Source organism: Cavia porcellus, unplaced genomic scaffold (assembly GCF_034190915.1).
Source record: "Cavia porcellus strain 051 isolate PalLab524CR breed Dunkin Hartley unplaced genomic scaffold, mCavPor4.1 scaffold_30, whole genome shotgun sequence".
Classification (NCBI taxonomy): Eukaryota; Metazoa; Chordata; class Mammalia; order Rodentia; family Caviidae; genus Cavia; species Cavia porcellus.
In genome coordinates, this window is record NW_026947513.1 from 43,630,060 (window position 1) to 43,918,417 (window position 288,358).

General features: G+C 34.6%; 3 protein-coding genes and 2 pseudogenes across 5 annotated transcripts; 2 read left to right on the forward strand and 3 right to left on the reverse strand.

The window, feature by feature from the left end:
* Positions 1-1,219: 1,219 nt before the first annotated feature.
* Positions 1,220-45,238, reverse strand: LOC100726256 (UDP-glucuronosyltransferase 2B31-like). Its single transcript, XM_003463772.2, has 6 exons — positions 44,485-45,238; positions 42,993-43,141; positions 37,771-37,902; positions 20,455-20,542; positions 19,461-19,680; positions 1,220-1,767 (listed from the first exon to the last, which is right to left on the reverse strand). Exons 1-6 carry the CDS (start codon positions 45,206-45,208, stop codon positions 1,488-1,490), a joined length of 1,593 nt encoding a protein of 530 aa, XP_003463820.1. The 5' UTR covers positions 45,209-45,238; the 3' UTR covers positions 1,220-1,487.
* A 46,859-nt stretch (positions 45,239-92,097) lies between these two features.
* On the reverse strand, positions 92,098-94,544 carry LOC106026215 (UDP-glucuronosyltransferase 2B4-like; annotated as a pseudogene).
* Positions 94,545-99,003: 4,459 nt separating this feature from the next.
* On the reverse strand, positions 99,004-146,184 carry LOC100723893 (UDP-glucuronosyltransferase 2B31-like). The gene is made up of 6 exons (XM_063240740.1): positions 145,222-146,184; positions 143,729-143,877; positions 106,470-106,601; positions 103,801-103,888; positions 102,801-103,020; positions 99,004-99,559 (listed from the first exon to the last, which is right to left on the reverse strand). Exons 1-6 carry the CDS (start codon positions 145,943-145,945, stop codon positions 99,280-99,282), a joined length of 1,593 nt encoding a protein of 530 aa, XP_063096810.1. The 5' UTR covers positions 145,946-146,184; the 3' UTR covers positions 99,004-99,279.
* Ugt2b22 (UDP-glucuronosyltransferase 2B22) lies at positions 146,123-231,102 on the forward strand. 3 transcript variants are annotated; one of them, XM_013145822.2, is made up of 7 exons: positions 146,123-146,326; positions 221,266-222,041; positions 223,192-223,340; positions 226,296-226,427; positions 228,184-228,271; positions 229,011-229,230; positions 229,880-230,098. In XM_013145822.2, the coding sequence occupies exons 2-7, from the start codon at positions 221,285-221,287 to the stop codon at positions 229,908-229,910; spliced, it is 1,377 nt and encodes a 458-aa protein (XP_013001276.1). In that variant the 5' UTR covers positions 146,123-146,326; positions 221,266-221,284; the 3' UTR covers positions 229,911-230,098.
* Positions 231,103-267,271: 36,169 nt separating this feature from the next.
* Positions 267,272-269,478, forward strand: LOC111755191 (UDP-glucuronosyltransferase 2B17-like; annotated as a pseudogene).
* The last annotated feature ends 18,880 nt before the right edge of the window (positions 269,479-288,358 follow it).

Here is a 288,358-nt window from a genome sequence, read left to right on the forward strand (position 1 = left end):
TGTTTTGATTTTTCTAAGTTCTCCTCTGCCATGCCCACCTGTTGTGCAGCCTTGCCTTGGAGCCAGATGACAATGGACTGACATTGCTACAAACTGTGAGGTCAAACAAACCTTTTCTTTGGTAACTTGTAGGTTTCAGATATTTTTCTGAGAAAAGGTAAAGTAAGATTTGTAGTGACATTTGTATTTAGTCCTATTTACTTGAAAGGCTGAAGCAAGAGGATCATGAGTTTGAGATCAGCCTGAGTAATGTAGTGAGTTCCCTTCATAATAAATGCTGCCAAAGTACAAAGAACTAAATATTAAGATTATTTTGCTATAAATTCTGTATACTCATCCAAATTCTTTTCTCTGCGTTTTTTGCAAGTTTGCATATATGTTTTATTGTATTTCAGATAATTTACAAAATTTTATTTTGCTTCAGAGAATTTACAGTCTGTTTTTATATTTCCCAGTATGACAAGAACATTGAATGTTATTGCATATACTCTATTCTTTCTCTGTAAAGACTGAATGCCATGTAATTGCATTTTTTCACTTATTTATTTAGGCAGGACTTCACTATGCTGCCCATGATTGCACTGAATTCCTGGACTCAAAACATTCTCCCACCTCAGCTTCTTGGGTAGCTAGAGTGAGCATAATGCCATGCCTGGATAACTCTATAATTTTAATGGTGGATTTACTAATCAGTAAGTATTTAAGTTCTAGAGGTAACATCCTGTGTTCAAATACATGTGTGTACAAGTATTTCTGCAGCCTAGCATACTAATGCAGAATTTTAGGGTCAAATAATTGCTTCAATTTTATTTGGCAGGATTATTCCATGTTGTACTCCCACAGAAATTTATTTGTGTTGGGCTGGAGAATATTTGTTGTGAGACTTGGTTGATGGTTTTCTTACCAGTAAAGGTAATTTTCAAGTTGAACCAATTTTATCATAAATGTCATTTGTGACATATGTCTCAAGGTAGGCTCTTTGGAAGTTTTGTAATTTAATGCTCATATGATTTGCTTAAATTTTATATTATTTGGACTGCTACTAATTGTGGCCTACAACACTACTTCTAGACCTAAAGAGAATGATTTTAATGTAATTTTACATTCCAACCACTCTGCACAAAAATGAAGCTAAAGTAAGCTAACTATGTACAAAATCAGATCGATACTCTGCATAGACTTTTTCATGTTATTCATCCAAAAATACCTTGTAAATCACAGTTAAGCTAAGTATTTTATTATAATTTGTAAATATCAGCAATATTTTTCAATAAGCACCATTAATCTTTTATTATTTTTACATTCTCCTGTCTGTGATTGGAAATACTTCTTACTAATATATAGGGATTATATCCATGGAAAATGAAATTTGACTAAAAAAGTAATTTGTCACAGGAGTAAGAAATCTTCCATCATAATCTCTTCTTGTTGGAATAAACTGAAGGAGGTACATCCATCAGGACTACCAACTTCAGGTGAAGATACAATTATTCCCTTTTTTTCCTCTTTCCAGTTTTTGCAAACTTGTGGCAACAAAACAGACAACATTTTGTGATGATAAATATCACAGTGGCCACAGAAGCCAGCAGGAACACAATCACATCCAAAGAGTGGTACTGGAACCAGGAGAGATCATGGGCTGCAACTCGCAGGTGCTTAGCCCCTTTGTGACGCATGACAAACTCGATCCAGAAGACTGCTCGGTCCAGGGGCTTCACTGGCTGGTCGTGATGAATTCTTGATAACCTCATGGCATTTTCTTTATAGCTACAGGAGAAACAGAAAGACCAATATTGAAAGCTGGTTGATTTGTCAAAATCTGTCAAAGGTTTTCTGAAACTCCTGTAAAGATATGTCAAAATACGTGCCAAGAAATAAAAAATTAAAAAGGCAGTAAAAGTGGTGTACTATGAGATAGGTCACCTTAGAACATTTAGTTTTTACGTTGAAGTTTCCTTTTAGACATTGATTTTATCCATGTCTGTTTCATGAGAATTTGTGATCTTGAAGTTTTTGAAGAGAAATTGAAAAATTGTAGTGTGGGAAATTCTGGTAAAGCAGTGTGCTTTCATTCTTTTTCTCCCTTCTCATTAATTTCCATCCAGCAGTATTTTTTCAAAATCACCTCAGATTATAATAGTACATTGTGGAAAATTTCTAGCTCCTGATTTTACTTAGAATAGCATGTAGATTGTTTTTTGAACCCCCTGACCACATAGTGCCATGTGCAGGAAATGCTCCTTTCCCATAAACACTCCCTTCCTTATTGTTGTGTTCACTTTATGTTTACAGAATTTTAAAAACACTATAGTTTGCATAATAGAACTTTACATATAAAGTTTTAAAAAAATGCACCCCCCCATTAATGAATAGCTTACTGTCATATAACTGGGTTGATAAAGATTGTGAAGTAAAGATGTCGATATGTCTATCATCGAATCATGGTTTTGGTTGTCAGGTTTCTAGAAGCACTACACTTTTGTGGATGTGTTTAGCATCAGTTTTTTTCTTTAAATTAACACTTATTACTACTAACTAACATTATGCTTTTTATTTCTTATTTATCAATATGCATAGTATAGCATGTCCTCTTTTTAGTCTATTTGTAGCAGTTAGTTAATTCCATTGTATTTAGTTACCACAGATTACAATCTCTTCATTTTATGGTTTTGAAAATTTTAATTGTAAAAATTTGTTCACTTTTAATGCATTTAATTTTACACACTTGTTTTTTTAGTTCACATATTTTTCTGTTTCTCATGGTTAGGAATTAAATTCCTGTGATAAAAATGTATGTGCAATTATAATATTTTAGCTTAATTTTAAATATGTAAAAGTGCATTGATTAATGCAGGGAGCCTCTGAAGCTGCAGATTCAGGCCAACCTCAAGAACAAAGAGACAGAGCAAACTCTATGCAGCTGGCTCGGGCCCCAATTAAGTTCAAAGTCCAGAGTGTGGGTGGGTTGAAACCCAGCACACATGGAAGCCTTGGAACTTTGCTTGCAGTTGTTAAGACCATATCCAATGTCTGAAATAACTTAAAGAGGCCTGGGAGGTCCAAGCAGGCCTACCTGGGCCACACCCAGCAAACTCCAAGCAGCTGGCATGGGTGCAAATGAAGTTCCAGGTTCAGAGATGTGTGGGCTGAAACCCAGAACACAGGGAGGACTTGGAATTGTGCTTGCAGGCAGTAAGACCATGCCCCGTGCCTGAAATTACCCAAGGATGCCTGGGAGATCCAAGCCAGCCTAACTGTGCCACACCCAGCAAACTCCAAGCAGCTGGCAAGGGCCAGAATTAAGTTCCAGGCCCAGAGCATGTGCGGGTTGAAACCTAGCACACAGGTAGAACTTCACTCCCAGACAGTAAGACCACAATCCAGGTGTGAAATCACAGGAGGTCACATGGGAGTCCCCAAGGGCCCAACTAGCCCATGCTCAGTGAACTCCAAGTGGCTATTGTTGCCTACTGTCTGCCCTGGGAGCAAAATGTGGGCCAGGAGATTCCGAATGCATGAGGGAAACCTTGAAACATCACTCAAAATCCGGAAATATAGGAAAATGATAAAACAAAAGAGCCAAATGCAATCTCAAACATCCATCCCAACCCAAGTAAGCCTAGGTGACATGGACACCTAGAAGAAAATATAAGCCATACACCTGAAATGCGTGAAATGATATCAACTGAAGCAAAGAAACAAGTCTGGGAAGTTTCAAAAGAACTCAGATCAGAAATAATCTCCTAGGTAAAAGAAGAAATGATAAATGTAATGAAAGAAATACTGAACACATCTAATGAAAACATATTTACAAAATTAGAGAAACAATGCAAAAAGATGAAAAAACTGAATGAAGAATATAAGAAACAAACAGAATGCATGAAGTGAATTCAAAGAGGTACACAGGAAATAAAATATACCATTGAAAGTTGGCAAAACAACCTCACTGAAAGTGGAGATAGAATTTTAGACCTCAAAGACATGATTGCAGCTAGTGAACAGGAAAGGAAAGAGCTTTTAAAAATAACAAGGAACCAGGAAATAACAATTCAACAACTGCAAGATAATGCAAAGAAAACAACATGAGATTGAAAGGTATGAGCAAAATGGAAGGTGACAACACAAAAGATATCAAGAGGCTATTTACAGAAGTAATAGCTGAAAGTTTTCCAAACATGCAAATGTAAACTGACATATAGGTCTGTGAAGCATAGAGAAATCCAAATAACCATAACCAAAATAAAACTACACCCAGACATGTAATAACCAAAATCACAGAAATCGAACAAAAGAACAGAATATTAAAAGCTGCTAGAGAGAAGAGACAGGTCACCTAAAGCGGAATGCCTAACAGAATCACAGCAGACTTCTGAACGCAAACAATAAAGTCAAGAAGAGCTTGGAGTGCAGTACCTCAGATCTTAAAGGAAAATGACTTCCAACCCAGACTGATGTACAGCGCTAAACTGTCTTTCAAAATGGATGGAGAAATAAGATACTTCCATGACAGAGAACAGCTGAAGAAATTCAGGACCACCAAAACAATCCTGCCAAAAAATACTGAAGGACATCCTAGGTAGGAAAAAACCACTAAGAAAGGCAAACAATTACACAGAGTGCAAAGGTAAAAAATCAATAGCAGAAAGATAACATGTCAAAAGAAAACCAATATATATCAGTTATAATCATTAACATAAATGTCCTCAATTCACCAATTAAAAGAAACAGACTGGCAGAATGGATCAAGAAGCAACATTTAACCATATGCTGCATACAGGAAACCAATCTAACCCAAATAGGAAGCTCATAGACAGGATGTCAAAGGATGGAAAACAATATTCCATGCAACAGAACCTCAAAAAAAAGCAGGAGTAATTATTTAGTCTGCAGACAATGTCAACTTCAAACCAAGAATGATACAAGGAGATAAAGAAGGTCACTGCATACTAGTAAGGAGAAAACTTATGAGTAAGAGATAACAATCTTAAATATACATGCACTAAATTTGAGAGCAACCAGCTATACAAAATAAATATTAACAGAAGTGAAAAATCAAATAAGCAATAACACAATTATAACAGGAGACCTTAACATGCCATTGACACAAAGGGACAGATCAACTAGACAGAAAATCAGCAAACAATGGAGTTCAGTTACACCTGTGAACAAATGGACTTAGTAGATGTATACAGAGCCTTCCACCCAACAACATCAGAATGTATATTCTTCTCAGCAGCACGTGGAATGTTCTTTAAAATAGATCATATACTATCCCACAGAACATGCTTAATTAAATGGAAAAGAATTAAATTTATTTCATGCATGTTATCAGATCATAAAACCATGAAACTAGAAATTAACCCCATAAACATAGGTAAATTGAACAATACACTCCTGGGCAATCAGTGGGTCACAGAGGAAATTAAAAAATTAAACAATATTTGCAGGCAAACAAAAATACAAATACATTTTACTGGAACCTGTGGGATGCAATGAAAGCAGTCCTCAGAGGAAAATTTATTGTAGTGTACTCTCACATCAGAAAAACAGAATGAACCACCTGATGCTACACTTCAAATATTTTGAAAAATAAGAGCAAGTCAAGCCCAAAACCAAAAGAAGGAGTAAAGAAGTGAGAGCAGAAATCAGTGCAATAGAGACTAAGAAAATAATACATACAATCAATGATCAAAGAGTTGGTTCTTTGAAAGAATAAAATTGACAGGCCTCTGGCCATCTTTATTTTAAAAAAAGGAAAGAAAAATCTCAAATTCATGCAATAAGGAATGAAAATGGTGAAATCACTCTTTGGGCATATAGAAGATCACCAATACTTATTTCAAAAACCTCTACTCTCATAGGCTTAATAACACAGAAGAAATGGACAGATTCTTAGAAACATATGAATTATCAAAGCTGGGTCAATAAGATGTGACACTGTTGAATAATTGATTGTAAGCTACCAAAATTGAAAAGGTAATTAAATCTCTACCAACAAAGAAAAGCCCAGATCCAGATGGATTCACTGCTGAATTCTACAAGAAATTTCAAGCTCTAATGCTGACACTCCACAAACTCTTCAATTCTCCCTAACTCATTCATGGAAGCAAACATTACTCTAAGATCAAAACCTGAGAAAGATTCAACCAAAAAAGAGAACTACAGGCCAATGAACATAGATGCAAAAATTCTCAATAAAATTTTTTCAGATTGTGGCAAATCATCAAGAACATTATACTCCATGACCAAGGGGCATTCATTCCAGGAATGCAGGGATGGTTCAAAATAAATAAATGTAATCCACCATATCAACAGGGCCAAAAATAAGAACTACATGATCATTTATATAGATGCAGATAATGCTTTTGATAAGGTCCAACACTTATTCGTGATAAAAATCTTACAAAAATTGGAATAGATGTTTTTTTTCTCAATGTGATGAAATCTATCACATTGGTACTCCTACAGCCAGCATCATATTAAATGCCCCAAAACTGAGAGCATTTACCCTAAAATCAGGAACAAAGCAAGTGTGTCCACGACTTCTATTCAATATAGTGATAAAAGTACTAGCCAGAGAAATTAGATAAGACAGAGAAACAAAAGTAGTAAGGATAGGAAAAGAAGTTAAATTATCATTATTTGAAGATGACATGATAATCTACATAGAAGATGTCCAAAACTCCATTGAAAGACTCCTAGGTATAGCAAATAAATTCAGTAATGTAGCTGGATACAAAGTCAACACTCAAAAATCAATTGCATTCCTATACACTAACAACAAAACCGCTGAGAGAGAAAAAAGAGAAGCCACGCCCTTTACAATAGCATCCAATAAAATGAAATACTTAGGAATTAATCTAACAAAAAAAGCAAAAGGTCTATTCAGAGAAATTATAATACCATTAAAAAGAAATTGAAGTTGACCTCAGAAAATGGAAAGACATTCCTGATCATGGTTAGGAAGAAAAAATAATGTGAAAATGACCAACCTCCCAAAATTGTTATTCAGTTTTAATGCAGCCTCAGTAAAATACTTGTACACCTTACAGGTCTAGAGAAATCACTCCTAAAGTTCATCTGGAAACAGAAGAGACCCAGAATAGCAAATGCAATTCTAAGCAACAAAGGCAAGGCTGGAGGCATCACAATCCCTGACTTGAAGTTGTTCCACAAAGCTACTATAATCACATCATCATGGTACTGGAGTTAAAACAGACCTGATGATCAAAGGACTAGATTAGAAGACACAATTACAAACACAATCAGCTACCTTTTCTTTGATAAAAGGGCCAAACACATCCACTCTAAGAAAGATAGTCTCTTCAATAAATGGTGATGGAAAAATTGGCTCTCCATATACCAAAAACTAAAACCAGACCCATGCCCATCACCGTGTACTATGTTAAAGTCTAAATGGATAAAGGATCTAAATATTAAAACAGAAACACTAAATTTGTTGGAAGACAAAGTAGGTAGAAATCTTGAAGACTTAGGAGTAGGACTTAGGTAGAGAATTCATGAACAACTATCAAACTGCACATGAAATACTTCACAGAATCAGTAACTGGGATTGCATCCTATTAAAGAGTTTTTGCATGTTGAAAGAAATCTCCTGCATAGCCAAAAGAAAACCCATAAATTGGGAAAAAAAATCTTTGTGAACAGTACTTGAGAAAAAGGCTTTTGTCTAGAATATATAGAGAATTAAAAAATCAGATCCCCAAAATTCAAAGACCCATTCCAAAAATGGGCATCTGAGATGAATATACAGTTCTCAGATGAAGAAATATAAATGACAAATAAATACATGAAAAAATGTTCAGTGTAACTGATCATTAGAGAAATTAAGTTAAAACAGCACTTACGTTCCATCTTCCTCCAGAACGAATGGCCAGGATAAAGAAAACTACCAACAACAAATGCTGGAGAGGCTGTGGTGAAAAAGGAACTCTTCTGCAATGTTTGTGGGAGTGTAGGCTGGTACAATCACTGTGGAGGTCAATCTGGAGGTTTCTTAAAAAGCTGGGATTGGGAAGTCCAGTGGAGGCATGGAACCTCTTCTTCACCTGGGGGCCAGGTCCCGGCTTCCTGTCAGGACGAGTACGTCCAGTGGAGGCAGGAAACCCCCAACCCAGCCTGGTGGAGCTCTCTTCCTTGCCTAGGGGCCAAGTCCTGGCTTCCTATGGGGACAAGTAAATCCAGTGGAGGCAAGGAACCCTGTCCCAGCCAGCAGAACTCTCTTCTTCACCTGGGGACCAGGCCCTGGCTTCCTGTCAAGATCAGTGAGTCAGGAGGGAACAGGGAATTCCGTCCCAGCCTGGCTAATTTCTCTCCCTCACTTGGAACAACACTTGAAGCTTGAAAATATAGGAACATGACAAAATGAAAGAGCAAAATGCAATCTCAAACATCCAGCCCATCCCAAGAAAGCCTAGGAGCCATGTGCATAGAGGAAAATATATGCCACATACATGAAATACCTGAAATAATAGTAACTGAAATAAAGAAGCAACTCTGGGAAGGCTTAAAGGATTTCAAACCAGAAATAATCTCTCAGGTAAAGAAGAAATGATAAAAGAAATGAGGGAGATGCTGAACATATCTAAAGAAAACACAGTTAAAAAATTGGAGGAACTAAGCAAAAAGATAAAATCCCTGGATGAACAATATAAGAAACAAACAGAATATATAAAGCAGATGCAAAGTGATATACAGGAAATTAAAGCTACCTCAAAAGTTGTAAAAACCACCTCAGTGAATGTGAAGATAGAATTTCAGACCTGGAAGACAAGATTGCAGCCAGTGAACAGGAAGGGAATGAGCTTTTAAAAATAACAAGAAATCAGGAAATAACATTTCAACACGTGCAAAATGACACAAAGAGGAATAACATAAGGTTGATAGAGATAAATGAAAAAGAAGGGGACAACATAAAGGATGTCAAGAGGATATTTACAAAAATAATAGCTGAAAATTTCCCAAACATGAGACTGGAAACTGATATCAAGATCAAGGAAGCATATAGAGCTCCAAATAGCCATAACCAAAATAAAACTACACCCAGACACATAATAATGGCCATCCCAGAAATCGAACAAAAGAATGGAATATTAAAAGCTGTCAGAAAGAAAAGACAGATCACCTGTAAAGGAAAACCTATCAGAATTTTAGCCTTCTCAGCACAAACAATAAAGTCAAGAAGAGCATGGAGTGAAGTATTTCAGATCCTAAAGGAAAATGATTTCCAAACTAGACTGACGTACCCTGCAATACTGTCCTTCAAAATGGATGGAGAAATAAGATACTTCCATGACAAAGAACAGCTGAAAAACTGCATGATCACCAGGCCAACCCCACAAAGAATACTGAAAGACAGCCTAGATACATTTAGGAGAAAACCACTAAAGAAGGCTGACAATTAAACAGAACTGAAAGATAAAGATGCAACAGCAGAAAGATAACATGTCAACAATAAACCAATATATAACAGTTATAACCATTAATGTAAATGGTCTCAATGCACCAATTAAAAGAAATAGACTGGAAGAATGGATCAAGAAGCAAAAAGCCTAGCATATGTTGTCTACAAGAAACCCATCTAACCCAAAAGGATACCCACAGACTGAAAGTTAAAGGATGGAAAACAATAGTTCATGCAACAGGAGCCCCCCAAAAGTGGGGATGGCTATTCTGTTTGCAGACAATGTGAACTTCAAGCCAATAATGATCAGAAGGGATAAAGGTCACTACATACTGGTTAGGGGAAACTCCAAGAGGAAGAGATAACTATCTTAAATATATATGCACCAAATTCCAGAGCACCCAGTTATATAAAACAAGTACTAACAGAAATGAAAAGCCAAGTTAACAGTAATACAATTCTAATGGGAGATCTTAACACACCATTCACACCAATGAATAGATCAACCAGACAGAAAATCAGCAAAGAAACAAAAGAACTGAATCGCACCTGTGAACAAATGGATGTAATAGACATTTGCAGAGCATTCCACCCAATAACAACAGAATATACATTCTCTTCAGCAGTGCATGGTTTATTCTCTAAAATAGAGCATATATTAATTCACAAAACATATCTAAATAAATGCAAAAGGATTGAAATTACCCATTACATCCTATCAGACCATAGAGCTATGAAATTATAAATTAATGATAAAAGATACTACAAAATTCCCACAAACACATGGAAACCGAATAACACACTCTTGAGTAATCAGTGGGTCACAGAGGAAATTAAAGAAGAACTTAATCACTACCTACAAGAAAATGAAAACACAAATACAACTGACCAGAATCTGTGGGATGCAATGAAAGCTGTCCTCAGAGGAAAATTTATTGCAATAAGTTCACACATCAGGAAAACAGAACAAATACAAATAAATAACCTGATGTTACATCTCAAACATCTACAAAAAGAAGAGCAAGTCAAGCCCAAATCCAAAAGAAGAGAAGAAATTATAAAAATCAGAGCAGAAATCAATGCAATAGAGACTGAAAAAACAATCCAAAAAATCAATGCATCAAAGAGTTGGTTCTTTGAAAGAATAAATAAAATTGAAAAGCCCCTTGCCAACCTTATTTAAAAAAGGGAAGAAAAAGCTCAAATTCATGCAATAAGGAATGAAAGAGGACAAATCACTACAGACCCTATAGAAATACAGAAAATCATCAACACCTATTTTGCCAACTTATACTCTCAAAGGTTTGATAACACAGAGAAAATGGACAGATTCTTAGAAGCATATGAATTACCAGTGATAGGTCATGAAGATGTAAATCTACTGAATAACCCAATTTCTATATATTGAAATTGAAAATGTAATTAAGTCCTTACCTACAAAGAAGAGCCCAGGCCCAGACGGATTCACTGCAGAATTCAACAAGAAATACAAAGAAGACCTAATGCCAACACTCTTCAAACTCTTCAATGAAACTGAAAGGGAAGCAATCCTTCCTAAATCATTCCTAGAAGCAAATATTATTCTAGTACCAAAACCTGAAAAGGACCCATCTGAAAAAGAGAACTATAGATCAGTCTCCCTAATGAACACAGATGCAAAAATCCTCAATAAAATATTGGCAAATAAGATGCAGCAAATCATCAAGAAGATCATACACCATGACCAAGTGGGATTCATACCAGGCATGCAGGGATGGTTCAATATACGTAAATCAATAAATGTAATACACCATGTCAATAGAGCCAAAAGTAAGAAACACATGATCACTTCTACAGATGCAGAAAAAGTTTTTGATAAGGTCCAACATTCTTTTATGATAAGAACCTTGCAGAAAATTGGAATAGATGGTCTTTATCTCAATAAAATAAAGGCTGTCTATGACAAACCAACAGCCAATATCATACTAAATGGCCCCAAATTGAAAGCCTTTTCTTTAAAATCAGGCACAAGACAAGGATGTCCCTTATCACCGCTTCAATTTAAAATATTACTGAAAATACTAGCCAGAGCAATTAGACAAGGGAGAGAAATAAAAGGTGTAAAGATAGGAAAAGAAATTATGCTATCATTATTTGCAGATGACAAGATACTCTATATAGAAGATCCCCAAAACTCCATTGAAAGACTGCTAGATATAATAAATAAATTCAGTAATGTAGCTGGATATAAAATCAATACTCAAAAATCAATAGCATTCCCATACACTAACAACAAAGTCACACAGAGAGAAATAAACGAAGCCACACCTTTCACACTAGCAACCAAAAAAATGAAATATCTAGGAATTACTCTCACATAAGAAGTGAAAGTCCTGTACAGGGAAAATTATAATACACTGAAAAATAAAATTGAAGATGATTTCAGAACATGGAAAACATCCCTTGCTCACGGATAGGAAGAATAAATATTGTGCAAATGGCCATTCTCCCAAAACTTTTATACCGATTCAATGCAATCCCGATAAAAATACCATCAATATACCTCATAGAACTCGAGAAATCACTCCTAAAATTCATCTGGAGCGAGAAGAGACCTAGAACAGGAGGGACAGTTCTAAGCAGCAAAGGCAAGGCAGGAGGCATCACAATCCCTGTCTTGAAGTTATACTACAAAGCAACCTAGTAAAATCAACATGGTACTGGAACCAAAACAGAGCTGAAGATCAGTGGAATAGATTAGAAAATACAACCACAATTACAAATACACTTAACCACCTTATCTTCCATAAAGGGGCCAAACGTATTCACTGGGATAATGACAGTCTCTTTAATAAATGGTGCTGCAAAAACTGACTCTCCATATGCCGAAAACTAAAAATAGACCCATGTCTATCCCCATATACTAAAATAAAATCTAAATAGATAAAGATTTAAATATTAAAACAGAAACATTAAATCTATTGGAAGACAAATTGAGTAAAAACCTTGAAGACATAGGAGTAGGTAGAGAATTCATAAATAGGACTCAAGCGGCACGGGAAACACTTCTGCGAGTCATCAACAGGGATCACCTCTTATTAAAAAGTTTCTGCACTTCAAAATTAATCTCCAGCATAGTGAGAAGAAAATCCACCACCTGGGAAGAAGTCTTAGTGAACCTCCCCTCAGACAAAGGACTTCTGTCTAAAACATAAAGAATTAAAAAAATCAGACCCCCAAAATTCAATGACCCAATCGAAAAATGGGCATCTGAGATGAATAAACAAATCTCAGATGAAGAAATACAAATGGCAAATAAATACACGAAAAAATGTTCGCCATCACTGGTCATTAGAGAAATGCAAATTAAAACCACACTGAGATTTCATCTCACTCCTGAAAGAATGGCCAAGATCAAGAAAACCACCACCAACAAATGCTGGAGAGGCTGTTGGGAAAAAGGTACTCTCCTGCACTCTTGGTGGGAGGGTATAATAGTGCAACCATTGTGGAGGTCAGTCTGGAGATTTCTCAGAAAACTGGGACTGGAAGCCCCATTTGACCCAGCTATACCACTTCTAGGCATATTCCTAGAAGAACTGAAAGCATCATACCACAGTGATACATGAGCACCCATGTTTATAGCAGCACAATTTGTAATATGCAGATTTTGGAAACAATCTAAGTATCCATCAACTGAAGAACAGATAAAAATGTTGTGGTATTTTTTATGCAATGGAGTACCACTCAGCTATAAAGAATGATCACATTGAGACATTTATAAATAAATGGACGCTGCTTGAGACCATTCTCATAAGTGAAATAAACCAAATTCACATATATAAATACCGAATAGTTTCCCTAGTGTAAGAAATGATAAGAATACATAAAAGTATGTGGTAATCATGATTCCCAATCATATTGGTTTGAAGCCATATAATGTTTTCACTCATTAATTGCAATGATTTTAACCTGAGTTGTTTGATTCTAGTATCTATGATAGTATGAATAGCTATTTTGAAGAAAACAGCACAACATAAAAGCTAGTGATGATTTAATATCATCTTGTTTTGAAATCCTATCAAGCTGTGGTACATCTGTTTCCACTGGTTTTAATATGATGTACCTTACTATATTTCACTATATGCTATAGTATAAACAAAATTCTTTACAGACAAAGAGATAATATAGAAACACTTGTTTGTTTTCTATTAGCTGGTTCCAAGTACCCTATAATTTTTGCATTCTCTTGAATGGCTTCACACTGTCTTGATATGCTTGGTGTTATAGCATACAAAGATACACTGAAATAATTCAAGGAAACAGGCACTATGGCAACTACTATTATGTTAGATTATCTGGTAGTGAAACACAATGATGCTTGAATTGTTCGATTCTGACCTCCATTGTTCTGTTACAATGTCCTCTCTTATCTCAATTCCCTCCCCTTTTTAAATTAATCTATTTTCTCTCATTTTTTTTAATTATGGGAAAACTAAATTTAAAAAAATGGGACATATTATAGTAACTTTCTTGGTTTTCCTATTTACCTGATCTGAACCCCAGTATTGCTCTCCCCATCTTGTTCTATCTGATTATTCTATATTCTATTTTGTTTGATAACATCAAGTTTGAGGGTATAGGCAACCACTTTGAAGCCAATAAGATATACTATGATGCCCATTATGGTTTGACTATTATCCTTTTTTTTGAAGTCCTGTAAGGTCTCCAGTGTAGGTTTTATTGGTCTTGTTTTGTACTGTTTTGATCAATTCTATTATATCTGATGATATAGGCAACTCAATTTAAAAATAGCAAGAGGCACAATGGTAACCACTTTTGATCACCTGGTCTTCTATTTTTGCATCATCTACTATGCCTACCCTTCTGTTCTAACTGACTCTGTTTTGCTTAGTCACATTTGGTTTTATTCTCTTCAAAAAAAGTAATAAGAACTGTGGGAGTAATAAAACCCAAAAAGTCTAATTGTTATTGTAAAAAAGAGAGGAAAGGAAGGTGGACTAAGGGATATAACCGCAGGTATGTTCGAGTGTGTAGGATGGAAAACCATATTACTGAGCTTTTGTTGGATCATTGAATGGAACTGTCTACAATGTCACTGTATGACTGTCCACTTTATATGCTTTAATTTTGTAATTTTTTTGTCTTTTTCCTTTTTATTGGTACCAGGGATCGAACTCACATCTGCCTGCTTGCAAGGCAGGCGCCCATGCCACTGAGCTAAAGCCCCACCCCCTAATTTTGTAATTTGGACAACTGTTTCTGGGAAGATAATATGTAACCTAATAACTGGTGATTTCTTACTGTATGTTTTTTTCTTGAAATTCTCTATTACTTGTACCATTTTGCTGCTTTGTTTTTTCATGTCTTTTCTTTTTTCTCTTTAAATAAAAAAAAAAGCTGGGATTGGAAGTCCCTTTTGAGTCAGCTATCCCACTTCTAGTCATATTCCCAGGAGAACTGAAAAATCATACCACAGTGATATATGTGCACTCATGTTTATAGCAGCACAGTTTGTAATAGCCAGATCTTGGAAACAACCTGCATGCCCATCAACTGAGTAATAGATAAAAATAATGTGTTTTTATACAATAGAGTACTAGTCTGCTATAAAGAATGTCACATTGGGATATTTATTAGTAAATACATGCAACTCAAGACCATACTCATAAGTGAAATAAATCAAACTCACATGTGTAAATACCCTATAATCTCCCTAGTGTAAGAAATGGCAAGATGGCACATAAATGGTAGATAAGATACAAAAAACTCAATAATTACAGTCAAAAGGTAAGCATTTGCTTAAAAGGGAAAAATAGTATCTCTGGGAAAATGAGGAAAAAGAAAAAGGAAGGGAAAGACAAAATATCTAAGACTACACAAACACATTTAGAATAGCTAAGTTGATTGCACTACAAACTCTGTAAGTTCTTGGAACAAAACAATTAACACTCATAGGATTGGAACAATTGTGCATATTTTTGTAGTGATCTGAGGAACTCTTGAAGATCATTTTGCAAAATAACAACCCTATTTATGCTGCTACAAGTTTGTTTTGTAGGCCAATGCTGTCAGTGTTCTGAGGTCTTTGCTATTGTTTATATGTCTTTTTCATTTCATGTTTTTCTAGGAACTTGTTTTATTTTGTTTTGTTTTGATCATTTTCTCCCTCTAATACAGAAAGGATAAGTATACATGTAGAGACTCATGCATGTGTAGAACTTCTAAAAAGTTTATGAGAATCAATAATATAATGCATGATGAAATGAACAGTTACTCTGAAGAAAAAGAGACACGAAAGTACCCAGTACCGATACTGTAGTGTCATGAGGTGAAATTCAGAAATACTATTATTCCTTTTTCAGAGTGACTTTAGTCTGTGTTGTTTTGTTTAATTTCAACATACAGGAAGTCATTGACAGCTATTTTGAAGAGGATACGAGACATTATGGCAGCCATTGTTGAATTCCTTTTTGACTGGTCTTAAAGACCTAAAATGCCTTTATCATCCTGTTCTGATCATTGTATGTGAAGATATGGCCAACTATTTGGAAGAAAACAAGAGACAATATGATGGACAGTGAAAATTTCTGATTGTCTTGCTTTGAAATATGTGTCTCTTACATTGTTATCTTATGAACTGTTTTGTTATGCTTAATTTTACGCTCTTAAAAATAAAAAAAAATTACAAAACAGAATGAAGAAGTGAGCCATGTTAGTGATATCTATGATGCATGTCTGTGTGCTACAAATCATATAGCAAGGTTGCAAGATGTGTATTTTGATGAAGAGATCCACTTCATGTTGGAACTTACGCTCTGGGCAACAAAGGAACCTGCTCACTTTCCTGGTAAGCAGCCATGGCTCCAGTGAGCAGTGAGTGACCCAGGGAGAGAATCAACCAGACAGCATCTCCCGAGATCCTCACCATGGTGGAACTTAGGGTGCTGGGCAACAAAAGAACCTGTTTGCCTCTCTGGTAAGCCGTCATGAGTCTACCAGCATGCAGGCTGAGAATAAAAATCCCATCCTGCCCCCACCCCTGCATTAGCAAATAAGAACCAGGGGTCTGAGCATCTCTTGGGAGGATGACCATATGCATTATAGCAAATATGGGGGATTTCCTTCTACAATCTCTTTGAAGGCAAATATTGTCATCACTTTTGCTATGCCCTGATTAATTATATTGTTCTATTCAATACTCCATTTTAATAGGTTTTATGATATTCTGTGTTAGGTTTGATTTTGCTATACCTGATTGAAAGGACAACTATTGTGATGATAATGAGTTATGGTACCTATTGTACCTATGGTACCTATGGTACCTATTACCATTATCCCAGTAACTTGCTGTGAATTCCTGTACCAATTTCACTGCATTGTCTTGATTGGCTTTGTTCTGTCTTGTGTTTCACTACCTCAATTTAATACCTCATATTTTAATACCTTACTGTATTTTACTACCTTTGATTTCTTTAAGCAGAGGCAAGACATATGAACAATCTGTTCCAGCACTACAGGTATGAGGCACCCCAAGTCTGTCATTCAAACAGGTTGCTAAGCAGAGGGGCATCATGTGACATCAACCAGTGAAATAAACATGCTGCAAATCATTAAGCAGGGCTATTTTTCTTCTTTCAGGAGAGGAGGTTCTACCTGATCTCAACTTTCAGTATTCTGACACTTGTCTTTTCCTCCATCCTCCCACCATCATTATCTCTGGGAACTTCAAGAGTTGTGCTGGATGTGACAGATTAATTCTCAAAACTTGAAGATGTTTGAAAGTCTTTTCTGTCATAGTATACTTTTAATATAATAATAGTATACATTTTATATTTTGGATCTTTTCAATTTTATTTATTAGTTTTATGGCAGAGATATTTATTTCACTTAGTTTCCATTTGTTCATTAGGTTTTTTCAAATGTGATTTGTTCCTATTTTTTTCATTTTTTAATCTTTCTTGATAAAGCTACTTAAAAATCTCCCCATTGGGAATGTAGACATATATTTATATATATTGTCTTGATCATTTGGAGATATGTTTTGAGGCTTAATTAGCAGGTACATAAATTTAAGAAATTGTATTATATTAAATGACTCTATTGGAATTAAATATTCATTCTTATAAATATTATTTTGGTATATTATGCTTAACATTGATAAAGCTACCACAGGTTGCATTATTATGACTTAAAATAATTGCACTTACCTTTTTACTCACACCCACCTGGATAATTACATTACACATGTTTTACAAACAAAATAGACAGTGAATTTTAAAAATTCAGGCTAACAGTCTTTGCCTTTAATGACTTATTTTGCTTATGATAATATAAGTATTGAATACATATTTAATGGTACATTTTATGCTGTATTTTCTGTTTTATTTTTCCAATGAGAATTATCTTCATTCTTTATTCTTTCTTGACAATTTTAAAGTATTTTAACATTAAATTTTGTTACTATTATCTTTTTTGATAGTGAGTAAAAAATTCCTGTAAATGTATCACCTTTATAAATAACATTGTTGATAATTGTATATAATGCTGACTTAATATTAGAAATGCTAGGCATGAAAAATTTTACAAAATTACTTCTGTTGCAGTATAGGAATTTTGATTATTGAAGATACAATTTATTATAATTAAAAACATGGCTTTCAAATGCATCATGAAAAAGAGATGAGTCCAAGTATTTGGCATGGAAGAAAATACCTGCAAATCTTATTTCTCAGGATGAGCATCGATCCATATTACATAGAGAACACTTAGAAGGCAATAATAAGTAGACAAAAAACTGAAATAGGACAAATTTTTGAGGCTGAAATAGTAATGTTGCCAAAGAATAAATGTGAAAAATCAGTAGTTATGTATGAACTAGTTATTACTTCTATACATAGTGAACTAAAAATTGAAATTAAAATAACATGGCACATTTAGCCTCCTTGAAAGTGTATACTTGGATAATAATGTTTTAGGAATGATGTGGAAAAACTAGCACCCTCCTCCACTGCTCATTCAGAATACAAATGCAAAACATTGAAAACAGGTGGACTTTTACTCATTAACATAAAATTCCTATGTGAGGAATTAATTCTACTTCTTGAAACTGTACAAAAGAACAAAGGCCAGGCATGGTGGCTCAGGATTGTTTTCCCAGCACTTTTAGGCTGTGGCAAGAGGGTAACTGTGAGTCTGAAGCCAGAATGGTTTACATAATGAGCTCAAGGTGAGTCTGACCCTCATAGTGAAACCCTGACCAAGAAAGACAAATGCCAACCAACCAAACACTTAAACACAAGCAAAATAAAAATAAAAACAAAAAAAAGATGAAAAAAATGTATTCAAATAAAAATATACATAGTTGTGTTCATCACAGTAAAAATTGGAAATGAGAAAGAGTTCACAATGTGGCAAATGGATAAATAGCATGTGACATATCATGTTAAATTATATTCCTCAGCATAGAGAGAAATGAGCTGTGATACATATTAAAACATGGACAAAACTAAAAAGCCTCATGGTAAGTACAACAGCCCAATTTCAGCACAATGAATACAGCATAGTCTTATATGATGAAGGAAGAATATTCTTGTATTCTCCAGTATCACTAAGACAAAATACCAAAAACCTGAAACTTCAGGGAGGAAAGGTTATATGTGGCTGAAAATGTGTACAAATTAAGAAAAAAATGAATAGTTTCAGAAAATTTAGGTTTTAAGGATTTTTGTGTAAGTCTTCAACTGCATTATCATTTTCACCTGTGGAATCTATGATATCAATAAAATCCATTTATTAAATTTAAGTACATAGCACCTATTTCAAAATATATTTTAAAAATTATTTTACCATTTACTGGTCAAATGGTAGGTCAGTTTGTAGTTTTATTGATTTATATTTTGGTAGTTTTAAAATCAATGGTTAACAGTAAATAATTTCAGTTTTTACAATTAGACTCAAATTCAGAATGAATTTTGTTTTTATTGTCATGATAAATCATGCATAAAAATGTCCAGTAGATAAAATTTGTACTCACGAAGGATCATTAATGACTGTGTTCACTGCGTTGACCAAATCTGTACTTGACATTGTGATGAAGTTCAGTCTAACAGCAGCTCCTTTGGCCTTCAGGTGGACAATGTTATCAGCCTGATCCCCAAACAGAGGAATGCCCACCATAGGGATGCCATGGTAGATTGCTTCATAGATGCCATTGGTTCCACCATGAGTTATAAAAGCTTTAGTTTTTGGGTGACCTAGAAAGGGAGAATTTAAAGAAAATTGTCGGTCTTAAAAGTAAGATAAGAAATTACATTAAAACAGTGAAACATTGAAACAGTGTTTTCTAAGTAATAAATTATAAGTATCAAGTGACATTAAAAGTGCTCAGTCCACTAAGAGGTAGGTGAGCATAGCAAGGAAAATGTGGTGTGCGAATTGAGACTTGATAAACTCAAACAAGGTTGCAAGGTAGGCAGGAAGAAGGAACATACCCCAGAAGAAAGAAACACCATGTAAAAAGCTAAGCAGTTTCATGCTTAGCTTTTTCATGATCCCCAGACATAACCAGGTTCCTGAGTTTCATAGGCAGTGTTCTGGGAGGCAGGGAGTCTTTGGGACTCTGGAACCCCAGGAAGAAATGTTAAGTTTTCATAAAAAGTGGTTTATCACCTTTTGACCTGGAATATTTTCTAATTAATGTATAATCAGATGTAACAAAAGAGAGATCTTCAGTTTTCAGCCAAGTTTGCAATAACCGTGCAATAGGCAAATGGATAGGTGTGAAGTGCAAGAGACACAAAATAGAGGAAGGTGGGAACTGAGTGAAAAATCTTTTAACCTAAAATACTATTACTGTGTAATAAATATCAGTGTTGTTCTTAATCCAATTTTATCCTAGGATTGGAACATAAATGTAGAAATATTAGGAATGTTTTTCACCATTCATAGTTAAATTTCAATACATCTAGACTGTGAACTTCTCAACTGTGTGTTACTCATGTGTCAGTATTTGTTTTCTGCAGTCTTACCAAGCAGGTCATTCTGAGGGATCCATTTGTACAGCAGAGTGTTGGGTCCTAGAGTGGCTGGTTTCTTGCCATCATATCTCCATACAACCTTTTAGAATAAGAAAACCTCTACTTACTTTAGTCAAATTTTAGATTACTACATGATGAAAGGCTAAAGAGTTTAGGAAATCATACAATTTAATGTCTATCAAACGACAGGTAAGGAAATGAGAATGAGAGATGACAATGTTAAGTTCTAAAATGGAGATGTGTGTAAAATTCTTACTTTCCCTGTATCTATTTTGTACTTAAGTTAAATTTGGGATGAAGTCTTAATGCTTCATAAGCTGAAACTTAGAGAAATGTGTTCATTGTTATCATATATGCATATTTCAGATATAGTCACTATAGTTCTCCTGTAACCATTTATAAAAATATCTGACTACACACTAAAGAATGTATATTGGTACTAATTCTAAAGTACTAAATATAATGCTACTTTCCAAATGTGCTATATGAGGAAATTTATTTGTGATCATTTGTTTCATGCTATTTTATTGTGGAGAATACATTTTTAATTCAGAGTAGGTCTTTCATTGACATCAGTTCTCTTTCTGATTTGACAGAAGCAAATCTACCATAACAGGGTATGATTTCTCTTTTTCTAACTCTAATTGATTAGGTTGACACTTGCACACTGTGTTGGTGTATTTCATAGCAGAAATTCAAAGTGCCTGACCCTGACAGCTGAAAGGAGATTATTTGGCTTCCATTTTCAGTAGATTCAGTTCATGGTTGGCAAGGTCCAAGAGAGAAGCATCAAGTGTGAAGGGTATTCTGGAATGTCATTGCTTAGTTATTATTGGCCCTAAAGCAAGGCAGGGAAGCAGTGCCAGAGGAATGCGACATGAAACACATAAAGTACCCCAGGTCACACCTTCTTGATATTTCTACAAACACTGAGCTGCATGCTTCACTGATCATCTTGGCAGCTAATGAAACAAGCAATTGACAATTAAACAATTTTGATCTTGTACCTCCTTTCAGTTCAACACTAAAAATAAATCTCCTTAAATCATACTGAATCTCCAAAAAAGACAATAATCTGTTGCCTGACAATAATCTGACATGGGAAAACTATGTTGTGTAGAATGAAAATCTGATGGTCTCTTCTCAAAGACCCAACAAATGCACTATTGCTCAGAAGTGCAAGAAAAAGTGGCCTCTCACATTCAAAAAAGGACTCATCTCTGAACCTCTCTAAAACAAAGATCATGATACATAATCCAGTGGTTCTGTGGTCCAAGGTAAGTAGTTCCATTTCAGGTAGTCAGGCCAAAGCCAGTCTGACTCAATATGGCAAATATTCTCATTTTTTTTTTTCAGTACTGGGTATCAAATTCATGATCTTGCACTTACTAGGCAACTGCTTGAGCCACTGACCTAAATCCTAGCCCACAATATGACAAATGTTAAGAGCTTTACCTTCAAGGCTGCCACCCAAGATACATGATAATGAGATTTGTGATCTAAAGTACTGGGGTGTTATAGCTCTGCTGGTTGTGAACCATGTAGCCTCTTTGCTGGGCAATCACCAAATACTGACCAAATCTCTCATTAGCTTGTGTCCCCTGTTCCTAGTGCCTCTGAATTTTCCATCTCCACTGTACATTCAACTTCATTCAAAAGCAGGAACCTCCTGTATTACTCTGTCAGGAGGGCATTGACTGACTTCCCTTCCTACTGGCACTTTGTCTTCTGAGCTCTGACCAGAATCCCTCATTAATTTTTGCTCACAGTATCCTAGGCTTTTTTTCTTTGTGGCTCCAAAACTTTCACTATTCTCTAACAAATCAGATTCAAAAGGGCTGGGCTCTCAAAGGAGGCAGTGCAGAAGCCCATATACCTAACAACAGTGGAGGAGACAGATATCTCTTGCCGTGGGCCAGGCCAAAAACAAAAGATGAAACCAATGCACCCATATCCTAAGGGCTGATATTCCCAATAGTTCCCTATCACTTTGAGGAAGTCAGCAATCACCATCCCAATCCCCTAGTGAAGATTCTCTGTTCCCTAGGAGTGCCCACTTTCTACATGACCTGCTTCCCCATTTGTCCCCGATGTAATCAATTTTACCTGAACAATTTACCTTATTCGTTAACCATAATTCTGATCTATCTTATGTCCATCCACCTGGTGATTTCCCAGTTTTCCCCACCTTGTACCATTCTTACCACATGATTTTATTCTATCAAAATCTCTAAAAAGACAATCTTTGGCAACCCACTTGGGACCTCTTCTGTCTCTGTTGACTGAATCTTTCTTTCTTTCAATAAATATATTCTGTTATTAACCCCCATTGTTCCTAACATTCATTCTTTGATTTTAGAGAACAGAAGTCCATAACAGATATATAGTAGGTTGGGAGTTTTATTCTCCTGTATCATTTGGAGGTCTTCCACTGAGATCATTGAACAAAGGTAAGAATTTCCTTTTGCTTCATAGATTCTGACTGGGACTCATTTAGATAACACATTTTATGCTTCCAATTTTGTTTTTTGTCTTCCTAGGCTTTTTAGATGCTTAATCTCATATAGTTTTGTAAAACTGGCAATTCTAGATTAAAACATGGGGAAATTATAAGGTTATTGTATTTAAAAAAATTTTTTTTGTCTTTTTTTTTTATCGGTACCAGGGATCAAACTCACGACTGCGTGCTTGCAAAGCAGGTGCTTATGCCGCTGAACTAAATCCCCAGCCCCAGGTTATTGTATTTTTAATGGTACATTTTTATTATTTTGCTCTTTTACTTGTTAAATTTAACTAGTTGCTAAAGTTACGGGTACTACTTTCTTGACTGTATTTAAATAATAGCACTAGAGATAATAATAATTGAACATCCCTAAGAGATTTTAATGTAAACTTCTGTAAAATGTTTCCCTTAAATGAAATCTATCTCATACTTAGAAAATATATATATTTATAAAAAATGTTGGACTCCTTCAACCATTTAAAAAAGCACTAGGCTGGTGGTCATTCTTCAAGAATTGAGGGACAGGTTTCACTGAGTCAGACTGGTTCTGATCCTCCTCTGTACTTTAGAGTGTCAATCCTGTTATGCTTCAGTTGCCTTCCTTTGACTTACCTCTACTCATTTCCCACTTTGTTCTTTTCTTAGAGAGTCATGTGAAACTGGGAAGAACTCTAGATTATTCCAACCTTTTCCTTCTAAGTTAAGCCCATAGAAATTGAGTGTTTGCTACAGCTGAAGACAAAGAAGTCACCTTAGATGAAGGGCACATACCTCTTTCCAGGGTCAGAAGAGACACTGGAATTATGTCTGTCAAGGAGAACATACATAAGAGCCATGTTCCTGCTTAACATTCTGGGCTATGATCTTTTCTAGAGATCAAACCTGAGACACAGTGAGAAGAACTGGCTTTCACATGACATTGGAAGAAACTTATCTTCAAAAGCAGCACATGTATGGGACCTAAACACATTTTCAACTAAGGCGGCTTTCCAAACTTTCAAGTTGTGGACTTAAAAACCTTTACTGTAAAGTTATGAAGCACTAATTAATGATCCTGCACAGGCAACTTCCTGGCTTCTTGCTGCACTGGAACAGCTCGGCCCGTTTTGAGACAACCTGCCCAACCCTGGTGGTCCTCTCTCAATGGGGGAAGAGGGCTGCTAGAGTCCCAGGAACTGAGGGAACAGCAGAGGATTTCCAACAGGCACTGGGGAAGGCTTGGAATAACACTTGAAACTCAGAAATATGGGAAAATGAATAAACAAATGACCAAATTACAATCTCAAACATCCAGCCCATCCAAAGAAACCTTGGGAGCTATGTACATAGAAGAAAATATAGGCCATACACCAGAAATATCTGACATAATAGCAACTAAATAAAGAAGCCACTCCAGGAAGCTTTAAAGGAACTCAAACTAAAAATACTCTCCCAGGTAAAAGAAGAAATGATAAAAGAAATTAAAGAGATGCTGAACATATCTAAAGAAGACACAGTTAAAATATTGGAGGAACTTAACAAAAAGGGAGAATCCTGGATGAACACTATGAGAAAACAAACAGAATATATAAAGCAGATGCAAAGAGATATACAGTTAATAAAAAATTTCATTGTAAGATGTAAAAATCACCTCAGTGAAAGTGAAGATAGAATTTCAGACCTCAAAGACAAGATTGCAACTAGTGAACAGGAAAGGAAATATCTTTAAAACTAACAAGGAATCAGGATATAACAATTCAACAACTGCAAGATGATGCAGAGAAAAACAATGTAAGATTGATAGGGATAAATGAAAAAGAAGGGGACAACATAGAGTTTGTCAAGAAGATATTTAGAGAAGCATAGCTGAAAATTTCACAAACATGAGAATGGAAAATGACATCAGGATCAGTGAAGCATTTAGAACTACAAATAGCCATAAACAAAATAAACTACACCCAGACATATAATAATTACCATTCGAGAAATCCAACATACGAATAGAATATTCAAAGCTGTCAGAGAGAAAAGACAGATCACTTAGAAAGGAAAACCTATCAGAATCACAGCAGACTTTTTTCAGCACAAAAAATAATGTCAAGAAGAGCAACGAGTGAAGTAGTACAGATCCTAAAGGAAAATGATTTCCAACCTAGACTGATGTACCCTGCAAAAGTGTCTTTCAACATGGATGGAGAAATAAGGTACTTCCATGACCAAAAACAGCTGAAGATCTTCATGTTCACCAAACCAACCCTGCAAAGAATACTGAAAGACAGTTTAGATGCACTTAGGTAAAAATCACTAAGCAAAGCAGACAATTAAACACAACGGAGAGGTAAAGATGGGACAGCAGAAAGATAACATGTCAACAATAACGAACATATAACAGTTATAACCATTAATGTAAATGGTCTCAATTCACCAATTAAAAAAAAAAGACTTGCAGAATGGAGCTAGAAAGAACATCCAACCATATGCTGTCTACAAGAAACCCATCAGACCCAAATGGATACTCACAGACTCAAAGTCAAAGAATGGAAAACCTTACTGCATGCAACAGGAGTGCAATAAATGTGGGTGTACCTGTTCCATTTGCAGACAATGTGCGCTTCAAAATATTAATGATCAGAAGAGATAAAGAAGGTCATTACATACTGGTTAGGGGAAAATTTCAAGAGGAAGAGATAGCAATCTTATATATGCACCAAATTCCAGAGCACCCAATTATATAAAATGAGTAGTAACCAAAATGAAAACCCTAATCAGCAGTAACACAAAGTATAACAGGAAATGTTAGCACACCATTGACAGCAAGGGACAGATCAACCAGACAGAAAATCAGCAAAGAAATAACAGAGCTGGATCACACCTGTGAACAAGTTGACTTGATAGACATATACAGAGTGTTCCAACCATCAACATCAGAATACACATTCTTCTAAATAGTACATGGGTCATTCTCTAAAATAGACCATATATTAGCTTACAGAATATATTTAAATAAATGCAAAAAGTTGAAGTTATCTCTTGTAAGTTATTGTATCATAGCGCTTGGTATTAGAAATTAATGATAAAAGATACTGCAAAAATCCCACAAACACATAGAAACTGAATAACACACTCTTGAATAATCAGTGGGTCACAAGGGGAAAGTAAAGAAGAAATTAAACAATACCTACAAACAAACAAAATAAAAATACAACTTACTGGTATTTGTGGGATGCAAAAAAAGATGTTCTCAGAGGAAAATTTATTGCACTGAGTTCCCAAATCAATCAATCTGAACGAATACAAATAAATAACCTGATGTCACACCTCAAACTTCTAGAAAAAGAAGAGCAAGTGAAGCCCAAAGCTAAAAGAAGAGAGGAAATTATAAAAATGAGAGCAGAAATCAATGTGATAGAGACTAAGAAAACAATCCAAAGAATCGATGAATCAAAGAGTTGGTTCTTTTAATTTTGTTTTTGTCTTTTTCTTTTTTATCGGTACTGGGGGTCGAACTCATGACTGCCTGCTTGCAAGGCAGGCAAAGAGTTGGTTCTTTGAAAGAATAAATAAAATTGATAATCCCCTAGCCAACCTTATTTAAAAAGGAAAGAATAAGCTCAAATTCATGCAATGAGGAATGAAAAGGCAAAATCACTACAGATTCTATAGAAATACAGAAGATCAAACCTATTTTGAAAACCTCTACTCTCATAGGTTTGATGACACAGAAGAAATAGACAGGTTCCTAGAAATATATGAAGTACCAAAGCTAGGTCTAGAGGATGTGAAACTGCTAAATAACTCAATTTCTATTAATGATATTGAAAATGTAATTAAGTCCTTACCTACAATGAAGAGCTCAGGCTGAGAAGAGACTTAATGCCAACAATCCTCAAACTCTTCAATGAAATTGAAAGGAAAGCAAGCCTTCCTAAGTCATTCCTGGAAGCAAATATTACTCTAGTACCAAAAGCTGAGAAAGACCCAACTAGAAAAGAGAGCTGGAGACCAATCTCCCTAATGAACACAGATGGAAAAGCCTCAATAAAATATTGGCAAATAGGATGCAGCAAATCATCAAGAAGAATATACATAATGACCAAGTGGGATTCATCCCAGGAATGCAGTGATGGTTCAACATCTGTAAATCAATAAATGTAATCCACCATATCAATAAAGCCAAAGGTAAGAATCACATGGTCTTTTCTATAGATGCAGATAAAGCTTTTGATAAGGTCCAACATTCATTTATGATAAGATCCTTACAGAAAATTAGAATATATGGTCTTTACCTCAATATAATAAAGGCCATCTGTGACAAAACAACAGCCAGTATTATAATAAATGGCCAAAATTGAAGCCATTAACTTTAAAATCAGGCACAAGACAAGGATGTCCCTTATCACCGCTCCTATTTAATATAGTACTGGCATACTAGCCAGAGCAAATAAAAAATGTGAGAAATAAAAGTGGTAAAAAAAGGAAAAGATGATATTAAATTATTACTATTTGCAGATGACATATTCTTCATAGAAGATCCCCAAAACTCTACTGAAAGAATCTTAAATATAGTAAATAAAGTCAGCAATGTAGCTGGATACAAAGTCAATACTCAAAAATCAATAGCATTCCTATACTCTAACAACAAATTCACTGACAGAGAAATAAGAGAAGGCATATCCTTCACTTGAGCAACCAAAAAATAAATGAAATATTTAGGAATTACTCAAATGAGAGAAGAGAAAGATCTATACAAGAAAATTATAATACACTTAAAAAAGAAATTGAAGGGGAGCTTAGAAAGTGGAAAGTCATCCCTTGCTCATGGATAGGAAGAATAAATATTGTGAAAATGGTCATTCTCCCAAAACTGTTATACAGATTCAATGCAATTCCAATAAAAATACCAACAACATACCTCGTAGATCTAGAGAAATCCTCCTCAAATTCATCTGGATCCACAAAAACCTAGAATAGCAAAGACAGTTCTAGGCAGCAAAGGCAAGACAGGAGAAATCACAATCCCTGACTTGAAGTTATACTACAAAGCAACTGTAGTAAAATCAACATGATAATGGAATCAAAACAGAGCTAAAGGTCAATGGAATAGATTAGAAGATACAACCACAACTACACACACACTCAACCACTTATCTTTGATAAAGGGGCCAAACATGTTCACTGGAAGAATGACAGTCTCTTTAATGAATGGTGTTGGAAAAACTGGCTATCCATATGCTGAAAACTAAAATTAAACCCATGCCTATCACCATGTACTAAATCAAAATCTAAATGGATCAAAGATCTGAATATTAAAATAGAAACACTAAATCTATTGGAAGACAAATTGAGTAAAAACATTGAAGACATAGTGGTAGGTAGAGAATTCATGAACAGGAATCAAACCTCATTGGAAATTCTTCCCAGGTTCAATAACTGGGATCACGTCTTATTAAAAAGTTTCTGCAGGGGCTGGGGGTTTAGCTCAGTGGCATAAGCACCCGCCTTGAAAGCAGGCAGTCGTGAGTTCGATCCCTGTTACCGATAAAAAGGAAAAAGACAAAAATAAAATAAAATAAAAAGTTTCTGCATGTCAAAAGAAATCTCCAACATAGTGAAAAGAAAACCCACAAACTGAGAAAAGATCTTAGTGAACTCCCCCTCAGACAAGGGACTCTTGTCTAAAACATATAAAGAATTAAAAAAAACTCAGACCCCCAAAATTCAAAGATGAATGGCCAGGATCAAGAAAACCATCAACAGCAAATGCTGGAGAGGGTGTGGGGAAAAATCAGACAAAGGACTTCTGTCTAAAACATGTAAAGAATTTTTAAAAAATCAGACCTCCAAAATTCATAGATCCAATCCAAAAATGGGATTCTAAGATGAATACACAATTCTTAGATGAAGAAACACAAATGGAAAATAAATACATGAAAAAATGTTGACCATCATTACTCATTAGAGAAATGCAAAGTAAAACCACACTGAGATTCCATCTCACTCCTGATAGAATGGCCAGGATCAAGAAAACTATCAACAACAAATTCTGGAGAGGCTGTGGGGAAAAAGGAACTCTCCTGCACTGTGGGTGGGAGTGTAGACTGGTACAACCATTGTTGAGGTCATTCTGGAGATTTCTCAGAAAGCTGGGATTGGAGGACCCATTTGTTCCAGCTATTCCACTTCTATGCATATTCCCAGAACATCATTGTAAACATCATACCACATTGATATATGTGCACCCATGTTTACAGCAACACAATTTGTAATCCCCAGATCTTGGAAACAACCTAAGTGTCCATCAACTGAGGAATGGATAAAAAAGTTGTAGTATTTTTATACAATGGAGTACTACTCAGCTATAAAGAAAGATCACATTGAGGTATTTATTAATAAATGGGCTCAGCTTGAGATCATACTCATAAGTGAAATAAAATAAACTCACATGTATAAATACCAAAATGTTTCCCTAGTGTAAGGAATGAAAAGAATATATAAAATATGTGGTAATCATGATTCACCATTATATTGCTTTGGAGCCTTATAATATTTTCATTCATTTGGAGCCATTAATATTTTTCATTCATTTATTGGAGTGGTTTTATTCTGGGTTTTTTTATTTTATTGTCTGTGATGGTATTAACAGCTATTTTGAAGAAAAGAAGACATCATAATAGCTAGTGCTGACTTAATATCATCTTGTTTTGAAGTCCCATCAAGCTATTGTTCTTCTGTCTCCATCTGTTTTATCATGTTTTATCTTATTGGATTTTATTATATGTGATAGTACAAACAAAAATTTTTATGGACAAGGAGATAATATAGAAACCATTGTTCATTTTCTCTTAGTTGGTTGTAAATACCCTTTAATATTTTCATTTTCTTGAATGATTTTACACTATATTGATATGCTTGATGCTATAGTACATGAAGTTATACTCAAATATTTCAAGGAAAGAAACACTATAGTAACTACTGTATGTCAGGTTATCTTGTGGTGAAACACTATGTTGCTTAAATTGTTCTGTTGTCACCTGTGTTGTTTTGTTGTTATGTCCTCTTTTATCTCAATCTCCTTCTTTTTTCTTTTTTTAATTAAAATAAAAGATTGAGTACCAGGCCAAGGGTGGATAGAGTGGCTGAATTTATCTTCTACTCTCTCTAGAGGGCATCCACCTACCAACAAGAGGAATTAACCTGAGGGACACCTTGAGGACATTTATCAAATAGGAACAAAATCGAACACCTTAATTTATCTCCTTTTTGCATGGCTAGATAACTCAGTATTAAGGTTTCATGCAGTAAATGGCTAGGGACAAAGATCAGCAAAAGTTCCTGAGCTTGATTCCTGGTTTTGAAAAAACATCTTATATCCTTATGCCTTAATTTTTGCATTACAGACACAGGCAACTCAATGGCAAAGCCCCTTACTCCTTTGGAATGAATTCTTCTCTGGAAGATATTTGACCCTTCCTTGTTGAAATGAGTCTGAAAGGATTTTTTCCTAGATAGGATATTATGGCAGTGGCAGGCAGGACCAAGGGATGTTTATCTTGAGGTCACTTTCACTTCCACCTTCCCCTATGACAACTTCCTTTTCATTCTTCCTATGGTGCCAAAAAAGTCCCAGTCAACTACTTGTGCATCACCAATGCCCACCCTAAGTGCAAACCCCTGTCAGAGGTTATATATATATGTCCCCATACCCTACATCAATCAGAAGAGGCCCAGCTGCCTTTGGTCATGGGATGCTTCTCCATGTCCTTAAATAAAGGTTACTGTTTCTTTATATACTTTTTCCTCTTTCCTTGCACCGAAAATCCTATCAGAGTCAATTTGTAATTCTCTGCATAGGCATATGGCCTACTTACTTCCTAGGGCCAAAATGGAATACAGATGAAAGTATTAATTATGATGTTCTCTTACAATTAAAATCATCCTGTAAAAATGAAAATGGTTAGAACTGAATTATATTAAAATTTTCTTTGCATTGAGGTAATTTTTATCTATGCACAGATATAATTATACTCCTTATGAGATCACTCTAATTCATAGGACTCTTTCTCTCAGTGGCATAAATCAAATTCAGCTACAACTAGCAAAATTTTCAGATGACCCAATAATTATATCAATGTCTTTAGAGGATTTACTCAGGTCTATGAGCTAGGCTGGAAAAATGTAATGTTACTCTTAAATCAAAGATTGAGTTCTAGGGCTGGGGATTTAGTTCAGCAGTATAAGTGCCTGTTTTACAGGCATGTGGTCCTAAATTCAATGCCTGGTACCAATAGAAAAACAAAAACAAAAAAACATTGATTTCTAGGGAGACACACACAGCATTACAAGCTCTGTTGCCTTTGGAGATGAATGTCATACTGTTAACTTTAGAAAGCCAGAAGACAGATAGCCAGGGGAACCATCAGACCCAAATGGTGCACAAGCAGTTCCCAGCTAAGACCTCAAGTGGCCTGACAACAATACAGGAGATTTGAATAGGAGACTTTTGTGTGTGTGTTCTTGAAAGTCTAAGAAGGACAAAAACCAAATCTTCTAGTTATTTTAAGTTGTCAGCTATTTCTCAGGAGAAAGTGAATACACCTCGATTTCTTAGACCATTTATCAGAAACACTTATAAAACATATGTCCATAAATCCTGATTCAATAGATGGACAGATTTTGCTTAAAGATATGTTTATTACTCAGTCAACTCCAGACATTAGTAAAAGCTACAAAAGATAGACTTTCCTTCAGATAGTTCACTTGATTCTTTAGTAAAACTGCTTTCTTAGTATTCAATAATCAGGACTGGGAGAAAACCAAAGAGAGAAAACAAAGAGACCAAAAAATAAAAAATAAATGCCTGCCTTTATTGTGGTCTTATAAGCACAAACCTTAAGTATGATTCTTGAGGTTCCAAGAAGGGCTTAGTGATGACATCTACCTGCTATCACTGCCACAAGCCAAGTCACTTAAGAGAGAGTGTCTTAAGATGCCCAAGCCATTCCCTACCTACAAAGGTGACCACTGGTGGCTGGACTGCACTCTGAGATCAAGGTGCCAGAGTTCAGACCCATCCTATCACGTGGTCCAGTAGGACTGAAGGGTGTCAGGGCACTCATTTCCTCCCACTGGCCAGACGTCATGTCTGCCTTTCATCTCTACAGAAGACATCTGAGTAATCATGACAAGAGATTAAAAACAGCTGATGCTGGACATTAGCATATGCCTCTTTGTCCTTCTCAACTCTGGTCTTTATTCTAGGCACTGTACCTCAATATAGTCACCAAAATATAAGTTACTTTAACTATAAATGTGAGGGCTGGGCATTTAGCTAAGTGGCATAAGTGCCTGGCAAGTGCAAGGTTGTGAGTGTCAAACAAACAAACAAAACAAACAAACAAAAAACCCCTCTAAGTGGGATTATTTTCTACTCACTCATTCCTTTTAGTTATGCTTAAAACCCAACTTCAATCCTGGAAAGGTCTTTATCTTGTATAAACACTGTCATTTATATATTCTAAGTTGCCAAATAACCAAAATGATACTGAGACTGATTTTTAAAACTATAGTACATATTGTTGTTCATGTGTAAAAACTCAAAGAATTTCATTCGTCAAAATAATGATTTAATCTGGTTCCCCTACATTATCAAAATTACGAGATAATTATGTAACCAAAACTTAAAAAAATATGACAAAATCAATAAAAGGACATACAAGCCAATGGGTTACAATTGTCATAATTTAGAAACAATTTCTAAGCTTATGTGTCCGTACTACTACTCATGCTTTGATTATATATGTCTTTGTATCCAAACTTCGATTATATATGCTTTGGTTAAAATTATTGTTGCCTAAATATGCCAAACTCCAAGAAATCATACAGATAAAACCGATATATGCTAGATTTTTTTTACTTCAGTCCACCAGATCTTGTCCACACACACACACACACACACACACACACACACTCACACACACACTCACACACACACACACACACACACACACACACACACACACATATATATATATATATATATATATATATATATATATATATAAAGGGCTTTACTATACTAAGTGAGCATTAAATGACACCACAGCTGATATCTCTCATAAATAAGAAAAATAAATTCATGAGACAGGCTGTTCTTCAAAGTTGGGTGGCATCAAACACTCTAATAGCAGCACAGGGGAGTACTTGTGCAATTGTAAAAACTAAACATACATACATTCCTAACCCTTCTGCTAATATCTCAAAAACTACCCAGAATATTAGATGACAAATCAATGACATGTCAGATTCTAAAATTCCCTTGACTTTGTCCTTATAGAAATTATTTCCAGCTACTCTTGTTAAAAACCTTTGTTAACTATACTCATGATTGTGTTATTGATTTTAATCTTAGTCCCATACATACATAACTCTTTTTTTGGCCTTGACTCCTCCAGACTTAAAACTGTGCACCTACCCAAGGTGAAAATGCCTGTTTGTCTACTTAGGGCCTCCAAACATTATCTCCACAGGAGTACCTCTGACTGCCTTTTACCAACTATGATCCTCCTCAACCTGAAGATTGGTCATCACTCACTATCCTGTCATGGAAGTTCAGAGGGGTGATTTTCAGACAGCTGAGTGAGAAATATTGTAGGCAGTGTGACGGAGCCAGATCCTCAAAGGAGACAGTGCAGAAGCCCAAATACCTTGCAACAGTGGAGGACACAGACACCTCCTGCTGTGGGCCAGGCCTAAGACAAAAGATCAAACAAATACATCTATATCTTAAGGACTGATCTTTTAAACAAGTTTCCTATCACCCAGGGGAAGTCAGGAGTCACCATTCCAACCCCCTAGGAGTCACTGGTCTCTAAGAATGCCTGCTTTCTAACTTGACTTTCTTTCCCATTTTTTCCCAATGTAACCAATTTTACCTGAACGGTTAATCTTATTGGTTAACCGTAATTCTGTCCCGATTTATGCCCATCTCCCTTGCAAGTTCCCAGTTTTCCCTACCTTGAACTGGTCTCACACTTTTCTCTCTAAAAATCCCTATAAAAGACAGTTTTGGCAACTTGCTCGGGATCGCTTTTGTCTCGCTCTCAGACAGAAGTTTTCTTTCTCTCAATAAATATATTGTACTCTTCACTTACATTGTTCCTAAAATTCATTCTTCAATTTTAGAAAACATAAACTTGTACTGGACAATGTAGGTGGAGTGTTTCATTTAGCTATATCATCAGGAAGCATGATAATACTGAAATGGCAGAGACTGTTTTAAAGTCTGTCAAGTTGATTGTTGTGATAGTTGACTGCTTGTGTGAATTTGAGCAAGACATGGCCAACTGTATTGGATCAGCATCATTCTGAATGTGGCTGAGGGGACTTACTGAAGGTCCCAGGGAGTCTTTTATCCTGAACAAAATAAAAAAGAAATAAAGAAAGGCTTGCTTCTGTTCCATCTGAATAGGTTCAGCCTTTACCTTCACCATGAATGATGTTGCCTGGCTTCCTTCACAGACTTTTCAGCCTCCAGAACAACCCTTTAGACTCTAACATAGACCTTGCAACCTTTCACTGCAAACGTTTTGGCTTCCACAGAGAGAATTACCTAGGATATAACAGTGAGCTGCAGATCTGCAACCGAGTCCTTTAGCTCTCTAGTGCACAGACAGACATTTGCAATATTACACATTTGATTAGTGGGCAGCCATTGTCAGCCAATTTTACAAATTCTTACATATTTTTATATCATGTTTTGAATATGTTTCTTTAGTAAACACTGACTGACTAATAGAGCCACAATCTCTGGATTTCTCATTAAAACAGAATGAAAATTTTAGAAATTTTCAAAATTAATGATGCAAGCATTTATATCTATCTGAAAATATCAAGGAAGACTTGTTTCATTTATTTCAAGTAAATTTTATCTTCTCCAAGCATATCTAGGATATAAAATAAAGCATTTTTGAAGATAAATTGATACAAACATTAAAAGTTGGAATTAAAATGTTGTGGACATCTAAGTAGACCAGAGATGTTGTAGGCAGTGAGGTTGAGCTGGGCCCTTAGAAGACAAAGTGCAGAGAATTGGATGCATTGCAACTGTGTGTGAGACACAGGAGGATCCTGTGATGACAGACCTCAGGACAAAAGACAAAGGGAATGCACTCAAATACTTCCATTAAGAATAAACAACAGTGGCTGATAATATAAATAGGTCCATCATCTTGGGAGAGCCATGAAGAGCCACTGACTCACCCCTGCCATGAAAAGCTCCTGTTCTCTTTCAATGCTGTTGGCTACCTGACTTGCTTCCTTCATTTTATCCTGATTTAGTAAATATTACTTGAACAATTATACACAAAATCTTATCATTTGACCATAATTTTGTCCTACTTTATGCCCACCTTGCAATTTCCCATTTTTTCACCCGAACTTAGATAACTTCATGGTTTTGATCTATAAAAGTCCATCTAAAATGCAAGGTCTTCAGCAACCCACTCAGGAACCTCTCCAACAGAAGCTTTTTTTTTCCCCAAATAAATATATTCTGCTCTTAACCTCTGTTGTCCCTAGAACTCATACTTCAATTTTAGAGAATATAAACTCACAAGAAATTTAGAAGATTGAGTTTCTCTTCCAATATCAAAAGCCCTCATTCCAAGGGGTATATTATCTTCTAATAAGAAATACAAGAAAAATACCACCATAAAAATTTCTGTAAGGTTCAAATCAAACCTGATTCTGCTAGATTCCAGCCTTCCTGCCAATAGAAGCACTATTGTGCTTCTCATAAAAATAAAATAAAAGTCAGTATCTCCTGTGAATTGACCATGCTGGGACTTAGGGGGACCAACCAAGAAATCAACTAGTCAGCCTTCCTTGTAAGCCATGTGAGCCCCATGGGTTCCAAGGAGAGAATATTCAGCATCTCCCAAACATATACATGGACCTCAGCTCAGCACTGGAAACTGTCATAAACTTATGGAGAATACTAGTCAGGATTTCAAATTAACCAGTTGGCTTCCTATGTTTACTAGTGAATCTGCCTCAGGGGGACAAACCAAGAAATGGATTAGCCAGCAATTCTGATAAGCAGCACAAGCCAAGCAGTTTTTAGTTAGAGAAAAGTGAGCTTCTCTAGATAATGAGCCATGCTGGGACTTGGGGCATGAACCAAGAAATGAACAGCCAGCAATTCTGATAAGCTGCATAAGACACACTAGTTTCAGTCAGAGAAAAGTCAGTATCTCCTGTGAATTGCCATGCTGGGACTTAGGGGGACCAACCAAGAAATCAACTAGTCAGCCTTCCTTGTAAGCCATGTGAGCCCCATAGGTTCCAAGGAGAGAATATTCAGCATCTCCCAAGAAACAGTCATCCTGTGGCTTACAGGACCATAAAAGAAATCAAATAACTAGACTTTCTGATAAGCCATATGAGCCACTTAGGTTCCAGGGAGAGAAAAGTCAGCATCTTCTGAGAACCAGCCTTATTGCAACTTGTGGATCCAACCAAGAAATCAAGTAATCAGCCTTTTAGGTAAACTCCACCATCCTCCCAGGTCCCAGAGAGAGAATAGTCAGCATGTTACAAGAGTCAGCCATGCTAGGACTTGGGGGACCAACCAAGAAGTCAACTAGCCAGCCTTTCTTGTAAGCTGCATGAGTCACATGGGTTCAAGGACAGAAAAGTCAGTGTGACCCATAAGCCTTCTGGTATGTGTGCTGAGCACCTAAATGTCCATGTGTCACCCCCTTCTAGTCCCCCGACCATATGCAACTAGCTAGTTCAGAGGACCGACTGAGTTTATAGCAACTAAGCTACATAAAAGTCAACTAAAGGTTTGTATTGCTTGTGTGATTATGCAGGCCTGGGACCAGCAATCTGAGCATCTGTTGGGAGGATGACAGTATGCAAAAATAGCAAATATGGAGGATTTCATTCTACCTTGTCTTTGAAAGCCAATATTTTCTTGCTGATTTGCTTTGTTCTGATTGTTTTTATTAAATATTATATTTTGATTGGTTTTATTCATTCTGTTTTTGGTTTGATTTTTCTATATCTGATGGAATGGACAACTATTGTGGAGGTATATTATGGTAGCTATTTTTGTTTTCCTCGTGTCCTACTATGAAATCCCGTACCAATTTTGATCATTTGGTTCTTTTCGGTACTGGGGATCAAACTCACGGCCATGTGCTTCCAAGGAAGGGACTTATGCTGCTGAACTAAATCCCCAGGCTTGCTACATTGTTTTGATTGGCTTTGTTCTGTTTTGTGTAGTTGGATTTTACTACCTTTAAAATAAAATAAATAACCTTGAAAAACATGTTACTCAAGAAAGTAAGAATATCGGTATCAATTTCACATTAAATGTTCATTGTATCAAAGTTAGTGCTGACATTTAAACTTTCCAAATGGATTTTGGTACATTCTGAAAATGTTTCTCTATTTGAAATTTGATCTATGAAAGTACAAAGTCCCAGTTCTGGTATATATTTTTGTGCAGTTTAAGAAACATGGTTTGTTTAATAAGCTTATGAATACATAAAAACAGTGTTCTCTATTATTTAGTCCTGTACATTCAGTTTTTTAATCACTAAAAAATGAAAAATTTGAAAGGAAAAATGTTACTGACCACAGTGGTGTACAAAGCACCCTACGTACTCTTTGAATGCATGGCTGATACATTTGCTGTAAAGTTATTTATGGTATGAATGAGCAAACTGAAGAAGGTATATTTTTCATGAAGGAAATTTCAGTAATCAGACTCTTTACAGCCTTTGTAAGTACAAGGCTACCACTGAAGCACTTCAGCTAACCTTCTGTGGAATCTGAGCAAGGGCTGAAGCGATCACGTTGGCTCTGTCTTCTGTCAGGTTCATGATCATTGACCCCAGACTAAAAATCACAATGCCGTGTTCTCCAGAGCTCTGCACAAAGTCTTCCAGTTCCTGTGAAGAAAGAATTTTCCCCCATCACAAAAGAGCCACAGCAGTCAGCCCAATCAAAAGCACTCCTGAAAACTGCTGAGGAAATGAAATCACATAGTGTGGAGGAAATAATAGAGTACTCGCTATTTTAAAATGTAATTTAAAAATAAATACGTAAAACACATAATTACATGGGTTCTGTGTGTGTGAGTGTGTGTGTGTGTGTGTGTGTGTGTGTGTGTGTGTGTGTGTGTGTGTGTTTTAGAGACAGGGTCTTGCTATGCAGTTAGGCTGGTCTTGAGCTCCTTTTGTAGCCCAGGCTGGTCTTGAACTTGCAGTGATGCACCTCCCTTAGTTGCTTGAGTGCTTGGATTAAGAAGCTCTGGTCCTCACACCGAGCATTGCTTCCTGCCTCCAGAGGGCAAGACATGTGCTGCTTGTTCTCCAGGATGAACTCATCATGCTGGCTTTCTGGAATATACTTCACTGTGCTTGTTGTTGGGGGAGTTTGGGGCCTTCATATCACTGTGGATGGCTGTGGTACTTTTCAGGACAGCCTTGCTCTTTGTTGTGAGTATGACTTCTTGGCTCCAGTATAGAACCTTCAACCTACCAGCACAGCTCCTTTGCCCTGCTGGCATAGACTTCCTAGCTTCCACTGCTGACATTCAGGCCTTCCCAGTATGGATCCATAAAAGAGACTGATGTGAGTCCTTCTTGTGAGCTCTAGACCTCCAGTTGGACTCATGGGAGACATTGTCATGAGCTCTGGGTCTTCATCTGGACTCTTGTGGGACATTGCTGGGAGACTTAGGCCCTTGGATACATATTCTATGTCTCTGGTGTTGTGGATAGATTTTCTGCATTTTCTTGTGTTAACTCTGGGTGACCATCATAAAAATAATATAAACTCCATGTCCTGATTTTAATTTTTCTCTTCACAACCCCTGACTACAACACTGATTAGATAACCGAGTGCTAGCATCACATAGCAGATATTCTCTACTGTCGTGCTCAATAAAAGACTGAAATGGTCTTGAAGAAACAAAGTGATGAAGTGTGCAGACAGATCCATGTTGTTCAGAGAAAGAAAGAAGAGCTTTGCTTTTATTGACTAAGAGGGAGGTGTGATGAAGGTTTGCTCCTTGAGAAAACTATTATCAGGATCTTCTGGTCTGTTCTCTCCACTAGATCTTCACTATGGGTGATTTTATTTCTTTGCATCATTTCTTCACTATGAATGATTTTGTCCAATTTTAGCTGGAATATTGCCATGTTGGGTTAATTACTGGCTGTGGCTTTCCACCCTTGATATAGCATCATTTTTCTTACTTCTTAACATATTTTCACATGTTTTGTGAAAATCCTATTCTATCTTCAATATAGAGATTGGTTTGGTTAGAATTTCATGTGTTCCAATATGCTTGTTCTTAGTCATTTTTGATTCATAGATTCTAATTGTGCACCTTGGAATCTCATCTTCCCTATTGCAAGATTTCATGGTAGTGGCCCTTACACTTTTATAGATGATCCTTGATAAAATCTACCATATACCTTTAAACTCATGTAACAGTGTCATGAAATTTTAAATCTTTGATTTTAATGAAGTTAGACATGGTTAGAAAACTTATACCTAGAAAAGTTATTTTATCATCTTCCTTTATCAGTGATTATTCATTTCTGTAGTTTTGCTAAATCATTCCTATTAATTGAAGACAGATTATTTGGAGATTTGTCATATTTTTTCATTGGATGCTTACTTCTCTGACCATAAGTATGAAGAAAAATTAAGAGTAAAATGAAATGATTTTGCATTTATCTTTTTCTCTGATCTAAAAACTTCATATGTTAACTTAGTTATTTTTCAGAATTTCCGGAATTTCCTATGCTTCAAATCATTTTTTATTCTTGGGAGTTTAAGAATCATTAAAATTCAGCAGTCTGGTTTTGTGGTTTGGAGTTTCTGTGAAGTAATCCTAGAAATTCTATTAATACTGTAAGAGAATACATACATAGCTATGTGTTTGAATGAAAATACTTGTGTACTTCTTCCCTTTGAAATTTTTTTGCTTTGAAATCGCTCTTCATTTGATGTGCCAGTAGGAAGTGCTGTGTGCAATCACCTGTGAATGATGCTTTTCCCTGATATTCTCAGTACTCTATAGAAAAAATGCCAGGGATTTAGCTCAGCAGCATAAGCATCTGCCAAGCAAGCACGAGGTTGTGAGTTTGATCCCCAGCACCACAAAAAACAAAAACAAAAACAAACAAACAAACAAAAGCAAAATAACCCTGAAATCTATAGGAAAAACTTGCATCTCAGTGGAAAACATCCACAAGGCCTTTCATGGGTGTAGTTCTTTTCACACTTTAGGAATGCACTTTGTACTTAGCCCTTCCCAAAAGCAATGTTTGTCTGGAATTTACTGCATATTGAACTGAGGACCTTTGCACTGAGTTATGTTTCTCTCCCATGTTATTTATTATTTTGAATTTTGAAACAGGTCTTCATAACTTGTTAAGTTTCCTAGGTGGGTCTTGAACTTGTGATCCTCTTACTTAGCCTCTTAGAGCACTGGGTTTATAGTCATGTACCTTCAGGCCCAAATGCCTTATATATTGTTTACAACACTCAGTTTTCCTTTTTTCAACAAATTGTACCACAAAAAAATGAAATATAAATTTCAATACTTCAGAACCATGTCATTATTGCATTTTGTTCTTTTTGGCTTTTAATCTATTTTCTCTTTACATTTATTTTCTCATAAATTAACGAGCAAACTTGCAGGGCATGGTGTTACAAGCTGTAATCTCAGACACTTGTCTGAGGCAGGAAAGCTGCAGCAAATTCAAGGCTAGCCTTGGCTATATGGTGAGTTCAAGTCGATCCTGACCTACATAGAAAGTCCTTCTTTCAAAAAAAATTACCATTGTGTACAAAATTAAGCAGGATATTTATTTATCTAATCATTTCTTCTTAATTATTTTAAGTTCTCCTTATAAAATCTTCTTGTCCATAGTATTCACCAAAATTAAAATTTTAAATGGTGTCATTATCTTAATTCAGAATACATGAATGAATATATGACTCACATGGTACACCCAAGTTTTTAATATGAATCCCTTTACATGCAGCACTATTTAAGGCTTAGTTATTCAGTGTTTTATCTCATGAGTACTCTCACCAAATGCTTTCTTCATCATGCGGTGAAAAATGTTTCTCTATATTACTAAGTAATAAATCTCTTTTAAAAGAATAATCACTAACATGGTCTGGTCATTCCCTTTCTGTAAAACCCTTATGAAATTAAAAAATGTCATTAAAACTCATGGAATAGTATATAATATTAAAATAAATGAGGTAATCTCTATGCAAAGAGAACTGCAAGTTGAAGTCTGTATATTGTTAGAGTTGGAGTTGTAATTCAGTGGTAGAGCACGTGCTTAGCATGCACAAAGCTCTGGGTTTAATTCCTGGCAAACACTTCTGTAAAAGAAATTTGTATGACTTCATTCTTTTTAAACATTCTGTTCATAAAACTAGATGCATAAATATGGGTTGCGGTTGAAACTCTTGATGATAATAGGTGAAGTTCTGGAATTAATCCCCAGCACACACACACATATATGCATACAGGTGATGTATATTTAAAAATTATACTTCAATTACACATACATTTTCATTTTCCATCAAAATGTAAATCCTGTAGTACTAATTTGCCTCTCTGATTTGAATAACATCCTGGACAGTGTGATTTGTATTCTCTGGTTAAGGGATTATAATAGTTTAGCCTAAAATCATACCTCATGTGATATATATCTAAATTGCATCCAATGTTTCTTTTATAAATAATTGCTGTAAGCATTGAATGTGCATTTATTTTGTTAATTTTCTGTACACAATTTCACATGACTTTGTTATGAAACAAGTAAAAAGTATGACAATTTGCTTTCCTCTTTCTCTATATTTAAAAATTAATTTATTCCTAATACTTGTACACATGTCTGGGATACTGCGTGACATTTTGATACATGTGTACCATGATTTGGTTTCTATTCATTTGTTTTTGTCTTTTTGTCTTCCACTGATGCTGCCATTTTACCTTCACAAGAATTGAGAAATCCTTTCAAAATAGGGGTGGAATTTATGGACCTTTTTTATTGTTATTTAATTTTTTTTGGTACCAGATATTCAACTCATGAGCCTACTCTTTCCAGGCCACTGAACTTAATTTGTAGTGCTCCTGGACCTTTACTAATTGGAACTTTGTTTTTTTAATCATGAGTCAGCATTTATAGCCACAAAAGATAGTTTAGACAGAAATCATCTTTTAAATTTTGAATAGAATCTTATCTTACATTGTTAACAATAAGACTGAGGGAAAAAGTGCTCCTAAATTCATTAAATATCATTACCTAATTCAGTATAAATCTTTGGTTTTTATTTGTATAAAGTAATATTTGACAAATATCTGCATTTCTTCATAAAGAACATCATTCCGTGTGCATAAAGAATCCTTTCTAATTGTGATTTAAGGGGGAAGATTTCACATGCCAGTGGTAGGAATTAATAGACATCGCTTAAACACAGAGCATATATCCTCTGCATTTTCTCTTTCTTCTGTCAGGCAGCTATGCTGCTCCCTAAAGGAATTTTCTAAGGTGTCCCACAGTTTTGCTGTAGTGAGGGCATAACTGTGGTTTTTTATCACTAAACACTTTCCACACAATTCCTATAACTTGATTACTGTCTGTCTCCCAAAGTAGAATGTAGAGCTCTGGGGCAGACACTGTGCCATTTTATTTCTCTGTGTACCCTGCACTCTGTTTGGGATATGTTAAGCACTTACATACATTTGGAATGGGTGGCAATTATTTTCTCAAGTGGTTAAAACTGTGATACCTCTGTCTAACTGTCAGTGCGAAAATCTTCAGATATTTTTAACAAAAATAAAATTAACCTACTTGTGATGGGAAAAATTTGTAAGAATGTGTGTTTGCAAGTCTCATTTCCCCATTTCCTATGACTTCATTACTGTATGGCAGGTAATTTGAATGAAAATCAGGGAATACTTTCTGCTGACTGTGCAGGAAACAGAACCAATGTTTACCTTAGGCAGAGGTTTGGCGGGTTTGCAGTGGAGTCCTCCAATAAAATCAAAATTGGGTAAGGATGGGCGAGGAAATTCTAGGTCCCAGTAGGTTCGAATGAGCCATACATCTGCTTTCCCCATTGTCTCAGTTAATGTGGTGGGTCTTCCTGCAGAGACAAAAGAACACTAACGCTACCCAAAGTGAGAATTGAGATGACTGCCAGGTGACCATGGATATGCCAGGTTATATTCTCAAAGACTTTTCAGCATGGAGCAGAAGATATTTAAAAGTGCCTGTAACTTTAATGATAGCACTTTACCTTTGTATCTATTTATATATGCCTACATACATGTAAAATGTGTGCCAAGTATGTATGAATATGTATAAATAGTAAATTACATATTTACTATTTATGATTAGGTGTATGAAATACATTATTTTATATATTTGTAAGATTACAAGTGTTCATAATGACAATCATAAACAAACATTCATAATCATAAACAAATGTCAAAATAAGGTAGTATATATTTGCATTTTCTTTAAATTTGCAGAAATAACACATCAATTATAAAGAGATACTTTAACTGGATTATTATTCAGTCCTGTAATATTCAGGAAAAGGTTTTCATTCAAAAAACACTCCATTTATTTTGCAGCACATATAAGATGAAATATTAAGTTTTGTTTCTCTGTGAACTAGTAATTTTTAGCATTACTAAATTTTTCTTATTTGCTAGGGTTGGTTATTTTTAAGAGTTTCATAATATTTAGTACTTATCTAAGTGTATTTTAAAGTAACAATAAGAAAAACTTTAGGATATAGAAGTAAATTTCACTAACATTTCCCTAACAAATAGAATTAATAATACATAATGATAGATTTTAAAAACTAGATTATATATTGCATTGCCATACTTCCACATTATAGATTGTAACAATGGTGATAGAATGTGAGGTAACCTAAAGATCAATGCATATCCTTGATTTTCAGGATATAGTCTCTGTGATATGTTCATCTAATATCATTGTAAAGTGTTTGTTTGTAAATGAAGAAATTAATTTACATCAGGGACACAGTTTCCTCAGTGCTCTCCGAAGATACAAATATGTATGAAGTTTCTCAGTTTACATGGATCTGTTCATTAACACATGTAGTGAAGTGTGCAATAACTGTTTTCAAATAGGTAATAACATGGATGATAAAATGCGATAATGTTGTAAAAATGCTCAGAGCAATGCATCGTTATTGTATGAGTTCCTAAAAAGATCTGCACAAGTGATGGCCAGGTCTTTCTAACAAAAATTATAATATTTGATGGGTCATAATACATTCAATTTAATAGACTATTTTATACTTCTATTTCTTTTTTCCTCTATATCTTTTTTGTTCTATTTCAACATTCTATTATGAAAGGTGAATTTCTCTATTGTCATACTCTTTCCAGTGTATCATCAGAGGGAGAGAAATGTTAGGCATTCAGAATACCATCTGAGATCAGCACTTACCTAATACCTCACTGTAAAATTGATTCCATTTCTTCTCATTAAACATTTGAAACCAAAAGTCAAAATAAAGCACATATATCATATGTTTTACTCTCTCCATGAATGTCATTTGATCACTTAACTCTGAAAAAGCAACAGGCACATAGGAAGGAGGATATGAGAGTCCACCACTGTACTTTTCATATGTGTTGCCAGGAAAGAAACGATGGGTGTACACCAAGGGTATATTCAGAAGCTCAGCAATCAGATCACCACCAGCAACTAATGAATCAGCCAGGATGACATCAAACCTTGATTCTTGTAGTTTTGACATGAGTTCTTTGTTTTGAACTATGTCTTCACAGAGGGTTTTCAGGTAATCACTGTCTTCCCATGTAATTTTTTGCATTGTTGAAAAATATGTCCAAACTGATTCTTTTGGTAGTTCATAAATCATTTTCCTTAGTCCTTCTGTAAAAATATACTCCCAGTAACTTGCAGATAGTGATGTAGGATAATCCTCAAATTTAATAGCAGATTCCTTTTCCACATAAAAGGAAATGGAAATTGAAGGTCTCAAAACTGTCACCTCATGACCCTTTTGGACAAGTGCATCCAGTATTGTCTTTATATTGATCCAGTGACTGAATTCCATGGGCCACACCAGCACCTTTCCACAGCTCGCAGAACCAAAGTAACTATTCAGCTGAAACAGCAACAGAAAGGCAGTCAGTTTCATAGACATCTTGGTGAAAATGCCTTTTCCTTTCAAACCTTCTTCTCTTTGTGCTCAAGTAAAGATTATATCACAGTTAAAATGTAACTTGTGTTTGCAAAGTAAACATATAACAATCAGTATCTGGATCCCAGTGCAAAGAGCAAACTTGGGAACATTTCTTGACTAAGTGAAGGAATGAATTGTTTTATGAGTAGAAGTACTTTTCTACAGTTGGAGTCTGATGATTACTTCTGTAGTCAACCTGTGCTCTGATCGAGTTTTTGAAGCAGTGTCAAGAACAGTGGCAAGTTAAAAAGGAAAAAAAAAGGAAGGAACATACTAATTTTCTACATAGCTATTTGAGAACTAGAAACAGTGATAACATAGGAGACTCATCATTTCTTTGCATAGGATTATTCTACAGACATTTTCATATGAATATTGTTGATACATCAATGATAAATTTTAAACTTTATGAATAATAAAGACTTACTTTAGTAATTCGTAGTTTATCTGCAGAATTGTAAACTCTTCAGTATAATCAACTGTAAAGTAAAGCTCTCAGAAATGAACTTTACACACTTGGCTATTCCACATGCCTCAGACCTATGCAATTACTAAATTGCCTCCTCTCCTCCTCTGCACACCCAATATGGGCAGCGAGAGTTAGAAGATCTGCCTCTACCAGTGCAGGCAGAGAGAGCCAGAAGAAGATCCAATTCTACCTGCCAGGCACTGCCACTGGAAGGGTCTTCCCTTGGTGCACCCAGCAGGTGCAAAGAAAGGCAGAAGATGCACCTCTATATTCTGGGTGTTTCCAATAGAAGATGCTGTTTTTCCACATGCCAAGCATAGATTGAGGGAGACAGAAAAATCCATCTCTGCCTGCTGTGAACTGCTGTCCAAAGGCCCCATCCTGTAAGAGGCCAGCATAGGCAGAGAGAAACAGCAGACCTGCCTTCACGTTCAGGGAACTGCCACTGAAGGCTCCTTCCTTCAGGCAGCCAGCTGGAGCAGGAACACACAGCCAAGTCAGCCTTGTGCATCCATACGCCACTACTGGAGGTCCTTGGCTCTCTAGGGCAGCCATCATTCACTAGCTGAATCAGACGAACACAGCCACGTGTGTCTGCCATCATTATGTGAGTTCCAGTGTAGACACACAGGCAGAGAGAAGCAGCCCTACTTCTATATAAACCTGATCATCAATGAAGCCTCAGTGTAGCAGCATAGGTCTGGAGAAGCTCACTCCATGTCCATCCACTGCCCTGTAAATCTGGAATTTTAGAAACCAGGTGCCTGTCCATTGCCCATAGACTGAGTAGGGGCAGTCAATGTGAGAATGCCTGGGTTTCCACTATCAGCTTGTTGGGAAGAACCCAGCAGAATGTCAAAATGAAGAAGCAAATGGTAAACTCACATCTCTAGCCCACATACAGTAAGTCTCGGGAGATATAGTCATGGAAGAAAACCCTAACCTATACACCTGAAATTTCTGAGAGGAAAGCAACTGATGTAAGGAAACAACTTCATGATATTATAAAAGCAGTCAAATCAGAAATAATCTCCTAGGTAAAAGAAGAAATCACAAACATTATGAAAGAAATGTTCAGCAGGTCTAAAGAAGACATACCCAAAGAGGAGCAGCATAGGAAAATGATGGAAAACTTGAGTGAATGTAGAAAGGAATTACAATGCATGAAATATATTCAAAGAGAGACAAATGAAATTAAAAATTCAATCAAAAGCTGGCAAAACCACTTGAAAGAGACTGAAAATAGACTTTCAAATCTTGAGATAGGAATGAAGTTAGTGATTATGAAAGTAAAGATCTCTTAAAAATAACGGAAGGGCCAGGGGTTTAGCTCAACAGCATAAGTGCATGCTTGGGAAACAGGAGGTCATGAGTTCAATTCCTGGTACAAAAACAAAGAAACAAAGAAACAAACAAAACCCACCCAAAACCCAAAAACCCCCATGGTATGAAGAAATAACTCAACAACTGCAAGAAGATGCAAAGAAGCATATTTGAAGAGTGGTAGGTATCAGTGAAGAAGCAGGGTCAACATGCGTGAAATTAGAAAGTTCACAGAAGTAATAGAAGAAAACTTCTCAAACAAGGGAAATGGACCTGGTATGCAAGTAAATGAGGCATATAGGTCTTCAACTGACCATACCCAAAGGAAATCTATACACAGATATATAATATTTGAGATCCCAGAAATTCAGCACAAGAACAGAATATTAAAAGCTGTTAGAGAAAATAAACAGATCACCTATAAAGGAAACCAGTCAGAATCATAGCAGACGTATGCACACAAACCATCAAATCAAGAAGAGTTTGAAGCGAAGTGTTTCAGAACCTGAAAGAAAACAACTTCCAAGCCAGATTTTTTTACCCAGCAAAGCTATCTTACAAAATTGATGGAAAAATAAGATACTTCCATGATAAAGAGGAACTGAAGGAATTTATGACTACCAAATCAACCTTACAGAATGTGCTAAAGAATATTCTGGAGAGAGATAAAGATGATCATGGTTTCAGGGGTAGCATCAGAGGAGGACTGCCAAACAAGACAGGCAATTGAATGAAGGGGAAAAGTGGAGGGCAACACAGGACAGTAGCAGGCAGAGACAAACCAATGTATGCTGGTTGTAACCATTAATGTAGATGGCACCAGGTCAGCAATAAAAAGAAACACAGGGAGAGTAGATCAAAAAACAAGATCCAGTGATATACTGTATTCAATCCTGTTGTGTTTCATTTGATTTTGTTATATGTGATTGTATAAATAAATCTTTTGAGAAAAATGAGATATTATAATAGACATTGTTCATTTCCTGTTATTTGGTTTTGAAGTCTTGTAAGGCTTTTATTATTTGGAATGATTTTATACTATTTCATTGTTCGTTTCCTGTTATTTGGTTTTGAAGTCTTGTAAGGCTTTTATTATTTGGAATGATTTTATACTATTTTATTATGTTTAATATTATTGTGTTTGAAGGTATGCTTAGCTATATCAAAAAAGAAAGACATTATGGTTACTACTGTTGATGTCTGGTTGTCTGATTGCGGACTGCTGTGTTGCTTGCATTGTTCTGTTTTGATTTTTTTGTTCTGTTTTTTTGTCTTATTATCTTTAAAATAAAATATTAAGGTGAAATAAGGAGTTCCACTATAAATGGATTTTAGATTATATTATTTACCATAATTTAAGGTTTTTCACAGTTGTGTTTTAAAAGGCATTTGAACAAAATTCACATGGTCATTAGAATCTTTTTCAATTCAAACTGGGAAACAAGCAGAAAAGCTATATGCTCCCTTTTCATAGCAGCTTCTCTTCTTAAAACGCATAAACTTCTGGATAGAGCCCTGCGACATGTTACTCATGCTACTCTCCCACCTTGGTCACAGGAGCCACGCCTTGTAGCACTTTTATTTCCTCAGTGTCTCAATCAGAAAATATCAACAGTGAGCTCTGTAGTGGATACAAAACTGAATGAACTAGGTTCCAAATTTAGAATGTCTTAGGAAAGGTGATTTTTCCTGCATTATGTGCCTTTTTAAGAATATTTACAACTTATTTCCAGTTATCAATATCTATTATGCCTTGGATTATGTACAGTTACCTCTTTTAATATTTTTGCTAAGTCTCTCTTTGGCACGTAACCTCCAGAGCATGTAAGCAGGCCTTGAACTGGCCATAAATATCTTTGCTCTTCAGCTGAAAGATTTTGCCCCATTTTTTTTTGTTTCTATTAATTGAACTCAGGACCTTGTGTTTGGCAGGCAGGCACTTGTGCCACTGAACTATATCCCCAGCACTATTTTTACCACTAGAAAAAATGGCTTGTTCACAGCAGAAAGATTCTACCTTGTGCTTCCCTCTTTTCTTCTAGCACCACTAATGAGGGGTTTTCATCCTGTAAAGATCTCCTCCACATCCATACTTTCCACACACAGACTTTCCTCTCTAGGCAGACTTAACTCATTCAAAATTCTTAGTCCAAGGATTTCAAATCCCTATTCCAGCAATAATTATGGAGGACCTGGACTAGAGCCACAGTCTCCCAAATGAATGAATGTGTGGTGAACAATTAAAATAAATGAGATAAATGATACAATTTTTAGGGCTCCAGGAGGATCAAAACCCTCTACAGAGTTCAGGGACTCTAGTGGATAAGACAGAGAATGCCTCCTGGTAACCTATATTTAATTATTTTTCAAACAATGCAAAACATTGAACAGATCTTGGGAGTAGTTCATGAACTTTCCATGTAAAAACTACATTAACAAGGAAAAGTGTCTTAGGAGAAGACATTCATGCTGCATTTCACTACAGATGTGAAATTCCTGCAGCTACTGTCTTTATTTAGTTGTTTGGAGTTGGAGTCAGGTGTCCTCAGCTGTTATCTTTTCTTGCCCAGCCATGCAGCAGCCTTGAACCTGTGTTCAATTTCCAGTTTCAATGTTCCCAGCTGCCCAAGATTTCTCAATCCCACACAAGAAAGGATGCTATAATGTTCCTCCCAGAACTTTTTAAAGGTTAAATTTATGTGAGACTAATCAAAGTGCTTGAGGAAGATTTCCTTGTTGTATAGTTACTTAAAGTCAGGGAATATAGAGCACTGACTGAAATCACATCCAAAACACACATATCTTGGCTACACTGATGGTTATATATGTTCTTGTGGCATCATCAGGCATTTGAGACCTTTGAGACATAACTACAGACTCTCCATGTAGGTTAAATTTAAATTTCTGATCATAACCTAAGGTGTTTTTTATGAGATGGATTTTAAATTGAGGCTCCACAGTAATCAGCTTCTGCCAGTGCAGGACTCATACCAGCCTCCTTATGCTGAGAAACCTAAAGAAAATTAATTTTCCTGTTTCTCTTAAATCTTCCTCAGCTTATACAGAGGAGTGATATTCTTTTTTAAAAAATGTCTGTCTTTGCCAACTTCAATAGATGTTTCTCCAGAGTAGCAGTTCAGAAATTTGTCTCATTAACTGAAAGTGAACCAACTAATCAGGAGTGAAGATGAAGATTTCAAAGATAAATAGTAATGGCCTTGAGTGAGATTCTCAATATTCCAGTGATAAATTTGCCCTTCTCTGAGTTGCACTATCAACATGGTAATGAGAACCTGATTACTGTTGCCTTCTAAACATTATCAAGCAGGCACTATCTTGGAATCTCATGATGTGTAAATGCACTAGTGTGACTGAAATTAGCCTCAACCCTGAATGTAAGGAAAGAGTTCTTTTAAAACAAGATGTCAGGGAAGGACTGGTGATAGAAAATTATAAAGAGGAAAAAAAGCACATGATGGAAATTTGGACCTAATAAAATACTTGCTAAAAAAAATACAGAGTGGTCTGATGACAATATAAATTTTATTTAAAGAGAAAAAATCTGTAAATGGGTACAAGTAATATAGAATTTCAGAAAAATAAATAGTAAGAAATCCCTAGTTAATAGATTACATATTGTCATCTTAGAAATAGTTGTTCAAGTTACAAAATTAAAGCATACAAAGTGGACATTCAAACAATGAGACTGCAAACAGTTGTGTTCAATGATCCAACAAACACTTTGTAATATGGTCAAGTATCTTACACACATAAAACACACTTGCAGTTGTAACCTTTAGAACACTTTGTATTCCTCTCTTTTTTACAATAACAATTACACATTTTGGGTACCTTAAAAAGAATTGCCTATATAATCAGGTATCATAAAATTGAACAAAACACTACAGATGAAAACCAATAACACTGAAATACTGGAGATATTACAGGACTTCAAAAGAAGATAACAATTAAACTAGAATGGGCATCATGGTGTATTTATTGTCTTCAACGCAGATGCCTATACCCTCAAACTTGACACTATCAAATGAAACAGAATAGATATAATCAGTCAAAACAAGATGGTGAGAGAAATACAGGGCTTCAAATCAAGTTTATAGAAAATCAAAAAACTTACTATAATATATCCTGCTAATTTTTAAATTAATTTTTCCCTTAATTAAAAAATAAGGATATAAATAAATTTTAAATAAAGAGGGAGATTGAGATAAAAGAGGACATAACAACATAACAACAAAGGTCGGAACAGAAAAATTTAAGCAACATAGTTTTTCACCACAAGATAACCCATCTTAATAGTAATTATCGTAGTGTTTCTTTCCATGAAATATTTGAGAACAACTTCATATACCACAGCGTCAAACGTATCAAGACAGTGTGAAACCATTCCAGAGGATGAAAGTATTGCAGGGTATTTAGAACCAGCTAACAGAAAATGAACAATGGTTTCTATATTATCTCTTTGCCTATTAAAATTTTTGTTTGAACTATCACATATAATAAAATCCATAAGATACAACATGATAAAACCAATGGAGACAGAAGAACAACAATTTGATGAGACTTCAAAACAAGATGAAATTAAATCAGTATTAGCTATTAGGATGTCTTGTTTTCTTCAAAATAGCTGTTCATACCATCACAGACAGTAAAATGAAACAGCCCAGAATAAAACCATTCCAACTAATGGGTGAAAACATAATAAGGCTTCAAAGCAGTATAATGGGGAATCATGATTACCAGATACTTTTATGTATTTATATCATTTCTTACACTAGGGAAACTTTTGGTATTCATACATATGAGTTTGATTTATTTCACTTATGAGTATGGTTTCAAGCTGTGCCCATTTACTTATAAATATATCAACGTGATCATTCTTTATAGCTGAGTAGTACTCCATTGTATAAAAATACCACAATTTTTTTTAATGCATTCCTCAGTTGATGGACACTTTGGTTGTTTCCAAGATCTGGCTATTACAAATTGGGCTGCTATAAACATGGGTGCACACATATCACTGTGGTATGATGCTTTCAGTTCTTCTGGAAATTTGCCTAGAAGTGGAATAGGTGGAACAAATGAGACTTCCAATTCCAGTTTTTGAGAAATCTCCAAACTGACCTCGACAACGCTTGCACCAGTCTACACTCCCACCAACACTGCAGGAGAGTTCCTTTTCCCCCATAGTCTCTCTAGCATTTGCTATTGGTGGTTTTCTTGATCCTGGCCATTCTTTCAGGAGTGAGATGGAATCTCAGTGTGGTTTTAATTGGCATTTCTCTAATGAGTAATGATGATGAACATTTTTTCATGTATTTATTTGCCATTTGTATTTCTTCATCTGAGAATTGTGTATAATCTCAGATGCCAAGTTTTGGATTGGATCTTTGATTTTGGGGGTCTGATTTTTTTAATTCTTTATATGTTTTAGATGGAAGTCCTTTGTCTGAGGGACACTTGACTCAGATTTTTTCCCAGTTTGTGGGTTTTCTTTTCACTATGCTGGAGATTTGTTTTGACATGCAAGTACTTTTTAGTAACAGCTGATCACAGTTATTGATTCTGAGAAGTATTTCCTGTGGGAAATACTTTTCATGAATTCTCAACCTACCCCTATGTCTTGAAGGTTTTTACCCTATTTGGCTTCCGATAGATTTAGTGTTATTGTTTTAATATTCATATCTTTGATCCATTAACATTTTAATTTAGTACATGGTGATAGGCATAGGTCTAGTTTTACTTTTTGGCCTATGGAGAGCCAGTTTTTCCAACGCCATTTATTAAAGACACTAGCCTTGTTCGAGGGAACCTGTTAGGCCCCTTTATCAGAGATAAGGTGGTTGAGTGTGTTTGTATTTGTGGTTGCATGTTCTAATCTATTCCATTGATCTTGGGCTTTTTTTTTTATTCCAGTACGATCTTCATTTTATTACAGGAGCCTTGTAATATAACTTCAAGTCAAGGATTTTGATGCCTCCTGCCTTGTCTTTGCTGCTTAGAACTGTCTTTGCTATTTTAGATCTCTTCTCACTCCAGATGAATTTGAGGGGTGATTTCTCTAAATCTATGAGGTATATTGATATCATTTTTATTGGGATTGCATTGAATCTGTATAAAAGTTTTGGGAGAATGGCCATTTTCACAATATTTATTCTTCTAATCCATGAGCAAGGAATGTCTCTCCATTTTCTAAGATCACCTTCAATTTTTTTTAGTGTATTATAATTTTTCCTTTAATAGGTCTTTCACTTCTTTCTTGAGAGTAATTCCTAAATATTTCACTTTTTTGTTGCTAGTGTGAAGGGTGTGGCTTCTCTTATTTCTCTCTCTCTGATTTTATTGTTAGTGTATAGAAATGCTACTGATTTTTGAGTATTGATTTTGTATCCAGCTACATTGCTGAACTTATTTATTATATCTAAGGGTCTTTCAATGGAGTTTTAGGAGTCTTCTATGTAGAATATCATGTCATTTGCAAATAATGATAATTTGAATTCCTGCTTTCTTACCTTTATCCTTTTATTTCTCTCTCTTGTCTAATTGCTCTGGCTTGGTATTTCCAGTACTATATTAAATAGGAGTAGTGATAAGGGACATCCTTGACTTGTGTCTGATTTTAAAGTAAAGGCCTTCAATATTTGGCCATTTAGTGTGATCCCGGCTATTGGTTTTTCATAGATGCCCTTTATTATATTGAGGTAAAGACCATTTATTCCAATTTTCTGTATGGTTCTTATCATAAATGAATGTTGGACCTTATCAAAAGCTTTTTCTGCATCTATAGAAATGATCAAGTGATTTTTACTTTTGGCTTTATTGATACAGTGGATTGCATTTTTTGATTTGTGTATGTTGAACCATCCCTGCATGCCTGGGGTGAATACCACGTGGTCATGGTTCATAATCTTCTTGATGATTTGTTGCATTGTATTTGCCATTATTTTATTAAGGATTTTTGCATCTGTGTTAATTATGGTGATTGGCATGTAGTTCCCTTTTTTAGTTGAGTCTTTCTCATGTTTTGGTTCTGGATCAATATTTGCTTCCAGGAATCACTTAGGAAGTGTTGCTTCCCTTTTAGTTTCATTGAAGAGTTTGAGAAGTGTTGGCATTAGATCTTTTTTGTACTTTTTGTCAAATTCTACAGTGAATCCGTCTGGGCCTGGGCTCTTCTTTATAGGTAAGGACTTAATTACATTTTCAATTTCATTTATAGCAATTGGGTTATTCAGCAGGTTTCCATATTCTTAACCTAGCCTTGGTACTTCATATGTTTCTAGGAATCTATTTACTTCTTCTGTGTTATCAAACCTTTGAGGGTAGAGGTGTTGATGATCTTCTGTATTTCTATAGAGTCTGTAGTGATTTCACATTTTACACTACTTATTGCATGAACTTGAGCTTTTTTGTCCCTTTTTTCATAAGGTTGGCTAGGGGTTTATCAATTTTATTTATTATTTCAAAGAACCAACTCTTTGATTCATTGGATTATTTTATTATTCCCTATTGCATTCATTGATTTCTGCCCTGATTTTTATAATTTCCTCTCTTAGCTTTGGGCTTGACTGGCTCTTCTTTTTCTAGACATTCGAAGTGTAACATCAGGATATTTATTTGTATTCATTCTCTTTTCCTAATGTGGGAACTCAGTGCAATAAATTTTCCTTTGAGGATGGCTTTTATTGTATCCCACATATTCCAGTAAGTTGTATTTGTGTTTTCATTTTCTTGTAGGTAGTGTTTAATTTCTTCTTTAATTTCTCCTGTTACCCACTGATTACTCAAGAGTGTGTTATTCAGTTTCCATGTGTTTTTGGGACTTTTGCCTTATCTTTTATCATTAATTTCTGAATTCAAGGGCTATGATCTAATAACATGCAAGCAATAATTTCAACTCTTTAGCATGTATTGAAATATGTTCTGTGAGCTAATATGTGGTCTATTTTAGAGAATGACCCATGTACTGCTGAGAATAATATCTATTATGATGTTGTTGGGTGGAACACTTTGTATATGTCTAATAAGTCCGTTTGTTCACCTGTGTGATTCATTTCTGCTATTTCTTTGCTGATTTTTGGTCTGGTAGATCTGACTTTTGGTGTCAATGGTGTGTTATGGTCTCTTGTTATAATTGTGCTACTGCTGATTTCGTTTATCATTTCTGCTATACTTGTTTTATAAAACTGGGTGCTATGGAATTTGATAATAATATTGCCCCCTTGAAAAGCAAAGGATTTTAGACTGGATTTCATCACAATGTAAAGCATAGATTTGGTCAATGAAATGTAAACAGTCATTAATTATCCTTTTGAGTACTTTTATTGGTTACTTTTTTAGATCAGATATTTTGATGGTAAGTATAGATATCACCCTATTTTGAACACAGTTTTGAAAACTGAAATGATTTTTATACTATGAAATAAGATTTACATTTGACCAATGATTTTAACTACAAACTGACCTCATAGCTTTAATGCTTGATTAGTTATTAATAAAAATATTCAAAATACATAAAAAATTTACTGTGTACCAAAATGTAATGAATACATGTTTCTTACTATGAAAGAATGCATAGCTGCAAAGAACAATAAATGTAGTATAATTTAATGCATTAAAAATTGAGTAAACCTTTTCAAATCAGTATCTAAACTTTCTGAAATTATGTTTTTCATAAATTGCACACACTTTGAGAAGATCAAACCTCTCTTACCATAATTTCAGATGTTTCATAATTTCAGTATTTTGTTATGGTAAAAAGAAAACACAAATGTATGAGAAAGAATATTTTGTATATCCAGTTCCATCAAATTAGATTGTACAATGTTCAACATGCTGGAAAGTGTTATTCCACTCACCATTAGGCTTGTACTTTTGTCCATGTTGTAGCATTTCTCACATTTATTTCTACTACTGAATAGCAAGAATTAGAATGAAACACCATATTTTATTTATCTAGTTTCTACTGTATGATTTGTTTGTGTCTCCAGTTTTGACTATGATGAACAAGTCTTTGAATGTTTTGTGTGAATGTATGTTTTACTTCCTTTGTACATTAGCAAAGATTAGAATTACTACCTCATAGAGGATCTTTGTGCTGTGGAGCAAGTCAATGTACTTTCCAAAAAAGTCTGTATTTTATACCTTGAACCAGTAGTGCAGTAAGACTCTGAATTTTCCACACCATTACAATACCTATTGTCATCTACATCTTCGATTTGACAGGGGTCACACTGTGCTATATTATTGTGACCTCACTTTTTATTTCACTTATTTATAAAAGTAATGAATAGTTGCTCACATGCCTTTTGATTATTCATATTTATACTTCACTGAGATAACTTTTTCAACCTCTGAAACTTTTCATAACTAGGTTGTCTTCTTAGTATTTCATTGTAAGAATCCTGTATTAAATATAAACCTAAGGCCTTTTGCAGATATTTTATTTGCAGATTGTTACTTTTGTTCAAAATAAATAGATTCATCCTTTCATGATCATATTTTTTAAATCATAAAATATTTTAAGGCTAACAAATTATATTTTCAGTAATCAAACTTACCAAAAATACCACAAAAATTTTAAAATATGTAATGTTTCTAATATGAAATTAGCATTGTCTGAAATGATCAGTGATACTACTATGCCAAAAGGATATCATTACAGAAATACTTTAACAATATATTATTAAAAAACAAATAACAGAATTGCATCTTGAAATACTTTGCAAAGAGTTGAGATACTAAAGAAAGATAATTCATGTTGGATAAATAGAGGAAATGTAGAAAATCAAAGATTTAAATATATTATACTTACCTTAAACATAAACAGGCTAAATCACTACAGTACAAAGGCAGCCTGGATTTCAAAGTGCACCAAATATTTTGTTTGTAAAATATATCTTATGTAATTGTGTCTGAGGTCTATGAGTAAAGGAATAAGCACGGTTATGGGAAGTCATACTAAAGTAAACTGCTGTACCTTTATCATCATCAAATAAGTGAAATATAATTATATATTAAAATGAGTACTTCATAATGTTAATTAATTAATTGTTCCATATAATATTTCTTAATTTTTGTACTAGTTTATTGTTTCAATATGAACATCTTTAAAACTGAAAAAGTACAACTATAAATACATCTATTTTGACAGTATGAAGTTTTGAATTATCAGTATTAAAAACATTGAAAATATGAAAAAATAATGAATAAAAGTGTCATGGTTTATGTGTGTGTCCCCCAGGCCGCATGAGTTTGCATTGTGTATTTGTGATGGTTCATTATCTAGTGCTTGGATTGATGGTGTCAGTGTGCCAACCACATAGGGGTGGAGCAAGGATGTGATGTAATGGCAGGAAGAAGGTGTGTCTTGCTCTTTGCTGGTTTGAGTTTGCTGTTTGCAGCCACCATAAACTGTAGCCCAGCCATGCCAGCCTTCCTTGGAGCCAACTGAGTGTGGAATAAAACCTCCAAAAACTGTAAGAAGAAATAAACCTTTCCTTTCCCAACTTAGGTATCAGGTATTTTGTCTCAGCGACGAGCATAATTTAACCAAGACAGAAATTTGGTACCGAGGAGTGGGGTCATTTGCTGTGACTATACCTGGCAATGTTTTTCAAGAGGCTTTGGAAATGGCTTGTGGGCAGAGTTTGGAAAGATTCAGACATGTTGCCTAGATGCATAGAGCTGGAGCAGCTTAGGCTGTTTTGTAGAGGAGATTCTGGTCAGAGCTCAAGAGACCAGAAGTCTGATAGAAAGGCAGATGGTAAAGACCAGGCTTGGGAGGTTTCTGTTGGGAAGGAGTGCATTGGTCGTTGGACTCCACATGATGTGTGTTACGGCTTGGCAGAAAGTTTGTCTGCATTTTGTTCCTGCCCAGAGACTTTGCCTGAGACTGAGACAACGGGCAATGGACTGATTAATCTTAAAAAAGAAATTAAAAAGCAATTGAACATTAAGGCTGTGGGATGGCTATTATTGGGGGCTTTCAGCCAGCTTTATGTTTCAAATCAGGAGCAAAGAACCCAGCAGGATAATGTACAATGCTGTGAGTTGGGAAAATTCCAGGAAGGGTGTGGATTGTAAAGACAGTTGAGATTTTGATTCCTGAGGAGAAACAGAAAGATGAGAAAGATGGCCCCAGGGCACCCCAGGAAGCAGGTCCCCACCCTGTGAAGCCTCACAGCAAAGATAAAAAAATTTGCTCAGAGGAAAAAGCTACAGAATGCCATTGCTCCAGAATGGCGATTGAGGCCAAGTGAGGTTCCAGAATGGTGACAGAGGCCACATGAGTTTCCAGAACGGAGGCAACATGGAGAAGATTTTGTTACAATCAGAAAAACAGAACTCTGCAATCCAGGCAACTGACCCCTACAGCCAAGAAGGAGACTAGCCTGGCTACTGCTTCAGCTAGCAGCAAACCTTGGCAGCATCCACAGGGTGCTGATTTTAGGTGCAAGGAAAATGTACAAATTCTGAGGGTAAGATGGCTTCCACCTCAATTCCAAAGGGCCTGGGAAGCCAAGCAGTGTGCCCCTGAGAGGGCAATTTGTGAAGATGTAAGGGTGAAGCTGAAGGTGCAGTGGAGACCCAAAAGTTTGGAAAAGCCAGGAATGTGGATGATACAAGGAAAGCTGCAAAAATCGAGCAGAAAAGATTTAAGAGAAAAGCTTCAGGAGTTAAAATCACTGACAGTGCACTGGGAGTGGAATCACCCAAGTCTTTTGGAGCTTGCAACCAGATTGCTTCAGATGCTGAGCATGGAACTCTAGGACTTAATGTTTGCCCTGCTGGAAGTTGGACTTGCTTTGTTTCCACTGCTTTCTATTCCCCTGTTTGTAACTTTTGGAATGGTAATGTTTATCTTGTGCCTTTGCATTTCAGAAATGTTTAACCTTGTTTCATTTGTACAGGGGGTTACAAGAGTTTACCATAGATCTTGCAGGAGACTTGGGACTTGAACTGTTCAGCAATGCTGAAACTTAGGACTCTGGCAACTGTTGGAGGTGGACTAAATGTCTTTTGTATAAAGGATGTACTAAGTCCTGGGGCCAGGGGTGGAATGTTATGGTTTACGTGTGTGTCCCCCAGGCCTCATGAGTTTGCATTGTGTATTTGTTATGGTTCGTTATCTAGTGCTTGGATTGATGGTGTCAGTGTGCCACCCACATAGGGGTGGAGCAAGGATGTGATGTAATGGCAGGAAGAAGGTGTGTCTTGCTCTTTGCTGGTTTGAGTTTGCTGTTTGCAGCCACCATAAACTAGCCCAGTCATGCCAGCCTGCCTTGGAGCCAACTGAGTGTGTACTAAAACCTCCAAAAACTGTAAGAAATAAATCTTTCCTTTCCCAACTTGGGCATTAGGTATTTTGTCTCAGTGATGAGCATAAAGTGACTAAGACAGAAAACAGATTTGAAAAGCTTAATAAAAAATGGAAGCAAAGTAAAAAAATTAAATATTTGTGACATAAAATCTATAAATAAATTTTTAAAAATCTAAAGTATAGGGTCAAGGATGTACCTCAGTGCAAAGCTCCTGTCTAACCAGCATGAGACCATGAGTTTGATCCCTGGTACAAAAAAAAAAATCCCCAAATGTAAAGAGTGTAGTGACCTTATATAGTTGAATTAAGGCTTTTAAAGTTTAAAACTTTGATAAATCCTTCTTAAGAATTGATATTCTGAGCGAACCTCTCTTAATCCTGGGAACTGGCTGGCTGCAGGTGAGTGTGCATGAACCATCCTGAGCCCTGGGAGTTTGGGATCATGGCTCCCACCACCAATCAAGGAACTTCCCAGCTTTCTGCCACAGTCGACTGGCTCTGCAGGTCTTGGTCCTGCCTACATCAACCTTCTAGCTTCCTGGGACACTTGGCCTGCTCTGGGGGTCTTGGGCCGATCTGTGCCCTCAATTCTGGAAACTGGGTGGCTGAAGGTGAGTGTCCCTGCACCATCCCAAAGCTGGGGAAGTTAAGATCATTGGCCTCACCAGTCAAGGTATTTCCCAGCTTCCTGCCACACTTGACTTGCTCTGGGAGTCCTGGGCCTGCCTGTGCCCTCAATTTGGAAACTAGGTGGCTAGAAGTCAGTGTGCCCGCACCATCCCAAAACATAAGAGTTTAAGATCATTGCCCCCCACCGGCCAAGGAACTTCATAGCTTCCTGCCACATTTCACTGGCTCTGCAGGCCCTGGGCCTGCTTGCCACACCCCCAGTGACCCTCTCTCAGTCCTAGGAACAGGGCACCCAGAGGTGAGTGTCTGTGCACCAATTGGAGCCCCTAGAGTTTGTGATCATTGCTCTCACCAGTCAAGGGACTTCCTAGCTTCCTGGCTCACTGGAATGGCTCCAAAGGTCTTGAGCCTGCCTGCACCAACATCCCAGCTTCCTTCCATGATTTACTGCTGTCAGGGTCTTGGGCCTGCCTGTGCCCTCAATTTGGAAACTGGGTGGCTGGAGGTGAGTGTCCCTGCACCATCCAGAGCCCCAGGAGTTTAAGATCATTGCTCCCACTAGCTGAGGAACTTCTCAGCTTGCTGTCACACTCCACTGGCTCCACTGATATTGGGTCTGCCTGATCCATCCACAGTGACCCTCTCTCAATCCATAGAACTGGGCAGCTGGAGTCCCAGGAGCTTGGGGCAAAGAAGAAGATTTCTAATAGGCTCAGGGGAAGCCTTGGAACAACACTGGAAATAGGGAAATATAGGAAAATGACAAAATGAAAGACCAAAATACAATCCTAAACCTCCAGCCCATCCCAAGAAATCATAGCAGCTATGTACAAAGAAGAAAATATATGCCATACACCTGAAATACCAGAAATAATAACAACTAAAATAAAGAAGCAACTCTAGGAAGCTTTAAAGGAGTTCAAACTAGAAATAATCACCCAGGTAAAAAAAGGAATGATAAAAGAAATGAAAGAGATGCTGAACACATCTAAAGAAGACACAGTTAAAAAATTAGAGGAACAAAACAAAAAGAGAAACCCTGGATGAACAATGTAAGAAACAGACAAGGGGCTGGGGATTTAGCTCAGCGGCATAAGTGCATGCCTTGCAAGCAGGCAGTCGTGAGTTCGATCCCTGGTACCAATAAAAAGGAAAAAGACAAAAAAAAAAAAAAAAAGAAACAGACAGAGTACATGAAGCAGATTCCATGAAATAAAAAAAACAGATATACATGAAATAAAAAAATCCATTGAAAGTTGCAAAAACTGCCTCAATGAAAGTGAAGACAGAATTTCAGACCTTGAAGAGAGGATTACAGCTAGTGAGCAAGAAAGGCAAGATCTTTTAAAAATAACAAGGAATCAGGAAATAACAATTCAACAGCTGAAAGATGATGCAAAGAAAAACAACATACAATTGACAGGGATAAATGAAAAAGAAGAGGACAACATAAAGGATGTCAAGAGGATATTTAGAGGGTAATAGTTGCAAATATCACAAACATGATAACGGAAACTTACAGCAGGATCAGTGAAGCATACAGAACTCCAAATAGTGATAACCAGTATAAAGCTACACCCAAATATATAATGATCACCATCCCAGAAATCAACCATAGTAATAGAATATTAAAAGCTGTCAGAGAGAAAAGACAGATCACCTATAAAAGAAAACTTATCAGAATCACAGCAAACTTCTCAGCACAAACAATAAAATCAAGAAGAGCAAGGAGTGAAGGACCTCAGAACCTAAAGGAAAATGACTTCCAACCCAGACTGATGTACCGTGCAAAACTGTACTTTAAAATGTATGGAGAAATAAGATATTTCTACAACAAAAAACAGCTGAAGAATTTCATGATCACCAAGCCAAACCTACAAAGAATACTGAAAGAGAGTTTAGATACACTTAGTAAAAAACCACGAAGCAAACCAGACAATTAAACAGAATGGAAAGATAAAGATGCAACAGCAGAAAGATAACATGTCAACAATAAACCAATATATAACAGTTGTATATATTAATGTAAATGTTCTCAATTCAACAATGAAGAGAAGCAGACTGGCAGAATGGATCAAGACAAAACATCCAACCATATGCTGTCTACAAGAAACTCATCTAACCCAAAAGGATACTCACGGATGGAAAGTCAAAGGATGGACAACAATACTTCATGCATCAGGACATCCCCCCTCAAAAAAAGTAGGAGTAGCTATTCTGTTTGCAGGCAATGTGAACTTCAAACCAAGAATGATCAGAAGAGATAATGAAGATCATTACATACTGATTAGGGAAAAGCTTCAAGAGGAAGTGATAACAATCTTAAATATATATACACCTAATTCCAGAGCACCGATTTATAAAAAACAAATACTAATGGAAATGGAAAATCAAATTAGCAATAGCATGATTATAACAGGAGACCTTAACAGACCATTTACACCAAGGGACTGATCATCCAGACTGAAAATCAGCAAAGAAATAACAGAAATGAATCACACCTGTGAACAAATGGACTTGATAAACATATACAGAGTGTTCTATCCAACAACATCAGAATACACATTCACAGCAGTACACGAGACATTCTATAAATAGATCATATATTAGTTGATAGAACATATTTAAATACATGCAAAGGAGCTGAAATTACCCCGTGAGTGTTATCAGATCATAGCACCATGAAACTAGAAAATACTGATAAAAGAAACTGCAAAAATTCCACAAATACATGGAAAATGAATATCACTCTTTTGAGCAATCATTGGGTCACAGGGGAAATTAAAGAAGAAATTAAACAATGTCTACAAGAAAACAAAAATATAAATACAACTTACTGGAATCTGTGGGATGCAATACAAGCTGCTCTCAGAAGAAAATTTATTCACTGAATTCCCATATCAGGAAAACAGGATGAATATACATAAATAAATAACCTGATACTACACCTCAAACATCTAGAAAAAGAAGAGCAAGTCAAGTCCAAAGCCAAAAGAAGTGAGAAAATTATAAAAAGCAGAGTAGAAATTAATGCAATAGAGACTAAGAAAACAATCCAAAGAATCAATGAATCAGAGTTGGTTGCTTGAAAGAATAAATAATATTGATAATCCCCTAGACAACCTTATTTTAAAAAAGGAAATAAAAAGCTCAAATTCATGCAATAAGTAATGAAAAAGGCAAAATCACTACAGACTCTGTAGAAGTACAGATCAACAACACCTATTTCGAAAACCTGAAGTAACAGGGAAGAAATAGACAGATTCCTAGAAACATACGAAGTACCAAAGCTAGGTTAAGAAGATGTAAAACTAATGAATAATAAAATTTCTGTTAATGAATTGAAAATGTAATTAAGTCCTTACCTACAAAGAATAGCCCTGGCCCAGATGAATTCAATGAGGAATCCTGCAAGAAATACAACCAAGAAATAATGCTGACCCTCCTCAAACTCTTCAATGAAACCAAAAGGGAAGCAATCTTTCCTAAGTCATTCCTGGAAGCAATTATTACTTTAGTACCAAAACCTGAGAAAGACCCAACTAAAAAGAGAACTACATATCAATCTCCCTAATGAACATATGTGCAAAAATCCTCAATAAAATATTGGCAAACAGGATGCAGCAAATCATCAAGAAGATTATACACCATCACCAAGTGGGGTTCACCTCAGGCATGCAGAGATGGCTCAACATATGTAAATCAGTAAATGTAATCCACGATATCAACAAAGACAAAAGTAAGAATCACATGATCATTTATATAGTTGCAGAAAAAGCTTTTGCTAAGTCCAAGATTCATTCATAATAAGAACCTTATAGAAAATTGGAATATGTGGTCTTTACCTCAATATAATAAATGTCATTTACAACAAACCAACAGCCAGTATCATACTAAATGGCCTGAATTTAAAGGCCTTCATCTTAAAATCAGGCACAAGACAAGGGTGTCCTTTATCACCACTCCAGTTTAATATAGTACTGGAAATACTAGCCAGAGCAATGAGACTAGAGAGAGAGAAATAAAAGAGTAAAGACAGGAAAGGAGGAAGTCAAATTATCACTATTTGTGCCTGAAATGATACTCTACATAGAAGAAGACCCCCAAAGCTCTATTGAAAGTCTCCTAGACATAATAAATTCAGCAATGTACCTGGATACAAAATCAATACTCACAATTCAATAGCATATCTGTACACTAACAACAATTTCATAGAGAGAGAGAGTAATAAGAGAAGCCACACACTTCACACTACTTCCAAAAAAAAAAATGAAATGCTTAGGAATTATTCTCATGAAAGTAGTGAAAGATCTATATAGGGAAATTATAATACCTTGATAAAATAAATTAAAGATAATCTCAGAAAATGGAAAGACATCCCTTGCTCATGGATAGGAAGAGTAAATATTATGAAAATGGCTATTTTCCCAAAACTCTTATACAGATTCAATGCAATCCCAATAAATATACCATCAACTTTCCTAATAGTTCTCAAGAAATCACTCCTAAAATTCATGTGGAGTGAAAAGAGACCTAGAATATCAAAGACAGTTCTAAGTAGCAAAAGCAAGGCAGAAGGCTTCACATTCCCCGACTTGAAGTTACACTACAAAGCAACTGTAGTAAAATCAACATGGTACTGGAATCAAAACAGAGCCAAAGATCAATGGACCAGTTTAGAAGATACATTACAACCACAAACACACTCAACCACCTTATCTTTGATAAAGGGGCCAAATACGTTAACTGGAAGAATGACCATATCTTTAATACATGGTGTTTTAAAAGTTGGCTCTCCATATGCTGAAAACTACAACTAGACCCATGTTTATCACCATGTACTAAATTAAAATCTAAATGGATCAAAGATATGAATATTAAAACAGGAACTAACTCTATTGGAAGACAAATTTGTAAAAACTTGAACACATAAGGATAGGTACCGAATTTATGAACAGGAATCAAACTGCACGGGAAATACTTCCCAGAATCAATAACTGGGATCAGATCTTATTAAAACATTTCTGCACGTCAAAAGAAATATCCAGCATACTAAAGAGAAAACCCACAAACTGAGAAAAAAATCTTAGTCAACTGTCCCTCAGACAAAGGAATTCTGTCTAAAATATATAAAAAATTAAAAAAAGATCTCATCCTCGAATCTCAAGACTGAATCCAAAAATGGACATGAGATGAATACACAGTTGTCAGATAATGCAAATTAAAACCACACTGAGATTCCACCTCTCTCCTGAAAGAACGGCCAGGATCAAGAAAACCATCAACAACAAATACTAGAGAGGCTGTGGGGAAAAGGAACTCTCATGCACTGTTGGGAGTATAGACTAGTGCAAACATTGTGGAGATTAGTCTGGAGATTTCTCAAAAACCTGGTATTGAAAGTCCTATTTGTTCCAACTATTCCACTTCTAGACATATTCCCAGAAGAACTGAAAACATCATACCACAGTGATATATGTGCACCCATGTTTATAGCAGCACAATTTGAATTAGCTAGATTTTGGAAACAACCTAAGTGTCCGTCAACTGAGGAATGGATAAAAAAGCTGTTATATTTTTATACAATGGAGTACTACTCAGCTTTAAAAGTGATCACATTGAGATATTTATAAATAAATAGATGCAGCTTAAGAGCATACTCATAAGTGAAATAAATCAAGCTCACATATATAAATAACGAATAGTCTCCCTTGTGTAAGAAATGGTAAAAATACATAAAACTGTGTGGTAATCATGATTCTCCATAATATGGCTTTGAAGCCTTATAATGATTTTGTTCATTAATTGGAATGGTTTTATTCTGGGTTTTTGATTTTATTATGTGTGATATTATACACAGCTATTTTGAAGAAAACAAGACATTATAACAGCTAGTGCTGATTTAATGTCAACTTGTTTTGAAATCCTACCAAGATTTTGTTCTTCTGTCTGCATCAGTTTTATCATGTTGTGTCTTATTGGATTTTATTTCATGTGATAGTATAAACACAATTTTTATGGACAAGGAGATAATATTGTATTATCTGAATACCATGTAATGCTTTCATCCTCTTGAATGGTTTTATACTGTTTTGTTATGTTTGATACTATAGCCTGTGAAGGTATACTCAAATATTTCAAGGAAAGAGATGTTATGGTAGCCTCTGTTATGTTGGGTTGTCTTGTGGGGAAATACTATGTTGCTCAAATTTTTCTGTTTGATCTGTTTTGTTGTGTCCTCTTTTATCTTTATCTTTTTAAAAAAATAAAAGTAAAAACAAGTGTTGATATTTCAATAATATATTTCCAAACACATAAATTCAACAAGGTAATCTCAATTTGACATGCATTTTTATCACAGCAATATTATGCCTAACCAAATAAAACAAAAAATATGCAATTTGATAAACCAATATACCAATGTAAAATGGAATTAAACATAAAAGTCAACAGCTGTTTACAATCCAAAACTTCCAAAACCATAAAATGATGTTAATAATCTGTATAACTACATACCATGGAATTAAGTTACAGTCATAAATAGACATAAAGGAGTAAATGCTATGAAGTTCACATACATAAATTAGAAAAAAACCCATAGTATGCATAGTTAGAACAGTTCTTACTTTGAGGAAGAAACTGATGAAAAACCAATTGACAGAGTTGTACTGGCTCTAGGCAATATGCCATCCAAAATCATGATTTGATTATATGAACACTGACATTTTTACTTTACAAGAATTATCAGTCAATTATATAATAAACAGATATTCATAATGGTAGATGCATTTTATTAAGTAGCCCACATTTGATGTTTTGTTATGCAAAACTTAATGAATTTGAAAAGTATACAGAATACTGAGTAAGCAGAACAATAGAGGGAAGGCAGGAGAGGAAACTGCCTGTATGCGATACTGTTTGTCTGCGGTCCAAAAAATCTGCATGTTGTTCTACATATGATGAGAAGGCAAAAATTCTGAGCAGTGTGATGGAATAATCTTATGTGATTTTTGGAAAAAACAGAAGACAGAATTCTGACTACTAGGTGGAAATTAACTAGAGGGGGGAAGAAGAATGAAAACAGACTACTTAATTTACATTTCACCTCCTATGACACAATTCCTCTTCAAAAACTCCAAGATGACAGTTTCTCACTAGTCACATGTATATAAAAACTGCCTACAAGAAAACTTCAACATAAAAGCTAAATGTTCTAAGATGACCTACCTGTTAGTACCACTTTTACTACTCTTTATTTTGGGGCATATATTTTGACATAGCTTTACAGAAGTGTCTAAAAACTTATGATAGATTTGGGCAAATTAACCAGCTCCCAATGTTGGTCTTTCTGAGTCCTCTATAGCTGTAAACAGAATGCTACGAGATTATCAAGAATTCAGCATGGCCAGGCAGTGAGGCTCATGGAATGAGCAGTATTCTGAATAGAGTTTGTCATGTGCCACAAGTGGGCCAAGCATTTGTGGGTTGATGGAACCAGGATCTCTCCTAGTTGCAGTACCACTCTTTGGATGTTATTAGGTTCCTGCTCACTTCTGTAGCCACTGCGATATTCATCATCACAAAGTGTTGTCTGTTTTGTTGCCACAAGTTTGCAAAAGCAGAAAGGAATAAAAGAAAAGTAATTTGTTTATGTTTGGTGTGCAAAATCCCAATAAATGAGAATTATATATTTGAAATTTCCCCTAGTTTATTCCAGCAGCAATAGATTGTGATGCCAAATTCCTTCCTCCTGACGTTACACAAATTTTCACTGCTTCCATAACAAACTCTGGGTTTCATTTAAAAAATATTTAATAGCTGGTAAAGAGATAGAAAATTGTAAGGCTATGAATTTACTTACCTTAGCTCTGGTTCTCAAGTTACTCATGGACATAAGAACATTAATTGGAAGTACCCAGCATATTGCACTGTCATTCTTTTCTGGACAAAATATTCAATAATTAGAATTTTTTAAAAATACCATTCCATTAGGTTTTGGAACACCAGTAGTGCTTCTTGACTGCTTTTGTTAGAATTACCTCAACATCCTTTCTTTCCCAAAAGAGTTTGTAAAACATTAATGTTCTTTTTGAATCATCATTCCTCAGGGGAATATATATATAGAATGAGAAATATAATATATACTAACTACTTGCTACTGTAACACTGAACTTATTGTGAAATATTTTATGTCACGTTCAAATTTTAAGCTTTTCTTAGGCCTCTAAAAAGTAATCTGCTTAATTTTATAATTTGTATCATTTGAGAGTGTATGTAGGGTCTCAGTTGTGTTTCTAAGATTAAACAATAGCTAGTCAGAAAACATTTCTTGAATCTACTGTTCTTCCATGAATATAGATAAATCTCATTTTTCAGACCCAAAGAGCCTCCCTAAATCATCATGCAGACATGTTGTAAAAATTGATACATTTGAAATAGACTTTGAAAAATGTTTCTTGTTCTATAGCATATATGTCTCACTTTTGTCTTTCTTCAGTATTCTATTATCATTTTTCCTCTATAACAAATGGAAAAATTAAATCATTCCATCTAACTGAAATTAACTTTATTGTCATTATCCTTTAAACCTAAAAACTCATAACTATTATAATATACATCAAATAAATTAAAATAGGTTGCATAGAAAATATATTAGTTGAACTACAAAGGTAATAAAGCCCCTTGTTGAAGCTCTATATCATAAAGGAATTTATGCTAAAATTGATCAGACGAGAAATATCTACCTGGCTTTATTGGTAGCAAGGCAATCTTGTGAATCTCATGAAAAACATTCTCACATCACTTGTACTGGTTAGTAGAATTATAGCAGAGTTTACAATATATTTTCTCATGCAATTAGTCTAATAACTGGCACTTTTGAAAGAAAATACAATCAATGCAATGCTTACGATGTTATAAAATCATTCAAGCTACACCCATGTCTATCACCATGTACTAAATTAAGATCTAAATGGGTCAAAGATCTGAATATTAAAACAGAAACACTAAACCTATTGGAAGACGAATTGGGTAGAAACCTTGAAGACATAGGACTAGGTAGAGAATTCATGAACAGGACTCAAACCACACAGGAAGTACATCCCAGAATCAATAACTGGGACCACTTCTTATTAAAAAGTTTCTGCATGTCAAAAGAAATCTCCAGCATAGTGAAAAGAAAACCCACAAACTGGGAAAAGATTTTAGTGAACTCTCTCTCAGACAAGGGACTCTTGTCTAGAACATATAAAGAATTAAAAAAAAAAACTCAGACCCCCAAAATTCAAAGATCCAATCCAAAAATGGGCATCTGAGTTGAATACGCACTTCTCAGATGAAGAAATGCAAATGGCAAATAAATACATGAAAAAATCTTCATCATCATTGGTCATTAGAGAAATGCAAATTAAAACCACACTGAGATACCATCTCACTCCTGAAAGAATGGTCAGGATCAAGAAAACCAACAACAACAAATGCTGGAGAGGCTGTGGGGAAAAAGGAACTCTCCTACACTGTTGGTGGGAGTGTAGACTGGTACAGCTTTTGTGGAGGTCAGTTTGGAGATTCCTCAAAAAGCTGGGTTTGGAAGTCCCATTTATTCCAGCTATTCCACTTCAGGGCATATTCCCAGAAGAACTGAAAGCATCATACCACAGTGATATATGTGCACCTATGTTTATAGCAGCACAATTTGTAATTGCCAGATCTTGGAAACAACTCAAGTGTCTATCAACTGAGGAATGGATAAAAAATTGTGGTATTTTTATCCAGTGGAGTACTACTCAGCTATAAAGAAGGATCACGTTGAGATATTTATAAATAATTGGACGCAGCTTGAGACCATACTCATAAGTGAAATAAATCAAACTCACATGTATGAATAACAAATAGTTTCCCTAGTGTAAGAAAACTTCAGGGCTTTTAAAGTATTCCTTTAAAGTTTTAAATTACTCTTGAAAAATATGAAAATTTACATAAATTCAAATAAAGCAGTCTGGAAGAATACATAGAACTCAAATACAATATTCAGTAGTCAGCAATGCTTGTTCTTTCAATATAATATTTTCCTAAATGAACAGTCTTAAAATGTAGCAAAATAAGCATATTTATTTTCAATCACAATCTGTAATGTTTGATATCATAATATCAATTTGTTAATACCATTTGGAATACTTGAATGATCAAGGTATCAGACATACAATCTATTAAATTCATCCGCATCTGTTTCAGGGTAATCCATTTCACATTACATTACCCATGTTTTTATATATATGTGCATATATCACCACATATCTTGAGGTACATCTGCAGGAGCGGCACAACTGCCCCATTGCTGCCTCCCCGCCTCTCTTCTATGGGCACATGATGCGTCTGCCTACATTAACCATAATCCTTTCCTGCTTACATCATATACCTGGATGTGACGATGATCCTGTTGTATTCATCCCTGTGGCTTCTTCCTGCCCCACCAGCCCGCCCTTGGCCTATAAAAGATGTGATCACTTCCTGAATAAATGAGACTTGATTGGAATCCTCATCTTGTCTTCATCTCCTTTTGTCTCCCCCCTGTTTCTCTTTCATCCCCGTTCCCCCTCCAGGTACACCCCACAGATTGATCCACAGGCCAGATCAAAATATATTACCACATGTTAACTGCAGAAATGTAAAATCTGACTGGCCCAAATTTTTTTCTGATTTAATGTCTTTTTCTTGTGAATTTTGCATAGTCCTTTTTTAAAGGGCATCAGCACAGCATGGTGGCTCTTGTTTATATTCTGAGTCCTATAACTCCACAGAATGATACGGATTTGGGGAAGTTACTTCTCCTATCTGGGATTCCACTCTCCCTCCAGAGAAATGGAATTGAGTAACAATTCTACCTATTTTTGGAGTTGAAAAAAACTAATGTATTAACATGGAGAACTCAGTATAGTCACAACATATTACAAAAATAAATCTGCAGTAACTATTATCAGTACTAAATACATAAAGCATTTTTATAATGATTTTAGTCTTTATATAAATAACCAAACACATTTTAAAATATAACGTATTTCAAATATAAATGAAGTAACGGGAACAGACCCAGCAAGCAACTGATCCATGCCTTACTATGAGCCAGCTTGTGGGCCAAAGGATTATAGAATGTCCCCCACCCCCAACTTTATGCCCATCTTCCAAGCAACTGGCTGATACAGAGGAACTCAGGCTGAGGTGATAGCAACTGAGAAGAAAGGAATAGCTTGATGTTTTTATATTTGATTGACTTTGCTTGTATTGTTTGATTGAATGGGGATGGCGGTCTGGGCACCTATTTGGAACAATGCTGTGTATATTGTGACAACTGTGGGGGAGCTTTTCTATCTTGTTTCTGAAATCCAATGTTCGTTCATTTTACTCTTTTGTTTTATTCATGTATCTGGTAACCTAAGCAGCCTTTTTGAGGATAACAATATGCAATAAAACAAAGATTGTTAATTTACTATCACATTGCTTTAAAAACCTACATAGCTATTGTTTTTGTTGTTGTTGCTGATGTTTTGCTTTTGTTGTTTTTCAGGTTTCTTTACTTTTTGATTTTTCTGTGTTTTCTTTTTTCTCTTTAAAATAAAATTTAAAAATAATAAAGAACAAAAAATATAAATGAAAACATTAATAGATGTTACTTTATCATGTAGGAATTATATTTGTGTGAGCCAGAAGACTGACAAATTATGGTCTTGAACCACTCTGGCCAGTCAGTTTTTTGTTGTTATTATTGTTTATATAAACCTTTCATAATGTGAACCAGGCTTGTGGTCCATGAAAGTAACCCAGGACTCAATAGAGAGAGTCAAGAATGTCAGCATGAGTAAAAGGCCAGTTTGGATTACCTGGTGAATTCAAGGCCAACATGAACTGTGTAGCAAGACCCTGGTTCAAGAAACAATCAAAACTGCACAGTATAATTTGAAATTTATTGTTTTACAGTGTAAAATTCATTGGCAGAAATATATTTTCCTCATGCTACAATTCTTGCCAGTACCTAAAAGGAGAGCATTTGTACTTCCCCAGAGGAATGCTATACATTTAGAGTCACTACGCATTTCACCCTTCCCCAAACCTGGAAGTTTTGCATTATGTGTTGTCATCCATCTCTACTAGGTCATTCAAAAGAAAAATACACTCAAAAGAAATGGAATCTTTACCAGTGTTTTATTTCTTCTGCACCTATTCATATTCAATCTGTCCTTACTTTGTAATTCTCTTATCTATAACTAACTTAATTATTTCATCAGATTTTTTCTTGAATATATGCAGGAGTTGCAGAAAGACTGCACAAAAACTTTATAAACAGGCACTTCTCAAAAGGCTCTTCTCACTATGCGTCTTATGGAAACACCTTGATTTATTTTGCTCTCATTCATACTCACCAAAGAATTCAGCATAGTGAAAAACCATGAGTAGAATGGATGAACACAAGCCTTCCTTTGAACTACATGTCATCTTGCATCAAAATCACTGGATGCTCCGTATAGGTTATAGTTTCAAAATCCTAGTGAAAATTTCTAATGCATTGAAACTCTCCCTCACTACATTACATGAAAACTCAATGTGAATCATTTCTTCAGAAATCTCTAAAGAATACATGACCAGAAGTAGATATTCTAAAGGGTAAAATAGTTTTTTCTGAAAATCTTCACATTTAAAATTGACCTACAAATCTTTGTGATATTCACTTTTAAGACATTTGAGCTAACCAAGACTGTATTTTGGTTTACCATATAGTGTGGGGTTTAATATGTAACTTTTCTCAATTAAATAGGGTGATGAGACATTTTGACTTTATTTTGTGCCTGTTTGGATCCATAAATGAATTGAAATACATTTCTCATTTACCAGTTATTTTAGTATTTAAAGAATGGTTAATATTTCTTTCTTGGGCATTGAATTTTCTGTTGTATTTCACTGACTGGGAAGTAATCTCTCCCCAAAATGACTCAGGGAGTAATGTCTCTAAAACCAAGTGTGGTATGACACCAATTATGGAATGAGAAAAATAAATAAACCTCTAGAGAGGGGAGGGAATTTATTTTTTTATTTTAATTAAAATAAAACAAAAAGAATAGAACAAAACAAATCAGAACAGAACAATGCAAACAACACAGCACTTCACAAGACAACAACATCAACAGTAGATACAATAATGTCTCTTTTCTTTGACATAGTTGAGCATACCCTCACACACAGTAATGTAAAACATAACAAAATAGTATAAAAACATTCAATAAGTGAAAGCATAATGGGACTTTGTTGGGAGCCGCAGCAATGCTAGGTCACCTTGTGTGATGGTCATACAGCCTGTAGGAAAGAGCAAAGCCTAAGCTAAATTATCCCTCCCATCGAGTATGCCAAGATGGCGCCCGCTTCCTGCTTCCGGGTTGTTATCGTTGCACTGATCGCCCGCTCTATAAAATAGCCTGCCTAGTAACTAGTGAGGTTAGCCAATCAGCTTGCCTGACCCACTTCGGCTTGATTGGATGATGTGCCTGCATATAAGCGAGTGCCTCTCCCGCTCGGGGGAAGAAGCACGAAAGGAGCCGCGGGGAGCGGACCGGTAGAGGCTTCGGCCGGGAAGAATCCCGGGGCAGACTGTGCGGAGGAGGAAAATAAAGAGAGCCTAGCCACTGCCAGATCTTGTCGTGTGTTCTTCCTGCCGGCCGGGAGCGACTCCGACATCTGGTGGCCCGTACGGGGAACTGATCAGCCCCGAGACGCGGCAGTGGACGATATCCTCCGATACGGTGCTGCAGGACAGGTGAGTAGAGGATAAACCTGGGCCCTGGGTGGCGCGCACCTACAGGGTTTGTAGACTCCTCTCAGGCTCACGCATAAGTGGCGGATTCCTTGGGCCTCACGCGGTGAGTAACATATTAAAAAATGGGAAACATGCCAAGTAGCGGCACTCAGCCCCTGGTACAGGTCCTCCGGAGGCTCTTAAAGTCCAGGGACCTCACGGTGGGACGCGAAACTCTAGAAAACTTCCTTAAAGAGATTGACAGTTTCGCTCCCTGGTTCTTGCCTATAGGGCACTTAAACCTGCCGTCCTGGGAAAAGTTGGGCAGAGACCTTTCTCTAGCGGAGAGGGAGGGCAGAGCTTCGGTCTCTGCTCGGCCATTGTGGGAGATGATACATGCGTGCCTGAAGAGCGAGGGTGGTTGCGGGGAAAGCTCTCAAGAGCTTACAGAAGTACGCAGGGTATTTGAGCAGGCCCAGTCAGGGAGCTCCCGAGAGGGGTCCGTCAAGGGGAACAAGGATGCTAAGGAGGAGGACGGGGCTCTAGCCTCGGAGTCGTCTGACTCCGAGGACGAGGGAAAGTTAAATGGCAAGGAGGCCAAAGAGACCAGCTGTCAGGAGGCTAAGTCGCTTGATGGGGAGACGCAAGGCTCTTTCGCTGCGCTGCGCCGCGAATTGCGCTCCGCTCAGCTAGGCTTACGAAAAAGCAGAGAGCTTCTGAGCGCCCCCTGGCAGGGGAGGGAGACAGAACCTTCTGCTCCGCCCTGGAACTTGTTCCCAGAAGCGGTCCCTCGCCGCGAGGCCGCCGCATGGGAACTCCCCCCTCTTCCGTCAGTACAGGAAGTAACGCACAGGCCGCCATTTTCTGTTCAGCCACGGCCGCCATCTTATGATGCTCCGCCGCCGGCGGGACGTTATTTCCACAGACAGCTGTGGCGTGGGGGTCGTGTGTCTAATGAAGACCACCCGTTCCCAGGGATAGATAGCGGCCCCTATGGGATATATCCTGTACAAATGGCCCTAGGCCAGGGACGTAATGTGTGGGAACCCTTTGAAATAAAACAGATTAGAGAACTTAAAAGTGCTGTTATGACCTTCGGACCTACTGCACCGTATACCATTGCCATGCTGGAGAACCTATCCGCCGGGCCCCTTACCCCCGCAGATTGGGTCCAGTTGGCAAAAGCCTGCCTGCCCTCGGGTAGTTACCTAGACTGGCGAGCCTGGTACGCGGAGTTCTCCGCCGAACAGGCTGAGAGAAATGCCAGCCGGGGAAACCGGGGATAAAATAAGGATATGCTTATGGGAGAAGGTCAACACGCAGATGATCAGACCCAGTTCCCCGGCGCTGTTTATAAACAAATTAATGCCATAGGGCTTCGCGCCTGAAAGCAGGTAAGTGGTGCTGAAACAGCCTCCCTATGTCTTTCAAAAATAGTTCAAGGCACCACAGAGCCATTTGTTGACTTTGTGGCCAGAATGCAGGACGCTGCTGACAAAATATTTTCCGACCAGGATGTGGCTCGTCCGCTTGTCAGGCAGTTGATTTTCGAACAATGCACAAAGGAATGTAAGACAGCGATAGCTCCCCATAAGAATAAAGACCTTAATGCCTGGATCAGAATATGCAGAGAAATAGGGGGGCCGCTTTCTAATTCGGGAGTTGCAGCTCTCCTGGCTGCGGCAGTGCAACAAAGGGTGGGTGAAGTGGAAAGATGTCCTGACAGGACAATGGATGGGCCCGGATCCAGTGGTCAGCTGGAACCAAGGTGCGGTTTGTGTTTTCCCGCAGGAACCGGGACAAGAACCATTGTGGGTCCCAGAAAGGCTGACGCGAGCGACAGGTCCTTCGACCGAAGAACAGACCTGTCCCGCCGGAGATCAGTCACAGACCAGCTAACAAGATGTGCCAAAAGGAGGTTGCCCTCCTCCTTGGGAGCGCTGTCCTAACCCTCCTTAGGATAAGTATGGTGCATGCTGGACTAGGGGGTCCCGTGTCTAGAGATAAGGGCTACGATGCACACGTTTATTTTAAATAAAGAAGGGGGAGATGTTGGGAGCCGCAGCAATGCTAGGTCACCTTGTGTGATGGTCATACGGCCTGTAGGAAAGAGCAAAGCCTAAGCTAAATTACCCCTCCCATCGAGTATGCCAAGATGGCGCCCGCTTCCTGCTTCCGGGTTGTTATCGTTGCACTGATCGCCCGCTCTATAAAATAGCCTGCCTAGTAACTAGTGAGGTTAGCCAATCAGCTTGCCTGACCCGCTTCGGCTTGATTGGATGATGTGCCTGCATATAAGCGAGTGCCTCTCCCGCTCGGGGGAAGAAGCACGAAAGGAGCCGCGGGGAGCGGACCGGTAGAGGCTTCGGCCGGGAAGAATCCCGGGGCAGACTGTGCGGAGGAGGAAAATAAAGAGAGCCTAGCCACTGCCAGATCTTGTCGTGTGTTCTTCCTGCCGGCCGGGAGCGACTCCAACAGGACTTCAAAACCAAATAACAGGAAGTGAATAATGACTACTATAATATCTCATTTTCCTTAAAAAATTTGTCTATACCATCACACATAAGAAAATAAAAAAAGCACAATGGAATAGAACCAATCAAAACAGAAGAACAAAACCATGGTACAACTTCAAACAAGATGATAATAAACCAGCAATGGCTAACATAATGCCTGATTTTCTTTAAAATAACTGTTCATACTATCACACATAATAAATCAAACAAAACAATAAAAATCAATCAAACCAATGAATAAAAGCATTATAAGACTTCAAAGCAATATAATAGAAAAGCATGATTACCATAAGATGTCCCATTATATTCAAAATAGATGCCCCTACCATTTAACAGCATAACATCTAGTAAAACAAGACAACAAGGGCTAACAAAATTGTGTAAACAATGCAAGAGTTCAAGATAAGACAATAGGAAATGGATCACAGTTTCCATGTTTCCCTCCCAGGTGTTTCCTCCCTTTTGCTTTTATATTAACTATTTGGCTTTTGGATCCCATTAACTCCTTCTGTGTCTTATGCTAGTGTACACAGGTATGAGTTTGAACTGTGTTGGCCATGAACATGATCTCCAGTTGCATCCATTTAACTACAGGAGCCTGGAGATTATTTTACTTTATAGCTGGGTAGCTTTCCACTGCATGAAAATACCATATCTTTCTTATCCACTCTGCAGTTGATGGGAAAGTTACTTTTGTTTTTCTTTGGTCTCCTGTTGCATGGAAGAATTGTTTTCTCTCCTTTGATTTTCAGTCTATGAATTTTCTTCCCAGTTAATGTGTTTCTCTATACAGTATATCACTGGATCTTGTTTCTTGATCCACTCTCCCTGTGTTTCTTTTTATTGCTGACCTGAGGCCATCTACAGTAATGGTTACAACCAACATCCATTGGTTTGTTTCTGCCCTGGTCTCTTCCTGTTGTTGGGCCTCCACTTTCCCCCTTCATTCAATTGTCTGTCTTAATTGGTGATCTCTGCTGCTATTCCTGGAACCATGGTCATCTTTATCTCTCTCCATAATATTCCTCAGCACCTTCTGTAGGGTTGATTTGGTAATCATGAATTCTTTCAGTTGTTCTTTATTATGGAAGTATCTTATTTTTCCATTAATTTGGAAAGATATCTTTGCTGGGTAAATCGATTTGGCTTGGAAGTTGTTTTCTTTCAGGGTTTGAAACACTTCACTTCAAACTCTTCTTGACTTGATGGTTTGTGTCAATAAGTCTGCTATGATTCTGAATGATTTTCCTTTATAGGTGACCTGTTTCTATTTTCTAACAGCTTCTAATATTGTGTGCTTGTGCTGAATTTCTGAAATCTTAATTATTGTATATGGGTGCAGATTTACTTTGGTTGTAGCTAGTTTGAGTTCTGTATTCCTCACTTATCTGCATGCCAGATCCATTTCCTATGTGTGGAAAATTTTCTCCTATTACTTCTGTGAACATCCTTTTAATTTCATTTGTGTTGACCCTGCTTCTGCATTGATACCTATCATTCTTAAATTATGCTTCTTTGCATCATCTTGCAATCTTGAATTGTTATTTCCTGATTTCTGTGTTAATTTTGGAGATCTTTCCGCAATCCTGTCTTCAAAGTTTGAAAGTTCATATTCATTCTCTTTCAAGTGGTTTTGCCAGCTTTTGTTTGAATGTTTAATTTCCTGCAGCTCTCCTGAATCTGTTTCATGTATTATACTTCCTTTCTATGTTAATTCTAGGTTTCCATCATTTTTATATGCTCCTCTTTTTTTGCCTATGTCTTTTTTAGACCTGCCAAACAACTCTTTCAATAGGTTTGTAATTTCTTCTTTTACCTGAGACATTATTTCTGATTTGAGTTCTTTTACAATCTCATGAGTTGTTTCCTTACATCAATTGCTATCCTCTCAGAGATTTCAGGTGTGTGACTTCCATTTGATTTCATGACTGTATGTCCTAGACTTATTGTGTGTGCCTAGAGGTCTGAGTTTGCAGTTTGCTCCTTTGTCTTGACATTCTCCTGAGTTCCTCCAAAAAGCTGGTTGTGGGTCCCAGGTACTTCCCATGTTGGCTCTCCCTAGGCATCGTAAGGGGATGGGACAGGCACCTGGTTTTCTCTAATTCCAGATTTACAGGGTGGTAGCAGGGTGTGGATCAGGCTTCTCCAGTTCTATGCAGCTACACTGGGGCTTTGCTGATGATTACAGGTGCATGTGGTTAGGGCTGCTTCTCTCAGTCTGTGTTTCTACCATGAGACTCCAATGATGGTTGCAGACACACAGGATGTGTTTGTCTGCTCTGCTAGTGGATGATGGCTGTCTGAGGGAACCAAGGGCCTCAAATGGTGGCCTACAGATGCAGAGGTCTTACCTGAATGTGTGTCCCTGCTCCTGCTGGCTGCCTGCAGGAAGGAGTCTTTCGGTGGCAGCTCCACGAAGTTGAATGTGTATCTGATGGTTTTCTCTGCCCACACTGGTTATCTGTAGGACCATTGCCTTTTGGTGGCAGCCCACAGTGGACAGAGGTGGATCTGTCTGTCTCTGTCAGCCTGTGCTAGGTGTGCTAGGAAAATACCTTCTGGCTGTGGCACCCAGCAGGCAGAGGTGGGTCTTCTGCTGGTTCTCTTCATCTGCCCTGTTCATGGAGGAAAGGGCCTTCTGGAGGTGGCACCAAGCAGGCAGCAGCAAGTCTTCTCCTGGTTCTCTCTGCCCATCCTCCATGCATGAAGGATAGTGCCTTTCACTGGTAGTGCATGGAAGTCAGTGGCGGGTCTTTTCTTCTACTGTGGTCTCTTACAAAATGTTTTGGATGCATTAATTGACACCTTATGATAACAAACATCTGGCACAGACATGCCTGTCAGGTGCTCAATTCCTTCACTTTGATGTAAAGCTAAAACTCTTGTTTCAGAGCAGGCTCATATTAACTGAACAGATCCCAATCCATGTCTAGCAATAAATGAAGAAATACTTTCTGGGACAGGAATATATGTGCCACTTGATGAACAAATTCAAGTCCTGGTGAGCTATATTTGCAATTGACAGATTCAATAAAAGGAGCATGGACTACTATTCTAGAGGATGGGACTCCTGTGATGTCCTTTTTATACATTCTTCAAGGACTCTAGAAATGATTCATTCAATTTCTGGATAACTTACAGGAAGCTGTTTGCTGGTTTCAAACACAGAAGCTGTGAATATTTTCACTTTATTATGGCACATAAAATGTAATTAGGACTGTAAACAGGATTGAATGAATAGCATGTACAATAGAATAAGATATTCAACCTTGTGAAGACATTGGAACTGAATTATATAAAACAACTATGATGGCTCAGGTTAGTGCTAGTTTTGCAAGTATAAAAGGAAGTAACATGAAATATTTTAAGTATGGAGAAATGGGTCACATTAGAAAAAATTTCAGAGCTCTTTCTAGAACTATTACAGCAGATGCTGCAGCTGCAATGAGTCAAAGAGGCAATGCTTCTGTCATGGAGGACTGGGATCCTGCAACAAAATGACAAAAAGGGAGGCATTGGGCCACATATTGTCATTCTAAATTCCACAAGGATGGTTCACCATCACCAAAAAACGAGATGGTGGTCTTTTTATCAGGCCATTCCAACAATAGAGGACAAAAAGATTGTGAGTCAAAATATCAGCCAACTTTATCCAATACAAACTCGCCAGCAAATTTAAGAACACCAGCAAAGGTTATTACCCAGAGAGATGTCAACTCACTCACTGGAAAATCAATTCAAAGTGCAGGATTAGGTCTTCCTGCAGCTGGTAGAGTCACTCTCATTGGAGGTGAGCAGCCTACCCCAATTCCCATGGTCCCCCATCTGAAAAAGCAGTTGGTCTTGTACTGGGAAATGCTGATCTGAATCTCAAAGGAATAACTATTGTGCCTAGTGTGATCAATGGTTATCATAAAGATGAGATACAAGTTCTTGCATGTGCTATGGATCTTTGGGTTTTTGAACAAGGAGATTATATGGCACAATTAGTTTTGTTACATATAGATAAGGTTTCCTTCTTGAAATATAGACAAATCCAGAGGAAGCAAGACCCTCAGAGTAAGACTACAAAAAGAGTGATTTACTTTACACAGGAAGTGACTAAAAACAGGCATGTTTTATAAAGATTATGGAAAAATCCTTTGACGTTCTAATAAATACTAGTGCCAATGTGTCCGTAATTACATCAGAACAATGGCCCACTACATGGTCAGCACAAAAAGCTCCTACTTCTCTTATCAGGCTGAGAACCCTTCAACATGTGTTACATCGTGCCTCACCTCTACTTTATGAGGGCTGGACCAACAAAAGCATTTATTTTACCATATGTGGCACCTATTCAAATTAAAGTGTGGATAATAAGTTTATTATAAAAAGGGAAATTATTGCTAACTAGTGATTTTAATTTTAAGACTACACAAACAAGCTCCAATGTGGAAACTAAACAAAAAATTTTGATCCTAACATTAAACAAATGATGGCTAAAATGGGATATCCAAAAGACAAGGGACTAGGAAAACCTTACAAGAGCCAAACTGTCTGTTAAGAATATCTCTAAAAATGATAGGTGAGGTATCAGATATTAGCAGGTTTGTTGATGAGGGCCATTGATGCTTCTGCCCCTGTAATAATTCTGCCTTTACAGTCAAAAACTGAGGAGCCTGTTTGGGTAGACCAGTGGCCTCTCAAAAAGGAGAAGCTAACTCAGTTACACAAAGTAGTGAAAGAGAAAATGCAATGAGGACATTTAGAAAGTCCTTGAAATATTCCTGTTTGTGTTATCACAAAAAGATAGGAAAATTTAGGTTATTATAATGCTTGCTATAATGTAGATGCTTGCTTACTCTTAATGAGGCATTGCAACCAGGACTGTCAAATCGAATCGCTGTTCCCAAGACTGGCCACTCATCATAATTGATTTAAAAGTTGGCTTTTCTAATATCCCTCCTTTTCCTGAAGATAGTCCTCATTTTGAATTTTATGTAGCTACTTTAAAGTTTGAAGAACCAGTGCAATGAGTGTCATTGAGTCATCAGTATGAACGAGTCATATTATCTCAAGGAATGAAAAACAGAGCAAACGTGTCAGCCATTTGTACAACAAACCTTTCAAAAAGTTAGACAAACTTATCCTTTCTCATACATAGCCCATTACATGGACCACATTGTACTGTCAGATCCAGTCAAACAACAATTTTATGATATGTTTGCAAAAGCAGAATGAGATTTAATATCTTTTGGTCTCTGCATTGCTTCAGACAAGGTAAAATTTTCCAGCCGGTACTGTTACTTGGAAAGAGTGGAATGACAGGGAAGTTAAGCCACAGAATCTACAGATTCACTGATAAAACTTAAAAACTTTAAATGACATCCAAAAATTATTAGGAGATATAAATTTGATAAAACCAAAGTTGGGTATTGCTACTTATCTATTGATACACTTATATAGTACTTTACAAGGAGATCCCACTGTTGATTCCCCTCCCAGTTTGTCTACTGAGGCTCAAAAAGCACTAGCTTTAGTTGAAAAAAATGTTACATCAACATCAAGTTTTTACAATAAATACATATTATCCTCTTGTTCTTTGTATTGTAAACACTCCTCATTCTCCGACAGGTCTCGTAGGGCAATATTATGATAAACAAATTTACCCTACTGAGTGGGTTTTTCTTTCCAAACTGCTAGTATAAACTTTATAGTTGTATTTAGAACAAATTGTCAAGATTGTCATCTTGGGAAGAATAAGATCTAAGCAACTCTTTGGTATTGATCTTGCTACAGGTATATTAAGTCTTGATTTAAATCAACATTTAACTCTGTTACAACAAGCTCTATAAGGGCAAGTGGCCTCCAAATTTTTCATAGAACAAATTGATAATCACTTTCCCAGTGATCCTATCTTTAAATTATTTTCTCAAGTATTCATGTGCTATTCCAAAATTACTAAATTTGCACCTATTCCTGATGCAACAACCTATTTTACTTATGGTTCATCAAAAGATATGGCTGCAATTTGGGGTACAGATTTTCAACAGGTAATCAAGACTCCAGAAGCTTCTGCACAAATATCTGAGAACACTGCTATTTTACCTGTCACACAACAATTTAATTATAAACCTTTAATATGATCAATGCCTCAGCATATGCAGTTTACCTTACTCAGTGGCTCCAGAGCACCACTCTGAGGTCAACCTTAGAGCCATCTCTCTCTAATTTGTTTCATAGGCTACAAAAAGTGATTTATAGTCAGAAAGCACCCTCTCACATTGGTCACATGAGGTCTCATTCTACTTTACCTGGATCTTTAACATCTAGTAATCAACAAGATGATTAAATAAGTGCTTGTATTGCAGCATTTGATGCAGCTAGACACTCTCATTCTTAGCATCATCAAAATAGTAAGGGTCTAATCAAAGAATTTCAAGTACCCAGAACTCAAGCAAGACAAATTGTTATGTCCTGTCTTGCTTGTTAAAAAGTTCCTAGGCATGTGCTACCAAAGGCAATAACCCCAGAAGCTTAAAACATAAACATATTTAGAAAGTGAATGTTGCACATTTTTCTTTTCTTTTCTTTTCTTTTTTTTTTTTTTTTGTCTTTTTCCTTTTTATCGGTACCGGGGATCGAACTCACGACTGCCTGCTTGCAAGGCAGGCGCTTATGCCGCTGAGCTAAATCCCCAGCCCCCGCACATTTTTCTTCATTTGGTAAACTACAATATATTCATGTGTCTATTGAAGCATATTCTTATTTAATTCAAGCAACTAGTCATACAGGAGAAAAAGCTATGTTCAAGAATATTGTTTATCAGCACTTGCTTCTATGGGCCTTCATACACAAGCAAACCATTGCCATATATTTTCAACTATAGTATATTAAGCACATTGCAGTAATTCCTTATAACTACCAAGCATAGGCTTTTGTAGAAAGAGCAACATCTATCCCTTAAAACTCAACTAAATTAGCAGAAAGGGGAAAAACAGTTACAGCCACAAGCATAGTTCAATTTTGCATTAAAATTTAAAATTCTGCTACAACAGTAAGTTGGCCCATACAGAACTCCACTGGTCAGCAGCCAAGGATGATGCCCAACATAAAGTTCAAGTGGTCCGGAATTCAATACAGGAAAGTGGGAAGGACCAGTACAACTAATAATATGGGATCAAGGTTTTGCTTGTGTTTAACAGGTGATGGATCCATGCGGTGGCTGCCATCTAGGAACACATGACTCTGGCAGGAGAACTGGTCAATGCTGTAGCAGTCCCATATGACTCTACTGCTCTACTGATGCTTAGAGCCCTGCAGAGGATGAGCCTCTCTGACCAACCTTGCCCAGGATACAATCCAAAGGAGGGCAGAAGATTTAGCTTCTGAGCTAAATCTTGAGAAATTCCCTGAAAGCATGGAGTGCTGGAGTTGAACAAGTATTTCAACACTGAGAGCACAGGGTGTAAGAAGTGAGCTATTTCACCAAGGGGGCATGATGTAAGTTTATATAAATATTCCCTAGTGAATTTAGAGAGTTCTTACAGAAAGGATAACAGGACAACACTCTGTTGTACTGTTTCTCTGTTTGTTTGAATCTATACAAATCATCTATGAAATTGTCTATCAGTGTTTGTCCATTTGTCTACTTTTCATTTTATTTTGAATTCAGCAATGTTTTCTTTTTTCCTTTTTCTTTTGCATTTTTGGGTTATTTGATCAAAGGTTTATTTGAGTTACAGATTTACAAAGCATACTTCCATCTGGGTTGCCAGCTGGTCCAAATGGCATGAAGAATAGATATATAAATGTAACATATATTGTATATTATGGACTTGAAAGTCTCATTGTTTAAAAATTTGATGGATTAAATGTTATGATTGGGTTTTTCATCAGTCATCAAGAAAAAATTTAAAAATATATTTTATTAAGATGAATAAACTAATTCCCTTGTGATTGGGATTATTAGATAGGACTCTGAGTGATAAATAAGAAAGCAGCTGCCTGCTAACATGATTAATCAGTTCTTATTTATTGATTGAAGGCCCCAAATATATTCATAGCTTTATGCGAGACACCCTAACTAATGTTATATAAATTATTGTGATATTTTCACATGATAATCATCAAAAGAAGTAATACAATAAGTTTTTTTTTATTTAAAAATTCCTGGATACAAAAGTTTCATATGGCTATGACAAATACTTGTTGTTATCCTCATGGTGTATTAATGTACTCATGCTTCCAAATATACACATTTTCCACAATGTAAAACAAATATTATTGTAGTAACAAAATTTTGTTTTATATTCAGAACTCTGCTGGTACTGAAAACTTATGAGATCTTCATTCCAATAAAAGTCAATAAGCTGGATAAAATCATTTTATGTATTATATAGGGATAATTGACTCAAAGGGGTATTTTATGTCAAAACAAAAATTCAGATATGCTAAACAATGTCACGATTATGACACTATGATATAATGTTATTTGTGTTTTCAATTTCTGTGTGAAATATGTAACTGGTAACACTCTATAAGAATTCAAATGTTGAAATATCCACGGATAATAGAAAATAAGTTTCATCTTATGTTTTAACATATTTCATATTTAGCTAAGATAGTAATATTAAGCTCATTGCTGCTGATATATTGCATTGTTATCAATTATTTCTTCTGGATTTTCAACAATTGAAATTTAGAGACCAAGAATCAAGAAACAGATGGGCTAAGAGAATAGTCAGTATTTTGTCTCCAGCACCTCCAGTCAGTGAGGACCCAGAACATAAAAGAACCTCAGCTTGCAATAGTCATCAGTACTCAGTGAGTCCTTGATTTTCTGATCAATAAGATTATGGCACTACAGAGGAAAGTCATGCTTAATGAATGGTGTGGCTAAGAAGAGTCACTAGGAAAAAAATCTCCCAAGCATTCATGGAAAGCAAGTTGGTCAAACAATGGCTGTGACTCATCTTCATGGTCGACCCTGACTGTACAGCCAACAGTGCTATGCATGTTTCCAAGGTAATTCCTGAGGAGACCTAACTGACTTCAATTGATTAAAAAAACTGATTGTATTTAATAGAGGTCTCATCTTAAGTTGGTCTTGAGCCTCCTTGTAGAAAAGGAGAACTTCAAAAGGTAATAGTAAATGTTAGCTGCAAAAGAAGCTCAAATCACTGATACCTTCAGATGATTGCTACCACTGGTAACTGATTTTTGTTCTACATTGATGAGCAGTACAGGATTTAAATTGTGATAGTTCTCCTAACACAGTTTCTCCAAGCTGCAACTGATCACCTATTCCATGCAACAACTAAACAAAGAGTAGGAATATATTGGGAGCCCTTGAAACTGGAAATTGAATGCACATTCAGGGCTGCTACATGTCGAGGACACGATAAGATAATTCTGAGGTCACCTGGCTCCAACTGCAATCAATTAAATAAAGAGTGTAGCCTCAGACATTGTATCCTCATAGTGAAATGAAATATGGAGACTTTTTCCTAAGACACTTCTCATCAAGGTGATTTTTTATTTGCAAAGTCCTTGAACCACTCACAAGGTCTGTTCAGTTTCCTGCATTGTTTGAAAAAAAAATAAATATAGGCTGTACAAAAGTATTCCTTGTTTTACACATCAGAGTCTCTCAACTCTGTAGAGGATTTTGATCCTCCTGGAGCCCTAAAATCATACCATTTATGTCATTTATTTTAAGCCTTCAACATACACTCCTCTGGGAGATTGGGGGTCTAGGCTGGCTCCCTGATACTTCTTCAGTGTCTCTAAGGCTACTGTGATCTCCCTGGAATAAAGTGTGGCCTAAAATTACACAGAAGAGAGACTTTGAGGACTGTGTCAAGGAGCCCAATCCAACTAATACTGTGGTTGATGACATTGTCACTGTAACATAATTCATAAGTTTGTCAGTAGACAGTGGTGATATTGAGGAACTGGAGGACGAACACTCAGAGGAATTATTTACAGAGCAATTTCAGCAGCACAGAGTATTCTCAGCATTAGAGAATGGCAGCAGAGGAGGCTTCTGAAGAGGAGAGGAATATGAACCATCAGCACAGCAAAGTTCTTCTGAAATAAAGGGATTCCTGAAAAAAAGTATAGAACTACATATATTTGTATAGAAGACCCATTCATAGAAAAGAAATGTCAAGCATTGCATTCACTTGCCTAACAAAACATTCTGCCAGAGAAGTGTTCAAAAAAGACAGAAACAGACAGCCTTAGACCAAATTTTAGTTTTCAAAATGTTGAGACCTAGTGAGACAGAAGCAGGTTCAATTGGGCTACAGAGTCTCCTGAGGAGGGAAAGAAACCAGATAGTCAGATTTCTCATGTTCTTAAGGAAAAGGACTCTCCTTGCAAAGCGTAAACACCTTCCATCCATCCTTCCTTCCTGTAAACCAAAAATGTCAATTTGAATGGTGAGTATGATATGAAATTATTGTTTCTCATAAACTGCACATTTCATAAATTTTGGTGAACACATTAGTAAAATTATTGGTGTTTCTCATAAATTATGCATACTAGATAACTATTTTTTACGGTGTAAAAGTTAAGGAGTGTTTTGGGAGTTGCGGAATTCAATATGGATATTTAAATTATTTCTTATAAGAAAAATAGTCTTGATTTACAACTGACTTGAGTTGCAACCAGTTCTTGTGAACAAATGAGTCCATAAGTCAATGACCTACTCCATATGTACAGATATGTTTGATTGAAGGATCAAGTTTGGCTTGGGATTATAGATTTTCCATGTATCTGTGAAATGTAGATTCTTGTTGTCAACCTTGGTTTTTGGTCTAGAAATTTTCCTGTGCCTGTGTGTTTATGAGGTCTTTCTTGTACTTTGTATAGGAACATTTCAGTAGAATTAAAACTCATTTTCAAACTCTGCTTTATATTTTTCCAAGTTTTTTAGCTTTTTTCCTGTTGCTCTCATTTTTGAATGAGCAATATGTAAGTTTCAGATCACTTCTGGAAACTTAAAGAATGTCCAATCCTGCTCCCAACAGTCTTCCTCTCCATCACTTGTTTCTTCCTTTACTGCACTTACTTGTCCCCTCCACCCTCTTCATCATCTCAGATGCTGTCCTTCACATCTTTTTCCTCTTTCCTTACGACACCTACTGCATTACAATTTTGACTTTCACTTGGGAATGTGATATTGCTGGAGAGTCAACCTAGGGTTTTCATGGAACTCATGGGTCCCCAAAAGTCAATGTAAACCATATGGTGTATGTTATCCACCCAGATAGGCATAGCGGTCATCCTGAGGGCTTCAGGGTGTCTGTGTCCTCAATCTAAATTTCTGCACTAGCTTCTGTAAGATAATCCTGCCACATGAGGTGGAAAACAACACAAAACAAAAGGAAACAAAATCTCTTCAACTTCTCTGAGTAATTAATCGCTCCAAATTTTACCCACTATTGTGTACAGAATGTCAGGTTGTCTCAGTTTTGTCAGTAACATAATTTGCATGAAATACAATGTTAAGATATAGCAATGACCTTATATGAATTTACTGCATGATTTATGACTACATTTTTAGAATGAAAGCTAGGCAATATCTGATTATGTTTGCTGATGTGTTTATTTATGTGTTTCATGTATGAATATGTGTTATGTATGCATGATAATTTCCTAGTTCTAGATGGTATTCCTAATTTAATCAATAAAATTTAGACATTTCTTCAACATATTTTGGATTTAAATGAGCTCTTACATAGATTAAATTTGGTTGATTCTTTGTTAATATGTCAATTTCATGCTATTGAGTTTTTCAAAATATATATGTTTTGGGGGTCATATTGTACAGTCTGCAAGTCTGAAAATTGGTTTGTTCCTTCAAAAGCTGCTAATTCATTAGAATACATTGTTTCAAGCAAATAGTAACTTTGGTTTTCAGTGTTGTCTGTTGTAATTTTACATTTTTCATGTATAATTTCATTGCTGTTATTCTTTTCTCTCTTTCTCTTGCTAAGTCTAGTGAAGGACTCATCCATTGCTTTAATTCTTTCAAAGCTCTGATACTTCAACTCTTATATTTTCTATGTTTTCTTTTCACTTTAGTGTCATTGATGGTATATTTTGTAGAAACATGTTCACATTAGAAGTTCACATGATTCAGCTCTGATATTTCTTTACTGAGGTTTTGTTGAGTTTATCTGTCTGTGAAACTAAGATCAATTGTTCTAGCATTAAATTGATCTTTTTTAATCAGCAATATTTATTTTATGAATATAGTTGCTCCTGTATTTAGAACCTAAATATGTATAGACTTTATCAGTTCTTACTGGATTATTTTTTTAAGTATAATGTAGTGATGTTCATTCTACTATTTCATTAGTTTTAGTTTGATGTTTATCTTTTCTAAGATTGAAATTTCTGCACCTTCTTTTTGTTGGGGTTTATGTACAACACATATTGTTCTTCCATTTACTTTTGGTCCATAAGTATTTTTTGATTAGATGAATTTCTTGAATATGACAGATTGTTTTTTTATTTATTCAACCAGAAAACCTGTGTTCTAATTGGGCATTTGAGACAGTCACAGGGTAGTGATGTTACTGAGATATTTTGATTATTTATAATCATTGCATTCTTCCTCTTTTGCTGAATCTTTTTTTCCTTTTCCTGTCAATCTTTGCTGTTACATATTTATATTTACTTAGTGTTTTCATTTCATCTGTGAAGTTAGCTGTATTGATTTCATTGTTTCTGTTTATCATACTGTTTAGTGTTTTGTAGAGTGCTGATTTCATAGTCATAAATATTTTAATTTTTTCTTTTCCATGAAATGTTCTTGTTTCTCCATCTATAGTATTTTGAAAGAAAAGTTTCCTGGGTAAGTTAGTGTAGTGTTGAAATTATTTGCTCTTAGACCTTGGAAGATATCACTCCCAGATCTTCTGTCTTTAAGGTTTGTTTTAAGAAGTCTATTTTAATTGTAGTGGGCTTCTCTTCATATGGTAGGGTTTTGTAATGGTTTTTAAAGTTCTATTTTTTGTTTTAAAATTTTGTAGGTCAAACTATTTTCTCCCATTTGGGGAGTTTTCTGCTATGATTTTTGTAAACATATTACACCTCCATGTGTGTTGTCTTCTAGATTTTCTGTAACTCCAGTTAGCCTTAGTAGCTATTGGACTGCATTTTCTTGTTCTCTTATTTGTTTTCATGGCTTTTTCACTGCTTGTTGATAAGTTACTTTGAGGTTATCAATTTCAGACACTTTGTTATTGCATTGGTCAGTTCTTCAATTTATAAATTCTACATAGTTTTTAATTTCAGGTATTTTGTCTGACTTTTTGAGATATTCTATATCCTTGTTGAATTTATCATCCATCTTTGAACTGTTTGGGACAGGCTGTTCAATGTTCCACCAGAATTCACCTTCGACCTATTGAGTGATAGTGCTTTGAATTTTTGATTTATTTCTTATTTGAGCTCATCTTGTTTTTTCATTTTTCACTTTTAACTATTTTTCACTATTAATTTTTCATACAGTTCTGCTACTTAGCATTTGTTTTATTCTCCATTTGTGTCTTAGGAGAGTTGGAAGAACTGGAGAGTCTTCAGTTGCCTTGATTTCCTATGAACCTGTGTGTATGCAAAATATTTTAAAAATTTATTATGATCTTTTGAAACTCCAGATATTGGCATAGAGGGTAAGTTCACTGTTATGTACTATCATGTTACCTTTGCTATATTAGTAGATTCCGTGATTTTAAATGGTAATTGGGAATTTCCAAACCCTAGTAGGCACTCCTAGACCTTCTTAAAAAGAACTTCAAATATTAGGATTTTACTGTAGTCAGCACACCTGTGTTAATCCTGTATGCTAATTAGCCTATACTACTTTGGACAACTAGATTTTGCTGAGTACTGATGGTCATGCTACAAATCAAAGATACCATTAGGCTACCTTCTTTAGGACAACTCCTGAAAATTTCATGCTCCAAGCATGGCCTCCTTCAACAGAACATTGGCAGTCAAATTTTATATTCCTTAGTTAAATGATTATAGTAGTTTGCTTTAAAATTATACCCATGTTACATATCTGAATTGTATCCAGTGCTTCTTTTGTGAATAACTACTGTATAAATTATGCACACCTTCATTATTTTTCTATACACAATTTCACATGAATTTGTCATGAATCAAATAGAAATATATGAAAATTTGGTTTCTTCTTCCTCTACATTTAAAAAATTAATTTAATTTATTAATATTTATACACATTTATGGGATATTGTGTGATATTTTAGTACATGTGTACCAAAATTCTGCTTCTGTTTATTTTTTGTCATACTTTTTCCTTCTATCATGCCTCTTCCATTGATTCTACCATTTTCCCTTTACATAAATACAGAAATCCTTTTAAAATAGGGTTGGAATTCATGGATGCTTATTAATCTTAACTTTTCTTTGGGAATTGTGAGTGAGCATGTATAGCCACAAAAATGTACTTTAGGTACAGATATAGTTTTTTAAATTTTAAGTAGGATCTTATCGCACATTGATGTCAATAAGGCAAAAGTTCTTAAATTCATTAAATGTCATTTATTGGCTCAGTAAACCTTTTTGGTATTTTTTTGTATAAAATAATACTTTACAAATTTCTTGTTTCTTCATAAGGAATTTTATTCAATGTGCATAAAAAATCCTTTCTAATTGTGAGCTAGAGAAGCAGATTTCAAAATTCCAGTAGTAGGAATTAATAGGCACTCTTTGAGTATACAGCATCTACCCTCTGCATTTTCTGTCTTCTTTCTGTCAGGCAGCTATGCTGTTCCCTAAGGGAATTTTCTAAGGTGTCTCACTGTTTTGTTGTAGTGATGGAATACATGCAGTCTTTTATCATTAAACGTTTTCTACACAATTCCTGTAACTTGTTTACAGTCTGTCTCCCACAGTATCGTGAAGAACTTTGGGGCAGACACTGTGCCTGTTCATTTCCCTGCGTACTCAGAACTCTGCTGTGGATATGCTAAGCAATTACTATACATTTGGAATGGATGGTGTTTATTTTCTCATGTGTTTAATGCTATGATACCTTTGTTTAACTGTCAGGTTTTTTTTTTAACAAAAATAAAACTGACCTACTGGTGATGGAAAAAATTTGTAAGAATTTTGTTTGCAGGTCTCATTTCCCCATTTCCTATGACTTCTTTACTGTATGTCAGATAACTTGAATGAAAATCAGGGAATACTTTCTGCTGACTGTGCAGGAAACAGAACCAATGTTAACCTTAGGCAGAGGTTTGGCAGGTCTGCAGTGGAGTTCTCCAATAAAATCGAAATTGGGTAAGGATGGATGAGGAAATTCCAGGTCACAGTAGGTTCGAACAAGCCATACATCTGCTTTCCCCATTGTCACAGTTAAAGTGGGGGGTCTTCCTGCAGAGACAAAAGAACACTGAAGCTACCCAAAGTGAGAATGTGAGATGACCATGGATATGCCAGGTCATTTTCTCAAAGACCTTTCAGCAGTGGAGCAGAAGGTATTTAAAAGTGCCTATAAGTTTGGTGATAATTTACATTTGTATCTATGTATATATGTCTACATACATGTAAAATGTATGCCAAATATGTATGAATGTATATTTTTAACATATTTACTCTTCATATTTATGATTAGATGTGAAATTCATTGTTTGATATATTTTTGAGATTGCATAATCATAGTCATAAAAATATTCATAATTATAAACAAATGTCAAAATAAAGCAGTGTATAAATGTATTTTTATTTTCCTTAAGTTTTCAGAAACAACAAATCGATTATAAAGAGATATTTTAATTGGACTATCATTCTGCCCTGTAACTGTTAAAAAGTGTCTTTGCAATTCTCCATTTATTCTGCAGCATGCAGAAGACAAAATATTAAGTTTTGTTTCTCTGTTACCCAGTAATTTTTAGCATTACTAAATTCTCCTTACTAACTTACTATGTTTGGTTCATGAAAGAATTTCCTTTTACTTAGTTTTTATATAAGTGCATTTCACATAAGAGATAGAAAGGCTTTAGAATATAGAAGTAGTAATGAAATTTCAATAATATTCTCCCAAACAGGTAATATTAATATATAATAATAGATTTTAAAAACTAGATTAATATCTTGCATCTTCATACTTCCACATTACGTGTCTTTAAACAGATGGAGTGTAACCATGATGAAGCATGAAATAATGTGAAGTTTTAAAATGCTCGAGGCTATGCATTGTTAATGTGTGAGTTCCTGAAATGTTCTGTAAGAGTGACGCCATATCTTTCTAATAAAAATGATAATGTTAGATGGGCCAGAATATACTGAATTTAATAGACTATTTTATACATCTATTTCTTTTTTATTTCAACATTAAATTATGAAAGGTGAAATTTCTCTGTTGTTATACTCTTTTGAACATACCATCAAAGATGGAGAAATGTTAGCCATTCAAAATATCAGTGAAATACAGCACTTACTTAATACTTCACTGTAAAGTTGATTCCATTTCTTCTCACTAAATGTTTGAAAATGAAGTTCAAAATAAAGACAATATATCATATTTTTTAGCCTCTCTATGAATGCCATTTGATCACTTAACTCTGACAGACCAACAGGCACATAGGCAGGAGGAAATCACAGTCCACTACTGTACTTTTCATGTGTGTAGCCAGGAAAGAGGCGATGGGTGTACACGAAGGATAGTTTGAAGCCCAACTATCATATCCCCACAAGGAATGAAGTCATCAGCAAGGATGACATCGAACCTTGATTCTTGTAGTTTTGATATAAGTTATTTGTTTTGAACTACATCATCACAGAGTGTTTTCAGGTAATCAATCTCCTCCCATACAAGTTTTGCAACACTGAAAAATATGTCCAAATTGATTTTTTTGGTAGTTCATAAATCACTTTCCTGAGTCCTTCTGTCAAAAAATACTCCCAGTCACATGCAATAATGATGCAGGATAACCCTCAAATTTAATAGCAGGTACCATTTCCACATCATAAGAAATGGAAGTTGAAGGTCTCAAAACTGTCACCTCATGACCCTTTGGTACAAATACATCCAATATTGTCTTTAAATTGATCCAATGGCTGAATTCCATGGGCCACACCAGCACTTTTCCACAGCTCCCAGAATCAAAATAACTATTCAGCTGAAGCAGCAACAGAAAGGTAGTCAATTTCATAGACATCTTGGTGAAAATAGCCTTTCTTTTCAAATTGTGTTCTCACAGCTCTTTATGCTCAAGTAGAGATCATCATGAAGTTAAACTATAACATATGTTGGCAAAGTAAACATATTAAAATAATTTAGTATCTGGATACCAGTTCAAAGTGCAAACTTGGGAGTACCTTACGTTTAAGTGATAGTGTGAGTTGATTCTTTTATGAGTAAACTACTTTTCTATAGTTTGATGATGTTACATCTGCAGTGCACCTGTGATGTCATCAAGTTTTTGATGAAGTGTCAAGAACAGTGGCAATTTAAAAAGAAAAAAAAATAAAACAAGCAAAGGATATGCGACTTTTCTATATAGCTACACGAGAACTAGAAATACGGTGATAAAATAGGTGATTCAAATTTTTTGAATAGGATTATTTTATAGACATTTTTGTACAAACATTGTTGATACATCAATAATAAATTATACATTTTATGGATATTAAAAACCTACTTCAACAGTTAATAGTAATTCTGCAGAATTGTAAACTCTTCAGTGTAATCAAATGTAGATCAAGTAAAACTCCAAGAAATGAACTTTGCATGTTTGGCCATACCACATGCCTCAGACCTACACAATTACTAAACTGCTTCTTGTCTCAAAAATAGATTTATTTTTTCTCATTTCATAATCAGTGTCATACAGCATTCATTTTAAGGGAGAAATCACTCCCCAAGTAATTTTATGGACACATTACTTCCCAGTCAGTAAAACACAAAATAAAACAAAATTCCCAAGAAACAAATATTCATTAATCACTAAAACAACTGGTAAATAACAAATATATTTCAATTCACTTATGGATCCAAATGCACAAAATAAAGTTATAATATCTAATCACCCAATTTGATTGAAAGACAGTACTTATTAAACCCCCATACTATTGGTTTTACTCTCTTCAAAAAAAAGTAATAAGAACTGTGGGAGTAATAAAACCCAAAATGTATAATTGTCATTGTACAAAAGAAAAGAAAAGAAAGTGCTCTAAAGGTTATAACTGTGTATATGTTTAAGTGTATAAGATAGATAACCATATTATTGAGTGTTTTTTGGATCATTGAACAAAACTGTTTGTACTCTCACTGTTTGAAAGTCCATTTTATATGCTTCAATAATGTAACTTTAACAACTATTTCTAAGATGAGAATATGTAATCTATTAACTAGTGATTTCTTACTGTTTATTTTTTAAATTTTGTATTACTTGTACCCTTTTTCTGTTTTTTTTTTTCCTTTTTATCCTTAAAAAAATAAACATACTATAGGTTCAACCAAAATACACAGTTGGTCAGCTCAAATGTCTTAAAAATGAGCATCACAAAAATTTGTAGATCAACTGTAAGTGTGAAGATCTTATGAAAAGACTATTTTATCTTTAGGATACTAACTTCTGGTCATGCATTATCTAGAGATTTGTGAAGAAATGATTCACATTGAGTTTTCATGTAATGTATTGGTACAGGATTTCAAAGCATTAGAAATTTTCACAGGTTTATAAACTATACACTATATATGACCATTCTGTGATTTTGATGTAATATGAATTGTAGTTTAAAGGAAGCCTTACGTTCATCCCTTCTACGAATGGTTTTCCATTATGCTGTGTTCTTTAGTGAGTATGAGTATGAATGAGAGCAAAATTAATAGAGCTGTTTCCGTAAGATGCACTGTGAGAGGAGCCTTTTCAGAAGTGGCTATTTAAAGCTTTTGTGCAAAGAAAGTCTTTCTGTAAATCCTGCATATATTCAAGAAAAAACCTGATAAAATAATTAAGTTAGTTATAGATAAGAGAATTACAAAGTAAAGACAGATTGAATATGAATAGGTGCAGAAGACATAAAACAGTGGTAAAGATTATATTTCTGTGTCAGTGTATTTTTATTTTGAATGACCTAGTAGAGATGGATGACAATAAATAACGCAAAACTTCCAGGTTTGGGGAAATGGGTAGTGACTCCCTAAGGGCATAGCATTTCCTTTGGGGAAGTACAAATGCTCCCCTTTTAGGTAGTGGCGAGAGTTGTAACATGTGGAAAATATATTTGTGCCAATGAATTTTACACTGTAAAACAATAAATTTCAAATTATACAGCGTGGTTTTGTTTGTTTGTTTCTTGAACAGGGGTCTTGCTATGCAGTTCATGTTGGCCTTAAATTCACTAGGTAATCTAAACTGGCCATTTACACATGCTGACATTCTTGACTCTCTCTGGGATTACCTTCATGGACCACAAGCCTGGTTCACAATATGAAAGTTTTATATAAACAACTATAACAACAAAAAACTGGCCAGAGCGGTTCAAGACCTTAATTTGTTAATCTTGTGACTCACACAAATATAATTCCTACATGATAAAAGTAGCCAGATCTATGAATGTTTTCAGTTATATTATTTATTAAATTTGACTTTAAAGAGAAAAAAGAAAAAATGGAAAAAATCAAGAAACAAACAAACAGACAACAATAAAAGAAAAACAACAGCAACAACAAAAAACTCTAGCTATCTAGGTTTTTGAAAGAAGGTGATAGAAATTTAACAATTATTGTTTTATTGTGTGTTGTTACCTTGAAAATAACTCCTGAGTTTATCAGATACAGGAATAAAATAAAACAGCAAATGGAACAAACATTGGATTTCAGAAACAAAATAAAAAAATCCCCATAGTTTCCACAATGTACACAGCCTTCCTCCATACAGACGCCGAGACTATCAGCCGCAATCAATCAAACAGCAGAAGCAAAGTCAAGCCATCATGGGAGCATCAAGCTATTCCCTTCACCACACTCTGCTATCACCTCACTCTGAGTTCTTCTGTATCAGCCAGTTGCGTGGGGGGGGGGGCGTGGGTTGTGATGGGCTGGGATTTGGGGTGCTCCTTTGGCACACTGGGTGGTTGATAATAAGGCATGAATCAGCTTCTTGCTGGGTCTGTTCCCGTTCCTTCATTTATATTTGAAACATGTTATATTTAAAAGTATGTTTGGTTATTTATATGCACGGTAAGATCATTGTGAAAAACTTCTATGGATTTAGTAATGATAACAGTTATGCAAATTGATATTTTTTAGTTGCGACTGTACTGAGTTCTCCATGTTAACTCATTCATTGTTTCAGCTCCGTAAAATAGGTAGAATTGTTACTCAATTCCATGTCTCTGGAGAGTGGAATATCAGACGGGAGAAATAACTTGCCCAAATCTACATCATTCTGTAGAGCTACAGAACTCAGAATAAAACCAGCGAAAACCACTACGCTATGCTGATGCCCTTTACAAAAGTGCTAAGTAAAATCCACTAAAAATAGATGTTAAATCAGAAAAAATTGGTGCCAGTTCGGATTTTACATTTACTGCCATTAATATGTGGTAATATATTGCACAGATTTACTTTCAGAGATGTGGTGATATATGTAGCTATCTATAGGACATGAGTAATTTAAACATGAAACGTGTTACCCTGAAAAAGACGCGGATGAATTTAATACATTGTATGTCCGATGCCTGGATCATTCACGTATTCCAAATGGCATTAACAAATTGATAATATGAAATCAAACATTACAGATTGTGATTGAAAATAAATACACTTATTTTGCTACATTTTAAGACTATTAACTCAGGAAAACATTATACTGAAAGAACAAGCATTACTAATAAATATTGTTTTTTGAATTCTATCTATTCATTCAGTCTTTGAACTTATGTAAATTTACATATTTTTTCAAAGAATAATTTTTAAAACCTTAAAGGGATTGTTTAAAATCCCTGAAGTCTTTTGTAAAACTTGTTTTTATCTTGCAAGCAGAACAAGGAGAACACACGCACTTTTTGCAATGGTCATATGTCATAAAACATGTTCACTCATCATTCATTCAGACATGTCTCACCATGTACCCAAGCTGGCTCAAGGAATCAGGTGCCTTAGACTTGCAAGGGGCTAGAATAAGAGGCACATGCCATGATACAGCTTAGCTGACTTACCTTATTACACTATCTGGAGATATATTCATCAGCTGGAGATATATTCATTGGCTGGCACACATTTACATTCTAAAAAATAATCCTCTACATAAATACATATGTGTAGAAGTATTTCTGCATCACAGATTCCTTAAAGTTCTATTGCAGAGTGAAATCGTTGTTTCAATTCTATTTGACAGAATTATGCTACATTGAACTCCCACAGCTAAGATATCCTTAAATTCCTATGGGATATAAACATTCTCAGGAAATCACTTATTGAATTGCTTTCTGTTTTTCAAAACATCAGTGACTTTTGTCGTCATTTAGGTGTTACTGTTTATTTTTCACTTCCGTGAATTCTCTCTTTCTCTTTTGTCTATCTGCATGCGTATTGCACTCTAAATTTTTGGTTAGTGATTTACGTTATTTTCCACTCCATAATGAATACAAAACCTTTGTTTTTTGATAAAGAGTAGTTTTACCTTATGTGAATGATTTTATAACATTGACTACAAGCACTGCATTGATTGTATTTTCTTTTAAACGTGCTAAACATTAGACTGATTGCATGAGAAATTATATTGTATACTCTGTTATAATTCTACTAACCAATGCAAGTGATGTGAGGGTGTTTTTCATGAGAGCTACAAGATTTCCTTGCTACCAATAAAGCCAAGTAGATATTTCTCAAGTCTAATCAATTTTAGCATAAACTCCTTCATGATATAGAGTTTCAACAAGGGTCTTCATCACATTTGTAGTTCAATTTATGTATTTCCCATGCAATTTATTTTATTTTAATTGATGTTTTCAGTGATAGTTTTGAGTTCTTAGGTTTAAAGGATAATGATGATTACATCAATTTCAGTTCGATGTAGTGATATAATTTTTCTATTTGTTATGCATAGAAGAATGCAACAATAGACTACTGAAGAAAGAACATGAGATATAGATGATATATAATAATTTTCATTGAAAAATGTCTAACTCAAACCTATCAAACTTTACAACATGTCTGCATGATGATTTAGGCAGGCTGCTTGCTTCTGAAAAATAAGACTTACCTGTATTCATGTACATTTGGAAGAACAGTAGATTCAACAAATATTTTTTGAATACCCACTGTTCACTGCTGGAACCACAATTGAGACCCTACCTATACTCTCAAATGATATGAAGGATAAGACTAAGCAGGTTACTTTTTAGATAGTTCTAAGAAAAACTTCAAGTTCAAACATGACATAAAAACTTCCCCAATAAGGTCAATGTTACAGTAGCAAGTAGTTAGTAAATAGTATACTTCTCATTCTCTATATATTCTCCCGAGGAATGATGATAGCAAGAACAACATAAATGTTAGACCAACTCTTTTGGGAAAGAAAGGATGTTGAGGTAAATCTAACACAAGCAGTCAAGAAGCACTACTGGTGTTCCAAAACCAAATTGAATGATACTTTTTTTTTTACAAAATTCTGATTATTGAATAATTTGTCTAGAAAATAATGACAGTACAATGTGTTGGTATTTCCAATTAATGTTCTTATGTCCATGAATGAGTTGCAAATCACAGCTAAGTTAAGTAAATTCATAGCTTTACAATTTTCTACCTCTTTACCAGCTATTAAATATTTTTGAAATGAAGTTTAGAGTTTGTTATGGGAAGCAGTGATAATTTGTGTAACCTCAGGAGGAAGGAATTTTGCATCACCATCTATTGTTGCTGTAATAAACTGGGGGAAATTTCAAATGTATAATCCCCATTTATCAGGACTTCCAGTCCAAGCATAAATGCAACTACTCTTTTTTTTCCTTCCTTTCCACTTTTGCAAACTTGTGGCAACAAAACAGACAACACTTTGAGATGATGAATATCACAGTGGCCACAGAGGCCAGCAGGAACCCGATCACATCCAAAGAGTGGTATTGCAACCAGGAGAGGTCGTGGGCTGCAACCCGCAGGTGCTTGGCCCCTTTGTGACGCATGACAAACTCAACCCAGAAGACTGCTCGGTCCAGGGGCTTCACTGGCTGGTCATGGTGAATTCTTGATAACCTCAGGGCATTCTGTTTATAGCTATAGCAGAAGCAGAAAGGCCAACATTAAAAGCTGGTTAATTTGCCCAAGTCTATCACAAGTTTTTAGAAACTTCTGTAAAGATGTATCTAAATATGTGCCAACAATTAAAATATAACAAGCAGTAAAGTGGTATACTATGAGGTGGGTCATCTTAGAGCATTTAGCTTTTATATTGAATTTTTCTTGTAGGCATTTTTTATATACATGTGACTAGTGAGAAACTGTCAACCTGGAGTTTTTGAAAAGGAATTGTGTCATAGGAGATGAAATGGCAGTTAAGTAGTCTGTTTTCCTTCCTCTCCTCTCTTCTAGTTAATTTCCACCTAGTAGTCAGAGTTTTGTTTCCTTTTTTTCCCCAAATCACATGAGATTAGGCCAGCACACTGCTCAGAATTTTTGCCTTCTCATCATATGTAGAACAACATGCAAATCTTTTGTTGGACTACAGCCACACAATGTCACTTAGGGGAAAAGTTTCCTCTGATGCCTTTCCTCCATTGTTCTGTTTACTTAGTATTCTGTATAATTTTCAAATTCATTAAGTATTGCATAACAAAACTTTAAATATGAGCTACTTAATAAAGTGCGTTTATCATTAATAGATAGTTGTTTATTATATAATTGATAATTCTTGTGAAGTAAAAATGTCAATATTCATACAATCAAATCATGATTTAGATGTCATTTTTGCCTAGAACCATTACAGCTCTGTGGACTAGATTCACATTAGTTTCTTTCTCAAAGTACTTTTCTAACTATGAATACCATGTTTTGTTTAATAAATCTAATTTATTTATGTGAATAACATAGCATGTACTTATTTGTGTCTATTTATGACAGTTACTTACTTCCACTATATGTAGTTACCACATATTATCAACTCGTCATTTTATGGTTTTGGAATTTTTGGATTGTAAATTGTTGTTCACTTTTATGTTTAATTCCATTTTACACATTCTCATATGTGTATTGGTTTATCAAATCACATATTTTTTTCATTTTATACGGTTAGGCATATAGTTGCTGTGATAAAAATGCATGTCCTATTATGATTTCTTTGTTGAAATTTAAATGTTTAGAAATGTACTATTGAAATATTGACTCAAGGAATTTTTCGTTATCTAATTTTGAAACTTTAAAAATCTTAATTCAACCATGCATGATCGGTATACTCTTTACATTTTAGATTTTTTTTTTTTGATCTGGGAATCATACTCATGACCTTATGCTTGCTAGACAGGTTTGCTACTGTGCAACATCCTTGATCATATAACTCAAAATTTTAAAAATTTATTCATAGATTTTATTTCGCAAACATTTAAATTTTTACATTGTTTCCATTTTTTCATTAGGCTTTTCAAATCTGATATATTTTCATTCATTATTTTTTAATGTTTTCAGTGTATATGATAAAGATACTTCAAAACTCCCTACTGTCAATAAAGTGGCATATTCATATTTGCCCTTTATCAATTTTTGTTTTTTATGTTGAAAGTAAGAACAAAAATTAAGAAATTACATTACAATGAATAGTTAATTAGTTAGCATTATGAAATATTCATTGTAAAGTTTAATTATATTTTACCTACCTTGATGTTGATAAATGTACAGCAGTTTAGTATGACTTCACTTAACTGGATACTCTTTTAGTGATAGATTTCAGATATAATTACATAAGATATATTTTACAAACAAAATACATGGTATGCTTTGAAATAAAGACTGTCTTTGTATTTTAATGATTAATCTGGTTGTGTTTAAAGTAGTATTAAAATACATTTAAATCTTTGATTTTTTACATTTCCTCTATTTTTCCAACATGACTTATTTTCTTTCTTTACTTTCTCTTGACTATTTGTAAAGTTTTTTCAACATTCAATTTTGTTATTTAATGTTTAATAACATATTGTTAAAGTGTTTCTGTAATGATATCCTTTTGGTGTAATAGTATCACTGATAATTTTACATAATGCTAATTTCATATTAGAAATGCTACATATATTACAACATTTTTGTTGCAGTATTAGAAAGTTTGATTACTGAAAATATATTTTGTTAACCTTACAAACTTCTATGCTTTAAAATGTATCATCATGAAAGGATGAATCCATGTATATTGAACAAAGAAAAACTGTAAATCAAATATTTGCAAGTGGGCTTAGATCCATATTTAATACAGGATACTTACAATGAAATAATAAGACAAATAACCAAGTTAATAAAAGTTTTAGGGATTGAAAATGCTATTGCAGCAAAGTAGAAATGTGAATAACCAAAAGGCATGTGAGCAACTATTCATTACTTCTATAAATAAGTGAAATGAAAAGTGAGATCACAATCAGGTATCACAATGTGACCCCTGTCAAATCAAAGATGTAGAGACAATACGTTTTTGTAATAGTCTAGAAAAGTTGGAGCCTTTCTGCACTACTGGTTCAGGGTGTACAATACAGACTCTTATTTGGAAAGCACATTGACCATTGCTCAACAGCACAAAGTTCTTCTGTGAGGCAGTAATTCTAACCTTTGGTAATGTACGAAAGAAGAAAAACATATATTCACACAAAACATTCAAAGACTTGTTCATCATAGTCAAAACTGGAACACAAATAGTTCACAAAGCAGGAACTGGATAAATTATCATTTAATTCTTGTTTTTCATTAGAAATAAAATATGAGAAATGTTAAATCATGGAGAAAAGTAACACGATTCATGCCATCATGTTGAACAGTTTGCAATCTAATTTTATGGAACAATATATAAAGAATATTCTGGTCCTTTTGTGTTTTTTCACAAATACCCATCATCTGAAGCTTAAGGGAGGAGAGGTTTAGTTCTCTAAAAGTGTGTACAATTTGTGACAGAGATAGTTTCAGAGCATTTAGGTACTGATTTGAAATAGTTTATTGTGTTTATTAATAAATTATATTAAATTTATTGTTCTTTCCAGCTATGCATTTTGTCATAGTAATAAACATGTATTAAAGAATACATAGTAATAAACATGTATATATTACATTTAAGTACATAGTAAATTTTTGTATGTTTTTAATAACTGATCAGGCATTAAAACTTTGGGGTCAATTTGCTGTTAAAATCACTGGTTGAGTGTAAAAGGCTATTTCAGAGTGTTAAAATCATTTCAATTTTCAAAATTAGATTCAAAATAGCGTGACATCAATGCTTATTATCAAGATACTTGATCTATAAAAGGAATTGAGGAAAAAGGGTACTCACGAAAGATCATTAATGACTGTTTTCATTGCATTGACCAAATCTGTGCTTGACATCCTGTTGAAATCCACTCTAACAGCTGCTCCTTTGGCCTTTATGTGGGCAATATTATCACCTTGATCCCAAAACAGAGGAATGCCCACCATAGGGACGCCATGGTAGATTGCCTCATAGATGCCATTGGTACCACCGTGAGTTATAAAAGCTTTAGTTTTTGGGTGACCTGGAATGGGAGAATGTAAAGAAAATTATCAATAATCAGTCTTAAAATGAGAAATGGAATGAAAGGCATTGAATGATAAAGTGTTTTCTAGGAAACAAATTATGATAACCATGAAACTATGTTGAAAATGCTCAGTCCACTGATAGGTCAGTGAGCCCTACAAGGAAAAGGCTGTGTGGGAACTGACACTTGATAAACTAAAACAAGGTGGGCAGGAAGGAAGAACATATTCCAGAAGAAAGAAATAGAATGGGAAACCATAGCCACTTTCTTGGGAGAATATGTGATCCCAAAGACATAGCCAGGTTCCTGCATTTCATAGGGAGGAGTGCTGCGAAGCCAGGAGTCTTTGTGACTCTGCAGGCCCACGAAGAAATTTTAGTTTTCAACAAAAAGTGCTTTATCACTTTATGACTGGGAATGCATTCTAACAAAAATAAACAGTCAGGTGTAATAAAAGAGAGAGCCTTAGATTTCAGCCAAATTTGCAATAACCCTGCAGTAGACAAGTGAATAGGTATAAATTACAAGAGATAAGAAATAAAGGAAGGTGAGAATTGAGTGAAAATTTATTCTGACCAAAAACTGTTACTGTGTAAAAAAATATCAACAGTTGTTTTTGATCCAATTTTGCCTAGGTACTGTAACAGTGTAGAAGTATTAGCAAGAATTTTCAATGTTCATGGAAATAATTCAATACATTAATATCCTCTAGGTCTGTGACCTTCTCAACTATCTATTTATTACTCATGTATCAAAATTTGTTCTCTGCAGTCTTACCAAGAAGGTCATTCTGAGGGATCCATTTGTACAGCTGAGTGTTGGGTCCTAGAGTGGCTGGTTTCTTGCCATCAAATCTCCATACAACCTTTTAGAATAAGGAAACCTCTAATTATTTTAGTCAAATGTTAGATTATGGCATGGTTAAAGGCTAAAGAGTTTAATAAATCACAAAATTTAATATCTATCAAATGACAGGTAAGGAAATGAGAATGAGAGGTAATAATGTTAAATACTAAAATGGTGATGTAAGTAAAATACCTATTTTTCCTGTACATCTTTTAAACTTTATTAAATTTGGGGTGAAGTCTCAATGCTTCATAAATTGAAACTTATAGAAGTGAGTTCATTGATACCACACATCCATATTTCAAATACAGTCACTATATTTCTCTTGTAACAATGTGTTAAAATACCTGACTACACACTAAAGAATCTATACTTGGTACTAATTATGAAGTGCTAAATATAATGATACTTTCCAAATGTGCTATATGAGGAAATTTATTTGTGATCATTTGTTTCATGCTATTGTGTTAATGTCTCACCATGGAGAATACATTTTTAATTCAATGAGTAAGTCCTCTAGCTGATATCAGTCCTATTTCTGATATGACAGAGGCAAATCTTCCATAATAAGGTGAGATTTGTCTTTCTCTTATCTAGCTGATTAGGCTGGTGCTTGTGCAGAGTTATCATGTATTTGACAGCTTCCCCATTATGGAAGAAATTCAAAGTGCCAGACCCTCACAGCTGAAAAGAGGTTATTTGGCTCCCAGTTTCAGTAGATTCAGCTCATGGTTGGCAGGGTCCAAGAGGGAAACATCAATGGTGAAGGCTATGTTGGAATGGCATTGCCTAGTTATTGTTGACCCCAAAGCAAAGCAGGGAAGCATTGCCAGAGGAATGGGCCATGAAACAGATCAAGATTTCACCTTTATTTCCTGATATTTCTACACATATCAAATATCAAATATCTACAAATGTCAAATTTCTGAGCTGTGTGCTTCACTGATCCTCATGGCAGCTAATGAAACAAGCAATTGATAATTAAATGTAATTTTGACCCTGTACCTCCTTTCAGTTTAACACTCAACACAAATCTTAAATCATAGTGAATCTCCAAAAAAGGACAATAATCTATTGGTAATTGTGTCTTACATGGTATAACTATGTTGTGTATGCCTGGAAATATGGTAGTCTCTTCAGAAGGCTCAACAGATCCACTGTTGTCAGAAGTGCAATAAAAGTTCCATGTGACATGGAAAATAAGTGAAACATCATAAAATAAAAATAGAGTTAAATAATCCAATGTGTCAGTGGCATAGCATTTTCATTTCAGAAAGAGAAGTATCAGGGTGGGAAAGAATCAGGCCAAAAAATCATGAAACTCAACTGGCCAAATGTTAAAGGCTTTATCTTGATGTCTGGCACCCAAGATATATGATGATGAGATTCGTGATTTAAAGTAGTTTGATGTCTCAGCATTGCTTGGTGTGAACCATAGCTTCTTTCCTTGGCAAACTCCACATACTCCCCATGTCTTTATTAGCTCATGTCTCCTATTCTTAGTGCCTCTGATATTTCAGGGTTTCCGTTGCCTGTTCAACTTCATTCAAAGGCAGGAGCCTCATGCATTTCTGTGTCAGGAGCAAGAGCTCATGGACTGACTTCCCTTCCTCCTAGCACTGAACTCTGACCAGATTCCCCTCATTAGTTTCTACTCACAGTGTCCTAGTCCTCCCTTCTCTGTAGCTCCAAACCTTTCCAATTTTCTCTAACTGCATGAACAGATATAATTACAGCAATAAGCCTATTTACCAAGTATCCACTTTCTTTATCAGATATCCGTATGGTTTAGCTAAGGTATACAACACTCAGAGTTGAAAGGAAGTGATGTTTATCTGACTCATGATTCCACCAGTCTGTCCATGATTGGATGGCGCCAGGGAAAAGCATTATCGGGTAAGCACTAAGCAGAGCAGAGCTACTTGATGTGTGTAGCTTGCAGCAGGGTGGGAGAGCAATGCCACGGAGGAAGGGAAATTGGGTGATGTGTTAAGGTCATGTCCCCATTACCTATCCTGTTGGACCTGCAGTTGATGCACAAGTCCCCTAAACAGCTCCAAGACAGTCAAGATGAAATTATGTTTCATTATCAATCTTAGTTTTTTGCTTTCTTTGAATAGCACTAAGAATATTATTATGGATAGACCATTTCCAACATACAAATGGGTAAAGGAGGCAAAATTGTATAGGAGAAGTTGCACATCTGACTACTTGATATTATTTTTATTGTGCTGTTGCTTTGACTAATCAACTTTAACCAGATTCTGGTATTTTCTGTAGTGAACACAGTGTCCTCAGTTATCTTGCATAGAAAGTATAAAACCAAAAGTACAGAACTGAGTCACTGCTCTGTCTGTGGCTTTAATGCAACTCTTATAGCAAGATCACAGAGCACTAGTTAGACACATGTTTTTCTGATCCCATTGATGTTAAAAGTATCATGTGTACTCTTTGAATGTATGGTTGATATCCTCTAAAAGTGATTAATGCCCTGAATGATGGAACACCAGAAGGTGTATATTTCACGAAGGAAATTTCTGTCATCAGTCTCTTTACAGACTTGTCAAGTATTTGGCTACCACTGAAGCACTTTAGCTAACCTTCTGTGGAATCTGAGCAAGGGCTGAAGCAATCACATCGGCTTTGTCTTCTGTCATGTTCATGACCATTGACCCCAGGCTAAATATCACAATGCCATGTTCTCCAGAGCTCTGCACAAAGTCTTCCAGTTCCTGTGAAGAAAGAATTTGCCTCCATCACAAAAGAGCAACAGTGGACAATGCAGTCAAAAGCACTCCTAAATACTGCTGAGGAAAGAAATCACATAGTATGAGGAATTACTAGAATGTTGACTCTTTTAAAAAGTAATTAAAAGGTATCTAAATGTGTATAAATATCTTTTATAAGGTATTTAGTTCAGTAATGTAGCAGCTACTTTTTGCAAGCATTCTCTGGAACACATTTATCATTTGGTATTAAAAATTTCTCAAATTAATGAAATACATCCTCCTGTATCTTTGTCTAGCATACTTCTCATTTCTGTTTCAGTGGATTTGACTAATTTAAACATGTCATACAAGTGCATTCACATATTTTCCATCAACTACTTTGAAGAGATAATTTGTCACATTCTAATGTTCTTGCCTCAGATAGAAAGAAGCTAGAGACCAGCTTCAGAAGGAAACTCCCCAGACTCAGTAACATCCACAGACTGGGCATGGAGAAGACAGCACCAAGGGCCAGGATATTTCTGAAGCCAGTCTCGTAGCTGACCGCTGTGAATGTCAGATCTACTAGTTCCAAAATAAGTGATCTCTTTCAATGTTCAGAAAAAGTTCATTAAATGTAGAAAATATTCCTATTAGCTTTGTTTATAAGCGGTGATAATACTTTTGTATGACCATAGTACATATAGTTCATCAGTAAATCTGCTAAGAGATACTTGGGTTGCTTCAATCTGTTCATTTTCAAGAATAATGCTGCTGTGATCACCAATGTCTCTCCATTAACCTTTACATATATTTACAAAAGTGGAATTACTGAATCATAAGCCTAAATTTAATTTTTTAAAAATCTCTAAACTGTTTTCTATAGTGTATTTTTTGGCAAACCTAATCGCCAAATCTTATGGGAAATGGATTTCTCTTGTTGCTGTGCTGGTTGTTGAATAATTTTCTTTTAAATTTAATTAAGTTACTTTAATTTATATTTATAATATGAAATAATGATATATTTATAATTGCATTTAACTTTTAAAAAATAACATATATATGGAAGTATACATAAATGTGTGTATATATTCAAACTGGAGTCATACATACTTATGGAAATGATTTTCTCTTTTACCACATTCCAGTCAACTTCTCTTGAATCACTTCTCAAGTAGCAGTTCAAGGCTTTCTGTCTGCATCCAGGGATTTGTTATTTCTCTTTGACTTACTCATTTCAAGCAAAAATAATATATATTAGAATTTTGTTACATTAATGTACTAAATATTCACACTTTTTTCTTCAGCAAGTATTTTATTTGGTTCAAATTTCCATCATGTGCTTTTTATTCCTCTCAGTAATATTCTATCACCAATCCTCCCCTAACATCTTCTCTAAAAAGTACCCTTGCCTTATATTCAAGTTTGAGCCTAATTTCAGTCACACTAGTGCATTTACACATCATGGAATTCTAAGATAGTACCTGCGCAATCATGTTTAGAAGGTGACAGTAATTAGTTTTTCATTACCTATGTTAAGTTTCTGGAAATGTTTGAAAAAATAATTAAATATAGGTTTCCAGAGGCATTCCCTGTCTTATACACCAGAGTCCCAGAACTCTGTAGGTTTTGATCTTCCTGGAACCCTAAAATAATAACATTTATTTTAAGTGCTCACCATACACTCATTCAATTGGGAGATTGGGGATCTAGGTCTGTTCTCTAATAACTGGCACGTGGAATAGGGACCTGAAATACTGGAAGTAAGTGTTTCAGCCTGAATGAGTAAGACTTCCTAAAGTAAAAAGTGTGGATATGGAAAGTCTGAATGTAGAGGAGGTCTTTATAAGATGAAAGCCATCACTAGAGTTCTGGGAGAAGAGAGGGAAGAATAAGATTGAATCTTCCTGCTATGAGCAAGCCATTTTATATAGTAGTAAAAATAGGGCCAGGGATATAGCTCAGTGCCACAATTGCCTGCAAACACAAGTTCCTGAGTTTGACTAATAGAAACAAAAACAAAAATGGGGTAAAAGCTTTCAACTGAAAAGCAAAGATATTTATGGCCACTCCAAGGCCTGCTTACATGCTAAGTGCTTTATGTGCCAAAGAAAGACCTAGCAAACATGTTAAAAGAGATAAGAAAATATCCATGACTTCCTAAGACAGCATTTTAAATATTGATAATTGCAAATGAGTTGGAAAAAATCTTTAAAAGGCACATAGTGCTGGAAAAATCACTTCCTGTGAGACATTCTCAATTTGGAACCTAGTTCATTTAGTTTTGTGTCCATTACAGAGCTCATGTTGATAGCTTCTAATTCAGATACTGAGGAAACAAAAGAGATACAAACTGTGGCTTCTGTCCCCAGGTTGGACAGGAGCAGGTGTGGTTTACAAAGAATTTGTCACAAGGCGCTATCCAGAAATTTATGTGTTTTAAAACAAGCTGCTGTGAAAGGGGAGAACATAGCCTCCCTGCTTGTTTTCCAGTTGGAATTGAAAGAAATGCTAATGACTAGTAGTATTTTGTTCATATGCCTTATGAAATACAACTGCAAAATCCTTAAACAATGTGTGGTTGATAATGGAGTCTAAATTCCACTTACAATGGGACTCTTAGAAAATGTTTTGGATGTATATCAATTGAAACCTTATATCAAAAACGTGGCACAAACTTTCCAGACTTCTGCTCAATTCCTTCATCCTGATGTGAAGTTAAAGTCTCTTTTCCAGCTCAGGGTCATAATTAACAGAGCATGTCCCAATCCATGTCCAGCAATAAATGAGGAAATGTTTTCTGGAATAGGAATATATGTGCTGCTTGACGAACAGATTCATCATCCTGATGAGCTATATTTGCAATTGACAGATTCAATAAAAGAGCATTGTCAACTATTCAAGAGGATGAGACGGGGCTGGGGATTTAGCTCAGCGGCATAAGTGCCTGCCTTGCAAGCAGGCAGTCGTGAGTTCGATCCCCGGTACCGATAAAAAGGAAAAAGACAAAAAAAAAAAAAAAAAAAAAAAAAAAAAAAAAAAAAAGAGGATGAGACTCCTCTGACGTCCTTTTCAAATGTCCTCCAGGGACCCCAAGAAACATTCACTCTAGTTGCAGCTAATGTAAAAGAAGCTATTTGTAGATGGATTTCAAAACACAAATGCTGTGAACATTTTATTCTACAATTGGCATATAAAATTCTAATTGGGAAAATGAACAGGCTTTAAATCCTATAAAATCAAGTAATGATTTACCAACATATTTGAACTTATCAAGACACTGGAACTGAGTTATATAAGACAACTATGATGGCTCAGGTTATGGCTGATCTTGCAAGTATAAAAGGAAGTAATGTGAAATGTTTTAGATGTGGAAAAATGGGTCAATTTAGAAAAAATTGTGAAGCTCTTTTGAGGTCTAATAGAGCTGATGTTGCAGCTACAGTGAGTCAAAGAAGCAATGCCTTTGGCATGGAGGACTAGGATCCTGCACCAGGACTTGGTCCAAAATGCCAGAAAGGAAGGCATTGGTCCAAATATTGTCACTCTAAATTCCATAAGGTTGGTACACTTTTGCCATGAAAATGAGATGATGGCCTTTCATCAGACCATCCAAAAAATAGAGAACAAACAGCCTGTGAAGTATGGAGTATGTTATCCACCCAGATAGGCACAGCAGTCATCCAGAGGGCTTCAGGGTGTCTATGAACTCAGCCTAAAATTCTGTGCTACCTTCTGTAAGATAATCCTGCAACATGAGGTGGAAAACAACACAAAATATAACAAAACAAAATCTCTTCAACTCCTCTGAATAAATAGTGTCTCCAAATTTTACCCACTATTGTGTACAGAATGTCAAATTTTCTCTATTTTGTCAGAAACATAATTTGGATGAAATACAATGTTAAGATTTAGCAATGAACTTAAATTAAATTACTGCATGATTCATGACTAAATTTTTACAATGAAAGCTAGACAATTTCTGATTATGTTTGCTAATGTGTTTAATTAGGTGTTTCATGTATGAATATGTGTTATATATGCATGGTAATTTCTATGTTCTAGATGGTATTACTAATTTAGTAAAAAATTTAGATGTTTCTTCAACATATTTTGAATTTAAATGAGCTCTTACATAGATTAAGTTTGATAGATTCTTTGTTAGTATGTCAATTAATTTCAAGCTATTGGGTTGTTCTTGAGTTATATTTTACAATCTCTTTGAGTCTAGAAATCTATTCATTTCTTCAAAATCTGCTAGTTCATGTTTTCAAGCAAATAGTATCTTTTGGTTTTCAGTGTTTTGAATTTCGATTTTGCCTTCTTCATTTATATTTTCATTCATGTGATTCTTTCTCTCTTTCTCTTGCTAAGTCTAGTGAAGCATTCATCTATTGCTTTTATTCATTCAAAGACCTGGTTCAGCACTTTCGATTTTCTATGTTTCCTTTACACTTCAATTTCATTGCTTTGTCCTCTAGACTTTATTCCTTTCCTCCAAATTTTATTTGGTCCTGACTATTTGTTGTTTCTCAAGTCCCTTAAATTTTTGCATAGGGTTTTTACTTGATTTTGGTCTGTTTTACAAATATTAGCACCAATTTTAATAAACTTTTCTCTTAGAACTGCCTTCATAGTGTTCCAGAGTTTGTGCTGAGTTGTATCAGCTTTGCCATTAACTTTCAGAAGTTCTTTTCTCTGACTCCTTCTGTAAGGCATTGGTTATTTGTGAATGTGTTGTTAAACATACCTGTCCTTCTAATTTTTTGCTGGGGTATCTGGCACAGGTGGTTTGAGTTTCTGGGCTGTGTTTGCCTTGGATTCCAGGTCAAGAGAGTGTCAATCCTAAGTGTGTGATAAAGGAAGACAGCAAGAGAAGGACTTCTTAGTGGCAGATAGAGGTGGAGCAAAGACGGCAGATAGATAACAGCTGGCTTCAGAGGCTCCCTGAAATAGTCAACTTAGAATTCAACATAATACAGCATGGGGAGCCCTAAGAGATGGAGATGAATTCTCTCATCCCAAGAAGAAGCTAAGGTGAGAAAAACCAATCAAACATTAGTCCCGGTGCTATTATTGGAACAGCTAAAATTTCAGTGCTTCTGCTGAAGTGGGCAACTTGCTGAGCTGTCCAAGGTTCCACCGCTTGACTCACTGGATGTGCAGTCACACTGAGGTCAGATGTCGGCCAGCTGAACAGAGAGCTGAGCTGGCCGGGAGCCGGCATCAACCTGTGGTGAGTGATAGGAATGGAGCTATTCAACAGAAATGGGGGCTATGGTGGATGACATTCTGGGACTGGGCAGGACTGGCAATCACAAGGGGCAGCAGTGACTTCAGTCAGTTGTTCCTTTCCCTAATGGGATTGGTGGAGTGAGATGGGCCTGGGTCATCTGACCTGGCCGAGACCCAATAAGTTATCCAAAATCAATTGCCTATGAGTGGCAGCACACACTAATGCAGTGAAGCCTCAGAAGTTTGACTAACCCAGAGGGGAGGTGGTGCATATTAATACAGTGCAGGCCTCAGCAGCTTGACTGATCTGGAGGGGATCGGCCAGCATACACTGTCCCTGTTGCAACTCACTAGCACACTGCAGTGGGAGGGGTCACCTAGCCAGCGTGCTTCAGAAGAATTGTAACCAACAAGGAAAGATTCTGGGGATTCCTAGAAGAAACAAAAAAGATAAGAAGAGGAAGCAACAAGAAAAAGTCCCCAGGTCCCAACTCTGAGAACATTGACCCAGGACAGATAAATACAAAGGAGAATGAGAACAGCAAACATGCAATATCAGACAAGGCACCATTGGACATAGATATCTTTGGGATCTCATAGATGAGATCAAAAGGGAAATATTTAGCCAAGTAATACAAGATATAAGAAGATTAATAAAAGAGATATTAAGCACCGCCCAAGCACACACAAATGGAAGAAGGGAGGAACTCAAACAAAGGAGAGAAGAATTTGATGAAGAATATAAAGCAAATATAGAATACATGAAGCAGATTCAAAGAGATTACTAGGAAATTAAAAACACTATGGAAAGATAGCAAATTAGTTTGAAAGAGTCTAAGGATAGTTTATCCAAACTGGAGGAGAGTTTTGCAATGTGGGATTATAAAAGGGAAAACTTTTTAAAAATAAGAAGTAAACAAGCAATAACAATACAAAGATGACAAGAGGATCTACAACTTGAGAATAAAAAATGTGAATGAAGAATCAGGGGTACAAACTAAGGAACTACAAAGGTTACTCACAGAAATAATAAAGCAAGTTTCCCAAACACAGGAAAAGGAAATGATATTCTGATGTATGAGGCATACATAACTCCAGCCACCTAAAACCAAAATAGAGCTACACCCAGGCATATAATAATCAAGATCCCAAAAATTCAATAAAACAACAGAATATTAAAAGCTGTTGGAGAGGCGCTGACATTCATCTTCCCATTCCGGCTATGCTCAGAGAACTGTGGAGTTTCCAGCAAGCAGGCAGGCACACACTATCCCTGGAGCCCCACCTATTTGGGACTCTTGCACCACGTGGGTGCAGAGTAAGGGCTGGGGGGGTCTGGGGCACCTACATCCGCCTCCTCGTGTATCTGGAGGACTGTGGATTCTCAGCAAGCAGGCGAGCATCACCAGTTCCAGAGGCCCATGGTCTGCGGTAAGTGCCCAATGCACTCTGCCCAAAGACTAGACTGTTCAGAACCCTCCAAGCTTCCAGGTGAAGTGAAGAGGCTAAGTGGGTCTGAGGTGCCAACATCAGCCTCCTCATTCCGGCTGTGCTTGGAGAACTGTGGAGTTTCCAGCAAGCAGGCAGGGGCACATTATCCCTGGAGCCCATCCTATTTGGGACTCTTGCACCATATGGGTGCAGAGTAAGAGCTGGGTGGCCTGGGGTGCCAGCATCCACCTCCCTGTGTGTCTGGAGGACTGTGAATTTCTCAGCATCACCAGTTCCAGAGGCCTGCGCCTGGCGGTAAGTGCCCAGTGCACTTTGCCCGAATCCCAACTGTTCAGGACCCTCCAGGCTTCCGGGTGCAGTGAAGTGGCTAAGTGGGCCCCAGGTGCCTACATCCACCTCCCCATTCTGGCTACTCTCAGAGAACAGTGGAGTTAGGAGCAAGCAGGCCTGTGCATAGTGTCCTTGGAGCCCAGGTTGTCTGCAACTACGGAGTTCTAAAGAGGCAGAAGAAGGCCACTGGTTCCAGAGGCCCAGCGGCCTGGGGGAACTGGGTGCCCGAGTCCCAGGAGCTGTGAACATAGAAGTGGAGTTCCAACAGACCCTGAGGAAGCTTTCAAATAACACTTGAAACACAGAAATATGGGAAAATGACAAAATGAAAGACCAAATTACAACCTCAAACCTCCAGCCCATCTCAAGAAACCCTAGGAGCAATGTATATAGAAGAAAATATATGTCATTCACCTCAAATATTGGACACAATACTGAAAATTAACAAGCAACTCCAGGAAGCTTTAAAGAAATTCAAACTCAAAATAATCTCCGAGGTAAAAGAAGAAATGATAAAAGAAATGAAAGAGATTCTGAATAAATCGAAAGAAAACACAGTTAAAAAATTGGAAGAACTAAACAAAAAGATAGAATGCCTGGATGAGCAATATAAGAAACAAACAGAATACATAAAGCAGATGCACAGAGATGTACAGGAAATAAAAGATTCCACTGAAAGCTGTAAAAACCACCTAAATGAAAGTGAAGATAGAATTTCAGACCTTGAAGACAGGATTGCAGCTAGTGAACAGGAAGGGAAAGATCTTTTAAAAAAAAAAGGAATCAGGAAATACGAATTCAAGAACTGCAAGATGATGCAAAGAAAAACAGCAAACATTGTGAAAATGGCCATTCTCCCAAAACTGTTATACAGATTCAATGCAATCCCAATAAATATACCATCAACATACCTTATAAATGTAGAGAAATCACTCCTAAAATTCATCTCGAACCAGAAGAGACCTAGAATAGCATAGGCAATTCTAAGCAGCAAAGACAAAGCAGGAGGCATCAGAATTCCTGACTTGAAGTTATACTACAAAGCAACAGTAGTAAAATCAACATGGTATTGGAATCAAAACAGAGCCGAAGATCAATGGAATAGATTAGAAGATACACCCAAACTACAATCACAATCAACCACCTTATCTTTGATAAAGGAGACAAGCAGGTTCACTGGAAGAACGACAGTCTCTTTAATTAATGGTGCTGGAAAAACTGGCTCTCCATTTGCCGAAAACTAAAGCTAGACCCATGTCTATCACCATGTAGTAAATTAAAATCTAAATGGGTCAAAGACCTGAATATTAAAACAGAAACACTAAATCTATTGGAAGACAAATTGGGTAGAAACCTTGGAGACATAGGAGTAGGTAGAGAATTCATGAACAGAACTCAAACTGCACAGGAAATACTTCCCAGAATCAATAACTGGGACCACTTATTAAAATGTTTCTGTATGTCAAAAGAAATCTCCAGCATAGTGAAAAGAAAACCCACAAACTTGGAAAAGATTTTAGTGAACTCTCTCTCAGACAAGGGACTCTTGTCTAAAACATATAATGCATTAAAAAAAACTCAGACACCCAGAATTCAAGGATCCAATCCAAAAATGGGCATCTGAGATGAATACGCACTTCTCAGATGAAGAAATGCAAATGGCAAATAAATACATGAAATGTTCATCATCATTGGTCATTAGAGAAATGCAAATTAAAACAACACTGAGATATCGTCTCACTCCTGAAAGAATGGCAAGGAGCAAGAAAACCAACAACAACAAATGCTGGAAAGGCTGTGGGGAAAAAGGAACTCTCCTACACTGTTGGTGGGAGTGTAGAATGGTGCAGCCTTTGTGGAGGTCAGTCTGGAGATTTCTCAAAAAGCTGGGATTGGAAGTCCCATTTATTGCAGATATTCCACTTCTAGGCATATTCCCAGAAGAACTGAAAGCATCATACCACAGTGATATATGTGCACCTATATTTACAGCAGCACAATTTGTAATCCCCAGATCTTGGAAACAACCCAAGTGTCCATCAACTGAGGAATGGATAAAAAAGTCATGGTATTTCTATACAGTGGAATATTACTCAGCTATAAAGGAGGATCACATTGAGATATTTATCAATAAATGGGTGCAGCTTGAGACCATACTCATAAGTGAAATAAATCAAACTCGTATGTGTGAATACCGAATAGTTTCCCTAATGTAAGTAATGATTGCAATATATAAAAATATGTGGTAATCATGATTCCCCATTATGTGGCCTTGAAGCCTTATAAAGTTTTCACTTATTAATTGGAAAAACTTTATTCTGGGCTTCTTGATATTGAAATATTTGAAGCTATAGTATATGAAGTTTTATTCAAATATTTCAAGGAAAAAGACAGACACTATGGTAACTACTATTAAGTTGGATTATTTGGTGGTGAAGCCCTAGGTAGCTGAAACTGTCATGCTTTGACCTGTATTGTTATATTGTTATGTCCTGTTTTATCTCAATCTCTTCCTTAATCATTAAAATTTTTTTCAGTTATTTCTTATGTTTGTTTTAATTAAGGGGAAAAATTAAAAATATTAGCAGGATATATAATAGTAACTTTTTTTATTTCCTATTAACTTGTTTTGAAGTCCTGTAATATTCCCAAGATCGTGTTTTGCCTGATTAGACTCTGTCCCATTCTATATGATAGTATCAAGTTTGAGAGTGTAGGCAACTACTTAGAAGGCAATAATATTCACTAAGATGCCCATTCTGGTTTGACTATTGTCTCCTTTGGAAGTCCTGTAATATTTACAATGCTTAAGTTTTATTGGTCTTGTTCTCTACTGTTTTGTTCAGTTTATAATATCTAATGAGATAGAAAATTCTTTTTAAGGAAACAAGAGACATTGCTGATAACCATTGTTGATAACCTTGTACTCTGTTTTACATCATGTGCTATGTCTAACCTTGGTTTTGACTGACAGCTTTGTTTTGCCATATTTGACTTTATTCTCCTCCCCCCAAAAGTAATAAGAACTAAGGAGTAATAAAACCCAAAATGTGTAAATTTTGTTGTAAATAGAGAGGGAAAAAAGAGCTCTAAAGTATACAACAGCAAGAGTGTTTAGGGGTGTTAAATAGCTGACCATTTAATGTTTTTGGTTGGCTCATTGAACACAACTGTTTGCAGTCTCACAGTTTGAATGTCCACTTTGTATGCTTTGATACTGTGATTTGAGCAACTATCTCTAAGATGACAATATGTAATCTATTAACTGGTGATTTCTTACTGTGTTTTTTTTTTTTTTTTTTTTGTAGCTCTGTATTACTTGTACTCTCACACTGCTTTGTTTTGTTTTGTGTTTTTCTCTTTTTCCTTTTAAATAAAATTTAAAAAAAAGAAAAATAAATAAATTAACTCCATTCTCCAAGTTGGAGAATGGTAGAGTCCATTCCCCCGCCCACCCCCAAAAAACCAACTACTAACAGAAATGAAAACTCAAATTATCAGTAACACAATTGTAATAGGAGACCTTAATATGCCATTGACACCAAGGGACAGATCAAACAGACAGAAAATGAGCAAAGAAATAACAGAACTGAATCATACCTGTAAGCAAATTGACTTGATAGACATATACACAAATTTCCACACAACAACATAAGAATACACATTCTTCTCATGAGTACATGTGTCATTCTCTAAAATAGACCATACATTAGTTCACAGAACATTTTAAAACAAATGCAAAAGAGATGAAATCATCCCTTGCATGTTATCGGATCATAGTGCTTTGAAATTAGAAATTAATGATGAAAGATACTGCAAAAATTCCACAAACAGATGGAAACTGAATAACACACTATTGAGTAATCAGTGGGTCACAGAGGAATTAAAGAAGAAATTAAACAATACCTACAAGAAAATGAAAATACAGACAGAACTTACTGAAATCTGTGGGATGCAAAGAAAGCCATCCTCAGAGGAAAATTTATTGCACTGAGTACCCACATCAGGAAAACAGAACGAATACAAATAAATAACGTGATGCTACACCTCAAACAGCTAGAAAAAGAAGAGCAAGTCAAGCCCAAAGCCAAAAGAAGGGAGGAAATTATGAAAATCACAGCAGAAATCAATGAAATAGAGACTAAGAACACAATCCAAAGAATCAACGAATCAAAGAGTTGGTTCTTTGAAAGAATAAATAAATTCGATAAGCCCCTAGCCAACCTTATTAAAAAGGGAAGAAAAAGCTCAAATTCATGCAATAAGAAATGAAAAAGGTGAAATCACTACAGACTATACAGAAATACAGAAGGTCATCAATACCTATTTTGAAAACCTCTACTCTCAAAGGTTTGATAACACAGAAGAAATAGACAGATTCTTAGAAACATATGAAGTACCAAAGCTAGATCAAGAGGATGTAAATCTGCTGAATAACCCAATCCCTATTAGTGAAATTGAAAATGTAATTAAGTCTTTACCTACAAAGAAGAGCCCAGGCCCAGAGGGATTCACTGAAGAATTCTACAAAAAAACATAAAGAAGATTTAATGCAGACACTCCTCAAACTATTCAATGAAATTGAAATCGAAGCAATCCTTCCTTAGTCATTCCTGGAAGCAAATATTACCCTAGTACCAAAACCTGAGAAACCCCGACTAAAAGAGAGAACTATAGACCGATCTCCGTAATGAACACAGATGCAAAAATCCTCAATAAAATAATGGCAAAGAGGATGCCACAAATCATCAAGAAGATTATACGCCATTACCTTGGGATTCATCCCAGGAATGCAGGGATGGTTCAAAATACATAAATCAAGAAATGTAATACACCATACCAATAAAGCCAAAAGTAAGAATCTCATGATCATTTCTATAGGTGCAGAAAAAAAAAAAAAACTTTGACAAGGTCCAACATTCATTCATGATAATAACTTTACAGAAAATTGGGATAGATGGTCTTTACCTCAATATAATAAAGGCCATTTATGACAAACCAACAGCCAGCATCATACTAAATGGCCAAAAATTGAAAGCCTTTACTTTAAAATCAGGCACAACACAAGGATGCCCTTTATCACCACTCCTATTTAATATAGTACTAAAAGTACTAGCCAGAGCAATTAGGCAAGAGAGAGAGAAATAAAAGGGGTAAAGATAGGAAAAGAAGAAGTTAAATTATCATTGTTTGCAGATGACATGATACTCTACATGGAAGACCCCCTAACTCCATTGAAAGACTCTTAGATATAATAAATAAATTCAGTAATGTATCTGGATACAAAATCAATACTCATAAATCAATAGCATTCCTATAAACTAACAACAAAATCACAGATAGGGAAATAAGAGAAACCACAATCTTCACACTACTAAGCAATAAAATGAAGTATTTAGGAATTACTCTTATGAAAGAAGTGAAAGACCTATACAGATAAAATTACAATACACTGAAAAAAGAAATTGAAGATGATCTCAGAAAATGGAAAGACATCCCTTGCTCATGGATAGGGAAAAAAAAAAAAACATTGTCAAAATGGCCATTCTCCCAAAGCTGTTATACAGATTCAATGCAATCCCAATAAAAGTACCATCAACGTACCTTATAAATCTAGACAAATCACTCCTAGAATTCATCTGGAACCAGAAGAAACCTAGAATCGCAAAGGCAATTCTAAGCAGCAAAGACAAGTCAGGAGGCATCACAATCCCTGACTTGAAATTATACTACAAAGCAACAGTAGTAAAATCAACATGGTACTGGAATCAAAACAGAGCCGAAGATCAATGGAATAGATTAGAAGATACAACCACAACTACAAACACACTCAACCACCTTATCTTTGATAAAGGAGACAAGCAGGTTCACTGGAAGAATGACAGTCTCTTTAATAAATGGTGCTGGAAAAACTGGCTCTCCATTTGCCGAAAACTAAAGCTAGACCCATGTCTATCACCATGTACTAAATTAAAATCTAAATGGATAAAAGATCTGAATATTAAAACAGAAACACTAAAACTATTGGAAGACAATTGGGTAGAAACCTTGAAGACTTAGAGGTAGATAAAGAAATCATGAATAGGACTCAAACCGCACTGGAAATGCTTCCCAGAATCAACAACTGGGACGACCTCTTATTAAAAAGTTTCTGCATGTCAAAAGAAATCTCCAGCATAGTGAAAAGAAAACCCACAAACTGGGAAAAGATCTTAGTGAAGTCCCCATGAGACAAGGGACTTTTGTATAAAACATCTAAAGAATTAAAAAATCTGAGACCCCCAAAATTCAAAGATCCAATCCAAAAATGGACATCTGAGATGAATACACAATTCTCAGAGGAAAAAATACAAATGGCAAATAAATACATGAAAAAGTGTTCATCATCATTGGTCATTAGAGAAATGCAAATTAAAACCACACTGAGATTCCATTTCACTCCTTAAAGAATGGCCAGGATCAAGAAAACCAACAACAACAAATGCTGGAGAAGCTGTGGGGAAAAAGGAACTCTCCTACACTGTTGGTGGGAGTGTAGACTGGTACAGTCTTTGTGGAGGTCAGTCTGGAGATTTCTCAAAAAGCTGGGATTGGAAATCCCATTTGTTCCAGCTATTCCACTTCTAGGCATATTCCCAGAAGAACTGAAAGCATCATACCACAGTGATATATGTGCACCTATGTTTATAGCAGCACAATTTGTAATCGCCAGATCTTGGAAACAACCCAAGTGTCCATCAACTGAGGAATGGATAAAAAAGTTGTGGTATTTCTATACAATGGAGTATTATTCAGCTATAAAGAAGGATCACATTGAGATATTTATCAATAAATGGGCGAAGCTTGAGACCATACTCATAAGTGAAATAAATCAATCTCGCATGTGTGAATACCGAATAGTTTCCTATATGTAAGTAATGATTCAAATATATAAAAGCATGTGGTATTCATGATTTCCCATTATGTGGCCTTCAAGCCTTATAAAGTTTTCACTTATTAATTGGAATGGCTTTATTCTGGTCTGCTTGATATTATTGCCTGTGATGAAATGAACAGCTATTTTGAAGAAAATAAGTCATCACAATAGCTAGTGCTGATTTACTATCATCTTGTTTTGAAGTCACTCTAAACTATGGCTCTTGGGTCTCCATTGGTTTATCATTATGTACTTTGCTGGATTTTATTATATGTGATAGTATAAACAAAAATTGTTTTAGGCAAAGAGGAAATATAGAAACCATTGTTCATTTTCTGTTAGTTGGTTCTAAAACCCCTACAATGCTTTCATCCACTTGAATGATTTTACACTGACTTGATATGTTTGAAGCTATAGTATATGAAGTTATATTCAAATATTTCAAGGAAAAAGACACTATTGTAACTACTATTAAGTCCGGTTATTTGGTTTGAAGCACTAGGTTGCTGAAACTGTCATGCTTTGACCTGTACTGCTATGTTGTTATGTCCTCTTTTATCTCAATCTCTTCCTTATTCATTAAAAAATTATTTAGTTATATTTTATGATTTTTTAATTAAGGGGAAAATAAAAATAATAGCAGGATATATTATAGTAACCTATTTGATTTCCTATTAACTTGATTTGAAGTCCTGTAATACTCCCACGATCTTGTTTTGACTGATTAGACTCTGTTCCATTCTGTATGATAGTATCAAGTTTGAGGGTATAGGCAACTACTTTGAAGGCAATAAGATTCACTATGATGCCCATTCTGGTTTGACTATTATCTTCTTTGGAAGTCTTGTAGTGTTTACAAGGTTTAGGTTTTATGGTCTTATTCTCTACTGTTTTGTTCAACTTTATAATACCTAATGAGATAGACAATTCTTTTTAAGGCAGCCAGAGGCATTATGGTAACCATTGTCGATAACCTTGTACTCTGTTTTTACATCATGTGCTTTGTCTATCCTTGGTTTTGACTGACAGCTTTTTTTTGCCATATTTGACTTTATTCTCTTCCAAAAAAATAATAAGGACTAAGGAATAATAAAACCTTGAATGTGTAAATTTCGTTGTAAAAAAGAGAGGGGATAAAAGTGCTCTAAAGGATACAACTGCAAGTGTGTTTAGGGGTGTTAAAAGATACCCATATTAATGTTTTTTGTTGGATCATTGAACACAATTGTTTGCAGTCTCACTGTTTGAATGTCCACTTTGTATGCTTTGATACTGTGACTTGAGCAACTATCTCTAAGATGATAATTGTAATCTATTAACTGTTGATTTCTTACTATTTTTTGTAATTCTGTATTAATTGTACCCTTACATTGTTTTGTTTTGTTTTGTTTTTTCTCCTTTTCTTTTTAAATAAAAAATTTTAAAAAGCTGTTAAAGACAGGAAACAGATAACCTATAAAGGAAGCCCATGAGAATAACAGCAGACTTCTTGATACAAACCATCAAATCAAGAAGTGCCTGGAGTTAAATATTCCAAGCCCTGAAAAAATAACCTCTAACTCAGATAGATATATCCTGCTAAACTGTCTCTAGAAATTAAGGGAGAAACAATATGCTTCCAAGACAAAGAGGAATTTGGGAAATTCGCAACCACGAGTCCAACTCTACAGAGAATACTGAACTACATCCTAGAGAGAGAGAAAAGTACTAGGATTCCAGGAACAGTGGCAGAAAGGTCTCAATTGAATGGAGCAAAAAGCAGAATGAAGAAGATAAGCAGACAACTGATGGTAAAAAAAGAGCATAACAGAAATGAGACAGAGAAGGTTGGTTATAATTTCTAATATAGATGATCTTGATACACTAAATTAAAAAAAAAAGAACCACACTTGGAGTAGATCAGGTGGCAAGGTCCACTGATTTGCTATTTATAGGAAATATAATTAATGTGAATCGGAGTACATAGACTGAAAATCTAATATGAGAAAACAATGCTCTATGTGACAGAGAATCAGAGAGTAATGGGCAAATAAACAAGTATCTTTGGATAGGTTAGAAAAACAGGCTTTAATAGGTAAAAGTATACAATTAGAGATCAAGTCCAGTAGAGAGAAGGTTCAGAACCACTTAGGTAAATAGCAGGTCGCCCGCCTGCCCCAATTTAATACCAAGGTTCATGGTGAGACTCAGAAATGCACAGTGTACCCAGGGGAAGTGAACAAGGAGGAAGAATCTTAAAAAAGATGGCTGAATTTATTGTTAATAGTGTATCAGGATTTAAAACCCACATTACTTGCATCACTCTGCTTTTATTCTTTTTTGATAGATTTTATTCTGTCACAGTTTGTCTACTTGCATTAGATTTGAAGGCACAGACAGCTATCCCCAAAATACCAGGATATAGCACAATAGTCATCTTTAATTTCCTATTATGTTAATCTGGAGTCCTGTATGACTTATACTGTTTTATCATGACTGGTCTTATTTAAATATGGTTTGCTTGATTGTTGTTTGATATCAACAGATTTTATTCAAAACTGATATGATTGATAGTATCAAATCTGAGAGTATAGGCAACTCCACTGAAGATGACAAAACCCTATGATACACATTCTGGTTTGATAATTGTCTGCTTTTGAAGTTTTACACTATGTACAAAGTTTTGTTTTTATTAATACTGTTATGTACTGATATATTCAATCATACTATGTCTGATGATATAGACAATTCTATTGAAGACATCGCAGGAACTATGTTAGAACTACTTGTACAATGGTCGTATATGTCTTTTTTGTTTCATGTGTTTATAGGAATGTTTTGTTTTGTCTTGCTTTATTTTGTTTCTTCTTCTAATATAGAAATGATAGAAATACATGTTAAGACTCATGCATGTGTGGAAACAATAGAAAGTTTATGAGAACTTATCTTATGATACATGATGAAATAAACAGATACTTTGAAGAAAAAGAGACACTAACGTACCAAGTGCTGATCCTCGAGTGTCATAATGTGAAACCCAGCAATAGTACTATTCTTTGTTCAGAGTGATATTAGCCTGCTTGGGTTTGTTCAATCTCAACATAATTGAAGATATGGATAACTGCATGTATGTTTAAGTGCATAGGATTGATAACTATAATTCTATGTTTTTGTTGGATAGTTGAACAGAACTTGTTGCAGTGAGATTGAATCCCTATTTTATATGCTCCACTTTTTTATATTGAATATCTATTTGTAAGAGGACAATATGTAATCATCAACTAGTGATTTCTTACTGTTTGGTTTTTTTCTTTGAAAGTATGTATTATTTCTACCCATTTTCTGTTTTGTTTAGTCTTTCTTTAAAAAAATTTTTAAAAGGACTAATTTTTTTCTGATTTCTTCCTCCAGTTATTTATATTTTCAGTAGTATGCACTGTATGATTTTAATTCTTTTATATTTACTTAAGCAGGCTTTGTGTCCCAGTTTATCATCTAATTTTTTAATTTTAAAGAGAACTAAAGAAAACAGAATGAAACTAAGCAAATCAGAACAGGAAAATGCAAGGACCACAGCACTTCACAACAAAACAACTGAAATCAACAGTAGCTAACATAATGTCTCTTTTCTTTGAAATTGTTGAGTGTACCTTCACACACAATAATTTCAAACATAACAATTTTGTAAAAAAAAACTTTCAGAAGAATGAAAGCATTAAAGGACTTCAAAACCAAATAACAGGAAATGAACAATGGCTGCTTTAATACCTCAAAATATTTGTCTATAACATCACACATAATAAAATCAAATAAAACACAACAGGATAGAACCAATCAAAACAGAAGAACAAAAGCATAGGAGGACTTCAAAACAAGATGATAATAAATCAGCAATAGCTACCATAATGTCTTGTTTTCTTGAAAATAGCATTCATACCGTCTGACATAATAAAATCAAACAAAACAAAATAAAATCAGACCAATGAATAAAAGCATTATAAGTCTTCAAAACAATATAATAGGAAACCATGATTACCATATTTTTCATTATTTTCAAAATAGCTGCCCTTACATCTGAGAGCATAAAATCTAGCAAAAGACAAAACAAAGCCAAACCTAATAAAATTATGTAAACAATGCAAGAGTTCAAGATAAAACAATAAGAAATTGGTAGTAGTTTCCACCTTTCCTTCCATTTGCTTTTTAAAAAAACTTTATTTAAAGAAAGGCTAAACAAAACAGAAACAATACATACTTTCAAAGAAAGAATAAATAGTAAGAATTCACTAGTTGATATTTATATATTTTCCTCTTACAAATAGTTCTTCAAAGATACAAAAGTGGAGCATATAAAGTGGAGTTTCAAACAGAGATACTGCAACCAGTTCTGTTCAACAAAAACTTACTCTGAGCAAAAAATAATAGTATTGCTGGGTTTCACATTATGATACTCCTGGATCAGCACTGAGTACTATAGTGTCTCTTTTGTCTTCAAAGTATTTGTTCATTTCATCGTATTTCATAAGATCAGTTCTTATAAACTGTTTATCGGTTCTACACATGCATGGTTCTTAACATGTATTTCTATCCTTTCTATAGTAGAGGGAGGAACAAAATAAAGCAAATCAAAACAAAACATATTCCTACAAAGAATGAAATGAAAAGGACATATAAGACCACTGTACAAGGACAAATACCTAGAAAAACATGAAATGAAAATGACATATAAGAGCACAATATTAGGTGACCTACAGTAGTTATTATGATTTCTCTTGTTGTCAATAGAATTGTCTACATTATCAGACATAATATAATTTAACATAGGATTACATAGCTATTTTAATAAAAGCACAACTTTGGAGATGTAGGACTTCAAAAGCAGTTAATAACCAACCAGAATGGGTATCTTTTACATTTTGTCATTTTCAGAGTAGTTGCCTCTACTCTTAGATTTGATACTATCAAGCATACCAACTTCAAATAAAAACAGTCAAGGCAAAACAGCAGTCTAACAAACCAGCTTCAAATAAGATCAGTCATAGTAAGACAATGAAAGTAATACAGGGTTTCAGTTTAAGTTAATAAGAAATTAAGGATAGTTACCATGGTATAGTCTGCTGTTTTTGCTATAGCTGTCTGTGCCCTCAAATCTAATATGAGTAGACAAACTGGAATGAAATAAAATCCAACTAAACAGAGTGATGATACTACTGTGACTTTTAAATCCTGGTACACTATTAACAATGTCCTCTGCCTTCCTTTTTTAAGACAATTTCTCACCTTTCCCCTTCTAAGGATGCTTTGTATATTTTAGATGAGGGGGTCAACCTGTTAACCCTCTTTCAGGTTGAGTATATTTCCTATTCAGAGCATCTCAATGGATGCTGTTGACTAATCTACTCTGCCTGTGTTTCTTTTTGTTAGTGTATCAAGGCTATCTATATTAAATGTTATAGTTTACCTTATCTACCTCATCTCTGCTATTCTATTTTTATGCTATTACCTGTCCACTTTACTCCTTCATTCCACTGTCTGCCCCATTCATTGAGGCCTCTCTGCCACTGTTGCTGGAATCCTGGTATTTTTTTTTTTCTTTCTCTCTCTGGAATGTCCTTCCGTATTTTTTGTAGGGTTGGGTTTTTGGGTGCCTCAATCTGGGTTGGACATTATTTTCTTTCAGGGCCTGGACAATTTCCTCCCATGCTCTTCTCAATTTGAGAGTTTGTGTTAAGAAGTCTGTCATTAGTTTGATGATTTTTCCTTTGTAGGTGATCTGTTTCTTTTCTATGGATGCTTTTAATATTCTGTTCTTGTGATGGATTTCTGGGATCTTGCTTATTATATATCTGGGTATAGATTTGTTTTGGTTGTAGGTGGCTGGAGTTTTGTATGCCTCGTTTGTCTGGATATCATTTCATTTTCTTATGCTTTGGGAAGTTTTCCTTAATTATTTCTGTGAATAGTCTTTGTAAATCATTTGTGGTTACTTCTGCTTCTTTTGCTCACGTTTTTTATTCTTAAGTTGCAGATCCTCTTGCCATCTTAGAGCCAGCTTTCAATGGAGTTTCCTGGTAATCTCTTTGGATCTGTTTCATGCATTCTCAGTTTTGTTTATATTATTCATGAAAGGTTTCTCTTCTTTTTCTTGGTTCCTCCGTTCTTCCATCTGTGCTTTCTTGGGAGGGGCTTAGCATTTCTTTAATTAATCTTTTTATATATGCCTCACTTGGATTAGAATTTCAGTTTTGAGCTCATCTATGAGGTCATGAAGGTATTTCTTTATGTCTGCTGATATTGGGCTAATATTGCATGACTGCTACACTGGTTCTCTTCTGTATTTACCTCTCCTGGGCTTATTTTCCAAGGGTCAGTGGCTGGAGGTTTTTTTTTTAAATTTCTATCTCTTGTCATGTTTCTGGTTTCTTTCAGACAGGTATGTTGTAGAGTTCCCTGGTGTTCTCCATATTGCTCATGGTTTTTCTGAAGCATGCTCACTGGGGTTTTGCTTCCCTCTCTAATTTGCTGTTATCTGAGGTGCATGCATGGAAGATGCAGGCTAGCCTCTAGCCTCTGAGTCAGTCAATGTGAAAGTGCCTTCAGCAACTTAACCTGCACTTTGTGAACGTCACAGGGTCAGGACAGTTTTGTCCCTGGCTATTGGGTCCCAATCAGGGTTGTGGCTCAGCCCAAGCAGGTCCCAGCAGTCCTTTCTGGGCCAAGGGTGGCTGACTGATGCCACCATGGCACCAGGCTCTTCCCCACTCCAAGATGTCCTCCAGCAAGTGACACTCAGCACAGGACCCAATCTCCAGCACTCATCAGGAATCAATGTAGTTCCCCACCTTGGCTATATGCTGCACCACATCATCCCACCAAGGGCCAGGACTGATAATTTCCTGTTATCCGCAGCCATGGCTTCAGCATGACCTTGAGTCACCTGATTCCATGGCACTCCTAGCACAGCACATACCAGTCTCAGTGAGCACACTGGGCTCCAGCCCTCTACTCCCATTTTTCCTTCCTCTTGCTATTTTTCTTTTCACATCAGTTTCCTCTTGGGTTCATGAGAGTCCCTCTCCATTTGTCTGGCCCTCTCCATGTTGTCAAATTCCAGCATCTGAGCTGTTTTTCCAGAGAGGCTCTCCACCCAGTGACCTAGTAAGCCACCATCTTCTCTAATCTCCTGTGATCTATTTTGTAAAAGAACAAGATGCTAAAGAAATAAATGTACACATGGTTATATTGGGATGGAATATTTCGTAGAAACATATGTTCACATTGGAAGTTCACATGATTCAGCTTGGATATACCTTTATTGAGATTTTGCTGAGTTTATCTGTCTGTTTATGAAACTTGGGTGTTAAGATCAATTGTGCTAATGTTAAATTGATCTTTTTTGATTAGCAGTATTTATTTTATGAATATAGTTGCTCCTTTATTTAGAGACTAAATATTTATAAACTTTATCACTTCTTGTTGGATTAGTCTTTTAAATAGAAAGTAGTGATGTTTATTCTCATTTCCTTAGTTTTAGTTTGATATTTATTTAGTTTTTATAAGATTGAAATTTCTATTCCTGCTTTTTGTTGGCATTTTTGTACAACAAATATTTTTCTATCATTTAATTTTTGGTCCATAATATTTTTTTTTGTATTTTTTCTTTTCTTTTTTCTTTTTTTTTTTTTTTTTTTTTCCGGTACCGGGGATTGAACTCATGACCGCCTGCTTGCAAGGCAAGTGCTTATGTGTGGGAAGCCACCTATGATGGCGCCCATTTCCTGCTTCCGGGTTCTTCCCGGCCTGAACAAGCCCGCCAAATTGTCATATCTGCCCAGTTACCCGTGACGCTAGCCTATCAGCTTGTTAGGCGCGCTTCTCTGTGATTGGATACTGCTTCCCCTTATAAGAGGTTGTTCCTGCCCCCAACGGGTGGAAGAGGAACCAACACTGAGGGTGGCGGACCTTGTCAGGTCCGGTTCGCTGTACGCAATAAAGTTTGAGAGCTGATCCTGCTCGAGTTTGGTCTCCTGTCTCCCGCGGCTCCGGTCATCTGGTGGCCCGTATGGGGAAGGTTCAGCGACGCGCGGGCGCGACTGCTGTCACCTGCGGTACGACGGAGAACCCGGCTCAATAACAACGGAAGGCCCCGAGCACCTCTTCTCTTCACCCTGATCAGCTACGTGAGATACAGCGGTTCCCAGGACAGGTGAGTACTGGATCGCCTGGGTTGGGTGGACGCACCTAACAGATTTTGAGCGCCACACGGGTGGACGCCGGTCTTTTTTTTTTTCTTTTCCCTTGCATTTGTTTCGCTTTCGCTTCGCCATTATTAATGTAGTCTAATCTTACTCTAAAGAATCTTGACTAATGTTGTAAGAACCCTGAGTTTTCCTCATATTTTCCTAACTTTTAGAGACATAGTTATTTTAATGCAGAGGTGATTTTCAAAATGTTTAGCAATTGGCACTGGGCAGACACCTGTCACTCAGAATGAGTGTCAGCTGCAAACGAGCAGTGTGTGTCACTGCACCGACGCCCAGAGGCTGAGGGTCACACTGCTTTCAAATATAAAAGTGCTATCACTCTGAATTGTGGATATTGTTTCTGTTTTGTCTGATCTGATTTCTAGTCACAAGGCTGTTTTAGGACACCTGTGGCTTCCGTTCACATGGTACAGACAGGATCAAGAATGTTTGTTTGAAATATATGGACATTTAAATCTTTGTGAGCCAAAGCTTCACATTTTACAGTGGGAAAATTCCTAGTGGGATTTATGTTCATAGATGAAGAATTGACAATATCATTTTATTGAGTTTTGTATTCCTTAAACTCTTAAAATATACCATTATCCAGACGCGGTCGCTTCCCTTTCTCTAGAGGGCATCTCACGCGCTATACAACATTTTGGGGTGCCTCCTTCCTCCCTACATGTGCCATACACAAGAGATCAAATTGAAACCTTAACAACATGCCTGGATTCCTGGGCGATCCTTCGGTGTACTTTCCAGGGAACCATAGATAATCAATTCCCAAAAGACCCCCTGCTCCAGTTTGTCACCGTGCATCCTGTGATCTTTCCTAAGGTCACGTCCCCACACCCCATAGCTGGAGCTCCAATAATATTTACAGACGGCTCCAAGTCAGGCATAGGCGTGTATGTGGTTATTCAACATCAGCTATGGAATAGAACCTCAAAAGTGTTCATCTCACATATCAGAGCCCATACTAATTTACCTGGGCCCTTGGCGGAGGGCAATGCCTTGGCAGACTCGGCCACGCGCCCAATATGGGTCTTCACCTTTCCCAACCCTCTGGAAGCAGCCCCAAAATTCCATTCTCAGTTCCATGTTAATGCCCGGACCCTCATGGCGCGCTTCAACATCACGAGAGCACAAGCACAACGGTATTGCCCAGCTTGTGTGATCTCTTCACCCCAACAATCTATTGGCATTAACCCAAGAAGACTTCGCCCAAATCATATTTGGCAAATGGATGTTACACACATCCCAGAATTCGGAAAACTTAAATATGTTCATGACATTTTGTCAACAAATGGAGGTCACTCTTAAACATGGCATTCCTTACAACCCCCAAGGACAAGGCATCATTGAGCGATCCCATCGGACACTCAAGGGTGTCTTACAAAAACAAAAGGAGGGAATAGGCCATGGCCTAACACCCAAAGGAAGAATATCATTGGCACTCTTTACCATAAATTTTTTAAACCTTAATCACAATAATCATTCCCCTGCCATGGAGCACAATAACCCGTCCCCAGCCGACAAAGGGCTGGTGAGATGGAAAGATGTCCTTACAGGACAATGGATGGGCCCGGATCCAGTGGTTAGCTGGACCCGAGGTGCGGTTTGTGTCTTCCCACAGGAACCAGGCTGCGAACCGCTGTGGGTCCCGGAAAGATTGACGCGAGCAGTAAATTCCCCACCAGTTCCTGATAAAGCACAGGAGGATAAGCCCGCGGACACAAGTCAACTCGACCCTTCTGGGACCGACGCTCAGCGCCAGAGACCATCTACAAACTAAAATGTCTGGTTTGGAGCTTTTTCTATTCTGTGGGTTCCTATTAATCACCCCTGTTCGCACAAATTTGACCAACACTGTTAAAAATATGACAGCTTGGCTGCAAGACACCTACCTACCTAAGTTTCACAATTTGTCCCTCATAGTCGGTCAGGAACTTGACAATATGGACGGTATCCAACTAGGTCCAGTCAGGTTCGATTTATCAACTTTAGGCAGTGTTATAGCCAGTTTGTGGGAACGCGTCACCTCCTGGTTCTCCTGGCCCAACCTGACTACTTGGATCCTGATTGCCGTGGCCATCCTAGTGGGGCTTGTGGTTATTAAATGCTTGTTAGATCACCTCATACAAACTCAGCAGCAGGTTAAGATCACAGCTATGGCAGCCATGCAAATGGCAGCAGGTGGCCCATCAGGCCAGCAGGCCGCCGCATATCTCCTTCACATTGCAGAACATCAGCTATAAGAGCTGAGTGGGCAAGCCAATGACGGGTAAGACGGGAAAAGCCCTCCCGGTCGACCTAAGACAGGCTCGACTCAGATATACATGGCCTATAAGGCCAGGGGTCCCTCCCGGAGTCAAATTATTGGCATTGAGATGCGAGACCAAGGGTACTGCAGTGCCATCCGCCCCAAAGGTTGGGGGGAAGGCAGGAATGAATGTCTATATGCATCCAGGTTCGGTTCACAAAAGCCTGGCCCTGCGAAAAAATGAACCACTCACCTTGAGCATGGTCCTGGCGCAAGGATATGCACAAAACAGGGTGATGCACAGCAGGGTATAGACCTCTACATTCTCTCATGCCTCGGCCTACAAGGTAGGCCCACTCCTAGGTGTCTAACAGCAACAAGGTCATAGACACCTTGGAAGGACCCACAGACCATCCTATTTTAATAAATAAAAAAGGGGGAGATGTGGGAAGCCGCCTATGATGGCGCCCATTTCCTGCTTCCGGGTTCTTCCCGGCCTGAACAAGCCCGCCAAATTGTCATATCTGCCCAGTTACCCGTGACGCTAGCCTATCAGCTTGTTAGGCGCGCTTCTCTGTGATTGGATACTGCTTCCCCTTATAAGAGGTTGTTCCTGCCCCCAACGGGTGGAAGAGGAACCAACACTGAGGGTGGCGGACCTTGTCAGGTCCGGTTCGCTGTACGCAATAAAGTTTGAGAGCTGATCCTGCTCGAGTTTGGTCTCCTGTCTCCCGCGGCTCCGGTCACTTATGCTGCTGAGCTAAATCCCCAGCCCCATAATATTTTTTGAACAGATGAATTTCTTGAATGTGACAGATTGTTTTTTCTTTTATTCATCCAGCAAATCTGTGTCCTGATTCAGATTTGAGGATGTCAAAGTTTAGAGATTTTACTGAGATATTTTGAGTATACACAATCATTGCATTTTTCCTTGTTTTGTGAGTTCTTTTTTCTTTACTTTTCCTGTTAATCTGTGCTGTTATTTGTTTATGATCTTAGTATTTTTATTTCATCTGTCAAGTTAGCTGTATTGGTTTCATTGTTTCTATTTTTCATACTGTTTAGTGTTTTCTAGAACACTGATTTCATAGTTATAAACATTTTAATCTTGTCTTCTCTGTGAAATGTTCTTGTTTCTCCATCTATAGTATTTTGAAAGAAAGCTTTCTTGGTAAATTAGCATATTTTTGAAATCATTTGCTCTTAGGCCTTGGAAGAGTTCACTCCCAGACCTTCTGTCCCTTCAGGTTTGTGTTAAGAAGTCTAATTTACTTGTAGTGGGCTTCTATTTATATGTGAGGATTTTGAAATGGCTTTAAAATTCCATTTTGTTGTCTTAAAATTTTGTATTTTTCTGGGTCTGCTTAAAGAACTATGTTCTTTTGTTTTGTTTTGTTTACTATTTGGCCATTTAATAAGTAACTGCCTTGGTGAGTCTCTTTTACTATCATTACAGTGGTTTGGTGTTCTGTAAATCTTATTACCTTGTAGGTCAAACTATTTTCTCCCATTTGGGGAGTTTTCTGCTATGATTTTTGTAAATATATTACACCTCCACATGTGTTATCTTCTAGATATTCTATAGCTTCAATTAGCCTTGGTAGCTATGGTACTGCATTTTCTTGTTCTCTTATGTGTTTTCATGGCAATTTGAGTGCTTGTTGATGTTACTATGTGGTTGTCAATTTTAAATATTTTATTTCTGCATTGGTCAGATCTGAAATTTATAAATTCTATATAGTTTTTAATTTTATGTATTTCTGTCTGTTCATTTTGAGGTATTCAGTATCCTTGTTGAATCTATAATTCATAGTTGGACAGCTTTGGACAGACTGTTCAATCTTCCACCAGAATTCACCTGGGGCATGTCAAGTGACAGTGCTATAAATTTTTGATTAATTTTTTATTTATTTGAGCTCATCTTATTTTTTCACTCCTTCTATAAACTTTTCATAGAATTTTAATTTTACCTACACTTTATTTTATTCTCTATTTGTGTCTTAGGAGAGTTTGAAGACCTAGAGAATCTTCAGTTGCTTTGATTTCATATCAATCTTTGTGTATGTATAACCTTTTTGAAATATATTATGATCTTTTGAATCTACACATATTGGCTTAGAGTGCAAGTCAGTTGTTATGCACTGCTGTGTTACCTTACCTGTATTAGTAGTTTTGGTGATATTAAATCGCAATTGGCAATTTTCAAACACTAGAAGACACTCCTAAACCTTCTTTAATATTTTTTGAAAATTTTTTTGTTTAAGGAATAGAAAAAGCAAAACAGAAAAGCATAAAAACAGTGCAGAATTTCAAAAGAAATTAATCCTAAGAAATCACTTGTTGATAAATTACATATTTTCATCTTAGAAATATTTATGCACCTCCCAAAATTAGGGGACAATCAAACAATAAGAGTGCAAAAAATTATGTTTAATGATCCAACAAAAACTTAGTTATGTGATTATCTAGCTTAATCACTTAAACATACATGCAATTATATCCTTTAGAGCAATTTCCTTTCCTTTCTTTAAACAATACATATTACACACTTGGGAACTTATTGCTGATACGGTTTTTATTGCTTTTTACAACAGAGAGACAATGTGAATATAGTTATTATTTATTTCACTTATGAGGATAGTTTTCAGTTTCCTCTATTTACTTATAAATGTCTCGGGCCTGGGGATTTAGCTCAGTGGCATAAGCACCTGCCTTACAAGCAGGTGGTCATGAGTTCAAACCCTGGTAATGATTTAAAAAATTGGCAAACTATGAAGGCCTATATCACCCTTTTTATAGCTGAGTAACATTCCATCATATAAAAATTCCACATCTTTTTCATCCACTCTGTGGTTGATGGGCATTTTGGATGTTTCCAAGATTTAGCTATTAGAAATTGTGCTGCTATGAACATGGGTACACATATATCACTGTGATATGGACTTTTCAGTTTTTCTGGGAAAATACCCAGGAGGAGAATAGCTGAATTGAATGGAACTTCCCATCTCAGTCTTCTGAGGAATCTCCATACTGATATCCATAATGGCTACACCAGTATACACTCCAACCAAGAGTGGAGAAGTGTTTTTTTTTCCCCACAGCCTCTCCAACATCTGTTATCAATTGATTTCTAGATGGCAGGCATTCTTTCTGGAGTGAGATAAAATCTCAATGTTATTTTAATTCACATTACTTGAGTGACAAGCTATGGTGAACATTTCTTCATGTATTTATTTGACATTTGTATGTCTTCATCTGAGAAACATGTATTCATCTCAGATGGCCATTTTAGGAGAGGGTCTTTGAATTTTCCGGGCCTGATTTTTTAAATTATTTGTATGCTTTGTATATAACTCCTTAATCTGAAGGGTTGCTTGTTAAGTTTTTTCCCATTCTGTTGTTTTTCTGTTCACTCTGTTGGTGATTTCTTTTGAAGTGCAAAAACATTTTAACAATATGTGGTCCCAATTGTTGATTCTTTGAAGTGTTTCTTGTGAAATTTGCATTTGTTTAAAATTCTCTTCCTACCCTGTCTCCAAGACTTCTACCTACTTTGTCTTCCAATAGATTTAGTGTTTCTGCTTTAATATCTAGATCTTTGATGCATTTTGATTTTAGTTTTGTTCATGGTGACAGCTTTGGGTCTAGTTTCAGTCTTTAGCATGTGGAGAGCCAGTTTTTTGAACACCATTTACTAAAGAGGCTATCCTTCCAATGAACATGTTTAGCCTTTTTGTGAAATATCAAATGGCTGAGTGTCATTGTAGTTGTGTTTGCATTTTCTAATATGTTTTATTAATCCTCAGATCTATTTATTTGCCAGTACCATGCTGATTTTATCAGTAGCTTTGTAGTACAGTTTCAAGTCAGGAATTGAGATGCATCCTGTCTTGCCTTTGTTGTCCAGAATTGCTTTTGCTATTTCAGGTTTCTTCTGTTTCCAAATGAATTTTAGGACGTTTTCCCTAGATCTGTAAGTTATGTTAATGGTATTCTGATTGGCATTGCATTAAAACTCTATAACAGTTTTTGGAGTATGGCTATTTTCACAGTGTTAGTTCTTAGCCAAATCAAGGAATGTCCTTCCATTTTCTAATATCCTTTTCAATCTCCTTTTTTATAGTATAATTTTTCAGCATGTAGGTCTTTTACATCCTTATTTAGTTTGATTCATAAATATCTCTTTTTTATGATATTGTGAAAGGCAATATTTCCATTATTTCTCTCTCAGTGAGTTTTTTGTTTGTGTAGAGGAATGCTATCAATTTTTGAGTGTTGAGTTTGCAACCAGCTACATTGTTTTGTTTACTACCTGTAGTAGTATTTTAATGGAATATTTTCAGTCTTCTATGTAGAGTATCATGTCATCTGCAAAAAGGGATAATTTAACCTCTTCCTTTCCTATCTTTATTCCTTTTATTTCTATTTCTTGTCTGATTGCTCTGGTTAATATTTCCAGAACTATATTGAATAGGAGCGGTGATCATGGATATCCTTGTCTTCTTCCTGATTTTATAGTGAAAGCTTTCATTTTTTGTCCATTTAGTATACTTTTGGCTATTGTTTTCTCATAGATGGCCTTTCTGAGACTGCAGTAGATACCACTTATTCCAAGTTTCTGAAGGTTTTAAATCATGAAGAAATATTGGACTTTATTGAAATCATTTTCTGCACCTATTGAGATGACTATGTGGGTTTTGTTTTTGGCTCTGTTGATGTGGTATATTTGTGTATGTTAAACCATGCCTGCATCCTGTAATGAATGCCACTTGGTCATGTTGTATAATCTTCTTGATGACTTGCTGCATTCTATTTGCCAATATTTTATTGAGAATCTTTGAATCAGTGTTCATTAGTGAGATTAGCCTATAGGTTTTTTTTTTTTTTTTTTCCGTTGGGTCTTTTTCTCATTTTGGTACGAGAGTAATACTTGTCTCCAGGAATGATTTAGGGAGGATGGATTCTCCTTTTCTTCTTTTTCTTTCTTTTTTTTTTTGTGTGCCAAAAGTCAAACTCATGAACTCACATTTGCCAAGCAGGCACTTATGCTGCTGAGCTAAACCTCTGGTCCCAAGTGATTTTTTTTTTTTTTTGTACCAGGGCTGAATACATGACATTGCACTTGCTGATCAAGTACTTAAACCACTGAGGTAAATCCATGGCCCCTGCTTCCCTTTCATTATCACTGAAGAGTTTAAGGTGTATTGGCATCAAATTTCTGAATTTCTTAAAGAATTCAGCCATGAATCCACCATGACCTGTCCTTTTCTTTGTTGGCATATTTTTGATCACATTTCAATTGCTGATATTGGGTTGTTCAAAATTGCTATATGTTCTTGATTGAGATTTGGTAGTTCATACATTTCTAGAAATCTATCCATTTCCTGTGTTTTCTAGCCTATGTGAGTAGAGGTTTTCAAAGTAGATATATTCATGATCTTTTGAATTTCCATGGGATCTGTGGTAGTTTCCTCCTTCTCAGTCCTTATTGCATGAATTTGGGTTTTTTCTTTCTTTTTCATGATAAAGTTGACCAGAGGTTTACCAACTTTGTTTATTCTCTGAAAAACCAGTTTTTGGATTCATTAATTCATTGTATTAGTTTTTTATTAGTTTCAATTGCATTAATTTCTGCTCTGAGCTTTACAATTTTCTCTCTTCTATGAGCTTTGAGTTTAATTTGCTCTTCTTTTAATAGAAGCCTGAGATGTACCATTAGATTGTTTATTGGTGCTCATTCTGTTTTCTATGATAATTTATTGCTGTGTATTTTCCTCTTAAGATCACTTTCCCACAGATTACTGCATGTTATGTCTGTATTTTTATTGAGTTGTAAGTAAGTATTGTTTTATTTCTTCTTTAATTTTATCCATAACTCACTGGTGGTTCAGAACGTTGTTAATTTTCATGCGTTTATGCAGGTTTTGCAATCTTTCTTTGCCATTAATTTCCAATTTTACTGCATGATGGTAAGATAATAGGCAGGGGACAATTTCAATCCCTTTGCCTTTAATTAAGAATGTTTTATGGGTTATTGTAGGGTCTATTTTGCAGAATGTCCCATGACCAGCTGAGAAGAATGTATATTCTGATTCAGCTGGGTGGAACATTTTGTAAACATCCACTAAGTCATTTGCTTCCATTTCTGTTATTTTTTTTGATGACTTTTTGTCTAGTTTATCTATCTCTTTGTGACAGTGGGGTATTAAGTTCTCCTATTAAAACTGTGTTTTTGTGTATTTGGTTTTTCATGTGCAATAGTTTTATCTTATATATTTGGTTGCTTCTGTATTTGGTGTATATGTCTTTACAATTGTTAGTTCTTCTTAAATTTTTTCAGTAATAAGTATGTAGCCTTCTTTATCTCTTTTAATCATTTTAGGCCTGAAGTTCACATTGCAAATAGAACAGGTACTCCTTCTTTTTCCTGGCTTCCTGTTGCATGGAATACTGTTTTCCATCCTTTGACTTTTAATCTATGAGTTTTCTTTTGAATCAGATGTGTTTCTTGTACACAGCATATTGTGGGTCCTAGACCTTCTTTAAACAAAACTAAGAATATTATCATTCTAGTGTAGTCAGCACAACTGTGCATAATTTAGCCTGTAATACTTCAGATAACTAGATTATGCTGAGTGTTGATTGCCATGCTATAGATCAAAGATATCAGTAGGTTACCTTCTTCTTCAGAATTGTCTCTGACAATTTCACACTTCAAGCATGGCTTCCCTCAGCAGATCACAGCTCTGTGAAATTCCTGGTCTGATGTGTGTCTCTCAGTGAATTCCAGGAGATCTCTACTTAGCTCTTCCCATCTCCAAGTCTGTGACCCAAGAATCATTTCATCTGGTATCTGTGATAGAGTCACACTTTATTCCTAAAGTGAAACTCTTTTACTGGGTGTAGGTTTTGTCTTCAGTCATGTGGGTGAATTGGTCATCTCTTATGTCCTCCTGTGTAAGGAGAACCCAGCAGTAGACCCTGGTATGTAGTCAGTTCTGGAATGGACAGGAAATGCATTGGTGACATCATGAGTTTTGGGCTTTTATCCCAGACCAGTTACATGTTTGTGATCCAGGCCTGTGGCCTTCAGTCTGGATGTTTGCACAGCATCTTTGAGCTTCTTCTTTGAGTCACATGCAATGAATGGGCTCTGGTTAGAAGATGAGGGGTGTGTTTTCAAGACTTAAGGGACACCTTCTTATATACTCACGTATCATCTTAATATACAACAAATTAGCACATTTAACTATTTAAAATAGATAAAAGTATTATTTCTTCCCCACTCTTTGATCTCTGCAGAATTTGAAAACAGCTACATAGTGTTATTTTATGACAATATAATGCTTTTCATGATTTAATAAGAAACTGTATTCCTTGAATACAAGTAATTACTAGCATTGCTTGTGTTATCATAGTTTTGATGGCATAGTGACACTTAGGAATGATATATATCGAATCTGAATTAAGGAAATAAAGTTGACCTCATGGAATCAGCACTGTGAACCCTTTTGAAAAATTTGCCTGGTGCCCACCTAGTAATGTCCAATAACTTACACAAGTTACCTTACTTAAGTAACAAATTCTCTTGCCACATAAGGGAAATTTAAGTTTTTTTGGAGATGTCAAGAAGAGAGGAATTTTCCCACATCCATTAATGCTTAAGGTGAAATGTTGCTACTTGCTTGCCTTTCAAGCCTGAGGAGAGGTTTTAAACATCTAATCTGAGATTCCTACTGCAAAATTGGCCCAAGGCAAAGTGCAAGAACATTATGTGACCTACTCCATTCTTGTTTTGAGCAGATCAGTATAGTGAAATCAGATTCATCATTAGATACATACTAACCTTACTTAGGTTATCATTGATCAGAAATGGAGTTGCTTGTAGATGTAATTTATGTTAGAATGGATGCCATGGCATAAGTTCTTTAGGTAATATTTACAAATTGGAGTGGGTTGCACTATGCCAATTTTCACCAAGTAAAATCTATTTTTCTCCCATACACAGCTCTAAGGCTCCAAACTAAAATTTCTACATTACATTTTATTCTTGTAACTAGGTCTATGGAATATAATTCCTGACTTTTCTAATACTTACTGTGAATCTCTAAGAAGGAGCTCCATCCAAAGATGGATGGATTTTTCCATACTATGCTCTGAGATATAACTGTGACTGTCTATGCCACCACCAAAGACACTCAAACTTTCAAGTAAGCTGGTATCCAATGTATAAATCTCAATTGGCCATTCTCTCAGCATATTCAATGGGCTTCTCATGATTTGTCTTTGATTTTTCTTTCATGGAAATTTTCCATTCGAAATAACTGGATGCTAACTAACATCTTGAAGCAAATATTCTCTGCTCTTACATCCCAAGCAGAGGCAGAACTGACCTTGAAGAAACAAAGTGATGAAGTGAGCCGACAGCATTATATTGTTCAGAGGAAGGAAGCAGAGCTCTGCTTTCACTGACTAAGAGGGAGGCATGATGAAGATTTGCCTCTTGAACAAATTTTTATTGACATCTACTAGTCTGTCTTCTCCCCTAGATCTTCACTGTGCATGATTTTATTTGACCCTACCCTGTCCAATTTTAGCTGGCATCCTGCTATGTTGGGCCAAATCACAAGCTGTAACTTATACATTGGTTCACCCTGCATATTGTATCACTTTCTTGACTTTCTAACAATTCCTTATATGTCTGTAACACCTCATTTTGCCTCCAGTAATAATCTTGTTACACTGTTTTTAGCCAGATGCTTGTCTGATATAAAATGTTTTCTCTTACTAGTTTTTGATCTGCTGAGTCCACATTAAAAATTTGGCTATAAATCTCTTCTTTCCTTTCATTAAATCATTAGTCCAATGTGTCTTTCCTGATTCAAATCCTTATGATACTGGCCTGACAATGTTGGAGAGAGTCCTTAATCAAGTCTGCATTATTGCCTTTAAACTCATTGGCCAATGTCTTGAAATTTTAGACATTTAACTGTATTGAGGTAGACAGTCTTAGAAAAATTGTACCTAAAATAAATATTTTGACATGTTATTCAAAATATATTACTGGAAGGAGGATGCTGTGATATCTTATTTCTCTTTTAATTATTAATTTTTGTAATTCTGTCAAATCATTTGTGTTTATTCCAGGCAGATGGTTTGGAAGTTTTCAATATTTTTGTCATTAGTCACTCACAGTCTGATAAGTATAAAGTGAGTATGAAAAAAATGAATATAGATTAACTTATTGCTTCATAATTTCAAAATTTTTTCCTTGGAATCGTGTTTTAATTTTGGGAGCTTCAGAATCACTGAAATTTGGAAGTCTGATGTTGAGGTTTATAATTTCAGTGAAATAATTTTTCAAATTCTATTATTTCTTTAGGAGAATGCATGCATAGCTATGTATTTTGAAAATGCTTTTGCACCTTTTTTCTGCCTTAAAATCATCCTGTTAAGTTCATGCCCCAGTAGAATATGTTGTGCATAACTGGCTATGAGAGATTTATAATCAGCTCTCTGTCAGGAAAATCTAGCATCGCTGTCAGAAAGGTCCACCATGGCTTAGGCATGTTCTTTTTACTCCTTAGAAACAGGTTTGCTTGGAATTCTTGGGAAATTGATCTATTGATAGATATAGTGTCTAATCAAGGGCCTTCATACTGAGCTACATCCTCAGATCTTTCATTTGATTGATTTTTAAATTTTGAGGCAAGTTTGAATTATGTTAATAAATTCTAGGCTGAGCTTGAACTGGTGATACACATGCCTCAGGCTCCCAGAATGCTTGGATTATAGGTATGTACCACAAGACACAACTACCTGATGTATTCTTTTTTTTTTTTTTTTTTTTTTTTTTTTTTTTTTTTTTTTTTTTTTGTCTTTTTCATTTTTATCGGTACCGGGGATCGAACTCACGACCGCCTGCTTGCAAGGCAGGTGCTTATGCCGGTGAGCTAAACCCCTAGCCCCCTACCTGATGTATTCTTTGCAAGCCTTTCTCTGAAGTATTTTTTTGGCAAACTGTTCCACCAAAATGAAAGAGACGTGAAATTTTAGAACCATATCTTCATTACTGTTTTTCTTTCTGTTTCTGATTTATTGTTTCTCCATTAAATAATCACCAAATTTCAAGGATGTTGTGTTTTACACGTAAAACATTAGCATTGTAGAGGCTGACACAGGATGACTCCACAAGTTTTCAGGACAACCTGGCATACATAATGCGTTCAAGGCCAGCTTGAAATACGGAGTCCACGTCACAGACAAAAAACAAACAAATGAACATCTCCAGACTCTACCAAACTAAGATATGTGTTTGCTCTCCTAATCACTTCATGTTCCTCTTATTGACTCCTACTGTCCATAGCAATCTAGAATTTTGAGTGGTGGATTGAGATTGATTCAGAATACTGTCTGCCTATACCCCACACCAGGGTCTAGTGTTTCACTGTGAATCTTTTACCTGCAGCACTATATACACATTAGTGAATACATTGTTTATTTTAGTGTTTTATTTCACTAGTAGTCTGATTAAATGCTTTTTTTCATCTGTGATGTGGAAAATTGTTCCCTTTATTACTAATTAGTAAAGCTCTTTTTTTGAGGATCCATTATTGACATGAACTCATCACTGTCTTTTTGAAAATATTCTTATGAAATTCACTACATGAAACTCATTAAAAATGTGGCAAAAGTAAAAATGTAAAAGAATAAATGAGGTAATCCCTATGCAAAGAAATCTCCAACTTGAAGTCTGTATATTGTTGGAGTTGGAGTTGTAATTCAGTGGTGGAGTACATGCTTAGCAAGCTCAAAGCCTTGGGTTCAATTCCTGGCCAACACTTTTGCAAAAGGCTATGTCTTCATTTCTTTTATCTATTCTATTTATAAAACTTGATGCATATATCTGGGTTAGGATTTTAACTCTTCATAAAAATAGGTGAAACTCTGGGATTAATCCCCAGCACAAATACACATATATGCACATAGATGACATATATTTTGAAATTGTTATTCTATTAAAACTATTCTATTACAAGTCTATTACATTTTCATTATCCATAAAAATGTTAATCCTATATTATTCATTTGCCTCTCAGTTTTCAAGTACATATATATATATGCATATATCTATATCTATATCTATGTCTATGTCTATATATCACTGACAGTCTAATTTTATATTTCTTAGTTCAATGATTATAGTAGTTTGCTTTAAAATAATATATATCTAAATTGTATCCAATATTTCTTTTGTGAGTAACTGCTGTATTTCTTATGCATACCATTGTTATTTTTCTATACACAATTTCACATGAATTTGTCATGAATCAAATAGAAATATATGAAAATTTACTTTCCTCTTCCTCTACATTTTAAAAATTAATTTCTTCATAATGTGCATATTTATGGAATATTGTGTGACATTTAGATACAGGTGTACCAAGATTCTGCTTCTATTTATTCTTTTGTCTTTCTTTTTATCTTCTATCTTGCCTCTTCCATTGATGTTGCCATTTTCCTTTCACATAAATAGAGGAATCCTTTCAATATAGGATTGCAGTGGAGTCCTCCAATAAAATCAAAATTAAATGTCATTTGTTCTTTGGGAACACTTAGTTCCCAAACAAGCATTTAGTTGTATGATGTAGAAGTAGAACTCTGAACCCTGGTGTTCAGTAAACTGAGAGAATTTGCAATATGACAAAATTCTCTGTGCATGGTTGCTTTTTTATGATTCATATTAATAACAAGAATATTTAGTTATTATATAAATACATTGTGAATTAAGAGGTAGAAAAGTTTTACAATATAGAAATTAGAAACGTGTCTTCATTATCAATTTTCCCAAATAAGGAGAATTAACAGTGGATAATATTAGATTTGACCAAAACTTTACATTATTACATCATGGACCTTTATTGATCTTAACTTTTCTTTTTGAATTGTGAGTCAGCATGTATAGTCCCAAAAATGTAGCTCAGGCACCTGTATACCCTTTAAACTTTGAATGGAATCTTGTCTCACATTGATGCCAATTCATTAAATGCCATTTGTTCAATAAAATTTTCTCTCATTTTTTAATGAAGTAATATTTGACAAATGTGTTTCTTCATAAGGAATATTATTCCATGTGCGTAAAGAATCCTGCCTAATTGTGAAGGGGTGCACATTTCGAATTCCAGTGGTAGGTATTAATAGGCAATCTTTAAGTATGCAACACCTATCCTCTGCATTTTCTCTTTCTTCTTTCTGTCAGGCAGCTATGTTGTTCCTTAAGGGACTTTGCTAAGGTGTTCCACAGTGCAGGAATACCTGCTTTTATTATTAAACATTTTTCATGCAATTCCTATAACTTGTTTTCAGTCTGTCTCCAAAAGTAGAATGAAGTTTTCTGGGGCAGACACTGTGCCTGTTTATTTCTCTGTGTATCCAGCACTCTGCTGTGGAATATGCTAAGCCCTTACCATATATTTGGTATTGATGATGATTATTTTTCTCATGTGTTTAATGCTGTGATACCTTTGTTTAACTGTCAGTGCCAAAATCTTCAGATATTTTTAACAAAAATAAAATTGACCTACTTGTGATGGGAAAAATTTGTAAGAATGTGTGTTTGCAAGTCTCATTTCCCCATTTCCTATGACTTTATTACTGTATGGCAGGTAATTTGAATGAAAATCAGGGAATACTTCCTGCTGAATGTGCAGGAAACAGAATCAGTGTTTACCTTAGGCAGAGGTTTGGCGGGTTTGCAGTGGAGTCCTCCAATAAAATCAAAATTGGGTAAGGATGGGCGAGGAAATTCTATGTCCCAGTAGGTTCGAATGAGCCATACATCTGCTTTCCCCATTGTCTCAATTAAAGTGGTGGGTCTTCCTGCAGAGGAAAAAGAACACTAAAGCTACCCAAAGTGAGAATTGAGATGACTGCCAGGTGACCATGGATATGCCAGGTCATTTTCTGAAAACTTTTAACAGTGGAGTCAAAAATGTTTAAAAGTGTCTGTATTTTTGATGATAAAAATTTATGTTTTAATACATCTCTGGATCACGTATATTTATAATATGTAGCTATGAATATACATCTATCATATATTAGTCATTAATTTTGATGAGATGTGTTAAAGTTATTGTGCTAGATATTTGTGAGTAATCTAAGAATCCAATTTATCTTAGTAATTCATGATCACATTCACAAATGCTCTAGTGTGCATATACATTTGCATTCTCTCTATAAAGTTACATAATAAATAAAATATCAAAAATATTTTAACTTATCTGTCTTGTAGTCATATAATATTCATGGAAACACCTCTTTGGGAACACTTAGTTCCCAAACAAGCATTTAGTTGTATGATGTACAAGTAGAACTCTGAACCCTGGTGTTCAGTAAACTGAGAGAATTTGCAGTATGGCAAAATTCTCTGTACATAGTTGCTTTTTTATGATTCATATTAATAACAAGAATATTTAATTATTATATAAATACATTGTGAATTAAGAGGTAGAAAAGTTTTACAATATAGAAATTAGAAACGTGTCTTCATTATCAATTTTCCCAAATAAGGAGAATTAACAGTGGATAATATTAGATTTGACCAAAACTTTACATTAATTTCTTGCATGTCCATGCCTCAATGTTATGCCTTTACACAGATGGGTAGTAACAGAACATGAATTCAGTTTGTTTTTAATTATTTTTAATTTCTATATATCCTCTATCTAGATTAGAGGCTCTATATCTCAATAGTGTGAGAAATGCGTCAAATAAAGTAACACAATTTTTTGATCTATAAATGAGGCAATTAATCTACATTAGGCAAAATAATTTGTTCAACATAATCTATAGATACAATTTATGAAATGTCTCAGTTTATATATATCTATTCATTAAGACATATGATAAATTTTAAATGACTATTTCAGAGATAAAATAATATGGGTGATAAGATGCTATGTATATGCATGCTTAAAGCAATCCTCAGTGCTCTGCATTATTCATGAATGAGGTCCTAAATTACTCTCTATAAGTGATTGCCAGACCTTTCTAATTAAAACAATAATGCCAGATGGGGCAGAATATATTGAATTTGTAGACTATCTTATTTATTTTTTAGCACTAAATTATGAATAATGAATTTCTCTATTGTTATACTCTTTCAAACATATCGCCAAAGGTAGAGAAATGTTAGGCATTCAAAATACTGAAAAGAACACTTACCTAATACTTCACTGTAAAATTGATTCCATTTCTTCTCATTAAATGTTTGAAACCAAAAGTCAAAATAAAGCACATATATCATATTTTTTACCCTCTCCAAGAATGTCATTTGATCATTTAACTCTGACAGACCCACAGGCACATAGGAAGGGGGAACTGAGAGTCCTCCACCGTACTTTTCATATGTGTAGCCAGGAAAGAAGCGATGGGTGTACACGAAGGGTAGATTCAGGAGCTCAGCAATCAGATCCCCACAAGGAATGAAGTCATCAGCCAGGATGACATCAAACCTGGATTCTTGTAGTTTTGACATGAGATTTTTGTTTCGAACTACATCTTCACAGAGGGTTTTCAGGTAATCAGTCTCTTCCCACATAATTTCTTGCAGTGTTGAAAAATATGTCCAAATTGATTCTTTTGGTAGTTCATAAATCACTTTCCTGAGTCCTTCTGTAAAAATATACTCCCAGTCACTTGCAGATAACGATGCAGGATAATCTTCAAATTTAATAGCAGATTCCTTTTCCACATGATAAGAAATGGAAGTTGAAGGTCTCAAAACTGTCACCTCATGACCCTTTTGAACAAGTACATCCAATATTGTCTTTAAATTGATCCAATGGCTGAATTCCATGGGCCACACGAGCACCTTTCCACAGCTCCCAGAATCAAAGTAACTATTCAGCTGAAGCAGCAACAAAAAGACAGTCAGTTTCACTGACATCTTGTTGAAAATAAACTTTTCTTTCAAACTGTGCTCACTGGTCTTGCTGTTGCTCAAGTAGAGGTCATCATGCAGTTAAAGTACAACTTGTGTTTCCAAAATAAATATTAAAGAAAACAGCCAGTATTTGTATGTCAATGCAAAGAGCAAAACTGGGAGACCTCTATGTCAATGTGAAGATGTCTATAGAGTCTTTTGTGATTGCAAGTGCCTTTCTAAGTTAGAGTTTGATGGTGTTACATCTGCAGTGCACTTTTGCTATGACTGAGATTTTGTAGTTTCTAGCACACTGGGAAGTTAAAAAGAAAAGAAAAAAACAGAAGCAAGGGACATGTGACTTTTCTACATATCTACTTGGGAATGAAAAAATATTGTGATAAGGTAAATGATTCAACATGTCTTTGCAACAAATTACTCATTAGCTACTTTTGTAAAACATGGTTGATATATGAATAATAAGGTATACATTTTATCAATCTTAAGGACTTATTTCAGTAATTCATAAACTGCTAAATTGTAAACTCTTCAGTATAATCAAATTTAGAGCAAGTAAAACTCTGAGAAATTAACTTCATACCTTTTACCACTTCACGTGTCTCAGACCTATGCAGCCACTAAATTGCTTTCTCTCTCTAGAAGTTTATTTATTTTGAGTATTTCATATAAATGGTATTGTACAACATTTGGTTCTATGTGATTTAGCCTCCATGCTTATGTAACTTTTAAGTTTTCATCCATGTAACAACATGGATCAGTACTATGTTCTTTGTTATTGCCAAATCTTACTTTATCATGTGCATATGGCACACTTGTCGATGTTTTATTAAGTGGATTGACATTTTCCCCTATATTTTGGGTTTTACAAGGGATATTAATATGAATATTCATTAACTTCATGGACACATTTTTATTTCCCTTGTGAATGACTAAACGTGGATTAGACTCTAATGATAATTGCATCACTAACCTTAGAAGAATTGATAGACTCTTTTCTAATGTGGGTGTGCTGTTTTCCACTTACATTGCACCATATGCCTCCTCCTGCAAACTGTGTTAGTTGCATCACTTTGTTGCTTGTCCTGAATTCTAGCCATGCTAATACGGATCTAGCAATATGTAGTTGTGGTCTTTACTTAGACTTCCATGTAATGGTGGGATGCCTAATGATGTTGAACATTTTTTCATATGCCTTCTGGACATTTTTTGTATCTAACATGCAAATGTGTCTGTTTGGGTTGTTTGGCCACTGGGTGATCGGGTTCTATTTCTTTACATTTTGTAGTTAGGTTTCTGTGTATATTGTATGCAGGTCTATTTTAAGTTGTATCATTTTCAATATATTAAATTTTGTGGCATGTCTTTTCAGTTTTCTTCATTTTCTTTTGTCATGCCAAAAAAATTTTAATTTGGATGGAGTTCATTTTATCAGTTTTAGTGTCATTGCTTGTGGTTTGTGGTACACAAAGAAGCAATGAATGACAAATTCAGTGTGATACCAACTGATCTGTCACATTTTTACCTTATCTATTTATTTATTTTTTATTTTTATTTTTTTTTGTCTTTTTCCTTTTTACTGGTACCAGGGATCGAACTCACGACTGCCTGCTTGCAAGGCAGGCGCTTATGCCGCTGAGCTAAATCCCCAGCCCCTTATCTATTTATTTTTTGAGATAGTGTCTCACACTGGCATCAAGGCTTGCCTAGAGACCTTGGATTCAATACTTATGCCTCAGACTCTTAAATAGCTAGGGATTGCAGTTGTGAGTCAACACACCTAATTTTAGTAGTTGTTATCTTCAGGTTTTTTTATCTAACCAGAATTAATATTTTTATGTACTAGAAGATAACGTTCCATTTTCTGAACTTTGCATGTGATTATTCAATATTCCCAGTGGAACCTGTTATATGGCTACTGCTTTCTAATTGATCATTTTGGAACCCTTAGGAAAAATCAATTAACAAAATTATAATGGTATTTTTCAGTTTCTGAAATCTATTGCTCTGTATACCTTTGAACAGTCTGGCACAACATAGTCTTGATCAGTGTACACATGTTGTTAGATTTCAAATCAGAGTGTAAGCCTTCCATTTTGGCCTACTTCACCAAGATTTATTGGAGAGATCACTCTGTCTTCAGTACAAATTTTTGTTAAGTTTCTAAATACTCAACTTGCTATGTATATACTAAGTTCCTATTTGTTTCCATTCAACTGCCAGTCAGATTTAATGACAATAACCTGTCATTTCAGTTAGTCTCGCATTGTAGCATATAATGAACTCAGATATAGTGTCATCTCAAGCATCGTCTTTTCTTCAGAACTGCTGTAAGGGGTCTTTGTGGATCCTTGTGGTATTTATTTCATTTTTATTTATCTGAAGAATGTCATGAGTAGCTTAACAGATTCCCCTAAACTGCAATTGTTTCTACCAGTAAGCATATTTTTACTTGATATAACTTATAATCATTTGAGATATATAAAGATACATTCTCAGTATATGAAAATCTTAATAGTTAATGACTGAAAATTGTTTGAAAGCAGCTGAATACTGTCCAAAAACAAATATATAGCAGGATTTAACCATTAAATTCATAATTATAGAATTTAAAATTACCTTTTGTTACAAAGAAGAGGATATGTATGCACCAAAAATTTATATAAAGAAGATATTGGGAAACTCAGTGAAAAACAAAAAGCAATTACCAAATTCATTTTTTAGCAGAGCTATTTTATGTTTTATCTTTGCTCCCTAATTTTGCCAATGAACTTTATTTTTTCCCAATGTTTTCATGGTAGTTTTTACTATCTTTTTGCTTTCAGATGTTATATTCTCTGAAATTTATTTGATGGCCAGTCTACTGATAAGAATTCTGTTGGTATTGCTAACTTGGGAAAGATTGTTTTTCTTTCTTTCTTTTCATTTTTGAAGGATAGTTTACAGAATTTGATTTTCTTGATTTGAAGTTATTATTATTATTTGGTATTATTATTATTTTTGTTGTTTGCTATTATTATTTGGTATGGTATTATTATTTGGATTAAACTCATGACTTCACGCTTGCAAGGCAGGCACTTATGCTACTTAGCTAAAATCCCAAAAAAGTTATTATTATTTTTTTAATTTTCAGGACATTGACTTTCATGCAAATTTCTCCCCAGCCTGAAAAGTTTCTGTTAAGAAATAATCTGTTAATCTAATGGAGAATCCCTTTTTATATTCTTTAATGATTTTTCTTCTTTTTAGAATTTTTCTCTTTGATTTTTGACAGCTTGTATATAATATGCTTGAGAGAATGTCATTTTTGCTTGGGTCTGCTTTGGCACTTGTGAGCTTTCTGGAAATGGATATCCATTTCTGTACTAGTCAGCTTTTCATCACCATACTAAAATGCACACAAAAAATTTATATTAGGAAAAGGTTAACTTTGTCTCATGGTCTTGGAGTTTAGGTACTGTAAGACTGTAGGCTGTTAGCACAGGTCCACATCATAGTGGGAGGCATGGAAGATGCAAACTTCCATTGCTTTGCTGTGGGCCAGGAAGCATCAGAGGAAGAGGGAAAAACAGAGTACACCATGTGTAACAAGAAAAATGACTTAGGACTGTTTGTCACAGCCTGTCTTCTGAATATACATTGCATCTCCCCATAATGGTGACAGGAGACTTGGCCTTTAGCACATGTGTTGACATAGTGTTGTTATCCAAACCATAAGATATCCTTTCCAAAACTTGGAAAATGGTTAAAGCAGTCATTAAATAGCTTTTAAATGCATTTTACCCTGTTTTCTCCCTGGAATACCATTTTGTGAACCATTGTTTATTAGTGTCACATAAATCTTGCTGCATTTCTTCATGCATTTTAGTATTTTCTTTGTTTTATTTTTGTCAGACTAAATTACTTGAAAAGGGCTATCTTTTATTTTACTTGTTTTAATCTTCTACTGAAGATATCAATATATTTCTTTATTTAAAAATTTTAACTTGGTTTAAAAATACAATCACATATATTCATTGTTTGTTTGTGTGTTTGAGACAGGGTGTCATTCTATAGTTCAAGCTGACTATGAACTCACCATGTAGTCCAGGCTGGTATCAAACTTGCAGCAGTCCTCTTGCCTCAGCATCCCAAGGGCTGGGATTAGAGGCATGCGCTATCATGCTTGACCTAAGAATATATACTATTTTAAAAATTCATCATTTACCTTATGAACAACTTTTATCAATTTATTTGAATTTTAATCTTCTGTATAGTCTGTAGTGATTTCACCATTTTCATTTCTTATTGCATGGATTTGAGGTTTTTCTTCCTTTTTTAAAAATAAGGTTGGCTAGGGGCTTATCGAATTTATTTATTCTTTCAAAGAAACAACTCTTTGATTTGTTGATTCTTTGGATTGTTTTCTTAGTCTCTATTGCGTTGATTTCTGCTCTGATTTTTATAATTTCCTCTCTTCTTTTGGCTGTGGGCTCGATTTGCTCTTCTTTTTCTAGCTGTTTGAAGTGTAGCATCAGGTTATTTATTTGTATTCGTTCAATTTTCCTGATGTGGGAGCTCAGTGCAATAAATTTTCCTCTGAGGACGGCTTTCATTGCATCCCACGGATTCTGGTAAGTTGTATCTTTATTTTCATTTTCTTGTAGATATTATTTTATTTCTTCTTTAATTTCCTCTGTGACCCACTGATTACTCAATAGTGTTTTATTCAATTTCCATTTGTTTTTGGGATTTTTGCAGTATATTTTATCATTAATTTCTAATTTCAAAGCACTATGATCTGAGAACATGCAAGGGATGATTTCAATTCTTTTGCATTTGTTTAAATTCTGTGAGCTAATATATGGTCTATTTTAGAGAGTGACCCATGTACTGCTGAGAAGAATGTGTATTCTGATGTTGTTGGGTGGAACATTCTGTATATGTCTGTCAAGTCCATTTGTTTACAGGTGTGATTCACTTCTGTTATTTCTTTGCTCATTTGCTGTCTGGTTGATCTGTTCCTTGGTGTCAATGGGGTATTAAGGTCTCCTGTTATAATTGTGTTACTGATAATTTGAGTTTTCATTTCTGTTAATAGTTGTTTTATATAACTGGGTGCTCTGGAGTTTGGTGCATATATATTTAGTATAGTTATCCCTTCCTCTTGGAGTTTTCTCCTAAGGAGTATGTAGTGACCTTCTTTGTCCTTTATGATTATTGTTAGTGTAACGTTCACATTGTCTGCAAACAGAATGGCTACTCCTGCTTTTTTTTTTTTTGGATTTTGGTTGCATGAAGTATTGTTTTCCATCCTTTGACTTTCAGTCTGTGGGTATCTTTCTGGGTTAGATAGGTTTCCTGTAAACAGCATTTGGTTGTATTTTGTTTCTTGATGCATTCTGCTAGTCCTTTTCTTTTCTATGGTGCATTGAGACCATTTACATTAATGGTTATAACTGTTATATGCTGCTTTATTGTTGACATGTTATCTCTCTGTGTTGCATCTTTATCTTTCTGTTCTGTTTAATTATCTGCTTTGCTTAGTGGTTTTTTTCCTTTGTGTATCTAAACTGTCTCTCAATATTTATTGCAGGGTTGGCTTGGTGTTCATGAAGTTTTTCAGCTGTTCTTTGTCATGGAAGTATCATATTTCATCGTTGATTTTGTATGATAGTTTTTCAGGATACTTCAGTATAGGTTGGAAATCATTTTGCTTAACATCTGGATTACTTCACTCCATGCTCTTCTTGACTTTGTTTTTTGTGCTGATAATTCTGCTGTGATTCTGATATGTTTTCCTTTATAAGTGATTTGTCTTCTCTCTCTGACAGCTTTTAATCATCTATTCTTGTGTTGGTTTTCTGGGATGGTGATTATTATGTGTCTGGGTGTAGCTATATTTTGATTATGACTTTTTGCAGTTCTATATGCTTCACCGATCCTGATGTCGGTTTCTTATCTCATGCTTGGGAAATTTTCAGCTGTTACTTCTCTAAATATCCTCTTGACATCCTTTATGTTGTCCCCTTCTTCTTCATTAATCCCTATCAATCTTATGTTGTTTTTCTTTGCATCATCTTGCAGTTGTTGAATTGTTATTTCCCGATTCCTTGTTATTTTTAAAAGATCTTTCCTTTGCTATTCGCTAGCTGCATTCCTGTATTTAAGGATTGAAATTGTATCTTCACTTTCATTGAGGTGGTTAATACAGCTTTCAGTGGAGTTTTTGTTTTCCTGTATATGTCTGTGCATCTGCTTTATTCTGTTTGTTTCTTATATTGCTCATCTAGGGATTCTTTTTGTTTAGTTTCTCCAATTTTTTAACTGTGTTTTCTTTAGATATATTCAGAATCTCTTTCATTTTTTTTATATTTTCTTCTTTTATCTGGGAGATTATTTCGAGTTTGAATTCCTTTAAAGCTTCCTGGAGTTGCTTTATTTCAGTAGCTATTATGTCTGATATTTGAGGTGTATGGCATATATTTTCTTCTGTATACATCGCTTCTAGGGTTTCTTGAGATGGGCTGGCGGTTTGAGGTTGTAATTTGGTCTTTTGTTTTGTTAGTTTCCTATATTTCTGTGTTTCAAGTGTTATTTGAAAGCTTCCTCAGGGTCTGTTGGAAATCCACTTCTATGTTCGCAACTCCTGGGACGCTGGCACCCAGTTTCCCCAGGCCGCTCTGCCTCTGGAACCAGTGGCTGTCTTCTGCCTGTTTAGAACTCCATGTTTCCAGATAAGCTGGGCTCCAGGGGTACTGTGAACCCGCCTGCTTGCTTGAAACTCCACAGTTCTCTGAGCGCAGCCAGAATGGGGAGGCAGATGTAGGTGCCTGGGGCCCCCATCCACTTCACTGCACCCAGAAGACTGGAGGGTCCCGAACAGTCTGGGCTTGGGGCAGAGTGCACTGGGTACTTACCGTAGCCTCTGGGGCCTCTGGACCTGGTGATGCTCACTTGCTTGCTGAGAAATCCACAGTCCTCCAGACACACAGGGAGGGCATGCAGGCGCCTCAGATCCACCCAGCCCCTACTCTGCACCCAGAGGGTGCAAGAGTTCCAAATAGGCTGGGCTCTGGGGATACTGTGCACCCGCCTGCTTGCCGAAAACTCCACAGTTCTCCAAGTGCAGCCGGAATGGGGAGGTGGATGATCATGGTGAATTCATGACAACTTCATGAAGTTCTCTTTTTGTCTAAAGAACAACCACAAAGATACTAAATCCACAAGCCAATAAATTTGCCTAAGTATATGAATTCCATGAAAGTTAGACTTGAAATATCAGTGGTCGATTTTTCCTTTTATTATTTAGTTTTTTGACTTATAGTGAAATTTACTATTTGACAAATAATTTCAAAGTAAAAATAGAATATAAGGATGAAACATTAAATGTTTAAATCATAAAAATATTGATTAATCATCTTAACAAAAATACCTGAAATGCAGCATGACAATAATTTTCTTCAAATTTTTAACAGGAACTAGCTCAATGATGGTTAAATACCTGCTCTCTCTCTCTTTCTTGCTCTCTCTCTCTCTCTCTCTCTCTCTCTCACACACACACACACACACACACACACACACACACACACTATATTATCCTCTTCTGCCTATGTGCCACTCAGTAGCCAAATTTATTTTAAGATATTCATCAGAACATAGCATTACTATGCTCAAAATTTCTGCCTGGCTTCCATTACTGTTAGAATGAAATGCAAATCTGTTTTTTGGAGTAGAGGACTACAGATGTTCAGACTCTGACAATGTCTTTTTATTGCTTTGTCTCTGCACATTCTGTTTATATACACTTATCTTTCAGTCATTCCTCAAAGACACGAAAATTGTTTTCACTTTCTAACTTTAAACATGTAATGTTTTCTGCCTTGACATGAGGATTCATCTGTAAAATGCCATAGTTCCTCCTTTATCTAATTTGTGGCCATAGTTTATACATTACACCTGCCAGAGGTACTTTTCCTTATCTTAGCAGCCCTAGACAAAAGAATGACCTCAATACCATAGGGCATTTGTTTTGAATGAGATAAACATCCTAGCAGCCCTAGACAAAAGAATAATCTCAGTAACATGTAGCATTTGTTTTGCATGAGATGAATGTCCGCAAACTGTATTGTCTTCTCTGTCATAACTCTGAAGCATATTAAATTTATTTAAACATTTACACTTAAACAGTAAATTTTATAATATGTACACCAAATAAAATTAGTAGTATCTGTGAAAATACTAATAATATAAATTGAGGAAATGTTCTAGTTTTAGAAATCTCTGATATGAAATTGAAACAGCTTGTCATATTTCTTTAAGTTCCTTATTTTTGGGTAGAATCTCATAATTTAAATATATGGTCCTTAGTATGAATAGTTACATACATCTATGATTTTGGTGCAAAATTTGTTGCAAAAACTATACATTCAACACCAGGCAGCAGGCCCAGTCTGGGGACCAATGCTGTGCATGGGTTGCTGCCAGACTGGTACAGCCAGACCCTAGTCTGTCCTCATGAGTCAGCAGCATTTGGGGACGAGGAGTAGAAAAAACAACACCACACCAGCAAGCAAGTCCAATCTAGGAACCAGTGCCATGCATGAGCTGCTGCTGGACTGGAACAGTGCGATCCCAGCCTCTTTCTGCATGCATGCTGGAAAAAAAGCATTACCAATCCACACCCAACCATAAGTGACCAACTTATGTGGAGAACCACATACTGTGATGATAGCTATAGAGGTGAAATGCAATTAGATGCCTGTGATGCTTTGGTGTTTCACTAACTTTGCAGGTCTATGACCAGTGGTCTGATAATAGAGTCAAAGGATAATGATATACAGTGCGACATCTAGGAGGGATCTCCTTCTGAGGGTTACAGCCATTGTTGACTGCCTGTGGTCTTGTTTTGGAAGTCCTATACTATTTCCATTGTTTTGCTGAGTTAAGTTTGGTTCTCTTTTGTTTTGTTTGATTATGTCAAGTCCAATGGCAGGAGTAGCTATTTCAAAAACAGTAAGATATACTTTGATAGCAATATTGGATTTACTATTGGCTTGCTTTGAAATCCTTTATTGCTTCCATTGTTTTGTTTTTATTGTTTCTATTCTATGCTCTTCTGTTTGATTTTTACTATATACAAGGTTATTTGCGGTTATTTTGAAGACATCAAAAAGCATTATAGTAACTATTATTGATTTTGTAATGTTTTGGAGTCCTGCATCTTTTACACTGGTTTGTTTTGATTGGTTTTATCCTCTTTAAAATTGTTTCATCCTCTTTAAAATAAGAAGATCTGTACACCCATTTGATCAAGAGATCAGTTGGAAGTTTGAAATAACTTTTTGGGTACATGGGTTAAATAATTTATTTCTTTCAAATGAGCAGTTTAGAAATGGAATGAAACTGTCACTCCCTGATGAAAACTGTTCTATGAGTACATCCTAAAAAGAAAAGTCATGATACTCATGAAATGTCTTAACTGACTGTCTCAAATGCATATATATACTATATATATATATATATATATATATATATATATATATATAAATGTGTGTAAACCCAATCCAACAGCCACTGTATTTGTTTTCAGGTGAGCAATGTTGTCATTTCAGTTCCCAAGCAAAGAGATGACCAACTCAGTAGTTCCATGGTAAATTACCTTATAAGATGCTATTATGTCTACTATATTATAAATGCTTTGGTTTTTGAATGTCCTAATATTGGGTGAGTTTAAGCCATATTTATTAAGATTTTGAAATCAAATGAGAAATGTGGAACATTAGCATTAAATGGATGATATTTGCTAGAGATATGATTATTACATTATCAATCAATTGTTGTTAAACTTTGCTGTCATAGGAACTTTGGTTTACACTGAAGTCATTATCATCTTTATCATCAACGTATGAGTGATGTGATGATTTGACCTCCTCTAAAACTTGCAATTTTGGTTTTTCATATGCCATTGTATTGAAATGAGTAATTCTCCCAGAAAAAATCAAAGGAAAACTTTAAAGAGATAAATCCTAACTGCAAAGAAACATAGCAATGAGCATTTCATGGATAAAACTCACTTATTGCTTCTTTGGATCTCCTGTTCACAACTTGCCATTCATCTGTCAAGAGGGTGAAAATACAAATGGGTTTTTATTTTCTCTAAATGCAGCTACTATGAGTCACATCCACATTGCAGTATGGAAAATACATGCTTACAAAATAAAAGAGTATTGTGGATGTACTTAAGACCCTGTGATGCTCAGGGAAACAGGAAAAACCTGTTAGATGGAAAATTATGTTAGATTGAAAATTTTAATTTGACACTTTTGCACACATACCTTTCTTTCATGATAATGAGTGGGTAAACACAAAGATTTCCTATATCTCCCTAGTGCAACTACTGAGACACAATCAGCTGCTAGTATGTTAAATTGCAAATCTACAGTAGAAAATTATAAGATGTGTTATTATAACCCAATATTATCTCCCCTGCAATAATTTTTAGTGGCATTTAAAATATTGCTGGGGGGGGGAGAGAATACTGTGTAACAAGAAGAATAAAAGACAATGCAGAACGTGACCGAGCAATTTCTGGAGGTAATTAAATGTAAAATCAACAAACTTTTATTCTAGCAATAAAAATATTGTTAGGGTAATATAAGAACACCTATAGTTTATTCTTTTTAATTCTGTAAGAATTGGAAATAAATAAAATAAAAACATTGAGTTTATCAATAGCAAGCATTTCATGAACTTGTTTCCTGCTGAACTGTTATTGTTCTGAATACTCATCCATCAGGTTTTCAATGTTTGATTTTGTATCCTACCATGATAGTTATTCTAAAGGATCCAGTTCTACACAGGGATGGCTGATAAGTCCTAAAGTATCTGTTTTTTTTTTATCATCATATCTCCATAAAACCTGTTTGGCAAAGTATCTTATTTTATTATTCATGTTTAGAAGTTACACAATTCTTGCATTCTATGAAGTTTAAGTGCCTGCAATATGAGAGATAAGGTAGTGAAGAAAGGAGATTTTACAAGGGCTAGTAGAAAAATATGATGAAGTTTGAAATGAAAAACAAATTACTGTAATAGATGTCATAAATCCTCATTCTTTATGAACTATGATCGAATCTTATGAGTGTTACTGCCTAGTGCTTTCAAATGTAAAGTATTACTTTGTGTCAGTCTTTTTTTTTTTTTTTTTTTGCTGGATCTGGCAATTTGCAACTTATAACTTTCTCCAAAATCGAATGCACATGAAAGATCGATTTTGAGTTCATTTGAGATATTGAGGCTACCAAGAGAGCCCAATTAAGGATGCTTACAAGAGAAAATTGACAGGAACTGCTTCAAAAATCAGCAAGAAGTGTATGATAAGTGTGTTCCAAGCAAAGTGTATTTTGAGGGGACTTATTGGCAATGTGTCTTGTACTGTCAGACTATTTGTAAAAAAGTACTTAAACATTCACTACTCTTTTTGATTCTTTCTTGAACATGCTAAGGAGTGTGGGACACTAATTCTCATTAAAGTTTGTCTGAATTGAATATGCTCTTTCTCTTTCTCAATAAGAAGGAAGAGTTAATCTGATGAATTAGAGACCTTGTGGGGATTTTTTTGTAAAGCATGGGGTCCAGTTTAAGGACAGGTCTACCTTCACTCTTAATCTCAAATATTTTTTTAAAATTTTATTTAAAGAGAAAAACAAAAAGAGTACAAGTAATACAGAATTTCAAAAAGAATAAACAGTAAGTAATCACTAGTTAATAGATTATATATTGTCATATTAGAAATAGTTGTTCAAGTTACAAAATTAAAGCATACAAATTCGACATTCAAACAGTGAGACTGCAAACAGTTGTTTTCAATGATCCAACAAAAATTCAGTAATATGGTTATCTATCTTAAACACTTAAACATACATGCAGTTATCTCCTTTAGAGCACTTTCTTTTCCTCTCTTTTTTTACAATAATAATTACACATTTTGGGTTTTATTACTCCATAGTTCTTATAACTTTTTTTGAAGAGGATAAAACCAAATGTGATAAAACAAAACAGAGTCAGTCAAATCAAAAGGATGGACATAGTATATGATGTAAAAACAGAATACAAGGTGATCAACAATGGTCATAATGCCTCTTGGTATCTTAAAAAGAATTGCCTATATCCTCATTATAATAAAACTGAACAAAACAGTACAGCACCAAACCAATAAAACCAAAATATGGAGACATTACAGGACTTCAAAAAAAAGATAACAGTCAAACCAGAATGGGCGTCAGTGAATCTTATTGTCTTCAAAGTAGTTGCCTATACCTTCAAACTTAATACTATCAAGCAAAACAGAACAGAGTAAAATCAGTCAATACAAGATGGTTAGAGCAATACAGAGTTTCAAATCAAGTTAAGAGGAAATCAAATTGTTACTATTATATATTATGCTAATTTTATAATTTATTTTTCCCTTAATTAAAAAATAAAAAATAAAGGAGATTGAGATAAAAGAGGGCATAACACAGCAGCACAGATCAGAACAGAACAATTTAAACAACATAGTGTTTCAACACAAGATAACCCAGCATAGCAGTAGTTACCATAGTGTCTCTTTCCTTGAAGTATCTGAGTATAACTTCATCTACTATATGATCAAACATATCAAGACAATGTAAAACCATTCAAGAAAATGAAAGTATTACAGGGAATTTAGAAACAACTAACAGAAAATGAACAATGGTTTCTATATTATGTCCTTGTATATAAAAGTTTTTGTTTGTACTATCACATACAATAAAATCCAAGCAGATACAACATGATAAGACCAATGTAGACAGAAAAATAAAAGCTTCATGAGACTTTAAAACAAGATGATATTAAATAAGCACTAGTTATTATGATGTCTTATTTTCTTCAAAATAGCTGTTCATAGCATCACAGACAATAAAATCAAACAACCCAGAATAAAACCATTCCAGTTAATGGCTGAAAACATTATGAGTCTTCAAAGCAATATAATGGGAATCATGATTACTACATACTTTTATGTATTCTCATCATTTCTTACACTATGGAAAATATTCAGTACTTATACATGTGAGTTTGATTTATTACACTTTTGAATATGTTCTCAAGCTGTGCCCATTTATTTATAAATATCTCAATGTGATCATTCTTTATAGCTGAATAGTATTCCATTGTATGAAAATCCCACAACCTTTTTTTTAATTTAAGGAGAAAAAAAAGAAAGAACATAAAAAAGTAAAGCAGCAAAAGAGAGCAAGTAATACAGAATTTCCATAAAGAATATACAATAAGAAATCACCAGTTAATAGGTTACATAATATCTTCAAAGAAACAGTTGTCCAAATTACAAAATTAAAGCATATAAAGTGGACATTCATTCAGTGATATTGGAGACAGTTCCGTTCAATGATCCAACAAAAGCTCAGTAATATGGTTTTCCATCCTACACACTCGAACATACCTGCGGTTATATCCCTTAGTCCACCTTCCTTTCCTCTCTTTTTTACAATAACAATTAGACTTTTTAGGTTTTACTATTCCCACAGTTCTTATTACCTTTTTTGAAGAGAATAAAACCAAACGTGACTGAGGAAAACAGAGTCAGTTAGAACAGAAGAGTGGGCATAGTACATGATGCAAAAATAGAATACCAGGTGATCAAAAGTGGTTACCATTGTGCCTCTTGCTATTTTTAAATTGAGTGGCCTATATCATCTGGTATAATAGAATTGTTTAAAACAGTATAAAATAAGACCAATAAAACCTACACTGGAGACCTTACAGGACTTCAAAAAGAGGAAAATAGTCAAACCATAATGGGCATCTTAGTATATCTTATTGGCTTCAAAGTGGTTGCCTATACCCTCAAACTTGATACTATCAAACAAAACAGAATATAGAATAATCAGACAGAACAAAATGGGGAAAGCAATACTGGGTTCAAATCAGATGAATAGGAAAACAAAAAAAGTTACTATAATATGTCCCGCCATTTTTTAATTTAGTTTTCCCTTATTTAAAAAAAATGAGAGAAAATCGATTAATTTAAAAAAAGGGGGGGATTGAGATAAAAGAGGACTTTGTAACAGAACAATGCAGGTCAGAACCAAACAATTTAAGTATCATTGTGTTTCACCACCAGGTAATCTAACATCATAGTGCCTCTTTCCTTGAATTACTTGAGTGTAACTTCCTATGCTATAGCATCAAGCCTATCAAGACAGTGTGGAGCCATACAAGAGAATGCAAGAATTACAGGGTATTTAGAACCAGCTAATAGAAAATGAATAATGGTTTCTATATTATCTCTTTGCCTATAAAGAATTTTGTTTATACTATCACATATAGTGAAACATAATAAGATACAACATGTTAAAACCAGTGGAAACAGGTGTACAATAGCTTGATGGGACTTCAAAACAAGATGATATTAAATCAGCACTAGGTTTTATGTTGTGTTGTTTTCTTCAAAATAGTACTATTCATACTATCACAGATACTAAAATCGAACAACCCTGGTTAAAACCATTATAATTAATGAGTGAAAACATTATATGTCTTCAAGCTATCATTCCTTACCCTAGGGAAACTATTCGATATTTATACATGTGAGTTTGATTTATTTCACTTATGAGTATGGTCTCAAGCTGCGTCCATTTATTTATAAATGTCTCAATGTGGTCATTCTTTATAGCTGAGTAGTACTCCATTGTATAAAAATTCCACAACCTTTTTATCCATTCTTCAGTTGATGGACACTTATGTTGTTTCCAAGATCTGGCTATTACAAATTGTGCTTCTATAAACATTGGTGCACATATATCACTGTGGTATGATGCTTTCAGCTCTTCTGGGAATATGCCTAGAAGTGGAATAGCTGGGTCAAATGTGGCTTCCAGTCCCAGCTTTCTGAGAAATCTCCAGACCGACCTCCACAATGGTGGCACTAGTCTACACTCCCACCAACAGTGCAGGAGAGTTCCTTCTTCCCCACAGCCTCTCCACCATTTGTTGTTGGTGGTTTTCTTTTCACTATGCTGGAGATTTCTTTTGACATGCAGAAACTTTTTAATAGGTCGTGAGCCCAGTTATTGATTCTGGGAAGTATTTCTTATGTGGGTTGAGTCCTGTTCATTAATTCTCTACCTACCCCTACAGCTTCAAGGTTTTTACCCAACTTGTCTTCCAATAGATTTAGTGTTTCTGTTTTAATATTCAAATCTTTAATCCATTTAGATTTTAATTTAGTACATGGTGATAGGCAGGGTTCAGTATTAGTTTCTGGAATATGGAAACCCATTTTTTCCAAAAACCATTTATTAAAGAGACTGTCCTTCTTCCAGTGAATGGGCCCTTTATCAAAGATAAGGTGGTTGAGTGTGTTTGTGGTTGTGGTTGTATCTTCCAATCTATTCAATTATCTTCAGCTCTGTTTTGATTTCAGTACCATGTTGATTTTACTACGGTTGCTTTGTAGTATAACTTCAATTCAGGGATTGTGATGCCTCCTGCCTTGTCTTTGCTGCTTAGAACTGTCTTTGTTATTCTAGGTTTCTTCTCACTCCACATGAATTTTTGGAGTGATAACTCGAGTTCTATGAGGTCTGTTTATGGTATTTTTATTGGTATTGCATTGAGTCTGTATAACAGTTTTGGGAGAATGACCATCTTCACAATATTTATTCTTCCTATCCATGAGGAAGGGCTGCCTTTCCTCTATCTGAGATGCTCTTCAGTTTCTTTTTTCAGTGTATTATAATTTTCCCTCTATAGGTCTTTCACTTCTTTCATGAGACCAATTCCTACCTATTTCATTTTTTTGGTTGCTAGTGTAAAGAGTGTGGTTTCACTTATTTCTCTGTCAGTAATTTTGTTGTTAGTTCATAAGAATACTATTGATTTTTGAGTATTGATTTTGTATCCAGCTATATTGCTGAATTTATTTATTGTACATAAGAGTCTTTCAATGGATTTTTGGGAGTGTTCTATGTAGAGTATCATGTCATCTGCAAACTTTGATAACTTAACTTCTTCTTTTCCTGTCTTTAACCCTTTTATTTCTCTCTCTTGTCTAATTGCTCTGGCTAGTATTTCTAGTACTGCATTAAATAGGAGCAGTGATAAGGGGCATCCTTGTCTTGTGCCTGAATTTACAGTAAAGGCCTTCATTTTTTTGTCATATAGTATGATACTGGTTGTTGGTTTGTCATAGATGGCCTTTATTTTATTGAGGTAAAGATCGTCTATTCCAATTTTCTGTAATGTTTTTATGATAAATGAATGTTGGAACTTAGCAAAAGCATTCTCTGCATCTATAGAAATGATAATGTGGTTCTCACTTTTGGTTTTATTATATGATGGCTTACATTTATTCATTTATGTATGCTGAACCATCCCTGCATGCTTGGGATGAATCACACTTGGTCATGGTGAATAATCTGCTTGATGAGTTGCTGCTTCCAAAAATATTTTATTGAGAATTTTTGCATCTGTATTATTTAGGGAGATTGATCTGTAGTTCTCTTTTTTAGTTGGGTCTTTCTCCGATTTTGGTACCAGAGTAATATTTACATCCAGGAATGGCTTAGGAAGGATTGCTTCCCTTTCATTTTCATGAAGAGTTTGAGGAGTGTTGGTATTAAGTCTTCTTTGTACTTCTTGTAGAATCCCTTAGTGAACTGGTCTGGGCCTGGGCTCTTTTTGTAGATGAAGACTTAATTACATTTTCAATTTCATTAAGAAATTGGTTTATTCAGCAGTTTTACATCTTCTTGACCTGGCTTTGGTACTTCATGTGTTTTTAGGAATCTTTCTATTTCTTCTGTGTTATCAAACCTATGAGAGTAGAGGTTTTCAAAATTGGTGTTGATGATCTTCTGTATTTCTAGAGTCTGTAGGGATTTCACATTTTTCATTCCTAATTGCAAAATTTGAGCTTTTTCTTCCCTTTTTAAAATAAGGCTGGCTAGGGTCTTATCAATTTTATTTATTCTTTCAAAGAATTAACTCTTTGATGCATTGATTCTTTTATTTTTTAAGTCTCTATTGCATTAATTTCTTCTCTGATTTTCATGCTTTCCTCTCTTCTTTTGGTTTTGGGCTTGACTTGCTCTTCTTTTTCTACATGTTTGAGGAGTAACATCAGGTTGTTTATTTGCATTCATTCTGTTTTCCTGATATGAAAACTCAGTGCAATAAATTTTCCTCTGAGGACATCTTTCATTGCATCCCACGGATTCCAGTAAGTTCTATTTGTATTTTCATTTTCTTGTAGGTATTTTTCAATTTCTTCTTTAATTTCCCCTGTGTCCCATTGATTACTCCAGAGTGTAATGGTGTGTTAAGGTCTCCTGTTATAATTGTTATTATTTGGTTTTCCATTTCTGTTAATACTTGTTTTCTATAACTGGGTGCTCTGGAATTTGATGCATATATATTTAAGATTGTTATCTCCTCTTCTGGAAGTTTTCACCTAACCAGTACGTAATGACCTTCTTTATGTCTTCTGATCATTATTGTTTTGAAGTTCACATTGTCTGCATAAAGAATAACTACCCCTGCTTTTTGTTGGGTTCCTGTTACTTGAAATATTGTTTTCCATCTTTGACTTTCAGTCTGTGAGTGTCCTTTTGGGTTAGATGGGTTACTTGTAGACAGCATATGGTTGGATTTTGTTTCTTGATCCATTCTGCCAGTCTGTTTCTTTTAATTAGTGAATTGAGATCATTAACATTAATAGTTATAATGTTATATGTTGCTTTATTTTTGACATGATATCTTTTGCTGTTGCATCTTTATCTTTCTGTTATGTTTAATAGTTTACTTTGCTTAGTGGTTTTATCCTATGTGTATCTAAACTGTCTTTATTATTCTTTGCAGGGTTGGATTGGTGGTCATGAAGTTCTTCAGCTGTTCTTTGTCATGGAAGTATTTTATTTATCCATTCATTTTGAAGGACAAATTTTCAGGGTACATCAGTCTAGGTTGGAAATCATTTTCCTTTAGGATCTGCAATACTTCACTCCATTCTCTTCTTGACTTTATTATTTATGTTGAGAAGCCTTCAGTGATTCTGATAGGTTTTCCTTTAGAGATGATATTTCTCTCCTATCTAACAGCTTTATTATACTATTCTTTTGTTAGATTCCTGGGATGTTGAGTGTTGTATATGTGGGTGTAGTTTTATTTTAGTTATGGATATTTGGAGTTCTATATTGTTCACTGACCCTAATATCACTTTCCAATCTCATGTTTGGGAAATTTTCAGCTATTATTTCTCTAAATATCCTCTTTACATCCTTTATGCTGTCCCCTTCTTTTTCATTTATCCCTATCAATCTTATGTTGTTTTTCTTTCTGTCATCTTGCTGTTGTTGAATTGTTATTTCCTGATTCCTTGTTATTTTTCAAAGATGTTTCCTTTCCTGTTCACTAGCTGCAATCTTGTCTTTGAGGTCTGAAATTCTGTTTTCACTTTCACTGAGGCAATTTTTACAGCTTTCAATGGAATTTTTGACTTCCTGTATATCTCTTTGCATCTGCTATATGTATTCTTTTTGTTTCTTTTATTGTTCATCCAAGAATTCTATCTTTTTGTTTAGTTTCTCCAAATTTTTAACTGTGTCTTCTTTAGATATATTCAGCATCTCTTTCATTTCTTCTATCATTTATTCTTTTGCCTGGGAGATTATTTCTATTTTGAATTCCTTTAAATCTTCCTGGAGTTGCTTCTGTATTTCCCATTCTGTTATGTCAGATATGTCTGGTGTATGACATATGTTTTCTTATATGTACATAGCTCCTAATGTTTCTTTGGATAGGCTGGGGGTTTGAGATTGTAATTTGGTCTTTTGTTTTGTAATTTTCCTATATTTCTGTGTTTCAGGTGGTATTTCAAGGCTTCCCCAGGGCCTGTTCGAAATCCTCTTAAATGCTGTCAGCTCCTGGGACTTTGGTTGCCCAGTTCCATGGATTTTGAAGAGGGTCACTGTGTAGGGGCAGGCCAGCTCAAGACCCACCTAGCTGGTCCAGTGCAACAGGAAGCCACGAAGTTCCCTTTCAGTGCCCAAACGATGATGCAAACTAGCTAGTCTCATTGGATGGTGTGGGGACACTAACTCATAGGCCACCCAACCTTTGGAATCGATGGCACTGGAAGGCCCAGAACTCCACAGTTCACCAAGCCTGAAAGGGAGCAGTGAGACCTGTGCAGGCTGGTATAGGACCCGTCGAGCTGGTCCTGTGCAACTGGATGCTGTGAAATTCCCTGTGAAATTCAATCCAGGGCCAAGTGAGGGTCCCGATCTAGCTGGGCTTGGGGGATGGTGCAGGGACACTCACCCCAGGCTGCCCAAACTCTAGAATCGATGGCGCTGACAAGACCAGAACTCCAGAGTTCCTAATCTCAAATCTTAATGTCTTGTTTTCATTCTTCAGACATTGGCAGGGTTCGGCCTTCTGATCAGGGTCAGCTTTTCTCCAAATTTACTTGGCTTGCTATGTTTTCTATGTATTTGATATGATGCTATTCCAGTGCCAACTTCACACTGCACATATTAAATATATTTTGTCTGATTCCAGTGTTAGTGCCAATGTCATAATCAATCAAATACACACTATGTGCTGTTTTAACATCTGTCATATTTATTTTTGTTTCACAACTGATTTTTGAGATATGGATAGAATAGCAATTTGTGTTTCATAAAATGTATGTCTGAAAAAAAACTATTACAGAATTTACCAGATTTATTACATAATTGTCCATCCAGATAAGCAACAGAAGGTTTGTAGACCAGATGGCACTTTAGCTAAGCTTTGGTGGAATTTTTCAATATTAGTATTGGCCTTCTTTACTGTAGGATTTTATATTAATGATCCCAGATAAAATACCCTAGTGCCATTTTCTTCAGTACTCTCGAAAAATATCTTTCCTTTTCTGTGAAGAAAAATTTGCTCTATCTCAAAAAGCACAACAAAATTATCATAAAATATTGATATAAAAATTGAGGGAAAATTTTAGTGTTATTAGATATTAATGCACTAATGGTTATTTTTAGTTCACCCAGTCATTTCATTCATAAACAATTGTGTAATATATATATATATATATATATATATATATATATAATTTCCTTATGCATATTTTTATAAATGTGTGCCTGTTTATGTGTGTGTGAGGAAGAAATGAAATCATTACACAGTAATTTGTGGAGAATATGTTAGAAAGATATATATCCTAAGTCTTGGTTTATATTTAATTAATTAATGCAGAAGTTTTGTTTTGTTTTTATTTTAAAGAGAACAAATCAGAGAAAAACAATTCAAGAAATACAGAATTTCAACACAAGATAACAGGAAATCAACAGTGGCTACCACACTGGCTTTTGCTTTCTTTCAGAATAGTTGAACATATCTTCACACACAATAAATTAATAGAAAACAAAATAGTATAAAACCAATCAAAACAAAAGAATGAGCGTCTTACAGGCCTTCAAAATCAGTCAATAGAAAAATCAATAATGGTTACCATAATCTCACTTATTCTCTTCAAAATAGCTGTCTATGCCTCCACACATATTGAAATCAAATAATAGAAAATAGACTAAGACCAATCAAAACAAAGAATAAAAGCATTATTGGCCTCAAAGCATGCTGATAAGAAACCATTAATGGCTCCCATGATGTCTCATTTTCTTCAGTGTGGTTGTCCATACCTACACACCTGATAAAATCAATTCTTGTATACTTTGGGAGAAGTTCTAGGCATGTATAAGCCTATACATGTACATTTATCCTTGCTGTATTAGAGGCAAAAATAAAACAAAACAAGATAAAATAAAGCAAAGCATAAGAAAAATAAGAAACAGAAGAAACTAATAAATAACAATAACATAGAATCCATTATAATAACAATTTAGGTTTTCAAAATAAGGTAGTAGGAACATAACAAATTCTGTTGTTTTGTACAGTTGTCTTCAAAAGTGTTACTCCAATTACCAGATGTAGATATATACATTTATATCTTTTATCCTCTTCCTTCTTTTTTCCTTTTCCCTACCTGAGGTATTTATTACTCTTTGAGCAGTTTCTTATCCTTTCACCATATTTATTGTACATTTTGTAACATATTTACACTTTTTGTTTCTTACACTGGGGAGACAGTATATCATTTACACACGTGAGTTAGTTATTTCACTTATGAATATGGTCTCAAGTTGCATCCATTTACCTGTAAAAGCCTCAATGTGGTCCTTCTTTACAGCTTAGTCGTATTCTATTATATAAAAATACCACATATTTTTTATCTATTTTTCAGTTGATAGGCATTTGGGTTGTTTCCAAGATTTAACTATTACACATTGTGCTGATACAAACATGAGAGCACATATACCACTGTGATATGATGATTTCAATTTTTCTGGAAATATGCCCAGAAGTAGAATAGCTGGGTCAAATAGGACCTCCAATTCCAACTTTTTGAGGGACCTCCAGGCTGTCCTCCACACTGGTTGCACCAGTCTGATCTCTCACCAACAGTTCAGAAGAGTTCTTTTTGCCCACAGCCTCTCCAGCATTAGTTATGGATAGTTTTATTTATCCTGGCCATTCTTGCTGGTTTGACATGGAATCTCAGTGTGGTTTTAATTTGCATTTTTCTAATGTCCAATGATGTTGAATATTTTTTCATGTATTTATTTGCCATTTTTTCAGCTGAGAAGTGTATATTTATCTTAGATGTCCATTTTTGGATTGGGTCTTTGAATTTTGGGGGCCTGATTTTTCTTAATTCTTTATATTTCTTAATTCTATCTTAATCCTTAGATAGAAGTGCTTTGTGTGAGGGACAATTAACTAAGACTTTTTCCCAAATCCTGGGTTTTATTTTCACTCTTCTGGAGTTTTCTTTGACATGCAAAAACTTTTTAATAAGGAGAGATCTCAGTTATTGATTCTGGGAAGCATTTCCCATGCAGTTTGAATTTTGTTCATGAATTCTCTGCCTATACCTATTATCTTCAAGATTTCTAGTTACTTTATCATCTAGCAGACTTTGTGATTCTGTTGTAATGCTAGATCTTTGATGTATTTTGACTTTAGCTTAGTGCAGTGTGATAGGCGTGAATCTACTTTTAGTTTTCAGCCTGGTTCAGCACCACATATTAATGAGACTATCTTTCTTGCAGAGAACAGTTTTGGCCCCTGTGTCAAACAGAAGGCATCTGAGTGTGTTTGTAGTTGTTAATTGATCTTCAGGTCTATTTGTATCCCAGTACCATTCTGATTTTATCACAGTAGTATACCTTCAAGTCAGGGATTGTGATGCCTCCTGCCTTGCCTCTGTTGCCCAGAATTGCTTTTGTTGTTCTAGGTCTCTTCTGGTTCCAGAAGAATTTTAGGAGTGATTTCTCTAGATTTGTGAGGTATGTTAGTGGTATTTTGATTGGAATTGTATTAAATCTGTATAAAAATTTTGGGAAAATGGCCATTTTCACAATGTTTTTTCTTCCTATCCATGAGCAAGTACCATCTTTCCATTTTCTGAGATCCTTTTCTATTTCTCTTTTCAAGGTATTGCAATTTTCACTGAATAGATCTTTTATTTCCTTTGTTAGGTTAATTCATAAGTATTTCACTTTTTGGATGCTATTGTGAAGGACATGGTTTCATTTATGTCTCTCTCATTGAGTTTATTGTTTGTGTAGAAGAATGCAATTGATTTGTGAGTGTTTACATTGTATCTAGCTACTTTACTGAATTTGGTTATTATGCCTAGAGGTCTTTCAATTGAGTTTTGGGTGTCTTTTAGGTAGAATATCATGTCACCTGTAAATTATGATAATTTAACTTCTTCCTTTCTTATCCTTACTCCTTTTATTTCTCTCTCTTGTCTGATTGCTATGGCTAATGTTTTCAGCACTGTATTGAACAGGAATAGTGATAGTGGACAACCTTATTTTGTTCCTTATTTTCTGGCAAAAGTTTTCAGTTTTGACCATTTGATGTGACACTGGCTGTTGATTTGTTATAGACTGCTTTTATCAGATTGAGGTAGAGATCATCTATTCTAATTTTCTGTAGAGTTCTTATCATGAATGAGTGGTGGGCTTTACTTAAAACTTTTTCTACATATATTGAAATGATAATTCTTGTGTTTGCCTCTATTGATATGATGCATTATGCTTATTGGTTTGCATAGGTTGAAATAATCCTACATTTCTGGGATGAATCTCACTTTATTGTGGTGTATAATCTTCTGAATGATTTGCTGCATTCTTTTTGATAGAATTTTATTGAGGAATTTTGCATCATTAGGGGGATTGTCCTATAGTTTTCTTTTTTGCTTGGGTCTTTCTATAGTTTTGGTATTAGGGTAATACTTGCTTCCAGGAATGAGTTAGGGAGAATTGCTTCCCTTTCAATTTCATTGAAAAGTTTGCAGAGTGTCAGTGATAAGTCTTCTGTGAATTTCTTGTAGAATTCAGCTGTGTGAATTTGTCAGGACCTGGGCTTTTCTTTGTTGGTTCTAATTCCACTTACAACTTCATTAACTGAAATTGGGTTACTAATCAGTTTTACATCTTGATCAAGCTTTGATAATTCATATGTTTCTAAGAATCTGTCCATTTCTTCTGTGTTATTACATCTTTGAGAGTAAAAGTTTTCAAAGTAGCTTTTATGATATTGCATATTTTTACAGGGTCTGTAGTAGGAACTTCTCATTCCTTATTGCATGAGTTTGAGTTTTTCTTTCCTTTTTAAAATAAGATTGGCTAGTGGTTTATCAACTTTATTTATTCATTCAAAGAACCAACTGTTTGATTTGTTAATTCTGTGTATTGTTTTCATATTTTCTATTGTGTTCATTTCTGCTCAGAGCCTTACAGTTTCCTCCCTTCTTTTGGCTTTCAGCTTGACAAGCTATAGCATCAAGCTGTTTATTTATGTTCATTTTGTTTTCCTTGTGTGGGAATTCTCCACAATGAATTGCCCTCTGAGTCTTGCTTTCATTGCATCCTACAGGTTTTTGTAAGTCGTGTTTGTATTTCTGCTTCCTTGTAGATATTAATTACTTTTTAAATTTCTTCTATGACTCATTGATTGTTAAGCCATGCATTATTTAATTTCCATGTGTTTACGGAGTTTTTGAAGTTTCTTTTGTCATTAATTTCCAGTTTTATAGCACTATGATCAGATAATTTGCATGGAATAATTTCAATTATTTTGCATTTACTTAAGCATGTTCTATGGGCTCGTATGTGATCTATTTTAGAGAATGTCTCATGTGAAGCTGAGAAGAATGTATATTCTGTTGTTTTTGTATGGAATCCTGTATATTTGTTCACAAGTTTGGTTCAATTCTGTTATTTCTTTGCTGACTTTCTGTCTAGTTGAGGTTCCTTGTTGTGTCAAAGTGGTGTTAAGTTCTCCTGTAATAATTGTGCTATTTATTGTTTGATTTTTCATTTCTATTAATTTTTTTTTACATAGCTGATTGCTCCCATATTTGGTACATGCATATTTAGGATTGTTATTGATTTCTCTTGACATTTCCCCCTAACCAATATGTACTGACATTCTTTATCTCTTTTGATCATTGTTGGCTTGAAAGTCACATTATCAACAAAACAGAATAGCTACTTCTGCCTTTTTTGGGGGAGGGTTACTTTTGCATGAAATATTGTTTTCCATCCTTTGACTTTCAGTCTACAAATTTCCTTTTACATTAGATGGGTTTCTTATATACAGCATATGGTTGTTTCTTGATCCATTCTGCTGATCTGTTTCTTTTAATTGGTGAATTGAAATCATTTAATTTAGTGGTTATAAATGATATACATTGTTTTGTTTTTGTCATGTTATCTTTCTGCTGATTCTTTACCTTTGCCCTCTGTTTAATCATTTGCCCTGTTGGTGGTTTTTAATTGGTATTCTTGAAGTTGTAATTTTTTTTATGTCTATCTTGAATATCTTTCAGTATTATTTGCAAGGTTGCTTTGGTGGTCATGAAGTTCATCAGCTCTTCTTTATCATGAAAGTGTGTTATTTCTCTATTGATTCTGAAGGATAGTTTTTCAGGGTACATCAATCTGTGTTGGAAGTTGTTTTCCTTTAGGATTTGAAGTACTTCATGCCATGTTCTTCTTCAGTTGACTGATTGTGTTGAGAAGTCTGCTGTGACTCTGATGGGCTTTTCTTTATAGATAATTTGTTTCTTTTCTCTAATAGCTTTTTATATTCTGTTCTATTTTGAATTTCTGGGATGTTAATTATTATATATCTGGGTGTAGATTTATTTTGGTTATGGCTGACAGTGGTTTGATATGCTTCACTTATCTGTATGTCGGTTCCTTTCCCATGTTTGGAGGATTTTCAGCTATTATTTCTGTAAAGTCTTTTGATATCACTTGTATTGTCACCTTCTTGTCCATTCACACTTATTAATCTTATATTGTTTTTCTTTGAATCATTGTGAAGCTGTTGAATTGTTGTTTCCTGATTTCTTGTTACTTTTAGAAGATCTTTCCTTTCCTGTTCACTAGCTGCAATCTTGTATTCAAGGTCTGAAAATCTATCTTTATATTCAATGAGGCAGTGTTTTCAGCTTTTGATGGAAGTTTTGATTTCCTAGATATCTCTTTGGTATTGTTTCATCCATTCTAGTTTTTTCTTATATTGTTCACTCAAAGTTTTCATCATTTTGTTGTATTTCTCTTTTTTTAAAAAAATTATGTCTTTTTTAGATACATTCAGCATTTATTTTTTTCTGTCTGTCATTTCTTATTTTACCTGGATGCTTATTTCTGATCTGAGATTCTTTATAGCTTCATGGAGTTGTTTTTTTTTTTTTGCTTCAATTGCTACCATTTCAGAAGTTTTAGGTATATGACTTACATTTTCTTCTATGTCCATGTGTCCTAGGCTTGTTTTGGATGGGCTGTGTTAGATTTTTGTGACACCATGGAGAGGCAAAAAGTGAAAAAAGGAAAGCATGAAATTTTTGTGGATGGGAAAGGAGCACACAACCCATGTGATTTGGGTTTTCACCTTGACCTCGATACAGAGTGACAGATGATTATATGCTTTGATCAAAAATGGTGCATTGGACAGACACTGATAAAGTGGGAGGAACTGATTGAAATTTTCTTTGCATACAGACAGGAAAGGGAGTTGTAATTAGGGCTGAAAAAGAAGGAGGAAGTGTTAAGCATTCCTGCTGTGGCCTTCTACCATGTTTTACCACCACCATAATTGTACAGTAATTTATACTAGGACAAAAACCTTTCTCACTGGAGGTTTGAGACTGCATTTTGCTCTTTCATTTTGTCATATTCCTGAGTTCCCCTGTGGCAGTTGAGTGCAATGTCTCACTTATATCTTTGATTGAGGATGGCTGACTGTATTGCAGGGATTTTCCCCAGTTGAGTGTAGGCTGTTAGGCAGGCCTTACTTGTCCCTAGTGGCACTCCAAGTCTCCTCAGATAGTGGCAGCATGCTGGGTTGACTTTCAACACATCCCACATGTCTCACCAAAGCTCCCCAATTGCTTGAGGTCACTGGGCAGGGCCCCACCAGGTTCTGAGTGGCATACCAAGGCTGAACAGTAGATGGAATACACTGCACAGGCCTTCGCTTCATGCCACACAATGCACCAAAGCTCCCAGGCTTCTTGGGATTTTCAGTGGGGTGCTACCATGTTCCATGCAACACACTAAGGCTGCAAGTTTAGGTAAGGTTTGCTGTGCAGGACTTTGGTTCACACTACACAGCTCACTGGTTACTCAGTTACCTGGTGGTCACTGGGTGGGTCTCAAGCAGGCTACTGAAGGAATTTTGGATCAGTTAATATAGTCTGCTCTTAACTTAGCTTGTATTCTAATTTTTTCTGTTGTCTCATTTTTTCAAGCAAGTTATTTAGAAAATTACATGCATTTTGAGCCCTTAGTATTTTACCCCTGCATTATGAGCACCAAGAAAAAAAATCATTTGTGGATGGGTTAGTTTTATATCTAAATTTTCTAAACTCCACAATACATTATTCATCACTTCATAATTTTTGAGTGTTTCCCAAAGTTTCTAATGCTATCATCTAAAAGCAGAGTCTAAAAATCTCAGACATTTAGAAGACGGGTACTGTGGTTTGGGTATTTTATGAAGTAGTCCTAAGCATCCTATTTATGCTCAAATCAGTGTATGGCTATCTGAATCTGCACATGGTCCCCTTGGGAATGAAAGTATGTGTATTTGTTTACATATGATAAATTATTCCCAGAATATTGCTACAGAGTTGATAGGTAATAGAACATGCTTCATATAACTAGCTATGGGGGCTCCTCTTTATCATTCACCTGTGATCCACAAAGAGCTCTTGCCCTACAGCAGGAGAATTCCCCAAGCATTTCTCAGGTGCAAAACTGTCCAATCTGTTGAGTATCTCAACACATTATAAAAAATTTCCTGGAATGAATAAAAGTTGCTGGAGAAAACCTACTTGTAGGGAAATTTGACAATGATTCTGATTTGTGGTTTATATTCTAGGCAAATTATTGTATGTCATTATAAAAAAGAATATTTCCATATTTCTTTTTATTATCACACCACAAAAAGAAGTTTAGAAGAAACAAAAGTTTTCTGAATGACTTGTAAGAATCATAAGATTAACAGAGAAGCAGAACAGTCCCCAAGGGAAAAAGCAAATCCATTTGGCAAGAGCAGCTTGCAAGAGCCACATGCAGACACGCAGGCCTATGCCACTTGCACTCTGAGCCTGGCACAAGTGAATGACCATAAAAACAACTCCAAGCTGGATCTGCATTTTACTTCCCTGTGGCATAGGGTAACAGAGGCAAGAAACAGCCATGCAACGTAATCATAGATGAGGACAATGCTCATAAAAAGAAGGAAGAAAGCACACTCATTACTGTGGACATTAACTTCAGCAGCTCACTTCCACACTGCAGCCTAACTCCAGTAGAGACATTGGAGTTGACCAAATTCTCCATTTATTAACAGCAGTAAAGAGCCACCTTTACTTGGGTGGTAAACACGGTTTAGGGGGGAATTGACAGAGCAGTCTTGGATGCAAGGAGGCCTCTTGAAAACCTCTAAGTCTTAAACAAAGCAAAGCAAATTCTGATTGGTTGGATCCTAAGATAGGACGACTTTGGAAAGAAATCACTCATTCAGTATGTCTGAATTTTTTTTTATTTAACCTGTTTCTCTCTCTCTTTTTAAAAAGCTTTTTCTATGTTATGTATTATTTTTGTCTTTCCTTAGGTTTTACAAGGAGTTGTTATTTTTCCCGTTTTTTCTATTTCAATTTTTTCTTTTCAAATATATTAGGTCCGTTTGTTTAAAGGTTTTGTTCAAGTACAATATTTCTTTGTTGGATTTCTGTGTAGCTAGTCTGTTTGGTTGTGACAGTGGAGTATTGTGGACCCTATTCCAATTTTTTTGATATTTATCTGAAAATATGTGACACATGATGTTTGTTTTATGGATTTGAGTACACAACAGTTCATTTCATATGTTTGTATTTGACATCGCTAGTTTGGAGTCCTCTGTAGTTGGTGAAACTCTTGCAAAAGGTTCAGGACTCACAGCTGGCAATATGGTACATAGATGCAAAGTAAAGGCAAGTGAAAAAGTTCTGCAGAAAAGTTTCTGCATCTGGGATGGCCAATTTTCTTTTGTGTTACAAAAGGCCATGAGTTGAAAAACATATATTTTTTTTTTATTAGTGTAACAGGGATCTGGGTAGGGGCTGTAGAAGAGTGCTAGAAAAAAGTGCTTTACAGGCATCCGTTATAATGAGAAAAAGAACAGTTTTGTACCAGACACAAAGACCTCCAATTAGCAGTTCAAGGATAACTTCATGTGTGTAAGGCTGGTATCCTTACTGAAAGATACAATTTCTTCTGAGATCCATGGCTTCAGCTGAGATACTGTCTCATGTTTTAACCCTTTAGTATTAGGGAAACATCTGGTTTAGTATATAGCTAGTTATGCATAACTCAGTGAATAGGGTTGAAGGAGAGATTAGAGAAAGAGGCAAGGGACTGTATTTCTCAGGATAGTGCAACTTTGCAGTCTCGCACATTTAGTTAGTGTCTACTTTTTAGAGATGCATTGGGCATGGCTAAATATGGGTCATTCTCTCTGTGTTAAAATCCAAGCTTTTTGTTTATTTGGGAGGTGAGCCTGCTGTTTATCTAACTCAGCAACCACTTCTCTGGGAATGCATTACAGTATTATTAATGATGCAAATATATTTCAATATCATCATACAAAGAAAATCAGTTAAAAGTTAAAAACCCTGGCTCATTTTCAATAATAGTGAAATCAGCAACAATAGTAACATAAAACACAATCTGAATATTGACATACCCAATGACCCCATAATGTCTCAACATTAACCATAGATATCTATAATTATAATATGAATATTAAACAAGCCAAATATTATTTTATATTTTAAATAGAAAAATAAAATATTAAGAAGCAATCAAAAAATAAGAACAACAAAACAAAAGGAAAATAACAACAACAAGAACAATTGCAGCATAGGATTTCAAAACAGAATGACAGGAATTTATCAATGGAGACAAACCAAATATTGACATGCAGTAAGTAGTTACTAAATGAAACAACTATACTTTCACTAAAAATAGATCAGTTTTCAACAATAATAACATAGAATTTACTGTGTACAGATTCATATAGTTTAATGCTTATATCAGTAAAGACAGAAAATACAAATAAAATGTCTAATATGAAAAATTATTCAATGGAAAGAGAAAAGTGAAAGGATCATTTTGAGGAGAAATAGAAAGTTAATCCTATTAGATAAAAGTAAAAGAAAAGAAAAAGATGAAAAAAAGAAAAAAATAAGGATAAAAATGTGAAGGCAGGAAAACCAAATTAAAAGGAGAGGAGAAGAAATGGAGAAAAATCCTCAACCTTCCCCCCAAAATAAAAAAGGAAAGAGAAATAAAAAATTAAGCAAAATTTCCTTTGTAATTTTAGAACAAATGATTTTTTTCCAGATTCTAAAGACCTGGAAGACAGCAAGACACTGTTTGTCCAACTAGTGTTATGACCTGTTATTCTTGAGGTGCCCTTTCCTCCAGTCTTGATCTGTCTGGGCATTCTAGACTGTGCAATCATGCAAGCCAAGGTGTGGCCTTGCTCATGGTCATAAGTATGGAAAGCAAACATGCCACTAGTTTCTGATGAATGAAGGCCACAGAGCAGGTGATTCTGGACTTTATGCCAGAAATTTTAGGTACTGTCAAACCTGCACTCACTGGTTTTACTTGCTCCCTAGGGATGATTGAGTCTGTGTATATCTCAACCTAAATTCAAACTTTTCAGGAAGTATATAAATCTAGGCTGCATCTTTTTAATGCCTGTCTACCATGATTGTCTCTCACTTAGTCATTGTGAGAGGGTAATATTATAAAACCTAAATTCAAATTGTTCTGTAATTTTTCTGTGCACCAGCCTTAAACAATTAATCCCTTTCCCAAATAGCACATGATTTAACATTATCAGGTCATATAGCAAGGACTGTGCTGTAAGGTTTCTCAAACAGTCTGTGAAATGAGTTTACACTTTTGCATCTTTGAACCTCTGATGGGTAGGGTCTTGCATACTACTGAGATGTTCTGAACGTGTCTTTCTTCTTGTCCCTCTGTCAACAGCTTGAATTCTTTAATAGGGTTAACCTCCGCATCCTCATTGAAAAAAAAAAAAAAACACTGTGCTTCTTTTCTCCAAAAATGCAAATTCTCTGAATCTTTCTGTCTGATATTTTAAAATATTTATCAAAAGTGTTGGCACATTTTGCATATACATAATCATCATATGCATCATAGCGAATTTCTACTTGTACATAATATATTTTGATTCCCTTTTTCTCCTATTCTCCTTCCCTCAATTCCTCATTCTCTTCTTATTTGCAAAGCTTTGTTTCAAATTTATTCTTCATTTCTCCTTTATTCTTCTTCCTTTTTTCTATCAACTCCATTCCCCTTTCTTTTTAAACAATTTCTTCCTACTTCACAGTATCAATCGTATATTTTGGTTCTTATTCAAAATTTTGGTTTCTCATATCAGAGAAAAATGTTATATTTACATGCATGTCTGATTTATTTCACTTAAGAATATGAACTCAAGGTGCCATTAATATCTCAAGTTTATTCTTCTTTATGGATGAATAGTACCCCATTGTACAAAAAAAAAAAAAAATTTTTAATCCATTCCTCGGTTAATAGGCATTTGGTTTCTTTCCAAGTTTTAGCTATTACAAACTATGGGTGTACATATATCACTGTGGCATGATGTCTTTAATTCATTCAGCAAGATACCTAGATGGGAAATAGCTGAATCAAATGGAACTTCTGGTCCTAATTTTTTTTTAAACCAGAAATTGAATGCATGACCTTGCCCTTGATATAATACTAGTTTTATTGAGGAATCTTCACACAGAGGTTGCACCAGTCTACACTTCCACTAAAGACTAAAATCAGAACTTTGCCTCTCACCATGATTTAAATTAAATTTAAAATGGACCAAAGATCTCAATATTAAAACATAAATGCTAAACCTGTTGGAATATGGAGAACACAGAACTCTTGAAGTCACAGGTGTAGGCAGAGACTTCATGAGCAAATGCCTGATGGAAAGGGGAACACTACTAAGAAAGAGCAACTAGTATCTATGCTATTAAAAAGATTTTCACAGCAAAAAATCACAAAAATAATGAAAAGATCACCTGCCAAGAGGGAAAAAATATCTCAGTCAGTTGTTCTTCAGACAAAGGACTATTACATACAACATGTAAATAATTTAAAAAATCTGTCTCAGTTTTGCCCATGATTTTCATCAAAAATCTGGCTAAAAGACTTCAGAAATGCCCTTGCTGCAACTTGAGTGCTCCTCTTCCTTTAAACTGTTCTCAAGTGCCCTATGTTACAAATCTCATAAAAATCATTATTGTCTCCTAAACCTGAGTATAATCTTTAGTATCCACAGTTTGTCAGTATCTGATCTTGTGCGATCAAATTTGAATCAGTCAGTCCTCTCTTAAAACACTCTTTACTTTGGTCTAGGCTACCTTAGCATGTCTTTCAAAATTCCTCCAAAATCTCAGTTCCAAAATCTTTTGAAACATATTATCAGAGATAGTCACAGCAAGAACACCATTCTCATCATGATTTTTCTATATTAGTCAGTTTTGCATTACTGCAACAAATTGCTTATAAAGTGGATTACTACAGGAACAGCTTTATTTTGGCTCACAATTTTATAGGTTTCAGTCCAGGGTTGCCTAACTTCATTGCCTTTATGGTTTTTTTGGATTATTTTTGTCTGTTTACTTGTTTTGTGAGACAATGTCTAGCTATGTAGCGAAGGCTGGTCTTGAACTCATGTAGCCAAAGATGGCCTCAAACTCACTGCAACCCTCAGCCTAAAGTCTCCCAGTGCTGGGATTATAAATATACATCAATATACCTGATTTATATTGCCTTTAGATTTGTGGAAGTTCAGTGGAATGTGTCAGGGGACACCAGGCAGAAATATCAGCTCCTTTCATGTTTGCAATTGAACAAAAAGAGAGAGTAGTGCCTTGGGTCACATTAAACCCTTTAAACAAAGGATCTTACTCATTTAACTTCCTCTACTTATGCTGCACAATTTGAAAGTTTCAATAACTTCCAAAAACAACAAGGCTGGTGAACAGCTCATTAACACATGAATCTTTGGGGGCATGACCAGAATGCTATGTTTCATATCTGTCTCTTACCACACATACGTATATAACATGTAATGTTCATTAATAAGAATGCTTTAATATTTCAAACTTTGTATATAGTAAATCAGAGTTATCCATAGGAACAATGTTATGTATATAATATATAGAAATCATTCATCTCATTTAACTAAAATTTTATACTTGCTTGCAGAGCACCTCCACATTTTCCTCTGTCCATAATCCCTGGCAACCAATATTATTTTCCATTGTACTGAGTTTACATACTTCATATAAATGATATTATATCTCATTAGTTACTCATGCTTACTTATTTCATTTAGCAAGATTTTCTCCTACTATTCATCCATGTTCTTACATTTAGAATTTTTTTCTGTTAAATGCTGAATGATACTCTTTTCTATGCATAAGCCATCTTTATTTTTCCCTTAATTAAAAAGATAAAAGTTAAAAAGTATTGTCATTTTCCTATATTTCTATGTTTCAAGTGTTATTCCAAGGCTTCCTCAGGGTCTGTTGGATCCTCTTCTAAGGTGTGGTATTTTTATGCAATGGAGTATTACTCAGCTATAAAGAAGGATCACACTGAGATATTTATAAATAAATGGGTGTAGCTTGAGACAATACTCATAACAATACTCATAAGTGAAATAAATCAAACTCACATGTATGAATACTGAATAGTTTCCCTAGTGTAAGAGATGATACAAATACATAAATGTATGTGTAATCATGATTCCCCATTATATGGCTTTGAAGCCTTATAATGTTTTCACTCACTAATTGTAATGATTTTATTCTAGGCTGTTTGATATTATTGTCTGTGATGATATGAACAGCTATTTTGAAGAAAACAAGACATCATAATAGCTAGTGCTGATTTAATATCATCTTGTTTTGAAGCCCCATCAAGCTGTTGTTCTTCTGTCTCCATTGCTTTTATCATGTTGGATCTTACTGGATTTTATTTTATAGTATAAAAAATTTCTATAGGCAAAAAGATAATATAGAAACCATTGTTAATTTTCTATTAGCTGGTTCTAAATACTCTGTAATACTTTCATCCTCTTGAATGGTTTCACACTGTTTTGATATGTTTGATGCTATAGTATACAAAGTTATACTCAAATATTTTGAGGAAAGAGACACTATGGTAACTACTATTAGGTCGGGTTATCTTGTGGTGAAACACTATGCTGATTAAATTATTCTGTTCTGACCTGTATTGCTATGTTGTTATGTCCTCTTTTATCTCAATCTCCCCCTTTTTTTAAAAAAATTATTTTTTTAATTAAGGGAAATTTTTAAAAAATAGCAGGATTTATTATAGTAACTCTTTTGATTTCCTATTAACTTGATTTGAAGCCCTGTATTGCTCTCACCATCTTGTTTTGTCTGATTTTACTCTATTCTGTTCTGTTTGATAGTATCAAGTTTGAGGGTATAGGCAACTACTTTGAAGGCAATAAGATTCACTGTGATGCCCATTCTGGTTTGACTACTGTCTTCTTTTGAAGTCCTGTAATGTCTCCAATGTTTATGTTTTATTGGTTTTGTTCTGTACTGCTTTGTTCAATTTTATTATACCTGATGATGTAGGCAATTCTTTTTAAGATAGCAAGAGGCATTATGGTAACCATTGTTGATTACCTTGCATTCTGTTTTTACATCACATACTATGTCCTTCCTTTGTTTTGACTGACTGCTTTGTTTTGTCATATTTGGTTTTATTCTCTTCCAAAAAAAGTAATAATAACTGTGGGAGTAAGAAAACCCAAAATGTGTAAATGTTATTGTAAAAAAGAGAGGAAAAGAAAGTGCTCTAAAGGACACAACTGCAAATGTGTTTAGGTGTGTAAGATAGATGACCATATTACTAAGTTTTTGTTGAATCATTGAATGCAACTGTTTGCAGTCTCGCTGTTTGAATGTCTACTTTGTATGCTTTAATTTTGTAACTTGAACAACTATTTCTAAGATGACAATATGTAATCTAATAACTAGTGATTTCTTACTGTTTCTTTTTTTGAAATTTTATATTACTTGTACTTTTGTACTGTTTTTGTTTTGTTTTCTTTAAATAAAATTTTTAAATGATGAAAATAAAATCTGTATTTTTTCATGCATTTATTGAAAATTATTATTCTTTTCTGGAAAGTGTGTACTCAGTTCATGTCCACATCTCCTGACTGAATCCTGCATACGTCAGGGGTTAAATTTTTAGCACTTTACATATTCTAGATATTAGTCTTCTATCAGAAATGTGTTACTGAAAAGTATTTTCCATTGTATAAGTCATGTCCTCACTTTGGTGATTGTTTCCTTTTCCATACAGATTTTGTTTTATTTTTCTTTTAAATTAGACTAAGTCCAGTATTATTATTGATGTTGTTCTTTGTATTGTTATAGTTTCATCCCAGAGGACTTGTTTTCATGTGCCTATGTGACTTACAGTATTTATCCTATGTTGTCTTCCAGGACTGTTTTATATCTATGTTTGATCCATTTTTGATCCATTTGGATTTGATTTTAGTACCAAGTGACCAATAACTATCTGGTTCCATTTTAGTACCCATTGATAACTAGCTTTCCCACCACCCTTTGCTAAGAGGTTATCTTTCTCCAGTGTATGTTTTGGCCCATTTCTGAAAGATAAGTTACAAAGTCTGATGTGCTGTAGCTGTGTCTAATATTCTAGTCCTTTGTCCTAATGTTTATTTTTGCACAGGTATGATGCTGTATTGTTAACAAAGTACAATTTGAAATCCTAAGTTGTGATTTTTTTTCCACTTTGCTCTTTTTGCTTCAGATTGATGTGGTTATCTGTGTCCTTTTGGGCTTCATATAATTTTTTTTCTGTTTTTGCAAAGAGTGTGATTGGTGTTTTAAAAGGCATTGCATTAAATCTAAATATATTTTAATAGTATGGCTACTTTAGTGATATTAATTCTATGCAGGAACACAGGATATATTTCCATTCTGTTTTATTTTAAATTTCATTCTTCAGAGGTCTGTGGTTTTTGTTATAGGAAATTTCACTTTCTTGGTTTGGCTGATTTCTGTGGATTTAAGTTCTTTCTGAAGCTTTTTGAAATACAATGAATGGAACTGTTTTCCTGATGGCCTTTTTGATAGGCTTATTATTCCTGTACAGTTTAATAATTATTTTTACTGTTGACTTTTTATGCTATTACTTTGCTGAGTTTATCAACTCTAAGGACCTTCTGATAGAAGTCTTTAAAATATTCTTTGTACAGTATCATATCATCTGTAAATAGGGAAATATAATTTCTTTTCTAATTTATATATGATTTTTATTTCATTCCTTTGAATAATTCCTGTTTAAAGGTTTGAACTGTATGGAACAAGAGCAATGAGAGCAAAGATTCTTGGCTTTTTCCTAATTTTAAGATCTGACTGTGGCATAAAAGATATGATAGATACATACATCCAAAGTAGTTGCCTATACCCTCAAACTTGATACTATCAAACAGAACAGAATAGAGTAAAATCAGTCAAAACAAGATGGTGAGAGCAATACAGGGCTTCAAATCGAGTTAATAGGAAATCAAAAGAGTTACTATAATAAATCCTGCTATTTTTTAAAAATTTCCCTTAATTAAAAAAATAATTTTTTTAAAAAAGGGGGAGATTGAGATAAAAGAGGACATAACAACATAACAATACAGGTCAGAACAGAATAATTTAATCAGCATAGTGCTTCACCACAAGATAACCCGACCTAATAGTAGTTACCATAGTGTCTCTTTCCTCAAAATATTTGAGTATAACTTTGTATACTATAGCATCAAACATATCAAAACAGTGTGAAACCATTCAAGAGGATGAAAGTATTACAGAGTATTTAGAACCAGCTAATAGAAAATTAACAATGGTTTCTATATTATCTTTTTGCCTATAGAAATTTTTTATACTATAAAATAAAATCCAGTAAGATCCAACATGATAAAAGCAATGGAGACAGAAGAACAACAGCTTGATGGGGCTTCAAAACAAGATGATATTAAATCAGCACTAGCTATTATGATGTCTTGTTTTCTTCAAAATAGCTGTTCATATCATCACAGACAATAATATCAAACAGCCTAGAATAAAATCATTACAATTAGTGAGTGAAAACATTATAAGGCTTCAAAGCCATATAATGGGGAATCATGATTACACATACATTTATGTATTTGTATCATCTCTTACACTAGGGAAACTATTCAGTATTCATACATGTGAGTTTGATTTATTTCACTTATGAGTATTGTTATGAGTATTGTCTCAAGCTACACCCATTTATTTATAAATATCTCAGTGTGATCCTTCTTTATAGCTGAGTAATACTCCATTGCATAAAAATACCACACCTTAGAAGAGGATCCAACAGACCCTGAGGAAGCCTTGGAATAACACTTGAAACATAGAAATATAGGAAAATGACAATACTTTTTAACTTTTATCTTTTTAATTAAGGGAAAAATAAAAAAAATAGCAGGATATATTATAGTAACCCACTTTGATTTCCTATTAACTTGATTTGAAACCCTGTATTGCTCTCACCATCTTGCTTGATACTATCAAGTTTGAGAGTATAGGCAACAACTGTGTAGACAATAAGATTCATTATGACACCCAGACTGGTTTGACTGTTATCTTCTTTTGAAGTCCTATAAGGTCTCCAATATTTTGGTTTTATTGGTTTTGTTCTTTACTGTTTTGTTCAATTGTATTATAACTGATGACATAGGCAATTATTTTTAAGATAACAAGAGGCATTATGGTAACTAATGTAGATCACTTTGTATTTTATTTTTACAGTATGTATTATGTCCATCCTTTTGATTTGACTGACTCTGTTTTGTTACATCACAGTTGGTTTTATTCTCTTCAAAAAAAGTAATAAGAAATGTGGGAGTAATAAAACCCAAAATGTGTAATTGTCATTGTAAAAAAGAGAGGAAAAGAAAGTGCTCTAAAGGATATAACTGCATGTATATTTAAATATATAAGATAGATAACCATATTACTGAGTTTTGTTGGATCACTGAACAGAACTGTTTGCAGTCTCACTGTTTGAATGTCCACTCTATATGCTTTAATTTTGTAACTTAAACAACTATTTCTAAGATGACAATATGTAATCTGTTAGCTAGTGATTTCCTACTGTTTGTTTTTTCTGAGATTCTGTATAACTTGTACCCTTTTTATTTTTTTTCTCCTTAAATAAAATTAAAAAAAAACAAATAAAGAAAAAAGGCAAGCATCTGGGGGAAATTAATCTTAGACATTGTTGATGCAAATATAATTGGTAGAATCTTGATGGAAATAAACAGATTTTTCATTAAACAAAAAAACTAAATGCAGAAATGCATTTAAATCACCTAAACTTCTCCCGAGCATATACCAAAAAATAGTTAAAGATACTGCATTTTAGTCATACACCGATACCCATGTTTGGGCATGAATTGTATGCTAGCAGTGAAATCAATGATAGCAAAGATTGAGAAAACAACCTAACTGATAAAATATGATGGATTAATTACATTGTATAGTCATGAAAATAAACAAAATCATGTAATTTTCCAAGAAAATTAAAGGATCTTGATTCCATGATGTTAAGTAAAATATGTCAGAGGCAGAAAGTTAAATATTACATGGTTCCTCCCTTATAAAAAATCTAAAATATAAATTAATTTCAGAGTAAAATAGAGAACCTAGTGTCAAAAATAAGGAGGCATAGTTTTTAGAGAAGAAAAAGGCAAAGAGGGAAGAGAAGAACAGACAAATTAGAGATAAGAGTAAAGAAGGTAAAATGACTAAGAGATTTTTTTCCCTTGGGTTATCTATTTCCTAAATGAATGTAACTATTATGCATTGCAACCATAAATAAGTAAGCAACTAAATAGCAAAAATGTATTTGTAAAGCCATTTGGATCTGGAATTTTCTTTGCATGGAATTTTGATTATTGATTTGTTTGTGTTGTTGTTATGCAATGGTGTTTAGATTTTGTTTCTTCTTGAGTATGCATTATACAGTACGCTTTTTATTGAGATCTTTCCATCTACACTCATGTATTTATGTTTTCTGTTTATGGTGTTCTCTTAAAATGTACTTTTTTGCCATTGTTAGCAACTTCTTTGTTTTTAGAGCTGTCTTTACTCCTTTATGCTCTCTTTTTTCCAAGTCATTCTTTTAAAATATGTATTAATAAATATGTATTAATAAATTAATAAATTCATTTTTGAAATTTAGTTTCAATTTTGTAGATCTAGTTATCACTATTCTTTCCTTATTCTAGCTTTGAAATTTATAAAGATATATTACGTTATATTTTTATTTTAAAGACAATGTAACAAAACAAAGCAGAACAAAGCAAATCAGGAAAGAACAATGCAAGGAACACAGGACTTCAAAATAATAGGAAATCAATAGCAGCTATCATAACATCTTCAAAATAGTTGTCCTACCTTTCCACACAGTAAAATTCAATAAAGCAATATAGCATAAAACCAATCAAAGCAAAAGAATGAAAACATTTCAGGATTTGAAACCTAGATAGCAAGAAATGAACAATGGTTACCCTAATGTCTCATTTTTTTCACAATAGTTGTCCGTACCAGCACACATAATAAAATCAAAACACAACAGAATAAAACCAATCAAAACAAAAGAAAAAAAGCATTGTATTACTTTAAAACAAGATGATAGGAAATCAGCAATGGTTACCATAATGTCTCATTTTCTTCAAAAGAGCTATTCATACTATCATGCATAATAAAATCAAACAAAACAAAACAATAAAATCTATTAGACAAAAGAATGAAAGCATTTTAGAACTTCAAAAAAGACTGTAGAAAACCAACCATGAGTACCATAAAGCATCCGCTTATATTTAAAATAGGTGTCCATACCATCAGATACAATAAAATCTAACAAAATATGACAGAGCAAAACCAAACCTAACAAAATTGTGAAAACAATACAACAGTTCAATACAAGACAATAAGAAATTAACAGTGGTTACCACCTTACCCTCCTAGGTGTTTTCTCCCCATCACTCTTACAATATCTGTTGTGCTTTTTAAATCTCACTAACTCCGTTTGTTTATGCTAGGGTTTACCTGTATGAGTTCAAACTTTTGCCTATTTGATCTCGAGTTGCATTCATCTACCTACAAGAGCCTCAATACTACTCTACTTTATTGCTGGGTAGCTGCCCATTGCATGGAAGTGCCATATCTTTCTTATTCATTCTGGGGTTGATAGGCAAATTACTCTTGCTTTTTCTGGTCACCTGTTTCATGGAAAAATTGTTTTTTATCCTTTGATTTTCAGTCTATGAATTTTCTTTCTAGTTAAATGCATTTCTTTATACAGTATATTGATGTATCTTGTTTTAAGATCCATTTTGCCTGTGTTTCTTTTTATTGCTGACCTGAGGCCATCTACATTAATGCTTGCAGCCAGCATACATTGGCTCATCTATACCGTGCTATCATCCTACTGTGGACCCTCCACTTTTCCCCTTCATTCAATTACCTGTCTTATTTGACAGTCTTTCTTTGATGCTGTTCCTGTAACCATAGTCATCTTTATCTCTCTCTAGCATACCCTTTAGCACCCTGTGTAGTGTTAGTTTGGTCATGAATTCCTTTAGTTGTTCTTTATCATGGAAGTACCTTATTTTTCCATCAATTTTGAATGGTAGTTTTTCAGGGTACATCAATCTGGGTTGGAAGTTTTTTCTTTTCAGGATTCATTCCACCTTCTTCTTGAATTGATAATTTGTGTTGACAAGCCTTCATTGATTCCGATTGGTTTTCCTTTTTAAGTGATCTCTTTCTTTTCTCTAACAGCCTTTAACATTCTGTTGCTGTGTGAAATTTCTGGGATCTAGATTATTATTTTTCTGGGTGTAGATTTAATTTGGTAATGGCTAATTGGAGTTCCATTTTTTTTTTTTTTTGGTACCAGGGATTAAACTCATAACCTTGCACATACTAGGCCAGCACTTGTGATACTGAGCTAAATTTCTGGTCTAGCTAGATGGAGTTCTCTATGCCTCATTTATCTATATTCCAGATCCTCTTCCCATGTTTGGGAAGTTTTGTGCTAATACTTCTGTAAAAAGCCTTTTTATTTTATTTGTGTTAACCCCTGCTTTCTCTTTACTTATTACTCTTAAATGATTTCTCTTTGTGTCAACTTGCAGCCACTGAATTGTTATAACTTGGTTCCTTGTTACTTTTAAGAGATCATTAATTTCATGACTGCTAGATGCAATCTTGTCTTCAATGTCTGAAAACCTATCTTTAATCTCATTCAAGTAGTTTTTCCAGCTTTTGATTGACTTTTTAATTTCCTACATAGCTCTCTGAATCTTTTTCATGTATCATAATTCCTTTCTATACCATTCATTCAAGGTTTACATCAATTTTCTATACTCCTCTTTTTTAAATAAAATCATATCTTTAGGCATGCTGAACAAATCTTTTATTATGTTTGTAATGTTTTCTTTTACCTGAGACATTATATCTGATTTGATTACTTTTACTGTCTAATGAAGTTGTTTTTTTTTTCAGTTGCTATCATTTCTGAGATATCAGGTACGTAGTTTTCTTCTGTGACTGTATCTTTCAGACTTGTTCTGTGTGGGTTGGAGGTCTGAGATTGCCTCTTTCTCCATTGTCTTTACAGTCTCTTAGGTTCCTCCCAATAAGCTGATTCTGGGGTTCCATCCCCTTTGTGATGCAGGGTAATGGGACAGGTATCTGGATTCCTCTGATCCCAAGTTTACAGGGGGGTAGCAGGCAAGGACTGGGCTTCTCCACACCTGTGTAGTTACACTGGGTCTTCCCCAATGACCAGGGTTTCATGTTGATGGGGCTGCTTTTCTTAGTCTGTGTGATAACACTGCGATTCCTGTGATGGTGGTAGGCACACAATAGGGTGTTTTTCTGATTCTCCTGGTGGGTTATGGTTGCCTGAAGGAAGCTCAGGCCTCCAATGGTGGTGTGCAGATGCACAGGGCTTACCTGGATGCATTCCCATACTGCTGCTGGCTGCCCACAGAAAGTAAGTCTTACAATGGGGAAGCCAGCCGGCAGAGGCAGATCTGTCTATGTCTTTCTGCTCATGCTAGCTACCCACAGAAAGTAGGTTCTCCAATGGAGGTTGCTGGCAGCTGGCAGGTAAAGGCATATCTGTCTGGCTTCTCTGCTCATGCTGGATGCCTGCAGGAAGCAAGCCTTTTGATGGCATCAGGTTCAGGCAGAGACAGACTTAAAATATGTTTCTCTTTTCTTTTTATTTTAAAATGAGTAAAACTAAACGTAACAAAACACAACAAAGTAGATCAGAAAAAAACAATGTAAGTGACACAGTTTTCAAAGCAAGATAATAGGATATCGACCATGGCTACTGTAATGTCTTTTGTTTCCTTTCAAATAGTTGTCCATATTTTCACACATAGTGAATTCATATAAGACAAAATAATATTAAACTGATTAGAACAGAGTGATGAAGACATTACAAGCTTTCAAAACTAGATAATATGAAAATTAAAAATGGCTGCCATAATGTGTCTAGTTCTCATCCAAAGCAGGTCAGCACCTTCAAGTATGTTGAAATTAAACAACACAAAACAGGTTAAAACCACAATGAACTAAGAACAATAGCATTACTGGGTTTCACAGCATGATGAAACAGTATCAGCAGTGGATACCATAATGTCTCTTTTTCTTCACAGAAGCTGTTCATTTCATCACGCATAATATAATCGATTCTCATAAACTGTTTTGGGGACATTCCACATATGTATAGGCCGTTACATGTACTCCTATCCTTTGTATATTAGAGGGAAAAATAAAACAAATTACTATAAAAGCATGAAACAAAAATCACAAATATATAACAATAACAAAGAGCCCAAAACAATGATGATAGAGGCCTTTAAAACAAGGTGCTAGAAGCATAACTAGGTTGTTACTTCACATAATGTTTTTCAAGAGTTCTTCAAATCACCAGACATTAACATGCAAAATTGTTCCAATCCTATGAATGTTAGCTGTTTTGTTCCAAGAACTAATGGAATTTGTAGCACAATCACCTTAGCTATCATAAGTGTGATTATATTAATTTTAGATATTTTTTTCTTTTCCCTTCCTTTTTCTTTTTAACATATGTTTTTCAACTGGTGTTTTTCTCTCTTTTTATTCTTTTCTATGACATAACCTATTTTTAGTTTCTCCTATTTTTTTAATTCTGTTCAAAATTTCACTACCCCTGAGCTCAGTGGCATAGGTGCCTGCCTTGCAAGCAGGCAGTAGTGAGTTCAATCCCCAGTAAAACAACAAAAAATTATTATACAGTCCACTTTAAAAAAATCTCTTTCTGATGTTCACCATTCCCTTTTTTAAATGAATAATTTTGGTTAAATAGTTTTTCTACACATTCTCCATTGTTTGTGTGATTTTCATTATACCTTTTAAGCTTGTTTGAGATTTGTTCCTCATATAGTTGACCATGTTCATCATGGCTTATTTGAAATATTTGTCTATTACATCCACCAACTTAAAATCTCTTGCAGTTTCTGTTGCCTGATTTTTTATTTTTCTTTTTTTTTGAATAGTTTAAAGTTGTGTTTTTCCTGTCTTCTACATTATTTTGCCTACTTCACCTTTATGATAATGAATTTTTCTAATTTTATATACTTCATGCCAACTCTAATGGGTTTTAATTTTCATTTATTGAGTATAGGTACTATTTTAATGAAGTTTCATTTTACTGTTCACCCATTGATTTTGCTGCTCAGGGTGTTCAGCCTTGAACCTGTTCCCTTGCCCTTGGACAGCAATACTTTCCACAGGAGCACTTCTTATTGATGACATGGACTTTGATGTTAGTTTTAGAGATTACTCATTAACGTTTCTATCATTATTGGCAGTGCCTTGTTTGCATAAATTCCTCACAAGTTTATACAGCTAAGTTCAGGCTCTTTTGCAATGCTGAAGGTATATTTGGGAAGTGTTTTGTCCCCGGGCTAATTCCTTGCTTTCTCTTCTTTCACTTATTACATTCACATCAAGATGGATAAGAGGCCACCAACTGCATAGGCTGGAAGATGGAGGCAATGCCAAAGGTGTAGAATCTTTCTTCAATTCAGGCAACATACCCAGCAAACATGTGGAAGGACAACAAACAATAATAGCCAAGACTGTATGCCTCCCTAAGAGATAAATAGTAACTCTGAATTATATTGTAATTAGTACCACTTAGACTGGGTAGTCCAGAAATGCTGGGGGTTGAGCACTCCCCCAATTAACTGTGGGGAGGACAATCAGGAATAAAGAGAAAGAGGCAATATTCAAGGTACAAGGGGGACTCAAAGGAATCACACTTCTAGTGGACAGGCAAACCCAATTTTGGTGGTCAGCCAATTTTTATTAGCAAGTGAGGACCACAGGAGGTGGTGGACTTTGATTTGTCAAATCAAAAACAGAAGGGAAAAGTTCCTAAAACACACAGGTGAGTAGAATCATCTGTATAGGATGAGTATGAGTAGTAAAGGTGTGGCATGGTTAAAGTACTTTTCCCTGGGCAGTGTAATATGGTGGTAACTTGCAGACCACCAAACTAGCATCAGGGTGACAGTTTTTAAAGCAGCACATATCTCATGTGTGTGTGACCTCAGTGAGAAATCCCATCGACTTTTATTTATTTTCCTCTTAACAAAGTCAAGTCTCTTTTTCCTCTCAATTGATCTCCATAGTGAGGACAACAGATGCTGTGTGCTTAGTTCTCTTTGCTATATGGTCATTGTCTCTATCTGTGCTCTTCAACATCCTGCCACATACAATATTGACATTCACATTCTGCTTTCAACACTGTAGGCAGATCATTATTAAATTTCCTTGTTTTGATTCTGCTGATGTAATGACAGATGACACAAAATATCCTATTGGAGTAACAAGATATTTGAAATCTGAATGTTAGAGTCTTATGTTTCTTTAAATATATTACAAAATATGTATGACACTTTAAATGACCCTTTATTGAACTGTCATATGTGAATTATATTTCATCAAAATTCTTCAAAATTTTTTTGAATCACAACTTTCAAAAATTGCATTTCACTAATGTAAATACTTTCACTATATCTGTGTCATAAGACTGCAGGAATAGTCATTTTACATTTGTCAATGTTCTTGCAGAACTTTTATATTACTTAAACCATGCAGGTGCCTCACATATGCTGGCCTTTGGGTCCAAGCTATCTGAGATCACATAATCTTAAGAGATATTAAATACTCTCATGAAAGCATGTCATAATTTATATTTCATTTTTTCTGTGCCATCAGTTAGTTCCATAGCATGACTGTCAGTTTGATAGATTTACTGTGACCATTGCAAGTTATCTTTTAACTTCTTGGGTAATTCCTCCTTATATGTAGACATGAGTAAAACATAAGGAAGCACAATTTGAAAAGAAACACAGTGTTTTACCAAAACGTCCATGATATCGATCTCAGTTCTGCTTTTGCTACAATTATGTTGTTATTATAGCTTTGGGAGTTGTGGAAATGTACTAGCATGGCCAATGGAATACAGACACTAGACCAATGGAATACTAGATGAATATGAAAATCATAGTACAGGAAGTTATTTGGGAGAACATGAGTTGACAGTTATGATATCTTCAAGCTTCGTTTTTGTATTAATGCATCATCTGGGAATAAATTTGAAACATTTACTACATCTATCAGTAGTGGTCAATTGGAAAACCTTTATATTCAATGAATCACTAAGTGGATGAATATTGGCTCAATAGATACCTGTTTAGCATATTTTCCAGTGGTGGAAGACATTCTTATAGAACATTCTGGTATTTGGGAGAATGTTTGCAGAGAAAGAGTGTCAAATAATAAATTGTGACAATACTACTACAATCAAAATTTGATGTACTCTTGGCAGATCCCATCACATCCTGTGGTAAGCTGATGGCTGAGCTATTGAGACTAACATTTGTGGACAGTCTTTGCTGCTCCCTTGGCTTGTAACTGGAAAAATGTTGAAGGGCTTACATTTCCTCCTTTCTCACATAGCTGTTATAAGTCAGGTTTAGGTGGTCAAACGACCTTCATAGAAAATGTGAAAAACATGATATGCATGATTTATTTTGATTTTGGTTTGAAATGTTTAATCAGAAATAGTGGAATAAGCTTTACAGTAAATTTTAGGTAAGTCATGTTTTTAATTAGTAGAGGTCTTTACTAGCTTGTGTCTGTGTGAGTCAGTTTGGATGAATGTACAGTAACACAAATTTGTTTTTCATAGACAAATGACCAAATGTAATTTACAGTTATCTTTCAATTTCACAGGTACAGTAGAAACATTTACATCATGGCATTATAGCACTGCCATTAGCTCATTGCTGACATAGATCATTCTGGAAGATCATAAAAGTGAAAGACAAGCTTTCAGGCTTTACCTTTTCCATTTTTATCAACTTTACCTTCTTTCCATTTCAAAAGAAAGATCACTAGACATCTCCCTAATATCTTTATGAATGAACACTTGAGAGACTGAAGTTACATATTTCCAGCAAAAATATGTAGTAGAATTGAGAGTACTATTTTCTTACGCATAAATCAGTTTCCTTTTCTGAAATTATCATTTTTTTCTGTATTATCTAAAAGATACCTTGACTCTTGCAAAATGTTTTATTCCACACTAAAAATTATAACTTGGAAATTCTAATAATTCCACTTGCTATGATAGGTCCTTCCAATCATTCATTTTAGAGGTTTAAAATCTTTATTAATATGGACACACATGTAATACATTTTACCATATTTTTCTCTTAAAAAAACATGACACACACTGAAATAGAAATATCAATCTCTGGTTTTGTAATTTCTGCAATATTTTCAAGAGATGTGTGCAAATTCTTGTAAATGATAAATGCATTTCAATATACTCCTAATGTGAACTAAAAGCAGTCACAGGTAAAAGAATTTCAGTGATAATCTTATAGAAGTCACAGTTCACTTGGATCCAGTTCTAACGTGGTAAATGGCAGAAACTTCAGAATTCCTAAAAAAATGTTCTATGCTTATAGTAGGAATACTGAACTGTCCAGGAAGAATATTTGTTGATATTTGTATCTAGTATGTTGGCAGGTTTAGAGAAACAAGTCATAAATTTTGATTTTCTATTATCCTATTTTGAAGTTCTATATCATTTTCACTGTTTTGTTTTGATTGATTTTATTCTGTTTTATTTTGTTCAGTTTTTTCTCTTTAAAATTAAAAAAATTTTAAGTTTCAAAATAAAATGTACCAAAAATTTGCATCAATGAAGATATCATGATATAAATATGAAAAGAATAGATAAATCAATGCAAAAGAATTTGGGCTTCATAAATTACATTCTTATGCACATGCCCATTTGATTTTTGAAAAAAAATATCAAATTATTCAATGAGAAAAGTAAAATCATATATGGGTACTAATGATAAATCTGATTCTTAACATTCAAAGGAAAAAAATTAGATTCCTTACTCAAACTGCATAAAATTTTTAAATAAGGAAAATTCTAAATGTTATGGCAATAAATAAAAAGCTCTTTCAAAAGATGGTAAATGATCTGAGATCTTGAATTTGGCATAGATATGATACATAAGGCAAGTATATACATATATACATAAACAAGTAAAGCAAAGCAAGTAAATGAAACTGGTAAATTGGACATCATTAACGTTAAAATATTTTTCACCAAAATATATGAAGAAAGTTAAAAGAAACCAGAAGAAAAGATAAATAATGTCAAATAAAATATGTAGACAATACCATAAATATCAATTGATCAATAAATTGTTTGGTCTATCTCACTATCACCTGTCATACTATATCTATCATACGTCATGTATATATCATACCATGTTTTGTCCATCATGTTGGTGGTGAATGTCACTTCCAAGAACCATAATTGAAGCAGAGACCAGATCCCCAGAGGTCAATGAGCCTGTTGTTGCCTAGCTTTCTGACTTTCCAGACTCCATAAGTCTGAGTAATAAATTTTGTGCTTTAGAAATCATGAATGTATTCTCTTATAGAAACACAAACAGATGATAATAAAATTTCTTTGGCAAATATCATTGCTTTTTGATGACTAAAATACTTGAAGTGTACTGGGAGTAGTGTCTGATTGTCTCCTGCTTGAAGTAGCACCATGAGGAATTTATAACCCTTCTACCTCTGTTGTTATATCAGAATTAAGTGGTCAAGTACTATTCATAGAGAAGGAAAAATATAATGTGAGTGCAGCATACTGAATTTTGGCTTCATCCATTTAAGGAGAAAAAAAATTAATCAGTTTTTTTATGAAACTATGAATAAGTTATACTTTCAGTTCATAGTATGTTGCAACTTAATCATGTAAAACTGACCTGCCAGGAATATAAATTCTGAAAAATTCGCCTGTTAGTGGTGAAAATGAAACTAAAGAAAGTAGGGGATACTAAACCTCCCAGATGTTATTAGCCTTCTAAGTGGCAATGTCTCACAGATGGAAAGGAGAACATAGAGAAAAAACCCTACAGATGAGGTTCTGGAATGACTCAGTGTCTTTTGAGGATGAAGGATCTCTGATGAAGCACTCATGGCTTTTCTTGAAATCAGTCATGGAAGTGGGTGAGGTTGCAAGACTGCTATGGAAGAGAACCTTTACAAGCATGGTTGTAATCAGAAACAGCACTCTTCCACCTCACAGGGAGCCCTCCAATTAGCAGTGCAGTGAGTAGCTTGATGTACTCAAGGGTGACAAATTTACTGCCAGGAGAGTATAATTCTTATTGAGTTCCAATAGCATCAGCTGAGATGTTATCTCATGTTTAACCTTACAGTCTCACGAGGTCTTGCTTGAGCCTCCATTCCAGATATCAGAATGGAAGAAATTCTAATGCATGTGTAGCTGCTTTGCCATCTGAGATACATTGGTACCTCAGATGGACTTGATTATATTCTTCTGATTTGTTAAGAGGACATCTAGTTATGTATAGCCAGCTGCATATCACAGTGAACAGGGTTAAAATAAAGGTCAGGTAAAGATGGAGTCAAGGGGCTTTGTTTCTCAGAGGAACATGGCTTGGTAGTCTCAAGAGAATTCACAAATATTTTGGAAAAGTTTACCTTATAGAATTAGTCAGAACCTTGTGACTGTCACTCATACAGACCAGTACAGGAAATCCTGACCCTGAAAATTGAAAAACCTGTCATTTTTATGAGCAATTGCACATCCCTTCCTTTATTTCATCTTTAAGAAAAAAAGTTTACAAAGATCACTAAATATCTTGATAGACATGAACTTGTAGACTGAACCATCATGAGCAAATTTTTAAGACAACTGTCTATATAGTAACAAGAAATGACTTTCAATTATGTGCATTTTTCTTAGTGGGAAGCTAAAATATTTAGTCATATTACTGAATTAACATTTTTTCATAAACTTTTTTGATAGATATTCCATGTTAGTAAAAGGAGATAGAGTGACTGTAGAACATTCTTTTCATAAGTATGAGAGGAACAACTGATTTTGGAGTTCAAATACTTACACTTGTATTTTCTTCTTTCAAAACTTCACATGCCCCTTTTGCACATTTTTCATGTCTTTGGTCCCGTAATTTCAATAACTTTACAAAATATAATTGTTATACCCACATGAAATTTTTCTCATTCCCTATACATTTTATTTCATTTTTTTTCCATAAGTGGTGACCCATTTTACTACCTTAGGAATGGGAAGAGCTAAAGTTTAGCTCATTCAACTTTATTTGGGTAGTGTGTCCTTGTCCAAGCCGAACGTGCCAAATGCCTGCCTTTGAAATTTTAGTTTGAATGATTCTGCTAAACTATATATATATATATATATATATATATATATATATATATATTATATGTGAATATTTTTGTGTTGTGGAATGAATCTTCCCTTTATGCCTCAAAATGAAGTTATATTTGATATATAAGTTGTTTTGAGATACAATCACATCTCTAGAAAGAATTATGTTTTAGAATAAAGGTTTTACCATATGTAGTTTTGATGTAGTGTCAATGAAACATTTGGCTGCTTCACATCTTTTTCTCTTTTGAAAGATGGAGGAATGTTATAGTTTTGCTGTGAGATATCCCACAGAATTCCATATATTCATAGCTTGCCCCTCTATTGATGGCACTATCAAGAGGTTGTGGAAGGTGGGGTAGTTTTCATTGAGTGCATCCAATGTGAAGAACACTGGCAACTTAATTCCTTTCCATTCTTGGTCATAAAATAAGCCGATTCCTTTGCCATCTGCCCATACTTTATGTATATATTATCTCACCATAGACACAACAACAATGATCACAAATGACAATTGGAATCTCCACTGCTTTTAATGAAGATCAGATGTTCCCACTCAGAATTTGATTATTCCAGATATTTTGATGCATTAACACTGAGATAACTAACATAGGACAGAAAAAAATCAGCAATAATAGGTCATTATTATTATTATTTGGAGAGAATAAAACAAAAGAAAACAAAACAGAACAAAGCATATCAGAACAGAACAATTCAAGCAACACAGGACTTCATAAGAAAACAGGATAAAACCAGTAGCTATAATATTGTCTCTTTTTTCTTCAAAATAGTTGATAGTTGATCATACCTTCATACACAATAATATCAAATATAACCAAATAGTATAAAACCTTTCAAAAGAATGAAAGAATTCCAAGACTTCAAAAACATATAGCAGGAAATGAACAATGGCCACTATAATATTTATTTCCCTCCAAATTTGTCCATACCATCACACATAACAAAATCAAATTAAACACAACAGGATAGAACTGATCAAACCAAAGAACAAAAGCTTGATAGGACTTGAAAACAAGATGATAGGAAATCAGCAAAGGCTACCATAATGTTTTTTTTTTCTTCAAAATAACTGTTCATAGTATCACACATAACAAAACCAAACAAAATAAAACAGAATAAAACCAATAAAACAAATAAAGGAAAGCATTACAAGGCTTCAAAACAATAATAGGAAACCATGATTACCATAATATAGCCCATTATATTCAAAATAGCTGCCCATATCATCAGACACAGTAAAATATAACAAAACAAGACAAAACAAAACCAAACCTAACAAAGTTGTGAAAATAATACAAGAGATCAAGACAAGAAAAATTTAACAGTAGTTTTCACCTTTCCCTCCCAGGTATTTCCTCCCTTACCACTCTTATAATAACTATTCTGCTTTCAGATCTCACTAACTCTTTCTGTTTCTTAGGGTTCATATGTTTGAGTTCAAACTGTTTCACTCATGAGCATAATCTCCAGCTGTGTCCATTTACCTACAAGAGCCTTAAAGTTATTCTACTTTATACTGTGTAGATTTCCACTGCATGGAAGTAACACATCTTTCTTATCCATTTTGCAATTGATGGGAATATTACTCTTGCTTTTTTCTGGTCTCCTGTTGCATGAATCAACTCTTTTCCTTTCCTTTGATTTTCATTCTATGAATTTCCTTTCCAGTTAATATGTTTCTTATATGCAATAGATTGTTAGATCCACTCTCCTAGTGTTTCTTTTTATTGCTGAACTGAGGCCATCTACATGAATGATTAGAGCCAGCATACACTGATTTGTCTCTGCCATGCTATCCTCCTATTGTTTGGCTCTCCACTTTTTCCCTTCATTTAGTTGCATGTCTTGTTTGGCAAGCCTCCTCTGCTGCTGTTCCTGGAACCATGGTCATCTTTATCTCTTTCTAGGATATCTTTTAATGATCTTTGTGTGGTTGGTTTGGTAGTCCTAAATTCCTTAAGTTATTGTTTATCATGGAAGTATCTTATTTTTCTATCAATTTTGAGTGATAGTTTTGTAGGGTACATCAATCTGGGTTAGAAGTTGTTTTCTTTCAGAGTTTGAAGCACTTCAATCTCTTTGACTTAATGGTTTGTGTTGATAAGTGCTGTGATTCTGATTGGTTTTCCTTTATAGTGATCTTTTTCTATTAAGTATCCATTTTTAATATTCCATTCTTATGTTGAATTTCTGGGATCTTGATTATTATATGTCTGGATGTAGATTTAGGTTGGCTATGGCTGGTTGGAGTTCCATATACTTCAATTATTTGCATGCCAGATCCATTTCCCATGTTTGGGAAAATTTCTGCTATTATTTCTGTAAATAGCCTTTTTATTTCATTTGTGTTGAACTGGATTTCTTCATCAATATGTATCATTCTTAAATCATGATTCTTTGTGTCATCTTGAAGCCACTGAATTGTTGTTTCCTGATTCCTTGTTATTTTTAAGGGATCTTTCCTTTCAGAATCACTATCTGCAATCCTTTCTTCAAGGTTTGAAAGCCTTCAGTCTTTTTCAAGCATTTTTGCCAAGTTTGGATTGATATTTTAATTTCTTGACTCTCTCTTTGAATATACATCTTGCATTGTAATTCCTTTCTATAATATTCATTCAAGGTTTCCATCATTTTCCTATGCTCTTTTTAAAATCTATGTCTACTTTATAGCTACTGAACAATTCTTTAAGTATGTTTGTGATTTCTTCTTTTATATGAGATATTATTTCTGATTTGATTGCTTTAACAATATTGTGAAGCTGTTTATTTACTTCAGCTTCTATCCTCTCAGAGATTTTAGGTGTGTGCTTTTATGACCGTATCTTATAGACTTATTCTGTGTGTGCTACAGGTAAAAGATTGCCTTTTGCTCCTTCATTTTGATACTCACCTGGGCTCTTCCCAACATGCTGGTTTTTGGGACCTCAGGCACTTCTCAGGTTGCTGCCAATCCACAGTGTAGGCAAATGGTACAGGCACCTGGGTTATTCTAACCCCAGACAACAGGGAGGTAGCAGGATGTGGAGCTGGCTTCTGTAGACCTGTGCAGCTACACTGGGGTTTCCCTCATGATCATGGGCTTCTCTGATGATGCTTGGAGCTGGAGATTCTTCTCTCAGCTTGTGAATCTACACTGCGACTCCTGCAGTGGTGGAAGACACATAGAAATGTGTTTGTTTGATCCTGTCTGTGGATGATGACTGCCCAAAGGAATTAAGGGCCTCCAATGGTGGCCTACAGTTACACAGAGCTTACCTTGCTTTGTGTCTCTGCTTCTTCTGGCTGCCACAGGAAAGGGCCTTCCAGTGGTGGTGCCCAGCATGGGGAGGCTGATCTGCTGGCTCTTTCTGTCCAAACTGGCCACCTACTGTCTGCCTCATTTGGTGAGCCTCCTTTGCCACTGTTTGGCTTGACGGTAGCCAGTGGAGTGCACATTGGGTCAGGGCTGGCCCTCTGACTCCTAGCCGGTTACCTGCAGGAATCTAACATGATAGTTTCCAAAGTATACACAGGTGGATGGGGCCAGAGCCCCCACCATGCCTGTTAGAGTATGCACAGGTTTGGGGCAGGCTGGCATGAGTGGGCCAAGCTTGTTACCAGTGGGGAATCTCAGAGATGGCTGTTGGAATGTGCACAGGGACAAGGCTCAGTCCAAGAAATTTCCACAAATCTGCTCTCAGTTAAGAGCTGCTGGAGGGAGTTGGCTGCGTTTCTGATTCCAGACTTATCTAGCCTGGCTAAAAATGGCTCTCAGCCAATCGCTGTCTTCTGCAGGAGAAATGAACCCTCTGTACTTACCACTAGCCAGTGCAGTACTCTGTGTCTGGTGCTCCCTTCCATTGCTGCATCTCTTTTCAGGGGCTTCTGGGATTGCCAGCTGCCACAGTCACCATGACCATGTACGCCCAGGTTCCAATAGCTTCTTTCACACAGTGGGTCTGGCTCCGAGTGATGATGAATTTAAGATTTTCTATTTTACTCTCTCTGTGGGCTTCAATTCTCATTTTAGGTTCTTCCTGAGTCCAGAGAATGCACTTCTTTCCTTCTTGTCTTCCCCATGATGCTATATTCCAGCATCTGGACTGTTTTAGTCAGATAGACTGTTTACTCCACTGCTTACTGCTCCACCATCTTCCTGGAGGCCCAAGAGGTCAATGTTTTTAATGATAATTATACAAATTATAAATTTGATTTTTGTATGTAAATTTATGAAAATATAAAATCATATACATATCTTACAAACACATGCAAAGTTATATGTTATAGAATCAAGAAGAACCAAATGACCATGTATTGTTTAGTGCACTGAAAGAAATAATAATGCTGGAAGTTAAATCATTGTTTTCTCACAGAACTTGCATGTGCATTCTACAATAATTTTCTTTCACCTTCGAAAATAATAATTATAAAACTCTCAAAGTCTTTATGACAATACATATGCATATTAAGGACTTACATATATGTTACTGGTATGACTATGTAGCATTAACAAAATTTGTGTCCTCTCATGTTGTTTAATTTGGTCATTTAAGAATGAAAATATTTGGCTGTCTAAATTGTTTAATTTGTACCATCTTAAGCTTTCATATTCATCAATGAATGTACAAAAGTCATATTAGGTACTAAATTTTGATTGAAAAATAATATATACCTTATTATTGCATATTTTTAAACACTAGCCCTCATTAAAGAAAATATGAAGTAAATTGAGAGTGCAATCAAAATATGTTTAATAATTTGTGAAAAATCATCTGTTACTTTCATATATACATGTATACTATTGTCTATTTCTCAGTATGAGCTACATGAAAGAGTCATTGCTAAAAATTCAGACTCTAATATATCAGAGTTCACTTCAAGAAACAAGGATAAAGGGAATAGCTTTCAAGTTTTGAAATTATTGTGAGTACCCCCCAGAAAGCCATCTCTATAGTTATGATGGTGCTTATCAGTTGGGGAAATTGAAAAGTTTGAAAATTATGTTTCTTTGGAGACAAAAGAAAATGAATACATGTGTAATTCTAAAGTAGCTAAATTCAAATATTACTTATGATTATGAATATACTGAGTAAAATTAGAAATGCAATTATATGCTATTTAAATATATATGTATAATATCTGTACAACATCAATTTTAGTATGCATAAGTATATGCATATCTTGCCTGTATTATTTTGACTCATGTCAGGCAACTATATAGTATATTAATTTTGAAATTCTCTCTTTTGCTTGTATGCATTTTTTTATTCATGAAGCCTCACTATATTGTTTCAAATGATAGAGAAAGATGATATAAACTTCTGTGAAAGGTACTGAATTTGGAGTTTCTTGTTCATTCTTACCAAATTTTGATTTTGCTAGAGGACCTTATGGAAAACTTGCCAAATCTTTGCATTCTATGAACTGTTTGTTCAGCTTGGTTACTATGCATTTTGTTGCCCAGGACTCTGCATTCCTCATTCAGAAAGTCTGGCTCTGTATCAATGGGATGAGAGAGGAGTAAAATACCCTGTCAGTTATAGACCCATGCATCTCTCAACCATCATAAGTGTGTTTATTTCATTGTTTTCACAGAAAAATGTAGTATGTCTGGAATCCTTTCAGAATATATTCAACTAAATTAAGGTTTTCATTTTGTAACTCATAAGAAAGAATCAATCATTCAACCAAAAATATATACAGTGTGACTACTATGTACCAGAGGTAAATACTGGATATAAAATGAAGCAATGTACAGTCTCTGTGACACAAATACTACGTATTTTTTGGAATAGAGACACTGTAATAAGTAAAGCTGTGGGGAAAGTATCATGCAAGAGAAGACAACAGTGTCAAAGAAAATTCCAGCAGAGATCAATGAATGCCTCATAGTTTAGGTGAGCACTAAATTATGTACAGGATTCACTGAAGGGATGGGATGGAGAGGACAACACAAAATGACAGGCATGTAGAACAGTGTGGACAGTTTTCAAGATCTGCAAGTTTAGTTCCAACAGCAGAAGCTGAGCAAAGATGCAGATGATTCTGCAGAGCCAACTGGGAGCTAAATTATGAGACTCAAATGTTCATTAAGGTCATAGAAGACACAGTGAAAAGAGTTAAGTAAGAGGTAAAAGACAAAATTTTTATTTTCTAAAAAGAATTTGAAAATGTAGTCACTATATTTGATTGAACAGGGACAAGACAATGAAAGGGAGGGCAATTTAGAGGTTGTTGCAAGAATTCAGGCAACAAGTGAAAGAATCTAGACTAGAAGATTTAGTGAGATGAACACATCCATTAAGATGTAAGCTGTCCAAACTCCTGTTGTGCTACATGTGTAAAAATATAGTTAATGCCTGCATAACACTTGAGAAGTAATCAGTGGATGTTAAACCAGAGTAATATTTGCTGCTGAAATGATTTATGTTTTTTTCTATTACCAACACTATAGTTTTTCTTCTAAAAGATTCACCTTTTCTTACATTTACAGGGCATAGCCACAGGGAAACAAGGTAAAGTGAATGTTTCAAAGGAGTAATACTTGTGAGCATTTACAGTTAGTGCATTTTGTCATACACTAACCATGGTGTATGCATCAATTCGAATGATGTTCAGTCTTAAGAATTAGAAACCATCTATGTGGCTGAAAAAGTTCCCAATGGTTTTCTCTAGTTAAAGAAGCCAGTTCAGGAAGGTGATGGCAGTTTCATCTTCTACAATAATAATAATAATAATAATAATAATAATAATAATAATAGTAATAATAATAATAATATTACAGTAGTACAAATTGTTTGATTAGCTTTAACCATCTTACACAAATCAAACTTGATTTTTCTGAGTTTTTGTATTTTCCTAGCAAATTCTATGCTTATTATTGGTAAATATTCTGTGTGAGTATAGTTCCTAATCTCTTAATATTCTAGTTGTTGTTTTTTTTAAAACATCTAACAGTGAAATCTAGATTAATTTAGTATAACATCTAACCCTTGTTTGCCACTATTGTTACTTAAATTTGGCTAAAATTTAACCTTATATTCACTGGTTGTCCTTGATCTCTTAGGCAGACAAGTAGCCTGGGTCACTGCATCTTTAACTTGAGGTCTGCACTTCTTCTGATTCACTTCCAGTCATCACAGCCTTGCTCTCATATTTAACACTGTCTTCCTCAAGGTCCTATCCATGTGTAATCTCAAGGTCCTATCTATGTCTAACTTCCTTTTCCTACTCACTTTATCTGCCTATAATACAGTCATTCATGATTTGGTGTGTGCAATCTACTCAAGGCATGCAAAGCACATATATAAAGTGATCAAATGCTTATTTTTAAAATGAATTTGTGTTCTTGATGCAAGGATCTATATCAAGGGATATTCAAAAGATTCACTTAGGAGACAGATTTTTATTTCAAAACAATCACAAAAACTGCTTTTTAAATAACCTCTTGAGATCTTAAATTTTGATAATGTTACACAAATGATTCCATAATGATGTCCCCAATACAAATGGTATAAATTGAAAATTCCTTCCCTCCTCTTCTGTGGGAATTTTTGTCTGAAGACAATGGTAATTACTTATCTTATGTGTTCAATGTGAGAATAAACTCTGTACGCTGTTGTGAGTGTCATGTCACTTAGAAGAAAAGTGAAAGATGATTGACTCAGTTGAAATCAGTCATCCAGGTGGATGGGGCTGGTTAGAGCAAACAGACACTTCCCTTCCAGAAAACATTTTTGCTCTTTCCACTTTCCTTTGCTATGCAACCTACTTTCCTACTGGATCAATATTACTAAGGCTATCCTGATAAATTAAGTGATTTATTATAGCTTGGCCCGTGTTGTACCAACCTCATGATTTTGCTCTGTAAAACATGCTAAGAAAAATTACCTTTATGATAACTTGATTGAAACCACTTCTCCACAGCAGGAGCTACTTATTTATAAACTTCTAGTCTTAACATCCATTATACCTTAAAATTTATTTTTAATTTAGGGAAACACAAACTCAATGCATTAAAATCTAGAAATTTTGGAGTTGTAGTCAGGGATTGTGCAGAGAAAAATTAGAATCAGGACACAGAATTTATATTATTTATGATGGTCACCCAGAGTTTAACACAAGAAAGTGCAGGAAATCTATTCACAACACTACAGACCTGGAGTATTCATCCAAGAGCCTGTATTTCACAGCAATATCCTGAATGAGTCCAGGTGAAGACCCATAGCTCATGACAATGCCTCTCACAAGTCAAACTGGAGGTCGAGAGCCCACAAGAATGATTCATGCAAGTCTCTTTTATGGATCCGTTCTAGAGAGGTCCAAAGGTCAGTGGTGCAAGCTACAAAGTTTATGCCAGTGGTGTGAAGGAGCTGTGCTGGTAGGTTGAGGGTTCTATACTGGAACCAAGAAATCACATTCATAATAAAGACCAGGGTTGTCCTGAAAAGCACCATAGATATTCTCAGTGATATGGAGATCCTAAGCTCCTCTGATGATAAGCACAGTAAAGTACATGCCAAGAATCCAGCATAATAATTTTCTACTGGAGATTAAATGCAATATGTTTTTCCCTCTGGAACCAGAAAGCAATACTTAATATAAGGATCAGAGTTACCCCAAAGCAAACCACAGCCATTTTCACCAAAAACGTCCCGAGCTCCTCTGATGACAATGGTCAAAATCACACTGGGAAAGGTAGTCATGAAAAGTCCCTTTAGGAGAACCAAGGGTTCAAACAGCAACATGTAGGAGAACTCACAACACCTCCTCTCTCCTTCTCCATGTCTCTATTTATGCTGGCAACTTCCTTAGGTGGAAAATCTATGCTGAGCACCATGGTGATTTATTTCCATTGGCTTTAAATTGACCATCAGTTTTTAATCCATAACTTCAGTTATATTCTGTTCTATATAAAATGAGCATTCAGATATCACAACTTATTAAATCACTTAAAATTGATGAATGACAAAACAACAAAGCAATTTTAATGGGACTTCCTTAAAATTAAGTTAAAATCAAGTGTCACATTGTTTTTTCTGTCTCAGTCACTCTTATTAAAGTTAACTCTGTATTACATTTATTTTTTTAAATATAAGAGCACAGAAAAATTAAAAAGCAGTTAAGCAAAGAAATAAGCAATGAAACAAAAAAAAAACAACAAAAGCCAAACAATGACAGCAACAACAAAACCAGTAACAGAGGTTTTAAAAATAAGATAACAGGAACTTAACAACAGTTGTTATATTACATATTGTTTTCTTGAAAATAGTTGCTCATGTAGCCAGATACAATCCTGAAAAATTTCTTATAAGCAATCAGTCCCCTGCTGAGGGGTGAAACTGAATCTCAAAGCTCTAATCCCTGTACCATCAACCAAAACTGGAAAACTGAAATTTCAGCATATCTTTTGATAGCTCATGCTCCCAACACCCTGGTTGTATCTAAACATTAGTATTTTTAAGAGTCTTTTTTGTATGAACAGTGTCTCATATAAATTTTTTTCAGAGAAATATTAGATGTCTGTCTTGTTTTGACCAAACTGTGTTTAAATATACCATTTATTTATGTCATTTTTATTTATTTCAATGTGGTTGAGTGATTGAATTGAGACACACTACAGTATAATCCCTAGATTCAGGTTTCTGGACCCAGACCTTGTTGGACTTACAATTCATTCTGAAAAAATTACATTTTCCTCACTAGATTTTTCTTCAGCATGGTGGTTTATGTTAACATTTTCACAACCTCTTTATCAATTATTTATATTTGATTTTATTCAGCAGCATGTAAAGTGTTTGAGGGAAGAAACTATTTTTTTCTTTGCATAGCTAACACTTAACTCTTGCACGAAAACTTTTAAACATTAAATTTATCACTGGTACTTTCTTGTGTGTTGAGTAATGAAGATTTCATTTAACTGATACTTTTAAGAACAACTTCATTTAAGTCACATCTCTTTCAGTGTGCAAAAATACTCTGTAAGAACAGTGTATAATCATTTCCAGTGAAATTGTACCAAATCCCTCAAAATACCTAAAATCTTGGACTTTAGGAAGAGATATAGCAGATTTACATTATAGTCATCCAAAAATAAATAAATGAAAATTTGGTTAAGAGTGAGTTAGAAAAATGTAACATCAAAACCTGTTTGCATGCATTATACTTCCCCATTGCTCAGCCAATGTAATGTGTCTTCCCTTATGAAAAACAAGAAACAAAAAGTACAAGAAATCATAACATTATTAGGGGACTTTGAAGGTAACATTTATAAAAATTGTTTGAATTATGTGATCAAAAAGTTAGAAACTATCAGTGTTTTAATAAAACAAACACATATATTTGAACACTGAAATATATGCCTATCTAGAACATATGCATCTATTGGGATTCTGGTGAAGTTCTAATCACGAAAGTTGATGGACAGCAGTTAACTACAATAAAACAGAAAGTGGTATGATTTTTAGGGCTCCAAAAGGTCAAAAACATATAAAAACATTCTCTATTTTCTGAGGTTGAGATAAAGAACTTCCACAGGCAGCCCATATTCATTTGGTTTTCAAACAAAGGATAGGCATACTGAGGCAAGTGTGGCAACTGAGCAAGGACATGGGAATAAGTTGAGAGATTTCTCAGGGGAGTAAATTTTGCCAGTGAAGAAAACTGTTTGATCAATATTGTAGGTTTATGGTGCTGGAATAGAAGGTGCATCAGACCTTGTCCTTAGCTATGATATTATCCTGTATAAACTCTCTTCCAATATAGCCAAAAGTCCCTGTGTGCAGCAAGTTACTCATTTAAGTTACAAAATACAACATGTCCATAACTTTTACTTATATGAAAATTGCGTGCATATTCCAGATATTAAGTGAAATTACCTTGAAAACAGAGCATCACCAATGACACATAAATATAGTCCTAATTTTTCAATTAGCATTAAAATATGTATGGCTGAATGAACTGCACTTGTTTTCTTCCAAAAGATGTTAAAATAGCAGATATAAGTGAAAACAATTTAACTTCAAAATTTGACTGTTCCTACCAAGCCTAGGAAATAAAGATTTCCAGCAAATACACTATTAATTTGCATAATTTAAAAGTTGAATACCCATTTTAATACAATTGGACTAACAAAAGAATTTGGTAATCAATGAAGCAGTTGTAACCTAATTTAAGTGCCACTATCTTGTTCTGTAAGCATCGTTTCCCTGGCTTGTTTCAACTCTTGTTTCTTGTGAATTATCCACTTCCAGAATAGCAATTTGGTCTTGGAACCAACTGACCCTTGACTGTAAAATGTGCTGACCACTGATTGTAAAACACTTGGTCCCAGGACTAACTGGCCCTTAGTTGTAAAACATTTTGCAGAGATTAACTCCCTTTTTGTATAATTCCTCCATTTTCCCTTCTTTGCAGTTTTTCCTTTTAAAGACCCCTGTAAACTAACCTGGTTATACAGCTCTGCAGATTCCAATGAAGGCTGTGTCACTGGGTATCAGCTAAAATAAAGCGCTTCTTTTTAAAGATGTCTTGCCCCATTTTTTGAACAACATCTTGAGGCTTCATTTCTGGAGTACAACAGAAGCCAAATATATTAATTTCTAAGGAAGAAAATAGTCACATAAAGAGAAACTCATTCTACTTATTTAAGCTTGTCTTGCTTAAGCTATACTTGAAATTATTCAAACTATGTTGCATATTAACCAAGACATTTAGTGAGATTCATAATTCATTTTTTAGTCAAAATAAAATTATAGAAATAAAGGTATAGATGGATCCTTTTCTTTAGATATTCTATTGTATTAGATCTTCAGGTTCAGAAATTCTTGCGAATTTCTGTAAATGTGATAATCACATAGTTCTAAACAACGTTATAATGCCTTTTCAAAATAGATGTGAGATTAATCTATTGTTAATTTTTTGTTATAATTTTACTCAAAATGGATGTTTCCTGATTTTATATTAATAAATTAAAACCAGTAGTACTACTTTGTCATATGATGTAACTATTAACGCTGATTTTTTACATTCATTCTCTTTCTACTCTCCATTCCTTATCCTGGCACTGGTACTTTTTCCATTGTTTAATGAAAAAAATCTTTCATGAACAGAGCTACATTGCTCAGAATACTCACAAGTCTTACCTCAGTTCTTCCACTGTAAGAAAGTCACATATGTAGCACAACAATTTTCACTTAGTTTAAGTACTGGCTGAATTCCTTAAACATGATTTTGATTTTTGATTACATCCATGAAGAAAATACATAGAACGAACTCTTAAAATATTAAAATAGGGATGCACCAGGAGTGAACAAGTCAGTATCTCCCAAGAATCAGCCATACTGGAACTTGGGGGACTGACCAAGAAAGCAACAAGCCATTTTTCCTGGTAGCAATGCAAGCAAGCTGCGAGCATGCCAGGAAGAGAACAAGTCAATATCTCCTGAGAATCAACCATGCTGGAACTTGGCAGACTGACCAAGAAAGCAATGAGCCATCCTTCCTCATAAGCAGCATGAGCAAGATGTGGACATGCTAGGGAGAGAACAAGTCAGCAATCCCCAAAGAATCAGCCATGCTGGAACTTGGGGGACCAATCAAGAAAGCAACAAGCTGTACTTTCTGGTAAGCAGCATGAGCAAGCTGTTGGCTTGCCAGAGACAGAACCAGTCAGTGTCCCCTGAGAATCAGCCATGCTGAAATCTGGAGGGCCGACCAAGAAAGTAATGAACCATCCTTCCTGGTAAGCTGCATGGACAAGCCATGGGAGCATAAAGAAGAGAATAAGTCAGTGTCTTCCATAAGCCTTAGGGATGTACAGGCTTAGAATCAAACATGTGTGCACCCCCTTTCCCATTAACAGCTGGATGGTTTTGAGGTCAGCTGGAGTTAATAGCAACTAAAGTACATAAAGCAACTAAATGCTTGTATTGTTTGGTTGATTATGCTGACCTGGGGCCAGAGGTCAAGCATCTCTTGGGAGGATGACTATATGCAATATAACAAGTAAGGGGGATTTCCTTCTAACTTGCTTTGAAGGCCAATACTGCTCTCAATATTTTGCTTTGTTCTGATTGCTTGCTTTGGTTCATTAAATATTCTGTTTTGATTGATTTTATAGTGTTCTGTTTTTCATTTGATTTCACTATACCTGATTGAATGGACAACTACTGTGAAGACAAGAAGATATACTCTGGGACCAATTCTTGTTATCCTGGTATCCTGCTTTGAAATTCTATACCAATTTCAGTAGGTTGTATTAATTGGGTTTATTCTGTATTTTTAAGCTGCATTTTACTAACTTCCAAATTTAAAAATTTAAAAAGCAAATGCTATAAAGAATGCTCACTTTTGACATATGTGTTAACAGTATTATATTAAGTTAAAGTGTGTTAGATTTTTGTGTTTTTTCAAAAGGAACAATATCCTACTGGTGAATTTTTATTGCTGTAAATTAACACTGGTTTTCAGGAAAAGGTAGCAGAAGTAGTAGGTGCTTATTGTTATAACTCGGGCCCCAGTATAAAACTCAAGGAAACAGGAGTCCAAAAATTTAGGTAGCAAAGGCTTTATTGAGCCACTCCTGGCGGCACAGTCTCTCCCGGATTGACCCAAAGACTGCGCACACCAAGACTGAGAAAAGGGGTTTTTAAAAGTAAGGGAAAGTGGGGGAGGAAACCTGCCAGGCCATTAAACCTGTTGACCTGCATCTGGAAACTGTATTGCTGTCCACTTAGCTCTGACAATCTCAGGAGTTCCTGGTGTTCCTCAAATTACTCCCATCCTGCAGACTGACATTATCTCAGAGTGGCACGTCTGCAGCAATATTTGGAGAAGAAAGTGGAGAGTTAATTATCCCAGGACAGCTCGTCTTCGCTAGTGAGTGCGAAGGGGTCATGAGTTACAAGACGCTGAAACTTAAGTTTTATAAAGATCTGATATCTAACTCATTTGATACATACAGAACAAAAGGAAAGCACCGATCGGGGTTTGGGCCATAGTATTACCCGGTAATTTCTTTTAAGCTAAGCAGTTCTTAAAATTGAGGCAGGCTCATTTTATGACAGATCATCACTGGGTCAGGAAGAGGTCACCAGAAACCCAAATTCTTTATGGCCCAGATAGGTGGGTGGGGGAAGGCAATAAGGCGCGCTACAGAACAGGAAAACGGTAGGTATCTATCTTGTGGGAAAGGGAACCAAGGTTAGGTAAAAATGTTAAACTCATACGCAAATCTCCCTGCATATAAACAAGTTACTTCAAACAAGTGTAAATTAGTGGGCCATCCTAGTCTTCTTTAGCGAAGAATAGAGGCGCGTAACCGTGATTAACAACCCTTGTTAGCTTGTTTCAGCACCAATCTTCTTGTTTGTAGAGGGCCGCTCTGGCAATTAAGTGAAATTCTTGCAATTCTTTACAGAGGAGAGTATTGCTCAACATACCAATTAGGTCACTTAACATATCAGTTAGGGTAAAAAGATAAAAAAAAAAAAAAACACATTTAGTAAGCCACGTTGCAGGTTTGCTATAATACACAAAATGATGAAGCTATCTTCTTAGAGTACAACACTTATAAATTCATGATACGTTCTTTGCAATTTCTATCAGGCAACTGAGTTGCTGATATCTGTTTTTACTAAAGAAACTCCACTGACGTGTCCTATAGGTGAGAAGACAAGACAATATCTGGTTTAGGAAGGTAAACCATGCCTATTATGCTCAAAGTTATAAAATCATGAAATATTGAAAAAAATGGTTAAAATTCCAGAGGTAAAAATAAACCAAATGTTGTTTCAGGTGTAAATATTCTAGGGAATAAGTACTTACTGTGTTGAAAAACTTGTAGTCTAGAATATAATAACACAGTATATATTTTAACATTTCTAACTTATGATTGTTAAAATTTACATACGCAATTATAAGATAATCTATGAATTCTCTGCTATCCAGATTATGTGGTGAAGAATACAATAATGATTGCATTAAAATATTTCCTATCAAGAGAAAAATGATATATAATTGTACACCCATGTATTAGATATTTCATACTATTAGTTATGAATTACTAACAAAAATAACATTTTCTTTGGAATAGTAAATGTTATTTTTATTTAAAGAAAGAAATAAAATAAAATTAAAAAGCAATAAAAAAGAAAAAAACTAGAATACAGAATTGAAAAAAATATTAACGTCATAAAATCACTAGTTGATACATTACATATTGTCATCTTAACAATAGTTGTTAAAGTTACAAAATCAAAGCATTGAAAAAAGTGGCTAGACACTCAAACATTGACAGTGCAAACTGTTCTGTTCAATTATCTAACAGAAATTTAGTAATATGGTCATGTATCTTATACACTATATATACCATTGTATCCTTTCCGCATTTTTCTTCCCTTTCACATTTACAGTATCTATTATACTTTTTGGATCCTATTATGCTGTCAGTTATTATTTTTTTATACTAAAGACCATGTGATATTTACTAATGTGAGTCTTGTTTATTTCACTTATAAGGATAGTCTCCAGTTGCCTCCATTTACCTATAAAGGCCTCAAGATCACCCTTTTTGTAGCTGAGTAGTATTCCATTGCATAAAAATACCATATTTTTCATCCATTCTGCAGTTGATGGGCATTTTGGTTGTTTCCAAGATTTAGCTATTACAAACTGTGCTGCTATGAACATGGATGTGCATATGTTACTGTGACATGATGTTATGGTTTGAAAACTGGTGGTCAACTTAATGCCAGCTGGATTACATCAGCATGCATTGAGCGAAGATGCTCCACCTGAGAAAGGTTACCAGGATAAATAGGTGGAGCAGAATAGAGGTGTTGGGAGGGATTGAGGCATTAAGGAGACATTGTGGGTTCTCCTATGAGTTGCTGTCTGAGCTGTTGGTTCTCCTGGAGAAGCTTTGGTCTTCAAATCGAGCATTGCTTCCTGGCTCTGGAGGGGAAGACATGTGCTACCTGGTCTCCAGGATGAACTCATCATGCTGCTTCCTGGCACGTACCCGACTGTGCTTGCTGTCGGAGGAGCTCGGGGCCTCCGTGTCACTGAGGACAGCTGTTGTGCCTTTCAGGACAGCCCTGCTCTTTGTTGTGAGTGTGACTTCTTGGCTTCAGTGTAGAACCCTCATCCCACTAGCACAGCTCCTTCATCCTGCTGGCATAGACTTTCTGGCTTCCACCACTGACCCTTGGGTCTTCCCGGCACGAATCCGTAAAAGAGACTGGCATGAGTCCTTCTTGTGGGCTCTGGACTTCCAGTTGGACTCATGGAGGTGTTGTTCTGAGCTCTGGGTTTTTATCTGGACTCATGTGGGACATTGCCGTGGGGTTTAGAATCTTGACTAAATAATCTATGTCGTTGGTGTTGCAGATAGATTTCCTGCATTCTCCTGTGTTAACTTCCGGTGACCATTATAAAAATATTATAAATTCCATGTCCTGATCTGAATTGTTCTCTGTGTACAACCACTGACTACAACACATGACCTTTTCAAATTTTCTGGGAAAATACGTAGGAGGGGAATACCTGGATTGAATTAAACTTACAATTCTAGTTTTTTGAGGAATCTCCATACTGATTTCCATAGTGATTGCACCAGTTTGCACTCCCACAAATAGTGCAAATAGTGAAGAATTGTTCCTTTTTCACACAGACTTGCCAACATTTGTTATCAGTTGTTTTCTTGATGGCAGCCACTCTTTCTGGGGTGAGATGAAATCTCAATGCTGTTTTAATTTACATTTCTCAAATGACCGGTAATGGTGAGCATTTGTTTCTTCATGCATTTATTTGCCATTTGTATATCTTCATCTGAGAAATGTGTGCTCATCTTCAATGCCCATGTTTGGAGAGGGTCTTTGAATATGGGGGTCTTGATGTTTTTCAGTTGTCTATATGTTCTGGATATAAGTGCTTTCTCTGAGGGATTGTTGGCTAAAATTCTTTCCCGTTCTGTGGGTTTTCTTTTCACTTTGTTGGTGATTTCTTTTGAAGAACAAAATGTTTTAGTAATATGATTTCCCAGTTGTTGATTCTTTGAAGTATTTCTTGTAAAGTTGGCATTTTATTCATGAATTTTCTCCCTACCCCTATGTCGCCAAGATTTTTAGCTACCTTGTCCTTTAGTGCTTTAGTGCTTCTGTTTTAATATTTAGATCCTTGATGCATTTTGACTTTAGGTTAGTGTATGGTGATAAGCATGGGTCTATTTTCAGTCTTTGACACTGGGAAAGCCAATTTTTCCAACACCATTTATTAAAGAAGCTATGTGTTTTCCAGGAAACATGTTTAACACCTTTGTCAAATATAAGGTGTCAAATATAATGGGGAAAGCCAATTTTTTCAACACCATTTATTAAAGATGCTACATTTTTCCAGTGAACATGTTTTGCAACTTTGTCAAATATAAGTGTTTGTATCTTCTAATTTCTTCCATTTATCCTCAAGTCTTTCTTTGTCAGTATCGTGCTGATTTTATTACTGTGATTGTGTAGTATTGTTTCAAGACGGAAATTGAGATGCCTTCTGTCTGGCATTTGTTCCTCAGAATTGCTTTTGCTATTTCAGATGAATTTTGGGAATATTTCCTCTAGATATGTAAGATATGTTAATGGTATTTTGATTGGGATTGCATTGAATCTGTATAACAATTTTGGGGGTATGGCCATTTTCACAATGTTCGTTCTTCCTAAACAAGAGCAAGAAATATCCTTCCATTTTTTAATATCCTCTTCAATCTCCTTTTTTAGAATAGAATAATTTTCAGCATATAGGTCTTTTACATTGTTGGTTAGGTTGATCCCTAGGTATTTCACTTTTTTAGATGCCATTGTGAAAGGCAATATTTCCATAATTTCTTCTCGTGGAATTTGTGATTTGTGTACAGGAATGCTATTGATTTTTGAGTGTTGACTTTGTATCCAGCTTTACTGCTGAATTTGTTTATTACCTCTAGTAGTCTTTTAACAGAGTTTTGTGAGTCTTCCATGAAGAATATCATGTCATCTGCAAATAATGATAATTCGACTTCTTTTCCTATCTTTATTCATTTTATTTCTCCCTCTTATCTTATTGATCTGGCTAATATTACCAGAACTATATTGGATAGGAGTGGTGATAGTGGAAATCCACGTTTTGTTCCTGATTTTTGAGTGAAGATTTTCAGTTTTTGTCCATTTATTTTAATGTTGGCTGTTGGTTTGTCATAGATGGTCTTTATGAGATGGAGGTAGATATAGTCTATTCCGAGTTTCTGTAGGCTTTTATCATGAAAAGGTGTCGGGCTTTATCGAAAGCTTTTTCTGAGTCTATTGAGATGATAATGTGATTTTTATTTTTGGCTCTGTTGGTGTGTTTATTACATTTATTGATTTGTATATGTTGAACTGTCCCTGCATTGCTGGAATAAATCCCACTTGATCATGAGATTCTTGATGACTTGCTGCATTCTGTTTGCCAATATTTTATTGACAATCTTGGCATCAATGTTCATTAATAAAACTGGTCTATAGTTCTCCTTTTTTATTGGGTCTTTCTTTAATTTTGACGTCAGAGTGATACATCAAGGATGAGTTAGGGAGGACTCTTTCTCTTTCAATTTCATGGAAGAGTTTAAGGAGATTGGCATTATATCTTTTTTAAATTTCTTGTAGAATTCATCCATGAATCCATCAGGATCCGGGATTTTCTTTGTTGGTAAGTTTTTAATCATGTTTTTGATTTCAGTAGCTGATACTGCATTATTCAAAATTGTTATATCTACTTGATTGAGCTTTGGTAATTCGTATGTTCCTAGAAATATGTCCATTTCCTCTGTGTTTTCCACCCTATGTGAGTAGAAATTTTAGGTGTTCATGATCTTTTGAATTTCCCTGGGATCTGTGGTAATATCCTTCTTTTCAGTCTTTATTGTGTGCACTTGAGGTTTTCTTTCTTTTTCTGATAAGGTTTGCCAGGAAGTTATCAATTTTTATTCTCTCAAAAACAGCTCTTTGTTTCATTAATTCTTTGTAATCTTTTTCAATTGCATTAATTTCTGCTGTAATTGTTACAATTTCCTCTCTTCTATGAGCTTTCGGTTTGACTTGCTCCTAGTTTTTTAGAAGCTTGAGATGTAGCATTAGGTTATTTATTTGTGTTCCATCCATTTTCTGATGTGACTACTTATTGCTATATATTTACTCTTAGGACTTCTTTCATTTCTCCCATAGGTTACAGTATCTGCATTTTCATTGTATTGTAGGTTTTTTAAAATTTTTTCTTTAATTTCATCTGTAACCCATTGGTTATTCAGAAGATTGTTCTTTAATTTCTATGTATGTATGCAGCTTTTGTAATTTTTTACCATTAATTTCTAATTTTAGTGCACTATAATCAGATATTCTGCATGAGATAATTTTGCTTCCTTTGCTTTTAATTAAGAATTCTTTATAGGTAAATATACGGTCTGTTTTGGAGAACGCCCCATGTGCAGCTGAGAAGTATGTATAGTCTGATGTGATTGGGTGGAACACTCTGTAGACATCCACTAAGTTCATTCACTCACAGGTATGATTCAGTTCTGTTATCTCTTTGCTGACTTTTTATCTAGTTGATCTATCTTTTGGTGATGGTGGGGTGTAAATGTCTCCTAATACAATTGTGTTCTTGTGTATTTGGTTTTTCATGTTCATTAGTATTGGTCTTACATAGTGGGGTGCTCCTGTATTTGGTGCATATATATTTATAATTGTTAGTGCTTCTTTTGTAGTTTTCCACTTACAAGTATATAATGGTCTTCTTTATCCCTTTTAATCCTTTTAGGTTTGAAGTTCACTTTGTCTGCAAAATAGTTACTTTTGATGTTTTCTGGGTTCCTGTTACATGGAATACTGTTTTCCTTCATTTGAATTTTAATCTGTGAGTTTTTTTTTTTTTGAGTCAACTGTGTTTCTTGTACATGGCATATTGTGAGATCCTGTTTCTTGATCCATTCTGTCAACCTATTTTTTTTGATAGATGAATTGAGGCCACTTACATTTATTTATGTAACTGATATATATTGGCTCCACCTTGTCATATTATGTTCCGGTTGTTCTTTTACTTCTTTCCCTCCCCACTTTAATTTCTTGTCCAGCCTGGTGATTTCTTTCCGTTGTTGTTCTGGGGATTGTGGTCATTTTTATCTCTTTCTAGCATGTCTTTTGGTACTCTTTCTGGGGTTGTTTTGATGGACATGAATTTGTTCAGTTGTTCTTTGTCATGGAAGTATTTTGTTTCTCCATTAAATGTGAAAGACAGTTTTCCTGGGTACATCAGTCTGAGTTGAAAGTTGTTTTCCTTTAGGACTTGACATACTTCACTCCAAGCTCCTGAAGGTTTGTGCTGAAAAGCCTGCCATGTTTCTAAAGGACTTTCCTTGATAGGTGAGTTGCATCATTTCTCTAACAGCTTTTAGTATTCTGTTTTTATGCCATATGTCTGGGATCTTAATTATTATATGTCTGAGTGTAGAATTATGTTGGTTGTGACTGTTTGGCATTCTGCATACCTCACTTATTTGTATATCAGATTTTTGGCATGTTTGGAAATTTTTCTTTTATTGCTTCTGTGAATAGTTTAGTTATGTCATTTGCATTGACTCTTGCATCTTCATTGATGCCTATTAATCTTATTTTGTTTCTCTTGGCATCATCTTGAAGCTTCTGGATTGTCAGTTCATGCTGCTGTGTTGTTTTTATAAGTTCTACTCTTTGATGATTCCTATCTGTCCTTAAAGTTTGAAATTCTGTCCTCAGCTTTATTTAACAGTTTTGACAGCTTTCAATAGAATTTTTTGTTTCTTGGATATCTCTTTGAATTTATTTCTTAGATTTTGCTTGTTTTCCACATTGTTTATTCAATGTTTCAATCAATTTCCCATGCTCCCGTATTTTTTTATTTATTTCTTCTCTAGCTATATTTTACAACTTCTTTACTAATGTTGTTAATTCTGTCTTTATGTAAGACATTATTTTAAATTTGATTTCCTCCATAGCCTCATGGATTTGCTTCTTAACTTCATTTGGTATATTTTCAGAGATTTCTGGTGTGACTTTTAAAGTCCTCTATTTCAATGCCATCTGTACTTGCTCCAGGTGGACTACATGTTTGAGATTGCATTTTGCTTTTTCATTTTGCCATTTTCACTTTTTGGGTAAATATTTGGTCTTTCAATCCCAACAGTCTCAACAGTCCATAGTGTCAATTGTAGGTTTCTACCATGTGGTTGGTATTTGTCCAATTGCTGAGTACCACAATGAAGAGGAGAGCCAGTCAGCTGAGTTCCTCCTACAGGGCCTGTTGGGTGATTCCAATATTCTTTCTGGGCTAACTAGCTTAGAAGTATTGATGCAGTTCAACTCTTAGGTCCTGCTGTTGCTATCTCTTCAGGTTGTTGCACATCATCAGAACTCCCTGTCCATAGTGTTTGTATCAGCTGAGGCCCTACTATTGCACTGGGAGTCTCACAACTCTTTTAATTTTCTTCAAGTTGGTGGAGGCCTTATTGGTGCACTCTTCAACCTGTCTGATGTTCTTCGTGTGAAGGATGGAATTACAAACTCTCTCTCTTGCCAGGTTTTCCAAGGTCTTACAGTTGGAGGGAGTTTCACTTCTGCTCCTATTTACCCACTGCAGAGCTCTATTTTAGGGGCAAACTCACCACTGACTTGAGCCTGGTGAGATCTTCAGTTTGGGTGAGGGTTTCTTGAGTCACCCATCCAGCCAGCACGGTAATCCTCTGTAGTCCAAGGTTTTGGGGGAGGTGGTTGGATCCAGAGATCAACCACAGTCCTAGATCCAGGAGGCAGGTGGGTTTTCCCATGGGTGGTCCCATGCCAGTATTCAGGCCATCCCAGGCATATATGTCCAAGGGACGGTTCCACAGTAGCAGTTCGAGCAGGCTCAGTCTTTCTGGGGGCATCTCAGGTATTCCAGGCCAAATGGCAGGCCTGTGGAGGTAGTCTGAGGTGACCCAGGCATACCCAGCTAAGAAGCGGGACTGCGGTACCAGTCCAAAGAGGCTTAGTCATGCAGTGGTGTGTCCCAGGTGTTCCAGGGTGAGGGTCAGGCCCGGGATGGCAGTCCAAACTGACCCAGGCATGCCCGGTGAAGGGGCAAGCCCACAATAGTAGTCCAAGGTAGTTCAGTCTTGCTGAGGGGGCTCCCAGGTATTCTGCAACTTGGGTGGGCCCACGCAGTCTGAAGCAGCTCAGTCATGCCTGGGGCGGGGGGTATCCCAAGTGTGTCAGTAAATATTATTTTGACATCATATATTAAAAGACTCAGGTACACTATATACACCATGAAGATTCATTATTAATAAATCTTCATGGTGTATATAATTAATTATATTAATTATTAATATTAACTATATTAATTAATATTAATTATTATTATTATTATTATTGCAAAGATAGTATTTGGTTTTATATATAAATGTCCACTTGAAGCACCATGAACTTACTGTTGGTGTTTTATAGTGCTGGATTTATGAATGAATATATGTTAAGTGTATGTGACAACTAAATTACTCCAGTAATTGGTTTAGCATAGTTCTGGGTGTTGATAAAAAGAAGGCTCATTCTGGGTGTGGGTGGCACCATCCAACAGTCTTGTGACTCAGATGAGATAAAAGAGAAAGGGCATCTTGATATTGATGCTGCTTCTGCTACTTTCTGCCTAGTTGCCAGAGGCTGTTTTTCCTCTGTCCTCCTAAATTCCCCTCCTGAATTTGAGCCAGCCAACTACGGACTGAAACTTCTACAAATTGTGAGCTACAATAAAATTTTCTCCCTTTAACTATGACTTTTGAGTGTTTTCTGTCAGCAATAAGAAAAGTAATAGACACAATAATCATTATGAATATTTTAATTTAGTTTTTAATCATTTGTCAATTAAAATCTTATAACCTGTCATATATTCTCTCTTTACCCAGTCTTACACTCAGCAATTATCTGTTAACTCAATACAGTATTTGGATAGTAAATTAGATTTTATCTTCCATTGTTAAATAATTCTCCTGGGTTCTTAATACTCCAATTGTTTAAAACTTTTTATTACATCTCAAGTAAAATCTACCTCTTTAATCAGCTTCTTATTTCAAAACTAAGTTTGGCACTGACAAGTGATACTGCCTGAATTCTTTTTCCACATATTTTTCTTTTCAATTATTTTCCTTATTTTGTACACCCTAAAATCACACTCAATAATCAATCATGTCAATCACATTTGAGCATAATACATCCTGTGTTACCCTCAAAAATTTATTTTAGGATTGTGTATATTCTTTTAATAATCTCTTGACAATCTGTGTCACTTGTTTATAATAATCTCCAAGCTTTCTCTAAAGTGTTGGGGGATAGAATCTGTGTTTACATTTTTTCTTTACATCTAACATATAATTATGGTTGTTCACGCCAATCACTTTTTAAACTTTTTAGACCTCACAGTTGAAAATTTTTTGTGTGTTGAATAAAAAATATTTAGTTTCACTGATATTTTTCTCAAAATATCACAGCTATTTCAATTTATTATTGTATGATGATAAAAGAAGATACGTAATGGTAATGAAATGTCTGTCTTTCAAATTGACAGTTCTTTAGCACACTTTACATATCATTCCCATTGTGAGTTAGAACTCTAGAAGAACAAAGCAAAATCCTTCCCATCAAATATGCAAAGCAAATAGAAGAAAAGACAAGGAATGCAGTAACCCAGGGAAGTGTAGCACATTTGCAGTGGAATCCTCCAAAAATATCACTATTTGATTAAGAATTTCTGGGGTCTGCTGATTGGAAGTCAGCAATACTGGTTTATACTAAGAAAGCATGAGCATCATCAGTAAATGGAAATGTACAGGAATAACCACACTACACCTACAAAGTGTAAATATCAGGCAGCTGCTTCAAAACCAAAATGGTGTTTAGATATAAAGTGATAGTGTAGTTGAAGGAGGAGGCATACTACTAGGGATGTTGATCCAATGATTATGGGTAGGCCATGAAATCCTGTGGAAATGAAAAAGGTTGAACCATAGACTCCATCAGAAATAGAAAATGAGGCTTCATAGTATTTGGAGGTTTGAAGCAGAGTAAGGTAAATGCCTAGAGCAATTGTGATAGCTAAGTCTTGAATTATTTGTTTGCAATTTCCTTCTATTAGGCTGTGGTGGGATCAAGTGATCGACACACCTGATGCTAGAATAACTGTTGTATTTAAGAGGGGAACTTCTATGGGGTTTAATGGGTTAATACCTGCGGGTGGTCAGAATCCCCCTAATTCAGGAGTTGGGGCCTGACTAGAGTAATAAAATGCTCAGAAAAAGCCTGAGAAGAAAAAAATACTTCAGAAATAATAAATAAAGCTATTCTGTAGCATAATCCTTTTTGTACAATTGTTGTGTGGTGTCCTTGATATGTCCCTTCTCATAGGATGTCTCGTCATCATTGATATATAGTGAGAGCATTGGCTAAGAAGCTCAACATTAATAATGTTTTTGAGTGAAAATGAAATCATATAATTATGCCTGAGGTCAGAAAGAGGGCGGTTAGAGCCCCTGTGAGTGGCCTTGGGCTGAGGTTCACTATAAGATAAGCATGTGTTTGGTGGGTCATTAGGAGTTGTCGTGTAAGTAAAGAATTACTAGTAGTGTAAATACATAGGCTTGAATTATTGCTACAGCAATTTCTAAGATTGTTAAGAGAAATAAAATAATGAATGTAACTAGAGTTGTAGGGGTGCTGATGGTAGCTAAAACTAGTGTGGCTCCCCCAGTTAGATGTATGAGCAGGTGACCAGCATTGATGTTCACGGTTAGACAGAATGCCAGGGCGACTGGCTGAATAAATAAATCTGCAAAACAGCAAATCTCAGTAAATTTCAATGAAAAGACTTCATTTTAAATTTTTACAAAGACAAATATCTCTTTGTTCTGAATTGATCTAAAAAGTGAAGACAATGGACGCTGTGTGCTTAGTCACTTTGTTACATGGTCATCGTTACTATCTGTACTCTTCGACATGCTGCCACATCCTCTCTTTACCTTAGCACTCTAACATTTTAGGGAAACTGTTGTTGTATTTTATTATTTTGATTCTGCAGATATAATGAGAGATGGCACAAAATATCCTATTTAAAATATTTGAAAATTGAATGTTATGTTTCTGTAAATGTATTACAAATGTGCATTACACTTTAAATGTCACTTTATTAAATTGTCCTGTGAATTATACTTCATCAACTATGTTACAAAATGGTTTTGAGCCATGATTTCAAGAATTACATTTCAATCATGTAAGTACTGAATCACTAGATCTGTGTCACAAGATTGTAGGGACAGCCACCGTGCATTTATCAATGTTCTTGAAGCATTTATATATTGTATACATAATTCAGGTGTTTGACACTTGCCAGTCTTTGGGTCCAAGCTATCTGAAATCAATTAACCAATAGAAAAATTTAATTCTGTGATGAAAACATGTCATCATTTATATTTGTATTTTCTATTAGTCATCAGTATCCATGCTCTGTCAGTTCGATGTATTTACTTTGATCAGTACAAGTTATCTTTTAACTTCTTGGCTAATTCCTCCCTGAATGTAGACTTGAATAACAGAAGCTAATGCCATTTGAAAAGAAATACAGCATTTTTAACAATATGTCCTTGAAATGGATCTCAGCTCTGCTACTGCTACAATTGTGTTGTTATTTTTGCATTGGGAGCGGTGGAAATGTGCTGGTATGGCCAATGGAATACAGCCACTGGATGAATATGAAGAACATAGTAGAGGAATTGATCCAGAGGGGACATGAAGTGACAGTTCTGATACCTTCAAGCTTCATTTTTGTTGGTGTTAATGCATCGGGAATTAATTTTGAAATATTTCCCACATCTATCCATAGAGATCAAATGGAAGAACTTTATATTAAATGGATGACTAAGTGGATGGATATTGGTTCAATAGATACTTGTTTGGCATATAATCCAGAGATGGAAGAGATTCTTACAGAATATTCTAGTGTTTGGGAGAATGTTTGCAAAGAAATAGTATCAAATAAAAAACTTTTGACAAAGCTCCAGGAATCAAAATTTGATGTCCTCTTGGCAGATCCTGTTGCTCCTTGTGGTGAGCTGGTGGCTGAGCTATTGAAATTACCTTTTGTGTACAGTCTTCGCTTCTCCCCTGGTTTTCAACTGGAAAAGAATGCTGGAGGGCTTCCATTACCTCCTTCTTACATTCCTGTTACATTGTCACATTTAAGTGGTCAAATGACTTTCATAGAAAGGGTAAAAAACATGATATGCATGCTTTATTTTGACTTTTGGATTGAATTGTTTAATCAGAAGAACTGGAACAAGCTTTACAGTGAAATTTTAGGTAAGTCATATTTTTAACTATCAGAGAGAAATCTTTAATATCTTGTGTCTTTGTGAGTCAGCTTGAATAAGATAAATTTGTTTTTCATTGTTAAATAATGAACTATGGATTAAAATCATCCATGAATTTCACAGATATAGTACAAATGTTTATGTTAGAAGGTTCACAGCTGTCAATGTCTCAGTACTGATATAGGTCATTCTGGAAGGCCACTCAATTCCAAAGGGAGGTTAGAAGACTTCAATTGTGCCATTTTATATCACATTTACCTTCTTTTTATTTAAAAATAAATGTAATTAGGCATCTCCCAATTATCTTTATGAATGAAGACAAGGAAGTTGAAGCTACATGTTTATAACAAACAAGGCTAGGACCTAGTAATATAGAGGGAAATTATTTTTTATCTATTAAATATTTCCTTGCATAAAATTACCATTTTTCCTGTACTACCTAAAAGATACCTTCCCTCTTACAAAATATGATGTTTTATCCCAGACTCAAAAATTATAACTTGGACATTTTAGTGATTTCACATGAATAGGTCCTGAAGAATTATGCATTTCAGATGTTTAAAATCTGTAGAAATACAGACATATATGAAATGTATTTTGTCATGTTTCATAATGAAAAAATGACTCATAGTCAAGTATAAGCACCAATCTCTGTTTCTATAATTTCTGCCAATTTTCCAAAAGATATGTAATAAATATTATTACACTCCCAGTATGCACCAAAAGAAATGGCTGTACAAGAATTTCAGCCATAATCTTACAGAAATCACAGTTTACTTGCATTAGGTGCCAACTTGGCAAGTGGTAGAAACTACAGAATTCTTGAAAAGTTTGTTCCGTGGTTATGGTAGGATTATATGACTCCACTAGACTATTTGTTGATATTTATATGTATTGTATTGGCATATTCAGAGAAACATAAGTGCTTGCTTTTTTAAATATAATATGCATTGTAATTACTGCTTATGATTGAGAATACACTGAGGAAATATTAGAGACATAGTCTATTTTCACTGTATGCTTTTCACAGATTAAATTTAACATACGTAAAATATAAAAATTTTATTATTTATAGATAACTAAATTTCATTTATGACTATTACTCAGTGTTTTCTACTTTTTTCTTCTTTACAACACAGGAAAACCCACTAAATTTTATGAGCTAATGCAGAAAGCAGATATGTGGCTTATTCGAAGCTACTGGGATATGGAATTTCCACGCCCTACTTTACCAAATTTTGAGTTTGTTGGAGGACTCCATTGCAAATCTGCCAAACCTCTACCTAAGGTAAGTTTATTCCTGTCTTATTTTTATTTTAATTTTCACTGAGTATGCTCTGCCCTGTTCATTAAGAGTCTTGACTCCCAGTCAGAAAGATATGAGAAAAGGGAAAATGTACCTTGCTGACTAAAAACTCATACATCAAGTAGGCATGGTATGACATGCCTATAACCCTAGAAATCCAGAGGCTGAGGCAGGAGAACCAGCAGTTCAAACAAGCTTGGACAACACAGCAGATTCAAGATTGTGTAGAAAGACATTGTTTCAAAAATTGTACTTTGATTTCATCACAATGGTCTGCACTTCATAACCATTACAAAAAACAAGAACAATGCATACAAAGTACTTTAAAAAGCATCTTTTAAATTATGGTCTTTATGTTACTCGTTACCACTTTGTTCATTAGAAATCTGTAAATTGACTAGTGAATACCATCAATAAATGTTTGATGAGCCTAGACACAACAAAGACACTGTGTATTCTCCACAGTCTTATATAACACTTGGAAAGATAGAATATAATTAATGAAATTTGGGTGAAGTATAACTTTAAAGGGAAGCACTCAAATACTGAGAAAACTTTCCCTTCTGATGAAAATATATGCCATGATAATAATAGCAAGAGAAAAAGATGCAGAAATAGGCCAAGTGATGAACAGTTAATATAGATACAAAAGAGCACAGATGTAAGGATAAATATCTGAAGAACTGCAAGCTTATTTCATAATGAAGCTTATTTTGCTAGACACATAATTTAAGACCAGGAAATAGAGTCAAAAATCTAATGAAAGCATCAATTATACAAAGAAAGAAATTGAGCTAGGTAAATATTATCAGATTTATATACTTTTAAAATAGTCCATGAAGATGACATCAATGGATTAGATTTAAGAATGAAAAATATTAGACATGGGAAGCTTTTTAGATGGTAATTGTAAGAGTTCAGAGAACACATGATTGGAATCTAGAGGAAGGTGTTCATATGAAAACAACAGCTATGCCTACAATCAAAGTACAACTTCATATTTACCTTTGTGGGAATAAAATTTAAAACATTCAAATGACAAATTCTGCAGCATTTATTCAATAGCTTAGCATCAATGGAAGAATGGAGAAGTCAATAGATATTGTTATTATCTTGTTTTAATATTACATATGTAATATTTGAAAAGTTATATATCTTTGTATGTATGTATGTATTTTCAATATGAGATATCAAACTCAGTACTTCACAATGCTAAGTGGACACTATATATATATATCTCCACCCTTTGAAAGTATTTTAAATGCAATCTCATTAAATGGGATCTGATTCCAATAGTTTAAAATAATAATGTAATATACAGTGGAAGGAAATCCTATAAACTTCCTTGAAGTTAAATCTAAAAGTTCAGGCAATAATACAAACAAGATAACATGAGAAAATATATGAACAAATAAGAACATGGCAGCATAATGTTCTTGTGAACTCACAGCAGTATTTTCTGTCAAACTTCACATATCCTTATCTTGCATACAGCATCAAAACCATCCTTCCCTTTATTTACCAGAATTTTACATCTTAGAGTCCAAAAGTGATGAATTGCCTTCTTGAAACAGGCATTTAATAACATAGCCACAGGCTGCAAGATACCTGAGTAAAGGTCTCTCCTCTGATATGATTATGGCATCTACATTACCTGGCAGAATGAGTGCAGAAAAAAAAAAAAGATTTGTTGCATATGAATTAAGAAACTCACAGTTCCTGTGATTTCTCTGAAATTCAAGTTGATGAGAATCACAAAAGAACTCTGACTGTACAGAGTGACATTCCTTGTGAAGGGACACAAAAATCTGATGCATTTTAAATTGACAGTATAGTTCCAAAATATATGTAGCAATTGTTTTCTTTATCATTTCATTATATATGATGCATTAAGAAATCCTTTTTATTTTCTGTTTTACTAATTTTGGGTTTTAAAAACCTTGTATTGTTTTGAATGCAGTTTATTTAGATAGTGCAAAAATTCCACATGTCAAATATTTGAAGCATTATTAATGCATGTACTAAACAATATATCTACATACTTACTGTTTTTCTAATTAAAATATGAGTTTTCATAACAAGAAAATAAAAGCAGAGAAAGAAGACAAAAAGAACACTGTAAAACAGTGTAATATTAAAAATATTAATAATAATGTTAATACATTGCACAAAAGAAATTTGTAAACTAACATGTAGTCTTAATGCAGTTTATATCCCTTGGTTAAATAGGTTACTCATTTGAATGTACACAGAGAAAAATAACCAAGATGCAGAAACCAATCTAATAATTATTGATAAAAATAAACCTTGGAAGTAATCTTAACATCCAAATTTAGGAAAGGATCAAAAAAGAAAACATGTATCTGACACACAATCATGACTGCTTTACCTAGGAAACATTGATAACACTAAATCAGGCATAGCAGAAACTTAAGAATAAATTATATACATATATGTGTGTGTGTGTGTGTGTGTGTGTGTGTGCATGTGTGTGTGTGTGTATCCTATCACTATAGTTGAGGCACCAAAATTCTTCAGTAACTGTAAATCAGCCACAATAAGTTGTGAGATGCAAACAAGGGTGAAAAGTAAATGAATAAATTATATCCCTTTTCTAAGATTAAAAGGAAATATAAATGAGAATAAAGCATTTTAAAAACTGTCATATAAGGCACATTAAATAAAAAGGTTGAGTTGTATAAGAAACTATTGTTTGTAACTCTGACTCCACGAATGTATCAATAACATTAATTCTTGTAAATCTTTACCTGAAATGCTGAATGTGGTGAACTTCATCTTATGAAAAATTTACCAGATTCTATACTTGCCATTCTTTCTTAATCTTACCATTTTCATTTTTTAACATTATACTGCTTTCCATAATGTTTGCTGTGCTCTTGTCTTTTTTTTTTTTATGGAGCTATTCTTTCTTCACAGGAATTGGAAAACTTTGTGCAGAGCTCTGGAGACCATGGTATTGTGGTATTTTCTCTGGGGTCCATGGTCAGTAACATATCAGAATCAAAGGCCAATGTGATTGCCTCAGCCCTTGGAGAGATTCCACAAAAGGTGGGCAAAGTGCTTCAATGGCACATATATACTGGAGAAATTGCGAAGCTTTGCAAAGATCTGATTTCAGAAACTTGCACTTTTTTTCCTACAGGATTGTTGAGATTGTTGTGTGCATAAGCATTGTTACAGAAAGAGTTAAATTTCCCTTAATAATTAACTGTCACAGTGACATGAATCAGATATTGCAAATTATTTTAAGTAAACTTTAACATTTTCATGTTTTGTCCTGTGTTTATTTATCTAAATTTTGGAATAGACTTCTTGAATGTACATTTCAAGAGGGTACTGAAAGCAAAGAGAAACAAGAGTGCCAGTCCAGGAGCCATGTACCCACTCAGCCATGTTTATTAAAAGCAAAAATAGAAATTAACCTGAGAGAGCCCTGCCCACATCTGAAGTAGGTAGTTGTTAAAAACAGTGTGGAGATGGCTACTTCTTTTATGGTAGATCCTATGCAATATAAAATATACCCCACAAATATTCTGTTTTTTATCCCACCAGCTTAATGTTCTCCCAATCATGAGACCAAAAACAAGTAAGAGTCAAACTGAAAGAAATCTGTCTAGGTAAATTGCTATGACCCCTCTCTATAGCATATTATAAGGAACACTTTTCTAACATACCTAATTCAAGTTCAGTCTTTAAGTAGCTATGAACTACAGTAGATTTTAGTTACTTTCAGATACTACAGCTTTGTAATTTCGTATGCCAATATTTGGCTGAGAAACTGAGGTTTCTTTTAACATTTTCACAATAATTAGAACTCAATTATTTCTAAGTGATTTTCCATTTTAAGAAAATAGTTTGTAATTTCTATAACCAGTACCTTATTTTAGAACAAGGTGACATGCTTCAGGTATAGTAGGCCATCTTAATATATCTGTTGTTAAAATTTTGCACAGCATCATGGAAGAAGGAAACATTAGTTGAAAAAGTTTAAATATTTAAAAATAAGTACTTTTTTTGAAAAGCTGCATTGCTCATAAATTACAAACCGGTTCTTTACCATTTATTTTTCATTCTTAGTACTTGTGATAGTATTTTTGTCAAAAATGCATAATAAAATTTTTCTATATTGTAGACTCTATAACAAGATATTACAATTTTTAATGCAATACACTTTATAAGTACTTTGAAAAGCTAAGGAATAGATTTCTGAAAAAAAGGATTCTTATGTGGATTAGATATTTTATGTATCAAAATGATATCGCACAATGAATAAAATAGTTTCTGGCACAAGTGATTATGAAAAAAACTTTATGATTTTTAAAATATCAGTTAACATTAATATTAGAACAAGAGGGTATAAAATTTGTGTGTATTAATGAAGATGCAAGCCCTTAGAATATTTTTATTCCTTGTAAAAAATTGTAATTGCAAAGCAATTTTTAAAATAATATGACCCAGGGCAACCAACTCTGGAACTCTTCTGTCTTTCTATGGAACAGAAGTTTTATTTCTCTCAATAAATATGTTCTGCTAAATAAAATAAAATAAAATAATATAATTTGTCCCAGCATATAATGTCACATTTGTCTGTTATGTTTGAAATATCATGATTACATTCAAAATAATTAAATATAAATATAAAATAAGTATTGAAAAATTTGTTCTGTGTCAATCATTTTGTAATTCTTAATATTTAGTCTACTTGTCTTCATTTTAAAATTCTATTCTTTGAAAGGCTCTTAAATTGATGTTCTCTACATTCTGAAATTCAAAATATGGTAAAATGAACTCTACACCCTAACAGGTGGTTTGGAGATTTGATGGTAAGAAACCAGATACTTTAGGAGCCAACACTCGATTGTACAAGTGGATCCCCCAGAATGACCTACTTGGTAAGATGCTGGAGAACAAATGCTGAAAACCTAAGGTGGTAAGGCTGATGATTGCTCAAGGAAACAAACCTGTGAACATTTATTGTTACTAAATCAAAACCAAAACCTAACTTTATTATGCATAGTTCCAGTGTTAGAGTAAGTAAAATCAATGGTAATAGTTGGTTTTTGGAATATTTAGAAAGAATCTTAAGATTCTCATTTTAAATGTGCTTGTTTCTCAAAGAGGATGTTTTAATAAATTCCAGGGTTGTACTTCTGTTTCTAATTAAATCACTGCTTATGAAATACCAAATACCAGCTGCTTTTCCACAGAAATAGGGACTTACAAATACTACTTAAAATAACACAATTAATTTATTTTCAGTGATGTAATTTTAAAAGGAAAAATTCACATTTTTATGATGACAATATCACACTGTCTTACTTTGCACACATTTTATGTCAAAATTAGTGAATGAACCTGCATATAGTATAAAAAAGTTATAATACAAACTTACCCTGAGGAATATGCATTCATTGTTAAAAGCTTACATAATATCTATGTGGTAGCATTTACTTTCCTTTTCAGTACGTAAGGTGCTTTTTTTTCTAAGAAATGAAAACACTACCATTGCAGTTTTATAGCTATGAAATTTTTATCTATAAAATAACACTCCATTTAGTCACTTTAATCGTTCATTTCTCATCATATTTCTAACACTTATGACTAACTATGCTTACATTCACCTAATCTTAGGTCATCCAAAAACCAGAGCTTTTATAACTCATGGAGGAGCCAACGGAGTTTATGAGGCAATCTACCATGGAATCCCAATGGTTGGCATTCCCTTGTTTGCGGAACAATATGATAACATTGCTCACATGGAGGCTAAAGGAGCAGCTGTTAAACTGGAATTCAACACATTATCAAGTAGAGATTTGCTAAATGCATTGAAGAAAGTCACTAACAACCCTTTGTAAGTACAAACTTTCAACAAAATGTTTAGAATACTTTTTGATAACTTTTTGCATGAATCCCAAGAAAGTACCATTGATTCTGAAATAAAACCAATGGAAGAAAAATTTTCTTAGTCCAAAAGCTATCATGAGTAACCATGCAGGAATGTAACAATAAATTATTTAATTTTTTTATTGAAAAAAAGTGTACATGTTTTAAGTAAATTGTAGAAATTTGCAATAACCTGTAAAGGAAATGAGATGAATCACAAAGGATGATCACAGAGGAGTAACAATGAAATGTGAAAAAACATGAATGTTGCAAGGGTTTATATTTTCCATTTACCTGTGAATTCAAAAGGCAGATAAGTATAAAAAGTCAATAAATCATAGTCCGTGCTACATTTGAGAAAGTTATTCTATTCTACAGTTTTAATGACTAAACTATAGATGAAACTACAATACTGGCTTCTACTTAATAGTGTATTCCTTAATAAGTCTACTCATAATTGTTTTATAAACCATGACAAGAATTCCCCTTTTGTCTTTAAATTGTACCGTTTTTGACTTTTACAACTGGTCTATTGGCAGATTTATTAAAATCTTCAGTTTAACAACCCCCTAAAATATTAATTCTGTAGTTTCCTAAATAATTCTGAACTTACTTAGTTTTCCTTCAGCTATAAAGACAATGCTCTGAGGTTATCAGCTATTCATCATCATCAGCCTATGAAGCCACTGGACAGAGCAGTCTTCTGGATTGAGTTTGTCATGCGCCACAAGGGGGCCAAGCACCTGAGGCCTCCTGCCTACAACCTCACTTGGTACCAGTACCACTCTCTGGATGTGATTGGCTTCCTCCTGGCTACTGTTGCATCCATTACTTTTCTTCTCATAAAATGTTGCTTGCTTTGTTTTCAAAAGTTTATGAATGCAGGAAAGAAGAAAAAGAGAGAGTAGAGCTCTTTCAAGTGCATGGCATCAGAATTGGGTTAATTTCATTTAACTCCACTGGCATGGATAGAGGCATTACAAGATGATTATCCATATTTTACAAGTCCATTGCTTTCTTTAGTTAATTGTATGCTATAATCATATTTAAGGCATATACAATCCAAATTTCAGTTGTTCTTCTAATAGTTCTGCTTAATTTTGAAAAAATGCTTCATATAAATCATTTAAAAAATGGGAATCAACAAAACCATAATGTATTAAATTGAGAAAAGTAAGAATCCTGAATACTTTGTTGTATTTCCAGAAACATTTTTGATTTGAATAAAGTGTGATCCACTGGACATTTTGTGTATGTGAAAGTACGTCAGAGGCAAGTAGTAGTTAATATAGCAGGAGAGATCATCTTCAGATAACTAAAATAGAGTAGAGATATTTCTATATAAAATGAACTTAACTTACTTAAAAAAATATTATGACTATTTCTTTCCTGGAACAAAAAGCGACTCTGGGAGAGTGAAGATGGGAAGCCAAGATGAATCTGCATGTTATATTGAAATGGAAAACTTACAGAGGATGCAAATAGAAAAAAGTCTGAAAATAGTCTGGCAAGTGGATTAGAGAAAGTTCTGATTAAAATTTGGGCAGATCACAATTTCATGAGCAAAAATATAAGAGAAAGGGTAGGATTAGCTGCGAGGACCCATGTTTTAGGGCAGAGAGAAGACATGGTGAATTTAGTTAATTTCACAGCACATTGTTAATGCAAATATTTTATTTTGTAGAAGATTTAATAGCGCACATCACTTGAAAAATACCAAATGAATTATACAAATTTCTACATGTTTTACAAATTGTTACTTACCCTAAATAATTTTATTCCTCAAACCTTGTACACTCCTGATGTATTTGATTTGAATTAATAAAATATTTTTACTATATGTTCTTTTTTTCCTATATGTGACCTTGAATATATGTTTTTTCCTATATGTGGCCTTGAATATTATCTACTTTTTGTTTTACCCAATAGTTGTATATAACTGGATAGTAAGACACAAAATGGAAGGAATATATCCCTTTAGTTAGGACTGTTAATTGAAGCTCTGAGCATTTTTGTTTAGTACCATTAGAGTACATTTGATTTCCCTCCTCCTTCAAGTAGATCTTTAATTTTTTACAGTATCTTTATAGTCAGATGTTTCTGCCACTTTAACATGTAGGATTTTGAGTAAATGAAAACCAGAAATTCATATTATTTTTTGACTTATTTACTTTCAAAACACATAGAAAGTAAAACCAAAGGTGGCACAAATGAACAAAATATTGTGTGCATTCATTTTTAAAGTTTATGCTTTAGGGAACAATAATGCAAAAAATTCTCCATGTCTTTAAATATCTATAGTTATACATAGATGTACAATACACTGCATAGTGTACACACAGAGAGGAAAAAAACTATGTGAGGACCAGTTCTTGATAGAAAGAAAAGCTTTTAAACAATTGGTTTGAAGAGAGAGATAATTGTCATTTTGACATATGGAAAACACTCATCTACATAAATAAATTACAAATAATTTTCAATCATCATATTATGGCAATAATGTTAAGAAAAGAAAATGATAATGATTTTCTCTTAAAATCTGGTCATATCTAACCAGTAAACCTTGAAAATATAGTATGCATAAACACTATTTTAGCAATAATGATATGCACTAAATCAAAGTGCAACCTCTTTTTCATTTGTTAGTAAAATACTCTGAAAATTAAATGAATTTGTTGAGCTTATTCACAATTATTAAATTATAGAGATAGGTACACAACATTGACTACTCATGTGCTCAAATAATTCTTTGGTTGTTTTTCTTCTTTTAATTTTGTTGCAGTGACAGCTTAATGGAGATAAAATTAGCATAGCACAACATTTACAACTTAAAATGTAAGATGCAGTATATTTTAGCACATTGACAATATTTTATAAACAAGGCCTTAGTCAAATTTAGATCATCGTTGTTTTTCCCAAAACGGTCAGTTTATCTACTAGTGCCATCATTCAATCTCTGTCACTTCAAACTAGCAAACCACTCATCTTCTGTGTTTATAGATTTTTCTGTTCTGGGAATTATTTTTCTTTTTATGCAAAATAGATCATGACCATAGCAGCAATAAAAATATTAACGTATTAAAAATAATGGAAATTCTCCAAAGTGATCTCTCAATTAATAGTGAAGTAAAACTAAAAAACTGACAACAGAGATATATTTAGAAAACTTTTTTCTTTTCTCTCTTTTGTTCAATAAAACTTATAAGCCAAAGCACACACTGTTCAAGCCCATTTATCTAATTTAGTTCTCAATATTTTGGTCTCTAGTTGCATCCTCTTATCTTCAAGTGTCTCAAAGTTATCTTTCTTTAGGCTGTTACTCTCTTTCATATAAATACTATATTTTCTTAAACCATTCATCTGTTGATGAGCATATATACTGTTTCCAAGATTCAGCTAGCGTGAATTGTGCTGCTATAAACATGGAAATACATATATCACTGTGGCTTGAAATCCTTAACTCTTGTGGTAAAATAGCATGCAAAATATAATTTATATTTTTAGTTTCTAAATCTCAAAACTGATTTCTATAGTGGTTCAACCAATTTATACTCCCATCAACAATGAAAAAGAGTAACTTTTCATAGCCTCACTAATATTTCTTATTGATTTACTTCCTGCTGGTAACCATTTTGTCTTGGATAATATGGAATCTTGATATTTTTCCATTTGCATTTCTGGAATGGTGAGCTGTTAGGGAGAAAGAAGGAGAGGTAAGATCTTAACAGGACAGGTTTATTTCAGAACAAACCCTAGGGCGCTTGCTCTGTAACCACAGGCCTAACTAGCCATGCTGATACAGGCACAAGTTATTTTAGAGGGTCATAACTACAAAAAGGGAGGTTGTGGGAAAAATTGACACTTGAACTTTTGAGGGGAAAAACTTAGTATAGAGGGTGCCTATTCACCAGAATCAGGCTTTGAAAACATACAAGGAATTGCATTTCCTTAAGAAAAGTGTCAAAAAATAATTCAGAATTGTATGGTGTAGCTATAATTCTTTACCCTTAGTGACCTATGATGATGTATCCACAACAGCTTTAAAAGCATAGCAGGGGGAAGGGATTTAAAGTGGTCTCTGTTTATATCAGAATGGCAATGAAAAGATTCCTCTAGTGATGTGTATGTAACCTTTCCTTATGTATTTATAGGCTGTTTGCATTGCTTCAACTGAGAAATTATCTATTCATTTTAGTTGGGTCTTTGAATATGGGTGGCTTTTAATTTCTTTTGAGTTTTAATATTTTCTAGATGTTATTCCTCAGTCTAAGGAGTAGCTGGCCAAATGCTTTCCATTCTATAGATACCACTTCATTTTGTTGGTAAGTTTTTTGTGGGCAAAACTATTTAAATTTAATGAGATCTCACTTGTCAATCTTGGAATTATTTGTTTCATGATGGGGATTTTATTATAAAAGACAATATAAATATATGGCTTTTAAAGCTTATGTATTTTGTCTGCTTGCAAATTAAGTGTTTCACTTATTTGTTGAGATGTTAGATTCTTTTCAATTTTATTTTAGTGCATGGCTACAGTTACAAAGCAAAGTTCAGACTTCAGTATGTGAACAGCAATTTTTCCTAGCACCATTTGCTAATGAGTCTCTTTCCTTCAGTCAAGAGATTAGGCTTCTTTTTACAGTTTATATAAGTGTATGTGGAGCCATAACTCTACCTTCTATTGTGTTCTGTTGACCTGCCATTTTTAAAGACCATTCTTTATTGATCATTAAAGCATAATGATAGTAGTATAATTGTAGTATAATTTGAGGTCTGAAATTGTGATGTCATTGTGAAGCCCTTATTACCCAAAATTTATTTTGCTATTCTAAGTGATTTATAGTTCCATATAAATTTTAGGAGTAGCTTTGACCCAGGCTTTTCTGTCATAGAATCAAAAGTGACCACCATTGGGGATCTTTCCTCCTGTGGGGAGCCAGGATGGGCAGGGAGAAAAAACTAGACTGACCAGTGCATGCTTGTTACTCTTCACGAGCTTGCTTCCTAAGGGCAACCAGCACAGGCAGGGAGAAACAGTCATACTCATCTGTGTGTGCCTGCTGCCATTGGAGTGCTTGCTTCCCTCAGGTAATCAGCATAGGAAGGGAGAAAAAGCCAAAAGAGGCCTGTATACCAAGAGGTTGCAACTGGAGATGCTTGCTTCCCACAAGCAGCCAGCAAGAGGCTATGGGAATCAAACACACCCCTGAAAGTCTGACATCATTTGTGGAGTCCTGGTACAGCCACACAGAATAAGAGAAGAAGCAACTCCACCCACATAAAAGACAATCAGGGAAGCATCAGTAGAGCTATGCAGTCCTTGGATAATCTTGCCCCATGTCCCACTGTCTCCCTGAGATCTTATGTTTGGTGAAACCCAGGTGCGTGGATCATTACTTTCTCACAGAGTGGCAGCAAATTCAGGAAGCTCCTTGGATTCCACACCTGGTTTGTCAGGATGAATCCAGGAAAATTACAAGATTAAGGAGCAAGGCAATCTCAGACTTCCAGACCACACAGAGCAACTCTGGGAGATATAGATATAGAAAAAATTGGAAGTCACATACATGAAATCTCTGAATGATAGCAACTGAAATAAACAACTTAATATGACTGTGAAAGAAATAATATCTTAGGTAAAAGAAGAAATCACAAACATAATGAAAAATTACAGAGCATATATATGGAAGATATAGATTTTAAAAAGATAAATATAAAAAAAAGGAAAATGAAAAATAAAGGAAGCAATAACAATGCATGAATCAGTTTCAAAGAGATACACAGGAAACTAAAAATTTCATCAAACTCTGGCAAAACATCTTCAAAGAGACTGAATACAGACCTTCAGACCTGAAAAGAGGATTGCAGCTAGCAATTGTGAGAGCAAAGTATCTTAGAAATAACAAAGAACAAGGTAGTAACAATTTAACAACTGTACCACAATACAAGAATAATAACTAAGAATAAGTGTCACTGAAAAATCAGGTACCAGCAAAATGACATAGAAGTCTATTTACAGAAGAAATAGATAACTTTCCAAGTATGGCTAAAGTATCTCACATTTAGATAAGCAAGTTATGTAGACCAAAAACTAACCATAATCAAATAAATTAACACCCACACATAAATTTAGCAAAAAGAAATTCAGCAAAAGAACATTAAAAGCTGTTAGAGAAAGAAACAGATCACCTATAAAAGAAAGCCCATCCAAATCGTGGTAAACTTCTCAACACAATCACTCAAGAAGAGCATGAAGTGTATCAAATCCAGAAAGAAAACAACTTACAACCCAGATTGGTATGTACTACAAAATTGTCTTTCAAAATTGATGAAAAAAAGCCACTTCCATGATAAAGAACAAATGAAGGAATTTATGATCACTAAACCAACCCTACAAAGAGCTCTGAAGGATATTTTAGAAAGAGATAAAGATGACTACAGTTCTAGGATCACCAACAGAGGGAGATGCCAAATATGGCAGGTAATTTAATGGAGGGAAAAATGGAGGGGCCAACAAGAGGATTAAATGTAAGAAATGTGTCAATGCATGCCAATTGTAAATGTTAATGAAAATGGCCTCAATTCACCAACAAAAATAAATACAGAAAGAGTGAATCAAGAACTGCAGCTGCCTCACCTGGAGGAGGGAGCTGGGCCAAGCCAGGGGAACCTGTTTGGGCCTTGCAAACCAACTTCGCTCCACCCTGAGGGCATGCTGCAGCTGCCCGATCTGGAGGAGGGAGCTGGGCCGAGCTATGGGAACCTGCTCCAGCCTTGCTGGGCCACCTCCACTCAGCCTGGAGAGCACCAGCAATACTGCCACCACCTGAAGGAGGGAGCAGCCCTACAGAGGAGGTTTGAGGCCTACTAGGCCATAGGGGTGACCTTCTATGAGCCCAAGGAGCTTTGCTAGCCAAAGAGGTGGATGGTTACACAACATCTAATCACTAGGAGAGTATGAGATCCTTGCTGTAGGTGGTTGGGGTCCCACTGGGCTTGTAGCCACACTAGATTGGGTTTCACTGAATTTGGTCCTGCCTGGACTAAGCCTGGGTGGCCCTCTTTCTATCTGGGGAGCTTTGCTGCCAGAGTGGGAGCTGTGTCTCTTAGGGAGGCTTTAGGTTTACCTCAGACATGCCTGGCAACCTTCTTTTAATCGGGGCCCTCACTGCCCAAGGAGGGAGCTATGCTACCAGAGGAGTCCCAAGAGCGCAGAACATAGGAGACAATTTCCAACACACCCAGGGAAACCTTTGGAACAACACTTGAAACACAGAAATATAGGAAAATGACCAAATGAAAGACAAAATGCAATCTCAAACATCCAGTCCATCCCAAGAAACCTTAGGAGCAATGTACCTAGAAGAAAATATATGCCATAAACCTGAAACATAGGATCCAATAGCAACTGAAATAAAGAAGCAAATCTGGGAAGCTTTAAAGGAATTCAAACTAGGAACAATCTCCCAGGCAACAGAAGAAATAATAAAAGAAATGAAAGAGATGTTGAATATATCTAAAGAAGACACAGTAAAAAATTGGAAGAAGTAAAGAAAAAGGTAGAATACCTGGAAGAACAATATAAGAAACAAACAGAATACATAAAGCAGATGCAAAGAGATATACAGGAAATCCAAAATTCAATAGAAAGCTATAAAAACCTCCTCAATGAAAGTGAGGATAGATTTTCAGACCTCAAAGACATGATTGAAGCTAGTGAACAGGAAAGGAAAGATCCTTTAAAAACAAGAAATCAAGAAAAACAATTCAACAGCTGCAAGATGATGCAAAGAAAAACAATATAAGATAGATAGGGATAAATGAAAAAGAAGAGGACAACATAAAGAATGTCAAAAGGGTATTTAGAGAAGTAATACCTGAAAATTTCCGAAACATGAGATTGGAAAATGATATCAGCATTAGTGAAGCATACAGAACTCCAAATAGCCATAAGCAAAATAAAACTACCCTCAGAAATAAATAATCACCATCCTAGAAATCCAATAAAAACATAAAAATTAAAAACTGTCAGAGAGAAAAGACAGATAACCTATAAAGGAAAACCTATCAGAATCACAGCAGACTTTTCAGTACAAACAGTAAAGTCAAGAAGAGCATGGAGTGAAGTTTTTCAGATTCTAAGGAAAATGATTTCCAAATTAGACTGATGTACCCTGCAAAACTGTGCTTCAAAATGGGTGGAGAAATAAGATACTTCCATGACAAAGAACAGCAGAAGAACTTCATGATCACCAAACTAACCCTGCAAAGAATACTAAAAGACAGTTTAGATACACTTAGGAGAAAATCACTAAGCAAAGAAAACATTTTTTTTTGTCTTTTTTTATCGGTACCAGGGATTGAACTCACGACTCCCGGCATGCAAGGCAGGCACTTATGCCGCTGAGCTAAATCCCCAGCCCCAAGCAAAGCAAACAATTAAACAGAACAGAAAGATAAAGATGCAACAGTAGAAAGATAACAAATCAAAAATAAACCAACATATAACAGTTATAACCATTAATGTAAATGGACTCAATGCACCAATTAAAAGAAATGGGCTGACAGAATGGATCAAGAAACAAAATCCAACCATATTCTGTCCAAAAGAACCCCAGCTAACCCAAAAGTAGCTCACAGACGGAAATTCTAACAATGGAAAAGAATATTTCAGGCAACGGGAATTCAAAAAAATCAGGGGTAGCTATTCTGTTTGCAGACAATGTAAACTTCTAGTCAAAAAGGATCAGAAGAGATAAAGAAGGTCATTACATAAAGGTTAGGGGAAAGCTTCAAGAGGGTGAGATAACTATCTTAAACATATATGCACCAAATTCCAGAGCACCAAGTTATAAAAACAAATATTAACAGAAATGAAATACCAAATTAGCAGCAACACAATTATAACAGGAGACCATAACAGACCATTTACACCAAGGAACAGGTCAACCAGACAGGAAATCAGCAAAGAAATAACAGAAGTGAATCACACATGTGAACAGATGGACTTGATAGACATATACAGAGTGTTCCATCCAACAATATTCGAATACACATTCTTCTCAGCATTACATGGGACATTCTGTAAAATAGACCATATATTAGCTCATAGAACATATTTAAATAAATGCAAAAGAGTTGAAATTATCCCTTGCATGTTATTGGATCATAGTTCATGAAATTAGAAATTAATGATAAAGGATACTGCAAAAATCACACAAACACATGGAAACTGAATAACACACTTTTGAGTAATCAGTAGGCCACAGCAGAAATTAAAGAAGACATTAAACAACACCTACATGCAAATGAAAATACAAGTACAAAAATTACTGAAGTCTGTGGGATGCAATGAAATATGACCTCAGAGGACAATTTACTGCACTGAGTTTCCATATCAGGAAAACTGAACAAGTAGAAATAAACAACCTGAAGTTACATCTCAAACATCTAGATAAAGAAGAGCAAGTCAAGCCCAAAGCCAAAAGAAGATAGGAAATTATAAAAATCAGAGCAGAAATTAATGCAATAGAGACTAAGAAAACAATTAAAATAATAAATCAAAGAGTTGGTTCTGTGAAAGAATAAGTACAATTGATAAGCCCCTAGGAACCATATTAAAAAAGGGAAGAAAAAGCTCAAATTCATGCAATAAGGAATGAAAAAGGCAAAGTCACTACAGACTCTGTAGAAATACAGAAGATCCTTAACAATTATTTCAAAAACCTCTACTCTCATAGGTTTGATAACACAGAAGAAATACACAGATTTCTAGAAACACATGAAGTACGAAATCTAGGTCAAGAAGATGTAAAATTGCAAAATACCTCAATCTCTATTAGTGAAATTGAAAACATAATTAAGTCCTTACTGTCTTAGTTACTTTTTTCACATCGCTGAGACAAAATACCTGAAGCCCAAAGTTGAGGAAGGAAAGGTTTATTTCTTACAGTTTTTGAAGGTTTCTGTCCACATGCAGTTGGCTCCAAGGCAGGTGGGCATGGCTTGGCTGCAGTTCATAGTGGCTGCAAACAAGAAACAGGAACAAGCAAAGAGCAAGACACACCTTCTTCATGCCATTACATCACATCCTGGTTCCACCCATATGTGGGTGGAGCACTCACACCATCAATCCAAGCACTAGACAATGAATAAATAACAAATGCACAATTCAAACTCCTGAGGCCTGGGTGCCACAGACATAAACCATGACATTCAACCCCTGGCCCTCAGGACTCATGTACATCCTTTATATAAAAGACATTTAGTCCACCTCCAAGAGTTGCCAAAATCCTAACAGTTTCAGCATTGCTGAATAGTCCAAGTCCCAAGTCTCCTCCAAGATCTATGGTAAACTCTTAACTATAACCCCCTGTACAAATGAAACAATGTTAAACATTTTTGAAATGCAAAGGCACAAGATAAACATTACCATTCCAAAAGTTACAAGCAGGGAAATATAAAGCATTGGAAACAAAGCAAGTCCCATATCCAGCAGGACAAACATTAAGTCCTAGAGTTCCAGACTCAGCATCTTAATGATAAAAGATACTGCAAAAATGACACAACATATGGAAATTGAATAACACACTCCTGAATAAACATTGGGTCACAGGGGAAATTAAAGAAGAAATTAAACAATACCCCCAAGCAAATGAAAATACAAATGCAACTTACTGGAATCTGTGAGATGCAATGAAAGCTGTCTTCAGAGAAAAATATATTGCACTGAGTTCCCACATCAGGAAAAGAGAATGAATACAAATAAATATCCTGATGCTAATCCTCAAACATCTAGAAAAAGAAGAGCAAGTCAAAATGAAAGCCAAAAGAAGGGAGAAAATTATAAAAATCAGAGCAGAAATTAATGCAATAAAGACTAAGAAAACAATCCAAAGAATCAATGAATCAAAGAGTTGGTTCTTGGAAAGAATCAATAAAATTGATAAGCCCCTAGCCAACCTTATTTTAAAAAGAAAAGAAGTTCAAATTTCATGCAATAAGGCATGAAAGAGGTGAAATCTGTAGAAATACAAAGGATCATCAACACCTATATTGAAAATCTCTACTCTCATAGCATTGATAACACAGAAGAAATAAACAGATACCTAGAAACAACTGAAGTACCAAAGCTAGGTCAAGAAGATGTAAAAGTGCTGAATAACCCATTTTCTATTAATGAAATAAAAAATGTAATTAAGTACTTAACTACAAAGAAGAGCCGAGACCCAGGCGGATTCACTGAAGAATTCCGCAAGAAGGACAAAGAAAACTTAATGCCGATACTCCTCAAACTCTTCAATGAAATTGAAAGGGAAGCAATCCTTTCTAAGTCATTCTTGGAAGCAAATATTACTCTAGTAACAAAACCTGAGAAAGAGTCAACTATAAAAGAGAACTACAGGCCAATCTCCCTAATGAACACAGATGCAAAAATCTGCAATAAAATTTTGGCAAATAGGATGCAGCAAATCATCAAGAAGATTATATACCATGACCAGTGGAGTTCATCCCAGGAATGTAGGGATGGTTCAACATATGTAAATCAATAAATGTAATCCATCATATCAATAAGGCCAAAAGTAAGAGTCACATGATCATTTTTATAGCTGCAGAAAAAGCTTTTGATAAGGTCTGACATTCATTTATGATTATAACTTTATAGAAAATTGGAATAGATGGTCTTTACTTCAATGTAATAAAGGCCATCCATGACAAACCAACAGCAAGAATCATACTAATGGCCAAAACTGAAGAATTTTACTTCAGAATTAGGCACAAGGCAAAGATGTCCCAATTCACCAATCCTATTTAATATAGTACTGGATGTATTAGCCAGAGCAATTAGACAAGAGAGAGAAATAAAAGGGGTAAAGATAGGAAAAGAAGTTACATCATCATTATTTGCAGATGCCATGATACTCTACATAGAAGACCCCCAAAACCCCATTGAAAGACTCTTAGCTATAATAAATAAATTCAGTGATGTAGCTGGATACAAAATCAATATGCAAAAATCAATAGTATTCCTATACACTAACAACAAGATCACAGAGACAAAAATAAGAGAAGCCACACACTTTACACTAGCAACCAAAAAAATGAAATATTTAGGAATTACTTTCATGAACAATGTTAAAGAACTATGCAAGGAAAATTATAATACATTGAAAAAAGAAATTGAAGAGGATCTCATAAAGTGGAAAGACATCCCTTGCTCATGGATTGGAAGAATAAATTTTGTGAAAATGGCCATTCTCCCAAAAGTGTTATACAGATTCAATGCAATCCCAATAAAAATACCATCAACATGCCTCAAAGATATAGAGAAATCACTCCTAAAATTCATCTGGAATGAGAAGAGATCTAGAATTGCAAAGACAGTTCCAAGCAGCAAAGGCAATTCTGAAGACATCACAATCCCTAACTTGAAGTTATTCTACAAAGCAACTGTAGTAAAATCAACAGGGTAGTGGAATAAAAACAGAGCTGTATATCAATGTAATAGATTAGAAGATACAACCACAAGTACAAAGACACTGCGCCACCTTATCTTTGATAAAATGTACAAAGAGGTTCACTGGAAGAAGGACAATCACTTTAATAAATGGTGCTGGAAAAACTGGCTCTCCATGTACCAAAAACTAAAACTAGACCCCTGCCTATCACCATATACTATATTAAAATACAAATTGATTGAATATCTGAATATTAAAACAGAACACTAAATCAATTGGAAAACAAATTTGGTCAAAACCTTGAAGACATGAGGGTAGGTTCAGAATTAATGAACAGACATCAAACCGCAAGGGAAATACTTAGAATCAATAAATGGGATCATGTCCTATTAAAAATTTTCTGCATGTCAAAAGAAATCATCATAGTAAAAAGAAAACCCATGCACTGGGAAAAAAATCTTAGTGAACTGTCCCTCAGACAAAGAACTTCTCTCTAAAACATATAAAGAATTTTAAAAAATCAGATACCCAAAATCCAAATTCACAAATGGGGATCTGAAATGAATACACAATTCTCAGATGAAGAAATACAAATGGCAAATAAATACATGAGTTGCCATAACCAAATAAACCTACTCTCAAGCACTTAATAATACAGATTCCAGACATTCAACACACAAATTGAATATTAGCAGATGTTATAGAGGAAAGAAGCAGATCAACCATAAAGGAAAACCCAGCAGAATCACAGAATACTTCTCAACACAGACACTCAGATAAAAATCCTTGGAATGAATCACTTCAAGTCCTGAAATGAAAACAACTTGAAATCAGACTGATGTACTCTGCAAAACTCTCTCTCAAAATCAGTGGAGAAATAAGATACTTTTACGACAAAGAACAACTGAGGAAATTTATGACCACTAAGCAAAGGATATATAAAGATATACTCTAGATGGAAAAAAATATGATTACAAGTCCAAGTACAATGACACAAAGAAACTTCCAAGCATACAAACAATTAAAGAGTGGAAAACCAGGGACTCTAGAGTATGAAAATAACAAGGCAAAGCAAAGCCAATACACATCAGATGTTACAATAAGTGTAAATGGTCTAACTTCATAGATCAAAACAAACAACTTACCAGAAGAGATCATGAAACAAGATCCAACAATAAGCTGTATATAAGAAATGCATTTAACTCAAAAAGAAGTTAATAATAATTTTGAAAAGTACACCTTTAAATGAAAATTCAAGAATAACTTCTACAAACTGGTCAGATACAACAAAAGAAGTTCTAAGGAGGTAATTTATAGCAGTGAATTCTCACATCCAGAAGACATTTTGAGAAGAAATAACCTAATGCTAGAACTAAAACTTCTAGAAAAAGAAGAGTAAGTCAAGCCAACATTCCAAAGAAAGGTGGAAAGTATAAACATCACAGCCAAAATTTATGTAACTGAGACTAAGAAAGAAACACAAAGAATTAGTGAATTGAAAAGATGGTTCTCTGAAAAAATAAAAAATGATAAAGCCCTATCAAACCTAATCAAAAAGATAATTGCAAATGCAACCAAGAGGAAATTAAAATGGTGAATTCACTACAGATCCTTTGAAAATTCAGAAAATCATCAATACTTTTTAAAAAAGCTATGCTCTCATAGGATGGAAATCACAGAAAACGGGGGATTCCTAGAAACATTTGAAGTAGCAATACTGATCAATATGATATAAAAATTCTGAGAAACCCAACATTAGTTTATGAAATTGAAAATTGAAAAATTATGTAATTAAAATGCAGTAAAAAACTAAAACATAGGTCATGTAGAATTCATCACTGAATTCTATAAGAATTTGCAAGATTCACTACTGAATTCTACAAGAAATTTAGAGATCATACAAACAATTAGGTCCTTTAGAGCATTTTCTTTCCTTTTCACTATTATATCTATTATACATTTTGGATCTTATAACTCTTAAGTTTTTTTATTATTATGTATGTATGTTTAAGTGTGTAAGATAGATACCCATATTACTGTTTTTGTTGGTTCATCAAACGGAATAGTTTGTACTGTCATTGTCTGACTGTCCACTTTTTATGCTTTGATTTTGTAACTTGAACAAGTGTTTCTAAGATAACTATGTGATTTATCAACTAGTGATTTCTTAGTTTGTTTGAAATTCTGTATTTTTTATACCCTTACATCTGTTTTGATTTTTTCTCTAAAGAAAAAAAAAAGAAATTTAGAGATGATGAACTACTAAATTCTTCAAGAAATTTAGAGATAATTTAACAAAAAAACTCCTCAAATTCTATAATGAAATTGAAATGTAAACAATTCTTCCTAACTCACCCATGAAGTCAGATATTTCTCAGATACAAGAGAAAGACACAAGCAAATAAGATTATGATTAGACAAATCTCCATAAGTAACATAGATGCCTTAAATCTCAATAAAACATCATGCAGCAAATTATCAAAGAGATTATACACCATGAACAAGTGGAATTCTTTAAGATGGACAAATCAATAAATGCAATGCACAATGTCAACAAAGCAAAAGACAAAAGTCACAGGATCATCTCAACAGATAAAGAAAAATCTTTGGATAAAATCCAACACTCCTTCATGATAAAAACCCTAAACAAAATCAGAAGAGGTAGTTTTCATCTCAGTGTGATAAAAGACAACTATGACTAACCAATAGCCATCATCTTACTAAGTGCATGAATACTGAAATCTTTCACTCTAAAATCATGAAGAATATAAGTTGTTGCTACTTTCCGTTAGTCAATATAATTTTGAAAAACTTAGCCAGAACAATTAGACAAGAGAAAGAAACAGAAATAATAAGAACCAAAAGGAAGTTAAATTATCATATTTTCAGGTGACATGATACACTACATAGAAGATGACTAAAGCACCATCAAAAGTCTACTACAGTCAATAAGCCAGTTCAACAGTGTAGCTGGGTACAGTCAGCTGTCAAATATCCATATCATTGCTGTACATGTACAAGGAAAACACTGAGAAAGTTATTGCATTAACATCTTTCACAGTAGCATCCCAATAAACAAAATAGGATTGTTCTAATAAAAGATGCAAAAGATCTATAACACTGAAAAGTACAATACTATAAATATGGAGATTGAAGAGGAGATCAGAAGACTGTAAAATATTTCTACCTCTTGCTTAGGAATTAGCAACATATTGAAAATGACTATATTCTTAAAACTGTTATACAGATTTAATCCAATCCTGATCAAGATATCATTAACATATCTCACAGATCTAGAGAAATCATTCCTCAAAATCATTTCAAAATAGAAATGACCTAAAATAACAAAGGCAATCCTGAGCAAGCAAGGCAACGTAGGAGGCACATCAGTCCATGACCTGAAATTATACTACAAAGCTACTGTGATAAAGTCAATGTGATATTGACAATAAAAGAGACCCAAGTTTCAAGGAAACACATTAGAAGATGCAGAGACAACTACAAAAAGCTCAACTATCTTATCTTTGACAAAGATGTCAAACATCTTTACTGGAAGAACAATACAATCCTTAATAAATGCTGATGAAAAGTTGGCTTTCCACATGCAGAAGACTAAAATTAGATCCATGTCTAACACCATGCACCAAAATAAAATCAAAATGGATCAAAGATTTAAATATTAAAATAGAAACAGTAAGGCTCCTGGCAGACAAGTTAATTAAAAATCTTGAAGACACATAGGTAGGCAAAGAGTTCATGACAAAACAAATTATTAAAAAGATTTGCACTTCAAAAGAAATCACCAACAGAGTGAAAAGAAACCTCACAGAATGGGAAAAATGTTTTAGCCATTTGTCCCACTGACAGAGAACTTGTATCAATAACATACAAAAAACTTAAAAGGCCATGCTCCCAATTTAAAAATGGACATCAGAATTGAACATGCACTTCTCAGATGATTAAATACCATTGGCAAATAAATATCACAATATAAATATTACAGAAATGCAAATTAAAACAGCATTGACATCCCCTCTCACTGCAGAAAAAATTGCGGCATTCAAGAAACCAACCAATAACAAATACTAGAAGGATTATGTTGTAAAAGTGCTTCTCCACTCTTGTTGGTATTGTAGACTGGTATAACCACGTGGAATTCAGTGTGAAATTTTCACAAAAATTAGATTTCAACATGTCGCATTTAATCTAGGAATTCACCTTTTGGGTATTTTTCCTGAAGAATTGAAAACATCATGCCATAATGATATGTGCACACAGGTTTATAGAAAAGCAATTTGCAATAGCAAAGCCTTGGAAACAACCAAATGACCATCAACAACATAATGGATAAAAATATGTAGTACTTTTTTTACAGTGGAGTACTACTGGCTTACCAGAAAGGTAAGCTTTATACTTTTCTAGGTAAATGGATGCAACCTGAGGCCATATTTATACGAGAAATGAATCAAACTCACGAATATATATTCTATTGTCTCTCTAGAGTAAATAAAAGGCTAAAAATATTGAAAGACTGATAATTTCCAAAATATAAAATATAAATTGTGAAAATGAACTAAAAATGAAGTGCTCACAAGGAATGAACAACTAGAATGGGGGAATAGATATAAGAAAGGAGGAAAAAATTCTATATATGGGTACATATGCATATATGTGGGACAAATGGCTAAAATATTTTTCCATATATATATATATGGAAGAGTATACCAGGAATCTCTGTAAGTTGATCAGAAAGTAAAAAAGTATAGTTTATGCTTTCAATTTTGATTGTTTAATCATTTTTCCACATCTTTTAATCTGAATAACTACTTTTAAGACTAAGATATGCAACGTATCTACAAGTGCTAATTTCTTACTATTTTTTGAAATTACATATTATTTCTATCTTTTCTGATTTTTAAAAATTAAATAATAATGAACATTAAAAAGTTTGACATATAATGGTGCAGGGTAGTCATTTTCACTCCAAAATGTCAGACTAGTGGAAAAGAAAAGAATTGGATCAAAACACCTCAAAGAAGTCATTAAGTGTTGTCCTTCACATCTAACACCTAGAGATAATTTTGTTGAGGTGTGAGCTCTATAGTACTTGGTCTTCTCCAAGGCTATGACATTTAAAGTTGCAGGCCATAGGTTTTCTTTCTTAAAGTTTCTCAGTGAATCATTTCTTAGCAAATTATCCATGTTCTTGGTTTCTCAAACTTCCTGGACCCTTCACAGTAATTTAGGTACTAATCACACAGCTCAATGCACAAACTAGTGGAACATTTTCAGACCTTATTTGGTAATCAGGATAAAAGCCTCTGGCCTTCACAGCTCTTCCATTCTGTATACCTAGGAAAGCATTGGCATGTGAATGATATCGGAATGTGAGACACACTCAACCATTAAATATGCATACTAGAAACATGATGCAGAAAAATATCAGATTTGATAGCTGAACAGATTACTCATGTTGTCTGTTTCTTTTAAATTAAGAGTTGTAGATTAACTTCTTCATTGCTTTGTCATTAGATGCAAGTGGACAATATGTAAAATGAACACACATTATGAAAGAATCATTTCAGTGTTTAATTGTATCTCTTTAGTGATATTTATTTCTTCTCTTGACACAACTAGTGTACTACTTTAGAGAAGTTGTGGAAAAGTCATGGCGTAGATCACAAAATATAGCCACTGGATGAATTAAAAGACAATTTTGGATGAGCTAGCAATGAGTCCATAAAGTATGTGTCTTGACAGGGGCAGTTTCCATTCTTTTTGATCCCAATAAATCAGCAACTTGAAGATTTTATGAAAAAAATATATATAGTCTTTTTCCTTTTTATGGTACTGGGGATTGAACTCATGACTGCCTGCTTGCAATGCAGGTGCTCATGCCACTGAGCTAAATCCCCAGCCCCTTTATGTATATTTTAGTGAAGATGATTTTGAGCACTTTTTGTGAAATGGTTCAATCACTTCATATATGATTTTTCAAAAGAAGTATTTTGGTACATTATTTGCTAATCAAGAAACTTATGGGGGAATTATCTGATCACATTGAAATGCACTTCAAAAATGCAGCTTTGGACAAAAAAAATAAGTCCAAACTACTGAAACTGAGGCATGACGATCTTCTTATGGATGATGTTTATCCCTGTGGTAAGATGTTGGCCATAATTCTTATGCATAGCTTAGAAAATAGTCTCCATTTCACTCCTGTATATATATATGAAAGTATAGAACAAGATTTCCATTCCCTTCTATTCAGGTAGCTATTGTTCTGTGAAAATTATGTACCTAAGTATTATTCTTTCAGAATAAAAATATGCATATGTTATAACTTGGTTTTGAATTCCAAATACATGAGAGTAATAGAGTTCATTTCATAGCAAAGTTCCTGGGAAATGTGTTTGTATTTGTATCACGGACTTCTTTCTCTTGCTCCTTTAAAGATGTGCATCTATTAATATAAAATCACAGAGCTTGATATTTTCTAAATAATTAATGAAAATGCAAAAGACCAAAATAATATCATTTATATATTACAAATATTGTAAAAGTAGCTACACCTCAGTAGCCGTATTTTATTCAGATCACTGCAAGAAGCAATAAAAATTTTATCATTAAGAATTTTTCTCAGCACTGACATATGTTCCTTAGTATAATTTTTAAAAAAAACTTTTAAGAATAGCACTTGTAAGGCACGTGATGTAGCTCAGTGGTAGAGGGCTTGCCTAGTAAGTATAAGGCTTTGATTTCAATATGCAGTATCACACATGTACACACATATGCACACACATGCACACACACACACAAATAGAAGTTTTCACAATCACAAGATGAATTGATCATTACAACATGTACCTTAAGGAATTGTAAATGTATTATGGGCCAAACTCTGTGTAGCACTGAGAACAATCATTTACCCTGACATACTTCAGTTTTTCATTTAGAAACTGAAATATTTATCCAAGTTACCTCGAAGGTTTTTTTTCAAAAAGGAAATTTTCTATTCCATAGAGAAAGGTGTAAATTCAGGCTTCTCATTGTTCTCATTTCAACAATAAATCCATAAAATTTTTAAGTTTTCGGAGCTAAAATCTTAATGAATTATAGATGCTCAATTTAATAACATTTTTAAGAAATATGCTTCCTTAATAAGCACAAAATTTATTTTAATAAGATTTGAAAATTTTCCAATTGTCATACATTTCTCTCTTTCTCTGTCTTTCTCTATGTATAATATATACTGTATACAAAAATGTATATTGATCCAGTCCACGGATCAATGAATAGAACAGGGGGAGACAAAGAGAGATTGAAGCAAGTCGAGACAATCCAGTCAAGCCTCATTTATTCAGGAAGTGATCACATCTTTTATAGGCCAAGGGTGGGCTGGTGAGACAGGAAGAGGCTATGGGGATGAATACAACAAGGTCATCATCACGTCCAAGTATATGATGTAAGCAGGAGAGGATTATGGTTAATGTAGGCAGACACATCATACACCCATAGGAGAGAGGCAGGGAGGCAGCAATGGGGCGGTATATAATACCTCTCCCTATAGTATATAATACGTATATGTATGTATGAAAAACAATGTCAATGTTGTTAATCTTAAAATAGAACCTGGGGGCAGAAAATTAATGAAGAATATATTTCTTGTATCAAGAACTTCAAAATTCAGTTGAAGAATCAAAGATCAGTGAATAACTTGTTCAGATTTTAAACTATAATGAGTGCTTCATGGAACAGCATGTTAACTGGTAGAGTACTATGAATTTTTTGTGAATCTTGAAAGGACTAAAATTTATATGTTACTGTTACATATTTAGAGAAAATTAATATATGTTCAATTTTATAATAGCTAGCTTAATAATTATTCATTTGCAGCACACAATGAAAACTTATAGACAATGTCTTTATATGTAATTTATTTAAATATATACAATATCTAGAAGAAATGCTAGTTTCAGTATACATAAATATATACAAGAATGTCACTTTTGTTGACATGTACACACTTTAAACATATTGCTTACCTTATACTCAATCATTTCAGTGAATTTATGTAGCACAACTATCTAATTTTAAAGACTGTAGCAACATGTAAAAAGATGACAGGAAAGTACTAAAATTATAATAATTGTGCATTATCATATCTAATGCATTTTGTCTTGTGCTAGACCACGTTGAGTACAGGAATTTACATGATTTTTAGAGTTGAAAAACATAAAATCACAAAATTATTAAAAAGAATTAATGATTTTTTCTTGTTAAATTAAATTGTTTTATGACATATCTATGTATTCCAAATTATATTAATTAACTGTGTATCATAAATTTTAAATACTCTGTCATTTCACAAGACAGAGCTGTACAGATCAATTCAGTATTCTTAGGCAGTGTTCTAGACAGCTGATGTCCTGTACATTGTTATAAAAGTGAATGTGTGAGATGTGGAAATCAAGTGAAAAAGTAGAAATTTTAAAATTTTACTATAGGAAATAAGTAGAAAACAAACATTCTTATCTACACTGCTATCATATTTCTTCCTTTTTTTTGTGGTCTTTTTCATTTTTATTGGTACCAGGGATCAAACTCACGACTGTCTGCTTGCAAGGCAGACACTTATGCCGCTGAGCTAAATCTCCAGCCCCAAAAGATCTTTTCTTTTTCTTTTTTCTTTTTTGTCTTTTTCCTTTTTATTGGTACTGGGGTCAAACTCCAGTTTGCCTGCTTGCAAGGCAGGCACTTATGCCACTGAGCTAAATCCCCAGACCCTGCTATCATATTTCTTAAGGCTACTTTCTACATTCATAAGAACATCAATATAAAACTAAAAATTAATGGAAGAATATAACAATGTCAGTGAAAATGCAGATTATATAACTAAGTTATTATATACATGGAAGAGACATAAATCTTGTTGAATATGGTAAGTAGCTAATACAGTTCTTGAAGGATTAGCCCACTGCAATTAAGATAAAGTGACATCTAGGTACATGTGTGTAGGGAGCAAGGATTGAGGAATGCGGGCAAGGGATAATTTGAATAGCAGTAAAAGTATTATCAATAGTAAGAGTAACTGATGTTATTTAATTTCCTGCTTCTGCCATGGGAGAGAGGACATCCAATGGTAAACAGGCCCAGGATAAACTGGCCTTTTGCATGATCCTGCTCTTCTGGCACTGCCTTCTGGGAACCCCACCTCATGGACCTAGTACTGCTGTTGAACTTCAGCTCCCACTCCTCCCCCATAACCTTGGATTGCAGTGGAAAATTGTGCTGTGTTGATGACAGACTCAATAACTCCTCATCCAAACAGAATACCTCAGCAGGCTTCCATCAGTGTGGTGAGTTTGCCACTAAAATTGTTATAGAGTTTGCCACTTTTGGTGCGAGCATTAACCAACCCCCTTCCAGAAGTAGAACCTTGGCAAGCTTGGCAAGAGTGTAGGTGAGTCCTTCCTCCTCACAGATAACATCAGGTAAGTTGAAGAGGGTGCCCATAAGGCTTCTCCCAACCTGGAGAAAATTAAAAGCACTTATGAGACACCCAGTGACACAGTAGGGCCCCAGCTGAGACAAACACTGTAGACAGGGAGATCTGGTGACCAGAAACAACCTGGTAATATAGTAACAGCAAGAAATAAGGACTGATTTAAATCAATACTCATAGACATATAATAATTTCCTAAGTTTGTCAGCCAAGGAAAAATATAGGACTCACCAATCAGGCCATGCAATGCAATGCAGGTGACTGGTCCACCTCTTCATTGTGGCACCAAACAGTTTGACAAAATCAGTCACACAGTAGGAACCTAACATACACACTACTAATAGGTGAAACTAGTGGGTTTTAAAGATGAAATATTTGCCTGAAAGGTGAAAATGACAAAACAAAAAAAGTGAAATGAAACCACTATCATCTAGTCCATCAAAAGCAAGTAAAGGAGATATTAAAATAGAGGACTGTAAAAGTCCTACACTGGAAATCTCTGAAAAGAATGAAAGTGAAATAAACAGATAAATCCATGAGGTCATAGAGAAAGTCAAATTAGAAGTAATCTCCCATGTAAAGATAGAAATAACAGCCTTAGCAAAGGTGTTGCTAAGTGCAGCTAGAGAAGAAATAGATAAAAATGTACAAGAAGATGGGAAAGTGATTGAAAACTTGAATGAACAATAAAGAAAACACGCAGAATCCATGAAACAAACTTAAAGAGACATTCAAGAAACAAAAAACTCTATTCAAAGCTGGCAAAACTGTTTAAAGGAAGCTGAGGACAGAATATTGGACCTTGAGTATAGGATCACAATTAGTGATCATAAAAGTCTAGACCTTTAAGAATAACAAAGCTGCATGAAATCACAACCAGCAGCTTCAGCTGATACCAAGAGAAGCAGTACGAGACTAACAGGCATCAGTGAAAATGCTAGAGTCAACAGAAATGACATAACCAAAGTATTCATAGAAGTAGTAGTGAAAATGTCCCAAATGGGGAAAAAATGTGATATGCACATAAGTGGGCACATAGAATCACAGAAAGCCACAACCAAAATAAATCTATACCCAGACATATAATAATTAAGATCCTAGACATACTACATAAAAACAGAATGCTAAAAGTTGTTACAGAAAAGACACAACTCACCTATGAAAGGAAACCAACTAGAATCATGGCAGACGTTATAGCACAAACCCTCAAGTAAAAACAAACTTGGAGTGAGGTGTTTCAAGGCGTGAAACAGAATAACTTTTAACCCACACTGATGCACCCTGCAAAACATTCTTTCAAATATAATGGAGAAACAGGACACTTCCATGGCAAAGGGTAACTAAAGAATTTTATCTGCACCAAACCTACCCTAGAAAGAGTAATGAAAGACATACTAGATAGAGATAAAAATTACCACAATGTCCAGACAACAAGAGAAAGAAACAAGGCAGGACAAGCAATTAAACAAGAGGAAAAAGCAAAAAACAAACAACTGGAACACAACATGGAAAAGTTGACCAACTTCATATCCATAAATGTACATTGCCTCAATTCACCTATCAAAAGAAATCGATTGACAGAATGGATCAAGAAACAGGATTCCACAACAGGCTGTACACAAGAAATACTTCTGACTCCAAAGGAAACTCACAAATTAAAAGTCAAAGGATGGAAAACTGTATGCCATGCAGCCGGAACACAGAAAAAAGCAGGGGTAGCTATTCTGTTTGCAGACAATGTGAATTTCAAAAATAAGAGATAAAGAAAGTCACTGCATATGTGTTTGTGGAAAAAATTCAAGAGGAAGAACAGTTATAAACATATATACACCAAATACAGGAGCACCTACCTATATAAGACAAATACTAATGAACGTGAAAAACCAAATACACAAGAGCACAATTATAACAGGGGACCTTAATACCCCATTCTCACAAAGAGATAGATCAACTAGGCAAAATGTCAGCAAAGAAATAATAGAACTGAATCATACCTGTGAACAAATGGACTCAATAGATATTTACAGAGCATTTCACCCAACCACATCAGAGTATACATTCTTCCCAGCTGCACATGGGAAATTCTCCAAAATATACCATACATTAAACCATAAAACATTCTTAAGTAAATGCAAAGGGGTTGAAATTGTCCCTTGTATATTACCTGAACATAGTGTGCTGAAAATGGAAATTAATGGAAAAAGAGATTGTAAGACCTGCATAAATACAAGGAAATTAAATAACAACCTTCTGAACAACCAGAAGGTTACAGATAAAATTAAACAAGAAATAAAACAATAATTACAACTCAGTGAAAATACAGAAGCATCATACCTTATAATGTGAGATGTAATGAAAACGGTCAGAGCTAGCATTGCATTGGTGTATGTAAAATACAGATTCAGTTCAACATCAGTTCACAAACAAGTGATATTTCACACAGAATTAGAACAAAAAATCCTAAAGTTTGTATGGAACCGCTAAAGATACCAAGTAACCAATGATACCAAACAAAATCTTGAACATAAAACTAGAGGCACCTTAATACCTGACTTCAAAATACACTACAAAGTTATAGTAACCAAAATAATAGAGGACTAGAAAGAAATAGATACATACACCAATGCAAAGACTGAAGAGCTCAATAAATTCATGCATATGCAGAAGACCAAGTTTTTAGCAAAGATGTTAAAAACATTCACTGGGGCAAGTTGCATGTGCATCAGGAAGAAAAAAGCCATTGTCACCTGAGAATTCACCATGCTGAGACTTGGGAAACCAACCAAGAAATCAATGATCCAGCCCTCCTGGTTAGATATGCTAGCCTATATGTGCACAGGCTGAGAATTAGCCCCTCCTTAATAACCAGAAGGTTCCAAGGACAGCCTGAGTTCCTATCAACTAAGGTACATAAAGTGACTAAATGTTTATATTTGGTTGATTACGCAGGCCTGAGGCCAGCGGACTGACACCTCTTGGTAGGATGACAGAATGCTGTATAGAAATATGTGGGATTTCCTCCTATCTTGCCTTTGAAGTCCAAAACTCTTTTCACTCTTTTGATAAGATCTGATGAATTGTGTTTGATTTATTCCATATTCTGCTTTGACTAGTTTTATTGTGTTTTGCTTTCAGTTTGATTTTGCTATAACTGATGGAATGGACAACTAATGTGAAGATAACAAGATAGACTATTCTACCTGTTATTTCCCAGTAGACTCCTCTGAAGTTCTGTTGATACACCTTTTATTACCCTAAAATTTTTCCTTCAGGATTATGTTCATTCTTTTTAATCTGTTAACATTTTGTTACAACATTTTTACACTCTTCAAAGTTTTTATTAAGGTCTTCAACAGTAGAAAAAGTGTACATTTTTGAATTTATATCTAGTTTATAACAATGATTGATGCCAATTATGTTTTAAATTCTTTTGAGCACATGGATGACAGTTTTTCATATATTAAATCATGCAACACTTACCTTCAATGATACTGTTTTCAAAATATGTAATGTATGCTACCTTAGACTTTAATGATTATAAATAGAACACATGAAGAGGTAGTGATTATAAATGGAAGAAACATGGATGAAAAAATCACATATGTGTAACTTTAAGCTTTGCAGGTCTTTATCTCACTTTTCATAACTTTGACAGTGTTAATCATAACTGTAGAAGAATAGAGTAAAATTATTCACATTGATAATGCAAAGCAAACTGAAGAAAACACAAAGGGATGCTGTAACTTTGGGAAGTGTTTGGCAGGTTTGCATTGGAATTCAAAAAAATATCAAAACACTTGGTTAATCATGGGTATAGAAGATGCCAGATCCCAGTATATTTGAATGACAAATCTCAGGAACTTCTGTTTATTTTCCTCTTATAAATGCAATGGTCTCTTTATTCTGAATCAATCTCAAAAGTGAGGAAAGTAGATGCTGTGTACTTAGTCCTCCATGTTACATGGCCATTGTCCCTATCTGTGCTCTTTAACATCCTGAAGTATCCTCTCTTTATCTTAACAAATTTTTCCAACACTTTAGGGAAATTGCTGTTGAATTTCCATGTTTTGGTTCTACTGATGTAATGAGTGAAGACACACAATATCCTACTGGAGTAACAGGATGTTTGAAACCTGAGTTTTAAAGTGTTACATGTCTGTAAATACATTACTAAACATTGCATGACACTTTAAATGACAGTTTGTTAAATTTTCATGTGTGAGTTATACTTCATGAAAAGTCTTACAAAATTTTTTTGAGTTGTGATTTTCAAGATTTACATTTCACTGGTTTAAGAACTATTTCACTAGATCTGTTTCACAAGACTGCAAGAAGAGTCATCTTGCAATTTTTACTGTTATTGCAGCATATTTATACCACTTATACAATACAGGTGCCTTACATATATTGGTTTTGGGTTCCAAGTGAGCCAAAATCACATAATGATAGAGAAATTGAATGGTATAATAAAAACCTGTGATAATTTATATTTACATTTTCTATGTTCCATCAGTACCATGTTTTGACTCTAAATTTGACATATTTACTTTGATCAGAACAAGTTATCCTTTAGTTTCTTGGATAATTCCTCCTTGAATGTAGACATGAGTAACAACAGAATGTAGCACAATTTGAAAAGAAATGTAACATTTTACAAAGATATCCATTCAATGAGTCTCTGCTCTGATGCTGCTTCATTTGTGTTGTCATTTCAAAACTGACAGCTGTGGAAATGTGCTAGTAAGGGCAATGGAATACAGTTACTGGATGCATATGAAGATCATAATAGAGGAAATGATCCAGAGGGCACATGAAGTGAGAGTTCTGAGATCTTAAACTTTGGTTTTTATTGGTAATAATGCCTCACCTGGTATTAACTTTGAAAGATTTACTACATCTATCAGTAGAAATCAACTGGAAATTTGTTATAATCAATTTACCACTCAGTGGATGAATATTAGTTTAATAAATGCCTGTTTTTCATCAATTCCAGGGGCAGAAGATTTTTTTGAGATTATTCTGGAATTTGGAGAATCTTTTTCAAGAAGCAGCTTCATATAAGAAACTTGTCACAAAACTACAATAATCAAATATGTTATCCTCTTTGCAAATCCTATTGTTGCCTGTGGGGAGCTGAATGATGAGGCAATGCAACTACTTTTTGTGTACAGTATTTCATTGTCACATGGCTTCCAACTAGAATAATGTGCTAGAGAACTTCCATTTCCTAATTCTTATGCACTTGTCATCATGTCACGCTTCAGTGAGTGGTGAAATAACTTTTATGGAAAAGTTCCAACATATGATATTAGTGCTTTATTTTGACTTTTGGTTTGAAGCATTTATTCAGAAAAACTAGAGCAAGATTTACAGTGAAATTTTTGGTAAGCCATACTTTCAATTAGGACAGGGAGGTCCTTACTGGGTTGTGCAATAACAAGTCAGGTTGAAAGAATGTACAATAAGAGGACTTTTTATACATAAATGACTAACCACAAATAAGAATCACCTGTGTATCTCACAGACAATTTGCAGAATTATGGAGGCAGAGATTGGTGCTTATACTTGATTGTTTGTATCTGTTACTTTTCTTGTGTTGCTGGACAAAATACCCAAAACCCAATGTTAAAAATACTCTAAACCTTTGCAAGAGGAGGGCACACAGATTTTGTCAGTGTTATACTCATGCTGAAGGGTTGAGAGTGATGGCCTATGTACAATATAAGGGTGGAGGAGAAGCTTGTTTTTCCCTTTATGCTCTGGTTGCATCCTTAAAGTGTTGCCCTACTGCCATGTTACCCTGTATTGTAGCCAGCTGATGATGGATTGAAACTTCCAAAAAATGTAGGCTAAATAAATCTTTTCTTCCTCAATATTGCATGTTGCAAATTGTCTAAGTGATATGCAGAAGTGCTTGTAAATGATAAATATTTTTACCCTCCTAGTATGCACCAAAATCAATGGTAAGTACAAAAAATTTAGTCATGATAATATAGCAGTCACAGTTCTCTAAAATCATGTTCCAGCTAGGTAATTACTAGAAACAACACAGTTCCTTAGAAACTTTTACTGTGATTATGGTAGGATCACTTGACTCTCCAGAAAGAATACTTGCTCATATCTGTATCTATCGTGTTGGTAGCTTTAGAGAAACAGGAATTCTTGCTTTTATATTATTATGCATTGTAACTGCTTATGATTGAGAATACACTGAGATAGTATTACAGAAATAGTCTCTATGTATTTTGTTTTTCTCATAGGAACATAGAGCTATACATAAAAAATAAAAATTTTATTATTCAAGAAAAACTCTATTTTTGTTAATCATTATCCAATATTTTCCCCTTACTTCTCCTTTGCAATACAGGGAAACCAACTACAGTACATGAGAAAATGAAAAAAAAATCAGATATGTGGTTTATTTCATAGATACTGGGACCTGGCACAATGTGGAGAGTAAATATCCACTGCATAGGAATTAAGCAACTCATAGTATCCATGATTTAGCTGAAAGTTAAGTTGAAGTGAATCACAAACTCTGGTGCTGTAGAGAGTGACATTCTTTATGAAGTGTCACAAAAATCTAATGTATTTTAAATTATACTTATTATATTATACTTCTAAGACACATATAGTAATGAAGTTATCCTTATTATTCTGGGATTAAAATACTTTAAGAAATTATTTCTCTTTAAGAAATTATTTCTCTATAGCAGCAATATAAAATTGAAAGGATAATGTGGAAAAAACCTAATATCTTTTTTGAATGCAAATTATTTGAACAGTGCAAGACTTCCACAATCAAATAACTGAAGCATCATTAATATATGTACTAAGCAATATACCTATATACTTGAATGTTTTCTAAGTTAAAATATAATAGCATTAGCAGCAGCAAAAAATAGAATAAGCAGAGAAAGAAGAAGAAGAGCGAAAAATATTATTATGGCAAAAATTATTAACAATAACTGTTAGCACAGTGTAAAAAATATAAATTCACAAGCTTGCATAAAGTTTCAACAACATTTATGCCTTTGGCTACATGGGATACTCATTTGAATGTATGTAAAAATAATTCAGATATACACACCCATTTATCTAGCAAACATTTATACAAAAAGTACTTTGAAGAAACATAAACATCCAGAATTAGGAAATGATTTAAAAAGTCAATATGTTTCTAAAACACTATGACAACTGCTTTACATAAGAAAGAATTGTTAATATGAAATCAGCAATAATAGAAACCAATATAAATATCATATATATGTGTATGTCATACTGATATAGTTGTGGTACCAAAAGAATCTTCAGTAACCATAAATAACATGTGTGAGATGGAAAGAAGTTAGAAAAGCAAATGAATCAAGTCGCACTGCTTTTCTAGGGTTAAATGGAAACATAAATGAGAATAAAGTTTTTTAAAAGATTGTTATGTAAGACACATTAAATACAAAGCTGTAGTTGTATAACAAATAGTTTTTTGGAGCATTGAATCCACAACCATATAATTAATACGGCTATTTTTATATATTCACCTGAAATGCTGAACATAGTGAGCTTTGTCTCAGAACAATTTTGCCAGATTCTCTAATTACCATTCATCCTTGACTGTATCATAGTCATTTTTAAAATCACATTGTATTCAAGAATGTTTGCTGTGCTCTTGTCATTTCTTCTGATGGAAGCAATACATCTTTACAGGAAATGGAAAGCTTCACACAGAACTCAGGAGACCATGTCTTTCTTTCTCATGGAGGCAATTCATCTTCATAGGAAATGGAAAATTTCGTGCAGAGCTCAGGAGGTATTGGGGTCCATGGCTAGCCCATGCAATCACTTCAGCCCTTGGACAGATTACTCAAAATTTGGCAAAGTGTCTCAATGCCAGGCAAGCATTATAAAAATTGTGAAGCTTTGCAAAGATCTGGTTTCAAAAACGTGCCCCTTTTTTCCGACAGGATTGTTGAGGTCACTGTATTTATAAGCAATGTTACAGAAAGAGATACATTTCACTTAATGCACTATCACAATGACACGAAGCATATATTGAAAAATATTTGAAATAAATCATGTAGTTTAACATTTTCATGCTTTCTTCTCTTCTATATTTATCCTAATTTTGGAATAGACTTCATTCCACCTTTCAGGGAGATATTCAGAGCAGAAAAATGCAAGAGTGGGCAATTTGGTATCCACTATGCACTTAGCCATGTTAGTTGTAAAACAAAAAAAAAACTAATCTGAGTAAGCCCTGCCCACAAATGGAGCAGAAGATGTTAAAACAGTGTGCAGATGGCTTCTTCTCTTATAGTGGTTCCTATGCATCATAAAATGTACTCCACAAAGATTCTGCTTTTATTCCACCAGCTTAATGTTCCCCTAATCATGAAAAGCAAAAGAGAAGAGTCAAACTGCAAGAAATCTGTCTAGATAAAATGCTCAGATCCTCTCTCTATAGCATATTTCAAGAAGTACTTTTCTAACATCTAATTCAAGTTCAATCTTGGAGTAGCGATGAACTACAGTAGATTTTATTTACTGTCAGATACTACATATTTGTAATCTCCTATGCCAATATTTAGCTGAGAACGTTTTATTTTTTACATTTCCACAGTAACTAGAACTCAAATTTTTGTAAGTGATTCTCCAATTTAGGACAATAGTATGGAATTTCTCAAACCAGTACAACATTTAAAATAGGATAATGGCTTTGGCTACAGCAGGTGATGTTAATCTCTGATGTGAAAATTTTCTACAATATCATGGGAAAGGAAGGAATTGGTTGGAAAAAAGTTAACCTTTTAAAAATATGTGCATTTTAAAAACACTTGCATTACTGATGAATTTCAAACCAACTCTTTGAACTTAACATAGTTTCCAATTCTAGCAGTGGTGATAGTATTACAGATTCTTGTTTATAATCTTTTTTACTTTACTCCTATAATACAATTTTAAAATTTTAATGAAAACATCTTGCATCTACTTCTTGTAACCAATTAATTGATATCTGACAAATGGTTGAGTGTATGGATTAGATATTTTATACATCAAAATGAAATTTTATGTTTGTAACTATGAAAGTAGATTCTGCACATGTGAAAAGGAGGAAACTAGACTGATACTTTAAAAAACAGTTAATATTGATATTAGAATAAGAAAGCATTATAAACATGTATATTAGTGAAAGTGCAAACCATTAAAAGTATTTTATGCCTTATAAAAATTGTGACTGCATAGCAATTTAAAAAATTAATTTAGCATGAAGTATCTTGTCTGTTACAATTTTTGAAATATTATAATAATATTCCAATTGATTACATATAAAAAAGTGATTCTTCTATTGGTTGAGAAATATGAAATATTAGTCTTTCTATAGAAATAGGTATTTATAAATACTAATCAAATTAAAATGCAACTTACATTCAGTGATATTGCATTATCTTTTAATTTTGTATATTCAGTGGGAAGAAATTCACATTTTGTTATCTTGTCTTAATACTACACACTCTTCCCAATGCCACTTCTTGCTGAATTGTACAGTTTTTGTGTCAGAATTAATATATAAACTACCCTTTAATAGAATAAGTTCTACAGCACTCAAGAGGATACAGCAAGAAGATTGTTGTGAGTTTGAGGCCAGCCTAGGCTACAAACTGAGTTCAAGGCAAGCTGGAACTGCATAGCAAGACCTTGTCTCAAAAAGCAAAGAAAAAGTAAAAGAAAGAAAGCAACAAGAACAAAACAAATTTTAATGCACACACAAACTCTCAATTATTATCATCTAATCACTGTTAGAGTTATACACCGTTTCTACAAGGTAGCACTCTCTTTTCTTTCCATTTGATTAGGTTCTTTCTGTTCTGAGACAGGAAAGAAATATGATTGCAGTTTCACATGAAAAAAACATCCTTAACACTTTTTAAATGACTATTACTGTGCATTTCTCATTATATTTTAATATTTATGAATAATTGTTATGCTGACATTCACTTAATCTTAGGTCATCCAAAAAACTAGAGCTTTTATAACATGGAGGTGCTAAGGGTGTTTATGAGGCAATCTCCCATGGAATCCCTATGTGGGAATTACTTTCTGGAACATTATGATAACATTACTTTAATGGAGGTCAAACTGAATTTCTAAATGATACATGTGACAGACTTGCCAAATAAACTACAAAAAGTCATTAACAACACTTCCAGGGTTAAAAAAAATTTAAAAATCTTCACAGTACTTACCAATAACTTCTTGCATGAATCCCAAGAAAATATCATACTAATGAAACACAAATTTGCTTAATACTGATGCTATAATTAGAAAATAAGTGGCAGTGTAATAAAAAGTTTTAGTGTTTTTAGTGAATAAATGTGCACAAGATATAAGCAAAGTGCAGAATTTTGAAATAACCTGTCAACGGAATGAGATGATTCACTGAGGAGGGGAACAGAGGAATGACAATGAACATGAAGACAAACGAGTGTTGTAAGGGTTTATCCTTTCCGTTTATCTGTGAATAAAAACAGATACATATGAAAAGACCACAAACAAAAGTCTGTGCAACATTCAAGAAAGGCATTGTGTTTTACAGTTTAAATGACTAAACTATGGATATTAATTGCAATGCTGCCTTCTAGTTAATACTGTATTCCTTAATAAGGTTTCTCAAAAATATTTCATGTACCATTACAAAGATTTATCTTTTGTCTAAAATTTTGCTATTAATTTTGACCTTTACAATGCTTTTGTTCAAAACTTTCTTTATTTTTTCAAAATTTTCATCATTCAGTTTTAGAACATCTAAAAATTTTCATTTTATCACTTCTAAATAATTCTGCTTGTTTATTTTTTCTGTTGCAAAAGTTTGTTAAGACATGAAAGAAAAAAAGAGCATAGAGCACTTTCAGGTGCATGGAATTAGAACTAAGACAGTTTCATTTAGCTCCACTTTCATGGATAAAGTCATTACAAGATTATTGCCCATGTTTACAAGAGCTTTGCCTCTTTTATTATTTATTTGTTATTTAAAAAGAAAACCAGAAAAAATAAAAAAATTACAGAATTAAAAAAAGAAACAAGCAGGGAATCAACACTAGTTAATATATTGCATATTTTTAACTCAGAACTATTTGTTCAGGTTACAAAATCTAGACCCAAAATCAATCAATCAATCAATCAATCAGATAGTGACAGCACAAACTGTTCTATTTCATGAACTATGAGAGACCTCCTGGAATAGGGTAAAGAAAGGAAGTGAGGAAAAGATTACATGTATATTAGTAAGCATATATAAACATGTTTGTGTATATGGAAACTAGGTAGACCATTGCCTTCTTGATTTACTCATATATTGCAATCCTGTTCTTGTAATGTACAACCCAAATTTCAGTGTTCCTGTAACAATTATACTTTAATTTCTCATGTATTTCACTGCAAATCTTAAAAAAATGAGTCAAACCACAGTGTATTGATTTGAGCAAAGCAGAGACCTAAAGGTTTTTGCTGTACTTTCAGAAACATTTTCAGTTTGTAAATCCACTGGTTTTCTTGTGTATGCAAAAGAATGCCAGTGATAGATATTAATTTTTGGTACCAAGAGAAATTTTCTTCAGATAATTAAAAAAAGAGGTGACAGATTTCAATATGAACTGAGCTCAATTTACCCCCCAAAATTAACTATTACTTTCCTGGAATTTAGAATCTGGAGAAGTGAAATAGGGAAGCCAAAGGGAAATGTCGCATTATGTGTTAATGGTAAACTTAGGAAGGAAATAGAAAAAAATTCTGAAAATGGTCTCACAGGTGGGATTAGAAAAAAAATACTGTTTTAAGTTTGTGAGAATCACATTTTTATTAACAAGGATATAAGAAGAAGTGTACGATCAGCTGTAGGGTCATAACCTGTGACATAAGACTGATAGAAGTTCTCATGATTTTGTTCAAATTTATAGCACCTTGTTAATGCAAATATTTTACTGTGAATTTCAACAGTGTATATTAGTTGAGAAAGACCAAATATATCCTAAAAATTTCTACTTGTTTAACAAATATTTGTTTCTTCTAACTAGCTGCCTCCCTCAAACCCTCTAAGTTGATGAAATATTTGATTGGAATAGTAAGAGATCATTTCTACATGTGGCCTTGAATATTCTCTAGTAACCATTTTTGTTTTACCAAATAATCAGATGTAACTGCATAGTAAGACAAAAAATGAAAGGAACATATTCCTCTTTAAATATTACCTGAGATTCTGAGAGTTTAGTTCAATAACCCTAGAATACAATAACAGATTTTCCTCTCCTCCATGTACATTTCTCATATTTTATCTCATCTTTCTAATCTGATGTTTTCACCACCACAAAATGTTAGGTATTGAAGATGTGACAACTAGATTCATATTACTATTGTAATTATTACCATCTCAAAACCCAGGGAAAAAACACAAAAATTCGAAGATGGTGCAAAGAGCTAAGGTATTGTGCACAGCCAATTTTAAAGCCTATGCCTTAGAAAAAATAAAGCAAAAAAAATTCTCCAGATCTTCTCTCCATGTATTCAGAATCATCATGCATGGATACATAGTGTGCTAAGCAATGTGACACACAGAAGGAAAGAAGCTGAGGAACAGTTCTTTGTAGAAAGATATTTTTGAACAGCTGTTTGGCAGAGAGAGATGATTATAATTTTTACACATGGAAAATTTTCATCTATATAAATAAACTTCAAATAATTTTCAGTCAACATATTATGGCCATAATGTCAAGAAAAGAAAGTGATAGTGATTTTCTTTTATTAAATTATATCTCACCACTAAAAGGTGGCAAAATATGCAGTAATATTACACTGAGCAATAATGAGAAAGCATATGCACTAGATAAGACAAATTTCGACCTATTTTTCATCTTAGTAAAATATTCTTCAAAAAAGTGAATTTTTAAAAATTTTATTTAAAGAAAAAAGGTAAACAGTAAAAGAGTACAAGTAATACAGAATTTCAAACACATAAACAGTAAGAAATCACTAGTTAATAGATTACATATTGTCATGTTAGAAATAGTTGTTCAAGTTACAAAACTAAAGCCTACAAAGTGGACATTCAAACAGAGACACTGCAAACAATTGTGTTCAATGATCCAACAAAAAATTAATAATATGGTCGTCCATCTTACCCACTTAAACACACTAGCAGTTGTATCCTTTAGAGCACTTTCTTTTCCCCTCTTTTTTACAACAGCAATTACACACTTTGAGTTTATTACACACACAGGTCTTACTACTTTTTTTGAAAGAGAATAAAACCAAAAGTGACAAAACAAGGCAGACTCAGTCAAAACAAGGGATGGGCATAGCACATGATGTAAAAACAGAATACAAGGTAATAAATGATGGTTACCACCATGGCTCTTGCTATGTTAAAAAGAATTGCCTATATCATCAGGTTTAATAAAATTGAAAAAAAAAAACAGTAGAAAAAAACCAATAATACCTAAACATTGGAGACATTACAGGACTTTAAAATTAGATAATCATCAAACCAGAATGGGCATCACAGTGAATCTTATTACCTTCAAAGTAGTTGCCTATACCTTCAAACTTGATACTATCAAATGAAACAGAATAGAGTAAAATCAATCAAAACAATATGGTGAGAGAAGCATAGGATTTCAAATCAAGTTAATAGGTAATTTGAAAAGTTACTGTAATATATCTTGTTAATTTTTTAAAATTTTTTCACTTAATTAAAAATAATAAAAAAAATAAAATTTTAGCAAAAGGGGGAGATTGAGATAAAAAGGACAAAATAACATAACAATACAGGTTAGAACAGAAAAGATTAAAAAAAAACATAGTGTTTCACCACAAGATAATCTGACTTAATAGTACTTTGCACAGTGTCTCTTTCCTTGAAATATTTGAGTATAACTTCATATACTATAGCATCAAATGTAACAAGAAAGTGTGAAAACATTCAAGAGGATGAAAGTATTACAGGTTATTTAGAACAAGTTACAGAAAATGAACAATGGTTTCTACAATATCTCTTTGTCTATCAAAATTTTGTATGTGCTGTCACATATAATAAAATCCAATGATACAACATGATATAACCGATGGAGACACAAGAACAAAAGCTGATGAGACTTCAAGACGATATTAATCAGCACTGGCAATTTTGATACATTTTTTCTTCAAAATAATGGTTCATACCATCACAGACAATAAAATCAAATAACCGAGAAAAAAATCATTCCAAATAATGAAAACTTTATAACGCTTCAAAGCTATATACTGGGAAACCATGATTACCACATACTTTTATATATTGTTATCATTTCTTACACTGGGGAAACTACTTGGTATTTATACATATGAGTTTGATTTATTTCACTTGTGAGTATGGTCTCAAGCTGTGCCCATTTATTTATAAACATCTCAATGTGATCATTCTTTATACCTGAGTAGTGCTCCATTGTATAAAACTATCATAATTTTTTATCCATTCCTCAGTTAATGGACACTTGGATTGTTTCCAATATTTAGCTATTACAAATTGTGCTGCTATAAACATGGGTGCACATATATGACTGTGCTATGATGCTAGGCATACTTCTGGGAATATGCCTAGAAGTGGAATAGCTGGAACAAATAGGACTTCCAATCCCAGCTTTTTGAAAAATCTCCATACTGACCTCCACAATGATTGCACCAGTCTACACTCACACCAACAGTGCAGGAGAGTTCCTTTTTACCCACAGCCTCTCCAGCATTTATTGTTGGTGGTTTTCTTGATCCTGCCCATTCTTTCTGGAGTGAGATGGAATCTCAGTGTTGTTTTATTTGCATTTCTCTACAGAGTAATGATAATGAACATTATTTCATTATTTATTTGCCATTTGTTTTTCTTCATCTGAGAATTGTGTTTCATCTCAGATGTCCATTTTTGGATTGGATCTTTGAACTTTAAGGGTGTGATTTTTTTAATTCATTATATATGTTTTAGACAGAAGTTCTTTGCCTTCTGAGACAGTTCACTAAGATTTTTCCCAGTTTGTGGGTTTTCTTTACACTATGCTGGAGATTTCTTTTGATGTGCACAAACTTTTTAATAAGATGTGATCTCAGATGTTTATTCTGGGAAGTATTTCCCATGCAGTTTCAGTCCTGTTCTTGAATTCTCTACCTACTCCTATGTCTTCAAGGTTTTTACCCAACTTGTCTTCCAATAGATTTATTGTTTCTGTTTTAATATTCAGATCTTTGATCCATGTAGATTTTAATTTAGTGCATGGTGATAGGCGTGGGTCTAGTTTTACTTTTCAGCATATGAAGAGCCAGTTTTTGCAACACCACTTATTAAAGTGACTGTATTTCTTCCAGTGAACCTCTTTCACCCCTATATCAAAGATAAAGTGGTTCAGTATGTTTGTAGTTGTGGTTGTATCTTCTAATCTATTGCATTGATCTTCGGCTCTGTTTTGATTCCAGTACCATGTTGATTTTACTATAGTTGTTGCATGTATATTTAAGTGTACAAGAGAGATAACTATATTACCAAATTTTTGTTGGATCATTGAACAGAACTGTTTGCAATCTCACTGTTTTAATATCCAATTTGTATACTTTAATTTTGTAACTTGAACAACTCTTTCTAAGATGATAATATATAATCTATTAAGTAGATTTCCTAACATTTATTTTTTTTAAAAATCTGTATTACTTGTGCCCTTTTTATGTCTTTTTCTATTTCTCCTTAAATAAATTAAAAGTAAAAGAAAACTTGACATAATTTATATTTTAATTTTTTGTGTGCCATCAGACCCCATGCTCTTACTGGCCTTTCCATATGTACTTTGACCACTACAAGATACTGTTTAACTTCTTGGATAATTCCTCCCTAAATATGCACATGGGTAGCAACAGAAAGTAGCTCAATTTGAAAAAAATAAAGCATTTTAAAAAGGTGTCTATGAAATGGATCTCAGCTCTGTTGCTTTACCATTTTTTTTTTCTTATTCTAGTATTGGGAGCTGTGGTAATTTTTGGTATGGCCGATGGAATACAGCCACTGGATGAATATGAAGATCATAGTAGAGAAACTGATCCAGAGAGGGCATGAAATTACAGTTCTTATACTTTCAACCTTCATTTTTGTTGGTGTTAATACATAATTTGTTATTAAATTTGAAACATTTCCTACATCTATCAGTAGAGATCAGCTGGAAGAATTTTATACTCAATTCATTTCTATGTGGATGAATATTGGCTCAATAAATACCTGTTTGTCATATTTTCCAGTGGCAGAAGAGATGCTCAAGGAATATTCTGCTATTTGGGAGAATGCTTGTATTTTCAAATAAAAATTTTTTTGACAAAACAACAGGAATCAAACTTTGATGTCCTCCTTGCAGATCCTGCTGCTCCGTGTGGTGACCTGGTGGCTGAGCTACTGAAGTTACCTTTTGTGTACAGTCTTCGCTTCTCCCCTGGCTTCCAACTGGAAAAAAGTGCTGGAGGGCTTCCATTTCCTCCTTCTTACATACCTGTCCTGATGTCACATTTAAGCGGTGAAATGACTTTTATGGAAAGGGTCAAGAATATGATATGCATGCTTTATTTTGACCTTTGGTTTGAAATATTTAATCAGAAAAACTGGAACAAGCTTTACAGTGAAATTTTAGGTAAGTCATATTGTTAATTAACATAGGGAGGTCTTTAATACCTTGTGCCTGTGTGTGTGTGTGTGTGTGTGTGTGTGTGTGTGTGTGTGTGTGTGTTTGAGATGAGGTCTCACTATGCAGTTCAGGCTGGCCTTGAGCTCACTTTGTAGCCCAGGCTGGTCTCAAACTCACTAAGATCCTCCTACCTCAGCCTCCAGAGTGCTGGGATTACAAGCATGAGCCACCACACCTGGCTATTTTGTGCCTTTTAGAATCAACTTGAATGAATGTACAACAAGAGAAAGTTGGTTTTATAGGTTAATCTTGAACTACGAATTAAATTTATTTTTCAACTTCACAGATATAGTACAAACAAGCACATTAGGGGATTATAGTATGGCCGGTGGCTTATTACTTTTAGATCATTCTCGGAGCTCACAGAGTTCCAAAGGAAAGGTTCAGGATTCAATTTTGGAATTTTTACCGACTTTACCTTCTTTTTCCTTCAAAATAAAAGTGATTAGGTATCTTTGTGAATGAAAACAAAGAGATTGAAGTTAAATGTTTCTAACAAAAATACCTAATGGCACTGAGAAAACTTGTGTAGATCAGCATTATTTTGCATGAGATTGCATTTTTTCTATACCATCTAAAAAGATACCTTCTCTTTTGTAAAATATATTTTTTAAGATCAAAATTTATAACTTGGATATTCTAATGATTCTACATGCCATGACAGGTCCTTATCAACCATCCAATTTAGAGAATTAAAACCTGTAGAAATATGGATCTACAAGTAATGTACTTTAGCATGTTTTACTGTTGAAGAAAGAATGACACAAAATCAGTATAAATATTAACATTTGTCTCTATAATTTCTTCAAATTTTCCCAGAGTTGAGTCAAAAACTTGTAAACGACAACTTGTAAATGTTACACTACTAATATGAACTAAAAGCAATGTCAGGAACAAGAATTTCAGCCATAATCTTTAGCAATCACAGCTCACTTGGATTTTATTACTAGTCAGTAGATGTACAATTTCTTAAAAACGTGTTCCTTGGTTATGGTAGGATTACTTGACTTTCCAGCTAGAATATGTGTTAATATTTATATCTATTGTTTTGGCAACTTTAGAGAAAAAATAAGAATGCTTGCTCTATTATACAATATTCTATTGAGTGCTTATGATTGAAAATAAACTGAGGAAATATTACAGAAGTATTCCCTTTTCATTCTGTGTTTCATACAGAAAGGATTGAGCTATACATAAAATATAAAAAAATTATGACTCACACATATCTCTACTTTGTTTATGAACATTGCTCAATGTTTTATATTTTTCTTCTTTCCCACAGGAAAACCTACTACATTATATGAACAAATGCAGAAAGCAGACATGTGGCTTATTTGAAGCTACTGGGACTTGGAATTACGTTACCTTACCGTACCAAATTTTAATATTGTTAGAGGACTCCATTGCAAACCTGCCAATCCTCTACATAAGGTAAGTACATTACTGCTTTAAGTTTTTATTTCAATTTTCATTGAGAATTCTTTGCACTATTCATTGAGAGTCTTGATTTGTAATGAGAAGCAACAGCCAATGTGATAGTGTCAGCCCTTGGACAGATTCCACAAAAGGTTGGCAAAGAGACTTGATGGCAGCACCCAGTAGAGAAATCATGAAGCTCTGCAAAGATTTGATTTTAGAAACTAGATTTTTCCCCTATAGGATTGTTGAGTTCACTGCATACATAAGCAAAGTTGTAGAAAAACTTAAATTTTACTTTAAAAAGTGCTATCAAATGACATGAAGCAGGTATTGAAAAAGACTTGAAATAAATCATGTAGTCTAGAATTTTTGTGTTATGTCCTCCTTTTTTATTTGAATTTCGAAATAGATTTTTTCTTGAACTTTTAAGGGAGATACTCTAAGAGAGAAAAGCAAACGTCCAATTCAGGAGGACCCATGTTAATTAAACCCACTCAGACATGTTAATTAAACAGGAAGAAAACCCAATCTATATGAGTCCAGCCCACACTTGAAGCAGGAAAATGACAACAGTAGTGTGGGAATGGCCGCTTCAGTTATAGTGGTACCTATATATTACAAAATATGTTCTAAAGCACTCTGTCTTTATCCCACGAGTTTAATGAGCTAAATCCCCGGCCAGGTGTATGGCTTTACAAGTAAGACAATTTCATTTAACTCCACTGCAACAGACGGGGTCATTCTAAGATTATCATTCTGGCTTTAAAACACATTTGGCTTCTTGATTTACCCATACATTAAAATCCTATTCTAGGAATATATGATTTAAATGTCAGTGTTGCTATAACAATTATACTTTAGGTTTCACATGTATTGCATTGTAAATCTTTTTAAAAATGAGAGCAAATAAAGCCACAACATGTTGATTTGAGAAAAGCAGTTAAGACCGTTGTATTTTCAATTTGAAGAGAATGCAATCCATTGCACTTTTTGTGTATATGAAAGAACATCAGATGTAGGTAGTTGTAAACAACTAGCTACCATAAATGGTAGCTAGATACATTTCATTAAGGTAGCTAAAATAAAGAAAAGATACTTCCATATAACCTGAGTTCAACTTACAAAACAAATTATCAGAATTGGTATCAGTATTGAAAACATTATTGATATCAGTATCATGGAACTTAAAAAAAATCTGGAAAAGCGAAATAGGGAACCCAAAGGTAACCTGGGTGCTGAATACAAAAGGAAAACTTAAAGAGAAAGAAAATAAGAAATTTTTGAAAATGGTTTGGTAAATGGGGTTAAAAAATGTACAGTTTGAAATTTTGGAGAATAAGGTTTTCATGAGCAAAGTTATAAGATGAAATGTAGAAACAGCTGTGTGCATATAACCAATGACTTAGGGCAGATAGGAGGCATGATGAACTTAGTTAGTTTCACAGCACATTGTTAAGGAAGGTATTTTTCCTTGTAGGAGTTTTAACAGTGCACATCACTTGAGAAATACATCCTTCAAAGTTTCTACTCGTTCACAAGTTTTGTCTGTTGTAATTAGTCTCCTTCATCAAATCTTGTAACCTAATGATACATTTGATTTGAGAAATAAAAAAAAAAGTTTTCTACACATAGTCTTCAATAACCTTTAGTTTATGATTATTTTTCCTGAATAATTGTATGTAAATGGATAGTAAGAAAACAAATGGAGGGGATATATCTCTTAGGTAGGAGTGTCAGCTGAGAGTTTAGTTCAGTTCCACTAGAGTATAATATTAGATTTACTTTCTTCTCCACATATATCTCTAATTGTATACGTTATCTTTCCAGTCTAGTATTACTACCACCTCAAGATATCAAAAATTGAGGACACTGAAACCAGAAATTCATGTCTTTTGTAATTATTTCCCTCGCAGAACCAAAAGGAAAAACTATCTTAAGATGGAAAATGGGCCAAATGTTGTGTGAAGATATTTTTAAATTTTATTTTAAAAAAGCAAAACAGAAAAAAGGATACAAATAATACACAATTTTAAAAAAGTAGTAAATCAGTACTGGCTTTGCCATTAACCACTAGTTAATATATTGCATATTGTAATGTTAGGAATAGTTGTTCAGTTTATAAGATGTAGTTACAAAAAATGATCATACAATCAAATAATGAGAGCACAAATTGATCTTATGGTGAACTAACAGACAACTGGTGTAGTTATATTTCTGATACTTACAAATGTGAGAGTGTTTTTTCACTAATCAGCATATTCTCAAGTTGTTTCCATTTACCTATCAAAGTCTCAAGATTATCTTTCTTATAGCTGAATAATATTCCATTGTATAAAGGTAACATATCACTTTTCATATTCAATACAGTTCTGCAAACAGTAGCTGGAGCAATTAGACAAGATAGAAAAATAAAAGAAATAGACTAGGAAAAGAAGAAGTTAATATATGATTGTTTACAGATGACATCATACTCTCAATAGAAGACCCCAAAAACTCCATCAAAGACTACTAGAGTAAATCAGCAAATTCAGCTGTGAAGCTGCATACAAAGTCTACACTTGACAATCACTAGCATTCCTGTACACAAACAAAAAACTTACTGAGAGGAATATTAGGGGGATGACACTTTTCACAATAGCATCTAAAATAATGAAATGCTTTGGAATCAACCTAATAAGGGATCTAAAGTTCTATACATTGAAAATTATAGCACTCTAAAAAAAGAAATTGAAGAGGATGCCATAAAATGAAAAGATATACCACAATGCAAGAATAATAAGAAAAATACATGTAATTGAAAAGGCAGGGACCAACAAAAAGACATAAAAATCTATTTACAGAAGAAATAGCAGATAACTTTCCAAATATAGGTAAAGGATCTCACATTTAGATATGCAAGTCATGTAGATCTCCAACTAACAATAACCAAATAAATTGATACCCAGACATATAATAGTAAAAGCTACAGAAATTCACCAAATAAAAAGAATATTAAAAGCTGTTAGAGAAAGAAACAGATCACCTATGAAGGGAAACCCATCCAAATCATGACAGACTTCTCAACACAATCAGTCAAGGGAAGAAGAGCATGAAGTATTTCAAATCCTGAAAGAAAACAACTTCCAACCCAGATTGATATGTATTGAAAAACTATCATTCAAAATTATGAAAAAAAAAACTTCCATGATAAAGAACAAATGAAGGAATTTATGACCACTAAACCAACCCTACAAAGAGCTCTGAAGTATATTTTAGAGAGAGATAAATATGACCACAATCTAGGATCACCAATAGAGGGAGATGCCAAATAGGGCAGGCAATTGAATGGAGGGAAAAGCTGAGAGGCCAACAGGAAGAGGATCGAATGGAAGCGATATGTCCATGCATTCCAGCTGTAACTAATAATGTAAATGGCCTCAATTCACCAACGAAAAGAAATACAGGATGAGTGAATCAAGAAATAAGGTCTATCAATATGTATACAAAAACACATTTAACTTGAAATTGATAGACTGATCATCAAAGGAGACAAAGCAATGTGCCATTTGACAAGAAATGAGAAAAAAAATTAGAAGTAGCATGGCTATTAACCACATAAGGGATAAGAAAGATATGGTATTTTATATGATGGAAAGCTACTCAACTACAAAGAAGAGCGATCTTGAGGCTCTTTTAGCTAAACAATTGGAACTTGAGATATTGTTCATGGGTGACATGATTCAAAGTTATAAGGGTGCACATCATGTTATCACCCTAGACTAAAAAAAACTGTAGGAGTTAATTGAATCCAAAATGAATGGTAGATATTAGGAAAGTGATAGGGAGGAAACATCTGAAATGGGGAGGTGGATACCATTGTTAATTTCCTTCTAACTTGTATTGAGTTCCTGTAACATTTCATCATTTTTTAGGTTTGGTTTAATTCCATTTTGTTGGGTTTGATTTTTTTGTGTGTGATTGTATGGGCAGCTATCTTGAAAATAACAAAATATAGTAGAAATTGTTGACTTTGTGTTATTAGGTATTGAATTCCTGTAATGCTCCCATGGTTTGATTGGTTTTTTTTTGTTTGTTTGTTTTGTTTCATAGTATTATGTCTGATCATATGGATAGCTGTTTTGAGAACAATAGGTAGGCATTGTTGTTTTCCTATTGTCTTGATGTGAAGGTCTGTATTACTTTTATTGCTCCACTTTGATTCATTTAGTCTGTTTTGTTCAGGTTTATTCTCTTAAAAAAGTAGCAAGACTGCAGTGGTTCCAATTTACACTCCAGTTCATGATAGGCTGCACTCTCCCACCCCTCACATGAGGGTTTCAGGTTTTACAGTTATCAAAAACATCTGTTTGGCCAAGAACATAGCCCAGTAAATTCAATTCCCACTACATTTATTCTACTTGGAAACTCTGTACAGCTACTCTTCAAACACTCTCTTCACCCCATCTAGCCAATTGGAATAGATTGTGAACATTCCATTCAGGATTTGGGGAAAATGATCAGCTGCTTCTCGTATATTAGGCTATAAAATAAACCTATAGCTGCCTCTCTGTCTGCTTGTTACCTCACCCTGGGGGTACAATGCAGAATGCTGCAGCAGTAAATTTGCCTAATCATGATTTGGTGTCTGAGTATTTAATTTCTGGACTGAAAAACTGAGCTGGGGAATATTGCCAAGAACGGCAAATATTTAGATATACTTTTTTACACATTTAAATTTTCTAAAATTGAGATTATGTTATTTAATAAGAATGGTAGAGAATGGAAAAATATATTGAAATTATTGATCAATCTGTAAATGACAGTTTTTAAAAATTATATCTTTAGAGGAAACAGTCATACACAGAATATGAAGATCATTTTGGACAATAAGGAGTTGAAATGAAATAATGAACACAAATTGCTTTATATGACGATAGGAGTGTCCTAGTTACTTTTCTCTTATTGTTCAGACAAGATACCCAAAATGAAGGAAGGAAACATTATTTCTTACAATGTTAGAAATTTCAGCCCTCACACAGTTGGCTCTAAGCAGCAGGATGGCATGTTGGGCTGGCAATAAAGAGCAAGTATGAATTGGGAAGAGAGAAAGATCCAATTCCTCCTCTTATTACTCTGTATACTGGCTGTACCTCTGGCGAGTGTAGCATTCACACCACCAATAAGCCAAAGTCAGATAGCAGAGTGGAACAGTGGAGGAAATGGAGTTCTACTCACAGCAACCAGAAAGCATTGAAATTATCCTGGGAGATGGGCAAAAGTTTTGTGACTCTCTTTGACCATCAGATGGAGGATATAGTAGGGGTGGGGAATGACGCAAAGATGCTAGTATATCAGGGGAAGTGAAACAGAAACCATTTTCAGGTGTGATTTGTGGTAGGTTCCATTTCCTATGTTTTGGAGTGTTATTTTCATAACCTAAAAAAGTCTTTTTGCAAACCATGCTGTGTATTACAAAGAGTAAAATCATTTTGAAAGGCAACAGGATTTCTAAGAGTAACTTTGCCCTATGAAGAGTGGGCTACAGGGAGAGTTTTGGAAAAAAGAGCTCTTCAAAAAGAACAGGCTGCCAGGGGAAACCAAAATAAATAGGGAATTGGTAAGATTCAGTGATGACACGTTTGCCAAGATCAGGGCTCTGAGGCTCAACAAAGGTCTTACTGCACTGACAGAATTTTTTTTGCCCAAGTTCAAGATATTCACATCTCTCTCAACGATTTCTTAGTTCTGTTTCTGCTGATAAATTTTCAGAAATTTAAAGTAATCTTCTTTGGTGTGAATAAAAATGATAAGACATGGATTACCTCTGATAATACTGGTTCTCTCCCAACTTCATTGCCAGGAATTTTCTGAATTCAATTTATGATACATGCTTCTTTCTGCTTTTCCTCTAAAATAAATACTTTTTGCAGACATCTTTTGATCCTTTGCTTTAAGAGTATCCACACAGTCAAATGTGAAATGAGAGAGAAAAATGTAAAGAGAAGGAAAGTTATATCCTTTCACTTCATACCTATATTCTATGCAGGCCCATCTACTGTCAATCTGGTGAGCTCATCAGTGGATGAATCTACATCTAAGAATAGTACTCATGTTTCATTTGTCTTCAACACTTGTGAGTATTTGAGAGGGACATTTTAGAGCTAAACCATAACATTCCACTTTTGGATCTCAAAAGACTTAGAAATCTCATTATGAAAAAATGCATTGAATCCATATTTAGAAATAAGTTATCACACTGCTGAAAATTAGAAATATAAAGCCTCCACTAACACTGAAAGAAACTCTTAGCTGTGAGTTTTTGTGTAAATGAAGAATGTCAGATACATTTAACTCATAATGGCGCAGCATAAGCATTTTCATTCCAAAGGTGTAGATGAGGGGAAAGAAAATAATTGGAACAAAAATACCATGAAGAAGATATTAAATCTTGCACTTTACATTTAACACCTGGAGATATTTGTGTTGTGTTATGTTGAGCTCTAAAGTTGTTGGGCTGCTCTATGCTTATTTCATTGCCAGTTGTAGGTCAAAATATCTCTGTTAGAGTTTCTCTAATAACTTTGTGCACCCTTTCTCAGCAGATGTCCCATGTTCATGCTGTCTCAAACTTTCTAGGGTTTCTCCTGTATTTTAGACATCATTCATATAGATCAATGCACCACCCAATCAGTGGAAGATTGTCTAGTCATCAAAGATTTCTGATAATCTGGGTGGTAGCCTCCAGGAATTCTATCTCTTGAATTCTGTGTTTCTGTAAAACCAGCAACATGTGAATGATGCTAGAATTCGCTACCCACTTGCCAACAAGATATGCCCATTTGGAAAATCTCTGTAAGGATATATGATGCTTGGTGGCTGAACAGACAGTTCATGTTATCCATTTCCTCTAAAGTTTGAGTCATAGTTTAGCTGCGTCATTGTTATATGAATGGATAAAAATATGAGAAGATGGAAAAAAAACACAATTTGGGAAAGAAAAATTATAGTTCCATAATGGTATTTACTAAGTGCTATTTAATTCTTCTGACACAACCATTGTGATATTTTAGAGAAGTTGTGGATAAATATTGGAATATCTGACAAAATACATTAAGAGATAATTATGAATGAAATAGCAAGTTCATGTGGTTTCTGTTCTGACATCATGATGCATTTCAATCCTAATGATTCAGCAATTTGATGCTTAATATGTATCTTTGAGTAAATATGATTTTGAACATTTTTCAAAGAATAGGATGTCTGTATTTGTGTGATTTTTTTATTTAAAATTAATTAACCAGAAATACAGAGAAGCAAACAAACAAGCAATCAAATAAAAACAACAAAATCAAAATGACAGCACTACCTCCACCTACAACAAAACAATAGCAATAGAAGTTGTGGAAACTAGATGATATGAATTTAACAATGGTTGTTATATTGCATATAATTACCTTCAAAATAGTTACTAGGTTTACCAGGCAAGTAAGATGATCAAACACTGTAATTTCCCTTGAAGCAATTTTTTCCCCTTTTTATTTATCCATTGTAAATTCTGGGTCTTATTTTCTCTTTCAGTTACTTATATTAGTGAGACAATACCGTGATTACACAAGCAATTTTGATTTGTTTCACTTGTGAGAATAGTTTCTCATTTACACATAAAAACTTCAAGTTTTTTATTTATGTCTAAGTAGGATTCCATTTTATGAAAATACCTCATCATTTTTATCCATTGTTCATTTCATGAACACTAGTGTTGATTCCAAGATATGGATATTGTAAACTGTGCATCTGCCAAAATAAGTGTGTAAATATTTCTGTAGATTTATGTTATCAATTCTTCTGGGAAAACACTCAAAAAGGGAAAACTGGATTCAATGGAACCACTAATCTTAATTTAAGATTCACCAAATATTTCAATCATGGTTGTACCAGTCTCCACTTCCGGCTACAAGGAAGAATAGTTCATTTTTTCCCCACAACCCAACCAGTATTTTTATTGGTTAATTTCTTGTTGTAAAGCATTTTTTTTTATTCTGGAGTGAGATGTTACACCAGTGTTGCTTTAATTTGCATTTCTTGAATGACTAGTGATGTTGAACATTTTTTTCATATTTTTTTGGTTATTTGTATTTCTTTATCTGAGAAGTGTGCATTGATCTAAGATGCTCATTTTTGAACTGGGTCTTTGAATTTGGTGAGTCTGTATTTTTTCAAATCTTTATACATTCTTGAAAAATATCCTTTGACTGAGAGATATTAGGCCAAAATATTTTCCCAATTTGTGTTTTCATTTTACTCTATTGATGGTCTATTTAATGTGGAAAAAAAAAACTTTTCAATAAGATGGGATACCATTTGATTTTTTTGAAACATTTCAAAGTACAGGAGTGCAGATTGATTTTTGTGCATAAAATCTCGGCCTACAACTATTTACTTGAGATTTCTACCTGCTTTGTCTTCCAATAGTTCAGTGTTTCTGTTTTACTATTCAGATCTTTGATCCTTTTTGAATTTAGTTTACTGCAGCATGACAGATGTGGGTCTAATTTAAATCTCAAGGATATAGAAAGCCAGTTTTTCCATTACCACTTGTTAAAGAAGTTAACTTTCTTTCAGTAAAAACGCTTGGTCCCTGTGTCAAAGATAAGGGGACACTGTGTTTGTAGTTGTGTACATATCTTCTATTCTCTTGCATTATCCTAGGTCTGTTTTTGGCTAGTACTATGCAGATTTTATTACAGTAGCTTTGTAGTATAATTTCAAGGTGGGCTTGTGATGCCTCCTGCTTGTCATTTGTTGCTTTAGAATGCCTTTGTAATTCTAGCATTCTTGTGCTTCCATATGAAATTTAGAAATTTTTCCCCAGATCTCTAAGATACACTAAGCATAAATTGAAATTGCATCAAATCTGTGAACAGTTTTGGGGGTATGGCAATTTACACAATGCTGCTTCTTCCTATTCATGAGCAAAAGATATCATCCATTTTTTGAATTGCTCCTCAATTTCTTTTATCAGAATATTGTAATTTTCAACGTATAAAACTTTTAATTCATTTGTTAAATTGACTCCTAATTGTTTCATTTTTTCAGATGTTGAAAGTGAAGAATGTGGCTTCAGTAATTTCTTAGTCAGTTTGTTGCTTGTATACAGCAATGCTACTCATTTTTGAGTGTTGACTTTGTATCCAGCTACACTACTGAATTTGCTTTGTAGCTCTAAGAGTTTTGATAGAGTCTTAGATGGCTACTATGAGGGTATCATATCATCTTCAATTAGTGATAATTTAACTTCTTTCTTCCTTAACCTTTTTCCTTTTATTTCTCTCTTGTCTAATTGTATTGGCTAATATTTTCAGAAATATATTGAATAGGAGTGGTATTAGTAGACATCCTTGTCAAGTTTCTGATTTTAGAGTTTAAATTTTAAGTCTTTCTCCATTTTATACGATGCTGGTTGTTGGTTTGACATAGGTATACTTTACCACACTGAGATGAAAACATCTCTTCTGTTTTTCTCTAGGGTTTTAACCATTAAAGTTTTAACCATTAAAGTGTGACTTTATCAAAAGATTTTTCTGTATCTGTTGAAAGGAATATGTGATTATGTGATTTTTGTCTTTTGTTTTTTTTGGCATTGTGCATACATTTGTTGATTTGTGTGTATTTTGATATTTCTGTATTCCTAGAATGAATGCCACTCCTTCATGCCACTCCATAATCTTTTTGATAATTTGCTGCATTTTTTGTGCATATTTTTGGGGGAATTTTGACAGCTAAGTTCCTTATGCAGATTGACTCATATTTCTCTTTGGTTGTGTTTTCTCTCTCTCTCTCTTTTTTTTTGTATCAGAGAAATACTGTCTTCATGAATGAGTTGGTGAGAATTGCTTTTATTTCAATTTCATTAAAGAATTTGAAGCCTTATGTATTAAATCATCTCTAAATTTCTTGTAGAATTTAATAGTGAATTCTAAAGGAGTATTTTTTCCATTCTTTTTGAATTACATTTTCAATTTCATTAACTGACACTGGTTGTTCAGAATTTTTATATTTTTTGATCCAGAATTGGTTCTTTGGAAAAATAAAAAAATTGATAAATCTTCACTCGATTTTGCAGGTCTTTATCTGACTTTTCATAAATTTGACTGTGTGAATCATAACTGTAGAAAAATAGAGTAAAATCCTTTGCATTGATAATGCAAAGCAAACTGAAGAAAACACAGAGAAATGCTATAACTTTTGTGAAGTGTTTGGCAGGTTTGCATTGGAATTCTCCAAAAATATTAAAACTTGGTTAAACAAGGGTATTGAATATGCCAGGTCTCAGTATATTTGAATGAGAAATCTCAGGAATTTCTGTTCATTTTCCTCCTATAAGGGCAAGGGTCTCTTTATTCTGAATCAATCTCAAAATTGAGGAAAGCAGATGCTATGTGCTCAGTTCTCCATGTTAGGTGGCCATTGTCCCTATCTGTGCTCTTTAACATCCTGAAGTATCCTCTCTTTACCTTAGCAAACTTTTCCAACACTTAGGGAAGTTGCTGTTGAATTTCCATGTTCTGGTTCTGCTGATGTAATGAGAGAAGACACACAATATCCTACTGGAGTAACAAGATGTTTGAAATCTGAGTGTTAAAGTGTTATATGTCTGTAAATATATTACAAAACATTGCATGACACTTTAAATGACACTTTGTTAAATTTTAATATGTGAATTACACTTCATGTAAAGTCTTGCAAAGGTTTTTTGAGTCGTGATTTTCAAGAATTGCATTTCAATGTTTTAAGAACTATTTCACTAGATCTGTTTCACAAGACTGCAAGAAGAGTCATCTTGCATTTTTATGCTATTGCAGCATTTTTATAACACTTATATAATACAGGTGCATGACATATATTGGTTTTGGGGTCCAAGCAGGCTAAAATCACTTAATGATAGAGAAATTAAATGGTATGATAAAAACATTTCTTAATTTATATTTACATTTTCTATATTCCATCGGTACCATGCTTTGACTATAAATTTGACATATTTTCTTTGATCAGAACAAGTTACCCTTTAGATTCTTGGATAATTCCTCCCTGAATGTAGACATGAGTAACAACAGAATGTAGCACAATTTGAAAAGAAATGTAACATTTTACAAAGATGTCCATGCAATGGGTCTCTGCTCTGCTGCTGCTACATTTGTGTTGTTATTTTAACATTGAGAGCTGTGGAAATGTGCTAGTAAGGGCAGTGGAATATAGCTACTGGATGCTTATGAAGATAATAATAGAAGAAATGATTCAGAGGGTACATGAAGTGAGAGATCTGAAACCTTAAAGTTTGGCTTTTATTGGTAATAATGCCTCATTTGGTATTAACTGAAAGATTTACTACATCTATCAGTAGAGATCAACTGAAAGATTGTTGTAGTCAATTCACTACTCAGTGGATGAATATTAGCTCAGTAAATGCCTGTTTCTCATCATTTCCTCAACTTTTCATTTCTCATTCATTCTCATTCATTTTCTCAACTTTTTTGAGATTATCCTGGATTGGGAGACTCTTTGCAAAGAAGAAACATGTGACAAAACTACAGTAATAAAAATATGTTATCCTCTTTGGAAATGCTATTGTTGCTTGTGGAAAGCTGTTTGATGGGGTAACACAACTACGTTTTGTGTGCAGTCTGTAATTGTCACCTGGATTCCAACTAGAAAAATGTAGTTGAGCACTTCCATTTCCTACTTCTTATGCACCTGTCATCATGTAATGCCTGAGTGGTGAACTAACTTTTATGGAAAAGTTCAAGATCATGACATTAGTGTTTTATTTTGACTTTTGCTTTGAAACATTTATTCTGAAAAACTGGAGCAAGATTTATAGTGAAATTTTTGGTAATCCATAATTTCAGTTAGGACAGGGAAGTCCTTACTATGTTGTGCATCATCAAGTCAGGTTGAAAGAATGTACAATAAGAGGACTTTTTAAAACATAAATGATTAACCACAAATAAGAATTAACAGTGTATCTCACAGACAATTTGCAGAATTATGGAGACAGAGATTGGTGCTTATACTTGATTGTGTGTCTCTTTACTTTTCTTGTGTTGCTGGACAAAATACCCAAAACCAAAAATTAAGAATACTCTAATCCTTAGCAAGAGGAGGACACTCAGATTTTGTTAGTGCTATACTCACACTGAAGGGTTGAAGGTGATGGCCTATGTACAATATAAGGTTGTAGTAGAAGCTTGATTTTCCCTCTTCGCTCTGGTTACTTTCTTAAAATGTTGTCCTACTGCCATGTTACCCTGTATTGAAGCCAGCTGATTATGGATTGAAACTTCCAAATAATGTAAGCTAATAAACCTTTTCATCCTCAATTTTGTGTTTTGAAAATTGTCTAAGTGATGTGCATAAATGTTTGTAAATGATAAATATTTTTACACTCCTACTATGCACCAAAACCAATGGTAAGTACAAAAAATTCAGTCATAATAATATAGCAGTCACAGTTCTCTAGAATCATGTTCCAGCTTGGTAAATATTAGAAACAACACAATTCCTTAGAAACTTTTATAATGGTTATGGTAGGATCACTTATCTCTCCAGAAAGAATACTTTCTCATATCTGTATCTATTGTTTTGGTAGCTTTAGAGAAACAGGAATTTTTGCTTTATTATATAACATGTATTGTAACAGCTGCTTATGATTGAGAATACACTGAGATAGTATTACAGAAATAGTTTTTATGTATTTTGTTTTTCTCGTAGGAACATAGAGCTATACATAAAAAATAAAAATTTTATTATTCAAGTAAAACTCTATTTTTGTTAATCATTATCCAATATTTTCTCCTTACTTCTCCTTCTCAATACAGGGAAACCAACTTCAGTATAAGAGAAAATGAAAAAAGTATATATGTGGTTTATTTCATAGACACTGGGACCTGGCACAATGTGGAGAGTAAATATCCACTGCATAGGAATTAAGCAACTCATAGATCCTATGATTTCTCTGAAAGTTAAGTTGAAGTGAATCACAAACTGGTGCTATGGAGAGTGACATTCTTTATGAAGTGTCACAAAAATCTAATGTATTTTAAATTGATATATATCTTCTAAGACACACATAGTAATGAAGTTCTTATTCTTCTGGGATTAAGATACTTTAAGTAATTCTTTCTCCTTACCTTATTAGCAGCAATATAAAATTGAAACTATAAGGTGGAAAAAACCTATTATCTTTTTTGAATGCAAATTATTTGAACAGTGCAAGACTTCCACAATCAAATACTTGAAGCATCATTAATATGTGTATTAAGCAATATACCTATATACTTGAATGTTTTCTGAGTTAAAATATAATAGCGTTAGCAGCAGCATAAAATAGAATAAGCAGAGAAAGAAGATAAAAAGAACAATGAAAAATATTATTATGTCAAAAATTATTAACAGTAACTGTTAGCACAGTGCAAAAATAAAAATTCACTAGCTTGCATAAAGTTTTAACAACATTTATGCCTAGGCTACAAGGGATACTCATTTGAAAGTATATAAAGAAAAACAATTCAGATATACACACATTTATACACACATTTATCTAGCAACTGTTTATACAAAAGGTACTTTGAAGAAACAAATATGCAAATGTAGGAAATGATTTAAAAGTCAATATGTTTCTAATGCACTATGACAACTGCTTTACATAAGAAAAATTGGTAACATGAAATCAACAATAATAGAAACCAGTATGTATGTATATATATATATATATATATATATATATATATATATATATGTGTGTGTGTGTGTGTGTGTGTGTGTGTGTGTGTGTGTGTGTGTATTGTGCTAGTATAGTTGTGGTACCAAAAAAATCTTCAGTAACCATAAATAACATGTGTAAGTTGGAAAGAAGTTAGAAAATAAAATGAATCGTCACACTGCTTTTCAAGGGTTAAATGGAAACATGAATGAGAATAAAGTTTTTTAAACCATTGTTATGTAAGATACATTAAAACAAAGCCATAGTTGTGTAAGAAATATTTGTTTAGAGCATTGAATCCACAGGCATATAACTAATATGGCTATTTTTATATTTTCACCTGAAATTCTGAACATGGTGAACTTTGTCTTAGAACAATTTTGCCAGACTCTCTAATTACCATTCATTCTTGATTGCATCGTCTTCATTTTTAAAATCACGTTGTATTCAAGAGTGTTTGCTGTGCTCTTGTCTTTTTTTTTTTTTTTTTGATGGAGGCCATACATCTTTACAGAAAATGGAAAGCTTCGCACAGAGCTCAGGAGACCATGTCTTCTTTTCTGATAGAGGCAATTCATCTTCATAGGAAGTGGAAAACTTGGTGTAGACTTCAGGAGGTGTTGGGGTCCATGGCTAGCCCGTGCGATCACTTCAGCCCTTGGACAGATTCGTCAAAAAGTTGGCAAAGTGTCTCGATGGCAGGCAATCATTACAAAAATTGTGAAGCTCTGCAAAGATCTGATTTCAAAAACTTGCCCATTTTTCCTACAGGATTGTTGAGGTCACTGTATTTATAAGCAATGTTACAGAAAGAGATACATTTCACTTAATACACTATCGCAGTGACATGAAGCAGATATTGAAAAAGATTTGAAAAAAATCATGTAGTTTAAGATTTTCATGCTCTCTTCTCTTTGCTATTTATTCTAATTTTGGAATCGACTTCTTCGTTGTATCTTTCAGGGAGATATTCCGAGCAGAGAAACGCAAGAGTGGCCAATTTGGTATCCTCTATGCACTTAGTCATGTTAGTTACAAAACAAGAAAAACTAATCTGAGTAAGCCCTGCCCACAAATGGAGCAGAATATGTTAAAAAGAGTGTAGAGATGTCTTCTTCTCTTATAGTGGTTCCTGTGCATTATAAAATGTGCTCCACAAGATTCTGCTTTTGTCCCACCAGCTTAATGTTCCCCGAAACATGAAAAGCAAAAGAGAAGAGTCAAACTGCAAGAAATCTGTCTAGGTAAAATGCTCAGATCCTCTTTCTATATCATATTACAAGAAGTACTCTTCTAGTATCTAATTCAAGTTCAATTTTGGAGTAGCTATGAACTACAGTACATTTTAGTTACTGTCACATACTATACATTTGTAATCTATGCCAATATTTTGCTGAGAACATTGTTATTTTTTACATTTCCACATTAACTAGAACTCAAATATTTGTAAGTGATGCTCAGTTTAGGACAATAGCATGGAATTTCCCAAACCAGTGCAACATTTTACAAAAGGGTAATGAAATGCTTTGGCTACAACGTGATGTTAAATCTCTGATGTGACAATTTTCTACAATACCATGGGAAAGGAAGGAATCAGTTGGAAAAATTAACCTCTTAAAAATGTGTGCATTGTAAAAACTCTTGCATTACTTATGAATTAAAAATTAACTCTTTGTCCTTAACATAGTTTCCAATCCTAGCAGTGGTGATAATATTACACATTCTTGTTTAAAATCCTATTTAATTTATCCCTAAAATACAATTGAAACATTTTAATGAAAACATCTTGCATCTACTTCTAGTAGCCAATTAATTGATATCTGACCAAAAGTTGAATTATGGATTAGATATTTTACACATCAAAATGAAATTTTATGCATGTATCTATGAAAGTAGATTCTGCACATGTGAAAATTAGAAAACTATAGTGATACTTTAAAATTCAGTTAATATTGATACTAGAACAAGAAAGCATTATAAACATGTCTATTAGTGAAAATGCAAACTATTAAAATATTTTATGCCCTATAAAATTATGACTGCATAGTAATTTTAAAAATTAATTTAGCATGATTATCTTGTCTGTTACAATGTTTGAAATATTATAATTATTTTCAAATTGATTACATTTAAAAAAGTGATTCAACTATTGGCTGAGAAATACAAAATATTAGTCTTTCTATAGAAATAGGAATTTATAAATACTAATCATAATACTACTCGACTTATTTTCAGTGATGTTGAATTTTTATTTTTTAATTTTGTATTTTCAGTGGGAAGAAATTCACATTTTTATCATGTCTTAATATTACACACGCTTTTTAATGCCACTTCTTGCTGACTTGCACAGTTTTTATATCAGAATTAATAAATACTCTTTAAGAAAACAAGTTCTAAACCACTCAGGAGGATGCAGCAAGAAGACTGTTGTGAGTTTGAAGCCAGCCTAGTCTACAAAGAGAATTCAAGGTGAGCTTGACCTGCATAGCAAGACCCTGTCTCAAAAAGTAAAGAAAAAGGGAAAGAAAGAAAGCAACAACAACAAAACAAATTTTAATGCATATACAAACTCTCATTATTATCATCTAATCATTGCTAGAGACATGCACCATTTCTGCTAGGTAACACTTTTCTTTCCATTTGATTAGGTTCTTTCTGTTCTGAGACAGGAAAGCAATATCATTGCAGTTTCAAAGGAACAAAATATCTATAACACTTTTTAAATGACTATTAATGTGAATTTCTCATTATATTTTAATATTTATGAATAATTGTTATGCTGACATTCACATAATCTTAGGTCATTCAAAAATCAGAACTTTTATAACTCATGGAGGTGCTGAAGGTGTTTATGAGGCAATCAACTATGGGATCCCTATGTGGGCATTACTTTGTAGAACATTACAATAACATCACTGTAATGGAGGTCAAAGGAACCGCTGTTAAACCGAATGTCTAAATGATATCAATGACAGACTAGTTAAATACACTGCAAATACTCATTAACACCCCTTCCTGGGTAAAAACTTTTTAAAAAATTTTCACAGCACTTACCAATAAGTTCTTGCATGAATCCCAAGAAACTATAAATGAGTCTGAAATAAAACTAATGAAACACAAAGTTGCTTAATGCTGATGCCATCATTAGAAAGTAAGAGACAGTGTAACAAAAAGTTTTAGTGTTTTTAGTGAACAAATGTGCACAAGATATAAGCAAAGGGTAGAATTTTGAAATAACTTGTCAACGGAATGAGATGAGTCACTGAGGAGGGGAATGGAGGAATGACTATAGAGCATGAAGACACATGAGTGTTGTAAGGGTTTATCCTTTCTGTTTATCTATGAATAAAAACAGATACATATGAAAAGACACAAACAAAATTCTGTGCAACATTCAAGAGAAGCATAAATGACTAAGAAAGTTTAAATGACTAAACTATGGACATAATTGCAATGCTGGCTTCTAGTTAATACTGTATTCCTTAATAAGGTTTCTCAAAAATATTTCATGTACCATTACAAAGATTTATCTTTTGTCTGAAATTCTGCTATTAATTTTGACCTTTTCAACACTTCTGTTAAGAAGCTTATTTTTTCCAAATTTTTGTTATTCAGTTTTCCAACATCTAAAAATTTTCATTTTATCACTTCTCAATAACTTTGCTTGTTCATTTTTTCTTTTACAAAAGTTTGTTAAGACAGGAAAGAAAATAAAGAGAGCATAGAGCATTTCAGATGCATGGAATTAGAACTGAGAGAGTTTCAATTAGCTCCACTTTCATGGATAGAGTCATTACAAGATTATTGCCCATGATTACAAGAGCTTTGCCTCTTTTATTATTTATTTATTTATTATTTAAAAATAACAACAGAAAAAATGGATAAAAATTATACAGAATTAAAAAAAGAAAAAAGCATGCAATCAACACTAGTTAATATATTGTATTTTTTATCTCAGAACTATTTGTTCAGGTTACAAAATCTGGACACAAAATCAATCAATCAATTAATCAGACAGTGACAGCACAAACTGTTCTATTTCAGAAACTATGAGAAAACTCCTGCAATAGGGGATGCGAAAGGCAGAAAGGTAAAGATTATATGTGTGTTAGTAAGTATATATAAATGTGTGTATATATGGATGCTAGGTAGACCATTGCCTTTATGAGTTACTCATATATTGCAATCCTGTTCTTGTAATGTACAATTGAAATTTCAGTGTTCCTATAACAACTCAACTTTAGAATTCTCATGTATTTCACTGCAAATCTTACAGCAATGAGAATCAATGAAACCACAGTGTGTTGATTTGAGAAAAGCAGAAACATCAAAGATTTTACTGTATTTTCAGAAACATTTTCAGTTTGTAAATCCATTGGTCTTGTGTATGCAAAAGAATGCCAGTGGAAGATATTAATTTTTGGGAGCAAGAGACATTTTATTCAGATAATAAAAAAGAGGTGACAGATTTCAATATAAACTGAGCTCAATTTACATCAAAATGACTATTACTTTCCTGGAAGTTAGAATCTGGAGAAATGAAAGAAGGAAGCCAAAGGGAACCATTGCACCGTGTGTTAATGGCAAACTTACACAGGAAGGAAATAGAAAAATTCTGAAAATGGTCTCACAGGTGGGATTAGAAAAAAATACGGTGAGAATCACATATTGACTAACAAGGATATAAGAAGAAGTGTAGGATCAGCTGTAGGGTTAGGGTTAGGTGCCATAAGTCTGATAGAAGTTCTCATGAGTTCGGTCAAATTTATAGCACCTTGTTAGTGCAAATATTTTACTGTGAGTTTCAACAGTGTACATTAGTTTTAGAAATACCAAATATGTCCTACAAAATCTACCTTTTCTACTTGTTTCACAAATTTTTGTTTCTTCTAACTAGCTTCCTTCCTCAAACCTTCTCAATGATGATATATTTGATTGGAATACTCAGAGATCATTTCTACTTGTAGCTTGGAATATTTCCTAGTAACTTTTCTGTTTTATCAAATAATCAGATATAACTGGATAGTAAGACAAAAATGAAAGGAACATATCTCTCTTAAAATATCAGCTGAGATTCTGAGAGTTTAGTTCAATACCACTAGAATATAATAACACGTTTTCCTCTCCTCCATTTTGATTTCTCATGTTTTATATCATATTTCTAATCTGATATTTTCACCACCACAAAATGTTAAATATTGAAGATATGACAACCAGATTCATATTACTTTTGTATTTATTAC

Coding starts and splice junctions, on each gene's coding strand:
- LOC100723893 (XM_063240740.1), bottom strand. CDS start 145,945: ATGTCAGTGAAACTGACTGTCTTTTTGTTGCTGCTTCAGCTGAATAGT. Junction 106,602..143,728: donor CCGCCAAACCTCTGCCTAAG/GTAAACACTGAT, acceptor CTTTCTTCACAG/GAACTGGAAGACTTTGTGCA. Junction 99,560..102,800: donor ACAGTCATTAATGATCTTTC/GTGAGTACCCTT, acceptor CTTCTGCTATAG/CTATAAACAGAATGCCCTGA.
- LOC100726256 (XM_003463772.2), bottom strand. CDS start 45,208: ATGTCTATGAAACTGACTGCCTTTCTGTTGCTGTTTCAGCTGAATAGT. Junction 43,142..44,484: donor ATTTTACAGTGAGGTATTAG/GTAAGTGCTGAT, acceptor TTGTCTCTGCAG/GAAGACCCACCACATTAACT. Junction 19,681..20,454: donor CCCTCAGAATGACCTGCTTG/GTAAGACTGCAG, acceptor CTCCCTTTCTAG/GTCACCCAAAAACTAAAGCT.
- Ugt2b22 (XM_063240317.1), top strand. CDS start 221,285: ATGCCATTTGAAAAGAAATACAGCATTTTTAACAATATGTCCTTGAAA. Junction 222,042..223,191: donor GCTTTACAGTGAAATTTTAG/GTAAGTCATATT, acceptor TTTACAACACAG/GAAAACCCACTAAATTTTAT. Junction 229,231..229,890: donor AAAGTCACTAACAACCCTTT/GTAAGTACAAAC, acceptor GTTTTCCTTCAG/CTATAAAGACAATGCTCTGA.